Below are 287,586 nucleotides of genomic sequence, written 5' to 3' on the forward strand. Positions count from 1 at the left end.
GTAAATAAAGCGTGGGGATTTTCCGTGTTCTTTTTTTTTCTGTAGAGACGATGATATTTATGTAAAACAGTTTTATAAGTCAATGAAAATGGCTTATAAAATTACCCAACAAACCACCCCTGTTTCAGATGTACCATATGGATGCTTAGGCGCCAGGAGGTTTAAAAATAACAAAAAACTGCTCTTTCCACATAGAAAATACTCAGATGCACCAAGCTAACCTTCCCTTTCTTGTTAGCAGAGGGTGTTGCTGCAAACCAGCCTTTGAGCCCCCGGGTTTTCATCTCCTGGCCGGGACCGTGTAGTCTCTCACCTCTGCCCTCAAAGCCTTAATCTGCTATTCATGGCTTTTGAGATGGTTGCTGGGGAAACAAGACAAATGTCATGTAGGACTAGAAGGCAATTTCAGGGGGAGACGAAGCACAGAGAATCATGAATCCAGAGACATACTGGTCCACACTGATTCATCCAGGAAAAAAGAGGAAGCAAACATACCCAGGCCAGTCGATTCTGAAATCAATTCCTTGCCTCTCAGCCAAGGGGATGGAGGGAGCAGCAAAGGGCAAAAGGCTCAGAAGCCATGGTTCTTAATTAGCTACAGAGCACACTGTGTGATTTTTCATGTGACTGCTACCCAGATAAATGTGTACCCTGTGGTACCCAGAGATGTGATCCACAAGCTGAGCAGCGGTCCTGCATTCGGGTTAATTCCCATTTCAGCTGTGAGAAAATCTGGGTGATGGAGGGTGAAGACAGGAGAGAGTGACGAAGGCTGAGCCAGGCTTCTGTAACCCCCAGCAAGCCACCTGGTCTCTTGGGGCCTTTGTTTTCTCATCTGTAAAATGGCAGATTGGACTGTTTGGTTTCTGAGGCCTCTTCCAGTGAGTTTGACTGTCATGACTTCCCCTTTAAATAGCCAGCCCAGGTCATTACCTGGCAACTTCCTCATTTTTTATGCTACATTTTTAGGAAACCCATGATTCAATTTCACTGGTTGCAAGGGAAAAACTTCTGTTCCCAAAATGAAAATGAGAGGCTGTAAATTAAGTTAAGCCCTTTGGCCACCAGCAGAAGCTGCCCTTCCTCACCCTGGCAAGGAAATTGTGCTTTTATCTGGGATTCTAGGAGCAATTCCTGACAGCAGTCAGTCCATTTGCAGCTATCTCTGCTGCTGGATTCGCTCTCCCCTGGTACCTCCTGGGTCCACCCTAATATTACAGTCACCCTAGGAAACCCAGAGCAGGAGTAGAAAGAACACACACACACAGAGAAGCTACTCTATTTACTTGCTGTGTGACCTCAGGCAGATCTCCTAACCTCTCTGGGCTTTAGTTTACTCTTCTATGATTCATTCATTCATTCATTCATTCATTCATTCATTGAAAGAATATTTACTGAGTGCTTGCTATGTACCAGCAATGAACAAAAGAGACAATAATCCCTGTCCTGATGAAGCTGACATCCTGAGATGAGGGGAAAACAATAAGAATAAATAAGCCAGTGATATGGCATGTCGGAAGGTGGTACGTGATCTGGAGAAAAATAAAAAGGAGTTGGAATAGTGATGTCTGCCTACTGCCTACCCCTAAGGGTTGTGATGAGGAGTGAATGAGCTGATGCTCATAAAATTACTTCCTCAAACAGTAATGGGCTGTGCAAATATAAAGAATAATTATAATATATAAATGAACATTTTGTTCAATGAAAGCATTTACAGAGATCCTAAAGGCCCAGAGAATGTGGTGATCCAGGGATGGAGAACCCAAGTCAGCTTGAATCATGGCCTGGGTCTGGAAGGGAACTTGGACATCCGCTAGCCCAGGGATCTGGCTGTCCCTCGGAATCACCCAGGTGCTTTGAAAAACTGCCGAGGTCAAGGTCACACTGCAGATTCCCTTGAACCAGAGTCTCTGGGGGCAGGGCCAGGCATTCACGTTGTTTCTTACAAGCTGCCCTGGTGATGCTATCTGTGATCAGGGTCGAGAGCAGCATCTGACCATAGAGACGGGGGTGACTTGCCTAAAGGCTGGTACCCAGGCCTGAGATCTTTCCTCTCCCAGGCCCAGTGTCATTGTGTGCCGCTCAGCACCTCATTCCCTTCCATGCTGGGAGCCCCCAGAGGGCTGTCACGGCGTCTCAGCCACTCCTCCCACCTTCCTGCAAGCCGGAGTGGCCCTCTTACCTGAAGGCTAAGAAACTGTGTTACTTCTCAGTGATGGCCAGGCTGTTGATCATTCCAACTTCAATTTCTGTTATGGGCTGAATTGTCCCCCACGGTCCCCCCCACTCACTCCCCCCTCCATCCCCAGAAAATTCCTGTTGGAAGGCCTAACCTCTAATACTTTCGAATATGATTGTATTTGGAGATAGGGCCTTTAAAGAGGTAATTAAAGTAAAATGAAGTCGTATGGTTGGGCCCTAATCCAATGTGATTGGTGTCCCTATAAGAAGAGCAGATTAGGACACAGACGCAGAAGGAAGACCATGTGAGGACACAGGAAGAAGACTGCCATCTACAAGCCTAGGAGGGAGGTTCTCAGAAGAAACGGACCCAGATCTTAGGTTTCCAGCCTGCAGAACGCTGAGGGAATAAATATCTGTTCTTTAAGCCACCCAGTCTCTGGTACTTTGTTCTGGCAGCCCGAGCAAACTCATACCACCTCGTAATTGGTCACATCACGAGGCATCCCGTCCGCTGTGGCACTGGAAGGAGAAAGCGTATTTGATTCCCTTGCAGCCTGAGAACCTTGTGTACCCTTCAAGTCTCAAGACTAAGCTCAACTGTCAGTTCCCAGGGAACTTTTATAACCCCAATCGCATGTACCTTCACTAGCTTCTGTTATGGACACGGTGGATGTTATTCTTCCTCTCCGAATAGACCATGAGCTCTCGGGTCCTGTTCACCTGTGTGTCCTCCACAGCATCAAGCACAATTCTCTAAACTTAATAGATGTCCAGGGCTTCCCTGGTGGTGCAGTGGTTGAGAATCTGCCTGCCAATGCAGGGGACACGGGTTCGAGCCCTGGTCCAGGAGGATCCCACATGCCGCGGAGCAACTAGGCCCGTGAGCCACAACTACTGAGCCTGCGCGTCTGGAGCCTGTGTCCCGCAACAAGAGAGGCCGTGACAGTGAAAGGCCCGCGCACCGTGATGAAGAGTGGCCCCCGCTTGCCGCAACTAGAGAAAGCCCTCGCACAGAAACGAAGACCCAACACAGTCAAAAATAAATTAATAAATAAATAAATTTATTCAAAAAAAAAAAAAATAGATGTCCAGGAAAGTCATGAATGAAGAGATGAAATACAGTCTTTGGCCAGGATTTCTCGGATCATCGGGTAAGAGTGAATAATAAAAATTAAAATTATAGGTCATGTTTAGGGAGCATGTGTTACATGCATAAGTCATTTGATTGTCTAGACAATTCTATGAAGTAGGTACTATTATTTATTGCATTTTACACATGAAGAAATTGAGGCTTGAACAAGTCAGTACAATTTGCCCAAGGTTACCCAGTTCATCTGGCCCCAGGGCTTTCAGGCTTACCCACCATGAGGTTAGCCCTACAGTAGGAGTTGAACCAGAAAGAGCCCGTCTAGTCTGGAGATTAAGATGGTGCTTAATATTCAGGGACACGTGCCCTCCATCCTCAATTTCACTAACGATCCTGATCTGACTATTTGTTCGTCTCTTGCTCCCATCACTGTGGCCATCACTCTCTGGGCCTGCTGTCCTTTCCAGTCTTATCTGGACTTCTCCCCAGCCCCGTGGGCGGCTTCTGCTCTTCAAACTTGCCCTGCGCTCTGGGTCAGAGCCGGCCATTCCTTCCAGAGAGATGCTCTCCTGCCCCTCCCAGTCACAAATGGCTTTCCTTCAAGATCCTACATCCGTCCATGAAGCCCCTCTAAGCCCCCAGCCAAAGTCTGGCCCCCCTTCTTGGGGAGCCCTAGCACTGTGTCTGTCCCCAAACCATCACCTGTGATTCTGTCTTGCACCACAGCTGGCTATTTGCAGACCCATCTCTCCTGTTCTGTTCTGGGCTTTGGAGGCCTGAGTTTATATTTCCCAGAGCATTTAGGTTTTTGTTTTGTTTTGGTTTGGTTTTTTTGGCCGTGCCGTGAAGCATGCAGCATGTGGGATCTTAGTTCCCTGACCGGGGATCGAACCCGTGCCCCCTGCACTGGACGCACGGAGTCTTAACCACTAGACCGCCAGGGAAGTCCCTTCCAGAGCATTTAATGTTAAACAGATTTTTAAAAATGTGTTTGTTTGCAAAATGAACTCATTTGCCTTATAGCACCCTCTCCTGTGAATGGACTTGGCCTTTCCCAGCTGTGGACATGGTAGGGAGAGGCAGCCAGCAGGGGATTGACAGAAGACGCTTGGTAGGGCTACAGGATATCCAGGACCAATCTGAAGATTTGCCAATGGCTTCTCGTTTTGCCTGGAACTGCTCTGCCTTGGGATGGAAAAGCAAAACATTCCAGTGAGAGGAAACCATTTTGGGATTTACTTATCAGGCACCCAGAGGAATTAGGCAGGAAGGACCCAGTCATCCAGGGGTGCTAAAGATCACAGAATCCTGGCTGCCCACAGTCCTGGACATTGTGGAATTTTCTAGAAAGACTGGTGTCCCCGGGGGGTGGGGGTCTGCTCCCAGGATGGGCGGATTAGAGAATTGTTCAGGTTGAGCCTCACCCTTCTTCTCTGTCCCTCTCTACAAGGTGAACTGAGTGGGGCACAGCACAGGGGAAGCAAGTCTGCAACAGCCTGCGTGGGTCAAATGACGATGTCCTCTACTTCTGTGGCATTTGTACAGCTCACACAGCTCATTCACTCTGCTGAAGCGAGAGTCTGGAGATTCAGCAGGTCAGGTCAAGTTTGGGCACCTCTGACACTGGCCAGCTGCACTTGCCAAGTATTTTTTCACTCCTTGGTCACTTATTCTTACGGTTAACCTGTGAGGCAGGAAGGATCATTACCCCTGTTTTACACACAAGAAAAAGGGCCACAAAATGATGTGGCCAAGATGCCAGGAAGGCAAAACTTGAAGCACAGCAACTTAACTCTGAATGCCAATTTCTTTCCAGATTTTAAGCACACAAATCCTCCAGCCTGCTTCTCCTCCACCCCCTAACTGACATCCCATTAAATATCATCAGACTGAGTTTAAGGGGAGCCAGTTATTCTTCTAGGCGTCTCCTTAGACTGCGTCACCTAGTTCAGCTCTTCCCACTGCACCAATGAGAAAGGGACTTGCTTATGGTCACCTGGGGAGCCAGGAGGAGTCCAGGTTAGAACCTGGGCTTTCAACTGGCTCTTTCCTACACAGGTGTCAAGTGTAAAAACCCATGACCAATGAAACCAGAGCCTGTTTCAGAGAAAAATCATTTCACAAATTGGGGCAGGTAGTGAGTGACGATCCAACAGGACAGCTGCTGGGATCCCAGGGAAGCAGCCAGCTTTGAGAAGCCGGTGGCAGTGCCCCAAATATAACATTGGTCAAACAGGAAATGTACCAAAATTTGTTTTCAAACCATGCCCTTTGCTGCTTGTCAAATGCAAAACACAGAAGAGTTTATAATGGCCAAGTTCAGAGGCCATGGCACAAAATCAAAGTAATTCCCAAACCATTTAGCGCACTGCTGATGGAACCACCTTCCAATATCCAGCTCACCATTGCTTTTAGGATCAAGAACAGTCATTAGGTCAGCATTCAGGGCCTGCCTTAGTTGTCCTTAGCTCATCTCTCCAGCATTACCTTCTACTATGCACCTATTTATACCCAACCCTTCAACCAGCTACACTTGCTCCCCCAAATGCTGAACACTATCTTTAGGCTTTTGTTTCCTCTGTCCTGATAGCCGTTCCTTCCAACCCCACTTTGTGAAATTCCTGCTTCTCCTGTAAGCTCTGGTTCATTTTATTGCTCTTTTTTCTAGCTTCTTGAGTTGAATGTGTTGTTTATTTAGACTTAATTCTTTTTGTTTTCTAATACATGGACTTAAGGCTACTATGCATTTTCATCTGAATACAACCAGGGCCACATCCCAAATGTCTTACTAGGGAGCACTCTCACTGTTCATTTCCAAAAACAGTTTTGTTTTCCTCTTAACTAAAGAACTATTTAGAGGGGTAGTTTTGTATTTCCAAGTGGTTAGATTGGTTTTTCTATGCTTTTATGGTTAATTTTGAATTTTATTATATTATGGTCAATGAATGTGGCACATGGGTGCTGTAAGATTGAATATTTGTGTCTCCCCTCCCCCACAAATTCATATGTAGAAATCTAATCCCTAAAGTGATATCATTTGGAGGTGGAGCCTTTGGGAAGTGACTAGGTCACGAGGGTGGAGCCCTCATGAATGGGATTGGTGCCTTTATATATATATATAATAAATATATATATATATTATAAATATATATTATATACATTTTACAAATATATATTATATATATTTTACAAATATATATTTTTATATATATATATTTTTTACAAATATATATATTATCTATATATATATTTTGGCCCTACCACACAGCATGTGGGATCTTAGTTCCCTGACCAGGGATGGAACCCATGCCCCTGCATTGGAAGCACAGAGAGCACAGAGTCTTAACCACTGGACCGACAGGGAAGTCCCCTCATGCCTTTATAAATGAGTGCCCAGAGAGATCCCTTGCCCCTCCCACCGTGTGAGGACCCAGTGAAAAGACAGAAGTCTATGAATCAGGAAGCGACCTCTCATCAGACACTGAATCTGCTGGTGACTTGATCTTGGACTTAGCCTCCAGAACTGTGAGAAATAAATTTCTGTTGTTTATAAGCCATCCAGTCTATGGTAGTTTGTTATAGCAGCCCGAATAAATTAAGACAATGAGATTTCTGCTTTTTGTGATTTGTTGAAAATTTCCTTGTGGACTAATACTTGATAATCATTAGTGATATTAGATATATGCTTGAAAAGAATGTGCTTTTTGGGGTACAAAGTTATATATAAAGATACACACATAATCTATGTATTTATATAATCTATCACATAATTATGTATCATGATACTAGATTATATTATTACACAAGGTATATTTTGTGTAATGCAATATATATTTATGTTACATATAATATGTAATTAAGCTGTTTAATTTTTATTTAACATTTTGTTATCTATATTTCTTTTTTGTCTACCATATATCTTATGATATATATTAAAATCTTCCCTTCCTGTTCATATACCATATCCTCTGTGAACTTCTTCCGAATGCCCTAGGCAGGCTATTTCAAAGCTGACTGCTGTCTCTGAGATGAGCCCATTTTTAGATGGGTTGATAGTACCCTAAGCATGAATTTGTCCTCCTGGGTCCCTTTTCCTCCAAGCCTGGAGTGCCATTCCTCTCTCCTCTTTATCCTATGTGCTCACCTCTTCTCAAGATCCACATTGTGTTCTTCTTTTTCTTCGTGACTTCCCCAGGCACTTCCTTGAGTTTCTGTTGAGCTCAACAACTGTGTTTTTGTCTGTTAAACAGTGATCACACATGCCTGGCTGACCTTCTGGGTTACTGTGAAGACCAAAGGAGATAACGACCGTGAAAATGCTTTGAAAACTCTCAGGTACAAATGTCAAATTAATTACAGTAATTAATAATTAGACCCATAATGATTGGAACACAAAACATCGTGACTGTGTTATGGCCTAGTGTGGAATCTGCTGTGGGGCAATATTGTCCGGAACTATTAACAGCAATTGAGGGACGCCTGTCAATCAAGGATGAGGCTGGCTTAGGAAATAAAGTAAAGCATCCTTTGAGCTCTTTTTACACAACTGATCATGGAATGGCATTTTGAGATCAGACGCTGCTCTTAGAAATACGCTTGGCAAGAATGTGGTCAAAGTTTTGTTTCTCTTCTGTAAAACTTGGTGGTTCTTTGTTTAAATTTCAACCAAAGATGTTATTTTCCCAGTGGGTATCTTTAATGCTTCTGTACTGTAAGGAAATATAAAGCCTTCAAGAAAGAGTCTTTTTCTTCTGACTTAAGAAGCAGAGAGAATAATCCTGCCTCTTAAGTCAGAATAATGTAAAGAAGTTGATCTGATTTTTCTCTTCCTACCAGGGCAGCCACCAAATACTCAAAATAATGTTATTACTTATTTAGAGCATATTAGATACCAGAACACTGCTAGTGTTACTGAGTCCAAGCTCACTCTGCCTGCTGCACAACAGGCCAATAAATTGGGAGGCGAGGTGTTGAGGCAAGGAATATGACTTTATTCGGAAAGCCAGCAGACCGGGAAGATGGCGGACTAGGGTCCCCAAGAAAACCATCTTATGGGGTCTGGATGCCAGTTTCCTTTATAGAATCAGCGAGGGAAGGAAAGTAAAAAGGCAGAATAGAGAGGGAGAGGCGAGGAGGAAGTAAAAAGGGCCATCAGTCTTGCAAAACATCTCCTGGAATGGCCAGCCTCGGGGGAGGGAATGTGTTAATTTCTTCTTTCTCGCAGCCATTCACAGGTGGGTAGGGTTCCCTGAGGCAGGCCATCATGCATGATTATAATAACAAAAGCAACGAAAAGCAAAGTCTAAAGTCAAAGAAACAGACCCAACATGGAGTCGAAAGTGGCTCTTCCCTGTTACATTAGATGATCTACAAGTGTTTTTGAAATCGTGCACCTCAGATTAGGACTTGAACCCACGCGTCTGGGACTCGAACCCAGCCAAAACCCCCAGTCTTCCAACTGAGATCACACACCTGGTTTCAGGACTTAATGAAGCTCAGGTTCTTTTTTTTTTTTTTTTTTTTAATAAATTTATTTTATTTTTATTTTTGGCTGTGTTTTGTCTTCGTTGCTGCGTGCAGGCTTTCTCTAGTTGCGGTGAGCGGGGGCTACTCTTTGTTGCGGTGTGCAGGCTTCTCATTGCGGTGGCTTCTCTTGTTGCAGAGCACGGGCTGTAGGTGCATGGGCTTCAGTAGTTGTGGCTCGTGGGCTGTAAAGCACAGGCTCAGTAGTTGTGGCACATGGGTTTAGTTGCTCTGCAGCATGTGGGATCTTCCCGGACCAGGGCTTGAACCCGTGACCCCTGCATTGGCAGGCGGATTCTTAACCACTGCGCCACCAGGGAAACCCGAAGCTCAGGTTCTTGATGTCTCATCGCAGAAAGAATTCAGTGAGAGACAAAGTGATAGGTAAGAAGTGGATTTTTTTAGAGAGAAACATACTCGACAGTGTGGGCCATCTCAGAAGGTGAGAAAGGTACCAGGGTATGGGGTTGTCAGTTTTTATAGGAGTGGGTAATTTCATAGGCTAACGAGTGGGAGGAGTATTCCAGCTATTTTAGACAGCGGCAGGGATTTCCAGGAATTGGGCCACCGCCCACTTTTTGATCCTTCTGGTCTGTCTTGGAACTGTCATGGCGCCTGCGGGTGTGTCATTTAGCTTGCTGATGTGAGCGTATACTGAGGCTCAAGGTCTAGTGGAAGTCGACTTGTCCGCCATCTTGGACCCGTTTGGTTCTAATCAGTTTATGTCGTGTCCTCGGGCGATGTCTTTCTTTCAAAGGTTGTGCCCTGCCTCCTTCCCTCCTGTTTCATTATCATTAACCCTTACTGCAGTATTTTATTATTCCCATTTTGCAGGTGAGGAAACTAAGGTTTACAGAGGTTAGGATTAGGAGTCTTGTCCTAAGTTGCACAGTGGTGAATCAGCATCTGAGCCCAGGTCTGTCTGACTCCAAAACCTGGGTCCTATGATCCCCTGCAGAGATCCTCACCACCTGGACTCCAGCAGAAGGCTCCTACCTGGGCTCCTTGCCTCCTCCTTACTTCAGGGTATCCCACCCACTTCTGCCAGATCAACTGTCCTGCAGCCCCACCTTGCACAATTCTTCTTCACTTCCACCCTTCCTGAAAACCTTACTCAGGGTGAAGTCCAAATCCTTCGCAAATCAGACTTTGACCCCCACATCCCCAGGCTTGTTTCCTTTATTGTACAAAGTCCAGTCCAGGCCAATTCAGTGACTATGCTTTTTGCTGCTCCTTTGCTTAGGTCTTCCTCTTCTCTGCAGGATCTTTCCTCTTTTTCTCTACTTATGTGAGGCTTATTCTTTCTTCACAGCCTAACTCATCCTTTCTCTCTCATGAGGACTTTCTTGCTGAGTTCACATCTCAGTGATCTCTCCACCCTCAGAATTTCCACGGCATCCATCCATTCATCCATCATCCATCCATGCATTCATCCAGAGCTGACTGAGCTGAGGCACAGTATAGGCACTAGGGCTAGAGACACAGTCTTGACTACAGAATTATGAGCAGGTAATTACAATCCAATTCAACAGCACTTGCCAATTTCAAGTTATGTCAGTGTACCAAGCACCATGGAAATGTGGTGATGAATGAGAGAAACATGATTCCTGTCCCAGTGGAGCTCACAGCCTGCTGGGCGAAAACTCCACTCCAGTGCGATTAAATGGGAGGGGCCCTAACCTGGACTTCTTCGGATGGTCAAGGAAGGCTTTGAGAAACAGAGAGCATATCATCTAGCTCTGCCTGGATGGTTTCAGAAAATTTCTCAGAGTCTAAAGCATTTAATCTGGGAACTAAATGTACCCAGAGAGAAAGAAAAACATAAGTGGATGGTTGCGTCAGTCCTTTAGTATCATTTAGGTAGCCACCTAATTCTTTGAGGAATTAAAAGCAGCTGTCTTTGTTTTACAAATCTTGTATTTACAGGACCAGAGGTGTGGCTCCAGAAACAATTAGAAGCCCACCAATTTTTTTTTTAAATACTCCCCAAATCTCCCCTATTTATCTTTAGGCTTGTACGTATTGATGATGGCAGTATTTACAGGACCAGAGGTGTGGCTCCAGAAACAATTCGAAGCCCACCAATTTTTTTTTTAAATACTCCCCAAATCTCCCCTATTTATCTTGAGGCTTGTACGTATTGATGATGACAGACTCAGAGACTTGTGGATCAACCCGTGGAACAGAATGGAGACCCAGAAAGATATGCCCAAGCCCATATGTTTGGCAAAAGTGCAAAAGCAAAAAGATGGCCTCTCCTTCCAGTGGGAGGAGGGCCATCGGACATCTGCAGGCAAAACACCCAAACAAGCAAGCAAGCCAGCCAGCAAACAACAAACCAAAAAACCCTTGACCTAAATTTCATACCTCAGACAGACAGGAACCCCAAACGGATCATGCACCTCCATGTCCTCATTCGTCACACCACCTACAAAAATAACCTCTTCATGGATCAAAGACATGGAGCTTGCATTTCTCTCCCTGTGCCTTTGAGATGTAAATGTTCTACCTGGTCTTCTCCAGGAACTCTTTTCAAGCCATCTCTTTATTTTTTTATTTATTTTTAAAATTTTATTTATTTTTGCTGCATTGGGTCTTCATTGCTGCATGCAGGCTTTCTCTAGTTGAGGCAAGCAGGGGCTACTCTTCGTTGCGGTGTGCAGGCTTCTCATTGCGGTGGCTTCTCTTGTTGCGGAGCATGGGCTCTAAGCACGTGGGCTTCGTAGTTGTGGCGTGCGGGCTCAGTAGTTGCGTCTTGCGGGCTCTAGAGCGCAGGCTCAGTAGTTGTGGCGCACGGGCTTAGATGCTCTGTGGCATGTGGGATCTTCCCGGACCAGGGATCGAACCTGTGTCCCCTGCATTGGCAGGTGGATTCTTAACCACTGTGCCACCAGGGAAGTCCCCAGGCCATTTATTTAAAAATGCAAATTTCAGGAAGGTAACTTATCAAAAGAAAAAAACCCAAACGGGATAAAGGTCATTTGGAGCTTGACTTGTCAAGGAGAAATGCAAATCTTAAGTTTCCTCCACAAATATTAGTAAAAAGGGCTTTAGCCATCTGAACAGATGACCTTGATTTGTTCCATCTGCCAGAAATCCAGTTTGAATCAAACCTCTTTTGTAACTTGTGGGGTTTATGTTATTGTACCTGATTCATGGCTGAAATTTTGGAACAGGAGCTATGGGTTCTGTGTTTGCGTCTGGTATGTGTCTTGTAGATGTGATGTTTTCTACCTTTGGATGGCATTGCCAAAATTAATTTGTAAAAGTGTTTCATTTAATTGGTTTAAAGAAGATTAAGGGCTTATATAAATTCTCAGAAATACAATAGAAACTAACCCAAATGAATTTCAGGTTCATGTGATTTGGGAAAATATTTGGTATTAAACCTAGTTTAAGTTTGTTGGTTTAACTAATACAGGCATGTCTTTAGAGTTATATATGACTACAGTTCTAAATATAAAACAATTTCTGTAGAAATAGCTGCATCTGGAAAACTACCAAACTGCTTCTAGAAAGTTCCTCTTGATGTATAGAGTTGGTTTTTGTTAAACTTATTCTATGGGGAGTGGAAGTCACCTTTTCCAGGACACACATGTGTTAACTCAGCCACATGTGGATTCATTTAAGTAAGCACACACTGAGAGTATATGAGGGGCAAGGAACTGAGTTTGGTACTATGAGAGACACAAGATTACTATGTCCTCTGCTTCCAAGGAGTTGGTATCTAGGCATAACAATTCTTTTTATATGTGCAGCACTTTGCAATTTATAAAATTTCTGCACATGCATATACATCATCTCACTTGAGTCTAACAACACCTTGAGATATGGGGCAGATGTTGCATCTGCACTTTACACATCAGGAAACAGACTTAGGAAAAGGCACACATTCAAGGTCACATGAATGCAGTAGATGCGATTGGGATACGACATTTTAAAAAATATTAATATGCTTTTCTCTTTTATATTTCCTTACCTGACTTCCCCCTGTTCTTCCAGGTTACCTGTATTTTCCGAATGTTTTATCACCTACAGTGATACTTCCACTGTGGGTGATATGTGAGAATGGTTTTCCTGTCCTAAACTGGTTATGTGAAAGCCACATTTTTAGATTTCCCTCCAGTGAAAATTATTTTTGTTGGAATGGTTTTTATTTTTACTTCTTAACTACATTCTTTTTTATGATCAAAATATAATCACAAAATACATAATGGTTAAATATCCTGCTTTCCCTGAAGCAAGACTCAGATTCCATAAATCTTTGGTGTCTGGTGAAAACTAGCTTTCTAGTTCATAGACAGCCATCTTTCTGCTGTAACTTCACATGGTGGAAGAGATTAGTGTGCTCTCTAGGGTCTCTTTTATAAGGGCACTGATCCCATTCATGAGGGCTCCACCCTCCCGACCTAATTCCCTCCCAAAGGCCCCACCCACCTCTTAAAACCATTGTGTTGGGGGGTAGGATTTAAACATATGAATTTTTTTTTAAACATCTTTATTGGAGTATAATTGCTTTACAATGTTGTGTTAGTTGCTGCTGTATAACAAAGTGAATCAGCTATATGTATACATATATCCCCATATGTCCTCCCTCTTGTGGCTCCCTCCTACCCTCCCTATCCCACCCCTCTAGGTGGACACAAAGCACCGAGCTGATCTCCCTGTGCTATGCAGCTGCTTCCCACTAGCTATCTATTTTACATTTGGTAGTTAAACATATGAATTTTGAAGGGACATGAACATTCAGTCTATAGCAGTAACTAACTCTGAATGACGGTGAATATCTGTTTATATGTCTGCATTCTAGTGTTTCCCCCACTAGAACACATGCTCAAGGGCAAAACAGATGCCTCAGTCATCTATTGAGAAGACATATGATAGATTCTTGTTGAATGAATGAAGAATGAATGAAGAATGAATGGGAGCCAAGAACAGAGTCAGGCATTTACTCAAAGGAGCTCAGCCACATTCATCCTCTCTCTCTCTTCTCTCTTACATTTCGTTACAAATTGTGTGACTTTTCCTAACAAATATAATAACACGTGTTTAAAGTCATTCCTAGGATAGGAGTGAGGCAGGCTGGGAGCTGGGACCCTTTGCTGCAGTGCTTGCACCTGAATGCACCTCTCCTCAAGCAACAAAATACAAAGAAACTATAAGGGACCAAAAATAACTGCATGCACGCACAGTTGGGGCAGATTACGGACAAAAAGATACAGAAAGACCAAAAAACCCAACTGCCACTTCTGAAGAGCTAGGAACCGAAACAGGGTGTTGGGAGCAAAAGCAGGGTACTGTGCATGCCCCCTGCACACAACAGCACCAAAGGGGTGGGCAAACCACCTAAGTTACCCCTCCGGCCAGAGCCTGGGTCACACCCCTACCCTCACCCCATAAGGAACCAGCTTACCCTCACCCCATAAGGAACCAGCTTGCCCCCACTCAGGGAGCAAGCAAGGGAACCTGTTACTTGTTTTCATTCCTTCCTGCAGCTTCAGGAGGCCCAGTAAAGCCTTGTCTGAATTTCTTGTCTGGCCTCTACTCAATTTCTATTGATTGGGGAAGGCCAAGAACCTTGGTCAGTATCAGGAGGACAAGTGGGAAAAAAATAAACATAAAGAGATAAGCACAAATATAGTCCTTTTAAAACCAAAATACAAAAATTTGCTTTTAAAAGCTAGTGATATAAATCAGACTCTTGTTAAAAACTTTAACTGTAAGGAAAGAATTAAGTCCTATGTAGTATGTTCTGGTTATAAGTTGAAGTTGTGAATAAAAACACAAATAACCCAATTTAAAAATAGGCAAAAGAGCTTGTATTAGTTTCCTACAGTGGCTGTAACAAATTTCCACAAACGGCATAGCTTAAGACAACAGAAATGCATTCTTTCACACTTTTAGCAGCTTTAGAAGTCTGAAATCAAGGTGTTGACAGGGCTGGTTCCTACTGGGGCTCTGAGGGAGAACCCGATCCGCGTCTCTCTCCTAGCTTCTGGTGGTTGCTGGCAATCCTTGGCATTGCTTGGCTTGTGGAACGTCATTCCAGTCTCTTTGCCTGTCTCCACATGTCATTCTCTTTGTGTGTGTCCATGACCAAATTTCCCTCCTCTTATAAGAACACCTGTCAAACTGGACTCAGAGCCCACCCTAATCCAGTATGACCTCACATTGACTTAATTACATCTGCAAAGACCCTATTTCCACATAAGGTTCCAGGTGGACATGAATTTTGGGGGGACACTACTCAATCCATTATAGAGCTGAATAGACATTTCTCTAAAGAAGATATACGAATAGCTTATGATAGGTACATGAAAAGGTGCTCAACATCACTAGTCATCAGGGAAATGCAAATCAAAACCACAATGAGACACCACTTTACACCCACTCAGATTGCTAAAATCAAAAAGACAGCTAAAGGGACTTCCCTGGCGGTCCAGTGGTTGGGATGCTGAGCTTCCAGTACAGGGGGCGTGGGTTCGATCCCTGGGTGGGGAACTAAGATCCCACATGCTGCACAGCTCGGCCAAAAAAAAAAAAAAAGACAGCTAATAAAGAGTGTTGGTGAGAACTGGAACCCTCATACACTGCTGGGGTGAATGTAGAATGGTGCACCTTTGGAAAACAGTCTGGCATTTGCTCGAAAAGTTAAACACAGAGTTACCACATGGCCCAGCAATTCCACTCCCAGGTATATCTATCCAAGAGAATGGAAAACATATGTCCCCACAAAAACTTGTATAGGATGTACATGAGAGCATTATAGATAACTAAAAAGTGGGAATATCCCAAATCCACCAACTGGTGAATGAATAAACAAAATGTACTATATCCATTAAATGGAATATTTTCAGCCACAAACAGGAATGAAGAATTCATTCTATGACATGGATGAACCTTGAAAACATGCTAAGTGAAACAAGCCAGACACAAAAGGCCACATATTGTATGACTCCATTTATAAGAAATGTCCAGAATAGGCAAATCTATAAGACAGAAAATAAATTAGTGGTTGCCAAGGGCTGGGGGCAGGAGAGAATGGGTAGTGACTACTTATGGGTGCAGGGTTTCTTTTAGAGGTGATGAAAACATTCTGGAATTAGATGCTGGTAATAGTTTTGCAAACTTGTAAATAAAAATTACACTGAGAAAAAAGAATGGAAGGATACAGTGTGAGAGTAAAATTTGATACAGTCAGAAAATCTAAATAAAAACAAGCTGTGAGGGCTTCCCTGGTGGCACAGTGGTTAAGAATCCACCTGCCAATGCAGGGGACACGGGTTCGAACCCTGGTCCAGGAAGATCCCACATGCCTTGGAGCAAATAAGCCCAGGTGCCACAACTACTGAGCCTGCGCTCTAGAGCCCGCACGCCTCAACTACTGAAGCCCGTGTGCCTAGAGCCCGTGCTCTGCAACAACAGAAGCCACCACAATGAGAAGCTCATGCACTGCAGGAAAGAGTAGCCCCCGCTCGCTGCAACTAGAGAAAGCCCGTGTGCAGCAACAAAGACCCAACTCAGCCAAAAATAAATAAATTAATTAATTAAAAACAAACAAACAAACAAAAAACAGCTGTGATGTTTCCTTCTCTGGATCTTTAAGTATTTAATAGGTGAAATAATATAAAGTGACTTACCCTATCAAAAATTTAGAGTAGTGATAAAATAACGTTCTTCATGGATTCTGAGTACATGTCTCTCAGTGTAACATGGAAGACTGTGGTACTGTTGTTGCCTGTCACTTGACGTCAAGATCCTAAGGAAGTTCTGTGGTAAATTATCATGGAAGATCTGTGTCAGAAACCTCTGTATCACAAGTTATTTTGGGTACGTTTATAAGACTCACTTAAGGGCTTCCCTGGTGGCGCAGTGGTTGAGAACCTGCCTGCCAATGCAGGGGACACGGGTTCGAGCCCTGGTCTGGGAAGATCCCACATGCCGCGGAGCGACTGGGCCCGTGAGCCACAACTACTGAGCCTGCGCTCAGTCTGGAGCCTGTGCTCCGCAACAAGAGAGGCTGCGACAGTGAGAGGCCCGCGCACCTCGATGAAGAGTGGCCCCCGCTCGCCGCAACTAGAGAAAGCCCATGCACAGAAATGAAGACCCAACACAGCCAAAAATAAATAAATAAAAAATAAATAAAAAAAAAAAAGACTCACTTAAAATTTACTCTTCATATCTTGCCTGGAATCAGTTGGATGGTAAAAAATAAATACCAGATTAAAAAACAAACACTGCTTATCTGTTAGATTGCTAAAATCTGACCAATTCACCAATCGGTAAAATGCTGTCACCTTTTAGGCTTTATAACACTCATCAGTATGTTGAAGTACATACATGGTGTTTTTGTCTGCCCTTCTTCTGTATCCCTTTCTGGGGTAAAGAACTTGACCACCTGGCCACAGGTATGGGCATGTCACCCAACCTAGCCAATAAGAATCCTTCCCTAGGTGGGGACTCTAGGAAGTTCTCCTTCTACCTGAATTGTTCACTGCCTTGTTCTCTACTCTGAGGGGAAAGTCCTTTTTGCCATAAGAGGGGATGAAGTGACCACTAAAGAGAATAAGGAGAGCTGAGAGATGAAGGGAAAGATCTAATTCTTTACCCTTCTCTTAATCTAGGTGTTTAGAGCTTTACATTTCCCTCTCAGGATTGTTTGAGCACCCTTTCTCTCCTCCCATTTGGTACCAGGCTTGGTCTGTGTGACCAACAGCATACGGCAGAAGTGATGGGATAGCACTTCTGAGTTTAGGTTATAAAAAGACTCCAGGGGCTTCCCTGGTGGCACAGTGGTTAAGAATCTGCCTGCCAATGCAGGGAACACAGGTTCGAGCCCTGGTCCTGGAAGATACCAGATGCCTCGGAGCAACTAAGCCCATGCGCCACAGCTACTGAGCATGCGCACCCTAGAGCCCGTGCTCCGCAACAAGAGAAGCCACCGCAATGAGAAGCCCGCGCACCGCAAAGAGAAGCCCGCGCACCGCAACGAGAAGCCCGCGCACCGCAACGAACAGCAGCCCCCGCTCGCCGCAACTAGAGAAAGCCCGTGAGCAGCAATGAAGACCCAACAAAGTCAAAAAATAAATCCATAAAATAAATAAATTTATAAAATAAAAATAAAAATACTTTATAAAAAAAAAAAGACTCCATATTGGGTGCTTTCTCTGATCCCTCAACTCTGGGGAAAGCCAGCTTCCATGCCCTGTGTGCACTTACTGGGAGGCCCTGTGGTGAGGAACCAAAGCCTCCGGCCAACAGCCCTGTGGTGAGCCCGGAGGCGGGTCTTGCAGTCCCGTCAGGTGACTGCAGCCCAGGCTGACTACTCGATGGAAACTTCTGAGAGACCCTGAGCCTTCACCTTCAGACAGCCCCAGACTCCTGACTCTCAGAGACTGTGAGATAAATAAATGCTCTGTTGTTTTAAGATGCTAAATTCTGCAGTAATTTATTATGCAGTAGTAGATAACTAATGTGCTCCTCAATAGGTTTTTATTAAGCCTGCAGTTTAATTTTATTCCAGCATGAACAATTCATAAGCCCCTCTCCAGGAAAACACATTTTAAGGTGCTCCATTCCTGTATGGATGGTAAAGGGAAACTGAAGACTGGAACCGAGTTGGAGGGCAGCTCTGTCTCTTTCACAAAGGAAACCACTAATTCATTAGAATTAGCAGGTGGCACTGGTCAATCAGTGCCCAAGGGCTGCTTCTCATTTGGAAAGGAGACAAATCTCCATTCTAGACTTTCCAACAGTTGTTAGAAATTTCTAATAAATAGTCGAGGAAATGACTCAAGTTATCAAGGAAATAAGAAATAGAAGACTTGTAAATGTGGCCCATTAAAGACCTTTTATTCACAGGACTTACCCAGGCAACCTCTGAGAAATCATTTGTGGTCTAATTACCCGCTCTGGGGCCAGGGGGCCTACTCAGATCTCTCAGGACAGGAGACTGTGTAATTTTCCATTAAAGATCTCAATTATTCAAAACACATGGAAGAAAGGCAGCACCAGGCCAAGAAATAACTTGATTACTTCTTTGAAGCAAAAGGAAATGGTGAATCTAGAGTCAAACCACATGCAATGCTTATCTGTAGCTCAGAGAACCATGAACGGTGGGTATATCTTTTTCCATCCATATGGGAGTACAGTTAATAAAGAATCTATGTAACTTACTTGGAGAAAGCATTAATATATACACATCTAGCATCAGAATAGGCATTCCTGACATTTTTCTGAAATATTTATCCTAAAAGGCAAATACCTCCAATAAAATCTGCATTTCACCTAAACAAATCACAGCAAAATATTTTCTTCTAGAGCAATAATAAAGAAAAATAACATAAAAATTTTAAACTTAATGTAGAATCAAGGGAGGAAAGAGACTGAGGTATGTATTAGTAGTTTCTTAAAGTCTATATAAAGGTTATGTATGAAATAATGCCATTTGCAGCAACATGGATGGACCCAGAGATTGTCATACTGAGTGAAGTCAGACAGAGAAAGACAAATATGTGATATTGCTTTTATGTGGAATCTAAAAAAAAGGGTACACATGAACTTATCTACAAAACAGAAACAGAATTACAGATGTAGAAAATAAACTTACCGTTACCAGGGGGTAAGGGTGGGAGGAGAGAGAAGTTGGAAGACTGGTATTGACATATATACACTACTATATATAAAACAGATAACTAATAAGGACCTACTGTATAGCACAGGGAACTCTACTCAATACTCTGTAATGGCCTATATGGGAAAAGAATCTAAAAAAGAGTGGATATATGTATATGTGTAACAGAGTCACTTTGCTGTGCACCTGAAACTAACACAACATTGTAAATCAACTATACTCCAATAAAAATTTTTTTAAAATATGAAATAATATGGGCCAACCATCACCTTGGCCAAGTGTCATAAAACACACCTCATCCCCACTTGATGGCTGTCAATAAAAAGTGGCATTTAAAAACACTGACAAAGGACTTCCCTGGTGGCGCAGTGGTTAAGAATCCGCCTGCCAATGCAGGGGATATGGGTTCGAGTCCTGGTCCGGGAAGATCCCACATGCCGCGGAGCAACTAAGCCCATGCGCCACAATTACTGAGCCTGCGCTCTAGAGCCCGCGAGCCACAACTACTGAAGCCCACGTGCTTAGAGCCTGTGCTCCATAACAAGAGAAGTCACCGCAATGAGAAGCCTCTGCACCACAACGAAGAGTAGCCCCCGCTCGCCGCAACTAGAGAAAACCTGCACATGCAACGAAGACCCAATGCAGCCAAAAATAAAATAAGTAAATAAATAAATTTAAAAAAAAAGGTTATGTAAAGTCTAATAGTAAATCAGACTTCTCAGCTCCCAGCACATTATCATCATTGATCCATGCAGGATGCCTCTTATGTATGTATATATGTGTTTAATGTCTTTTTATTTGTATATATTCTTGCATAGTGATTACTGTCTTTGTATTTTAATTTATGTAATGCAACTGTTATATACATCTCACTGACTCTCACTTTTGTCATTCAGCTCTGTTTTTAAGACCCATCCATGCTGTTGTGTACATGGTTACTCTCTTGATGTGTAGTTCTCCAAAGTGTCAATTTCCCAGTTGGGGACACCAGCTTGCCTCCATAAATAATGGCACAATGAACATTTTCAAGACGTCTCCTTACGGACCTGCATGAGAACATCTTTGGGATACTCTTGGGATATATATCTCCAGAAGAACTGCTGAGTCAGAGACTTTATTCTTTTTTTTTTTGGCCATACCACACGGCTTGCGGGATCTTAATTCCCCAATCAGGAATTGAACCCAGGCCCCTGCAGTGGGAGCGCAGAGTCCTAACCACTGGACCGGCAGGGAAGTCCCCAGAGCTTTATTCTTACTGATATGACAAAGTACTACCAGCTAGTTCTTCAGAATAACAGTCTCCATTCCCACCAGTATTATATCAGGTTTCCTATATCCCCACCCTCTGGCTAGACTTGGCGTTATTTGCTTTTCACTTTTTTGAGAATCCAATAGGTGTAAAGTGGGATCTTGTTTTAATTTACACTTATTGCTGGGTTGGAGTATCTCTTCATAGGCTCACTTTTTCCGTTTTTGTCAATGCTGTTTGTATCCTTTAGCCAGTTTTCCTATTGGGCTGCTTTTCCTTTTGATTTCCAAATTTTTATTAATCCCATGTTAGGATTGCAAATATCTTCTCCCTATTGTCTGTCAACATTGGCCATGGCAGTCTTCACTGAACCTAAATCATTCATGTCAATGTAGTCAAATTATACTTACATTACAGCAATGCTTTTAAAGTTTTATGAAGTCTTTTCCTGTCTCTGGGTCACAATGGCATTCTCCTACAATTTGTTGTTTCATTTATAGTTTTACATTCTATATTTAGGTCTTAAGTTCATCTGGAATCCATCTTTGTACGTGGTGTTTGATGGGGAACCAATTTTTATTTACCTACATATGCTAAGCCAGTTTCCCCAACACCATTTACTAGACAATCCAGTCTTTCTCCATTTTTTTTTTTATGATGGCACTTTAGGGTCTTCCCTGGTGCGCAGTGGTTAAGAATCCGCCTGCCAATGCAGGGGACATGGGTTCGAGCCCTGGTCCGGGAAGATCCCACATGCCGCGGAGCAACAAAGTCCAGGCACCACAACTACTGAGTGTGTGCTCTAGAGTCCGTGAACCACAACTACTGAAGCCTGCGCGCCTAGAGTCCATGCTCCACAGCAAGAGAAGCCACCGCAATGAGAAGCCCACCCACGGCAACAAAGGGTGGACACGCTCGCTGCAACTACAGAAAGCCCGCACACAGCAACGAAGACACAATGCAGCCAAAAATAAATAAATAAAATAAATTTATGATGGCACTTTATTGTATATTAAATTCTTATATGTACATGGGCTGGTCTCCATTATTTTTTTTTAACTTTATTTGCCAGTTTTTGTACCAATCTCATTTGACTTTTTGGTTAATATTTGGTAAGGCATATCTCCATTTATTTCTTTTTAAGGTTGTCTTATTTGTTTTGTCATTCTTCCATAAACATTTTAGAATAAGCTTAATGAGTTTATTATAAAAATAGAGCTGGAATTTTGACAGAGACTTCACTAAATTTATAGGTTAATTTGGAGAAAATCTGACATTCCTAAAATATTGCTACCCCATTTAAAAGCATTACTTAGATAATTAACCATATTCTTATTAGACTTTGAAAGTTTTTTCCACTGATGTTCTGTTGCAATTATGAATGGCATCTTATTATTTTTAAAATAAATTTATTTATTTTTGGCTGCGTTGGGTCTTCGTTGCTGTGCGTGGGCTTTCTCTGGTTGCGGCGAGCGGGGACTACTCTTCGTTGCGGTGCGCGGGCTTCTCATTGCGGTAGCTTCTCTTTGTTGTGGAGCACGGGCTCTAGGCGCACGGGCTTTAGTAGTTGTGGCGCGTGGGCTCAGTATAGCTGTGGCTCGCGGGCTCTAGAGCTCAGGCTCAGTATATGTGGCGCATGTGCTTAGTTGCTCCGCGGCATGTGGGACCTTCCCGGTCCAGGGTTCGAACCCGTGTCCCCTGCATTGGCCCGAATGGTATCTTATTGCTTACAGTTTGGCTATTGATAGTGGAAGGAAATGCTACCAATTTTTCTAAGTAATTCTTATATTTGGCAACTTTGCTGTACCTCCTTAGAGACTCTAATAATCACATTGGTTTGTCCATTCATTAAACCAGGAAGGCTCCTTCTGATGCCCCAATCTAATAATACTCTTGTTTAGAGAAATTAATAAAGAAATTTTAATTTGCAAACCTATCCTTTAACTGATTAAGTTAAAGTCAGGATTTCAGTAGCAAGTTTCTCTAAATGTTCTTTGCACACCAGTGCAATGAAACACTTCTGGGCAAAATGGCTCCATAGTTTATTAGACTTGATAAGTACAGTATTATCCTCTTGGAGACTCAGAATGTGCAAATTTAAAAGTCCTAGAAGTGGGACTTCCACGGTGGCGCAGCGGTTAAGAATCCGCCTGCCAGTGAGGGGACACAGGTTCAAGCCCTGGTCTGGGAAGATCCCACATGCCGTGGAGCAACTAAGCCTGTGCGCCACAACTACTGAGCCCACGCGACACAACTACTGAAGCCTGTGCGCGTAAAGCCCGTGCTCTGCAACGAAGAGCAGCCCCTGCTCGCTGCAACTAGAGAAAGCCCGTGCACAGCAACGAAGACCCAACACAGCCAAAAATAAATAAATAAATAAATAAATAACATGCTAGATGAAAAAAAGAAGTTCCTAGAAGCACTGCAATATAGAAGCTGTTTAACTTTCCCACATATTTCAGACCACAAACTTTTCCCAAATATATAACGAATTTTGATACACCCTATTTAAATACCTAATCCATGAATTACTTATATTTATACCTTCTATGTCTCAGAAGACCAGGGGAAGTTTGGCAAGATTTGAGATCTTTCCTATGAGCTTAAGAATTTAAATCTTTTTTCTTTCTAGATTGGAACCATATTTTGATGCGTTCAATGAAAGCATAGTGGGTTACTGCTCACTCCCCATATCTGTTCCAACATGTTTCTTGGTGATAATAGGACCCCGATACACACATTGTTGAATCTAACTTTTAAGTCAGTCTATTTTTTCTCTTTTTTTAAATCCTTTATCTCAGTCTAATTTTATGAGGTAAATTACTTAAACCTTTATTCTTGTATTTTCTCCTCCATTAAAAGAGTGTTTTACCTTTAGGTTATTTGCAGTGGTTTTCCAACTTGCTGTTTCAGCCAAGGAATCCTTAGCTCCAGTGAGATCTTATTTTAAGGCCATTATGTGCAACAGATTAGAGTGAAGAGTGCCAGGCCCCGGTCACCTGGAGGCCCAGCGCCACCTGGAGGCCGCTCCCCGGAACACAGCTTCAAAAGCGTGTGTGACAATGGCAACGTCCCCAACAACTCTGGCTTAGTTCTTTTAAAACAAACAAAGAAAAACACTAATAATTTTAAGAACCTCTGAATCATGATACGTCTTCTCCTGAAAAATTAAGGATTTCAGTTTAACAGAGTAGGAGAGTGTGGTAGAAAGAACCTGGGACAGGGGCAAGAAACTGAGATTTTAGTCCCAGGTGGCCTACCATCCAGATGTGTGAACCTGGCAATGTCTCTTGGGCCGTTTGCTTGTAAAGGTGTGAGTGCGGAGCATGGGGGCAGGGGTGTGCAGGCTACTGAAATAGATCCCTGTGGAGTGCTCTGAACTGTTCCATGAGCTCTCACAGGGGCTGGAGGGGACTGTGGGTCCCCATTCTCCCCACCCCCTGCCTCCCTTCAAAAGGAGCAGCTCTGTTTACTTTTGTTTTTGGTAATCACTTTTACACTGGGATTTACATAAGACTTTTTCTGAACAAAGAGCAGAGTTCAACAGCTTAAAACTGGTGTGTGTGTATATATATATATATATATATATATATATATATATATATATATATAAAATCACTGTACTAGATAACCTCTACAGTCATTTTTAGCTTCAACATTTTGATTTGGAGATTTTTTTTTTTTTTTTTTTTTAACCAAGACAGAAAATAAGCCTTTAACGAGTAAATCAAATTTTTTGGGGGCCACACCCCGTGGCTTGTGGACCAGGGATTGAACCCAGGCCCTCGGCACTGAGAGTGCAGAGTCCAACCAATGGACCGCCAGGGAATTCCCAGAGTAAATAATTTTTAACTGAGGAACAAACCAGGGTAAAAAGCTTTTCTTGGTGACGAACGCAAACCAGAGTCAGCGGTGAGTCACCACCTTTAACTTGGGCACAAACACAGCACTAATGTCCAGCTGGGATCTAGTTAAAGAATCAAACATAATATTTCACTTTTCTGTCTTTTGTGTTATTACCTAAATGTGATACTTATTGAAAATACTACTAAGAAAACTCAGTTCAAAGGATTAAAAAAAAAACTAGCTTTATTAGCTTTAAAAACAAAACTGTTACAATTAATCACAAAGACTCCCCCCCAAATTACATTCTGCTTTTATCACCTTGATAGGAGGAGGAATGTTTAAATGTCCTCAAAATACAGAAGAGCCAAAGTTGACAAATAACAAAGCACTACAAACTACGAATTGCCACTTCAAACACACTAAAATGTGGAATACACACATGTGAATTACTGACCAGCTTTTTGAAGTACAATAATATTCACCACAGTCGATAGTACCAAAAAGGTAACGTGCCCCAAAATGTAACACAAGATCACACATGTGTTCAGATAAAATAACAAATTCAACTCCTGGGTTCAGTTAACAGAGAAGTGAAATGGTGGAGAAACGTTTCTTAAACTTGGAGGATATGCGCAATACAGCAGGAATGAAATCACAGGCACCCCGACTTGGCTGAGAAAGCAGTGGGAAGAGTATGGCACAATAACAGGATTAGCCACCTTCATCTCTCCTCAGTCCCCAATTTGAGTTAGGAAGATTGGGGACTACGCAGAAAACAATACAGAAAAACACATATTAGCTGCATAGATATATATCTTCCCTTATGGCAAGAATGGACATTCAGTCAAAGCTACGCTGGAGTTCCAAGCGCCTGCAGAACGTGGTTTTGTTTCAAAAGGAAATGCAGGTTTACAAGATGGACCACATGGCTGATTTAGTAAAAGGTCTTTAAACTTTTGTTTAAATGGACAGAGACACTTTGACTCAGTCCAAGGTTAGTTCTTAACCCTAGCTGGAAACTTCTATTTTGAACTTGACCATTTTTATAATTTTTTTTGGTCAGTGAACCTAGGAGTTGTTGCAAATTTCAGTGGCTTTGTTACTTGTATATTTGGTAATAATAATAACACTCTACAAATTTTTACAATTTCCCCCGATTCATGATATTTTTTGAATTTTATTTATTTTTTATACAGCAGATTCTTATTAGTTATCCATTTTATACACATCAGTGTATACACGTCAATCCCAATCTCCCAATTCATCTCCCCCCACTTTCCCCCCTTGGTGTCCATACGTTTGTTCTCTACATCTGGGTCTCTCTTTCTGCCCTGCAAACTGGTTCATCTGTACCATGCAATTTAAAAAAACTGCATTCCAATGAAGATGGTCTGGCTGACCCCACTTCAAAGGAAGTTTAAAAAACAGCTTATTTATCAAATTGTTGGACAAGGTTCACAAATCTTACTCTTTAAATTTATTTAACCTTTTAAAAGGCGAGGTTCTACAACATGGACTTACCTCCTCAGCTAGGAGGCAACTACTTCTCCAAGTCTTTAGTTTCTTTATATTGTCACACTTATTGTCAGTAATTTATTTCCCTTCCTACAGGAAGATATAAATGCAAGTGTGCCAAGAAGAGAAAGACTGACCAAGCTCACCTGTAGGGCAGGTATGCAGTACACAACTCTGGAGAAAAGAGAGAGATCCAGCAGACATTGAGCCTGATGAACCAAAGAATTTTGTACCTTTTCCAATGCTTAATTAGGTGTGAGATTTTCCCTTTTACAAATGAAGCCATGGTCTGTAAGAGTCTATATAGAAACCTGAAGCACAGGTCAGCCTTCAGTCTTTAACAGAACTCCATCTTACAAGCACTGAGGAAGTGTGCCATTCCACTGCAAGCTCTTTTCAAATCTTATTAGATCTCGTTCTGCTTCATGAGAGTCACATCTCAAGTATGCCTATTTATATTTTAATCTCATTACTATGAAATCTAGGAAAGCCCACATATTGATAAAATGTCAACACAATTCCTTGCTACCAAGATAAAACATTATTTAAGTAGATTCCAAACCCAATGGTACAATGACAACAAAGACACAAAACACGGAACATCGAATTCATTCATTAAAATTATGAAGTCACTGACTTCATCAGATAAGATTTTTCTTATTCATTGTATCCCATCAGGGGAAAAGGAATTTTTTCCCTTTTGTTTGTTTGTTTCTTTTCTTATGACTGGGATTCACTGCCTCTGAGTGTCTTTAAGAGGCTAAGGTGAGAAAAACTAGAGAAGGCCCTAGCTTGGGAGTTGGGACTGCCAATTCTAGAACCAGGGCTACCTTCTGTGGGCTTCACAGCAAGTCACAGCTCCTGTTTTCTAATCTGAGTAACACGAAGAGTAGATTATGATTTCCAAAGTCATCTTCAGCTCTGTAATTGAGATTCTGAGAAATCAAATCTTTTCACTTTATATCACAACTTTTTTTTTTGCTCTGCTGCGCGGCATGCGGGATCTTAGTTCCCCAACCAGGGATCGAACCTGCGCCCCCTGCAGTGGAAGCACGGAGTCCTAACCACTGGACCGCCAGGGAAGTCCCTATATCACAACATTTTAAAAAGACAGAATTATTGTAAGTGGGAAACAAAAACAACCGTATTCTAGAATGAAAGTGCTAACCTGACTCTATCTCCTGGCATCTCTTTGATTTGAACATCCCGTAAACCACAATGTTTATCTAAACTTCTATGTTATAAACAACAAGGTCCTACTGCACAGCACAGGGAACTATATTTAATATCCTGTGATAAACCATAACGGAAAAGAATATGAAAAAGAATATATATATATATATATGTATAACTGAATCACTTTGCTGTATGGCAGAAATTAACAAAACATTGCAAATCAACTAAACTTCAATTTTTAAAAAAAACCTTTATGTTGAACTTAGAAGTTCCCAGGAGCTGTTATTTGGCTCTTAATTACTGATAGGTTTTAGTGTATAATATTTTGGTGAAGGAGAATGTGAAAAGACTAGTTTGCTTTCACCTGGTTTTCAGCTCTCCAAGGCAAGGGAACTGTTCTTACCATTTCTGCTTCTTAGCACCTTAAACTAGTAGATGCTCACGGGGAGTACACTTTTAAATAGATTAACTTCCGGTTTCATCCGCTGGGTAAATTGAAAGAACCTAGACCATAAGAGCCCATGCATTACAGGTTCTGTCGACTATTTTTATTGTCGTACGATTTTCTTATCCTTTGCAAATGTTTTTTCCTAACAAAAAGCATTATCTTCTTTCCTCATAACTGTCTAAATAAATTGATTCCCAAGAAGAGGTTATCATTTCTAAAGAAAACATAGCTACTATACTATCAGTTAAATCTAAGCAATGATTCAATTTCAAAGAAGAAGAAGTAGATAAACTTATTAGAAGGTACTTAAAAAAGAAAAAGATGCATGAGACTTATCTCTCACAAGATGGATACATGAACTGGATACAAAATAGCCAAAAAAAGACAGAGCTCATAATACCTGGGGAGATCCTGGTTGATTTCACAATATTTAAAAGTCAATGGGAGGGAATTCCCTGGCAATCCAGTGGTTAGGACTTGGTGCTTTCACTGCTGAGGGCTTGGGTTCCATCCCTGGTCAAGGCCCCATAAGTCGTGGGGCATGGCCAAAACTTAAAAAAAAAAAAAGTTAATGGGCATATAGTAGTTTTTGTTTTAGAGTTCATCTTGTGGAAACATTATACTAGAAAGAATGAAAATATTAATGTTTTCCGTTCGGAAAAGTTTAATATATATTAAATAATTATATATTAAATAAAAATATATATTACTTAATATATATTTAATTTTGGTTCAAGTTTTTCTTCAATTTACTCAACACTGGAAAAAAAGAAAGAAAAGAGAAAAAGAAATATTCAGGTAATTTGCATTGTTTGACTTTAAAAGACAGTTTTAAGTTAGGGATAGAATATTCTTTAATTGGAAGGTAGAGCATGAAAGCCAAGCCAAACAATAAAACATCATGACTTTTGACCACTTAGAAAATTATAGCAAATAAATATTATCTAAAAGGAAATTCAAAAATTCCCAAATGTTGAAAATACATACATTTCCTGACTTAGGGTCTGTCCTGCAATGCTAAGTTAGTACACCCAGATAAGATGAAAAAGTGACAAAATGCTGAATTTATAACTGCAAAGTAAATTTATTAAGTGGCTGCCAGTTAAACTGCCAAATAATGAGTTTAATAAACTGTTTACAGAATCACAAGTTTCAACTGAATTTACATTGAGGCTTACCAGTGGTGGATATATACAAATAGAAGAGTTGATCATCTCAGAGTATTTGAGGACAAGGAAAATATAGAAAACTTTTATTTTTTGCAATAAAGTTTATGTCCTTAGAAATAAATTCTACCATAATAAGAACATCTAGACCACAGAAACACATTACCAAAAATGCATAGACAGCACAGTCTGAATTTCTGCATTTTTCTTTCTTTGTTGTGGCAGCCATATTGGTTTATTAGTCCAAACTCACACGTCCCTGCACAGACACACCAGGGAACCCCAGACACTTGCCATACAAAGAAAACCTCAGAGTGACCAGAGATTCAGCAGAGCCACTTGACCTGAAGCAAAGCATTCTTAGTTTTGATGCTTTTCTACAAAAGGGACCTCAAAGTCCAAATAGACCACAAAGAGTTAAGAAGATGTCTGCTCCTACCTTAGCAGGTTCAACGATACACTCTGAAACACAAGTAGGGAACACTTCTATTTTAGGGGAAAATGTCAACTGGCAGCCAGGGTAAAAACATTTCACCCAAAAGAAAGTCCAATTAACAAAACGATCTCCATCTGCCCCATCTTTCCCTAATTCACAGAAAAAAAATGTGTGTGACTTTCCTTTCAAATCAAACTGAAAAATGTTTAAATGGACAATGTAAAAATGGAAAATCTTATCATGACCTTTTCTAATTCAAAGCCTATGAATGATGACACACAAATATGCATAACAAAAACTCAACTGGTGGTTGAAGACAGTCCGAGCTACAGGCCAGGACATGGTCACAAATGGTAGAGTGCAGTGGCCACCTGAGGTCACAGTCATCAAGCTCACAAGGGATACGTCCTGCCTTCCAAAGCAACAGCTCTGTGTCCAGGAGGGATGGCACATCAGAAACTGGGGTCTGTGTATCACTTTCGGGACGAGGACAATGTGCATATAGATTTGGATCCCTTGATTCTGACAGTCAAAGGGAATTGGGCATTTCTTCCCCAAAGTTAAGGAAAAAACACTTGAGAAAAATGATTTTCTATGAATTATTCTCTATGTCAGGTTTCTTTCTGTGCAAAAAATTCCATGTATATTGAAGAGCAATTAACCTTTGACCAATAGATTAGTTGGAAGCCAATAGACCATTACAAAAAAACCCCATACTACATTATTAAAATTGTAAGACTATTTTTAAGTTCTTAAAAATGGTACTGCACTCAGTGACTAGAGTTTTCATTTTGGGGTACCCCATGCTATACGGAAGCAGGGAAATCAACGTTGCTGGAGGGAGCCATTCTCCTAATTTGCTATTGTTAAAAATGGTCAAGAGTTGCCACACGTTGGGGGCTAATCCTTTCATTTAACGTGCTGCTCAGAGCATCAGTTAAAATTTTGAACAGGTAAACCCGGCTGCTACTCTGTACTCCCCTGTCCCCAGGGCAGGCGCTCTGTTCCCTCCTGTCCTCGCCTCGGCTGAGCAGCGGTCACGGTCACGGGCAGGCATGTCCCCGCCACCCCAGCCCAGGTGGCAGCAGCCTCGCCCCACAACCAAAGCCTCACAGTGTGCAGTCGAAGGCCCGGGGCTTGCTCGGTGCTGCAGTCAGAGGTTCAGGGCGCCTTGTCTGGGTGATTTTCTGTTTGGGATTTTTTGTTTCCTCTTCCTCTTCAGTTTCACTTTCACAGACATGAACCACCACGCTCGGTGTTGACTCGGTTCCCGCGTGAAGTTCGTATTTCTCTCCTGTGGAGGTAAACAGCAAAGAAAGGGTTCTGTCCCTTGAAACTTCTTGCTCTACTCATATTTTCATTGCTCATTATTGGTTTTTCAATCTTTAAATCCTATGTCAGAGAACTTCATCTTGTTATGGCATTAGAGAATTGATGCTTTAAGGTTCTTAAAAAGTTTTGGCATTTTAAGACATTAGCTAGTAAGGAGGTCTTGGGGATTAAAATGTAAGTGCTAATTACTGTTCTATGAATAACACAAGTACATCTGCTTAATTTCATAACGGTTTCTGGTTCTCCCTTGGTAGACACCTGTAAGGTTCCGGGCAGCAACAGCAATCTCGTTATTATAGGACCTCAGAGATCCAAGATACAGCTCTGATGTCTAAAAACAACAACTAGCCATTTCCCCTCAAAATGCCTTTTGTATCCCCTATACAAGACATAACATTATCTTAGGTGGACAACTTGTATGAACAACAATGGCATCGATTTCTTATATTGTTTTAAAGGAATGAGAGAGATAGAGAAATAAAAGAGAAGGAAAAGAAGAAATGAAAAATAAATACAGGAGAAGAATCTGGAAGGGATGATTTAGTATCACCACCAATTCCCTGATATACTAGTCAATGTGACATCTGTCTGCTATTTTGATGGCAACTAATACTAACAACTTGTTATATACTAGAATTTATAGCGGTAAAAACCGCAGTTAGATTAATTATTACATATATATCATGTAATCCTTATAACCACGTTGAAAGGTAGCTATTATGATCCCTATTTTAGATGAGAAAACAGAGGCTCAGAAAATTGAAGCTAAGTAACTTGCTCAAGATCACAAAGTTAGCAAATGCTAGAATTTGAACCCAGGTTTGTGTGACTTTATCCTCCATGCTGACCATGTTGTTACTAGTTGGCTAGAACACAAATTGCTGAATACAGTCTTTAATACAAAAGTTTTTTGGGAATAAAACAGGAGAGATAGAAGTTTGTTACCTGGTCCCAATTTGGAAACAGCACAGAGTAAATCATAATTTATAACAGGCATCGCGTCTTCCCCCTGCTTCCACCCCACTGGAGGCGACGCAGGAGGGGAGATGAGGAACTGTTTGACCGGCTGCGGGGGCAGTAAATACGATTTGTCCTGTGTTTCGCTGGACATCTGTACCTGCAGGGAGGGAGATGTTCAAAATTTGACTGGACTATTTTTTTCACTTTCATCTTTACATTAACTGTAACATCTCTTGGGAGAACATCTCCTGGGAGAAAATTTTTAAAAATTAAAAATTTCTCTTTAACAGTACATCTCCCAGTGGCTGGGTCAGGGTCTGTGCCTGTCTGGTTCACCACTGAACACTCAGTGCACAGCACAGAGCATTATGTGCTCAATAAATATTAGTTGACTAGAAAAATAAATTGGTGAAGAGATGAATGAACAATGAATGGTACTAAGCACTGAATCCCAGTTTTAGAAGAGATTAGGTTATACCATCTCCATCAATTCCACCAAGAAAAGTCCAAATATGGGTTTCATTTGGCGTATGAGATGACAAACCCCTTAATTTTTTTTTTTTTACTTTGAAAGCTAAGACCAAGGGAAAAAATGCTGTGTTGAAAATAAAACAGTGCCCTTAACACACATCATCTAATGCCTTTATTTCACTAATTCTTCTGAGAAATAAGCATAGCCAATTCTTGGCAACCCAGAGGATCCTTTTCAATTCCAAAGTCTAAAACAGTCTTTCCGTATGTGCCATGCCTCCTCCCTGCTCACCCCATTTTCAGAGGGGTGCCTCATATGAATCACAGCGCACGGAAATGATTCCAGAGACTACTTTCTCACTTCTTCCAAGGATGTCCCAGCACGAGTGCCATTCTAGATGCACAGGAGAAAAGTTAATTCACTGACCTTAAGGTGTTAGGGCTTAACCTTCTCAACCCCAGTTGAGAAAAGCTGCCAGAAAAATGAATTCCTTAAACTGAATAAAAAAGAGGTTGAAACTCTTTTCATGTTTAAACAAAACAAAGTTAGGACGGCAAACATGCTTAATAAATAAATGTATGTATCTGTAAAATAAAGGAAAAAATATTTTTCTCCTTGGGGATTGTTCATATCAAAGACCTCTGGCATAATAATAGAGAAAATGGAGAACTGACAGTATTTCTGGATGGAGGAAAACAAGTTTAGAGAACACTGCCGTCTGCACCATGAAGTACCTGTGCGAAATACAGCTTCAGCTTCTTCCCGTTGAAGTCTGTCTCGTGGAGTTCTATTCGAGCCCGTGCTGCTGCTTCAGGTTTGCTGAAATTTATTCGGACTCTTCTAAAGCTTTTAAACAGCTGAAACGTAACTTGGTCATCATAGATGGTGAAAAGTGCTTCAAATCTCTCCTACAAATCGACGGGCAGCCAGGCAGAGAGAATGCGGGCGAGGGGAGAAACGAAAAACCTTTACCAAGAGGAAATTTAAGTCATTAAACATAATTAATGGGATAGAACTCATTATAGTTTGCCTTTTTCCCCAAAAAAGCATTTTTTTCTTGTAGGTGTACAAGAACAGGTATCCTGTTAATCATATGCTAAATTCTGCAGTTTGCACTTATTCTAAAAATAACCTTATTAAATATAGTGTAGATTCATATTATAAAATCAAATGTAAAGTATTATAAAATAAATGTAAGGTATAAAAATCATAAAAACATTCCCAATTATAGAACAAAAACATTACTATCATTTTGAAGTCCGCAGTGTGCCAGAGTTTCTACCCCCATCCTATTCCTTTCCTGCTTCAAAGTAACCATTTTCCGGAATTTTGTGCTTATCTTTCCCTTGCTTTTCTTTATAGTTTTACAACATTTATATGGATCCTTAAATATTGAATCATTTTGCACATATTCCTCTGTAACTTGCTTTTTGTTCCTAAGATTCTTCCTTGTTGCTGTGTGTAACTAACTGTGAGCCATCCTTTTCATGACTGTATAGTATTCCATCGTAGAGCCATACCACAATTCCTCTAGTGCTGCTGGAATCTGAACTGCCTCCAGTTTTTGCTACTACAGTGCTGCTATGAACATTCTTGGTACCATAAGCATGAGTTTCTCTGAAGTGCAATCCCTGGGCCTTAGCACTGGCACATCTTTAACTTTAGCAGATGTTGCCAAAGTTTTCCAAAGAGTTTATATCAGTTTACTCTCCAAGAGTGAATGTGTGTTCTGGTTGCATCATATCTATGCCAACATTTGATAAAGACCTTTAAATTTTTATCAATGTGAAGTAGGGAATATGAAATGGGCTCTAATTTTGGTTATAATTCACATTTCTCTGAATAATAAAGAGGTTGAACCTCTTTTCATGTTTACTGGCCATTTGGGGCTCCTCTTAATGTGATGTATCTGTTCATATCTTTTGTCAATTTTTCTATTGGGTTGTCCTTTTTTATTGAGTCATGGGAATTCTATCGAGATACTAATTCTTTGTCAATTATAGGTACCATAAATATTAAAATTTGAACATTACTAAATGTATCCACTTTTTCCTTTTGTGTTGTGTCTTGAGAAATCCTTCTGCACTCTGAGATCACAATGATGTTCTCCCGGATTGTCTTCTCAAAGTTCTATGGTTTTACCTTTCATGTTTAAGTCCTTACTTTACATAAAACAGATGTGTATGAGGTGCCCCCCCCCTCACCCCAGTAACCACTATCTCTTTTTCTATCACTCTAGATTAGACTGTATTTTTTAGCATTTTATATAAATGTACTTTTGGTGGGGGGCGGGGGGGAGAGGTCCAGGTGTATTCCCTGAGCATAATCATTTTGAGATTCGTATTACTGGGTTTTTTGTGGTCCTTTTTATTGTCAAGTAGAATTCCACTGTAAGGATGTTTACCCATGTACCTGCTGATGGGCATTTGGGCTGTTTCTAGTTTTGGACTATTAGGTATAAGGCTGCTATGAACATTCATGTACAGATTTTGAGTAGATATATGATTTTATTTCTTTTGGGTGAATACCTAAGAGTGGAATGGCTGAATTGTATGACAAGTATATGATCAACTTTTCAGAAACTGATTTTCAAAGTGATTGTACCATTTTACATTTACACCAACAGTGTATAAGAGTTCTAGCTGTTCCACATTCTCACCAACATTTGGTATGGTCAGTCTTTTTACCTTCAGCCATTGTACTGGGATACAGTATTATCTCACTGTAGTTTTAATTCACATTTCCCTAATGACTACTGATACTGAGCACCTTTTCCTAAGTTTATTTGCCATCTCTATAACTTCTTGGGTCAAGTGTCTATTCCAATCTTTTCCCACTTTTAACTTGGGCTATCTTTCTTATTAAGTTGTAAGAGTTCTTTTATGTATTCTATATAGAAGCCCTTTGTCAAGTCTATGTCTTTCAAATATTGTCCTTGCTTTCCTTTTTCATTTTGAAAGAGTATCTTTTGAAAAGCAAGTTTTTTTGTTTTGTTTTTTTGTTTTTTGTTTTTGGATGAAGTGTTGACTCCATGTGTTGATTTAAAAAAAAACCTTTGTGCTTTTTCAGGGAGATCAGCTCGGTGCTTTGTGACCACCTAGAGGGGTGGGATAGGGAGGGTGAGAGGGAGGGAGACACAAGAGGGAAGAGATATGGGGATATATGTATATGTATAGCTGATTCACTTTGTTATAAAGCAGAAACTAACACACCACTGTAAAGCAATTATACTCCAAAAAAGATGTTAAAAAAAAAGAGAAATGTATCAAGTATAAATGCACATAAGTATAAAAAATAAAGACAATAAATAACTTTAAAAAAACCCCACAAGTTCAGTGCCCCCCCCCCCCCGGGCTGCCTCCCGCGCTCCCGCCGCCGGGCCCTCGGCTTCCGAGGAGCCGGCAGCCCCCGACCCTGCGAAGATGGCGAGGAGGAGCCGCCACCGCCTCCTCCTCCTGCTGCTGCTGCGCTACCTGGTGGTCGCCCTGGACTATCATAAGGCCTATGGATTCTCTGCCTCAAAAGATCATCAAAAAAAAAAAAAAAAAAGGCCATGAAGAACCTAGTGGCAAGACGGAATAAAGACACAGACCTACTAGAGAATGGACTTGAGGATATGGGGAGGGGGTGGGGTGAGATGTGACAGGGTAAGACAGTGTCATGGACATATATACACTACCAAATGTAAAATAGATAGCTAGTGGGAAGCAGCCGCATAGCACAGGGAGATCAGCTCGGTGCTTTGTGACCACCTAGAGGGGTGGGATGGGGAGGGTGGGAGGGAGGGAGATGCAAGAGGGAAGAGAAATGGGAACATATTGTATATGTATAACTGATTCACTTTGTTATAAAGCAGAAGCTGACACACCATTGTAAGGCAATTATACTTCAATAAAGATGTTTAAAAAAAAAAAAAAAGATCATCAAGTAGTCACAGCAATAGAGTATCAAGAGGTTATTTTAGCCTGCAAATATCCAAAGAAGACCATTTCCTCCAGATTGGAGTGGAAGAAACTGGGGCACAGTGTCTCCTTTGTCTACTATCAACAGGCTCTTCAAGGAGATTTTAAAGATCGAGCTGAGATGATAGATTTCAGCATACGGATCAAAAATGTTACGAGAAATGATGCCGGGAAATATCGTTGTGAAGTTAGTGCCCCATCTGAACAAGGTCAAAACCTGGAAGAGGATACACTCACTCTAGAAGTATTAGTGGCTCCGGCAGTTCCATCATGTGAAGTACCCAGTTCTGCACCGCGTGGAACTGTGGTGGAGTTGCGATGTCAGGACAAAGAAGGCAACCCGGCTCCTGAATACACGTGGTTTAAGGATGGCATCCGTTTGCTAGAGAATCCAAAACTTGGCTCCCCAAGTGCCAACAGCTCATACACAATGAATACAAAATCTGGAACTCTGCAATTTAATACTGTTTCAAAACTGGACAGTGGAGAATATTCCTGCGAAGTCCGTAATTCTGCTGGACATCGCAGGTGTCCTGGGAAACGAATGCAAGTAGATGATCTCAACATAAGTGGCGTCACAGCAGCTGTAGTAGTTGTGGCCTTAGTGATTTCTGTCTGTGGCCTTGGTGTGAGCTATGCTCAGAGGAAAGGCTACTTTTCAAAAGAAACCTCCTTCCAGAAGAGTAGTTCTGCATCTAAAGCCACTGCAATGAGTGAAAATGATTTCAAGCACACAAAATCCTTAAAAGAAGTCCACCTTTGCGATGCACCAAAACCACAGTTGTTGCACTATTAAAAGATTATAAAACTCTGCTTTGTCTTACATTTGCAAAGAGGTACATGAGGAGGTGAAATTGGTGTTTCATTATAATCTTTATGACTGCTACATCACTTGAAATTTTTATTTTACACAAATAGTTTTGTCAGCAGCTAAAATACAGTCTGGCTTCTTGTGTCTGGACAAAGTTAAAGGAGTCAAAATACTATGTAATATTCTGGGGCTTGTGAAATGTTCAATATCGTAACTTCTAGAGTAAGTTACTAAAAATATATCATACTGGTTGTGAAATTAATCCGCAGAGCATGAAAATATAAGCTGTATGCACCCTCTGTGCAAGAGTCTGATTTAGAGGGTTCAGAAAATACTGACAGATGCAAAAGGAACCTCTGGTCTCATTTCTCCCAGAGTCCTCCTTTTCCCCCTAACACAATGCTTATTCTGTTGCTCATTTATCACTAATATATTCACAGAAGGGAAGTGGCAGGAAGGGTCTTATACCCAAGGATTTGTACTTTTTGTTTACTTTCATGTCTGAGAACCAAAAGCAACATGAAGAAAAACACCTAAGGACCAGAGCTCACTCACCTGGTGTGTGTCATTGACTTCTTCATTAAACATCTTTCTGAGAGTTAAGCACAAACCCAAGTGTCTTACTTCACCCCCAGAGCTGCTTGTTGCTATTTCCTTCCCCTAAGACCCCTCTGAAGAGGATCAGTGACTTTGACATCAGAACTCGCCATTGGAACCAACACACATAACCCTACAGATACTTGTCCCTGCGTGATGGTGACTTCACATCTCTCTGTCTATAAAAATTGTGCAGTGAAATTTTGCATTGAGCCGAGTCCCTTGCTGTTACGGCCAGTGGTTTTCCAACCCTGCTTATGGCAAAGTCAGCGATATGGAGGGGAGGAGTGGTTGCCTGACAAGTAAAATGAGATGAAACAGCTCAGTGTGGCTCCTGGCACCTGGTGCTACGCTTGATACATAGAAAACACAGGAGAAATGAAATGAAAAATGGGTCCGATCATCTGGTTTCTAAACTGATAGATCAAAAAGACCTCCAGCTAGTGTTACGAAGTGAAAATTCCAATGATGCATGCAATAGGGAGAGTAATTAGACTGTGTTAAAAGCATAATCATCCAGAACTTTTGATTATTCATTTCATATTGAAAAGACAATATGGCTAGGGCACTTCCAGTTCCAGGCAAATCTAGACGAAAAGGTCCCTCACTACCTTTGACAACTTTGAACATGGTTAAACTGCTTTTAAAGGAGTCCACTCTTTTTGTCCAATAGGCGGAGCATATCGCCAGGATCCACAGGATAGGCAATTGGATTAAGTACTCACGAAGTGCCGAATATGTGCCTGGACACCAGGTCACTGGGAAGATGCCTGTTGTCACACTGCCCCCACTTGTCTGTGACATTCAGTGATTCTCACCAGACCCCTTCCAACAGTTTCCGTAAAGGGCCTGGTAGTAGATATTTTAAGACATGTAGGCCATATGGTCCCTGCTATAACTGCCTGTACTGTACTCAACTCTGCCATTTTTCATGTCATTGTATTGTAGCATGAAAGCAGCCACAGACAATACTTTTAAAATGGTCATGTTTGTGTTCTTAAAACAGCAGGCACAGACAGGATCTGGCCCACATGCATAGTTTCCCAACTCTCGGTGGTGAAGCATGAAAAGAAAAAAACCAAAAAACTATCATTATAATTCTTAGAACATTTTGATTTTGTTTTTGTGAAGTAAAATTGTGTTTTATAAAGGTTAGGGCATTAGTATCTTTAATAGCAAGTTTTGTTTTGTTTTAATTATTATCATTGTGACTAGATTTATTTTTACTTGGGGGTTTAACCTAACTAAATCTGGAACAACTGTTTTTCAATACAGCCTTGCAAAAAACTTCATCTCACAGGTGGTGTTGTTTGATTAAAGTCTACATTAATTTAAAAAAAAAAAACCCACAAAAAACCTTTGTGCTTTTTGTGTCGTATTTAGGAAATCTCAGCCATACCCAAGGTCACTAAGATTTTCTCCTATGCTTTCTTGTAGACGTTTTATAGCTTAGTTCTTACGTTTAGGTCTATGATCCACTTCAAGTTAATTTTTGTATGTGAGACAAGGGTCAAAGTTCATTTTTTATCCCATATGGCTATCCCTTTGTTCCAGCACCCATTGTTGAAATGAATATCCTTTCCCCTGTGCACTGAAAACTATAAGACGTAGTTTGAAAGAAATTAAAGACCCATATAAGTGGAGAGATATAACTCTTCTCCTTGGGGAATCACCTTTCTGACACTACTGGCTCTCTCCATGTATGTTTATTCCCTATTTCATTAACTCCTGCTCTTTATTCTTTTCTTTGAGTTTTGTTTCTATCACCTTAAGATGGATGCTTACTCCATTAGTTTTTCAACTTTTCTCATTTTTAATATGAGCATTTTAAAAATATACATTTCTCAGTATTATTTTAGCTGTCCCCACGCGTTTTAATATATATTATTTTCACTATCATTTGATTCTAAATACTTTAGTCTAATTTCCATTATGATTCTTCCTTGTCTCATGAATTGTTTAGATGTTTCTTAAATTTCAAATAAATTTCAGGGAAGTTCAGGTTCAGCTTGAACTTCACATCCAGCCTCAGGCTTCTATTGGAGTAGAGAGAACTGCACGTGCCAGCCTGTAGATGGTCCGATGGCCCCGTCAGGGACAATGTCGTCCACATGGTGGTATCTCTCCTGTGACTTCAGTGACCGAGCACTGGCTTTGATGAACAAGTACAAAAGCCACCTCTGCATTTGCGAGGGGGACATGAGTACACACCATCCATTCCTGAGGACCAGAGGCTCTCTGCTCATTGGCCTTTAGCATGGGTAAAACACTCCTTTTTGCATCTAGTAACAGACTCTTCACTTCTTCAAACATGAGACCACAAAAGGAAGACCTAAGGAGGAATTCACAGCCTGGACAGATCACTTCAGCAAGGTCTTATGGCTTCTACCAGCCACTTATCTTCTGAGCACAGAACTCTGGAGCTCGGCTGTCTGCGTTTAACTCCTGGCTCCATTATACATCTGTGTGACCTTGGGCAAGTTACTCAATTTTGCTGTGCCTACAGTTTCCTTATCCATTAACTGAGGATAGTAAAAGTACTCACTTCATTGGGTTATTGGTGATAGAAAGAGAGACCATTTAAAGGTCTTAGAACAATACATAGGGAGTATCATCACTATTATTAACAGAAATAGGTAGAGCTGTTGCAATAATCCATTTGCCATTCTGTGGTCGCAAAAATAGCTGTTCTACTGTGTGATGTGGATTCCCCAGGAAGGAGGTAAATACACAGCGATAACAGTATGAACTAGAGAGCAGGTACCACGGAGGTCGCCAGTGGAAAATTAAAACCTGCCCTTCCTGACAGTCCTTTAGTGTAATTCAGATGCGTCGAGCTGAGGGAGCAGTCACCTAGGAGACATGCCCTCCCTGGCGACTCGGTTGCAGTGGGTGATACAGTGAACCACTCATTAACAGAATCAGTGTCCATCTTCCCAGGATTCTTCTGAACTTGACCTATGACCCTGACCCTTTGAAGCAGAGGACCCTGCTTCTCTGTTATGACACTGAGGACTCTGCATTACTCTGCTATGAACTTTGACTTGAACTGAGGGAGAGGATAGCAGGGCTTTTTGTTTTTTTTTTTTTTAGAAATTCACGTTCTTTTATTTATTTATTTATTTATTTATGACTGTGTTGGGTCCTCGTTTCTGTGCGAGGGCTTTCTCTAATTGTGGCAAGTGGGGACCACTCTTCATCGCGGTGCGCGGGCCTCTCACCATCGCGGCCTCTCTTGTTGCGGAGCACAGGCTCCAGACGCGCAGGCTCAGTAGTTGTGGCTCACGGGCCCAGTTGCTCCGTGGCATGTGGGATCTTCTCAGACCAGGGCTCGAACCCGTGTCCCCTGCATTGGCAGGCAGATTCTCAACCACTGCGCCACCAGGGAAGCCCAGGGTTTTTTTTTTATTGTAGCAATAAATTGAATTGTACATACTGAAAAAATACACTATTTCCATGCCAGTGGCTTCTAATCTTCCTTATTAATTTTGTCTTTTTGTTTTGTTTTCTATTTCATAAAGTCAACTGTTGGGTGATGGCCTTGGAGTTGCTTACTATGTATGTATTCATGGCGCCAAGCTTGCACAGAATGAAAAGCCACTTAAAACAAATGGAAACGGCTGATATGAAGCTAACACGGTATGCGTGAAAACGTGGAGGAGCAAGACACGACTCCTCTTCATCAAGGTCAGTTACGTACAAAGACCAAGAAACATTTCATTCTCGGGCTTGTTCATGTGCTTAAGGATTGGCAGTAACTTGAGCTCTGTTCTATTTCTTTGGTCTCCATCTAGATCTTTGTGTGTACGTGTCTTGATAAATTCTTTCTCGCTGTTCATCCACTCACTCATTCAATAAGGTCAGGTACTATCTTAGATATTGAGGCTAAAACAAGGAACAATATTGATTGTGTGATTTATTCCAGGGTGGACGTTCATTTCCTTTCTGGTGGTGTTTTCTTCATGGACATTAGAGAATGAAGGTGATTTTTCAAGTTAGGGACCCATCTTTCCAAAGACATGTAAACTTGAAAGAATGTCAGAAACAAGTCTGAGAAGGAAGTATATTATTTGTTCCTTTAAAAAGAATACGGCATCCTTCCTCTTCCTGAACATTCGGTTCAGAAGCCTTCAGGTGTAGCCAAGTAAGGTTGGTGTGTCCACGCTGATGGGGAGCAGGGAGCCTCAGCGGCCTGGAGCAGGGTGTCAGATACAGGTGGGTTAGGGGGGGCAGACACCGGGGAGGGAGGCAGGCCCAGCATGGGGTGCAGGAGCCCAACAAGGATGAGGACAGTGTGCCCACACAGGGGGAGCCCAACACAGGGCGCTGAAACTCAGCGGGGTGAGGAAGGTGTCCGTGCGGGAAGACTGCGCAGAGCAGGGCAAGAGGGAGGGTATCCAGCAAAGGGGCCGCTGATGGCGTGAGAAGGCTGAGGAGGGGACCTGCTCAGGAAGGCAATCCAGCCTGGAGCTCGGAGCCCAAGTGGGTAGGGATGTGTCTGCAGGAGGGCAGCACAGGGCACTGGATCCCGAGCAGGGTAAGGAGGGCACCCGCGGGAGTATCAGAACCCAGGTGGGGTGAAGGGGACTTTCCTGTGGTGCGTCTGGGTGCACGGTGGGACCTGGCATGGGGTGTTGGAACACAGGTGGGTGTCCTCATGGGAACGGGGTGGGTGGTGATTTAATTTAAGGTGATACAGAAGAAGTGATTGAATAAGTAACTATAATAAGATAATGGAAACTAGTTTTCTCTCTGTCAGAGAAAGGAGTTACAGATTTGAAAAGGAAGAAAACTAGAAACAATTCTTTAGTGTTGGACTGGAGTTGGAAGTATACGTGTGAACACAGGTATGTATGCAAATATGTTCATATGCACATAGTTCCCACCTCTGTGCCAGAGGCTTAGGAACAGTGAGACTCCGAGAGCACCCGGCACACACAGCTAACTCCTATCTCAGTTCCTAAATATGACTGTTCTCCATTGAAAGGAATCAGGGCTCCTCAGAGGAATGGCTGATTCCAGCGCTGGGGCAGGGAGAGTACAAGATAATTCTGGAATAGTTTGTTATGCTAGAAAGTTTAAAGAGGTACCCGAAGAGTGATGGGCACATGTCAAAAAGACACAGAGACCACCTGGAAGGGGCAAGCGCTGGCCAAACCTGGGACGAAAGTGAGCATAAAATCATGACAGTAACAGATTATAACCAATGAATGAAACAGGAAACCACGAATCTTGCTGATATGAGTAAATATGTTTAAAACTTGACGGGGATACAGGATATTTACTTTCATAGTAACTCCCACAAAGTACTTATTAATTACAAGGAAAAAAAGAATAACTCGACAGTGCAGAAACCTGGAAGACACTGTCTTAATCAAGGGCTCAAAGTGAATTTCATCAGTAATAGGACAAGTTAAAGATGGATGTGAGAAGAGGACAGCATCACTTCTATGATGTTCCTGCCGAAGGTGCACAACCTGACTCTGACCCTGAAGAAACATCAGCCAAACGCAAACTGAGAGACGGGCTACAAAACTATCAGCCTGCAGTCTCCTAGAGTGTGAGCATCCTGAAAGGCAGGGAGGACTAGGAATTGTTTCAGACTGAAAGAGACCTGACAACTGAATGCACTGCTTGATAAGGGACTGGATTTTTGTTGTTGTTATAAAGGACATTACTGGAACCACCGGCAAACTTGAGTGGGGTCAGAGAATTAGAACAATGTATCAATGTTAATTTCCTGAATTTTGTTTCTTCTCTTAGAATGCCCTTGTTTGTAGCAAATACAAATAAAAACATTGTGGGTGATGGCTACAATTGCTGGCAACTTACTCTTAAAATGGTTTTGGGAAAAAAGTCCTTTGTACACCCAAACCAGTAAAAGTATTTCAATATGCACTGCCAATATACTTTATTTATTTATCTACTTTTAAATTTATATACATACACACATACCCATACACACACATATTATGGACATGTTGTGCTATCCCAATATAATATGCCCTATAAAACTTATAAAAATAGAAATGTAAATCAGATAAGAAAATAAAACAAACAGAAAAGACATGGTTACTGAAATTAATTTAGGAGGGCTCAACATAAACGCTGGCGAGTGTTGGTACCCTGACCCTGTAGATAATCTTCCCAGTTTTTTATTCATCACATATTTAATGCACAGCAAGGCTCAAAAGCTGGGCTCTGTGCCAGGCAGTATAGAGGCGACACACATGCCTATCGGAGCTCGCTCACTCCTGAATTATCCCGCCCTCCCCCATGGGAGCACCCTGCTTCGGAGAGATTAGAAACACATACACATGGGTAATCTAGATGTTTCTTAGAACCCAAGGACCTTAAATCCTACCTTGATTTGGGGACTGGCAGATCTTTTCCAACTGAAATTGAGATTAGTGGGAAAAAAAAGCTTCAATGCATTATTTGTTTTGAGAAAGATAAAAAAGAAAATTATAAGGCATTTCAACTATATAGACACATTAGAGAAAAGTTATTTAAATTATGTTAGGGGACTTCCCTGGTGGTCCAGTGGGTAAGACTCTGTACTGCTAATGCAGGGGTCCCGGGTTTGATCCCTGGTCGGGGAACTAGATCCCCCATGCCACAACTAAGAAGTCCACAAGCCGCAACTAAGAAGCCCACATGCCGCAACAAAGATCCCGCGTGCCGCAACTAAGACCCAGAGCAGCCTAAATAAATAAATAAATATTTTAAAAATTATGTTAGGATAAATCTCAATTAAATTATAGGAAGTATTAAATATTATACTGGTTCTTTCTCATTATTCAGTGACTTCAAACGTCACTTCTTCAGACAGGCGTTCCCCAACCACTCTAGTTAAAAACTGTCACCCATCAAGTCACTCTCTACCCCTCCACTATTTTATTTTCTTCACAGCAATACTTGTTATTATCTGAACTTCTGATTCACTTGTTTGCATGTTAAATATCTTTATCTCCTTAATGTTCCATCAGGGCTGGAGAGTCACTGTGTTCACCACTGTCTCCCCAGAACTTTAACTGTGGCTGGCACAATGCCCCGTGAACACTTACTGAATACACAAATCAAGATCGAATGTGGAATCTGTAAACCAATTGTCTCTAAGAACGTGACACCTAACCTGACTCTTCAGTGATCTCTCAATATGGCCGATAATTAGGATACCTAACTAAATGACCTAAGACCCTTTTTAACTCTTGTTTTTGAGACAAAGTATTTACAATGGAAGCTACAAATATACTTGAAGATAACTGAAGATAGCTTCTCCATTTCAAAATCTTGTATTTGTCATTTCCTGAACGTTATACATCTGATGCGATGGTCTGAGGACCCAGCGCTAGTCCATGAACTTTGCTACTGGTCCACAACAAGGTTTGGTATAGAAATTGAGAGAAAGGGTCTAGGAACGTTTTAGCAAGTTTACACTGCTGTGACATTCTTATTGCATTTTACAAATCTGTGACAGTTTGGAGGAAAAACCTGGTCCTTCACTAAGCGATAAATTTGAGAAGCATTCATCTACAGTTTATGCAAAAGTGTGTTAAAAAGGAATAAAAATGTTAACTACCAGACTGGCAAGAATTTTCAATTCTGAAAATATAAAGTACTGGTGATGCTACGGAACAATGGGAACTCTTCTGCATGGCCGGTAGGCATGCAAACAGGTACAACTTTAGAGACTATCTGACAGTCTCCACTAAGATGGTGAAAATGTGCAAACTGACAAGCCAGCAACATCATTCCTGTTTACATACCCCGAGGAGACCCCCCACTCTCACCCTCACATATACAGGACACATACAGAACATTTACAACGTCACTGTTGCAATAACAACATCTCAAAAATAACCTAAATGTCCAACATTAGAATGGGTAAATAAAGAATGGTATATTTGTAAAACAGGACAGTATACAGCAAGGGACACTGAACACATATCTCAACATGGATTAATCTTACAAATATAGGGGACTTCCCTGGTGGCACAGTGGTTAAGAATCCGCCTGCCAATGCAGGGGACATGGGTTTGATCCCTGGTCCGGGAAGATCTCGCATGCCGTGGAGCAACTAAGCCCGCGCTTAGCTGCACCACAACTACTGAGCCTGCGCTCTGGAGCCCACGAGCCACAACTACTGAAGCCCGCGCGCCTAGAGCCCGTGCTCCGCAACAAGAGAAGCCACCACGATGAGAAGCCCGCGTAACGCAACGAAGAGTAGCCCGCGTACCGCAACGAAGAGTAGCCCCAGCTCACCACAGCTAGAGAGAGCCCGTGCGCGGCAACGAAGACCCAATGCAGCCAAAAATTAATTAATTAATTAATTAATTTAAAAAAACACAAAACTTTGCAGGCCAAAAGGGAGAGTCATGGTATTTAAAAAACAAAAATCTTACAAATATAACATGGAGAAAAAAACATATAATTATGCCATTTATAGAAAATTTTAAATAATGTAAAATTCTATGTATTCCATTAGTGTTATAGTTTTCAGCATACAGATCCTGCACATATTTTGTTGGATTTATCTTTACGTATTTCATGGTGCTACTGTAATGTTTTTTAAGTTTCAATTTCCAAATGTTTACTGCTAGTATAGAGACATATAGTTGATTTTGTATATTGACCCTGTATCCTACAACCTTCTTAAACTCACTTATTAGTTCTAAGAGTTTTTATGTAGATTCCTTTCTAAATAGACAATCATGTCAACTGCAAACAGAGCAAAATTTAAAAATAGTATACATACATACACACAGTATTGGGTTGAACCAGAAGTAATGCCAATACAGGTATCCACCACTTTTTGAAAGTTTGCTTTATGCTGCTTTGCTTTTACAAAAGACCTATATTAGTACCTGTTTCCGCTAACTGAAAGAAATCCAAAGAGGATGTTTCCCTTTTACAAAACAAAGGCGAAAATCGCATTCAGCATCTGTTTTGCAGCAGCTGTTATAGAGGCAGTGCACACCGCAAGCGGTGAGAGTGGCACCACCAAGCTCCTTCCCGGGGAACTATCCTTAGCATCTCAGCATCTCAAGCCACCCTAGCTTTGAACTGTGTCTGTGAGCATCTGTGCTTTACCTCGATTTATTCTGTGCATCCTTTGGTAAGATGCGTCCTAAGGAATTGCTTCTTCATTTTATACCATTTCAGCTTACAAAAGGTTTTGTAGAAACACTCTACTTTTGCAGAAAGGGGGAAACCTGTATTTGACCATTTTGGCCTATAGATACACCAATTTCATATGGTTAAACTTAATAAAAAGTTAAAATTGCATGGGAAATGATAAACACGGAGTTCAGGATAATGCTTACCTCTGGGAGAAGATAAAAGGAGTTCAATTTATTAGTCAAATTTTATTTGCTAAATTGGGTGGGCATGTCTTTTTTCTTTATATTGGTCTTCATCCTTTTTGCACAAGCTAAAAATTGCCCCTTTTTTGAGAGCCTGAGACAGTGCCTTTACACAGGAGGAATAACCAAACTTGGAAGTTATTCACCTGTGTCTTCCCTGGGCTCCTTGTGAAAGCAGAGGCCAAGGCAAGTGCACACACAGGGAGCTTGTTTTGGGAAGTGACCTCATGTGACAAGGTGGGAACAGGGAAGAAGGGAAAGCCCGTCCTCCTTCTGTCCAGGTTGTGTTACCAAGCTGGTCACCTCTGTGAGCAACTGGGGCTTGGTCCTGCTAGGAGCACTCTTGAGGAGCCAGAAGGCAAGGAATTGGTGGCTGGAGAGTAGAGGAGAAGGGACTTATTCACTGGCTTCAGCCCCCCACTGGTCAAGGCTTGCCCTGTGAGATGTTAATTAACTCCCTCACACTGCTACGTCTGCAACTGCATCGATACGGACGAGCATCTTTGCACAGTCAGCAGAGAAACACTGGGACAAAGAGCACGATATCCACAGTGCCACGGAGGCCAGCTGCTGTGAGGTTACACCTGCACACAGGTGAGTACTCTCACAACAGGTGGAGTGAAAACGTGGGCCAAAAGCATACAAAGTGGGGCAAAAGAGGTGCCCATACATATACACATACATAGTACACACACATATGTACATATTTATATATATTATGTATGTATAAAAGCATATTACAAAGAATGATAGTCAAGAAAAAGGGGGGGTTGCTTTTTTTGTGTGGTAAAATATACAAAACACAAAATTTACCATTTTAACCATTTTTAAGTGTACAATTCAGTGGCATTAAGTATATTCACACTGCTGTACATAACCACTATCCACCTCCAGAACTTTTCATCATCCCAAATTGAAACTCTGTACCCATTAAGCTGTAACTCCCAATTCCCCACTTCTCACAGCCCATGGCAACCACCATTCTACTTTCTGTCTCATGTAAGTAGAATCATACAATATTTATCCTCTCGTGTCTGGCTTATTTCACTTAGCATAATGTCTTTCAAGGTTCATCCACAGTATCAGAATTTCATTCGTTTTTAAGTCTGGATAATAGTCCATTGTATGTATACACTGCATTTTGTTTATTAACTTATCCGTTGATAGACGTTTGAGTTGTTTCCACTTTTTGCCTATTGTGAATAATGCTGCTGTGAACATTGGTGTACAAATATCTGTTGGAGTCCCTGCTTTCTTTTGTGTATATACCCAGAAGCAAAATCATTGGATCATATGGTAATTCTATGCTTAATTCTTTGAAGAACTGCCATACCATTTTCCACAGCAGTCATACCATTTTATGTTCCCGCCAGCAATGCACAAAAGGTTCCAATTTCTCCATATCCTTGTCAATAATGGGTGTGAAGTATCTCATTGTGAATTTGATTTGTACTTCCCTAATTATTCATGATGTTGAGCATCTTTTCATGTGCTTATTGGCCATTTATACATCTTTGGAGAAATGTCTATTCAAATCTTTTGCCCAGTTTTCAATTAGTTGTATATACCCCATTTGGTTTTTGTTGTTGAATTTTAGGAGTTCTTTATATATTCTGGGTATTAATCCCTTATCAGATATACGATTTGAAAATATTCTCTGCACACGTTTTAAATTCTGATAAAGTCCGATTTATCTATTTTTTCTATTGTTGTCTGTGCTTTTGGTGTCATATCTGAGAAATTAATGCCAAATCCAATGTCAAGAAGCTTTCCCTCTATGTTTCCTTCTAAGAGTTTATAGTTTTAGCTCTTACATTTAGGTCTTTGATCTATTTGGAATTAATTTTTGTATATGGTGTAAGGTAAGGGTCCAACTTCATTCTTTTGCATGTTTTCCCAGCATTATTTGTTAAAAAGACTGTCCTTTCCCCGTTGAATGGTCTTGGTATCCTTGCTGAAAATCATTTGACCATATATGCAAGGATTCATTTCTGGACTCTCTGTTCTATTCAATTGGTTAATATGTCTATCTTTAAACCAGTACCATACTGTTGTTTTTTTTTAATTGAGATATAATTGACAGTAAGTACCACACTGCTTTGATTACTACAGCTTTGTATTAAGTTTTAAAATCAACAAGTGTGAGTCCTCCAACTTTGTTCTTTTTCAAAACTGTTTTGGTTATTTGGGGGTCTCTTGAGAGTCTATGAATTTTAGGATGAGTTTTTCTATTTCTGCAGGAAACATCTTTGGGATTTTGATAGGGATTGCACCAAATCCATAGACTGTTTTAGGCAGTACTGACATCTTAACAATATTAAGTATTCCAGTCCATGGATATGAATATCTTTCCATTTATTTGTGTTGTCTTTAATTTCTTTCAGCAATGTTTTGTAGTTTTCAGTGTACAACTGAAAAATGGGTTCTAAAGCAAGCTCAATACTCTGTTACTCTGAAACTACTGTATGAGACTTGGCTAGGATTTCTTCCAGCTCTAAACTTCTATGATTCTCTAGTGTTTAATCTAGCCTTGAAGTTAACTAAATTTTTACTAATTCTTGGCCAGAATGGCACTACAGATTCAATTAAACAAATATTTACTGAAACCATATTATGTTCCAGGCACTGTTAAAAATACAGTTCACTTTAACATTCTTCCTTTGAATCCCCTTTTGCAATTCTCAAATTTAAAACAAATCACTTTCCTCAAAAGATTTATTTCTCCTGGATTGAAGGTTGTATTAGAAACACTCAACAATTGATTAGGTCTAAAAACCAGAGACTCAGGGTATTTCAGTTAACTTCCAGATATCATTTATTTTTCTTAAGTAATATTTTCTATTCTTCTTTAAATGGAGGGTATAGAAACCAAATGCTCGACAGAAAGATTATATTATGCATATGATTATACAGACCACAGAAGAATTTGCGCCAGTGTATCTGAAATCACAATTTCAGATTAAATCTCCTACATACTACTTAACCTCACTCAGCTTATAAGTCTGTTTCTCTACCACAGCTCTGTATCACTAATCCTCCACAAACATCTTACATAATCCATTCATTCAACAAACATTTAACAGGTGTTGCCCCGTACTGGGAACTGTATTAGATGCTATGTGTCACTGATTAAAAAGCAGGACCAGGAGAGCAAGTAGAGATGTCTTAATATACCCCAACCATCGTCATTAGAAAAATAAATCAAATGTCGTATGGTGAGTAGGTCAGTGGAAACAGTTTCATGTGCGAAGGGTGGTGCTTTGAGAAGAGACTAATCCAAAAGCCACATGCGTTTCTTTATAAAGTCAGTCCTATCTGGAATGCTGCTTCGCATCAACATTTACTGAGTCCCCTCAGACACACAGACCTAAATCAGAAAGGAGAATCACTCCAGTTTCTCCCATCATAAAAACCTAAATTGCATTTTGAAGACCTCTCATGTTCAAACCAGAAGGTTGTTCAATTTTTCCTTATTTTAAGAAAGGGAAAACTGGGGTTAAAAATGTCAAGTTAATAAAATCACACTGGAACAAATTCCAATCTGTTACAGAAAAATTAGGTACTAAACCTGCAGTGCTCCAGATGGAGCCACTGATTAGCTGAGCACATGTATAAAAACTAGCAACTGTGCTGCTGCAGAAACAGAAATCACGAGATAAGCCTTTTCCTCGGTTTATTTTTCTTACAGTTTACTATATTCTTTACTTTTCCTCCCCCACCTCACGCAATTTTCAAGAAAAACTGATGAAAACGTAGAGCCCAAATCCAGCAATCTAAAATGAAGATTCACCTTCACATGACAATGGCACCTGTGTTACTAAATCTACCATTCAGAAGAGGGTTTTAAAAGCTCATTCCAACAATTATAAAATTATCAAGACAAAAACCTTTTCAAACCAGGAGAAAAAACTAAAATTCTTTTGAAAATAAAGCATTTAACTGCAATCAGAATTATTTTGCCCATAATCCGTCAGAAGTGGTTTTTGTTTTGCTTTGTTTTTTGCACGTATGTGGATGACCTGCACAAACAGGTTATTCCAGAAGAAACGAAAGCAAAATAAGACACTGATAGTGAGAAGCAAACTATAAAGAAAACATTTGATTCTCCCTACACTTTATATCCAATTAATGATCCATATATAATTTTATTATATAAACATTTTATATTCTGCAGCTTCAGATATTATCATGAAGGTTTTTATATAAAATTTACTATGAGTTAAGAACTGTATGTAATGTGAAGTCCACTGAACTGCTGCTAGAATTTCTGGTGATATGACTTCCAATATAAATTTAGGTTAGATACAACCTCAAGTGGTTGAAAAATTGAAAACCAACCAGAATTCATCACTTCGGCAAGTTAAACAAATCCCTAGGCTAGAGTAAAAAAAGAAAAACCTGGGACAGATAAGATTGTGAGGTTTCTTGAAAAATTCTTACGAATTTTAAGATAAACTAGCAATACATGTGGTTTCTCACAACAACAAACAACAAAGTCAGTGTAATTATTTATTACATGAAAACTTAGAGCTCTTAAAACGTATGAGAAAACTAGGAAGAATGATTTCACAATGTCTACACTGTGACTGAACTTGGGAAAGAAAATAGCATTTGTAAATGAAAACAAACCCAAACGGTAAAAACCTGGCGGCTGCCACCCTCTCCCACTCCCCTTCCAGGTCTCCTGCACCTCTAGGCTGGTTTCCACAAGCACACCCCAACGGGCCCTGCTTTTGGCTCTCCTGCCACCACTCTGCCCTTCACAGGTTGTGGCTGACCTTCCCAATGTGTAATTCTGACTGCCACTCCTTTGCTCAGGGGCTACTGACCACAGAAGGGCAAGCTCCTTGAGTCTGCAGGGTGCCCCACACTCACCTTTCCAGCCCAATTGCTCTTGACTTTGGCTACATCTCACCTCAGTGCCAGCCACACAGAACTGCTCGCTACTCCCTGCAGGAAGCGGTCCATGCTCTCCTGATTCAGCTCTTTCACTCATTCTGTTCCCTCTGGCTGGAATTGCCTTTCCCTTCCCTGCTAAACTCCTACCCAACTCACACAGCTCCTCTGCAATGCCGTCTCCCCGTAAGATCTTTCATTCCAGCTGGCTGTGATCCTACTCCTCTGTTACCTCAGTACTTTCAAGTGTCTCTAAAGGCAAGAGTATTCTATCTTACATCAAATTACTGATCATCTCCACTGCAGGACTGTAAACTCTCTGTGGCAGAAGCTGTTTAAATTCCCTGAAGCAACTGGTACAGTGCCTTGCACACTGGAGCACTCAAGTACGTACTGAGTCAAACTATATCAAGTTCTGCTCCATGAGAGTCACTGGAAGGAAAATACTTTGAGGGCATAGATAGCAAATTAAAAGGATCATGATAGGATTTTTAAACGAAGTCTTAGAACATGCAAAATTCATACGAGTGGCAGAAATATTCTACTTTTGTAGGACTAAGACCCACAAGCTTTTGTGAGGTCACGACGGAACCAAAAGCACACACACAATCTCTTTTTCCAGTTAAATAATGAATGAACTAAAGAAGAGTAACCTTTTAAAAAAATAAACTCAATCATTTTGCCCTGGCCAGGTTGTAGAAATTAAAACAAGAAATACTAACAACTCTGTTAAAATGAAATCATAAATAGTCCTAATTATGTAATTAGCCCTAGAAAAAGGCTTAAAGTAATTCCTTCTTTTGTGAATTTACTCCCAAGTAATAGGAAGCCAGGCTAAAAATCACTTAGCTTCTCTTTAACCACAGGCTCCAAAAATGAATGACTGCATGAATAAATGGATGAACTTAACAGGACTTGATTCAGAGTTCACTAGAACCCAGTACTTCTCAAAATGCCTGTGGGGAAGGACTGGATTTTAAATATTTCCTATCTGTTGCAGACTGATAGTCTCACAAAGCATAATAAAGATGCCCCAGCAATGTCTAAAGTTTGGTGCACACTTCTCTACCTGTCACGGACCAGTAATAAACTTTGCAAACAGGCAGCCACGTGCTGTTTCCCCGAACCCGCACACATTTAACACACTACCAAAGGCAGGGAAAGGTAGGGTACATGCTTACCTTCTGCTCTGGCACCTCAAACACAGCTTCATGGACACTGCAAGCAAAAAGTGAGGTAGGCAGATCACTTAAATCCATCATTTCTTCCAAATCATCTTCATTTTCACCAAAAATCATCTCTTCTTCTTCTTGGTCACTGCTACAGAGATCTGACTGGCTATCATTCCAAGATTTCATAGTGTCCCTCAGCATTATCCCCTAAAAGCAGGTCTTTTCCGTTCTTAAAGTTCTAAGATGTCTACCAGGCATCTACTGTTAAAAAAAAGAAAACAACAGAGGTAAGACTTTGAAGGCCCAATAACGCTCCAATTAATTCTCAAGACAGCGACTCATCAAATGAAGCAATTTTATTCAGGAAAGATCAATCAAAGTTTAAATCTCATTACAGTCCTCATAAATGAATTCTATACCTACTAATTTGCTTTGCTTAGCATACTTTATGTAATATATTTCACTGGCAGCGACATATTCCGAAAAAAAGGCTGCAAGTTTTCTAGTGAAATGGAGCTGGGGGAATAATACGAAATGAAATATTATCAACATGTACACCAGTTTACAAGCAGTAGGAAGGAAAATGTGAACCAGAACTGCCTTTGCATATTTGTTTGGGATTTAGGTCTGCAACACTGAAACTGGCAGAGCAGAATAAAACCCACACTGATTCACTCACCATCTGCACCCTAAAATATGGTCTGCAATAAGCTGACTTTACCTTTTTTAACCAATTTGTTCTTTTTGAATACACTCTCGAAGAACTAAGTTACACAGAACCAAAAGTTCTATACAAAGTTGGTCTTTGCTAATATCAGAAGTATTTACAACAGGCAAAATCTGACATAGAAGACAATTTTTAAAATGTCCTTTCTCTGAATGCTTAAAAATCAATAATTTTAACCCCAAAGCATGGAGCTGATAGTGTCCCACTGTTAAATAATGAACAGAGTCTGTCTTATAGGACTGTTTATGTGCATTTTTTTCTCTTCTGATGAACTGCACTCCACACCCACCAAGCAGAGTGCCTTGAACATAACACATTTCAAGATGCTGGAATTTAAGTAATACTTATCAGGCACAGAAAAATTAAGTGAGCATGATTATTACTACCTCAATATTACCTTTGTGATTTTCTCTTTTATTTCAAAGAACACGAAGTTGCAAATATATTGCTTATATAGAAAACAGTACAGAATGTTAATTATGGGAAAAAATAGTGATTTTTTTTTCCCCGTTATTCCACTATATCAATCAGGAAAGACTAATTCTAAAAAGTAAAATCTTTACTTGTTTTCAGAAACATTTTCCGAGTGTCTACTGCATGCCAGGTACACGGAGCTATGAGATGAATAAAACATGGTTCCTATCCTCAAGGAGATCCCACCAAAGCAAGAATTTCTTCCCTTCAATAATACCCCAAAGGGACCTTGTTCCATTAACTGGCTCCTATACTTTTAATTTCTCCGTCTCCACCCATTCATTCCTCTTCTTCAGCAAACATACCTCTTCAAGGTTCCCCACCCCACCCCGGCCCAATCTTGAAAAAAGAAAACCTTCCATTTGGAGTCTGCCTGCCCCTCGATCTACCTCCCTCTGTCTCTGCTTCCCCTTTCCTACCAGCTTCCTGGGAAGAGGAGTCTCCTGAACTCCAGTCACCCCTGAATTCAGGGCAGCTGGACTCCTGCCCCCCCACCTCCAGCTAAAACTGCCCCCACTGGACGGCAACAGCCTCTTCGTGGTGTCCTAACCCCAGGCCTCTGCCTGTCTCTGCAGCTTGGGACCCACCGCCTACCCATTCCTTCTGGGATGTCTCTGTGCCCCTGCCCTTCCCGGGCTCCGTCTTTCCTGGCTCTCCTTCCTTGCCAGCTGCCCTTGTCACTGGCTCCTCTTTCCCTACTCACCCTTTACAACGTCTCTTCGAGGTTTCAACCCCATCCTCTTCTTCATCTTACTCTTCCTGGGTGGTTTTATCCAGGCCCAAGCATTTTAACTACTCCACCACCAGTGTTTCTCAACTTTGTTTCCTGCTTCCCCGGGGTTCACACACACAACACATGTATATCAATACAGTCTCTCGCTTCAATAATTCTTAAGCCGGGAAAGATGTCACCGAAATTGAGGGGGAAGCAAGAGCAGAATCTTGGGCATCGGAGGGGATGGTGCGTTGAAAAACGACAGGATCCCGAAAGATTCTCATCTGCCCCCAGGTCTTTCCTGCCTGTGCACACTGAACTCCACCTCTCTCTCCTGAGTTCTAGACTTGTATTTTTAGCTTTCCTTTGAATATACCTATCTGGTGCTACAACTGTTTGAAACTTATTCCTTTAAGTAGATGATTGTGCTGGAAATCTCCGATCTGGACAGGGGCGTGCTGGGGGGAAAATGGTATCTCACTGTGACTTCCATTGTAATCTTTTTTTTTAAATTTTTAAAAAAAAATTTTTTTATTTTTATGGCTGTGTTGGGTCTTCGTTTCTGTACGAGGGCCTTCTCCAGTTGCGGCGAGCGGGGGCCACTCCTCATCGCGGTGCACGGGCCTCCCACTATCGTGGCCTCTCCTGCTGCGGAGCACAGGCTCCAGACGCGCAGGCTCAGTAGCTGTGGCTCACGGGCCCAGCCGCTCCGCGGCATGTGGGATCCCCCCAGACCAGGGCTCGAACCCTGCACTGGCAGGCAGACCGTCAACCACTGTGCCACCAGGGAAGCCCTGTAATCTTTTCTTTAAGACTAAGTTGTCAGCTGGAGTCTGTAGCTTTGTTCATTTCTGTTATGTACTTGATTATTTGTTTACAAATCACTCCTAAGCTACCAGAGCTTGAGTACCTTTGAATCCCCAGTCCCTGGCACAGTTTCTAGCTCAGAGTATATGCTTAATAAGGATTACTGAACCGAAAGCAGGTAGTATTGTGTTTACCCCTCTGATACGGCAGCACAGACAAAGGAAAATTTAATCCTGCATGAGATTAGAGACAGCTTCCCCAAAGGAGGTTATGGTTAGACTTAAAGGATGAACAGAATTTCAGCAGGAAAAGAATGGGGTGCATTCCCGGCGAAGCCAACAGTTCATGGACAAAGGCAGGAAGACACAACGAGGAGCAGGCACAGGATCATGAGATCTGGTGCGGCCAGAGTGGACCAGGTTTGGTGGGGATGGCATGAAACAAAGCGAGAAAGGTAGGTTTGGGCCAGGCTTCCTGGAAAGCCAGGTTACAGAGTTCTGACATAAAAATTAGTCAGTATTAGCATGTCATTGAAGGTTTTAGGCAGGGAAATGATATAACCAACCTAATTTAACTTTCAGTATCACTACAAGTGGGCTGTCTTTACCTCTTATCTCTGAGACACTAACATCTTTATCCTCCCCCTCCCCATTAAAAAAAGGTGAGGAAAACACCTGGCCTGGCTGGAGAGTTAGGGAGCTCTGAATGGCTAGATTTTGAAATTTGAGAAAGTCAAGCTATTTTTGATAAGATTTTCTGTTTGTCTCAAGTTCCTTCCTCCAACCTCTAAAAAAAAAAAATCAGAGCACAAGAAACAATCTTTCACCTGACTTAAAAAAAAAATTTCTTAGAATGTTACACCTTCATTTCCTGTTTTCTACCTTCATTTTGGGGTAACTTTTTCTTTTGATATAATTTCAAACAGAAAAGTTGCAAGAATAGTACAAGGAATTCCTGCGTACCCTTTTCCTGTATACAATTACTTACATTTTTGCCTATTTTAAAAATCATTCTCTCATTTTTATACATATACATTTTTCCCCAAACCATTGAGACTAAGATAGGGTATGCCCCTTTACTCTCAAATACTTCAGTGTATAAGAACAAGATCATTTTCTTATACAACCTACAGTTCAATTATCAAAACCAAGTACTTTAACACTGATATAATACTTTTATCTAAATCAGAGTCGATTTTCAAATTTTGTCAGTTATTCCCTATAATATCTTTATAGGTATTTTCCCTTCAATTTTTTTACATTATTGTTAAATGATTTGCATTTTGTCCCAAGATATTTCAGTAATCTTTACAGTATTGCTATATTTTCTTCACTTATACAGTAGTGTATATTTGATACAGCTTAAAAGGATGGATTAATGAAATACCATAGTAATTGCAAACAAGTTTGAACAATATTTAAATATATCTCAGAAAGATTCAGGCTCCATAATCAGACTCCTCTTGATTTAAACTCTGTCCCCTGTATTCTATGTTAGGTAAATTACTTTGCCTCCCTTTCTGTTTCCTCAACTATAAAATGGGGATGATAATAATAATCCTTATCCAATAACGATGTTAGAAGTATTAAATGAGAGAATACATGCTGGGTGCTCAGAATAATGCTTTGCATATAGTTGGTGGTCAATAACTAGTTATTTTTACATAGGCACAATCTATGTCAATGTATTGTTGGGTCGAAAGGATCCCAATAATATCAGAACCTTTGGTGGAACTGATATTAAAATAACAAAATGAGAAAAATACACACCCAAATGATCTAATTCCAAGCAACAAAAAGGATACAAAAATAAAACTAAAAAAATAAAACTAACACTTTGTATCATTTCAAGAAAACTGTTCAGTTGCAGATCTATCAATAAAATCAGCTCCAGAGCAACCACTGGTAGTTGTAATATAGCTCCAGTATGAAACCATTTAAAGATTTAAAAACAGAGAGCTAGCTGAAAAAAGGCCATGGTGCACTTTTTAAGGGCCTCAAAGAATTTTATGTTGTAATTCAGTGCACACAGTATTAGAGATGTTGTCTTTCATATGATGGTTCTCTTGCTAAAGGCCTGCCATGAGACTTTTTTGGATAAAGCTTAAGTCAACATCGTCAACCATTTCACAATTTTCTGACATCATAAATGTAGCTAAATTTGAACAGAGAGATATGATCAGAGTCAACCATTGGAAAAGACAATCCTAGCACATCTGTAAAGAAATCATCTTATAAGGTAACTCAGCTGGTACTTAAAAAGTTGTTTGGTTTTATTAAGGAAAAGAAAAAAATTTACAGAAGTACACAGCTTCTATGCTGATATTACTGGAGTTGTCGCTAACTCTGCCCCACTGCAACTCCTACAAGACTAAGCTGTCCCTCAGTTTACTAACTCAGGGAGATATTGATTGGAAAGGGCTGAACCAATATCCACCAGCTTTTGTAAGCAAAGGTCTGTGATAATCAGGGTTTAGCATCATCTGCAGCACAACGGTAGCTGTGGCTGGCTTCTGGCAAATTGTTTCTTCATGGAAATATCAAATGAGTGGAAAACTCCAAGTAGCATGACCCTCTGCTCTGCTACAAGCCTTGTGACAGAAGTAATCCATCAGGGGAAAATGTCAAGCACATGGATTTGACTTTGCATTTTACATTCTGATCAGGAAAAGGTAAATTCCTCCTCCTCCTCCAGGATTAAAAAAATAATAATTTTTCAAAATAGTATGCTTCTCAACTTGGTGCATATTTAAAATACCTTAGCTAGATGCACTTTATTATGTTTTGATGTGCTCAAAATGCTACTGATCAATACTGGAAGCAAACAAATACCCCATTTCCAGCTCTACAAGTGCCCTGCTGAATAACCTTGGAACAGTCACTTGGCTTTTTGTATTACATTTGTCCTCTCAATATAAAATGAGGAAAATACTCACAGATAATGTTGAACTACTAAATACCTTTTAAAAACATCTAAATTATAAATTTAGACTAAATTTCTTTTTTTAAAAAAACCCTCTGCATTGTCAATACGGGGGTTCTGAATAGCTATCCTACAAGCCTCTATCTCCCACTTCCTCCCCACTCACTACTTTTAGATAGAATCTTACTACTTTTTAGTAGCTGTGGTGAGAAAAAAAAATGGTGCAACAGTAAAGATGAAAATTAGATTTTTGAATTTCGTATGTTTCAATGACCTATGCCCTCTTTTCACATTTGTCAGAACAAATGAAAATAACAGGTTTTAAAGAATAATTGAAGTAGAGATATAAAGACTGATGCTATTTGTTTCGCTGTATGTAATTCATTTCCTCTCACTATAACCTCTACATTCTAGGGGAAAAGTGGAGATCCACTGTCTGACCTCCACCTTCTGTAGTTCTTTGGGTCTAAATAACAAATGGTATTGAACTTTAGACCTCCCATTATTTCACAGGCTTCAGCCTAACAGATTTCCAAATCACACTATTTTTCATGATGTTTTGCCTAAGTCTTTCAACCAACATATCCTCTAGTACCATACAAAATTTGTACTCATTTGTAATCCTTAACATGAACACATTTAAAAGCTTTACAGATGTTACAATTCAATAGTGGGACAAATCTTGTTTTCCTGAAAAGCACTGAAATCTCTTCCCACGCTAAGAAAGAAAAGTTTTGCCAACCTGGTAAAACATAAAGCTGACAGCGTGGCTAAAGAAGGGGCTCTGAGTTTTCAGGCCTTTCACTGTTTTCCTGCATCAAAAATCCATTTCTAGAAAACCAATATAATATCCCCACCAAAAAGCACGAACTTAGTTGATACACAAACATCTGAGTCTCAGTATTGTGTGTTTTTACAATTTAGTATTTTTGAATCAGAGCTAATGAAAGTCTTAAAATTAATCACTTTAAATCCTATTGTAATCACAGCTACAAATAAGTCAATCGCTTATGAAATTGTACATCTGAGACTTCTATGAAATGCAGAGACTTCTATTAAAAGTTCGAATAAATGTGGTGTGCTAGGTAACTTTCAACAAGAAGGAGCAAATACTTCTGGCTTTGAGCACTGCACTAAAACATCACTTTAAATAATCCTAGTTTGTATCTGCAACACGGATCTGAACTGCTCCCTGCACTAGACTCCTAATCCCTGAAGGAGATGATCAGGTTTTGCACGGAAGCTGGGACGAAGCAACCTGAAAACGGACCACTACTGCTCCATTGGTCCCGGCAGCAGATGGAAGCAGACAGACAAGTTTCAAGAAGTTATCGAATAGGTAATGCGATGGTTACCCCGCGCATGACGGAGGAAGGAGAGCAAGAAAAAAGGAGGGGCTTCCAACTTCTGGTCGCCCCTGGACTGCACCCTTCTGCCTTCAGGAGCACGTTGGCTCTGTCAGCTTTTCAAAAAGTCAAACAGCTGTTGGGAGAGAGAACATTTTTCTTGGTTTTGTTTTCCAAGACACGACCCCAGAGCTGTCAGAGAAGAGCCTGGACGCCAGAGGGGCTGGACCCGGAAGGCAAAGGCGCAGCATCTCTGGGGTCTCGGGCACAGGAGCGCCCACCCCTCCCGGGCACCTGCGCACCGTTTCTTTTTTTAACTTGCCACACCCAGTGCCCCCCATCCTCCCGAGAGCCGGGTGCCGGCCCCACCCTGCGAAGGGGAGACTCACCTGCTCGCGTGGCCGCCGCAGGCAGGCAGGCAAGGAGAGGCCGGGACGGCCGGACGGGCTACGCGGGAGACGGGGCGCCGCGAGGGGCCGCGCTTGGGGAGACGCCGCGGGCGGCCGCCGGGGTACAGTCTGCTAGGTGCCCGCTGCCCAGAGTCTAGCCGCCACGCCCTCGACACCCTCGGGAGCGACCGCCTCGGCCTGGGCGCAAGCCGCGTCCTGTAGAGTGAGGCCGTCGGCGTCGCGCGCGCACGCCCGGCCCCGCGCGGCTCCGCCCCGCCCCCCACGCCCCACCTCCGGCGAGCGCGCGCGGCGCAGGCGCCCGGTGTCGACGGCCCGGCGGGGGCGCGCGGGGCCCAGTAGCCGGCAGGAAGCGGCCCCGCCCTTCGCGTGCGGCCTTGGGGCCGGGGCGGGAGCCCGGCTGCGCGTTCGCACTTGACCTGCATCCGGGTTTTCTTGTTCCGCGCAGGTGAGGGGCTTGGGCGGTCTAGCTGGGGAGGGGCCTTTAGGTGCCCCCGACGACGGGACCTTTGGCGATCTTCTGGTCTTGCACCGTGACCAGAAATGGCTTATCCCCTCTTCATGCTTCGTCCCATTCAGTCGGTGGCAAGAATAGTTAGTAGGAATATAATGAACATTTACTGAGGGCTAGTTACTATGTACACTGCAACGCGTGCTTTGCAGGATTTACCTCATTTAACCTCACAACCAGCGAACCGAACATTATTATCCTCCTTTTATAGATGAAGAGGGCTTCCCTGTGCTTAATTGCCCAAGGCGAGACAGCTAGTTAGGTGGTTGCGTCCGGGTGCTGACTCCTGGTCCTGGGCTCTGAACCACGGTGGGCTTCTGCTCCAGCCGCCGCCTCCTCCTGCCCCCCCTCCACTCTCCGTCCACCTCTTCTTCACCGTATGTACAATCCTAATAATATTTACATTTCTAATGTTTTATTTCCCGTTTGCAAAACACTTTGCACCGCACAGTCTTGCTTGATTCTCTCAGAAGCCTCCATTTCTTTTACAAATAGAAAGACCAAGGGCCTAAGCTGTTCAATGAGTTATCCAAAGTTACAGTGGTAGGACTGGGGCTTCCTTTGTCAGGTTATTTAAAAAAAAAAAATTTTTTTTTTCCCAAGGCGTCTGAGCCAAGCTTGGAAGGAAGCCTGTGTTCACAGAGAGGGAAACAGAGGCACAGAACAGGAAAAGAATGTGTCTTAAGGGTGTGCAGTTAGAGGAAAATCAGCTCTGATCTCCCACATAGTCCCCTCTGAGGCAAAGTGAAGCAAATTGAAGGTCAAAATCAAGGAAGCAGTGCCGTTAGGCACTTAGCCCCTGGGTCATGGGACAGGAAGAAGGATTAAAGTGTGTAGAATACATCTAATCTCTGTTAGATTTAAACTAAGGAAACAGGATTGCATTATGGTCCCAATCATTCTTTAACAATTGACCTGGCACCATCACAGAGATATGTCCAACAGATCACCCCTCTGGCTTCCTGTTCACTGCTTGTGTTGTTTCTGTTGCTTCCAACCCTACTGCCCCTTGCTCCCCACCAAGTTCTCCCTTTCATTCACTTAACAAATATTTATTGAGAGCCACTTCATGCGTTAAGGTCACCCTAAGAACCGCAGTTATTTTTCTTCTCTAAATTTCTCAAACACAGCAACTTCAGCAAAAATTGAGTTTTTAAGGTCAAATGAATTTGGAAATTGCTGCATTCTGTACCCCTGCATGGGGATCCATTAATGCATCTTAACACAGAAATGGCTCTGAGAGGTCCTAAAGTAAAAAGACTGGTTTAGCCTTTTTAACTCAGGGTTTAGGCCTTGTGCTGGGTACTAGGCTTACAGGGGTAAGGGCCACGCAAATCTACCCCTTCAGGAGCTCACAGATAGGGGAGACAGATAAGCAAACAACTAACTATGACACAACTTTACATGTACACTGATAGAGGCATTTGCAAAGTGCTGACAAAGCAGAGGAAGAATCGAGCAATCCAACCTGGAAAACTGAGGGAAGGCTTTGCAATAAGAGGATATTTGAGTAGGATTTTTCTAGGTGGAGAATATGGAAAAGGACATTCCATAGAAATAATGGCATATTTAGAGATATAAAGGTGTGCCTTTATGTTGGTCTTTGGGATAAGTATTAAATATTATTCAAGAGGTTTTGTTTTTGTTTTTGTTTTTGTTTTGCATGCAGTATACCACTCAAACTGGATTAAACAACAAATGGAATTCATTACCTCATGTAATGCAGAAAAGTTGTGGGCTTCAAGCATGGCTGGATCTAAGGGCTTAAAAGTAAGACATCAGGATTTGATCTCCATTTCTTAACTCTGTTTTCCTTTGTGTTGACTTCTTTCTCAGGCTGCCTTTCCCCATGAGATAGCAGAATGGCTGCTAACAACTTCACATCATATCCTTACCATTAGAGAGTTTCTTTTCCTCAGTGCTGTCAACAAAAGTCCCAGGACTGCATCTCATTGGTCTAACTTGGGTTACTCATGCATCATTAAGCCACTGTCTTCAGAAGGGGCGTGGACTATTCTGATAGCCCAGACCTGGGTCATGTGCTAACCTCTGGAGCTAAGGTGTGGTCAGTAGCTCTTAAATCTCATGGACTGAGAATTAGGGAAAGGTGGCTTCCTGTGTGACCAAAAATTTTCTCTTGGTCCCTTTATCTACTATCTACATTTTTTTTCTTCCTGATTTGTGCCTCAGGAGATACCAGCGTGGACTGCTTCAATGGGTCCCTAATTCTCTGGCTTACAGTTGAATTTATCCATAGAAGACATTGGAAGCGTGCAGAGGATTGGAGGAGGATGAAGTAAGGCCCCTTCCGCAGGCCCTTTCCCTTCTGGGTCACTGCATGTTGGCCACATACCTCTCTGCTGAGTCTTCTGTCTAGTGCCCCTCTTCATATGGGTCTCTCCTAGCTCTGGTAGAGTCTCCCTTCTCCTGGCCTAGAGGTGGTAGTAGCTCCCTTCTGCTGGCAGCCTCGGAGTTTCATCCTATCATTCCTTCTTGTTTCCCTCAACCCTGCCCACACATTTGTATATAACCTTTACCAAACTCAGCTCAGGTTAACCTTCTGCGGGAACCCTGACGGTTACATTCACCAAAGGTAATTCAAGTTTTTATTACCGAAAGAAAGGGAAATGAGTTAAGAGCAGGCAACAGGCGATAAGATAGCAATACTGATTTGGTAGAGCTATTACAATAAGGCAGACCAGAGATGACAGTGGCTTGGACAAGGGTTATAGGAAAGGAAGCGGTGAAAAATAGTATGTTCCTGGTGGAATTTAAAGGCAAAGTTAACAAAATTTACTGATGAATTATGGTAGAGCTATTACAATAAGGCAGACCAGAGATGACAGTTGCTTGGACAAGGGTTATAGGAAAGGAAGTGGTGAAAAATAGTATGTTCCTGGTGGAATTTAAAGGCAAAGTTAACAAAATTTACTGATGAATTATATGTAAGTTATGAGCATGAGAGAGGAGTTGGGATAGAAGCAGCTGGAAGACACAGGTCTGGAGCCTAGGAGTGGGCTCAAACCAAGCATAGTGATTTTGGAAGGAGGTGTGCGGGGTAGTTGAAATCATTAGCTCAGGTGAGATGACCCCGGAGGAGCAGGTGGAAAAGAAACACAAAAAGGGCAAAGGGCCGAATCCAGGACAACATCAATCTTTACATGGTGGGCAGAGGAAGCGGTGCCATCTTATATCTATCAACTAGGTTGTGAGCAACTTAAGAACAAGAATGGAATCTTCCACATCTTCCCTCTTACATTGTGCCCACAGTGTATAATAAGTGCTTGTTATGAATGAACTTCACGTAGTTTTACATTTCTAACACTCCCTCCCTCTCCTCCTCATCATTGTGAGGTTTGAGTTACAGGCAGAGAAGAAAAGAGAGAGAAATCGATCCCTTGTGACTCAATCCATTGAAACCTATGCCAAGGTTGATAAGCATTTTTGCTGTCCTGAAAAACTCAAGTAGAACCCGTCAGATGAGGCTACAGATCCTGAGTAGCTCACCTCTTACCTTGGAGGAGAATTTCCAGACAGATGATTGCACTTCAGATTTTGTTATTCTTATCTGAGTAGACTTAAAAGTCAATACTTTAAAAAGTCCTTATTAGGTTTGTGCTATGGAATTAATAGAAATGATAAAAGATCTCCATCTCACACTCCAGTGTTGCTGGTGGAATGTAAAAGGAGACAATCAATTTTTGGGAACTTTTGCCAGTTTTTCAAGCTAAGTGTACATCTACCCTGTGACTCGGAAATTCAACTCCTAGTTATATATTCACAAAAAATGTCAGCAAATATCCCCCAAAAGGGGGAGGGGTTGTACAAGAATGCTTTTAACATCTTTATTCATTCATAATATGCACAAACTGGGAATATTATAAATGTTCATCAAAAGAAGAATGGATAAGCAAACTATGGTATATTCCAACAATGGAATACTACACAGCCATAAAAAGAATAAACTACTGATACACATAACAGCATAAATAAATCTCAAAAAATTGTTGGGCAAAAAGAAGGCAGACACAAAAGAGTTATAGATGTATGATTCCATTTACATGAGGTTAAATAAAAGGCCAAACTAATCTATGGTGATCAGCATCAGAATAGTGGTTGCATCTGAAGGATGGAGATTGATTGGAAAGGGGTACAAAAGAACATTCAGGGAACATTCACATTTATTGGATTTCTACTATTTGCCCAGCACTGTTCTAGGCATTGAGAAGATAGTGGTGAACAAAACAGACCATGTCCCTGCTTTTATACAGATCTAAGTTCTTTTCATTGGCTGTGTAGCATCAATGCACTTTAAATAGAAAAAAGTGGCCTTTCTTTAAATATAATCAATGACAAGTCTGAGGAACTTTCTTCTCCAGTTTTTTAGTTGCTGGTGTGAAGGCAGCAAAATACAATGGAAAGAGCATGGGCTTCAGGAAGTCAGCTCCACCATCACTGGTGGTGCGATCTTCGAGCAGTTTCTTTAAACCCACTGAACCTCACTTTTCCAATCTGTTGAATGACAGTGATGATATCTGCATTGCAGGGTTGTTTTCTAAAGAGCTAGACACATTACAGGTGCTCAGTAAACATTAGTTGGTTTATTACCATTTTACAAGTAAATGTTATTCAAGGCAGCAATGTGTTACCTCCCTTGCAGCTAGGCATAAATTAATTTTGCCCAGTGAGATATGAGCAAAAGGAAGCTGACTTAGCTGGGAGAGGTACCTTGTGCACTTCTACTGTTCCTCTTTCTTCTAGCCTGCAATATGAATATGATAGCTGGAGCTCCAGCAGCCATTTTGGACCAGGAGGTAACTTTGAAGATGGAAGCCACATGCTGGGATGGTGGATCCAAAAGATGTGGATCTCGGATCCCTTGTGACACTGGAGCTGCCATACCAGCCCTGGGTTGCCTGCATCCAGACTGCCTTTACCTGGGAGAGAAATATTCTTCTATACTGTTAGGTGTATGTTGCAGCCAAACCTAATCCCAAATGATATACCTTGTGAGTGACCCACAGTTCCCTATACTACTTTTCATGGCATCTATCACAGTTGTATTTAAGAGAATAATTATGCAGTTACAGATTTAATGGCCTAAGTCCATTACTAGAATATTAGTTCCATGGGGGCAGGGAGTAGTCTGTTCACTGATAAATCCCCAGCTCCTATAACAATATCTGGTTCTGGTATATAGTAGGTGCTCAATAAATGTGGAAGAGAGAAAGGGAGGGAGGAAACAGAGCTGCTTCTGATCGTGAGAGAGATCACCTCATGAGAGAACACATACTGAGAAAGGAAGAGGCCTGAAGATGGAAGCCTGCCTACCTGCCTGCCAATTGGTCTCTGTCTCGGTCTCTCTGTCTCAAAGGCTCATAGAACCCAGGCATATTAGATATTTAAATTCACGGCCTGCCACACACTCTAGATCTCCTATGGGATTTGCCTTGTAGATGACACCTTTTCCTGAAGAGGCTTTAATTACCCAGCCTCCCTGGTAACACCCTCATTTATCTCCTCTTCCTGGAAAATCAGTCATTCCCCAAAGAAGAGAGTTACAACATGATCCAAGAGCCGGCTGGGAAGGGGGGAAGCTTCTTACCAGCACCATTGGTTGGGAGATGAGTGATGTTGATTTTTTATACTTAAAATTTCTCATTATAAAAACTAGACTTGGTTTTTATGGGTAATTTGAAGACAAAAGGATAAATAAGAAAATTAAAATCACTTATAACCCCATGATCTAGAGATTATTCAATATTTTGATATATTTCCTTACAATCTTTTTTGTAAGATGAGGTATATCAGTGCCTTCTGAAGCCTGGATGCTGTGTAAGATTTCATCCAGCTATGTTCCTCTAAATTACAAAGAATCAGTCCTATTTGCCTGCAGACTCAGAGGCTGTAGAATTCACTGCAGATGGGTTCAAGAGCAGCAGGGCTACTCCACGCTGGAAGGAGCCGCTCTTTAAATGTTGCATTTCTTGAATTTGTTAGGAGGAGATATTATTTCCTGATGAATTTGAGCTGCAGATGGGTGGAGGATAATAAGAGCTAGATGACCATCATCAGGAGAGAGGGTGGGGCACAGAAAAGAAAGGAAGAAAATGGAACATTAAAAATAGGCAGCTGCATGAATAGCCCGGGAATTCAAATTATCTTGATTTTTCTTGACTATCAGGGTTTGATCAGGAGACAGAAGTCACACTAGTGATTTGAACAGAAAGAATTTAATATAAAGAATTGTTACCTACATATAAAGTTATTCACTAGTAACTAAACAGGTAAAAAAAAAGGGATCACAGAGGTAGCAACTGCAGGAAGCAGCTTCCCATTCCTAGGATGAAAGGAACCAACGGAAGAGGTTTAATTATTAAAACTTAGAAGATAAGAGGATATTCAGCCATAAAAAGGAATGAAGCACAGATACATGCTACAACTTCGATGAACTGTGAAAACATTATGCTAAGTGAAAGAAACCAGTCACACTAGTCTACATATTGCATGATTCCATTCATGTCAAAGTCCAAAACAGAGAAATCTACAGAGACAGAAGATAGCTTAGAGGCTGCCAGTGGCTGGGAGGGTGGGGATAGGGAGTATAGGAAATATTGAGGGGGGGGGGGAGTGTGATAGCTACAGGGTACAGGTTTTTTTTTTTTAATTGTGGTAAAATATGTGTAACATAAAATATACTATTTTAACCATTTTTAAATACACGGTTTAGTGACATTAAGTACATTTGCACTGCTGTGCAACCATCACCACCATCCATCTCCAGAACATTTTTCATCTTTCCAAATTGAATCTCTCTACCCAGTCAACTCCCCACCCCCCTCCCCCCATTCCTGGCAGCCACCATTCCCTGCTTTCTGTCTCTATGAATCTGACTAAGTACCTCATGTAAGTGGAATCATACAGTATCTGTCCTCTTGTGTCTGCCTTATTTCACTTAGCATAATGTTTTCCAGTTTGATCCATATCGCAGGATATGTCAGAATTTCCTTCCTTTTAAGGCTGAATAATATTCTGTTGTATGTATACACCACATTTTGTTTATCCACCTGTCAATGGACACTTGAGTTGATTCCATGTTTTGGCTATTATGAATAATGCTGCTATGAATTTGGGTATTCAAATATCTGTTTGAGTCCCTGCTTTCCGTTCTTTTTTGTATATACCCAGAAGTGGCATTTCTGGATCATATGGTAACTCTATTTTTAAAATTTTGAGAAATCACCATACTGTTTTCCACAGTGGCTGCATCATTTTACATTCCCACTAGCAGTGCACGGGGTTCCAGTTTCTCCATATCCTCACCAACACCTGTTATTTTCTTTTTTTCTTCTTTTGGAGCAGAGAAAGGTTTATTTCAGGGCCAAGAAAGGAGAACAGGCAGCTCATGCTCAAAAGACCCAAACTCCCCAATGGCTTTCAGGGGAACATTTTTAAAGGCAACATTTGGTGGGGGGGGAGGGCTGAAGGTTTCATGACTTTCTTCTCATTGACTGGTTGTGAAGTAACAGTGTGGTGTTTTAGGAATCTTAATCATCAACCTTCTGGTTCTGAACAGTCTGGGGTCTAGTGCTTGTGCTCAGCACGTAGCCGCCATCCTCCACGTGAGTGTGGGGGTCTTAGTTCCTGTAGAACAACTGGTTTCAGGACTTCATGAAGCTCAGGTTCTCGATGTCTCATCGCAGAAAGAATTCAGTGAGAGACAAAGCGATAGGTAAGAAGTGGATTTATTTAGAGAGAGACACACTCCACAGACAGAGTGTGGGCCATCTCAGAAAGTGAGAAAGTCCACCTATTATTTTCTTTTCAGGGTTTCTTTTAGAGGTGACGAAAATGTTCTGAAATTAATGGTGGTGATGGTTGCACATACCCATGGATATACTAAGAACCATTGAATTGTACAGTTTAGATGAGTGAATTGTATGGTATGTGAATTATGTCAATAAGGGTGTTAAATATGTAAGAGAAGGGCACAGCAGGCCTGGGCCCCAGACCTCTGAGGAAGGGGTGCTGATGTCTCTGAGGGGTTGCTATGAAGTTGGTTGTCCAGGTGCTGGAAAGAACTGCAAAACCAGATTCAGCTGCTGCTGCGCTAGAGTGAAGCAGTGTTGCCGAGTGATGTACGTACGAACGGGAAATAGGAAGGAGTAAGTCCTTCTTCCTCGTGCAGCCTCACAGTCTCCCTCACCGGGAGCAGCTGGCAAAGCAGAAAGGCGCTTTCAGCCCCGGCACCCCAAAGCCATCCGCTGGAAGTGTGGGTTTAGAACTGAGAGAAGATCTTAATGACATGCTGTCTTAATCAGCTTGGGTTGCTATAACAAAATACCGTAAGCTGGGTGGCTTATCAACGACAGACATTTATTTCTCAGTTCTGGAGGGTGGAAGTCCAAGCTCACGGTCAGGTTCTGGTGAGTGCCTTCTTCCCGGTTTACAGATGTCTTCTTGTGTATCCACACATGGCAGAGAGAGAGCAAGCCAGCTCTCTGGCCTCTTCTTTTTTTGTTGTTGTTAGTTTCTGGTGTGCAGTGAAGTGATTCAGTTATACATATTCTTTTCCATTATAGGTTATTACAAGATACTGAATATAGTTCCCTGTGCTATACAGTAGGACCTTGTTGTTTATCTATTTTATATTCAGTCGTTTGTATCTGCTAATCCCAAACTCCTAATTTATCTCTCCCTACTCCCTTTTCCTTTGGTAATCATAAGTTTGTTTTCTATGTCTGTGAGTCTGTTTCTGTTTTGTAAATAAGTTCATTTGTATATTTTAGATTCTACATATAAGTGATATATGGTATTTGTCTTTATTGTTCTGACTTATTTCACTTAGTATGATAATCTCTAGGTCCATCCACGTTGCTGCAAATGGCATTATTTTATTCTTTTTTATGCTTGAGTAGTATTCCATTGTATGTATATACCACATCTTTACCCATTCATCTGTCGATGGACATTTAGGTTGCTTCCATGTCTTGGCTATTGTAAACAGTGCTGCTATGAACATTGGGGTGCATGTATCTTTTCGAGGTATGGTTTTCTCTGGATATATGCCCAAGAGTGGGATTACTGGGTCATATAGTAACTCTATTTTTAGGGTTTTTTAAAAATATTTATTTTATTTTACTTTTTATTAATTTTAATATTTATTTATTTATTTGGCTGCATCAGGTCTTAGTTGCAGCATGTGGGATCTTTCGTTGCGGCACATGGGCTTCTCTTTAGTTGAGGCGCATGGGCTCTAGAGCGTGCGGGCTTAGTTGCCCTGTGGCCTGTGGGATCTTAGTTTCCTGACCAGGGATCGAACCCACGTCCCCTGCATTGGAAGGCAAATTCTTTACCGCTGGACCACCAGAGAAGTCCCTATTTTTAGTTTTTTAAGGAACCTCCATACTGTTTTCCATAGTGGCTGCACCAATTTACATTCCCACCAACAGTGCAGGAGGGTTCCCTTTTCTCCACACCCTCTCCAGCATTTATTATCTGTAGACTTTTTAATGACAGCCATTCTGACCAGTGTGAGGTGGTACCTCATTGTAGTTTTGATTTGCCTTTCTCTAATGATTAGTGATGTTGAGCATTCTTTCATGTGTTTGTTGGCCATCTGTGTGTCTTCTTTGGAGAAATGTCTATTTAGATCTTCTGCCCACTTTTTGATTGGGTTGTTTTTTTTGTTTGTTTGTTTTTTAAATTAATTAATTAATTAATTAATTTATGGTTGTGTTGGGTCTTCGTTGCTGTGTGCAGGTTTTCTCTAGTTGCGGTGAGCGGGGGCTACTCTTCGTTGTGGTGTGAGGGCTTCTCATTGTCGTGGCTTCTCTTGTTGCAGAGCACGGGCTCTAGGCGTGCAGGCTTCGGTAGTTGTGGCACATAGCCTCAGTAGTTGTGGCTTGCAGGCTCTAGAGCTCAGGCTCAGTAGTTGTGGCGGACGGGCTTAGTTGCTCCGCGGCATGTGGGATCTTCCCTGGCCAGGGCTCGAACCTGTGTCCTTTGCATTGGCAGGCAGATTCTTAACTGCTGCGCCACCAGGGAGGCCCTGTTTGTTTGTTTGTTTGTTTTGTTATTGAGCTGTATGAGCTGTTTATATATTTTGGAAATTAAGCCCTTGTCAGTTGTATTGTTTGCAAATATTTTCTCCCAGTCTGTAGATTGTCTTTTTGTTTTGTTTATGGTTTCCTTTGCTGTGCAAAAGCTTATAAGTTTGATTAGGTCCCATTTGCTTATTTTTGCTTTTATTTATTATTGCCTTGGAAGACTGAACTAAGAAAACATTGCTATGATTTATGTCAGAGAATGTTTTTCCTGTGTTCTCTTCTAGGAGTTTTATGGTGTTCTGTCTTATATTTAAGTCTTTAAGCGATTTTGAGTTTATTTTTGTGTATGGTGTGAGGGTGTGTTCTAACTTCATTAATTTACATGTGGCTGTCCAGCTTTTCCAACACCACTTGCTGAAGAGATTATCTTTTCTCCATTGTATATTCTTGCCTTCTTTGTCAAAGATTAATTGACCATAGGTGTGTGGGTCTATTTCTGGGCTCTTTTTTCTGTTCCATTGATCCATATGTCTGTTTTTGTGCCAATACCATGCTGTTTTGATTATTGTAGCTTTGTAGTATTGTCTGAAGTCTGGGAGGGTTATGCCTCCAGCCTTGTTCTTTTTCTTCAGGATTGCTTTGGCAATTCTGGGTCTCTTATGGCTCCATGTAAATTTTAGGATTATTTGTTCTATCGATAGTTCTGTGAAAAATTTCATGGGTAATTTGATAGGGAGCACATTAAATCTGTAGATTGCTTTAGGTAGTATGGCCATTTTAGCAATATTAATTCTTCCAATGCAAGAGCATGGGATATCTTTCCATTTCTTTAAATCATCTTCAACTTCTTTTATCAGTGTTTTATAGTTCTCAGTGTATAAGTATTTCACCTACTTGGTCAGGTTTATTCCTAAGTATTTTATTCTTTTTTGATGTGATTTTAAAAAGGATTTTTTTTTAGTACTTTCCCTTTCTGATGTTTCATTGTTAATATAAAGAAACGCAACAGACTTCTGCATGTTAATCTTGTATTTTACTACCTTGCTGAATTCGTTTGTCAGTTGTAGTAGTTTTTGTGTGGAGTCTTTAGTGGTTTCCATATATAGTATCATGTCATCTGCACATAATGACAATTTTACCTCTTCCCTTCTAATTTGAATAACTTTTATTTCTTTTTCTTGTCTGATTGCTCTGTCTAGGACTTCCAATATCATGTTGAATAGAAGTGGTGAGAGTGGTCATCCTTGTCTTGTTCCAGATTTTAATGGGAAGGCTTTCAACTTTTCACCATTGAGTATTATGTTGGCTGTAGTTTTGTTATAAATAGCTTTTATTATATTGAGATATGTTCCCTCTATACCCACTTTGGTAACTTTTTTCCTTTTTTTATTATGAATGGATGTTGAATTTTATCAAATGCTTTTTCTGCATCTATTGAGATGATCATGTGGTTTTTGTCATTTCCTTTGTTGATGTGGTGTAACACATTGATTGATTTGTGTATGTTGAACCATCCTTGTGACCCTGGGATGAACCCAACTTGATTGTGGTCTATGATCTTTTTTATGTGTTGTTGGATTTGGCTTGCTAGTATTTTGTTGAGAATTTTTGCATCTATGTTCATCAAAGATATTGGCCTGTAATTTTCTTTTTTGGTAGTATCTTTGTCTGGTTTTGGTAGTATCTTTATCAGGGTGGTGGCTTCATAGAATGACTTCAGGAGTGTTACCTCCTCTTCGGTCTTTTGGAAGAGTTTGAGAAGGATCAGTATAGGTTCTTCTTTGTATGTTTTGGTAGAATTCCTCAGTGAAGCCATCAGTCCTGGACTTTTGTTTGCAGGGAATTTTTTTATTATAGATTCTATTTCACTTCTAGTGATCGGTCTGATCAAATTATTTATTTCTTCTTGATTCAGTTTTGGTGGGCTGTAGGTTTCTAGAAACTTGTCCATTTCTTCTAGGTTGTCCAATTTGTTGGCATCGCCTCTTCTTATAAGGGCACTAATCCCATTCATGAAGGCTCTGCCCTCATGACCTAATTACATCCCAAAGGCCCCACCTCCAAATGCCATCACATTGGGATTAGGGTCACAGCACATGAATTTGGGGGTCACACAAACATTCGGTCCATTGCATTTGCATACCTTGGCAACTGGAAGATTTTATCCTTCACTATGACTGAGACTAGCTTTGTAGTTTCAGAAACTGTGTATGCAAGGGTGTCTTCAAAAAGATACCCACAAGCTTGGTAATAAGGTTAAACTTGTAAAAATCCATTCATGAGTAGATGAGATACATGTCTATTCAAAAGGCCTCCCAAAGGTGGCCAAGCCCCAAATACAATGAAAGAAGCCAAAATCTAAGCACCTAGCTCTTTGACTTTGGCCTGTGGCTCTGTGCCTCTACTTATACTGCTCCCTAGCTTAAAGAAAAATAATAACAGTAGCTAATGTTATTGAGACATCACTCAGTGCCAGGCATTGTTCTATATTACATCCTTACAACAAACTGCAAGGGAGGCAGTATTACCATGCCAATTTTACACATGAGGAAACTGAGGTTTGGAGGGGTTATGTACTTTCCTAAGGTTTCAGAGAAAGTAAGCTCCAGAGCCTGTACTCTTAGCCTTGATACTATGCTGCCTCCCTCTGTCCTGCTCTGTGCTTCTCTTAGCTATTATTGGACAGGCCATGTGATCTTCCTTCAGTCAGGGAGCAACATCACTGGAGATCTAGAAGACACTAAAAAAACCCCACCTAAATGACCAGACCAGAGATCATGTGCACAGTTGTACTACAATGTGTGTGGCCACTGAGTGGTTTTCAAATGCTACCAGCATTCATCTTGATGTTGCTAGTGTCTAAAGGACCAGGCTGAGTTGCCTCAGTTCTGGGAGGGACCACTGAGTTGGGCTTTTTTTTTATGAAGCCAAATTCTTGAGGAAAGACTTGTTCTTTCAGGGCTCAGTGGGATTAGTCAGGTCTGGGTTCTCAGGTGCTCAGAGAAACCTGGTGGAGGAGAAAGGGGATGGGCTGCTGGCCCCATGGTGTGGAGGCCTACCTGGCACCAGATGAGAGTCCTGCTTGTGACGGGTTCCTGAGGTTCTTTTTGGACCTGTGGGCTCACAAGAAGCTATTTCCAGGGGCTGCTGAAGGCCTGACCCATGCTTTGGAGGGGGAGGCCCACGGTAAGGACCAGAGAGGGTAGGGGGAGTATATATCAGTGGGAGGTCACCAGCAGGGGGCAGCTGACCCAGCTCAGTGATGGTCTCAAAGCAGCTGGTAGAGCAGAGGTCATGGCAAGAGGAGTAATTAAGAAAGGAAAACCCAAGAGATGTTACAGAGCACACAGTACACTTGAAATGTTTCCTGAGACTCTCTCAAAAAAGCAGAAGATGGGGCTGGGGAAGAGAATGTCACGTTGAAGTGGTTAATTTCCAACTATTAGAAGCTTGTGCTATAATAATCGGGGTATAAAAAGGAAAAGTATTATTAGCCAAAGTCATGGTCTGGTGAGGCCTGGGTTGAATGGGTTACAGTTGAAAGGTAAATTAAATAAGCACATTTATCCAACAAATCAAGCTGTCGGCTTTAGGTGATTTGACTTGAAAGGAATTTTTTTTTTAATTAATTAATTTATTTATTTATTATTTTGGCTGTGTTGGGTCTTCGTTTCTGTGCGAGGGCTTGCTCTAGTTGTGGCAAGCGGGGGGCCACTCTTCATCGCGGTGCGCGGGCCTCTCACTATCGCGGCCTCTCTTACTGCAGAGCACAGGCTCCAGACGCGCAGGCTCAGTAGTTGTGGCTCACGGGCCCAGTTGCCCCGCGGCATGTGGGATCTTCCCAGACCAGGGCTCGAACCCGTGTCCCCTGCATTGGCAGGCAGATTCTCAACCACTGTGCCACCAGGGAAGTCCACTTGAGAGGAATTGACTCAGACATCTACCTTGCTCTTTTACTTCAAAAGTATCCCGTGTACTAAACTTACTGTGATAATCATTCCATGATGTGTGTGAGTCAAATCATAATGCTGTATACCTTAAACTTATACAGTGTTGTATGTCAATTGTATCTTAATAAAACTGGAAGAAAAACAAAAGTATCCCAGGTAGCTTTGACCATTTTCTGAATTTACAGTTTTTCAGTTTTTAAAGTGGCAGCAGCATACTGGAAATGCCCACAGAGTAGAGTTTGTTTTCTTTCTTTCTTTGAATCTGTGATTTATTTCAGTCAGAATAGACACCAACACCTTTTAAGAGCAATGAAAGTCATTGTCACATATTGAGGTATGGGGAAGTCATTCTGGCTTATACATAGGTTAACTTGATTTTATGCTAACTAACACAGCCTGTTTGTGGCCTATCAAACAAACATTGTACGTCTGCTTTAATTATTAAAGAAAAGGACATATTGACCAGAAGTAAAGAATGTCCATGTTAAAAATAAAGATTTAATGCCTCCCTTCCTGGGATGCCAATGCTAGTACTCCTTTGATGATAAGACTCCCTTCCCAGGTGCCAAGGCCATACTGACTTGCTGTGTATGTGCTGATCTGTTTGTTTTTAAACCTTGAAGGAATGTATCCCTGACTTATTTGGTTTTCTTTGTCCTGACAATATACAAAATTGTGCTGAAAACCATGGTTCTCCAGAGCAGTTCCTCAGTTATCCGAGAGGCTGTCTCCCAGGCTATAGTCCTCAGTTTGGCTCAAGTAAAACTCTCTTCTATTCCTATTACAGTTTGGGACCTGGGACCTGGGACCCTTTGCTGCAGTACTTGCACCTGGACAAATATCTCCTCGACCAGCAGAATACAAGAAACTATAAGGAACTAAAAATAACTGCCCACATGTGCAGTTGGGGCAAAATATGAACAATGAGGTACAAAAAGGCCAAAACCCAACTGCCACTTCTGAGGTGCCAGGAGCAAAAGCAGGATACTACACATGATCCCTACAAGGGGGTGGGCAGACCACCTAAGCCACCCTTCTGGCCTACCCACCGATCCACCCCACCCTCACCCCATTTAAGGGACCAGCTTGTCACCCCCTCAGGGAGTGAGCAAGGACGCCTGTTACATGTTTTTGCTCCCTTGTGCTGCAGCGATAAAGCCTTGCCTGAGTTCCTTGTCTGGCCTCATCAATTTCTATTGATTAAAGAGTGCAAAAACCCAGATCGGTAAAAGGAGTTTGCTGTCGTTCATGAGATGAGGCCCAGATTGATCTGGATTCAGAGCAGCTTTCACACTGAGGACCCATCAGTTTGCTACTATGAGTCCACATAAGTGGGCACCACATGGGGCTCTTGGGAATGCCCCTAGAGAGCCAGAGCCAGCTTTCCAGGCATGTGTGAATTGTGCATTCCTATACAACCTCACACTCAAAGGGGCCTCACACTTGGTTTAATGCTCTGCGTTTGCCATCTTGAAGTTCTTAATAATTTTATCTTTGAACATCTTTCTGTTTGTCAGCAAGGTCTGATGGGTGCCACATGCGTGTGAGCAGAGGAGTTAAAAGCAACGTGTGTGCGGCGTTCTTTGCACATAGCATTCCTGACGTCCTCATCAGGCGTGCTCAAGGCAAATCCTAGGTGACCATTAGGCCTGTGATTCAGTGGGGGCAGGGGTGGGAGTGGGGAAGGACTGACGTTCTGGAGAGGCTACACTTTCCATTCCAACTGAAACTTTCTTTCAATGCAGGAAGAAGGCAACGGACAAGGATCCCCATCATGTCCTTCTTACGCGTGTTACTTCCCTGTATCAGCCTATCAGACAACCACTTCTGCTGAAAATGGTGCCCTAGATGGAAAGGGAAAGCTCAGGCCACCCACAGCTCCTTCTCTTTTTATTTCTTTACTCATCAATAAGCTGAAGGCAGAGAATGTTGGTAGGATATGTGTATACCCATTAAGAAATAAAAACAATTGAGTTAGTTTTGTGTAGGATTTCCATTGTTCGGGTAAGAACACAATACCTATTCATGTACAAGCAATGAAATACGAATTGTGTCATATCAGTGATTTCCATATGAGTTAGTGCTCTTATATTTGCGTTTAAAATGGGTATTGCGGGCTTACCTGGTGGCGCAGTGGTTGAGAATCTGCCTGCCAAGGCAGGGGACACGGGTTCAAGCCCTGGTCTGGGAAGATCCCACATGCCGCGGAGCAACTAGGCCCGTGAGCCACAACTACTGAGCCTGCGCATCTGGAGCCTGTGCTCCGCAACAAGAGAGGCCGCGATAGTGAGAGGCCCGCGCACCGCGATGAAGAGTGGCCCCCGCTTGCCGCAACTGGAGAAAGCCCTCGCACAGAAACGAAGACCCAGCACAGCCAAAAATAAAAATAAATAAAATAAAGAATTACACACACAAAAAAAGAGTAAAATATTAAAAAAAAAAAAAGGTATTGCATAAAATAAAAATGAATGGTAAAAAATGGTCCCTTTAATGGCACTTTTTCTCACTTTTTGGGCCCCTGCACTTTCGTTTTGCACTGGGTCCTGGATGTTATGTAGCTGGCCCTGCAGATATCCTAGTTTGGACTGAAAAGTCGTCTCCGCCTTGTCCAGCTCAGCCCGGGCTCTGGGGCTGAGACACAGTGCCTGCTCTCCACCACACCCAGGGCCATGTCCACAGCTTCCGTCTCCCCTTCTGGGTTCTCTTGTTTCCTGCTTAGTCCTGGCCCCATGAAATTTCATCATCAGTCCCTCAGTTATATTAACCATCACACTTTATATTGTTTGCTTCGTTTTCTGACTCCTTTGTATGGAGTTTCTCTTTTTTTCATTGCTGTATGTATGTACTTAGCACATGACAAGTGCTCAAAACACCCTTTTTTCACTTTTTATTGTGAAAATTTCAAGCATACACAAAAACAGAGATGACGATTTAATGAATCCTTGTGGACTATTGCCAGCTTTGACTACACTATCCTGCCATTCTTGTTTCACCTCAACAATTTTAGTCTTTCTCTTTCGTGTTGTTGGATTTCCTCAAATGCCTTGTAATTCTCGGTGGACAACTCCCACTTATGAATGAAGAGCTGTATTGCTTCCTGCAGAGAGTTGGCTGGGTTTCCTTTGCAGTTGTGTGGGTTTCCTTCGCAGTCGTGTGGGTTTGTTTATTCAAAGGCTTACGGTCTCCTCCGTGGGAGGGGTAATTTTTGTCTCTGAGGAAGTGAACAGGGTCTCTCCATCAGCTTCCCCTTCAGGTGTGTGAGTGAGGAGCCGGTAGGCTGCCTTGGGACGCAGGCAAAAAAAAGCAAGACTGACTTTAGGGGCAGGGAGCTTCAGTGTCTATCATGCCTGCACAGGGCTGTCTTTCCTTATTTCTCCTCCTGGTTATTCTAGAGGTCCATTCATTTTTTCAGCTCCATCTTGACCCCGCCCCCCCACCCCAGTATCCTTACCATGGGCTCTCTACAGCCAAATCACTTCCACTGTTTAGAGTAATTCTTAGGGCTTCAACTGGGGCATAGCTGCTCTGTGCCTGTTGGCACAGCAATCCCTCTGATTGTTGCCCAGAGCACTCTTGTTCTTTTTTTTTTTTTTTTTTAAAGATTTATTTTTTTATTGATTAATTGATTGATTGATTGATTGCTATGTTGGGTCTTCGTTTCTGTGCTAGGGCCTTCTCTAGTTGCGGCAAGCGGGGGCCACTCCTCACCACGGTGCGCGGGCCTCTCACTATCGCGGCCTCTCCCGTTGCGGAGCACAGGCTCCAGACGCGCAGGCTCAGTAATTGTGGCTCACGGGCCCAGCCGCTCCGCGGCACGCGGGATCCTCCCAGACCAGGGCTCGAACCCGTGTCCCCTGCATTAGCAGGCAGACTCTCAACCACTGCGCCACCAGGGAAGCCCCACTCTTGTTCTTGATACCTACTGACTTTAAGCCCAAAGCCACTCTGGGACGGAGAGGAGGTGAATGCGTGTGCTTAGGTTCCATATTGAATGGGAAACTCTTAACAAATATTTTTGGCATAATTAAATTTTTTTTTCTCCCACTTAAGTTCAGAGGGTGTGGCTTCTTCATCTGTGGTCTCCAGGGCTTATCCAGAGGCTCATGGGCCTGGGTCCCAGTTTTCCAGGGTCTTTCTCCAAGCTCTGAGGCACAGCATCAGCCTCTGTTTCAGGTCCTCTGAGTTTCAGCTCCGCGGGGCCCCTCCTCCAAGCATCTAAGTTGTAATCATTCCAACCTCTTCCTCTTTTCCCCCCAGCCTTCGGGGTGGGAGCTGCGTCTTATCTGTATGATACTTAGCGGTCTCTCTGTACTCTTTCAGTTGCCTAGTGAACAACTTTATTCCTAGTTACCAATTCTTTATATTAAAATTTCTGTTCCAAAAACTGGCGTGGTTTCTGTCTCCTGACTGGACCCTGATTGATACAATAGTTGCCTAAAATACCATATACTCAGTGTACCAAAGGAACGAAAGATGCCTTGGCCCAGGGCAACGGCGAAGGTTGAAAGCTAATGCTCTTGTGCTCCTCCAGACTCAGAGAAAGTTGCATTTTATGCTTAAAAATGAACAAAGAATGTAAAGGTACAAAAGTATTGTCTATTGACATACCGAGGATGGGATTTAAAAAAAAAAAATACAGACTTTGGAATCAGTTATATGTGGGTTTGAATCCAGGCTCTGTGGCTTACACACCCAAATGACTGAATTTCTTTGAGCCTCAGTTTCTGTATTTGTAAAACAGGGATTGAACAGGTTCCTTGCAGGGCTGTTGAGAGAATGCAATGCGATAATGGATGTAAAGTGCTTAGCACAGGGCCTGGCACAGAGTTAAAACTCAATGAATGGGGTGGATGGAGGATGGAGGATGTAGCAGGACTCAGTGATGCAGTGGAAAGGGGACAGACTAGAGCTCATAAGACGGTTCTAGTCCTGTGTCTACAGCTAACTAGCCCCCCTTTCCTCACAAGTAATACCAAGTTTGAGCTGCGTCAAACCAAGTTAGGTTCCCTAATGCTGGTTTCATCTTACAGGCCTGCAAGAAAATGAGGCAAATAATGAGGCTGTCCTAAATTTTTCATAAAGCTAAATTATTCAGTTTCAAGGATTATCCTTTGTTGTGAGATTTTGCCCTTACTATTTGGGTGTTGATGTCCTGTTTCAATGAAATAATAGTATATAGTACGGTATTTTTTCCCATGTTCTCACCGGACAGACGGGATGAGCGAATTCTCTGGGGTCTCTTTTATAAGGGCACTAATCCCATTCATGAGGGTTCCAACCTCATGTTCTAATCACCTCCCCAAAACCCCACCTCCAAAAACCATCACACTGGGGATTAGATTTCAACATATGAACTGGGGGCAGGGGGGCATCTGTTCTTTAAGTCTGCATCCTTCTTAGAAACTGTACATCCTTTTTATTTGTCAGGTAAAGGTGAAATCCTAATGTGTGGTGAACTTACCCCATGGAAATTCAACCACACCAGGAAAGGCAGCACAGCAGAGGGATGAAGAGCTCAGGTTTTGGAGTCAGGCAGTTCTGGGCTCAAATAGCAGTTCTGCTATTTACCAGCTATATGACCTGAGTCTCAGTTTCTTCATCTGTAAAATGGGGATAATATTAAAACTTACCTCATGGAATTGTTGTAAAGAAGAATTGAGATGTACATGAAGTCTTAGTATAGTGTGTGGCATATAATAAGTGCTTATTAAATGTATGAGTATGTATACATTATTCTGTGAGTGTGTGTATATAAATAAAGATTTAGGCTCTATTCCACACCTGTCTTTGTAGATTGGAAACTTAGAAAGAAGAGAGACACATTTGCTTAGAATTACTTAAGAAAAATCACAAGTGTTCATTATACAATTTCAAAGTGAAAAAGTAAATAAATAAGTAAATACGGAAACCATAGCTTCAGTGTCATACTGTGTCCTGATGGGATGCTGGACATAGTTCTAAGACTTTACAGCTATTAACTCACCTGATCCCCATAATAACCCTTAGGAAGTGACTGTTACTATCCCAGATTTACAGATGAGGCACAGAAAGTTTAAACAACTTGTTCAAGACCACACAGCTAAAAAGTGGTAGAGTCAAGAATCAAACCTAGGCAGTGTGGCCACAAGTCTATACTCTTCACCACCGCAGGGAAAAAAAAAAGTGCTTAATTCAGCCTTAAGTGAAATCACGGGCATCTCTAGATCTGCACGGTTTCTACAGCGGCCACTAGCTATATGTGGATATTTAAGATAATTGAATTTAAATAAAACTAAAAATCCAATTCCTAGGTTGCACTCACCATGTTTAACGTGCTCAATAGCCACACGTGGATAGTGGCTGCCGTTTGGGCAGCACAGACGGGGAACATTTCCATCGTTGCAGAAAGTTCTATTGGACAGCACTGTCGTAGATAACTCTGGAAAGTATTAACCAAACGTACCAAAATGTTCATTGCAGCTCTATTTACAATAGCCAGGACATGGAAGCAACCTAAGTGTCCATCATCGGATGAATGGATAAAGAAGATGTGGCACATATATACAATGGAATATTACTCAGCCATAAAAAGAAATGAAATGGAGGTATTTGTAATGAGGTGGATGGAGTTAGAGTCTGTCATACAGAGTGAAGTAAGTCAGAAAGAGAAAAACAAATACAGTATGCTAACACATATATATGGAATCTAAGGGAAAAAAAAAAAAAGGTCATGAAGAACCTAGTGGCAAGACGGGAATAAAGACGCAGACCTACTAGAGAATGGACTTGAGGATATGGGGAGGGGGAGGGGTGAGATGTGACAGGGTGAGAGTGTCATGGACATATATACACTACCAAATGTAAAATAGATAGCTAGTGGGAAGCAGCCGCATAGCACAGGGAGATTAGCTCGGTGCTTTGTGACCACCTAGAGGGGTGGGATAGGGAGGGTGGGAGGGAGGGAGATGCAAGAGGGAAGAGATATGGGAACATATGTATATGTATAACTGATTCACTTTGTTATAAAGCAGAAACTGACACACCATTGTAAAGCAATTATACTCCAATAAAGATGTTTAAAAAAAAAAAAAAAAACCAAACATAAAAGACTCAAACTCAACAGGCATCACATGGATTTTCTTTTTAATTAAATACCACTTCATAATGCTATTTGCACATAGCACACACATTTTTTTGAAAAATAAGACATGCCATACATTAGTCACTAAATTAACAAAATGTGAGCATCCACATAGAATATATTCTAAGGTGACTTTATTTACACAGCTTCTCAGAGGAACACACAGTAAAATTTTTTGCCTGTCAGCCAGTGTTGGACCAGATTTGGAATTCACAAGGCTGCGAGTTGGAGATTCCCCAACACCACCCTGATGGACATCTTGTCTCCACACTGTGCCATCAAGCTGCCTCATTTCCACCAGAAAAGCAATGGAGATGTCAATCCTCCCTTGCCTACCCAGTGTTCAATTCCATCCTGCAAAACCCTCGCATGACCTGAGGCTTCATGTGATGGCATGTCAGACCTGCAGCTTCATGGGAGGGCTGGGGGCGGGTGGAGTGGGGCTAAGCTCCCTTCAAAAGCTTCAGGCACCCACCTGTGAAGAACTGCTTTTAATATCTGATTAGGGACCCCAGAATCCCAGCCTTTGGAAGAGGGGAACAGAGTGGGGTGGAGAGAGGAAGCCAGAGAACAACTGGAAAGCTGAAACCCAAGTTTGGTGACCTTGCCTTAGGTACTGGCTGTGAGAAGGGAGATGGTGGCAGGATATGTACTGTTGCCCGGAGCCGCCGAGAGGGCTTGGGGACGTGAGAGCCATGAGAAAAATAAAGAGTCGGGCTGTGATTGGAAAGCTGATGCCCTTGTTCCCCGCCCTAACAGCAAGTGCTGCTTATCTGCCACCAGCAAACCATCCATTTACACTCAGGGACAAAGACTGGGGGATGCCAGCCCAAGACAGAGTCAGAATTCTGGGGCTGTTGCCCTAAACCTGAAGGCAGCTCCTGGGTAGCACTGAACCCATGATCGTCAGCTAACCTGAGATTACAATGTGCTTTTATCCATTCATCACTCTTGCCTGACTCCAGGTTAAAAGACCCAACACAAAACCAAGGGAAGAGGGCAGAGTAAGGCTGGGAGCACGTAAGATACCAAATGATCACCTGGGTTTGACACATTTAAATGGCCTCCCCGCTCACCTTCCCTTTATCCACTCTGCCCTCACACCCCCTCCCGGCCCACGTTAGAAACATCACTGGGAAAATGTGAATAGCAGCGAAATTGGATTTTAATTCCCCTTTTGTGTTTTGTTCCTGCAGCTGTGCAGCCGGACCTTGAAAAGTGACTTTTATTACCCCTTCAGAGTCTTCCTCCAAACTGCATAGGGCCTCCTTTCCAATCAGTGCGGATCCTGCCATTCTCTTCCTCGTGAACTATCAATGGCTCCCATGTTCTCTAGGATATGTTTAAACTCCTTGGCCAGGCCTTCAAGTCCCTCCATGATTCTACCTCCACTGCTTATCTTTCCAGGCTCATTTCCCATCACCTACCCTGGCTCTTCCTTTGCCACCCGCCTCAACCCATCTCTGTCTTTGCAAATGCTGGCCCTTCTGCCTGGGGGTGATCACTCTACTTTCTATGCTTTGCCCAAATCTTAGCTAGATTTGCCACCCATCAATGAGTGGAGCCTAAATCATCTCCAATTCTGAATACCCAGTTCTGGGCTCAGGGCCTGACCTTTAGCAGGACCTCCATAACTGTCATTTTCTGTGGTCGGCTATTGCACTCGGCCTGCCCTGCCATAGTTGACCAGATATTTGTGTCTCTCACGGCTGGCTTGGAGGGCAGAAACCAGGTCTTATTATTTGTAGCCCTCACTGTCCAAATGCTTAACACATAGTAAGTGCCTCATAAATATTGTTTTGATACCTATTCTAAAGGAAAAGAAAAGTCATTGTCTGTTGCCTTCTTAGGCATGTAAGACACAATACAGAAGTGGTTATCACAGGCAACAGACATCAGCTGTGAAGTCAAGGTACTAAATCGGCATTAAGCACAATCCGTAAAGGTTAATGATCTATCAACACTGGTCTAGTAACACTGTTGTCTTGCCGGTTAGTTCAAGGCTGCCTAGGGAAGCAGGAAGTGTAGTTCTAAGAAGTAATCACTGGATGCAGAAATGCCATGGATTCCATGGGGATGATTTGGCCTGCCAAATGAACCCCCAAGAGGAAGCAAGGAATGGTAATTCCAACTTTCCAGCAGGGGTGTGTCAGGGTTTCAGCAGACTGTCTCTCTCAGTTATTAGGCTTTCAAGGTGTGTGATACTTGGATTACCTGCCTCAGAATCACCTGTGCTGCCAGTTAAGAATGCAGACTCTTGGGCCTGGTCCCAGTCCCACTTAATCAGAGTACCTGTGGTTGGGGTGTAGGAATCTGTATTTTAAATAAACTCCCTAGAGGATCCTTATTTTCATTAAAGTTTGCAGACCTTTACCTGCCATTCTCAAAAGCATACAGTCAGTCTAGGGGAAGACAATCGTGTACGCAGCCAGCCAGCCAGCCAGCAGAGCCCCATTTCTGAGAATGCCTACTTCTCCCAGATGTATGCGCATGGGGATAAGGACCCAGAGTCTATCGACCCCAAGGAAGTGAACCAATGACTCAAGCTTGGTTCGTCAATCTATAGAGGAGAGGAGAGAGGAGAGGTGAGTGAGGCTGTCTCTGAAATGAGCACCCCTGGTTTTCCCAGAGGACGCTGGTGTGCAGGAAAATACACGTACAACAGCCAGACTGTCTGTCTGTCCTTTTACAGGTGATGCAATCACCTCTTGCAAAATGAAAAGGGATTTTTCTCCCTTTATGGGCTGAAGGCTCATCACCCCTGCTCCTGTCTTTCTTATTCTTCCCCTTCTTCTCTTAATTTCTCAGTTCCTTTGAGGGGAAAGAAAGCAACCAAGTAGTTCACAGAACCAAAACCAAATTAGTTTTCAGAGTGGATCCAGTACAAACACATCAAGCACACTTTCACTGGGGAGGCACAGACCACCAGAAAGCAGATGTGCATTTCTTACAGGCGAGTGGCAGGATGTTACACCCAGGGCTGGTTCACCAATGCCATGTGAAGGCGACACAAAGGTTATCTTAAGTACAGAATCAAGAGGGAGGTGGGTAGAGATCAGGCCTGCACATAAGGTGAGGGAAGACTAGATTTGGAGGTTTCCAGCCTTTCAGTGGATTTGGAAAGTAAGGGCAGAATCTCTGCCCTGCTTTAGCTCTAAAGAATGTGGCCACCTTTGGTCACTGACTGGGGAAACCCAGCTACCATCCTCAAGGATGACAACCGCTTTCCAAATCTCGTTGGACTAAACCAGGCAGAGGCTGAACTCTGTACTGCCCACCTAGAATACTGCTTTCAGCCCCCCACCCCAGCCCCACCCTCATCATCTGAAACTTCCAGGACCAAGATAATCTACCCTTTGCCAGAGACAAAGGCTTTTCCAGATCCCCGTCCACAGAGTTCTTGGATTAAAAAAATAAGACTTGAAAGGCAAGTTTTAGAATTAAGGGTTGAACCGCTATCAGCATGGCTTGAGCAGCTGTAAATGGAGAGAAGGTGAGTCTCCTTCAGGGTGGGCTCACTCCTTCTTGGTGTGTTCCAGGACGCGATAGGGAACCCCAGAGGCGCTTCTAGAGCCATGTTCTTCCTGCATGATGGGCAGTGTGGCGGGAGCGTAGATCTCAGAAATGTTGTCATTGTTTTCCAGGGCCCCGTAGGAAAAAGAAGCTTTGAGGTCAGGCTGGACGGTCATCCCTTTGTCATGCATGTTCTGCATACCTGAAATGAAATCCATTTCCCCCAAATCATTATGCAGTGGGGCCAAAGGAGGCTGCATCTCACCCTCTTCTATCCCACCACAGGCTAATCACCGTGCTCAGGAGCTAAGCATGTGCACTGTCAACTTCCTGAATGGTTTGGATTGAACAAAAAAAGAGCGCCCATAAATATACACTAGAAACGTTATAGTTGCTAAGCAACAAAGGATGAATCTTCAGGAAATATGCACACAGACCAGCCACTGTCAAAAGAAACCATTGGCTTAGAATGAGGTGGGAATGTCCGGGCCACAGGGCAAGTGGAACCAGCACTGTGTTTTGAACGTGGTAGATGCCAACACTTTTTGCTGAATTAAATCAGCATCCAGAAAACTTCATTATACTGTTGAGAGAAGACGATAACTTTTGTGTCATGGATACATGACGGTGACACATGTATTATGATGCTCAGAGGGAGAGGTTTGACATTAACATCCTTGATCCACATATGGAGTAAGGTGCGATTTTGCTTATTACCTCTGGGCACATTGATGTCGGATTTCTACTTACATTTGAGGGCAAAGACTTTAGTCATTAATTCCTTTAAATGTATTCTACAATTCCCTTAGCCAAGTAGGACCTGGCCTCCTCTGAGGCCAGTTCTTTTCCTGGTAGGGAATTAAGACCCTTCAAATTCTCTTGCCCCCTGGTTGAGTAATAAAAAAACTGAATGCAAATTATCTTCCATGAAACCATGATGATAATAACAGCTGACATCTGACTGCTTCCTATGCCTGACGCACTGGGCTAAGTGCTTTAAATAGTAATAGTAACAACAACAGCAATAATGGTAATGGCTGACGAGGACTGAGCATTTAGTTGGTGGCAGACACTGTTCTAAATAGTTATAAAGTTTTATCTCATTTGATTCGCACAACTATTGATTAGGAAAATGAGGCAGTTGGAAGTTAAGGGACTTGCCTGAGGTCGCCAAGCTAGCAAGTGGCAGCTCTAGGGTGCAGACTCAGGTGGTTTAAATTCTGAAGCCCACACTCTTAACCAGAATGCTGTGTGGGCTCCCTATAGACCTTAATCCCCCCAAATCCTATGACAGAAATATGCTACTATCCTCCTTTTCCAGATAAGAACACAGAGATTCAGAGAGGTAAAGTAACTTGCTCAAGGACACACAGCTAATGAGAGACAGAGCTGGGATTTGACACCAAAGCCCATGCTCTTATCTACTCTGCAAATGGTCTGGGAAGACCCCATCTGTGGAAGGGCCTTTGCTTCCACATTACACAAGCCTTGGCTGACGGGAATTTGAAGGGTACAGTTTAAGAGTCTGTGGTTTAGATTTTGGGGAGGGAATTGGGAGGAGATGAGGGGATGCCTATTCCTCAGGGAGAACAGTTGGCTTACCAGGCATAGTTTAGCTTTGTCAACGTTCCCCAGCCAAAACCCACGAGGAATATACCTATAGTCTAACAAATTTGGGTTTCTTGACTCATTTCAGTGAAGGAGATGTACATCATGGGGAGCTGTTTCAGTAAGAGGGTATTAGAAAGGACTTACTACAGAATTTGGGTTGTGTTAGGTGATTTCAGGAGGGTTTAAGGAAGCAGGGCTTTGCTTTGGATGAGATGCTGTCAGGAAGTGGGGATAATTCTATAACTGGGGATCTTAATGATTGTTATCTAGAAGGAAAGAAGACTAGATGGAGACTAAAGCTGTGATTGGTAAAGAAGCAGCAGCCACTCATGGGAGGGGGATGGTTGATCTTTTTATGGTTTGGACCATGTTCATGTTTGTCTGTGTTTGGACATGACAATGGCATGGTCCTGTTTGTGTCTTGATCCATCACAGTCCCAGAATGACCTTGTCTGCTGTTGATGTTCTGTGAAATGGTCTATGTTCAGCCAGAAACACCAAGGCCCAGCTGTGAGAGCCAGCCCAGCTCCTCGCTGTCAGGGACCATTTTTCTCCTTCTCATTTTCTAAAAGTCTTCCAGGTGCTAGAATTATTTCAAGCCTCTCCTAATTGTGACGTGTAGCTAATTTTCGGAACTTGAATGCCTCTTGAACCGTGGCTACTAGTCGGTTGTGAAGATATCAATCTGGTTAGACCCAAAGCCAGAAAGGTCCTGATGCTGACCAGGGAAACCGAGCAGCTGGAGAAGCGTCTCTGTCTAAGAGTTTTCTTCTTCTTGTTTTACCTGGCATCAGGTCAAACAAGTGTTCGAAATTTTCAAAGTCTTTTTTCAAGTAAAAACGAAGTGAAACCAAATTCAACCAGGCATCTACCAGGTCCCAGACATTGTGCAAGAGGCCTTTAACATATTATCCCACTACCCTGGGAAAAGGAATCCCAATTTACAAGTGAGGGTCAGAGGCCTTGGGAGGTCCAGGCACACGCCCAAGGTCACTCAGCAGGTAGGTGGTTGAGAGCTGGGATTTGAATCCAGGTCATCTGAACTCCAAGCCCATGCTCAGCTTCAAAGTACAGAAGCCAGGCCTACTCAGAAGTCCTGTCGTGCCACGGCACGAGGGCAGGTCTCCTTTCTCCAACATCCAACTTCCCACCGGTCACAAGGCACAAAGAGGAAGCAAGAGCCACGTCCACAAACAGATCACAGAACGCGGATACCTAAGATTACCTTAGGTTACCTTCTATCTTCTACCAGAAAACACATCTGTATATACGCAAATGCAAATACTCATATAGATGTATACACATACACGGTTTATAAACACACAAACACACATGTACATACACATACTTGCACAGAGTTGACACCTCACCTATCTGGAATTCAGCTATCCAGCGCCCTCATCTATCCGGAACACAGCCGAGAAACAAGGAAGTAAGCAAAAAAGGCATCTGAGCAGCCAGATTAGATGTTTCAAAAGTTCATGCACTAAAGCTCATGCACTTAACTCGTAGGAGAAACCTTAAGGCCCCAACTCAGAGCTTATTTATTTTAATTTTATACATGATTCAAACAACTTGGGTCAAATGAGAAGATTGACACGGAGCTGCTATACACAGGCAGGCTGGTAACAGCAAGAATGACAGACAACAGCTTAATAGCAAGAGATGAGGAAATAATATAAAAAGTAGACACATAAACCCTGGGGCCATTTAAATCATGGGCACCTCGGTCAGCCCTGAGAACACGCCTGCCTCCCGAGTACTTTATTAAGTAGTACTCTACTCCATCACTGTGATTGTCTTTTGCTCACAAGACTGTCTTAATGGAGGGCGGGAGATTATGCTTTGGAGAGAGTTCCATCTTATATATCTAAAATAAAAATTAAATTTGAGTTAAAGAGTGAAAGCTAGTGGCCGCTAGTATCCTATAGAATTTAGGTCAGCAAATCTAGATGGGGCTGCCCGACATCTTAACTTTCTCATCTGAATCCCTTGAGGCTGGAAAGTGCTCTCCAGTTCTCTACAAGCCCCATCACTCCCTTTTGTGCAGTACTCAGCTGATTCACACATTTATGTTCCTGCCATTTGAACTTGTGCTTCTCAGTGTGAACCCTGAGCTCCCTGGGGAAATAGGCTCTCCAAAACAATCCACTCCCTTGTGGAATCTAAGGAGTGAGGTTATAGTATTTGAATTTCATTCATCCTATTTTCCTTCCCCTCTCTGATCATTCCATTCCACTGAGATGAACTGGGTTTTTCCTTTTGCAGGCATGAAGCCTGGTGCTGCAGATCATAATTATAACCAGTGTGAATCAGGATTGTCTTTAAAAGATCCCCAAATTGACATGAGAACTGGCAAGATGTGCCCAAAACCAATCAAGGTGCCTCAGCCATTGCCTCCTCTTTTGCAAACTGAGATCAAACAAAAAACCAAAAAAACCACAAAAAACAGAAACAAAAAAAAAAGAGAGACCGTCACATCATAATAGCGCAGCACACCTTCCCTGCACCAAACCCAGAGGCTGGTTGTCTCTTTTTAAACAGGAAGTAGCAGTCATTCTGTGTGGATGGGCTGGCCAGCTGGATTTGAATGTTACCTGGCATGGTATCCATGGAAATGTAGGGCTCAAAGGGAATGGCCTTCCTCCTGTTACGTGTGATTAAGAAGACGCCCAAGAATGCGATGAGGCACCTGGCGAACACAGACGAAGAAGAGAAACAAGGCCAGAGTGAGGTTGGGAGGGATGCTTTCAAACGTGGGTAATGGGAAAAAGGGGAAAACAGGGTGGCAGGCTGCGGAGGTGGGCTCACTGCTGAGCGGCCCTGAGAGGCGGCCGGGCCTGGGATCAGCAGGAAGCCGATGCGAGATGAATAATAACAGCCCGTGCAGCCCACACAAGCCTCAATGAGAACAAATCAGGCCATCCTCGGCCAAACCCTCACCTCCACTTACCCTGCATCTCAGAACCCTGCCTTTAAAGATTTTTTTTTTTTAATTAAAAAGTTCTTTATGGCCTAAATTCAATCAATACAGGAGCAGAGAAAGTAAAAATTAGAAAGTAAAAATTAGAAAGTCCCTGCACTCGCCCCCACCATAGGTGTCTATTCTTCCAGAGTCGTTTTTCATTTTTTTCTTCTCTCCAGAGCTTAGATAAACAAGCATACTTTCTAAAAACTGAGGTATAATTTACAGGCAATAAAATGCACAGTCCCTAAACGTGGAGCTCGATGAATCTTACCTGTGTACACACTCGTGGGATCACCACCCAGGTCAATAGAGAAGTCATTTCCATCCCTTACCCCCAGAAAGTTTCCTGTGCCCCTTCCCCATTCAGGCAGACCCTTCCCCAGAGGAAACCTCTGTTCTGACGTCCACAGAATCGATTGGCCTGTTCTTCAACTTCTTGTGAGTTAAACAATACAGCATGTACTCTTCTATGTCTGACTTCTTTCACCTGATAAGTGTTTTTTTTTTTTTTTCTGATAAGTGTTTTTAAGATTCATCCACTTCATTGTGTGTATTAGTAGTTCATTATTTTTTTATTGTTGTGTTGAACGCATTATCTGATCCATTGTCTGAATATATTAGAACTTGTTTTCCACTCTCCTGTTGTATCCAGTCTGGGCATATTATGAATAAAGCTACCATAAATATTCATGTACAAGTCATTCTGTCAATATATATAACTAATTTCTTTTGGGTCTTTATCTAGATGTGGAATTGCTGGCTCATAGGGTATACTATACATTTTAAAAAATGTAACTTTTTTCATTCAACGTATCCTAGACATGGTTCTACGTCAGTACCAATAGACTGACCTCAATTTTTCAAAATGGCAGTATGGTACTTAATTATATGAAGATAGTGTAATTTCTTTAACCTGTATTTTACTGATGGGCATTTAGGTTGTTTCCAATTATTTGCTTATACAATTAATTTTTAAAATAATAAACACCCTCATACATGTGTCCTTACGTCCATCATTTACTTTTCCAAGATAAATGATTAGAAATGGAAAGCTGCATCAAGAAGCATGCTCATTTAAAAATTTCACTGTTATTGCCAAATTATCCTCCCACATTAAAGAACTTCTCACACTGTGGCAGAGAGCTGGGCTCCTATCCTTTTGCCAACATGGGACGTTACCCCTCCTGTTAGTTTTTGCAAAATGATGGCATCTTGTTTAGCTTTAGTATACATTTCTTTGATCTGAGGTGAGGTTGAGAGTCTTTCATGGGTCAAATTGTGATGTGTTCGAAATGACAAGGAGATTAAAGCCCAAAAGAGAAGAAAAGAAAAGTAAAGCCCTTTGGGGAATGAAACGCTCACCTCTGGGGACAAAGCTCCCACTGCCAGCTGCTCCTCTGGCTCTAAGGGACTGCCTGAGAGGCTGGAGCAGGGGTGGGGAGAGAGGCGCAGCCTGCCTGGAATTCGGGGCCAGGGAGCAGGATGGGACTCACCCCAGTGCAAACATGCAGACGTGTAGCACGTCCTCCCCGAGGAAGTCCAGGTAGAAGATGGCGCCTGAGCAGCAAAGGATGGAAAATGCGGGTGAGCTGTTTTCAAATCACCCACCTGCCAGTCTGTTTAGGATCTGGCGAAGCTCCCTTCCCTACAGAATACCAAAGGGGTCCAAAATACTATGACTGCACCTAGTAAGAAATTAGCAGAATGGAATAAAAGCCATTTGGGGGGAATAGACTGTCTTCTCTTTCTCCCCCACCTAGGCCCCTCTTACCTCCATCTTTTTTTTCTTAACTTTTTATTTTGAGATAATATTAGATGCACAGAAATAGTACGGAATTCCCACGTACCCTTTGCCCAGCTTCCCCCAGTGAAACGACACTATGAGCTACACTAGAGACTTACCAGTTTTTACACACCCCTCTCCCTCATCTTTCTTTCTTTTTCTTTTTTGTTAAGTTTTTATAGGAGTACAGTTGATTTACAATGTTGTGTTAGTTTCAGGTGTACAGCAAAGTGAATCAGTTATACATATACATGTATCCACTCTTTTTTAGATTCTTTTCCCATATAGGCCATTACAGAGTATTGAGTAGAGTTCCCTGTGCTATACAGTAGGTCCTTATTAGTTACCTATTTTATATATAGTAGTGTGTATATGCCAATCCCAATCTCCCAATTTATTCCTCCCCTCCCCTTTACCCCCTTGTAACCATAAGTTTGTTTTCTACATGTGTAACTCTATTTCTATTTTGTAGAGAAGTTCATTTGTATCTTTTATTTAGATTCCACATATAAGTGATATCATATGATATTTGTCTTTCACTGACTTAACTTCACTCAGTATGACAATCTCTAGGTCCATTCACGTTGCTGCAAATGGCATTATTTCGTTCTTTTTTATGGCTGAGTAATATTCCATTGTATATATGTACCACATTTTCCCCCCATCTTTCTTAAGATGGAAGACCAAGGCTTCGTGGTTAAGCCGCCGGAGCTTTCTAACCTCATGAGACTGGCAGATGTCACACCCTGCAGTGTGGCAGTGCCACAGGCCTGCCGCCCTCACCCTGCAGCCAGCGTCTGTCTGGACCCACTTCACACCCCACCACCCCGACCCTGCCTGGAGCTCCTGATTCCCTGCCTGACTGTGGACTCAACCACGGTGTTTCTATTCCTTTCAATCTTGCCTGGACCGAAGCTGTTGACCATGACTTAAATCTCTGCATGAGGTTAGCTTTCTGGCTGCTCTGGGTCAAGCCCCACTCAATCCCTGGTCCCGCTCATGGCACAGGCCCTGGCAGGCTGTGTGCGCTCTTGTTCTAACCTCTGTGAACACCAGTTTGGGCACCACTTGTCCAAGGTGCAGTGCGAAATATATGGCTTTCTGGCTGGGCCTTCCTCAAAGGGAGGCACACTGGTTCTTACTGGTCTTTTTACTCTGAAAATCTTAGTCACCATTGCCAGTTAAAAACAAACAAACAAAATAACCGACACACACACACACACACACACACACACACAGATATGCTTGCAGCCTCTGAAGCCACCTCAGAAAGAAAAAGAAAAAAAATAGAGGGGTGGAGTAGAAGAAAAGGGGAATGTAATAATGATGATGATCACTTACAGAGCACGTGTTATGTACATACTCATGATCTCTAAAAATTATACAGAAGAAGTGTGTGGTCACTTGGCCAGTGGAGGCTGTGGAGTTAGCAGATGATGGTAGAAACTATTAAAGAAACCTAACACAAGCAATACAAGGTAGGGGACATTTGGACTATACATATTTCAATTCTAGGAGGAAAGTATTATTACTCCCATGTTATGAATGTGGAACTGAGGCTCAGAGAGGTGAAGTGATTTTCCCAGAGCTACACAGCTCCGTGTCTGTGCTGGGGTGCAAACCTAGGCCTCTCCGGCTCTAAATCCTGCACTCTCCCCACAAAACCATCTACAACTGTGACGGGCAGAACAAGTCAGCAGAATTGGCCTTCTGACAGAGGCGGCGCCCCTTCCCTCCACACTGGGGTAATGTCCCTGCTGTCAAGGTAGAAGACAGAAATCTTGCGACCACACCCTTACCTGCTGTGATAGCCACGGTAGTGGAGAGAATGTAGCCCACACTGGCAATCAGAGAGGAGTCGTACATCTGTGAGGCTTGACCTAAAAACCTTCAACACAAAAGCACTCTGGTCAGTGGGCTGTGGGGATGTCGGAAGGCCGAGGTGAAAGCCGATGACTGCAGGCTTGGTCTGAAAATACGAAGATGAGGCATGAAGGAATATTCCTTGGGATTATAAAGATGCCAGCCTTGTGTGTCTCCTGGGCTGGGGTCCACGCTTTGCTCCTATTCTTCCTCTGGACACACAGCCTGAGGCCCCTCCCTCTCCCCGTCCCACACCTCTGACCACACGGTTCTTATCACCGCAATGCCCTTCTCCTCACCTCTGTGTCCCCTGCTTCCCCTACCCACTAAAAAGCCATTCCTGGTCCCTTAACACTCCAAGAAACTCCTGTAGCTCTTATCACGTCCTGCCTTGTGTTGCAATTATTCTTTTAAACAAATTTTCTTCTTAATTCAACTCTCACTGCAATAAATATCGGAAAAAGAGAGAGAAAATTAGAGTCACTCCTAATCTCTCCACCTAGGATAAACACTCCATCATTTAGGAATATATTCTTTGTCCATTCTCTGCATTTTGGTTATTGTTGCAACGTTCCTTACACCATAACACACTTCCCACCCAACTGTAATCGTCTGTTTACCCGGCTGTCCTCGGACCAGGGCTGTGAGCACCTTGAGTTCAGTGACTATCGCTCACGTCTCTGTGCGTGGAAGGCCCAGCACGGGCCCGGTACACAGCAGGCCTCGATGAATGTGTGATGTGTGAGTGAGAAGCTTCCCGAGGAGGGCGGGGCACCTAATCATCTTTGTAAGCCCTGGAGGGCACAGCACAGAGCCTTGCATTGGGCAGGGGCTCAGGGGTGATGACCAGAATCGCTGTAGGAGGACTAAGCATAGTCATAATCAACGTAATAATAGTAACAAAAGTCATAAAAGAAGCTACTATTTACTGGACGCTATCCTGTATCCTACTAGAGCCTGCTGCGATTCTGTTAGGTAGGGGCTGTTGTTATTGTCACTGCAGACGGGGAATCTGTGCCTTAGAGGAGCTGAGGAGCAGGCCTAGGGCAGAGGGGTGAGGGGCGCGGGATGGGGAGGGAGACAGACGCCGGGGTTCCAGTCTCAGCTCCGCCAGTTCCTGGCCTCTCGCAGTAGTTCCTTACGTGCAAAGTGAGGATGATATCATTGTCGTGGGGACCAAATGAATTCAAGTTCCTGTGAAGGCAGTGAGAGCACAGCTTGCACTGGGCACCCGGGTGGCAGCGGTCACCGCTATGTTCCCTGCAGGCACCGCTGGTGGATGGTGAGCCCCAGCGGCTGGAGTCCAGGGCCTGACCTGTCCGGGGTGAACCGGCCCCAGGCACCACACTGAAACCTGATCTGTCCACCTTCCGTCCCCACGCAGGTTTGTCACATGCTCACCCAGGCCCCCTGCTGGGCACCGGATCTCTGATGTGAGCAAGGCCCAGGCCTACCCTCAGAACTGCTGCTTCTGAGGCAGAAACCATCGCCTTGCTCTTCTACTTGGAAAGATTTCTTGAGGACAAGAAAGTTGGAGACAACTTTCTGTCTTCCACCGGGCAGACAAATAGGTGCCTCACGGGGACGGCACAGCTTCTTCTGAGGCCCCGGAAGTGGGCACCTGCCTTGGTCCAGATGGGAATCGAGGCTGCCTCTGATTGCGCGGTTCTCACATTTGGAGGCAGAGGGAGAAATACATCCACTCCAGGCTTTTCAAGCGGCATGGCACCCCTCCATGTGATAACTCAGCAAATTAGCGACCCCTCTCTCTCCACAGTGGATGCCAAACCCTGGCGACAGAACATTTGAATGTTCTACCTGCCCTACAGCTTCAAAAACAATTGTAATCAGGCCCAGAAGCTGGAAGAGACCTTTGTGGGGAGGCCCAGCAGGAAAAGAATCTGCAACTCACGCGGCTTGATAGATAGCAGTTGCCACCATGCACACGAACATGACGTAGAAGATGGGGTAGTCGAGCTGCAGGTTCCCCTGTATGGACAAGACGAGCATCCCGGCCACAGCCTTCACTGTCACCACGGTCATTGAGCCTGCAGAAGGTTAACAAGGATGTGTGGGAGCCTCAGAGACATGGGGGGGGGGACAGTTTATAAACTCAAAGGACAAGGTGACCAAGATGCAGGGAACACGGGCAGAGCCCAGCCAGTGATTTACACAGTGAGAAGATCCTATTGGCATTGGTTCTTTTGTACCCTCCCGTAAAAGCAGAGAGGAAAGCAAAACCCCGAAGGGTACTTCCAAACGCCCTTCTAAACTCTACCAAGAAAGGGTGGTGAGTTCACTCTGAACTCCAGAGTGGCAGCACTGTGTCTGGAACACAATGCAAGGTCAAAACAATCGAATGTATAAATGAACTTCTTTTGAGTATCATTCTCACGGCAATCACAAGAAAAATGTGGTGTGTACAGAGCTCAGGAGTTTTTTGTGTTGTTTCTTTGGTCTTTTAAAATGCTTACTCACTGGTATTTTTAAAAACATTTCTTTAGACCAGAGGTCTCCACATGTTTTGGAATGCATATCCCTATGCATATGTATATACTTTTCAAATATATATACATTTATTTATTTTAAAATTATAGTCATGTAACACTGTGCTTATATGGTATATACATCATAAAACATGTGTAGGAAATATACTTAAAAGGTGGAGATAAAAAATAAATACCAGTTCTAATATTTTTTCTTCCCATACACTCACCTCACTACAGAGACCACTGCTTTACCCAGTGCTGCAGAAACTTCTAATTCTAAACTGTTGGATCCCCCTGCCAGAGCAGGAATTAAAAGGAACTCCCAAGTATGGTACAAATGAAGTTCCTTGTTCTGCCTGCAATGTTTTGCTTTCCTATTTTTCTCAGCGTCTGCTCATTTTGCCTTCTCCTGCCAACAGCCCAGCAGACACAGAGGCTTCTGGGCCCCTCAGCTACTTAGACTACAGTTTTCAAACATCGGCAGGCAGTTAAGACAAGCACTTTCTCCAGGCTGTCCTTGTTGGTGAGGAGGGGGCAGAAAGGAATTGGCCAACGTGCCTCAGAACCTTCTGACCTTCCAACTCACCAGGAGAGAACGTTTTGGGACCGTGATCTTCCAATCCACTTTGCAAACAAAATCATCAAGGAACGGACCACTGAGTCATGCTGCAACAGGAATGAACCTCTACAACATGATGCTCAGTGAAAGAGGCCAGGGACAAACAGCCACATGGTGTACGATTCCGTTTATGTAATATGTCCAGAAAGGCAAATCCATAGAGACAGAAAGTAGATTAGTGACTGGCCAGGGCCTGGGAGGATGGAAAAATGAGGAGTGACTGCTAGTGGGCACAGGGTTTCTTTTTGGGGTGACAAAAATGTTCTGAAATTCGATGATGATGATGGTTGCATCCTCTATGAATATATTAGAAATCACTGAATTGTATACTTTAAACAGGTGAGCTTTACGGTATGTAAGCTATATCTCAGTAAAGCTGTTAAAAAAAAAAAAAATGGAACCCTGTCCTACGATGACATATCTGTGTGTTTTACGGCCTGTCACTGGAATGGGGGCTTGCTGTCGGAAGGACAGAAGGAAACAACACACACTGGGGACCGGTGCTCATCTCATTTAATCGCCTCTCTCCCCCGAGATCTGGGTGTTCTCTTAGGCCCATTTTTAGAGGACAGCGTGGCTGACACAGGGACAGTCACTAGGAGGTAGCGGCAGGGCCGCACCCACCTCTCCGTCTCCAGGAAGAAGGGGTGCTTCTCACAGCTCTACTTGGTAAATCTAACTCTATGTGGGGTTAGAGCCTCGCCCCAATCTGATTTAGGAGCCATTTCCCCCATTGCACCCATGCCTTTAAAAGGAAAAAAAAAAGAGAGCAAAATCGAAATCAATTCTTGCCTTTGAATCCAGAATTAAGTCTTAACCTCTGATAGGTCTTACACGGACCCTTAGGGGCTCACTTGTTGGAACCTGTTCCACCCCGACTTCTCTGAAATAACCTCTTAACCCCCCACCCTTACCCTTACTCTGCTTTCTTCTTCGTCATTGTAATTGTCGCTACCCAAACTTATACTATCTATGTATTTGTCAACTCGTTTACTGTCATTTCCTCCCTCTTGAATGGGTGGCACCCTGAGGGGACGGGTGTCTGTCTGGCCCACTGCTCTAGCCAGTTTGCAGCACCGCTCCTGGCACTTAGGAGATGCGGTATTTGAGCAAGAACACCGAATGCCGTCAGCAGCACGATGGAACTGACAAGGCCTGCGTCCGGTTAGCAGGGACCCAGCTCCTGCAGCCGCCGATGCAGAGGGCCCAGCCTGGGCCGGCCTCCAGCAGCTCCTGGGTCCAGATGCCACAGCTCAGTAAACAAAACCCACATTTCCTTTTGGTGCTACTTAGTGGTGGCAAAACTCAATCCCCAGGACCCTCACTTACCAAGTAACGCCACCAAGAGGAGAATCACAACAATGTTGTTGGCGTTCCTCTCCTTGTAGAAGTACAGCAGCAAGCAGAAGAGAATGATCTCCACGAGCTACAGAGAGCAGCAAGGGGGGGAGGTCAGCGGGGGCCACAGGCAAGACCAGGAGACCCTGGAGGGCTGGGCTGGAGTTTATGCTGCTGATTGCATCAGTCACAGGCCCTCAGAGTTGAAAGGGAATTGAAACATCCAGTATTTCCCAAACCGCTGATACATATCCTGCAGGAAAGCAGGGAACGCTGAATCTCTCTACTCCCAATTCTGAGGAGCAGTTCACCTCGTGGAGAGGCTCTGAGGGTGCTGTGCCGGCCTCAGGTCCACCCTGTCTTGGATGGTCAAGATTCATCAGGCTGAGCTGGTGTCCCATCTCACTGCTCCATGGTAACCCCCACTAAAACTGGGAGTTGGTCAAAGAGGGAGCTGCTTGTTCGTTGAGGAGAAGAGCTCTTTGGTTAAGTATGTAAGTAGATACACCACTTGCCTGCTAACCAAGCCTCCACTGTGTGCAGCTTGGTAGAGTCGAAAAAAGAGGACTTCTGGAGTCAGGGAGGCCCAGTTATGAGCTTGGATCTCCTTCTAAACTAGTTGTGTGACCTTAGCCAAGTCACTTAAGTTCTCTAAACCTCAGTTACCTCCTTTGTGAAACAGGGAAAAGAGTTCTTAACTTAGAGGGCCATAATCACAGCTTATACTTAATGAACTCATAAATCTGCCAGGCTCTATTCTAAGCATTTTATCTTTACTCAACTCACTAAATCAGCGTAATAATTCTATGAAGAATCCCAAGCTAGCAAATGGCAGAGCTGGGATTTGAACCCGGATAGTCTGGCTCCAGGGCCCATGTGCTTTCCCACTAGGCTACACTGCCTGCAGATGGGGGCCCAGTGCCTGGCGTTCAGAAGGTGCTCCGTCAGTAGAATCTTACTAGACAACAGCAAGTTTGAAAACTCTGCAGTTTGAGAAGTTCCCCGCCTTTCCAGCAACAGCTTGTCCTTTCTATTCCTTAAAGGTCCAGACATTTGGCAATACTTTCCCAAGGAGTGAAGCCAGCCCCAGCCTCCAGCAAAACTAAAGCAATGGCTCAGCTCTGTTTGCCTATCCCAACCTCCTACCGAAGTTCATTTATCACAAAAAACCAATGCAGAAACATTAATGGGCATTTTAAAAAGAAAAAAATTGTTAAATTCCTCAGAATTAGAGACCATAAAACACAGCTGCGTTCATTTTTCTGTTTCTTCCTGTCTTTGTCACATATTTTATCTACTTGTCATCACAGTCAAAGCACAGTTTTGTGCTGGGCCATTGTTAGTTACCATAAACAATTTTCATGTTTTATGGAGTTGTCATAATTATCTTTAATTGTTGCAAAATACGCCATCAAGCAGATGTACAGTTACTCATCAACATTCCCAACTGATGTGCACACATTTGGGCAGGGGGGTGGGAGTGGCCGATCTCCCCACCATTCTTCATGATGCTTAAACGCACGCTGGGAGAGCACTTGGCGTTCTATCGCGAGATGGCTGTATATGTGTTGGTGCTTCCTGATGGACCATGAGTTCTGTCAGCCTGTCTCGTTCAGTTTTTATACTCACAGTGTCTGGCACATAGCAGACACTCAATAAATATTTACTGAATTTGATTTGGCCAAATCTTTCCAGCTGGCAGCACTGCCTCACAGTGACGATGGAGGAAGCCAAACTGAATTGGTCACTGAGCATCTGTCACGTGCTGGGTGGACCTGACAGCCACCCCGGGTGCAGGGACCCCGCCAGTTAACGTACAGAGAAGGAGGCAGAGCATGCGGCTAAGTGCCTTGGTTACGGCTACACAGTATGTAATGGACTCGAGCCCAGGACGCTCTGAAAGAGAAGCCTGTGTTCTGCGGTTAAGCTTTTCCTGAAGAGGTGGGTCTCTGGCTCTGCCCGGCAGACACTTCTCCATGCCTACAGGTCAACGCTGGGGCTGGTTGGCGCTAGGGAGATGACACAGCCCCAACCTTGGGGGAATCTATCATCTGCCTCACGGGCAATCGGAGGAAAAAGGACGTTCGGGGCCTCTACAGCAGGCCCAGGCTGCTTGAGTCAAGGCAAAACAGTGAACACCTTCGTTAGCAGGCTGTGGTGACACGTGAGGCCAGGCAGGCAGGCAGGCTTCAGGTCCAGCTCTGCTCTCACGGGAGTCTGAGCAAGTTTGCTAACCCTGAGATCCAGTTTTCTCGTCCATAAAATGGGGAGAAAAACACCTATGTTATAGGACTATCGAGGGAGTCTGAGATGTGATGAAACAAATTTTCACACATTGAGGTCTAGGGAAGTCATTCTGGCTTATACATGATTTAACTCAGATTTTATGCTAACAGGGACTTCCCCGGTGGTGCAGTGGATGAGACTCTGAGCTCCCAATGCAGGGGACCCGGGTTCGATCCCTGGTCAGGGAACTAGATCTCATGTGCATGCCGCAACTTAGAGTTTCCATGCCAAAACTAATGAGCCCGCCTGCCGCAACTAAGACCTGGTGCAACCAAGTAAATAAATAAATATGAAAAAAAAACGATTAAAATGGAGAAATTAAAAAAAAAATTATGTTAACTAAAACGGCCTATTTGCGGCCTTTCAAACATACATTGTAACCTGCTTTAATTATTAAAGAAAAGGGTACACTGACCAGAAGTAAAGAATGTTCACATTAAAAATAAATAAATAAATAAATATTAAATGCCTCCCTTCATGGGATGCCATTGCTAGTACCCCTGCGATGATAAGATTCCCTTCCCAGGTACCAAGGACAAACCGACTTGCTGTGTACATGCTGATCTGTTTTTTGTTGTTGTTGCTTTATACCTTAAAGGAATGTATCCCTGACTTGTTTAATGTTCTTCGACCTGAGAAGATATAAAACTGTACTGAAAACCATGCTTCTCCAGAGCACTTCCTCGGAGTTATCTGAGAGGCTGTCTCCCAGGTTATAGTCCTCAGTTTGGCTCAAATAAAACTCCTCATTTACTGGTTATTTTTGTTGATAGATAATACATTAAAAAGTGTTTAACATGGTGCCGGGGGGGGGGGGGGGGGGGGGGGGGGGGGGGAGCAGGAATACACCAGTAGCTTTATCAAATACCTTAGATGTTTTCCTTGATTAGTCTATTTGTAATCAATTTAGATTACAATTAGTCAATTGTAATCTATTTGTAACCTTGATTAGTTCTGGTTGGCGGTTTAGAAGATAAAGTCTGCAGTGTCTCCCGTGTTTCTATCAGCTTCTACCAGCTGTGTGATAGCGGGCAAAAAAAAAAAATAACATTCTTTAACTGTTGAAAATTTTAACTTTTTTTCTTACCATAACAGTTAAATGCTCACTGTAGAAATTTTGGATAATATGTAAAGACGAAGGTGAAATAAAAACACAATCATAATTCCATCTCCCAGAGACAACTACTGATGGAGTTTCTGTTTTTCTATCCAATCTTTTACAGGTAACGTACAGACCTACAAATACCTCTAAAAAAATCAAGTTATCATACTATACATGCAGTTTTAGACATTACTCAGGACACAAGTGAAAAAAAGCACTTCCCCAGGAACTACATGCTCTCTGCGAGCGTGGTGTTCGGCGCTGTGAAATACGTCATGATTCCCGTGAACCCCATCTTGCTGGGAATTTGGGTTTCTGGTTTCTAGGACTCCATCCCCACCCCCACCATCTCAGGTGGAAGGACCGGAGGCTTCTCTTACCATGTACAGGAGAAAAGGCCAGCTCACAAGATGTCTGATGATGTTCTCGCCTGTCATCTTCTCGTGACTGTTGGGTGCGAATGTCACCAGCAAGTAGGTGCCCACGATGGCCAGACCGCAGCCAACGAAGGATAAGATGTAGCGCCCTGCAGGGAGGGGGAGGTCATCACAGGGCTTACTGCAAGCGCCCGCCCCAGGCCAGCATGTGTCTTTGGGGTAACATATGGGGACGTGCTATTGCTTGAATTTTGGGTTTTTCTTTACTTGAAAAAAAATAGAGTATCTTCATGAATGTCATTTTGTTTTTCTACTTTTTTGGCCACGCCTCAAGGCATGCAGGAACTTGGTTCTCCCACCAGCAATCGAACCCGTGCCCCCCTGCAGAGGAAGTGTGGTGTCTTAACCACTGGGCCGCCAGGGAAGTTCCCTGAATGTCATTTTTTTAAGATACATTTAGTGTTAAAAAAATTTTTTAGTAAGATAGCATGCATACAAAAAAGTGCTCGATGAATTCTTACAAAGTGAACTCACCCATGTAACTAGCACCCAGGTCGAGAAAGGGAACATTCGTAGGACCCCCAAATCCCCACTCGTGTCCCCTTCCAATCACTAGCCCCCACCCCAGGGGCAACACTTTGACTCCTACCAGCACTGACCATTTGCCTGGGTTTGTACTTTATATCAATGGATTCGTACAGTACGTTTTCTTGTGTCTGGGTTCATGCAAGACTATGTGAGATTCATCTGTATCCTGGCATGTGGTGGTAGTTTCTTCATTCTCACTGCTGTACGGTGGTCCATGTGTGAATAGGATACAATTTATCATTTCTACTGTTGATAGGCATTTAAGTAGTCTCCAGTCTTGGGTTATAACAAATCACGTTGCTACAAACATTCTTGTGCATGTCATTTGGAAAACATATGCATGTAGTTCTATTGGGTACAAAACTAGGAGTGGAATTCCTGGGTCACGGGAGATGTAGATGTCCAGTTTAGTAGGTACTGTCGAATGGTTTTCCAAAGTGGCTATACCAATTTACACTCCCACCAGTAGCATATGAGCAAAACTGCATATTTTTTCTTCATTTTAGCCATTCTGGTATTGCACTCTGGTTTTAATATGCATTTTACAAGGAACATTCTAAAGCTAGATGGGCTAGATAAAAACAAAAAACAAAAAAACCTCAAAAGCAAACCTTCAGAGCCTACGGTATGCCTTTGAAAAACTGTCTCAGCCTCTCCCAACTGGCTATTTAACTTACTCCCAAGGGAACTATCTAAATACTATCAACACTCTACTCCTCAGACCTGTCAGAAATTGTTGGTGGCCCAGGAGGCATGCTCCTGGGGAAGGACCAGAGTCTCCTGACTCTTCCCCAGGGTCCTGTCACACTCCAGTTGAACCCTGTGGGGCTGGTGAAAAGCCTCTGATTGAAGTTGAGTGAGCCCAGCCCCAGGCAAGCTGAAAAGGGCTGTGAGTTCTGAGCTGCACATATTGTGACCACAGGCTTCTGGATTTTTCTGTGATAGAATTAACTCTACCTGTTTCATTTCACTATCTCGAGGAAATGTGATACCACATTAAATGTCCTTTATTTTCATTCTAGGCCTCAAAAGGTGTTCAAAAACCAGTTGTTCAATTGCTCAGTGAATGAATGAACCAATGGTTCATTCAATGAATGAATGAATGGTTAAACTCAACAAGGTAAGTTCTGTGCAAGTCTATTGTCTTAAGTTCTCCGTAGGCAGGGACAGGTCTTACTCATCAGTATGCCTGCGTTGTCCAGCAAAGGTCTAGCACTGGGTGAATGTTTGCTGTACTTAATAGAACTCTAAGCAGGGCAGCCAGGTACAGCTGTGCAGGTTGCTCACTGCACAAGGGCAGTGAAGAGGGCTAAAATCTAGTTCATGCTCTGCTCACCAAGGCATTTGCCCGCAGAACTACAGACGCCCAGAGGGGCATCTTTTTCTAATTCACATAGCCATGCCTCTCATTCCAGGACCACCTAGCATGACCCTGGAAGGGACATAAACCTCTACACTGATCTCAGAACCAGCCCAGCCCCGCCCCGCCCCCAGCAGAATTACTACAAATCATTCTGAGTCTTTTGGTCTTTGTGGTGTCATTTGTTTGCTGAGCAGTAGTTCTGCTTTTTTCAGTGTAAGATTCTTTTCTTTTTCCACCTCCTGGCCCAATCTTGCTGTTACTATACACCAATGATTCAGAACCGTGGTTCCCAAACGTGGCTGTGTGTCTGCACCATCTTGGGAGCTTCTTCCCCCTGACATTTTGTGTTTAAAAACTTTCAGACATAAGGACTTCCTTGGTGGTGCAGTGGTTAAGAATCCGCCTGCCAATGCAGGGGACACGGGTTTGAGCCCTGGTCCGGGAAGATCCCACACGCTGTGGAGCAACTAAGCCCGTGCGCCACAACTACTGAGCCTGCGCTCTAGAGCATGAGAGCTACAATTACTGAGCCCACGTGCCGCAACTACTGAAGCCTGCGTGCCTAGAGCCCGTGCTCCACAACAAGAGAAGCCACTGCAATAAAAGCCCCCTCTCCGCAACTAGAGAAAGCCCGCGCACAGCAACGAAGATCCAACACAGCCAAAAATAAATAAATAAAAATAAATTTATATTAAAAAAAATCTTTAATAGTAAGCACCCATAGTCCCACCACCTAGATTCTAAATTGACATTTTATTATACTTGCGTTATCCCATATCACGATCCATTTTCTTCATCCCTCCACTCATTCATCAAGCCAGGTTATTTTTGGATACATTTCAAAGCAAGTTGCAGACTAATATACTTCACCCTGGGGAGCTTTATGAGAATGCAAATGCCCAGGCCCCAGCCCAGATTTAAAGTCTCTGGGGATAGAGCCTGGACCCACCGTCATGTCACTCCTTAACTCCTTAGCGTGGCTTGTAAGCCCCTGCATCATCCAGTTCCTCCATGCCTCCTTGCTCTCATGTCCTGCTTCCTCCTTTACTCATCACCCTCCAGCTACACTGGCCTTACTGATACCGGACACACCAAGCTTATTCCTGCCTCAGGGCCTTTGCACCTGCTGCTCCTTCTAAATGGAACACTGCCCACAGACCTTGGCATTGGTAGTCTCCTTAGTATCAGTTAGGTCTGGGCCCCACCTCTTCAGAGAGTCTAACCCTGACCAGTCTAGGAAAAGCATCCCCACATCCCCAGTGCCCCAACAAAAAGCATTCTATTTTCTCTGAAGCACTCGCTAAGATCTAGATTATTTTATTTAGTTAGTTATATAGTTAACTTGTTTACTGTATGCTCTCCCTTCCAACACACATATACATTAGACGGTAACCTCCATGAGAGTAGGATCCTCATCTGTCCTACTGCTATATCTCCAGCACCTACAACAGAGGGTGGCACTCAGTAGGTAACTTCTTCCCCACTCCTTGGGTTTCTATGTGGAGGAAGCTCCAATGGACTGACACTTCTGCCTCTTGCCCCACTGGTCTGCATTTCTCGACTGAATGGAGTTAATCTATCGAAATAATTTAAACACCCAGGCTCTGATCTTTTTTTCTCCCTTCTCTGCCCCAGGATATGTATGGCAGTAATTCAGGATAAGTGTTCCATTCTGTAAACCCAAATATTTCCTTGGGAGACTGGCCCAAGGTCTAGCTGTGGGCTGGAGCGCATTGGGGGAGAGTGTAAGCAAGTTCATGTGGCTGCATGTTCTAATCTAGCTTTTATTAGTAATAAAGCATAACTTCTGATCTCCTGTATTTGACTTCCTTGCTTAGTTCTCACTGTTTTAAAACTCAGTTAGGGAAAGAGGGTGCCTTTTACTGGGCCTCCTAAAATCCCAGCAGTCGATGTTCAATAAATATTGATTGAATGGAATAAATGAAAGCCCATTTAAAAAAGTTGCACAGATGGTTCTGATGTGTAGCCAAGTTTGGGAACCATTGATTAAAAAACCCAGCTCTCAGGACCCTGATGAGGGTGGGATACAGAACCACACTGGGGAGCAGGAGACAAAGGATCTCTAAATTGGGGTGAGCTGGTTTTATAATGAAAAAAAGCACAAGCATAAAAATTAAGAACAGAGCTCAAATTCATGAACTTACTCAGAAAGTCTTTAGGTTTCCATTTTTCTTTGATGAATATGATTCCTATGATGGCGCTGGCTATAAAAAAAAAAAAAAAGCACAGGGAGAAGAGCATTGAGGCTGCCATCAGTCAAATGGAGTCCCTTCGCCAGTGCCCTTTGGGTTGGCTCATCTGCACTGGAGCTTGCCTAAGCTCTCACTCATGCTCCCAAGAGCTCAGTCTCTTGTTATTAGAAACAGAGGCTCCTCTCTGAGCCTCCCTGAGGATTTCCTACAAGGCCAGGAACACCGGGGGTTGAATACTTGCTGTGTGACAGGCAACTTACACAAGTTATTTCTGGCGTGTTTGCTCTTTGAGGTGGGCACTGTTATGATTCCATGTGAAAAATGGGGACACTGAAGCTAAGAGAGGGAAAGGACCCACTCAAGACCATGCAGCTGGCAAGGAAAGGCTGGGCTCAAACCTAGGACTGCTGGAGGCCAGGGCTCTTGCTCCTTCAGAAGGCAATGTCTACCTCTGACATTTCCCCCCTGCTTCTTTTCTTTTCACTCCCTGACTCTTCCACGTTTGCAGATGTACTGAAACTTTCTTGTGACTGTCCTAAAGGATGGGGCTGGCATTCACCGTGAACAGACCTGGGTTACTATCTCAGGTCTGCCTCCTCTGGCTGGGTAACCCGGGTAGGTCACTTCACCTGAGAGTCAGTCTCCTAGTCTCTGAAATCGTGTGCTGCATCCAGCCTTCACCAGCTTGCTGAGGGTTAATAGTCAGGAAACCATCGGTAGCTTGGAATCAGCGACAGTGTGGGTATTTATACCCTTTACATCAAAAACATTAAAAATCAGGTCTTCTTTTTCTTCCCACTTTTCTGTCCCTTCCCTTCTTCCCTCCCTCCCTCCACCTCCTCTTTCTTTTCTTTTTCTTCTCCCATTCTCTCGAGTTGGTTTATCAGCACATCACTGAAAATACCTACTTCTCAGAGTCATAGGGGTAATTAAATGAGATAATATATGCAAATCACTTAGTACATGCTCAATAACTGAGTTATTATTATTATTATAAAAGTACCTGGAACAGTGACTAATAAGTAATAGGTACCCAATAAATGGTGATTATTATTTTAATATTTATTTTTAATATTATTTGAATATTAACTTAAGAAACTCTAAGAGCCCCTTAATTTCTAGGGGATGATATGTGAAGTCCCATCATTATAATTCAGCCCATTTTTAAGAATTTGGTTATTTGATCCTTATTAAAATTCAAAGACTAAGATTTAAAGCACTTAGTCATTCAGTCACATATTCCTCATTGTCAATAAAGGTTCTGAGAGCCCCTTGGATAGATGAGCAATGGGCAGAGGACAAACCTAAATACCTGTTGGGGCTGGGCAACAACACAGATGTAGAAAGTGGGCCATATGTAAGACAGTAGAGAGAAGCTGAGACTATGGCAGACAACTTGCCTCAACTAAAGGCACTCAAATGATATTTTGAAACGATACTGGGTGGGAAAGAACACAGCATGCCTGAGGACCTCAGTCATCTTGTAGGCTGCCTGTTTACCAACCCTGGTCAGGAAAAAGAGGGGCTTTCAATAAATAGAATCAGGGAAAGCAAAGAGATTTCCGCTCCTCTGCCAACTCCTAGTAATTGGTAATGACTGCCTGAAGCTCTGAGAATTCTGAGGGCCCATCCAGGCTCACTATGATTGATTAGTGATGTCTGCCTTGGGTACTGCAGGGGCACATAAATGCCATGCATATGCCATCCCTGGTATTGAAGAGGCCCTCTTAATTCCAGGAGGATTAAGACTCAGAACATGATTTTCTCCTTTAAGAGCAGAGAAGAGCTTCTCGGCACTGTAATGCTTACCAGCAAGATGGAAGGAAACAATTCAAAGCAAGTTCACTGTCCCTGCTCCTATGTACAAAAAACTATTGTTCACTAATCTACTAACATCTTTTATTTAAGAAGAAAAGAATTTTTTTTCTAATTCTATTTTATTTGTGACTTCATGGACATTAAAACTCCTTTGTCTTCCAGTTGGTTCAAACGTTCTGAAACACTGGTTCAGTGATTACAGAAATCATAGAAAAATGGCAGATGAGAAAGTTAGTGATGTTTTAAAAATGGTATCAGTTGATGTAAAAAGATCAGAGAATAAGCTGAATGTGCATTTCTTAGAGGTGTGAAATACCTGAACTCTGAAAGCTTAGTTTATCTTGACGGTGTTAGGATGAATGTGTCAAGGTTTATCTTCCTTCTGCAGTAGAAATAAAAAGCAATTCTGATAAACTTTCCGAATCTTAAACAGATTCTGGAGGCAGACAGCCAGTTTGCATCCCAGCCCTGCTTCTCGCTAGCTGTGTGATTTGGGGAAAGTAACTTCACCACTCTGTGCCTCGGTTTCCTCATCTGTAAAATGGGGATAATAACAGTATCTCCCTCAAAAGGCTGCCAGGAAGATTAGAAGAATCACTATCTGTAAAGTGCTTAGAGCAAGTCCTGCTGAGTATGAAGCCCTTTGTAAGTGTTAGGTATTACTAGCAAAGCAAAAGCTGGTTTGGTGAGTCTCTTTGATCCTGGCGGTGACCTGCTCACAGAGGTGGGCAAGTCCCAAGGGAGGGGCGGGGTGGGAGCTGGGTCTTACCTATCACGGAGACGGCGCTGAGGGGCACAATCAGCGAGAGCGGGGCGAAGGCGTAGGAGGCAAACACGCCCAGCTCGCCCAGTAGCATCAGGAACAGGCCCAGCCACCATGTCTTGGTCTTGAAATAGGCCCGAGGGTCCTTGGAGCCCGCGAGGCGGATGTGACAGTACTTCTAGAAATCCGAGAAAGAATGCGATTTGTCCAGATCTCCGGGGAAAAGATGCTAAGATGCACGAATCCTAAATCCACCCCCTACTTTTAAAAATAGTTTGGGGAGATCTGTCAAGTTTTTTTGGAGTTCTGACTCAGACAAGAGTAAAGCAGTAGTGATCTAAATCTTAGGTTGCTATTCTGAGACAGTAGTTCTCAAATTGGCTGGGAAGCCTTAAATTCCCTGGGAAGCTTTGAAAAAATACATGTGTCTGGGCCTCATCCTCAGCGGGCAGATGTGGGTGAGGCCTGGAAATGTGCATTTCTGATGCACCTCACAGGCAACGAGCAGTCTGGGGTGGGAGCCATGATCTAAGGACCCCCACTTTAGCCTGGCCCCTGGGTTGACTTTTCCCTCTAATAGCAATGCCCAGGAGTCCCCGTGTTCAGTGTGCCCACTTGGACACACTCCTTGCTGTAGAAATGCTGGCAGCTCTGCTGGGCAGCTCTGTGGGTGCTAGTGGACCCTGCCCTCCCTCGGGTGGATACTTGGCCCAAGCACGGACAATATTCCTGGTTCTGGACATGTGAACTTGGGACACAGACCCTGAGGCAGTGACTAAGGAGAGCCAGAAAGGCATGTTGACTTAGAGGGTCAAGGCTGCCGTGTGGGGAGGATCTTGATGAGGAAAGCAGGTGCGTAAGCAGAGGTGCTGGTCTGCAGAGAGAAGAGAGGGACCCACACAAGGAGCTAAGAGACCACGCAGCCTCGGAAACACACAGAAACACACGTGTGCGTATGTGGGAGCAGCGTGTTCACGTGCCTGCTCCAGAGGGGCAGAGCGGCTCGCCGAAGCTGGAAGCTGTGCAGCGCTGGGGGAAAGCGTTGGCCAGTGTGCTGTGGGATTTGTCCTGCTGGCAGGTGTCAAGTCTTGGACTGGGTTTCCCAGAAGCAGTCCCTGAAACAAGGGCTGGGGAGCAGGGAGTTGATTTGGGAGGTGATTCCAGGAAGCATAAGTCAGGGAGTGGGAAAGTGAGACAGGGAAGGGAGGAGGATCAGGGAAGGGTGCTTTCACGGTGAGTTAGTGCTTTGGGCAACTGGGGCTCAGTCCCTCTGAGAAACCCTGTGAACTCCCCCTCAGAACCATCCTACCCAAGGACGGGGGCCTGGAGCATTTATCCACTGACTCCCATCCCCCACTGGTTGAAGGCTGCCCCCAGGGCATTAACAACCGCCACCAGCACCCAACACACACAGCTGGCTTCCCAGCTGCACCTGCAGCCAGTGGGGCCAGTTCCCATGGTGTCATCAACTGGCTCTAAACCACAGCTGCCTGTGAGCTCAACTAGGCCGAGGAGTTGTGGGGCAGGGCGTCCACATCAGCTGCTCCAAGGCGCCCCCCAGAGACCTTTAAGTAACGGAGAGCACCGTCTTCATAGTTGAGGGGTGATGGGGGATGAAGCGGGGGCAAAGAATCAAGGGAGATTCTGGAACAACCTAAAAGGTATTGTCCCAGCCCTGGGATGGAATAGGCAATGTCCCCCAGAGAGGAGGCAGCCGGGCCTGCACCAGATACCCTGGCTGTCGGTTGTATCTCTGCCCCAGGCAGTGCTGGTGACTGAAACGTACCTGGAGGTTAAGCGCAATGCTGACCACAAGGTGTCCGAAAATCGCCAAGAGGGCGCCGATCAAGTTTTCCTGTAAGGAAAGTTCACAGGAGCAGACATGAGCTGGGCCTAAGCCAAGGGGCCCCAGGACACATTTGAATCCAACTGTTTGTTGTCCCAAAACAAAACCAACCACATCCATCACAAAGCCACGCCCCCCAGACCCTCTATTGGAATTTTTCTACCCGAGTTTACTCTGGCTGCCTTGCTGGTTTACAGAACACAGCTTGCAATGGGACACTACCAGAAAGCACCATCCTTTGTCCTCCAGTCACAAGGACTTGATAAGGCCTAAATCTGCTCTTCCAGTCCCCTTAATGTATGGACTTGGTATGGTCTTGCGCATAAAAGCAATGTTCAGAAGTCAGAATTTACAAGAAAAACACAGGCGGGGATACTATTTGCCATCTAATCAGTGGAGTCTTCCTATTCCCAGAGGGTTCTCAATGAGACTCTTTTAAGTGGCAAAGTTGCTTAGGGCACTTTTAATTATTTAATTTGTAAAAATTTAATTTACGTCACCTTAAGAATGAGGTTCAGATTCTTTAGCACGGCATTTTTTTTTTTAACTTTATACAATGATTACCAAACGTATATTCACTGTAGAATAATTAGGAAATATAAATGAAAAGAACAATAACGCAAAAAGATAAAAAGCCATGTGTCACTCTAAAACCCCCAGAGATAGTTACTGCAAACATTTTGGGTTTTGTAAAAATTTTTTTCTGTCCATGAATTTTGATGTCAATGGCAATGTTAATTTATTTTTATAAAAATAATATTATAATTTGTTTTATAACCTGTTCCTTTAACTAATATATTATAAATACATTCTCTTGATAGGCATATCTAATTCACCATTTTTAATAAATGTCAAATAACTCACCATTTGGATGTGCCATATTTTCTATCATTGCTTCTGTATTATTGGATACTTAGGCTATTTCCTTTTTTAAAAACAATGCTGTGATCGAACATTCTAGTTCATGCATTTTTGTGCACTTATGAGGATTATTCCCTTGGGATAAATTCTTAGAAGTGGGACTGCTGGGTCAAAGTGTAAGTGGCCCAGCATTTAAACCACACTATGTTATGTCCTCAACACACCCTCCAGCATTATCCCGCTAAACACCAAAGGAATGCATCATTTTAACCAAATAGGAATCCTCTCTTCCCAGCATGGGCTTTCCCAACTCCTCCTTTGCTCAAGAGTCTCCTCCCACGGGTTTGACTATTTAAGATACCCCATATGGGCTTCCCTGGTGGCGCAGTGGTTGGGAGTCCGCCTGCTAGTGCAGGGGACACGGGTTCGAGCCCTGGTCTGGGAAGATCCCACATGCCACGGAGCAGCTGGGCCCGTGAGCCACAACTACTGAGCCTGCGCGTCTGGAGCCTGTGCCCCGCGACGGGAGGGGCCGCGATAGTGAAAGGCCCGCGCACCACGATGAAGAGCGGTCCCCGCACCGCGATGAAGAGTGGCCCCCACTTGCCTCAACTAGAGAAAGCCCTCGCATGAACCGAAGACCCAACACAGCCAAAAATAAAAAATAAAATAAATAAATAAAGTAGCTATAAAAAAAAAAAAAGAAAAGAAAAGTGCTTTAAAAAAAAAAAGAGGGTTGGTCTTATATATCCTCATATTAAGATACCCCATATAAGTGGAATCACGCAGTATCTGTCCTTCCGTGACTGGATTATTGCCTTAGTCAATTTGGGTTGCTATAACAAATATGATAGACTGGTGGCTCAACAGACATTTATTTCTCACAGTTCTGGAGGCTGAGAAGTCTAAGATTAAGGTGCTGGCTGATTCTGTTCCTGGTGAGAGCCTCTTCCTGGTCTGCAGATGGACACCTTCTTGCTGTGTCCTTACATGGTACAGAAAGAGAGCTCTGTCTTCTCTCTCTTATAATGGCACTAATCCCATTTATGAGGTCCACCCTCACAACCTAATTACCTCTCAAAGTCCGCATCTCCAAATACCATCACATTGGGGATTATGACTTCAACACATGAATTTGAGGTGGGGGGGAGGCGAGGCACATTCAGTCTAGCACTTATTTCACTTAGCGTAATGTCCTCAAGGTTCACCCATGTGGTGGCATGTTCCAGGATTTCCTTCTTTTTTAAGGCTGGGTAATATTCCATTGTAGTATAAACCACATTTTCTTTCTTCACTTATCAATGGACATCTAGGTTGTTTCCACTTCTTGACCACTGTCGATAGTGCTGCAATTAACAACAGAGTACCAATATCTCTTCGAGATCTTGATTTCAATTCTTTTAGATCCTGTCCAGACTCCTGACTCATAGAATTGTGAGCAGTAAAATGGTTGTTGTTTTTAGCTACTTAGGTTTTCAGGTGGTTTGTTACCCAGCAATAGTTAACTGATGTGCTTTCTTTTTTTTTTTTTTTTTTTGATGGATAGGAATCTGAGGATACTAATGTTCTCATCTTTTTATTTTTTTTATTTATTTATGGCTGTGTTGGGTCTTCGTTTCTGTGCGAGGGCTTTCTCTAATTGTGGCAAGTGGGGGCCACTCTTCATCGCGGTGCGCGGACCTCTCACTATCGCGGCCTCTCTTGTTGCGGAGCACAGGCTCCAGACGCGCAGGCTCAGTAGTTGTGGCTCACGGGCCTAGTTGCTCCGCAGCACGTGGGATCCTCCCAGACCAGGGCCTGAACCCGTGTCCCCTGCATTAGCAGGCAGATTCTCAACCACTGCACCACCAGGGAAGCCCCCTGATGTGCTTTCTTAGTGGACCAACGTTGCTTAACGATCCAGCAATTTTTGGCTGGGACTCAAGATGTGACTCTATTCCAGACATTTATTAGTGGGTGGCTTTGATCGTCCATCTGATTTGAGTATGGATCACTCTACTGCTTGGTCATCTCCCCCCTTTTTTGCTCAGTTAAGGTATTTTAATGTCTTCCCATCTTAATGCCTGGCTCTAAATGCTCTTTAAGGCCATTCTATGAAACCAGAATATCTTTATTTAATGTGTCACTACCTTTTTCATTGAGACAAATTCAAAAATCATAAAAGTCAGCATTTTGACGTTTTTAAAGTGTACCATTCAGTGTTTTTTTTTTAGTATCTTCACAATGTTATAAGTGATGCCATTGAAAATGGTGGAATAGAGAACTCCAGGGACCCATCCCTCCAGTAAAACAATGAATGAACTGGCAGACACTGTCTGAATCAACTTTTCTACAACTCTGGAGTCTAATTAAAAACTTATAATAAGAAGGGGAAGGCTTGGTGAAGAAAGAAGCAGTTGCTTTATGGTCAGAGAGCAATGTGGCATTTTAAATTGCCTGCCAACCATCCCTTACACTCCAGACCTATGGCAGTCATGAGGACACAGGGAGCAATAAGGACCTTATTTTTTAAAAATTGTGGTTGTGATTTAAAATAGATAACCAACAAGGACCTACTATATAGCACAGGGAACTCTGCTCAATACTCTGTAATAATCTAAATGGGAAAAGAATTTGAAGAAGAATAGGTACCTGTATATGTATAACTGAATCACTTTGCTGTACACCTGAAACTAACAAAACATTGTTAATCAACTAAACTCCAATATAAAATTAAAATTTAAAAAAAAATTGAGGTTGTGGATTCCAACCTGTCTGGCAGCTCCCTGAAGGAACAGCACAAGGGCTTGCCTTTGTTTTGCCTGACTTGGAGCAGTACCAGGGCTGGGGGGTCAGCTTCCGAGATGCTTTTGCTGAAAGAATTTAAAGTCACAAGTATTGGCTGCAGCATCCTGAGGCAAGGGACAGCACTGGGATGAACAATACACAGAAGGAAAAGCCTGAGCAGGAAGAGGTTGGGAAAGAAGATATGGGGGTGCGGGGTGGAGAGAGAGAGGGCTTTTAAAAGCTCTGGTGTATCCTGGGGAATCAAGACTATTCATATACCCAGGGCTGGATGCGTGCTCCAAAAACACTTGAGAAGATGCTAAGCCTTCACCTCAGGTGGCCTTCAGGCTGGGCAGAACAGCAAGGAAAAGTTAAGGCAGAGCTGTAAATAGACTGGTAAACGATGGAGTAGTGCCCCAGCACAGAGCCAGTCTGCAAAGACTGGGAGAGGTTTTTTTTTTCCTTTTTTCCTTTTTTTGGCTCTAGGCGTTTAAGGAAACTATCAAAACACAAACTGACCACCAAGCTAACAGACACAGACTTGGATAGGCCACACACAACAGAAAACACAGACTTCACAAAAAAAGTTGAGAAAAATCACTAAACAAGCAAACAATAAGAAACCACAACAAGCAGCAACAACAAACAGGGGGCCGGGTGTGGATCTGATTTCCGGAGTTGCCACATAATCTTTTTTTTTTTTTCTTTTTTTTTTGGGCTGCGCAAGTCCTAACCACCGAACAGCCAGAGTTGCCACATAATCTTGAAAATGCCCAGATTTCATCAAGTTGTGCCATACTGATATCTAAATCCAGAACATTTCTGTCATTCCTCAAAGAAACCCCAAACCCACTAGCATTCATTCCCTGTTTCCCCTCCCCTCATTTCCTGGCAACCACTAGTCTATTCACTGTCACCATGGATTTGCCTGTTCTGGAGATTTCATATAAATGGAACTCTACAATATATGGTCTTTTGTGGCAGGCTTCTTTCACTTAGCATAATGTTCTTAAGGTTCATACGTTATAGCACGAAACAGTACTTCATTCTTTATTATGGCCAAATAATATTCCATTATATGGATATACCATATTTTGTTTATCTGTTCATCAGTTACATGTAAATTATTTCCACTTTTTGTCTATCATGAATGTTGCTATGAACATTGGTGTACATCTTTTTGTATGAACATATGTTTTCAGTTCTCTTGGGTACATTCCACTAGGAGTGGAATTGCTCAGTCATATGGTAACTCTACGTTTAACTTTTTGAGGAACTGCCAAACTGTTTTCTATAGTGGCTACACCAAATTACATTCCCACCAATCAAGGGTTCTCATTTCTCCACATCATTGCCAACACTTGTTATTTTCCTTAAAAAAAAAAAAAATTATGATAGCCATTCTAAAGAGTGTGAAGTGGTATCTAATTGTGGTTTTGATTTGCATTTCCTTAATGACTAATGATGTTGAGCATCTTTTTAGGTATATATTGGCCATTTGTTTATCTTCTTTGGAGAACTGTTTATTCAAATCCTTGGCTTATTTTAAAAAATTCACATATAATAAAGTTGACTATTAATCATATTAAAGTATACAATTCAGTGGCATTTAGTACATTTTCAATGTTGTGCAATGCTTTGCCTATTTTTAAATTGAGTTGTCTTTTTATTATTGAGTTGTAAGATTTCTTTATATGTCTGGATACTAAACCCTTGTCAGATATACGATTTGCAAATATTTTCTCCTATTTTGAGGGTTATAGTTTACTTTCTTGACAGTGTGCTTTGATGAACAAAAGTTTTTAATTTTGATTAAGTTTAATTTATCTATTTTTTTCTTTTGTTTCTTGTATGGTTTTTGGTGTCATCATTTTAAAAAATTGTTGTCTAATCCAAGGTCACAAAAATTTGTACCTATGTTTCTTTCCAAGAGTTTTATAGTTTTAGCTCTTTGCTCCATTTTGAATTAATTTTTTTTACACGGTATGAGGAAGGAGTCCAACTTCATCCTTTTACATGTAGATATCCAGTTGTCCGAGCATCATCTGTTGAAAAGACTTTATATTCTTTTCCTATTGAGTGGTCTTAGCACCCTTGTCAACAATCAATTGACCACAGATGTATGGGTTTATTTCTGGTCTCTATATTGTAGTCCACTGATTTGTACCTCTGTCCTTATGCCAGTACCACATTGTTTTGATTACTGTAGTTTTGTAATAATTTTTGAATTCAAGAAGCATGAGTCCTCCAACTTTGTTTTTCTTTTCCCAAGATTGTATTGGCTAGTTGGAGTCCCTGGCATCTCCACAGAATTTTAGGATCAGTTTGTCTCTAATTTCCCTTGTGATTTCTTCATTGACCATGGGTTAATTTTCACATATTTGTGAATTTCCCTCTTTGCTGCTGTGAATTTCCTTCTGTTATTGATTTCTCATTTCATCCCGCCGTGATCAGAGACATGCTTATATGATTATTTGACATTTGTTTTGTAGCCTAACACATGGCCTATCCCACAGACTGCTCCATGTGCATTTGAGAAGAAGGTGTATTTTACTACTGTTGGGTGGAGTGTTCTATAGATGTCTGTTAGGTCTAATTGGTTTATGGTGGTGTTCAAGTCTTCTATTTCCTTGCTGATCTGCTGTCTAGTTGTTCTATCCATTATTGAAAATGTGGTATTAAAGTGTCCAACTATTACTGTTGAACTATTTCTTCCTTCAATTCTGTCAATTTTTGCTTCATGTATTTTGGGGCTCTGTTAGGTGCATATATTTTACAACTGCTATATCTTTTTGATGGATTGACCCTTTTATCATTATATAATGTCCTTCTTAGTCTCTCATAACAATTTTTGTCTTAAAGTCTATTTTGTCCAATGTTAGCATAGCCACTCAAGCTGTCTTTTGGAATATTCCACTGTGAATGGAATATCTTTTCCCATCTTTTTACCGTCAACCTATTTGTGTCTTTAAATCTAAAGTGTGTCTCTTGTGGACAGGATATACTTGGGTCATGTTTTTAAAATATCATTTCTACCAATCTCTGCCTTTTAATTGGAGAGAGTTTAATCCATATACATTTACTATAATTACTGATAAGGAAGAACTTCTGCCATTTTGCTATTTTTTCCCCTGTATGTCTTATGTCTCTTTTTATTCCTCAATTCCTCCATTACTGCCTTCTTTTGTGTTAAATAGATATGTTTTCTAGAGTACCATTTTAATTCCCTTGTTATTTCTTTTACTATATATTTTTGAGTTATTTTCTTAGTGGTTATACTAGTGATTATAATTACCATCTTAATTTCAGTAGTATACAACAAAACTTTGCTCCTGAGACTTCCCTGGTGGCGCAGTGGTTAAGAATCTGCCTGCAGGATTCTTATGCAGGGGACACAGTTTCCCTGCATAAGACATGGGTTCAATCCCTGGTCTGGGAAGACCCCACATGCCACGGGGCAACCAAGCCCATGTACCACAACTACTGAGCCTGCGCGCCCTAGGGCCCATGTGCTGCAACTACTGAGCCTGAGTGCTGCAACTACTGAAGCCCACGTGCCTACAGCCCATGCTCCACAACAAGAGAAGCCACAAGAGAAGCTAGGGCTACTCTTCGTTGCGGTGAATGGGGTTCTCATTGCGGTGGCTTCTCTTGTTGCAGAGCATGGGCTCTAGGCGTGCAGGCTTCAGTAGTTGCAGCATGTGGGCTCAGTAGTTGCGGCACACGGGTCCTAGAGGGCGTGTGCTTCAGTAGTGGCAGCACATGGGCTCAGTAGTTGTGGCCCACGGGCTCCAGAGCACAGGCTCAAGGGTTGTGGCGCATGGGCTTAGTTGCTCTGCTGCATGTGGGATCTTCCCGGACCAGGGCTGCATTGGTAGGTGGATTCTTAACCACTGCGGCACCAGGGAAGTCCCAGCCTGAGTTCTTTTTACGTGGCTGGCCAGCTCTTCTACTAGAGAGAGCTCAGCCTTTGGAAACTGACAGACTGGGTTTGTTGTATATATTAGAAATAATCATGACAGCGATAATGACAAACAACAGTATTTATTGAGCACTTACTACATGCCAAGTATTATTCCAAGTACTTCATATATATTAACTCATTTAATCCTCATAACAACCCTATAAGGTAGGTAGTTTTATTATCTAATTTTACAGTGAGGAAACTGAGGCACAGAGGGTATGAGGTAGCTGGTAAGTGGATGAAGCAGGACTGGAACCCAGGTAGTCTGACATTAGAGCCCATGCTCTTAACTATTATGTCAAGCTATGGAATATTTAAAGCTCTAGAACAATGCCTGACACAGGATAGGTATTCAATAATTAGTAGCTATTACCAAGGGCTGGGGAATTGGTTCTTCACTCAAAGGTTCCTAGGCTAGTGCAGAATACAGACACTTTACAGAGGAGGGAAGAATAGCATTCCAGACACTTATTCACTTATTCAGTGCCTAGTGTGTGCCATGCACTGACTGTCAACGTGCCATGCGCTGTCCCGGTCCTCATGTAGTATATATTAAACACCTGATTATTTTTAAGCACACTTCAGTTAGAGCTACCTAGGAGAAGCACAGAGGTCTGATCTAGTGTGTGAGAGACCCAGGATTAAGGGAAGTCAGGGAAGCATCTCTGAAGAATGGTTTCAGAGAGAGATCTGAAGACGTAGAGTGATGGGGGTGGGGAGGAGAAAGCCATTCTACATCCCATGGGAAGCCCCCATGGTGGGAATGAGCATGGTGCCTTTGAGGAATGGAAAGAAGGTGATGTGGAGGGACAAAACCCAGAGGGAAATGGGCTCAAAGGCACTGAGAGGTAAAAGGGGATGTGTGTGTGAGAGCCTGAGGACCAATGAGGGCTTCTATATAGCTGGGGCAAGGGTCCACGGAAGACAGAAGAAACCTGAGTGTAGAGGGATAAGGCTTAGGGGTGGGCTGGTCAGATTGGGAGGGGGCTTCTCTACTTCAAAGGGTTTGGATTTGGGCTTGGAGATGATAGGGAGGCTCTGAGTGATGTCATTAGGACTGTCTCTAAAAGAGAAATCAGGGTAGCAAGGTCTAGAAGGCCATATCCTTCAGATTGGGGGGCCCAGAGACTCTCTTCTACAAAGGTTTTGCTGATACTGACAGTTTTAAGGGATTCAATCACCATATCCTCATTTCCATCTGTGCCCTTTGCTAGCTTCCTATAGTTCCCCTTTCTTACTTTTCTCTGTAGCTTCCTCCCACTTTATCAAAGAAAGGCTTGTCCTTCACTCATGTGGAATCTTACTCTGGTACATTGGTTGTAAAACCACTAAGAAACCAAGGGGAATTTTGAAATTTTGTTTCCTGGGAGATTTCTTTAGTGATAAATGCCCATTCTAGGAATTGTTTTCTCTCCCTCTCTCATACGTATTCCTGTAAGCCATGACAGATATCAGAATGGGATAACTTGGCCCTTGTTAAGATATTCTGAAATCAGAGAGTCTGATTTAACTGACGTTTGTACAATAAAGACTAGCTTTGTTAATTACGTTACACCTACAGTTCTAAGTTTTGACAAAAATATATTCAAGCAAGGGATAAATACATGTACAAATATTTATAGTAAATATTTGCATTATATTCTAGAGTTAAAATATATGTACACATATATGTATTACAATACAGTAAGGGCAAAGGTGTAGTAAAATTAATAATATTTCAATTTCCCCAATCCTTTCTGGATATATGAGGTTAACCCAATGTGCCTTTAAGTGAAAAAAGTGACCGGCATAATTGATCATGCTTTTTTGGTAAACTTCACGGAAACTGTAAAAGCAAAAACAAATCCTGTTCTAAATGAAGTGTGTCTAGTACGTTGCTTTGAACAAAAATGAATGAGGTCCTAATCATATTGTTAGCTGACAGGTCAATAAAACTAGTTTATCACCACATGATTTTTAGCACATAACTTGGAAGGAGTTGAAAGAATTCAGTGATACTGCTGTAACAATACTTCTTCCATTCGGGGTACATGAAGAGGCTCAGCACTTCTAGCCATAAAAACCAAAGCTTGCAACAGGATTGATGCTAAACTCTATCTCATTCTACCAATTAATAATATTTACCTTGAACATTGAAAATCAAGTCCAAATCTTTTCAGATACATTTTTCTAATACAAAGTTATTTTTGTTCAATAATAATGATAAGAATTTATACTGCATTAACCAATTGCTTTTATTCAATTGTATAAAAAATTCTGTATTGAATCAATACCTATGAACCTTATATCAAAGGAAATTTTAAAAAAGAAATTTGGTTACATACTCTACATTCTTTCTTGTAGAGAAGTATGATAGGTGTCCGTAAAAATTTTAAGTGTTGAAAGACAGACACATATAAACAAAGAAGAACAAGAGTGTTTTTGCTCGCCACCTAATTCTGCAAGGATTAAGCTGTAATTTGTTGCAGTCGATGACCAACAGTACGCTCTGAATGGAAATTAAGACAATGACAGGATGCTCTGTGCTTGGATAAGCAGGCCCCTTAGATAGTTAGATGCACATCTCAGGAAGAATTTTAATGATCCCAGATTCTTGCATCTTCCCACATGAAAAAAAAAGCACTAAATCATTAACTTGAGATATCTTTTCTCTGTGACTAGCAGTAATCTTTTACCAAGATGTACACTTTACCGCATGTATTTCCTAGCCAAAAATCCCATACGTATAAACTGGTTTCCCCCTCAACCTCTTCAGAACAGCTTCCTCAGAGCTACTGAGCGTCTGTCTCCCAGGGTATAGTTCTCAGTAAGGTCTCTGAAATAAACTTAAGTCACAACTCTTAGGCTGTGTGTTTTTCTTTAAGCTGACACAATTTGGGGATAAAATTCTGTGGGGAAATGGAAGGGAAATATAAATTCAAGAAGGAAAAGGAATGATGTAAACTTTCCAACTGTTAAAGAAGAGTCTTTTCAGAAGTCTGATGGTAGGGATCAAGGGGTCTTTATATTCTGGGGGCTTTAGTTAAGTATGTGTAAGAGTTAAAAAAAAAAGAATTTAAATGTGTCAGGAATCACATACTTTGTGAATAGTTAAACTTGTAATCAAAAGTTTTAAGTTTTAGATGTCAATGAAAAGAAAGTGTGAGGAAATACACAGTGTTTCCTTAGAGGGGCAAGTTTGAGGACCTCAAAGGAAGCCCTTCACTACATGTGTCTCCTAAGGATTGAAAGCAAGGACCTCAACCTCATGGGAGGCAAAGAACTTGGGGCCAGGCAGGCACTCTGCCTAATAACTCAGTTTACCTACGCTAATGAGTAAATTGTTACAAAGCGTTAAGTGGCAGTGATTTTGCAGGAACTGCCTTCGGCAGGTAGGAGACAAAAAGACTCTGGCTGCTGCTCCAAAAACACTTCAAAGCTGCTTTAACGCCTTAGTGGGAGACAGGGGAGAGCTGGAAACAGGCCCCAGGAACTGTGTAGAAACGGAGACCTGAGCGGGGGCTGTTCAGAGGACAGCTGCAGGTTCAGGGTAGGCAGGCTGCTGAGGTCTGCTTCACTAAGCCTCGGTTCCGCTCTCTTCTGCTAGCTGGGACGACGATGCCCCTCTGTCAGAGCTGGTGCATGAACTTCTTGAGATCATTTGGAAGAAACACTTAACTCAGTAACTAAGAATTAGGGTGAACCATAGAAATTGCCAATATCCAACCAGTTTTGACCTACAGAAGTGGTAGTTTCTTATGGTTCGACCTATAACTGATAGCCACTACATTATTATTACCCAGAGATACCAAGCTGTCCTCTGATGAGACTGAATCCACAAGGCTGCTGGAGAATGTGCTGTGAAATGTGACATAAAATGGAGTCATTTAAGTCAGGATTTTAAAATGGGGCTGGGGGGCTTCCGTGGTGGCACAGTGGTTAAGAATCCACCTGACAATGCAGGGGACACGGGTTCGAGCCCTGGTCCGGGAAGATCCCACATGCCACAGAGCAACTAAGGCCGAGCGCCACAACTACTGAGCCTGCACTCTAGAGCCCGCGAGCCACAACTACAAAAGCTCACATGCCACAGCTACTGAGCCTGCATGCCACAACTACTGAAGCCCGTACGCCTAGAGTCCACGCTCCGCAACAAGAGAAGCCACTGCAGTGAGAAGCTCGCGGACTGCAACGAAGAGTAGCCCCCGCTCGCCGCAACTAGAGAAAGCCCGTGCGCAGCAATGAAGACCCAATGCAGCCAAAAATAAATAAATAAATAAATTTATTTAAAAAAAAAAAATGAAATGGGGCTGGGAGGCCATTAAGGAGGTGGACCTTGTATATGTCCTTACCGGCTGGAGCCATGAACTTCTGAACCAGGCCAAACCATGAATACTCCAAGGACTCTGCAAGAATGCTTGCGGCTTGTCACAGTACCAAACTGCCCCCCTCCACCCCCCCAGTGATGGCCTGAGCGCTCAGTCACGCTTAGCCAAGACTAGCTTCTCCCTCCGACTCCAATGAAAATCCCTTGTGATGCAAACTTCCCTTCTTCACCCTTAAAAGCCCTCGACTTGACACCTGAATCTGTGTGCCGTGAACTGTAATTCTTGGATCCCAAATGAACTCTTTTTTTTATAGTAAATCTTGAAATCTGGTAGTGAAAATCCTTCATCTTTGTTCTTTTTTGTTTTTTTTTAAACTTTGGGTTTTTATTTTTTTATTTATTTATGGCTGTGTTGGGTCTTCGTTTCTGTGCCAGGGCTTTCTCTAGTTGCGGCAAGTGGGGGCCACTCTTCATCGCGGTGCGCGGGCCTCTCACTATTGCGGCCTCTCCCGTTGCGGAGCACGGGCTCCAGACGCGCAGGCTCAGTAGTTGTGGCTCACGGGCCCAGTTGCTCCGCGGCATGTGGGATCCTCCCAGACCAGGGCTCGAACCCGTGTCCCCTGCACCGGCAGGCAGACCCCCAACCACTGCGCCACCAGGGAAGCCCCAAGTGAACTCTTTTTGCTTGATTACTGCCTCCTAAGTCTATTTAGGTCGACAGTGTTGCTAACAACTCGCCAAGGGGAAGTAAAGAGATGAAGACGGGAAACAAGCAGCTGTGGCCACACAGACAAGTCAATGCTGTTTCAGGGAGGAGGCCGTGGAGGGGTGAAACCAGGAAATGAAATCGTGAAGCTCACAGGGATAAACCAGTCTAAGCATCAAAAACAAGGTTAAAAGGTTACTGTAATAATATTTATGGAGCATTTATATATTATATCACAGGTATTATATATATATGTCAGGCATGGCACTAAGCCCTTTCTACGCATCACCTCTGAGCCACAAATAACCCTATGAAGTGGGTACTACTATGAGTCCTATATTTAGCACACAAGTTGGAAGGAGTTTAGAGATGAACGAAGGAAGACTCAGAGTAGTTAAATAACCTGTCCAAGGTGAGAATGGGAGAACTTAAAGCTAGCTAGAGGTCTGACTTCCAGTTTCCTGATGAGAATCTGTCTCCCACTGTATTCTCTGGGGTGTCCTTCAAAGGTGGCAAAATAAAGAAAAAAAGATCCCCACCTTGTAAGGGCTACATTCTCACTAATGACACAGGAAGCTGAGGTTTCTTTTAAAAGCCATTACCTCAAGCATATTAATCTCCACTCATAACGACTGGCTACAGACACAGTTAGTAACAGTGCAATATAACTTCACGCCCTTGCATCCAAGGGTTTCAAAGGGCTTCGTCAACGCTAATTATGCCCCAAACCCTTGTAAAGTGGTGACTGGTTCAATTTTTTTTTTTTTTTTTTGGTTCAATTTTATGAGCATCTAAAGTCAAGCAAGGAAGCTACCAGCAGCCCAGGGGTTACACAATTTGAACACACACCTACCAGCCGCCCTCAAGTGCCTGGTGGAGGGCAATTCAGAGTTGAGGCGACAACCAGCAGGGCTCCTGACATTAAGTTCCTCCTCCAAACCTCAGCACTGGAAACTGTGAAATGGTGGTGTCCAGGTCTACTGGCAGGGAGGGAGGAGGACAGCAACGGGAGCCTCCAGCTCTGGACACTGCTGGGAGACTTCTCGACCCAGCATGCTCTGCTTTTGGCTGAGAAACCACCCGGGGGTTTTCACCAAAGTTATTCAGAGTGTTAAGTGCTCATAAGTACATGCGGACGGCTAACCCAGGACAGGGATTCGATCTTGGGATCAATGACTCTGTGCCTTACAAAAAGGTGCAGATTGAAACACCGGTGCTCCCACTGAGGGGCAGGTTCAAGCCATGGCTCCAACAGACCCAGCCATCAAGGGAAGGGGGCAGCAGACCCAAAGTCACTTCCCTCTCTGCTTCAGCTTACCAATACAGATTTTGAAGACCAGCAGACCTGGGCTGGGGTCCTGCCTCTGCCACTTACTGCTGTGTGACTTCAGGGCAATCACTCTGAAGCCTCAGCTTCCCCTCTGAAAAATGAAGCTGACTGTAAACCCTCATGTGATAAATATTAAAACAATTCTAGCTGCTACCATTATTATTTTTACAATTTTCATTTTTATCATCATCATTAGCATTAGCAACAGCTCTAAGGACCCTTCTGGCTCTGATATTCTCTGATCCAAGAATTGATCTTTCACCAGCTACAACTCTGAAAGAAAAGAAACTGTTTGCAGAAAAGCAGCCAAAGGTCGCAGAGGCAGGAAACCTTGGATATTGGTATCCAAGTGAAACCTCAGCTCAGATCTCCTGTTCCAGCGCCTGCTTTACATCTGCCAACAACAGCATCTACTTACATACTGCAGTGACAAGAAAAGACAGTGTCATCACTTGCTATTTAAACTGAACTCTCATAGTCCCTTGGGCTTAAAATGCTAACAGTTAAGTATAAACTGCATTCTGGCTTGCTCTGAGGGTTACTCATATTCAAATGCAAGGGATGCAGCAGGCTGGCTAACGGGCTCTGCTACACCTGTGACCTGGCTTCAGGCCAGCTCCCTGATGTTTACCTTCTCCAGCAGGTAAGGCATTACCTTATCCACGACTGCTATTTCGACACTTAATAGCCAGTACCAGGGAGAGAAGGGGCCTTGCAGAGTGCCCGGCACAATGTAGGCAAGAGGAAGTGGTGGATAAAACCAAGGGCTTTGGCAGAGCACAGGCTTGTTTCAAATTCCAGTTTTATGACCTATTGACTGTGTAGTGTTGGGCAAGTTAATTAACATCTCTGTGCCAGTTTCCTCATTTGTAAAATGGGGATATAATAGTACTTACCTTATGGGACTTTTGTGAGGATTAACACAGTCCCTGTTACAGTGAACACAACAAATGTTAGTTGCTATTACTATGATGATGATTACCATAGTAATTGTGAATTGGCTATAAAAGTGTGGATAAAGGACCTATATTTTCCTGCCAGGAAGACTGACAAAGGCTTCATGGAAAAGGTGATATTTGAGCTGGAGCTGGAAGGGTGGGTAGGATTACCACAGGCAGAAAACAGGGGATGGTGCAGGCAGCTTCAGTTCCCTTTTCTGTAAATTCAGGTCATCCTCATAACCACCCTATAGGATGAACTTAATGCTGATGTGCAGAGGAATTACATGATTTTCCCCAAGTTATAATGTTACAAAGTGATAGAGCTGGGACTGGAAGCCAGGTATCCCTGATTCCAAAGGCCATGCTCTTAACACCCTGCTGAATCTCTCTTTTTGTGCCAAATTCTGTCCTGAAGAATAGATACTTGTGGAAATGGCTTCCCCCCCACCCTTCTAGACTCCTTCAGGGAGGAGATATCTCAATTACCTACATAGCTCCCGCCCCACCCAGCATAGGCACGTATATGGCAGGTGCTCAGTTGAAAGACCTGTTTGCTAAATAGAAGAAAGTGAGGCCCGACTCTTGCAGGCTGAAGCAGAGCCTCCAGTGTCAGAGACCCGCAGAAATGCCGCCCCTCGGGCAGCTCAGCCTGTTGGTCTCACAGACCACCCTCCCCCAACAACCAGAATCCATTCCCTGCTGGGTAGGGTGAGGACGGCGCTGTAACTCAGGGCAAACTGCTTGTTTCTAACGCCATCCCCCGATCAGCGTGGACTTGGGGCCTCTTAATGTTTCCCCCAAAGGTAGGAGATGCCCACAGTGCATCAGCCACAAGCCCACAGTGTGGAGACACCATGTTTGCTGGAGGACCCCACCCCTAGCCACTACTGATTGGACGAAGGTAGACACCTGACCCAAGCTGGGCCAATCAGATCCTCCCTCTTTTGAACGTGTGATTAAGAGTTCTACCACCTTTCAAGCCCCACGGCCCTTCTTGCCCCTGGGTTCCATGAGCTACCCTGTAGCCTTATAATAATTTTACCTTTCCCTTCAGCGTCTCTGAAATGGATTTTTATTCCTTGCAACCAAAATAGCCTTAAAATCAAGGAGGAAAGAGACAGCTTCCCCTTAGAAACCCCTTCCCCTTCCCCCAGGCAGAATTAACTACTCCTTCCTCTGCTCTGTGCACCTTCATCTGTTCCTGTTTGTAACCACGAGACATTTCTGAGTCAAGCGGTGAGTCAAGCCCCTCCTGCATGCCTAGCGCTGGGCTACGTGCTTTCTCATTGATCCATGCAGCCGAGGAGGGATGAGGGATGGAGGGAGGTGTTGCTACCACCATCCTACCTGTAAGAGAAGCTCTGAGGGTTACCTAAGCCCTACGTCTAATCACTTAGGAACAGGTAGGGATTTGAAGCCTAGCCTTCTTGCCTTTATCCCCTCTGGTACTTCGGTCAGCTCATCACCCTTTGTTCACATGCCTATCTGCCACCTCAATTCTTAAGCTCTTTGATAGAGTCACTATGACTTATTTACCTTTGCTCTGGCATGAAGATATTTCTGTAATAAGTAACTGAATAAAATTTGTGATTAAAATGGAAACTTATTAGAAACCTCATCAGGGAGAGTGTTCTGTGTTTTCTGAAATTCTGTGTTTGTCTATTTGGCATCCATTCACCAAAAGGGCAATTATATTAACTATATTTTCTTATTTTCTGTATTCTTGATGCACTGGCATTTGTGACCTCGCTTGTTGGGGAGAGACTGCCTCTTCCAGGGCTATCCAATTCTTAGAGATAGCAAAGGGGCATGCTCTCTGGGATGTTCACTGCAGCATTTACAGTCATCCCAGATTAGAAACAACCTAAACATCCAACAATAGGAGGTCTTTCCAGCAAATTTTGATACAGCAGCTCAACAGATTACTGCGCAATCATTCAGAAAGCATGCTTTCAATCACTACTCAATGACGTGGGGAAATAGTCCACAAACAAGGTTAAGGGAAACAACCAAGAAACAAAACTCTCTGTACAATCTGATCCCCAATCTGTAATACCAGAAAAAGACAGGAAGGAAATATACAGAAATATGAACAAAGGTTGTCTCCGAGTAATGGAGCAGGTGATTTTTTTTAAAAAATCAAGTCTTCTAAGTGGGAATGAATTCCTTTTAAAATATTTCTCTCCCTTCCTATTTTTATGTATTTTAATGAACATTTCTTTTGATTACACATTCTCTTGTACGCGTGGAGGGTCTGCCTGTTTCTGCCAGCGATAGGCACGCGGACCCTGGACCTATCTGTTAGCCAATGCTGCACCGTGTTACTTTCTTGTTAGAAAAATATAAAATTCCCAAACCAAAAAAATAAAAGCTCTTGCCTTGTAGGAGAAGGAAGCCTCACTCACAGGGTCAGCACTGCTCGCGGGCGGGAGCTGCTGCAGCTGCAGGGCTGCTCTGTGGGCTCCGTCCATGGTGGTCTAAGGGCACATCCCACCGGGCCTGGTTCAGTAGCTGCAGCTGCTGCTAAGCCATCTTTCCTTGTGGGGTTCGCCTCCTTCCACCAGCCATCACTTTCCCATGTGGAAAGAGTACTTCAAGGCTCTTTTGGCCGATTTACAGCCTTTTCCTCATCTTCCCACAAAGACGTGCCAGTTTCTAGGTCTCTTCCCAGGCAGACAGGCAGGGATGCGTTTCCTGATTCTCGCGGTGCTCTAGAGGGTGGGGAAGAACATTAAAAATGCATGTACAGGGCTTCCCTGGTGGTGTAGTGGTTGAGAGTCCGCCTGCCAATGCAGGGGACACGGGTTCGAGCCCTGGTGTGGGAGGATCCCACATGCCACGGAGCGGCTGGGCCCGTGAGCCACAACTGCTGAGCCTGCGCATCTGGAGCCTGTGCTCCGCAACAAGAGAGGCCACGATAGTGAGAGGCCCGTGCACCGCGATGAAGAGTGGCCCCCACTTGCTGCAACTAGAGGAAGCCCTTGCGCAGAAACGAAGACCCAACACAGCCAAAAATTAATAATAATAATAATTAATAAATAAATAAAATTTTAAAAAAAATGCATGTACAATGAAACACCGAAACATTATCATCTCAAATAAAGATATGGCTCACCTACCTCAAAGCCTTTTCCCGGCCCTTTAAAAACCCCTTCCCTCGCCTCCTTTGCTTCCTTCCTTCCATCATATCCTAATTTAAATGCTACTTTTCTATAGGCTCCCCTACATAAGAAGTAGAACACTACCTACATCTACTTCTCCAGGACTCCAAAAAAAGAAAAAAATCCCACTGCCATAAAAAAGGAACCATCTACATTCTGATGCAGGAAAGAAAAAATGAGAAGAAAAGTTATCTCCATGGAAGATGGAAGAATTGTCCTGCTCCTGAGGGTCAGCCTAGCACAGGTGATACAACATTGGACCAGGAGGGGGAAGACCTAAGTGACCAGATCATTTTGCCTCTGGGAGTCTCAGTTGCCTCATCTGTAGAACAGGGGTAAAATGTGGCCTCAAGTAAAACCAGCAATGACGGTAATTCCCATTAACTTCATTGGACTGATATTTTCAGGGCATCTCAAGCTTTTCTACCAAATAGAGAAAGAGGAAGTACGCCCTTAGTGTTATGGGAAGCATGGCCAAAATACCTTCTGCAAGTGCTAAGGGTTTCTTTGAGGTCTTCTTATATTTAAAAAAAAAAAAAAAAAAAAAAATACAAATTTGGATTCTACTGCAAAGTCTATGTTTATTTTAATATAAAAATATTTAAAATTACTTTTGATCCGCCATGTGCTACCTGTTTTACCTTGGCCAAGTCATTTAACTTTTCAGCCAGTTTCCTCTGCTGTGAAATATGGATATTCCGTGCCCATGTGTTGTTATGAGAATTTGGTGAAATAATGCATATAAAATGTGTGCACAGTGAATGGTCAATGAATGTCAGTTATTATTAGTATAAATTTTATTATTACTGGTCTAATTATTTAATTTGCCTATGAATACACCTTTCTTTCTCTCAAGCAACGGGATATTTGAGGGCTTACTGCGTGCCAAACAAAGTCTCTGCTGTGCCTCAAGGTGTCAGAAAGCTGCCTCCTATCTTTCCTGTAGCTTCCAGTTCCTTCTGTTATCTAGCCCTAGGCCCTGGAATTCTGGTTCCTGGTGTGAACAGCACAGTCTTATGTTATAGGACTAACACTGAGTCCAGTATCTAGGAGACATCAGATGCAGGGCTTAGCACAGGGGCAGCACTTAGACAATGTAGCCCAGGTCTCACTTTGTCAAAGGGCCTCAAAGTTAAATGATTGCTGCTGCCTCTAGATGAGGTTATATGTTCAGTATATATATACCTGAAGTACACTCATCAGACAACTTTGTAACTCACATCCCATAACCAGACCTCCCTGACTATAAAGCCCTATGAATATTTGTTTGTAATCTTGTGAAAAGCGTAATTATTCTTCACTATACTTTTATGCCTTAGGAAGGAAGGGTGGCCCAGGGCTCCCTTGATCTCTGAGATCCTCTTAGAGTCTTTCAGCCTGGAGGTGAAGGGGCACTGGAGCACAAATTCTGGGAAGCAGTTTGCTGAATCCCCTGCTCCGTTGCTCCCTGCCGAGATCTAGCCCAGAGCCTGGCACGGTGACCTCCATACATACCTGCTGACTGGCTATAGACAGGCCTGTGAAGCACCTGGTGCACCGTGGCTGCTTCACGGGCAAGAAGAGAACGGCTTACTCAGGCCTAACCAACCACGACTCCAGAGATACAGCCCGTATAGCCAGCCCCGCCCACAACACGTCAGAGAGACCACAGGGATGTGCCAAGGGGCTGATGGGAATCCAGGCCCCTAACTAACCTCCTCTGGATCAGCTGGTTCCTCCAGGTGGGTTTCTTTTTTGCCCTCCTTTGTGGCGGCTGTGGTTACTCTCATTTAATTCGCTTTGAAAAAGCAGCTTCCCTCTCTGCCTCAGGAACCCCAGGCCTCTGAGGCATCATGGCCTGCAAAGACAGAAAACTCTCCCTCAGCTGTGTAGCCGTTGGGACTAAAAGCCTTGGAGGAACTCTCTGCAAGTTGCCCTTCCTTATAAGGCACACATTCTTTGCCCAGCGACTCTCTTTTCCTGACTTCAAAGCACTTTTCCAGGACTAACATATGCCCTAGAGACAAGGAGCCAACTCTGTGCTGCCAGTCACCCCTTAATTTTGAGGCCCTCACAGCCACCAGTGAGCACAGGGTCGCTGACTCAAAAAAGGAAAGATAATTCACTAGGTGATGGCTTCCACTCCATCCCCCAGCCCTTATCTCAATGAATTACTTCACTGACCCACAGAGTACGGTTTCCCAGCCTAGAGAAACGCAGCTCGTGGCTGCTAAGAGTAGGGTCTGTATTAGACCCTAGACCCTACTGATAGAATTTGGCTCTGCCTGAACAAACAACGCAAACACGCCCTTTCCCATCACCTGCCAATTCAGCTTCCGGTTGCTGAGTGCCAGTTGCAGGCCAAGCGCTTTCCCTTTCCTGGGCTTTGTCTCACTAAAGGCTTACACGCTAAAGTCCCCACCCAATGCGCTGGAAGCAACTTCCAGAGGCCAGCATGGATCAAGAAGGCCTTCTCTCATCCACCTGCTAACTCCACCATCTGCTATCGCCCAAGCCGGCGTGTATAGGAACAATTCAGGCGAAGTTACTCTATTTCACTTCCTGATTTGGTAACGCCTGGCATCACCTTTACTAAGGCAAATCCATGCCCCTCTCCTCGATGCGAAAATGGAAAAAGCATTCTGAGGCAATGAGACCCACAATGACAAGAAGGAAGATATTTACGGTAGATGATCACAAATGCATTCGCTTTTCCTGAAATGAAGGGTGAATTCAAGTCCCCCTTCCCCCGCCCTTAGTCTTAATCACTACTCACCGGCGGCGTTTCCGCTAAGGCCCACCTATCAGAGGTTTCTGAGCAATGACTTAGACTCTTCGCGCAACCCGGAGGCACAGCCTCCTAGATTCCTTCCCCAACCCAGAGGTGCCCCAGTGCTGCAGTGTTTTCCTTTCAAAGGCCGCGATTTGATTTGCCAGGCCGCCTGCCAGTCAAAAGCTGGCGGGCATTTGGCGCAGGCGAGTGGCTGCGAGGAGGGGTGGGCGGGACAGACCTCCGGCATTGGCTCCGCCGAGAAGCTTGCTTGAAGCGTAGGGGGAGAGCCTTGAGGAGGCGGCGCCCCGCAGGAGCTTTGCGCTCGCCTGGAGAGGGTCCCCTCTAGCGGCCACAGGAAGGACGTTGTAACAAAACTCCGCTCCCTCGTCGGGCTGTGTCTGGAAAGCTCCGGTGACTTGCTCACTCCACCTGCCCTACAGGTGGGCAGCCTGCCAGGTGTCCTGCCTCCTTATCCTCAGAGCCCCCTCCCGGGCTTTGCTCCTGCTGTTCCCCCACCCCACGCTCTCACCAGGTATTCAAATCCTACACATCTTTCTAGGCCCGGTTCCTCCCAAAGCCGCGGGGCCATAAAAATCTCTCCTTGCCTGTCCTCCCGGAACACCTGTTGGCAGCACAATATACCAACCCTCCCGGTACGTCCACAGCTCAGCAATAATTAAGGTCCACCAGTAAGCCCAGCACTTGAATGCTTCCGTAATGTACAAGGGTAATAATTATAATTGCCTCGAGGATATATTGTACAATACAGGGAATATAGCCAATATTTTATAATAACTGTAAATGGAGTATAACCTTAAAAAATTGTGAATCACTATACTGTACACCTGTAACATATAATATTGTACAGCAACTATATTTCAATTTAAAAATTAAATTTTTAAAAAATGAGTTGTATTTAAAAAATAATTAATACGTGCATGGAGCTTCTGCTTTTTCACTCACATGCATTTCATTTCAGATCCTCTCAGCAACCCCCTGAGTGAGACATTGGGCTCATGCCCATTTTACAGGTGAAGACATGACATTTGGACAGAGACCTCGATGATGAGAAAGAGGCAGTTGTGGTTCAGACCCTGACACCAAGCGAACTCAGAGGGAACACCCGAGAGCAGGACGAGGTTGACATATTGTAGGAACTGCCCAAAGGACAGCGTGGCTGGTGCGAGATTTTTCTGGCGCGTGGGAAGGAGGAGCGGGACGGGCAAGGGACAGCTTATATGAAGATGTTTGGATTTCATCCTAAGTTTAAAGGGGAGCCCTTGGAGTGTTCTAAGAGGGAGAATGACAAGATCACTGCGATTGCTCTGAAGTGTGTAAAGAGGGGCTCCTGGAACACTACATGGCTGCCCTCGTATGCTGCCCGTTTCACTCTGTTTTCTTTGGCTCTTATAAACAGGGCTTCGATGAATGTTAGTTCTTTTAGATTTATTCCTTGAAGTAGGATTTCTGGGTGAGCAGAAGTCTAAGGCTCTGGGTCTATCACAAGATTTTGGGGGGTTGCCTAGATAAGCCCTATTAAGGTTCCCCACCCATCCTGACGTAGTTAACCTGAACCCTAAAATTCTGGCAGCTTCCCAGCGGTTTTTGAAATGCCTCTGATCATTGGCCAACAACTTTTCACGCTAAAGAAACGGAGGACACCATTGGCTCGAGTTCATCAGGAGGCGGGCAGAAGGTGGAAGTTAGAATGTTTAGGCCTGTGGTTGCCATAGCGACAAGGAGGTTGACAGGCCAGGTTCAGCCCTGGGGGACCCGACAAGGTAGGAAGATGTCCCTTTTGGGGGACGGATGCCAGGGTCGGGGGGAGGAGGACCCGGCGCACCGCATGGGATGCCCACTGAGACCGCCGCCTGCCTGGTGCGTGCGGAATTCCGCTGCCGAGCTAGGTGGTGCCGTGAGGGCCGGAAGAAGCCACTGTTGGAGGTTCCCCTCCCTGGAGGTGTGCCCTCAGAGTCCCCACCTGAAAAGTGGTGATAATAACCAGGGCATGCCTTCCCCACAGAGCTCCGGTGAGGGGCGTGGGCATCTGACTCCCCTGCCTCAGCCCCGGCGAGTGTACAAACGTTTGGGGGCGTCTGGCAGCAGGTGGGCCACAAAGAGCTAAATTCTAATCCCAGATCCACTCCATCTCCTTCCCTGCTCGGGGCTTCGGTTTACCCATCTGTGAAACGAAAAGCTGTAATTGGAATCTAGAGGTCACTAGCCGGCGGCGGAAGTTTATTCCAGCTCTCTGACACACTTTCTCGGCTTCAGAAAAATATCAAATAGATTATTTACCCAAGAGTGCTTTGAAAAATGTAAAATACTTCCAAGATGCACCATAGCATTGTAACTGAATCAATAAAAATCTCATATAGTCAAAACTACTCATGGTAGTCCCATAAAATTCCACATAAAGGTAACAGTATACATGAGGTAGTATATATTGATATACTTATACAGTAAAATACATGCATAAATATATGAAATATGTGATAATACAATAAGATAAGTAATAAGGGTTTTTTAAAACATAGAGATGATAGAATGAAAACATGCCTACAGTTGTAGTTTTGTGAGTTAAATCTTTCTAGAATGTAGCTCCTAATGGAAAGAGTTGTATTTAATATTATGAGTACATCTACATTATGGATAAAATGTGTCTACTCCTAGTATTCATCCATTCATTCAGTCCACAAATATTTATTGAGCAACTGCTATGTGCCAGGAAACAGACTGGGGATTCAGTGATGAACATCCTATTGATGAAGATCATAAAAAAATATTTTATATATTACATATAAAATATGATGTTGGGTAGTGAAAAGTGCTTTGAGAAAAATAAGACAGGGTCAGGGGCTAGAGAGAGATGGGTGGTGCTTCCGAAGAGAGAGTGGTCAAGGAAGTCATCCCAAAGGCAATTTGAGGAGAGGCCCAGATGAATCTGGTGACGCCCAGAGGATGGTACCCAGTATAATGAAAGGAGGAATCCCCATGTTACAAGGGTATTGCAGAAGCTGAAGAGGTCCCTTGTGGAGAAGAGGATTAGTCTTTAGGTTGTGGGTTATGACAGCTGCCTTCAAATACCTGAAGAATAGTCATATAGAACAGTGGCTTTCAAACTTTTTGACTGTGACCCATGGTAAGAAATGCATTTTATATTGTGATCCAGCACACATACACATGCACATAACAAACAAAAGCTTCACAAAACACTACAAGCTATGACCTGCATTTCAAAACTCACCAACATGGAAGAGGAGTGAGACTTATTCTGAGCTGATTCACGCAGGAACTTTCTAGCAGTTAGAACTACCCAACAGTGAACTGCCTCAGGAATTTTCAAACTGAGTTCTGGGGACCCCCAGCATCCTGTGAAAATTCAAGACAGCCTATATTTGCATAGGGCTCTATTTGCATAGTACATTGCACAGGGCTCTATGCAATGTCCTAATTTTTAGAAAACCAACCATACACACTCAAGGATAGTAAATGTCAACATTTAGCATGTTAACATTTAGTGTGTGCTGCCTTAGAGGTTATTATAGTGTTTCAGAGCAAGCAGAAGTCAGACTTCCTGGGTTCAAAGCCTGATCCCACCTCTTACTTCTGGTGTGACCTTGAGTAAGTCACTTAACCCCTCCCTCTGAATTTCAGTTTTCTCATCTGTAAAATGGGGATAATACCTCACTGGATTATTGTAAGGACTACGTGAAGTATTCTATACAAGGGATTTAGGAGTGTAGGGGCTCAAGAAATGACAGCTATTATTTTAAGCTGTTAATATATTATCCCCGTTCATGTATTAAAATCTAATGTTAATACAAGCCTACTGTAGGCTAGGCAGCATTTACTACTAGTGGATCATCGTATTTGATCCTCACAAGCAACTTGAGAGGAAGGTACTGTTACCAATCTCCGTTTATGGAGGAGGAAATGGATTTAAAAGGTCAAGTGACTCATCCAAATCAGAACTATTAAGTGGCAGAACCCAGGACTATTAACCTTGAACAGAGGACTGGATACTCTTGATCACTACACTGGCCCTCACCTGGGAACTGCTTAAACATATGCTGTTGATTAGGAAGGTAGTATATCTTCATTGCTCTTTCTTAGATTCCAGGCCCCTGACATCCTGTCATGAACAGTTATACAAGCAAGTGCACCAGTGAGGCACATCTGCACAGTGCTCCATTCACACCTGGGCTGCACCTTCTCTCATCCTGGCTTCACAGGTATGCAGTAACAAGGCTGGAAAACATTATTAATAGTGTTGTCTTTGGGTGGTAGGAATATGGATTGTTTTTTTAAATCTTTTAAATTTATCTTTCCAAAAATTTGACAATATGTACATATTACTGTTGTAATAAGCAGCTTAAATCTCTTCTAATTACTCATAATTCTAGCACACTAATGCATTTAAAAAATAACAGCTTTATTGCAGCTAGGGAAGTAGATGGTTATTACTAAGACAACAACACTGCACTGAGACGTGACAAGTGAATAGTGGCTGCTTTTATAGATCCTAAAAGACATTCTTATACTAGAGTAGTGATTGTGCTGTGATCAATATTGACTTGTTTCTGTTGTTTTTAATTTCTTAATTTCTTTGAGTGTGTTGCCAATAATTATATTAAATATTAAGTTTTTAGTATAGATTGTCCACCATAAACGATTGAGAATTGCTGCTGTGAGGGTGATAGAATAAAGTGAAGAGTAAATACTGAAGGAGCAAAGGATTGGTAGAGCATAACATCATTTATTCAATCCTTCATTCCTTAGTATTTATAAATGATGTAAGTTCCTTAGGAAAAAAGGTGAGCAAAATAAAAAGTCTGTTCATGAAAGATTAACTTCTATGAAAATTAAATCATGCTCCTGCTGTTAACAACTAAAAAAACAGAGAAATATAGGAAACACAGTTTTTAGACATTGAACAACAGGGAGCCCAGTACTGTAATCCCTGAGAGAAGAAAAACAAGGTGAGCCCCACAATTGCTCCAGCTTAGTGCTGGGGGCAGTTTCTAGGCCACAGTTCAGGGTGAGGGAAACCTCAGTTTCTGAGCTGGGGAGATAGAAATCAGAGTTCAGGGAGACCAAAGCAGCTGGAATGTACAGGGTAGAACACCATAAAGGAGGGACCTGCACATAAAAAGTTCAGAAATAGGAAGAGAGTTCTCCTCAAGTCTTTGGCTGAGGAATGATGGGCACATGCATGAGAAGAAACTAAGACTGGGGTAAGAACCACCAGAAAGCAGTAGGCTGAACAATTTCTGGGCCTTACACAGAACTGGGACTACTTCATGTTCCCATAAACCAGAATAGAGAGACACTGTATCACATGAGGATTGATTGGGCAGAGTCTATAGAAATATCATGTCTTAGTAGTGGAGATAAATTATTCCTAGAGTAAAAGCTGCTCTGGATTCACTATAACAAAGCTTAAAAAGCTGGAAAGGAGCATATGGGTCTGTAAGTTACTGGAAATTGTGACAGAAAAAAAAAATGCAACACTCTACAGAAATACTTCAAAATCCAGTACCCAACAGTGTAAAACTCACAATGTCCAGTGTCCAGTACAAAATTACTGGACATGAAAAATACAGGAAAATATGACACATATCCAAGAGAAAGAGCAGTCAATATTAGCAGTCCCAGAAATGACAGAGATCATAAAATTAGTAGAAAAGGTGTTTCCCTGGTGGTGCAGTGGTTGAGAATCCGCCTGCCAATGCAGGGGACACGGGTTCGAGCCCTGGTCCGGTAAAATCCTACATGCCGTGGAGCAACTAAGCCCATGCACCACAACTACTGAGCCTGCGCTCTAGAGCCCTTGAGCCACCACTACTGAAGCCTGCACAGCTAGAGCCCGTGCTTTGTAACAAGAGAAGCCACCACAATGAGAAGTCCACGCACCGCAATAAAGAGTAGCCCCCGCTCACCGCAACTAGAGAAAGCCCGTGTGCAGCAATGAAGACCCAATGCAGCCAAAAATAAATAAATTAAATAAATAAATTTTTTTTAATTAGTAGAAAAGGACATTAAAGCAGGTATTATAAACATGCTCAAATATGTAAAGGAAAACATGAACATAATGAAGATAGAAATGGAAAATATTTTTAAAAAGGACCCAAATGTAACTTCTAGTGATGAGACATGCAATATTTGAAATAAAAATATAATAGATGGGATTAACAGCAGATTAGAAACTACAGAAGATCATTGAACTTGAAGGCAATATACACTGCCCAAATGAAAGTGGGGGGGAGGGGAAAGAACAGAATCTCAGTGATTGTGGGAAAGTATTAAGTAATCTATATACGTATACTTGTAGCTCCAGGAAAGAAGCTGGGGTAGGGAAAGGCTGAAAATTTTTTGAAAAAATAATGGCTGAATATTTTCCAAATTTGATGAAAACTATAAATCTGCAGATTCAGGAATTTCAATGAATCCCAAATAGTAAAAACATAAAGAAAATAATAAAACGATGCAGTCATCATCAAAATCAAATTTCTGAATAAAAATGATAAACAGAAAAACTTAAAAATAGTGGGTAAAAAAGATATATTAGGACTATAAGATAAGAATTACAATGGATCACTCATCATAAACTATGCAAGTTAGGAGACAATGGAGTAATATATTTTAAAGTTGGGGAGAGGAGGGAAACTGTCAACACAGAATTCTATTACCAATAAAAATGACTAAGAAAATGAAAGAAAAAAAGATTATTTTAGGCAAACAAAAACCTAGAGAATGCATTATCAGAAGACTTGCACTACAAGAAATGTTAAAATAGGTTCTGCAGACAGAAGGAATATGATACCAGACAGAAGCTTAGATAAACCCAAAGAATTAAAGAACACTGACAATGGTAAATATAAAATACATTTTTTCTTATTTTAATCTCCTTAAAAAATGATTGACTGTTTAAATGAAAAATAACACGAGGGACTTCCCTGGTGGCAGCCAATGCAGGGGACATGAGTTCAATCCCTGGTCTGGGAAGATCCCATGTGCCGTGGAGCAACTAAGCCCATGTGCCACAACTACTGAGACTGCGCGCCACAACTATTGAGCCCACACAGCGCAACTACTGAAGCCCGCGCACTCTAGGGCCCGCATGTTGCAACTACTGAGCTGCATTACTGAAGCCTGCGCGCCTAGAGCCCGAGTTCTGCAACAAGAGAAGCCACCACAATGAGAAGCCCGTGCACCACAACACAAAGTAGTCCCCGTTCGCCACAACTAGAGAAAGCCCGCACATAGCAACAAAGACCCAGTGTAGCCAAAAAATGAATAAAATTAAAACGTCTTTAAAAAAAATAATAACGTGAGATTCATAATACATGTAGAACTAAAATGTATCTCAAAATAACAAAAAGTATGGAATGTGGGAAATGGAAGTATACTATTGTAAAGTTCTTACGTTATATGTGAAGTGGTGTTTTTTTTTATTGTGATAAATTAAAGATGTAAACGCTAAACCTTAAAGCAACTGCTAAAAGTAAAATAAGTATAGCTAATAAATCAGCAATGAAGGTAAAATTGAATCATAAGAAATACTCATTTAATCCAAAAGAATGAAAGAGAAAAGGAACAAAGATCAAATAGGAGAATGGTAGATTTAAATCCAACCATATAAATTTTTACATTAAATGTAAAGTTTTAAACACTCCAATCAAAAATAGATAACCAGAACAGATTTTAAAAAACCAAGATCCAACTCAACTATATGTTACCTTTCAGAAACCAACTTTAAATATAAAGACACGGATAGGTTAAAAGTAAAAGGATGAAAAAAGATACAGTTTGCTAACAGTAGTCAAAAGAAAACTGGAGTGACTATATTAATATCAGAAAAAATAGACTTCAGAACAAGGAATATTACCAGGGATAAAGAGGGGCATTTCACAGTGATAAAGGGTTCAATTCACCAAGAAGAGGTAAAAATTATAAATGTGCATGCACCAAACAGTGCTTTAAAATACATAGAGCAAAAACTGACAAAACTTAAAAAAGAAATAAACAAATTCACAATAATATAATGTGGGAGATTTCAACACTTTTCTCTCCATATTGATAGAATGAATAAAGAGAAAATCAATAAGGATATAAAAGACTTGAACAAAATTATCAACCAATTTGACCTAATTGACATTTATTTTAAAAAACCTCCATCCAATAACAGCAGAAAAACTCAAAATCCCTCCAGCTACTTGGAAATTAAACAGCAGTCTTCCAAATAAACCATATGTCAAAAGATATTATAAGAAAAATAGAAGCTAGTTTAGGAGGAAAATGAAGGCACAACATTTCAACATACATGAGATGCTGTTAAAACAGGGATTAGAGGAAAATTCACAGTATTAAATGCTTATATTAAGAAAGAAGAAAGGTCTAAATTCCATGATTTAAGCTTCCACCTTAAAAAGCTAGAAAAAGAAGAGCAAATAAAGCCTAAAATAAATAGAAAGAAGGAAATAATAATGGTAATAGTAGAAGTAAATGAAATGGAAAACAGAAATGGGAAAAAAATCAATGAAACCCCTTGCTGTTTTCTTTTGAAAAGATCCATAAACCTCTAGCCAGTCTTAACAAAAAGATATAAGATGCAAATTACCAATATCAGAAATGAAGGAGGGACATTACTACAGAACTTACAGACATAAAGGATAACAAGGGACTATTATGAACAACTTAATGCCAATAAATTACATGACAGAGATGAAATGGAAAATCTTCCTTGAAAGACACAAATTACCAAAGCTCATTCTAGAAGACATAGATAATCTGAAGACCCTATATCTAACATGCAAATGGAGTTTGTCATTAAAAAAACCTTCCCACTGAAAAAACTCCTGGCCCAAATGGCTTTACTCATAAATTCCATCAAAAAGTTAAGGAAGAGGGCTTCCCTGGTGGCACAGCGGTTGAGAATCTGCCTGCCAATGCAGGGGACACGGGTTGGAGCCCTGGTCTGGGAGGATCCCACATGCCGCGGAGCAACTAGGCCTGTGAGCCACAACTACTGAGTCTGCGCGTCTGGAGCTTGTGCTCCACAACAAGAGAGGCCGCGACAGTGAGAGGCCCGCGCGCCGCGATGAAGAGTGGCCCCCGCTTGCCAGAACTAGAGAAAGCCCTCGCACAGAAACGAAGACCCAACACAGCCAAAAATAAAATATAAATAAATAAAAATTTTAAAAAAAAGTTAAGGAAGAAATAATACCAATTCTACACAAACTATTCCACAAAATAAAACAGAAACTCATTTTATGAAGCCAGCATTACTCTGATACCAAAACCAAAGACATTACAAAAAAGAGAAAACTACAGGCTAATATCTTTCATGAATGCAGATGCAAAAAAATCCTTGACAAAATTTTAGTAAATTGAATTCAGCAATATACAAAATTGATAGTATATCATGATCAAGTAGAATTTATTCCAGAAATACTAGGTTGTTTTAACATTTGAAAATCAATCAATATAATCCCATAGAATACTCAAAAAGAATAATAATATGATCATTTCCATAGATGCAGAAAAAGTATTTGATAAAATTCAACACCTGTTCTTGTTAAAAACTCTGAAGAAACTAGGATTGGAAGTGATAAAATGCTTTTATAAGAAAACCTACAATTAACATCGTCATACTTAATGTTGAAAATAATTGGAGAAATATACCACGTTACTGGATCATAACACTCGACAAAGTTAAGATATTAATTCTCTCTAAATTGTTTTATAGGTTCAGTGCAATCCCAATTCAAATCCAAAGAGGTTTTTTGGTAGAAATTGACCTGCTAGTTGTATAAATTGCATGGTAGTTCAGAAGAGCTTATAAGGGCTAGTACCAATGGTTCCCAGAGGGGAAGTGTGTTGGGGGTGTGGGTGAAATGTGTGAAGGGCATGTAACTGTATGGTGATGGATGGTAACTAGACCTGTGGTGGTGATCATTTTGTAGCATACACAGGTGTCAAATTACAATTCTGTACTCCTGAAACTTATATAATAATAACTTGAAAAAGAACTAGTATAGTCAAAATAATTTTGAAAGTGAAGAACAAAGTTGCAACTACCTTGATTTCAAAACTTATAAAGCCAAGATAGTGCGCTGTTGGTATAAGGGTATACATATAGGTCAAAAGAACAGAATTCTTGGACTTTGGATGACTATGCCAAAATAATGCAATAGAGAAAAGGATATTCTTTTCAACAAATGGTGCTAGAACAATTGAATATTTAAATGCAATAAAACAAACCTGACCTATATCTCATGCCAAATATAAAATTTAATTCAGAATGAATCTTAGACCTAAGCATAATAGCTAAAAGCATAAAACTTCTAGAAGAAAACATAGAAGAAAATATTTGTGACCTTGAGTTAGGCAAAGATTTCTTAGACAAGACAAAAAAGAATCACAAACCATAAAAAAAATAATCGATAAATTCGACCTGATCAAGATTAAAACTTTTGCTTTTGAAAAGACACTGTTAGAAAATGAAAAGGCAAGCCTCAGACTGGGAGCAGATATTTCTAAAACACATATATGATAAAGGACTTGTATCCAGAATATATTAAGAACTTCTATAACTCAACAGCGAGATAACCCAATTGTTTAAAAAAATAGTCAAGATTTGAACAGACACTTCACCAAAGGAGGTAAACAAATGGCAAATAAGCACATGAAAATATACAAATTAAAATGACACTGAGATACCACTATACAATCACTGGACTGCCTAAAATTAGTAAGACTTACCAAATGTGTTGGTGAGAATGTGTAGCAACTGGAACAAATTATTGATACATGCTACCGCATGGAAGAATCTCAAAAGCATTGTGCTAAGTGAAAAAAAATAGACACAAAACAGTATATACTGTATGATTACACATATATGACATTCTAGAAAAGGCAACTATTGTGACAGAAAGAAAAGCAGTGGTTTCCAGATGCCAGGGTTGGGAGGGTATTGACTGCAAAGAGACATAGGGAACTTTGGGGTGGGGGGGGATGGATATATTTATATCTTAATTGTTGTGGTATTTTACACAATTGTAAACACTTGCCAAAACTTAAAAATGTACACTTTGAACCGATGAATTATATTGTATGTAAATTATCTCAGTAGAAATAAATTTATAAAATTCATACCTACAAGAGCTCTGTAAGCAACATCAACAGAGAACACTTACAGAGTTCCTACTACAAGCAGTGCAATGTGTTTGGGATTTGGGGTCGTAGAACTTGGTAAATCTCAGCCTCTACCCACAAGATTTCTCAGTTTATCCTGCAGATACAACAGAACCCAATCAACATACTTACCAAGATTGTGAAGTGATCCCTACAAATGCTGTATTTTGCTGTTTCAGGTGCTTAGAAGAACACACAGTCAAGTTTTTCATCAAACACGTGGAATATATCACAGAACTTTGCTAAGATGGACAATTCCATGCAAAAAGACCAACACTCTGGCAAAAAATATTCCAGAAAGGCTGACAAAGTACAGAAAGGTCTAGTGAATTTTATAACAGAGGTCTTTGGGGACGAGAGCTCCTGACATATGTTCATTTTAGTATGTAAGAGCAAATTTTAGGGGAATATAGTAAATCCTGGGTTATACCCACAAGGCCACTCTTAAGTATATCAAATAGATTGCTTTGGTCATTCTCCCACTGCCTCTAGGGTGATGATTGGGAAGAAACTATGAGAAGAAAGGATGAGGGGGGCAAGAAGGAGGAAGAGATCTTACTTTATTTCCTAAAACTTAACCCAAGCCCCCATTCTGCCAGGTTGTTGGAAAGTTAAACTCCAGCCATTACTGACACAAATGCTATTCCTCCTTATTTCAAGTTTTGGATCTTTCTCAGTGGAAAAAGGTGATGTGATGATGGGAGTCTGGGTGAGGGAGGGGAGAGGTACTCAGATCATGGGTCATGCATCCAGACAGGTGAGAGCTCCACTGTCTCAGCCCATGTATTCCTTTGATTTTGTTAGTATGCACTAATCCGGGACTACCTCTGGGCTTGGGGAATCATTGCTGAGGCTGGAAACTTCATTCCAAGATCCTCACTCATTCCACTGCTTTTTCTTTTAGGGGTATTACCACCTCCCTGGTGGGCCTCTAGAGTCCCTGCTGCTCTCAAACCCACAGCTGGACCTCTCTTTCTTCCTCCCATCTTTTGATTTAGTGCTCTCTCTTTTTCTTTAATACTTTAAAATTGAAGCTTAATATATATTCAGAAAACAAATCATAATTGTACAGCTTAATGAATATTCACAAAGAAACCACCACCTATGGAATCACTTCTCAGACCCCGTGATAAACAACAGCATCCCAGAAGCCCTTGTCTTGTCCCTTCCTGGGCATTGTCTCCCTTCTCTGCAAATGTAAACACTACGGCTATCCTGACTTCTAATATCATTAATTACTTTAGTCTGTTTTGAACTTTATATAAATTGGAATCATACAATATGAACTCTTTTCTCTCAGGCTTTTTTCTCTCATGTTTGAGAGATTTAACTCCATGTTTCATGTATCAGTGATTAGTTCATTTTCATTGCCATAACATGGTATAGCATTCTTTGTTGTAATATACCACAATTAGTTTATCCATTATACTATTGAAGGACATCTGGATTGTTTCCTGTTTTAAGGTACTATGACTAAAAGCTTTTATGACTACTCTTGTTCATGTCTTTTGGGACAGATATGTATATATTCCTTGGGTCTATACCTAGGAGAATTGCTGGGTCGTAGGGTGTGTTTATGATCAGCTTAGTTGATACCACCAGTTCTCCAAAGTGAGTGCGCCAATTTTACTTCCTTACAAGCAATGTATGATCATTCCAGTTGCTCCACATCCTCACCAACATTTTCAGCTCATAAGGGTTTTAATTTGCATTGTCCTTTGATCAAAAAGATTGAGCACTTTCTCATGTGTTGGCTGACTTTTAGGATATTCTCTTTGGAGAGGTAACTGTTCCAGTTTTTTGCCCATTTTTTCTATTGGGTTTTTCTTTTCTTAGGAGTTCTTGAAAACATTCTAGAACTGTATCCGTTTGTTGGCTATAGGTAAAGTAAATATCTTCCCTCAGTCTGTGACTTTCCTTTACATTCTCTTAATGGTGTGCCAATGAAGAGAAGCTCTTGATTTTACTATAGGCCATTTTATCAATATTTTCCCTTATAGTTAGTGTATACGTCTGTTCTATTTAAGAAATCTTTGCCTATCCCAAAATAATTTCTTCTAATAACTGTATTATTTTACCTTTCACATCTAGACCTACGATTCACTTGGAATTGTTTGTGTCCATGGTATGAAGATGTCCAGATCTATTGTTGTCAGTATGTATATCCAATTGCCCAGCACCATTTATTGAAAGAGCGTTCTTTTTCTACTACTCTGTGTGCTATCATTGTTGTAAATCATGTCTATGTATATGCAGGTCTGCTTCTGGATTTTTTTATGCTGTTCAAATACCACCTCTAATTACTGTAACTTTATAACAAGTTTTTTTCTTTTCTAGTATAAGTCCTTCAACTATGTACTATGTTTATCTTGGCTACTCTTGGCCACACTGAATTTCCATATAAATTTTAGAATCATCCCATTAATGTCCTAAAAAAATCTTTACTGTCATTTTGATTTAGATTGCATTGATTCTAGCAATCAACTTGGGGATAATTTACATCTTTACAATATTGAGTTCTCCAATCCATGTGTATCCTTTCTTTTATTTAAGTCTTCTTAAATTTTTCTCAATAATGTTTTATAGTTTTCTATGTAGAGGCCTTGCATATCTTCTGTATATCTATTCTAGGCATTTGATTTTTATGCTCTTGTAAATGGTACTATTTTAATTTCATTTTCTAATTGTTTGCTGCTGGTATAGAAATAAAATTAATTGATTTTTGTATATTGACATTGCTAAATTCAGTTATTACCTCTAATAGGTTACCTACAGATTCTTTTGAAATTTCTCCATATACAATCTTGTCTATGAATGACAGCTTTATTTCCTTCCTTTCTGATCTATGTATTTTTATTTATTTTTCTTGGCCTTTGTACTGGTTAAAGTTCTTCAGTACTATGTTGAACAGAAATATGAAAGCAGTCAACCTGGTTTCGTTCTCTATCTCAAGAGAAAGCTTTCAGTATCATGTTTGGTGTAGGCTTTTGTCATAGATACCTTTTATCAGATTAAGGAAATTTGCTTCTATTTCTAGTTTGCTAGGGTTTTCTTTTAATCATAAAAGAACACTGAATTTTACAAAGTGCTTTCTCCATTTACTAAACAGACACTTTACCAAAAAAAAAAAAAAAGATAAACAGATAGCAAATAGCATGTGAAGAGATGCTCAACATCATTAGTCACTAGAGATATGCAAATTAAAGTCACAATGAGATACCACTACACATCTAATGGGATGGCTGGAATTAAAAAGACTGCCCATGGGACTTCCCTGGTGGCGCAGTGGTTAAGAATCCGCCTGCCAATGCAGGGAACACGGGTTCGAGCCCTGGTCCGGGAAGATCCCACATGCCGTGGAACAAATAAGCCCATGCGTCACAACTACTGAGCCTGCGCTCTAGAGCCTGCGGCCACAACTACTGAGCCTATGAGCCACAACTACTGAAGGCCGCACGCCTAGAGTCCACGCTCCGCAACAAGAGAAGCCACCGCAGTGAGAAGCCTGCACACCCCAACGAAGAGTAGCCCCCGCTTGCCGCAACTAGAGAAAGCCCGCGCGCAGCAACAGACCCAACACAGCCAAAAATAAATAAATTAATTTATTTAAAAAAAAAAAGACTGCCCATTGTTGTTGAGGATGTGAAGTAACAATAACTCTCATACACTAATAGTGGAGATATACAAAGATACAACAACTTTGGAGAAGGGTTTGGCAGTTTCTCAAAAAAGTTAAAGTATGATCCAACCATTCCTCTCCTAGGTATTTACCCAAGAGAAATGAAAACTTATGTCCGTTTTAAGAGTTGGGATTGAATGTTGTTAATAGCTTTACTTGTAATACTTCCAATCTAGAAACAATTCAAATTTTCATCAACAATGGATAAAAAAGTGTCACATTACTATACAATGGAATACTACTCAGCAATAAAAAACAATGAAGTATTGATACTTGAACAACATGGATGAATCTCAAAATAACTGTGCTCAGTGAAAGAAACCAGACAAAAAAGAGTACATATTGTATGATTCCATTCTGCCTCTATTGACATGATCATATAGTTTTTCTTTCTTAGTTTGTCAATATGGTGAATTATATTAATCGTCAAATGTTAACCTATCTTTGGATCACTGGGATAAACCTCATTTGATCATGATGTATTCTCTTTTTTATATATTGTTGAGTTTCATTTGCTAACATTTTTATAAGAATTTCTGCATGTATATTTATGAGGGTTAATGATCTATAGCGATTCCCTCTCACCTCCTGTAATGACTCTGTCTGGCTTTGGTAACACGGTAGTCACTGGCCTCATAAAATGATTTGGGAAATGTCTTTTTCTCTTCAGTTTTCTAGGATAGATTGTATAGAATTGATAGGTGGAGTGTTCTATAAATATCAGTTAGGTCAAGTTAGGTAATAATATTGTTCAAGTCGTGTATGTCTATTGATCTTCTATCTACTTGCTTAAATTATTGAGGGAGAGATTTTGAAATCTCTGACAATTATTGTGGAATCTTCTATTTCTTCGGGCAGTTCTATCAGTTTTTATTTCCTGTATTTTGAATTTCTTGTTATTGAGTATATCAGTGCTTAGAATTTTTATATTCTCTTGAGGAACTGACCGCTTTATCATTATGAAATTACCCTCTTTATTGCAGGTAATATTTTTTGCTCTGCAATCTGCTTTGTCTGATATTAATACCTAGCTTTCTTTTGATAGCATAGTGTATCTTTTCCCCATACTTTTACTTTTAACCTATTCCTGGGTTTATATTGAGTATATTTCTTGTAGACATCATGTAGTTAGGTCTTTCTTTTTTATCCAATCCAACCATCTCTGTCTTGTAATTGGGATGTTTAGACCATTTAAATTTAATGTGATTATTGGTGTGTGAGTTTAAGCCTACCATCTATCTATTTGCTTTCTATTTGTCCCATCTGTTCTTTATTTACATTTTCTGGATTCTTTTGTATTGAATATTTTTTTATTTCTATTTTGTCTACTTTGTTGGCATTTTAGGAATAACTCTTTGCAGTGTTTTCTTCGTGGTTGCTTTAGAGCAAGGGTTGGCAAACTTTGGCCCTTGGGCCTAATCTGACCTGTTGCCTGTTTCTATAAATAAAATTTTATTGGAACATAGTTACCTCTATTTGTTTATGTGTTGTCTGTGGCTCTTTCACTCTATAATGACAGAGCTGAATGGTTGCAACAGAGACAATATAGCCTGCAAAGCCTTAAATATTTACTATGGCTATGGCCCTTTGTAGAAAAAGTTTGCTGATCTGTACTACAGAGTTTATAATATACATCTTTAATTTTATCACATTCTTCCATCAAGTGATATTATTACACTTCACACATAGTAGAAGAACCTTACAACAGTATATTTTAATTTTTTCCTCCTTGCCTTTGCACTGTTGCTGTCAAATATCTTACTTCTACATACGTTATAAATGGCACAACAGTGTTACTATTTTCGCTTTAAATAGTCACTTATTTTAAAAATGATTTAAGTTTTATGTTTATACCTAAATGCATCAATTTATACTCAGGGTTCTACGTTTTACATTTACCTACATATTTATTAGTTCCAGAGCTCTTCATTCCTTTATGTAGATCCAGATTTCCAACCGGTATCATTTTTCTCTTGCCTGAAGGACCCCCTCCATTTCTTGTAGTTCCAGGTTACTGGTGATTAATTCTTTTAGTTTTTGTATATCTTCAAAAGTCTTTATTTTGCTTTCATCTTTGAGAGATATTTTTACAGGGTACAGGATTCTAGGGCGATAGTTTTTCCCTTCTGGTGCCTTAACAGATGTTGTTTCTGATGGTCATCTGCTGTTATTCTTATATTTGTTGCTTTGTGTGTAATGTGTCTTTTTTTCTCTGCCTGATTTTATGATTTCCTATCACTTTTAAAAGGCAATTTGATGGGGACTTCCCTGGCGGTCAAGTGGTTAGGACTCTGTGCTTCCACTGCAGGGGGCACAGGTTCAATCTCTGGTCAGGGAACTGGGATCCCCCCATGCTACGTGGTGAGGCCAAAAACTTTTAAAAAATAAATAAAAAGTAAAAAAACAAAAAGCAATTTGATTATTATGTGCCTTGGTGTAGTTAAATTCCTGTTTCATGTGCTTGAGTTTCACTGCCTTTCTTTGATCTGCAGGTTTATGTTTTTTTAAATCAAATCTGGAAAATTTCAGCCACTTTTTTCTTGAAATATTTTTTTCTATTTCCTCTCTCCCACCTCTCTTCTTTGGAACGTATATTAGGCTCCTTGAAGCTTCCACAAAGCTCACTGATACTCTGTATTTTTTATTCCTTTTTCTCTCTGTGTTTTGTTTTGAACAGTTTGTATTTCAATGTCTTCAAGTTCACTAGTCTTTTTTCTGCAGTGTCTAGTGTATTTTTAATCTCAGACTTTTTAGTTTTCGTCTGTAGAAGTTTGATTTGGATCTTGTTTATATCTTCCATGTACCTACTTAATAAGTTCAATCTTTTTTCCAGCTTCTTGAACATATCAAATGCAATTATTATTGTAATAATGTAATGTTGTTGTATTCTGTCATCTATATCATTTCTGAGTTGGATTTGATTGATTGTTTATTTTCTCCTCATTGTGAATTATATTTTTTCCTTTCTTTGTATGCCCATTAATTTTTTATCAAATGCCAGTTATTTTTACCTGTTGGGTACTGTATATTTTAGTAGTCTTATGAATTCTTGTGCTTTGTTCTGGGATGCAGTGAAATTACTTGGGAAGTTTGATCTTTTCAAGTCTTGCTTTTAAGCTTTGTTAGCTGGAACCAGAGAAGCATTTAACCTAAGGGTAATGTTACCCTATTTCTGAGGCAAAACCCTTCTGCATATTCTCCTTGTGTTCCATGAATTATGAGGTTTTCCACTCTGACTTGTGGGAACAGGAGCTATTTCTGTTCCCGGTGTTCAGGTATTGTTTACCCTAACTTTTTCAGGTAAATCTTTCACCAGCCTTGGGGAGTTTTCTCACATTCCTGGGCTGATTGATACTCAGGAAACTACTTGAGGGCAACCTAGTGCAGGTCTCCGGAACTATTTCTCTGTATAGCTCTCTCTTCTCTGGTTCTCTGCACCATTCATTGGGAGTGGAAGGAAGGAAAAGGGGAAGTTTGTATATCATTTATACATCACAACCCAGACATATAAAATTTTAACTTGATTTTCTATAAATGATCCCCTTCTGCTTTTTCACCCCAAGTATGCTCAAAGCAGAAACCTAAACTTACAATTGTGTTGCACTGTGTCCTGAAGAATGAGAGCGAGCCCCACTCTGCTCTGGGATTTCCTGACCTCTCTGTATCTTTACGGTGCTTCGCTGATCTGTGACTCTGGGCTGAGGATGAGTGAGGACTCTTGCTCTGTCCCCCTGCCTGGCTCTCTTCCAAGGCTGCTCCAAATGGTTTTGTGTCCCCTTCCTCCTTGGCAAGAACGCCTTTCCTGTCGGATCCTTCCTCTTCCCTTGATACTATGCTTCAGCTGTGTGACCAAGTCTCACTAGTTTAAGAGCTGGAGGTGCTTGGGGTGGGGGGGGTGGGGGATGGTGGGGGATGGTGGGGGGGTGGGGGATGGTGGGGGATGGTGGGGGATGGTGGGGGGGTGGGGGATGGTGGGGCGGGAACCAATAAATTACCAAGAGGGTCTTTAAAAAAAAAAAAAATCCAGTTTCATGTTTATCTCTTGTCAAAAGGCAAGTTTCTCTTTTTATTCCATTTAAAATAAAATGTTAACAGATAACTCTGTGTTTTGTGCATTCGTCAGTTCTGTGTTTTGTGCTACTTTTTATTCTATTTTTGTTGTTTAGGTTTTACTGCTGCGTATCCAACACAATCCTCCATTCCTTTTAAATATCAGCCTTCCAGAATTCCAGAATCAGAAAAAAAAGGATTTAATAGTCAAGCCAAGAGGTTTTACCATATAAAGGTAATGGCGTTGTCTTAGAGATGCTTTACTTTTAGTCTGGATTTTAGCCTCAGGGGGCAGACACGTGAGTCTGGCTGGTGCGTCTGTCTCTGTGACCAGTAGAGGGCAGTGTCATCCAAGGAGCTGCAGCACCCTCTCCAGCTGTGTGCTCTGACTGGGCTGTAGGAAAGAGCTGGAAAGATATTAAATCCAGTGGAAAACATGTCTGGACTTATGGGGCCACACTGAAACCAAACATTTTTTAAAGGTCTTTTTTTTTTTTTTTTTAATTTTATTTATTTATTTATTTATGGCTGTGTTGGGTCTTTGTTTCTGTGCGAGGGCTTTCTCTAGTTGCGGCAAGCGGGGGCCACTCCTCATCGCGGTGCGCGGGCCTCTCACTGTCCCGGCCTCTCCCGCCGCGGAGCGCAGGCTCCGCAATTGTGGCTCACGGGCCTAGTCGCTCCGCGGCATGTGGAATCCTCCCAGACCAGGGGTCGAACCCGTGTCCCCTGCATCGGCAGGCAGACTCTCAACCACTGCGCCACCAGGGAAGCCCCCAAACATTTTTTAACAAGAAATGTATTTTTAAAATTACTATAAAAATCAAAAATGCAAAAATACCAGACGTATGAAGTAAAAGATAAAAATCCTTTCCTCCCCCCTCCCCCCAGCCTCACTCAAAACATGACAGGAAGAACAAGACTTTCTTCAAATAACATAAAAGGAAAAATAAACGTGTCTAATAAACGTAAAATTACCTTTGTGATGACACTCCCCCCCCTTTTTTAAGCTTCCTTTGACAATGTGTTAGAACTGTTCCTGCATTTCCCCCTTCCTTACCCTCTTCCCCAAATATCTGTGTCTCTTTTTCTCTTTGATCTGGAACGTTCTGCTTGGGTCCTGGTGGGTCCTCACCTAACTTCTGTAATTTCACTGGCTGAAAGCCCAGGTCTGATGTTCTCCCCTCTCACCAGCAGGGGGCGGAAGCAACTCGCAGACGCAAGAGTCTTTTAACATCTTCATTCCTTTTTTTGTTTAACTAGGACCTTTAGAATAACATTCTTTTGGAGGAGTCATCATGTCAGTTACCTTTTGCTGCATTCTAAAAATGTTTTTCATCCTACCCCCTCGCCAAGATGGCGAGAGGGGATGGGGAGATCTGGGTCCTGAACGCAGGTGACTCCTCCACAAGCCCAGTGCCCCTTGGCCTGTTTCCTCCTTTGTAAACAAGAGCGCTGAGCTAGAGAATGTTTAAGTTCCCTCCACTTCTGATATTTTAGGATTCCAAGAATGCAAATAGTAAAGAATATAGTGTGTGTGTACACACACACATGTATTTTTAATTACTTGTAGGTTTTCTCCAACGGTGATAAATAAGCTATCCGCTCAGGAGTTTCCTCTCTATGTTTTAACTGTCCATCTGTCTCTCTGTCTCTTTTTTGTCTGGTTTTCCATTTGTCAATTTACCGATAATATACTGTCCATCTCTCAGATATCTGCAGCCAACCTCCAATAAAAATAATGACAGCCACCATTTACCGATCCCTACTATGCGTGAAACCAGTTTTAGACCATATTTCTAATCCTCTGAACAATGCTAAGAGGAAGGGTTTATACCTTAATTTAACAGAAAAGGAAACCCGGGCTTAGGGAAGTTAAATGACCCACCCGAGGTCTCACAATGCACGGTTTGACACATAAGAGGCCCCACATGACTATCTGCTGAATCAATGTTGAAGGAATTAGACCTCAAACCCAGGCCCAGCTCACTCCTAAGCCTCATGCTCTGTCCACACATGGCACCACACCTCCCTCTGTGGCCCGCAAACCCATCAAGTCCATCTATGAAAGTCAGCGAGTGCGTTTCTGAAAATGCCTCCGCCAAACAGACCAAGCTCGAGATAGGGGAAGATGTTGTGTGTGTAGGCCCCATTCTACATGATCATGTTCTGAAGACTCAAATCCAGAAACTGAATGGTCTGGCGTTTAAAGTTTGCATTTTAAACGACTATTACTTTTCAGAAATTTTCCTGCTGAAGGAACCAAGGTGGCAGCCAGCCAAAGCTATAGGCAGCATCCGATATAGAGAGAAATAGCTCAGAAATTTGATTAGTACTTTTCAAACGTGGTTGCGTTGGTTTGACGATGTGGAAACGTTCATCTAAGCATTTGAAAGCATTTTGTAAATAAGTATGGAATTTTTTGGAAAGGGCATGGGATCCATAAACCCTGTCGCCTGGGTTCTGCTCTGTTACTAGCTGACTGGGTTTAGACTAATCGCTTGACTTTTCTGGGCTTCAGTTTCCTCATCTGAAATGTACAGTTTGGATTATTATACATTTTTAGGTTCTTCAAGCTATAAAAACAGGAAGAAAATGTCTTATTGCCTGCTCATTATTCTCATTCTTCCTGAGAGAAATGGGCATTGAGAAGTTAAGAATTCTGTTTAACATCACCCAATAATTTAGTGAAGCAATACAAATTAAAAGCAGATTTTAAAACTCTGGTGTCTCACCACCCTTCTTATGACATCAATCGTACACACCCTGTGCCTCATCTCATGACTTGGTTGTGTCCTCACATTCGTTCTGTGACCCATCTAGCACACCTTTAACACAGAGAATCAGTGCCCTCTGAAATGTGCACTTACCTTATCAGTCTGACTTTGGAGAGAAACTTCAGGGCCTCGTTGCCCAGCTCACATTCCTCGTGAGAATCTGACTGCTGCATACGAGGAATCCTTCACTGAGCTCGGTGTCCGGACTGGCAATTTTGGCTGCTAGAAATGAAGTCTGCTTCCCTGAACATTTTACAGTTATTTACAGATGTGCTGTTGACACCGGGTGCATGAAGAGACATGCCTAATCTGGTACCGAGCATAGCCCAGCCACCCGAGGGATATTTTCCTCCCCCACCTCCCGATTCTGTCCCCATGCCACCCTGGATTGTGGTCACTATTTCCCAAGCTGTGTAACACTAAGGACACTCCCTTTAAGTCTTTGCATCTCTGTTTCCTCATCTTAAAAATAAGGATGTTATAATAGGTAGGCCCTTGCCAGGGATTACTATTCCATGATCCTAAACCTGATTAATCCCTTCCAGGCACACATGAAGGGATACTGGTAGGATACAGACACCCTTTCCTCTAGACGCACAGTTTTAAAATACATGTTAATTTCAGACATAGCCTGACAGCAAATCCACCCTCCCCAGCGGTAAGCAGGACAGTGTTTAATTTGTGGTGAAATTGTACAAAGTTAATACGGTTCACTTATTACCTTGATAAGGCACCAGACCAGGGATATTTTTTAATGAATTTTTTTTAAATTTATTTATTTTTGGCTGTGTTGTGTCTTCGTTTCTGTGCGAGGGATTTCTCTAGTTGCGGCGAGCGGGGGCCACTCTTCATCGCGGTGCGCGGGCCTCTCACTGTCGCGGCCTCTCTTGTTGCGGAGCACAGGCTCCAGACACGCAGGCTCAGTAGTTGTGGCTCACAGGCTTAGTTGCTCTGCGGCATGTGGGATCTTCCCAGACCAGGGCCCGAACCCATGTCCCCCTGCATTGGCAGGCAGACTCTCAACCACTGTGCCACCAGGGAAGCCCATGAATTTTTTAATGTCAGAGATTTTTCAATGAAAGGAAGTTCAGTTTGCAGAGACCGCCACGTTCAAGGTGATAATTTCCCCACATGTGCACTCAGCTGCGTGTTTGAACCACAGTGGGGTCTACCCGACCTTCCTGCTCTAGAAGCCTGACCTCTTCCATATCAGTCATCAGCACCCCTTCCTCAGGGGTCTGCAGGACACACTGGTGGAAATCGCAAACACTTGGCTGGCACAGATGGTGTGCCAGGCTCCCCTTGAAGATGTTGCCTTTATGAACTCATTTAATCCCCATAATCGATTACCCTGGGAGCTAAGTCCCGTTATTATCCCCACTTTTCAGATAATGACTCTGAGACACAAAGAGGGTTAAGTAAGTGGCACAGCCAGGGTCAGGCCGAGTGAGGATGACCTGGCAGCAGCTCCAGGCTCCCACACTGCTTCCTGGCGTCTCCCGGGTGGAAGCCAGCACACCCTCCCCTGAATGCCCGAGCACCTTCGGCTTGGCAGGGTGGTAATGGGCATGCACATCTTGTCTCCACCCGGCCAGAACTCCTCGGGCAGCAGTCATTGTCCTTTCCAGACCCCCAAAGCCCCTCAAAAGTGGGTCGAATGAATGATCCCAACTCAAGTCTACGAGCCACGGGAACTTGTCCCATCCATCTTGCATTGCTTTGCTGCGTCTCCTCCATCCCATTCCTAGAACATCTAAGCTGCCAACCGCCTGTATCCTGGTGCCCCCACCCAGGCCCTGGCCCACAGCAGACTTCAGTGTGTGCCTGTTGAATTGAGTCTTGGCCCAAATTCCACTCAGGGGATTTCAAGGGCCTGCTAATGAGCTGACACCAGAGTTAACAAAGAGGAGGGCTCTGCAAAAGAGGAGCACGGGTGCTCAGAGACGATACTGATGTGAACCGATGCTTTGAAAATGCAGGTTTGGCTTCTCTTGTCTGACTGTGCTTCCAACCCAGCCAGGCCAGCGATGGGCAAAGACCTGGTCCCCATTTTCATCTGCCCAGGTGGCCAGTGTCCCTGGGCTTCCCCCCCACCTGCTCTTCACCTGGGCCACTAAGAAACAATCTCCTCAAGAGAACTCATCCCAGTTTTCCTGGTTGCTCCCTGAGGGCACCCAGGGATCTTCATTTCTGAGATCCCCATTCTGAAAAAAAAGTGTCATTTTCTTGCTTGAAGTACGCTCCCTGCCTCTCCCTTCTCCTCTGCTATCAGAGGCGTGGAAACTTTGATGCCAGACATTAGTGTATGGAGTTGGGGCGGGGAGAGGGGAGAAAGCAGAAAGGAGGAAGGGTGTCTTACAAGGGGCACTTCTCGGGGTTGTAGACAGTTTGAACCAGAAGGGCTTCAGTGACCCCGAAATCCCTGGGCTCAGCAGAGGGGCCCCATCTGTGACAGCATCCCATGCTGAGGCCCGTCGGTGGAGTGGGTAAAGGGGACTTGCTGCTCGAAGCCACTGCCAACTCGGGCCCCCTTTCCCTGAGCTCCTCATGGAGGCCCGGAGTGGGGTTGAAAACTATAGATCTTCACACCCGCACTTGCCTCTTTGCAGGTTCACAGATGAGGGGGCTGAGGCCCAGGGAGGGGACGTGCCCTGGGGGCAGACACTGGCTCTCCTGTCTTCTGGCCCATGCTATCACCACTTTGGCCACATCAGCCTGACAAAAGGGTGGATAGATGCATTGTCCTGAGACCCTCAGACCAGAGGCATTTGTAAAAGGAAATTGTTCCCGCAGGAACCCCAAATTCCTGGGCACTTTTGCCAGTGGGTTAACCACTAGACAGGGCTCTGTTTCCACCTCAGGCGTGTCCTCCTCCTGTTATATACCGCTAGCCCTTCCGCAGACTCTTAGTTTTCATTCATCTCGTGCACTGCTGAGAACCCCAGCTGGCCACCCCCAAAATAGACCAAAGCAGGGCGGAACATCCCTGAAGAGTCAAAAGGCAGCTCTAGTGTTGTGGGCTTTGGCCAATGATCCAGCAGAGACCGCATTTTCCAACCTGGAAATGGGTTGACAAACCTGAAAGTCTTAATTGGACAGAATCTATGAAATCGGGACTAGAAAATCCAGGCTGTGTGCATATGTGACTGGGTCCAGGTTGTGGACATCAGGCCCTCCCGTACCCTAAGGAGCTGTCTGGGCTGAGGGGGTCAATGCCCTGCTCCCTCTCTTCCCCTCCTCCTCATGACCTCTCTAAACCTATCCCAAGGTCAAGTGAATGTCAATCTGTGTCCCGCCCTTGGCACGTGCTGCCCATTTGGGACTTTAATCCTTCAAAAGAGCTCTCAAAGTGCATTTCCACCAAATGTTGTGCAGCAACATCAGCCAATCATCTCTTGCTCCATCTCACCCTGAGGATCTTTAGCCGCCAAGGGAAGGTCCTGGCTCCCTTGAGGCTGTTGTGGCAACTTGAGGACTGGTAATGCGGCTGATGGGACGTGCATTGACTCATTCAGTCCTCGCGTGCACAGGGGACAACGGGTGTCGCCCTGGCCCAGAGCTCCCCGTGGAACACACAACAGGCAGTCAGCAGAGCTCAAATGAATAGTTCTCTTCCCTCCTCCCTCCCCACACCCATTTTATTCGGTTGGTTTATTTGGTTTTTGCCTTCTGGGGTGGTCTCAGCCAAGAAGCCAAGGGCTGGCTGAGTTCACACCAGTTTCGACTTGGATTCTCCTCTCTGGGAGATGCTGAGAGGCCAGAACTCATCAACCTCATGTAACATTAGTCACATGAGCTGTTATCCCGGAGGCCAAAGGTTGGACTTTTATTGCCCTCCCAGGGAGCCATCCACCCCCTCTAGCTTTTGCAGGAGAAAGCTTGAACTCCCTGCAGCTGGACCTTTCCCTCCAGGCAGCTTTGAAACTTACTTGGTGTGGAGTGCAGGTGGTGGTGTGCTGGTAAACCAGCTCTCTCCTCCACAAAGAAAGTTCTGATGTAGAGCATTGGCCAATCTCTGTGGTGTAAATACCGCCCCCCGACCCTGGTCAGTTTCAAGCTACCACGAGCAACATTTCTGAATATTTAACAGTCGCCCTCATGAGCCGCCACTGGCAAGCCCCAGCATCCTGCTGCCTGGAGGACCCTTCTTGGATATTCATTAAGAGCAAATAGGCAGCACGCGCTCCCTCCAGGCTAAGAGGTGACAGTTCTCTTCATATTTGTCCTGGACTCGAACCAGTTTGCAATGTGGCAGAATTAAAATGTGATTAAGGTCCAGGAGGGTTGCCAGATTTGGCAGATAAAAATACAGGATTCTTAATTTAGAATTTCAGATAGGGGCTTCCCTGGTGGCGCAGTGGTTGAGAATCTGCCTGCCAATGCAGGGGACACGGGTTCGAGCCCTGGTCTGGGAAGATCCCACATGCCGCGGAGCAACTAGGCCCGTGAGCCACAATCGCTGAGCCTGCGGGTCTGGAGCTTGTGCTCCGCAATAAGAGAGGCCGCGACAGTGAGAGGCCCGCGCACCGCGATGGAGTGGCCCCCGCTTGCCGCAACTAGAGAAAGCCCTCGCACAGAAACGAAGACTCAACACAGCCAAAAATAAATAAATAAATAAATAAATAAATTAATTAATTAACATAAAAAGAAGATCATGCCTTCCTTCCAACCCCTTAAAAAAAAAAAAGAATTTCAGATAAATAACAAACTACTTTAGTATAAGTATATCCCAAATATTGATTGGGACCTACTTATACTAAAATAGCTTTTTGTTGTTTATCTGAAATTCACATTGAACTGGGCAGGGTGGGATGGAGCCGCCTTGCAGGCTTGTGTTTTATCTGGCAACCCTAGATCCTCAGACACATATAGGTGCCCAGAAAATTCTTGTGGGCTGATGCTGGTGTTGGGAGTGTGGCAGTAGACTGGGGGCTGGAGATGTCCAAGACTGTTCATTCTTTAAACCTAGAAGAGTCGCAGTTACATTTCCTGCTTCAGCTTTCCCTCACTGTAGGGACTCTGGAAGCTAAAAGGTGCCCGAAGGCATTTAGTGCAACACCTTCGATTTACACATGAGGAAACTGAGGTCTAGAGAGGTGACTAGATCAAGGTTACTTAGCTAGTAGCAGCACTGATGCTAGAATCCTAATTCAAAACTCAGTGGGATTGTTTTTCCTTTTATCCTGCACTCGTCTGAGAGTTAGTTTGGCTTAGTGGTCAAGAGTAGACTGTCCTCACACTGCCTGGGTTCAAATTCTGGCTCTGTTACTTGCTGCGTGACCTTGGTCCTTATCCCTTTGGGCCCTGTCTTCTCATCTTTAAAATGGGGATTAAGTGAGCTAGTGTGTATGAAGTACTCAGAACAGTGCCTGGCATGGAATGACCATTAATAAACATATGCCAGTCCTGCAAACAGCCCCCTAGAAAAACCTCTTTCTTGTTCCTTCCTGTAGCACCTCAAATCGCACCCACATGCTAGGGTTCTTCTGGTTGGGCTGCATCTCCTGCAGCCTGCCTCACTCTCCTGGTAGTCAGCTCCCCCTCTGTCTACCAGGGACCATCATCACCTACAAGGCAGGAATCAGCTCCCCTGCCCCCACCTGCAAGGCTCAAAGGCTCACTGCATTTAAAATTCAGCACAGAAGAACCTGTTAATAGCCCTTATATTAAACCATAATCACACACTGCTTGGGCCACACTGGAGAGTCCTTGAAGGCCCTGATGGTGCCTTGAACTCTCTCTCTGCTCTGAGGAAGGTAGTAGGGATGGTGGGGACAGGAGGAGCCTGGGTGGCAGATCTTGGAGGTAGCAAGCTCTGGAGTCAGGCTGCCTGGGCTTAAATCTGCACTTCACCATTTACTAGCTGCGGCCCCAACGTCTGCGGGCTTCGCTTTCCTTAAAATGGACCTGATAATAGCCCCACTGCAAAAGGCTTGTATACACCATCTTGTAGCACTGAATTCAGGTGCTGCCACTGACAGCAGTGGGACCTTGGGCAAGTTCATCTCTACGTGCCTCAGTGTCTCCATCTATAAAATGGGGGCATCCCTTTCTCACCAGGGGATTAGACGAGACAACCTTTGAAAAGCTCTTGGCACCAAGGAGGCACCCAGTAAACTCTCGAGACGGTGGGGCATCCTTATCATTTCATGTCACTTACCTGGCCAACTTCTGTCAACATTTACTTCTCCCTGGCAACTAGCATGGGAAATGAGACGCAAGCCCAATTAACTGCGACAGCAGAAATGAGCTTATAAATCAAGCTTTTGTTTGTTCCTCTCTAACGTACCTGCATCACTTAGGACTTGAGCCCCATGAACCCGCCTCTTTTTGTCTGAGAGTTAGAAATGGTCTTGTTTGGGATGAAGATTGTTTTTGTTTCATTTTGCTTTATAAACAGAAACACTCCCTGATTTCTCTTCTGAAAGGCTAGGGAGGAAGCTGAGTCAGGTGGGGTGTGGTGAACATGAAATCGGTCACCCTTCCCTCGCCGTGGGTTTGGTGAACCCAGTCAACCCACACTGACACACACACTGACACACACACTGCACACACACACTGCACAGCCGCTGCCGCACTCAGGATTGCATTTTCTGCTCATATCTCTAATGGCACACAGAAACAACAGCATTCTCCTGGAATGCAGTACAGCACAGTGGAAAGAGCAAGGGCCCTGGGGGGGGTCCCAGAGCCGGGTTGGAATTCCAGCCCCAGCGCTTGCTGACTGAGGTGGTGGCTGGGCAGGTCGGGAACTGGTGGAGCTGGGCTGTCATCCACCAGGTGGCATCCCTGCCTGTCCCAGAGGATCACAGTAGGGCTTAGTGTTAGTGGATGTAAAGCTTGCAGAAAAGCACCATGGAATTGAAAGTATCCCAATGACACTACGTTCTCTTCCCTTTCAGGATGATATCCCAGGTCCTGGGTTCTACAACGTCATTCACCAGTCGCCTGTGTTTGACAGTGTGTCGTTGTCTAAGAAAGGGACATGTACTTTTCCCTCTGTGGTGAGAACCCCTTCTCTGAACATTAACTGCTCGGTACTTTCCTTCATTCATTGCATAATCATACATTGGACAACTGGTCCCTTCTCTCCAAAGGCCCGTGGTTCTAATTAGGAGAGTAATTGCCTCCTCAAATTTCATGCAGGTAAACTGGAGCCTATGTCTTTAAGGAATTTTTTTCCCCACTGCTACCCGTTGCCAGAGTGGGAAGAGAAGCTAGAAGAATATTCAGAACCTGATCATTCAAAACCAATTTTGTCAGTGTGGAATGGACTTACAAATGTTTTCTTGAGATTTTTAGGCAAACCAGGAAAACAGTTATTATTATACATCTTGCCCTAATAGGACTTTTTACACTGCTTAATCTAACTGGGTTATTCGAGTTACTGAGAAATCTGATGGGACCAAAAAGAAAACAGGCAGCAGGCCGGTAATTTAGTGATATTCCTCTCCTCCCCATTTCTCTCCTTTGTAAGATGTGGATCTTTATCTTTGTGGAAGGCTACAACTGTCAAGTAGCTAAATGAAGTTCCAGTGTCTCTGACCAGACCTGGGCAAGGATAGTCTTTATTTGAACATCTATCAGTTGGCAAGAAAAATAGATATAACAAGGGGAAAGGGTCAAAGTAGGGTAAGACTAGCTGAGGGAGGAAAGTGAAAAAGAAAGCAAACCCAAACTCCAGCATTAACAAAACACATATGCCGTCTGTCCCTTTAAAAGTTATAATAATCTCTTGCAAAAATGTATTACGATACCTGACACTGGAATTGATTTTTTTTTTTTTTTTTTAAAACCACACACAAAGAGACCATTTAAGACACACTGAATGCAGCCACTTATTGGAATTCAAGCTTGGCAGGGTTGAATACTCAAGGAGAAAACCGACTTTGGAGTTAACTCCTTATTAACAAAGACATTGAGGCTGCACATGCCCCCAGTGAGTTCACAGAATAACCACGCCTCTACTTCTCCTTCTGTCCCAAGCCCTGAGAGTAAAGAGACTCCAAAGCGATCTGCAAAAGAAGTGCCATCTCACGATGGCCTGGCACAGGAGACAGGACTTAAGACCCAATCTTGACTCAGCTGTGGGTTCTCGATGTGACCTCAAGCACGTCACCCTCCGTGTCCCAGTTGCCTCATCGAGTGGAGACTCCCTGGAGGCGATGGGCAAATTGACGTTGCAATGAGTAAAATAGTCTTTGAAACTGCAGAGCATTATAAACATGTTGAATGTTATGATTGTCACCACCTGAGTCACAAACAAGACTTCCTGCAGCACCTAGGTTTTCTCTCTGAGACGTTGCCAAATAGTGGCACTGCCCATTCCTGCCTGGTGCCAGAGAAGGCACTGAATCAGAGCACACCATCAATTCCCTGCTAGGCTTTACACGTAGTAACTTTCCAAATGACGAGGTTGGGCCGCCTGGAGAAGAAGGGGTCCAAGGGAAGCTCTGTGCATGACAGGATCTAATCAGGTCTTTAAAAAATTCAGACCAAACCCAAAAGAAGGCAGAAGATGAGTTGTTCAGTCTTCCTCTCCCCGCTGTGATGGATATGGGGGTTTCTATTTATGTTTACAAACACATAAGTTCCTATATCCTTGGGAAGGGACTTTAAGTGGTTGGTGGAAGTCTGTCAGGAGATCCCCACATCTCGCCAATTCCTTCCCAAATTGGACGAGAATTTCATTCCTCCGCCCCTTCTTTTGCTGCCTTTCACATTCAGTGCCTCTTGTTTCCGGATCCCAATTCCCTGAGGGAATTAAAAGTAGTCCCCATCAGAGAAAGGTCTGCCTTACTGGAGCTAGTACGGCCAGCAGGAGTGTGCCTCCCTGGGTGAGGCTGACCAAAAGACTCTGTGGGTCAACACGTTTTAAAAGCTTCCTGATGACTATTGGAGCGACAGCACCCAGCCTTCTGAGAGGACCTGTCATCCGCCTAAATTCAAATCATCTGAAGAGCTTCACGACTGTATTCCAAAGCTTTGCTCCAGAATTATTCACGGGACGGACTAGGAAGTTAAATGGGGCAGGTGGGAGGAGGTGTCCATAGCCTTTCTGTATTTGTTTGGTGGCAGCAGTGGCTCTGGAAGAGCTGGAGAGAGGTTCATAAATGCCAGCATGTGGCCAAATTGGAGACCAGAGGCCTGGCAATGAAAAGAGAGCCAAGGGGCGGGGAGGGTTGGTGAGTGACTGCCAACTTCGGCTAGACTCAGACTAATTCTACTGCAATGCTTTATGAAACTTTGCCTCGAATAGGAATTTTTTAGAACAGTTTTTCCCAAAGAGTATGTTAGTAGGTATCTTAAGCCAAAAGATTCTATGATGGAGGAAGGTTGGGAAAGGCTGTTTAAACAAAGCTAGACATGGGACTTCTCTGGTAGTCCAGTGGGTAAGACTCTGCACTCACAATGCAGGGGGCCTGGGTTCAATCCCTGGTCCAGGAACTGGATCCCAAATGCATGCTGCAACTAAGGAGTCCACGTGCTGCAAGTAAGAGCTTACACACTGCAACTAAACATGCCACAATGAAGATCCTGCATGCTGCAACTAAGTCCCTGCATGCTGCAACTAAGTCCCAGTCTTTTTTTAAAAGAAAAAAACCCAAAGCTAGAGAGGTTTCTTTATTGCAGACCTTCCCAGAGCATTTACTACACCAACGTGTGTTATGAATCTTCAAAATGGGAACATGGTGTGAAATTTCTCAAATTTATTTGACCCTGGAACTCTCTCCCTGCTGCCGCTACCACCAACACAACCTTATCTCACAGACCTGGAAGGCCGAGGAACACACTTTGGGAACTAGCGCTTTAGAAGAACACGCTTTGCCCACTCTGTTGGGTGACTCAGGATAGACACGCTACAAATGGCAGCACCAAGGAAGGTCTGACCTTGCCACCCTTCTTCTGTGGAAGTTAGAAGGAAAGAGCAGAGGTGTGTCTGCCCTGCTGGGCACAGCAGATTTCGGGTAGTGATTCTTCCAGAACTAACACCTCCCACAGGCATTTATCAGCTGTTCATCTTGTAGATGCGAACACATTGCTGTGACTCCTCTTGGTTCATTCTTCTTCAGAATGGGTATCTGATCCATATCCTCTCATGGAGGCGAGAATGTTGGTTCCAACACTTCGCTAGCTGAGGAAGTTCAGTGTCCTCATCTGTAAAGTGGGGATAATCATAATATCCTCGACCCAGGGTTGTCATGAGGATCCAGTGCAACACCCCCTGCAAAGTACTGGGTTAACTATTGCCCCAAATGCAAAGGTAAAGTGAGTCCAAGGCTGGGGTGACCTTACTTCTGGGAACATCAATGAATCCTTACAGTTAGGAGGAGGTGGAGCAGGGACTCGAACCCAGGTTAGACTCAGGACAGCTGAGACTCTGGAAAGAACACTCCTGCTTCTGGTGGCACATCCACCCACATTACTGGTGGTCCATGAACCAGATGGTGAGAACCATTGCCGCCTCGTACAGAGTGAAGTCGGGCGAGGGGCTAATGCCTTCCCACACCTCCCCCACTTTCTGTGCTTGTTTGTTGACCCCTGTCAAGTGGAGGAAACCCAGGGCAATGTTCTCAAGCTTTTAACCATAAAATAATGAAATTTTTTTGTTGTTGTCTTATCAGACTTCAATACTTGCCATACTATCCCAGGGTAAGGTGATGTTATCGCCTAGTTTTTATAGCTTTTGTCCCTGTTCATTTGGCAAACATTGATTCTGTTTGTTTTTTTAACTGAAAATAGTTTATCATGGCTTCCTGGAAGGAGTAGGATTGGTTTCTGTTGAAACAGCAAAAATATCGTAGAGTTTTATGAAATCAGTGATTAGGTGGTGGATAGGAGGTGTGGGTGGGAGGCAAGCCCTATGGAGCCTCGTACCTTCAAGATGTTAGAAGCAAACTTGTTATTTAGGAAATTTGGATTATTTAAACTTAGAAACAAAAAGTGAGGGTTTTACTCAAAGGAAAACCAAGGTTGGAAGAAGCAAGTCTAAAGCGTCCCATCATATAAATCACCCACCAGCTGATGAGTCAAGTATAAGTGGCCTGAAATGAGATTGGGTGGAAATGCTTTTATGGAAGAATTATCTTTGCCAAGTCCCAAACATAAGATGAATAATTAGAGTTAGTTTACAGAAGTTAACACAGGTCTGAACTTGCATTTTCCAAGAGCAAATTCTCAAAGCCCAAGGTCATTTTATCATTGTTACCTGCCAGGGTTTCACCTTTTATAAAATGTTTTTAGACCTGGTGCTCGGCACCATCTTTTTGACATCTGTCCTTCGGAGCCATAAGATACGTGATGATGTGGATTCCTTTGACTTTCTCTTCACAGTGTGCCCGATTGGACACCATCGTCTCTAAATACCCCGCAGCTAACGCGTACACTATACCATCACGTTTTGTTTCGAAGAAAGACTTCAGTAATTCCTGTTCCAGCATGTTCCAGTTGCCAAGATTCGCGAAAGTTCTCAAATTTGAAACTCCCGCACCAAACCATTACAATGTAAGAACACTGCCTATGCTTCTTAAATATATATTGAATTAATGGTTTACTAAAATAAAAGAAAGGAAGGGGGGAGCTTTGGGGAATAGCATTTACTGCAATTGGTAAGCCAGTTAGCATTTGCTGACTACCCAATGGCTACACGAGGCTCGGCAAAACTCTCATAGGGAATTTGCAGAACCCAGAGAAAAATGTGGGCAACACAGAGGTCAGTATGGAACAGTGGGAAGACCACTGCCCAGGAAAATACTTACTGCAATTACTCCTATCACATAAGCTTTCTGGGACGGTTTTCTCATCTGTAACAATGATTATATTACGTACCACTTTATCTGCAGACACTATTATATTCTTACAGGGAAAATAAACTTCTGTCTTTCCATATCAGAAAATTGGGTTTTTTAACAGCAGTGGTTCGCCATTTCCCATCACTTTGTAGTCAATGAGGCAGAATGGTGTGGTTAACAGGTAAGAGAAAGACTTAGGTTCAAATCTCGACTCTGCCATTTTCTAACTGTGTATGGCTTTGGGCAAGTCTCTTAACCTTTCAGGACTCAGTTTATTGATCTGTAAAGTGGGGTTATATGTCTACTCCATGGTGTTAATGCAAACATTAAATGAGATAGTCTAGGCTGAGTGCTTACCTAGCACAATATCTGGTGCACGAGGACTCTACAATACATGAAAACTGGTAGAACTGTCTTTAGGGAAGCCCCGTTACCTCTTGAGTTTCAATTGTAAAAGGGAATTAATTATACTTGCCCTACAGGGTTATTATAAGAAGCATATGAGACTACAAATGTGAAAACACTCTGAAATACCTAAGACATGAATTGTATGTAAGGTAGTAATATTATTACGCCATATTTAAGAATATTTTGGTCTTAGAATACTTCTAAGTTTTAAATTTCCTTTTTCTTTTATAATATTTATAAATAATATTTATTTTTCTGACTACAAAGATCCTGCCTACCTTCTACGATGAATCCAATCAATTATAACATGTTCAAAGCAATATAAGTGCCTGCTAGGCCAGCACGGTCCAAAAGGAGTATCAGTATAACCGGAGCCACATACGTCATTTAAGTTTTCCTAGTAGCTACATTTAAAAGTAAAAAGAAACAGGTGAAATTAGTTTTAATTATATATTCTATTTAACCCAATATATTCGAGATATTGCAATATCTAATCAATATAAAAATTATTAATTAGATGTTTTACATTCTTTCCCTCCTATTAAGTCCTTAAAATTCAGTGTATATTTTATACTTGCAGCACATCTGAATGTGGACCAGCCATGTCTGCAGAGCTCAATAGCTACATGTGGCCAGTGGCTACTGTTTGGGGTAGTATAGCTCTAGATACTCTTCTCCCAGGGTAATCAGAGCCTGAAAATAAGAATGATGATGATATGATGAGGCACTTTTCATGGCCTATGTGCTGTTCTGAGAGTCGTGTATTCACTTATTTCATACTCACAAGAACCCGGGAAGTGGATTCTCTTATTCTCAATTTACAGAAGAGGAAGCTGAGGCTCAGAGAGGGGAAGGGACTTGCCCAAAGTTAGCCAGCTTGAAGGGACTGTTCCCACATCGGTGAGCACGGGTGGGCGCCGAGGTATAAAGCTGGGGAGTGAGCAGAGTCCCCATGTTCCAGCCCTGCCGGGCTTCCCTTCATAAATCCTGTGGCTGCTCTGTGCCAGACCAGTGATACAGCTTAGATTCCAGTGGGGAACTCAAGACGAGAACTAGGAGACAGACAAACAAAATGATTCCTGTGGCCAGCTCTGAGGGAGACAAACAGTTAGAGCCTGAGAAAGAGAGTATGTGTAGGGTGTGGAGGTTGGCAATACCATGTACTTTAGACTGGGTGGTCAGAGAAGGTCCTCAGACTGAGACTCAAGGATTGAGGGAAGAGCCAGAGTTGGGGGAAGAGCATGTGCAAAGGTCCTGAGACAGCAAACACCTTAGCCCGTGGGGAACTGTAAGAAGGTAGCTAGAGGGAGTTTTCTGGTGGTCCAGTGGTTAGGACTCGGCGCTTTCACTGCCGTGGGCCCCTGTTCAATCCCTGGTCAGGGAACTAAGATCCTGTAAGACGCGTGGTGCAGCCAAAAAACCCTAAAGTATCTAAAGTAGAATGAACTAGGGGGGCTCGGGGGAGAGGGGACGAGGAGAGGCCAGACAGATAGGCAGGGATCAGTTCATGCAAGGCCCTAAAGACCCCAGGAGGGAGTTCGAATTTTGTTCTCTGTGTGCTGGGAAGCCCTCCTTGAAGGAGGATAGGAGGTGTGGAGTGATGTCTTTTGATGTAGCTTTTAAAAAAGACCCCTCCAGTTGCTGTGTGGAGAATGGACTGCAGTGTGGGTTAAGGGTGGATTTTGAAAAACCAGTTAGGAAGCTGTCATGCTAACAAAAGAGAGGTCGAGGTCTGGTCCAGGCAAGTGATAATGAAGGTGCTTGGCCACTGCGCCGTTGCCATTCCTGAGAGAGGGCCGGGTTCCTTGGGAGACAGACCCAAGTGCGGGCTGTCTCCGTGTGAGCGCCCCCTCTGCGTCCTCCCGGGGGCCGCTGAAGGGCACTGTAGTGTTAGCGCTTCACGCCTTCACCTCCCCAGCGCACTGCTCCTTCACCCTGGCTTCCTATCTCCGAGGCCCAGCTCAGGTCCTGGCATGCAGTAATCATGCAATAAATGTTTATGACTCCAAAGGAATAACTTCCTTTGTTAATCAAGAAATGACCGTTCCCCACGTCAGGACTCTGCCACCAGATCAATTTTACTTTGCATGGTTTTTGTTCATTATTGTTTTAATGTGGCTCTGAAAATAATACATCCTCATCATAAAATATCTTCGAACATCACAGAAACCCATGAGCCAGAAAGTGGAAGTCCCTCATCATTCTGCTCTGCAAACAAACATCAAAAACCAGGGGCAATATTGTTCATATTCTCTTCCTCCCTTGGTCCTTCCCTTGGTTTTGGGATTATGCTATCCACGGTACGCGTGCATTTTCTACTTAATTATATCTGGGATTTGTTTTTTCCCATGGGAATACAATAAATCTGCTTCATTCTTTTTTAACCTGCCAGTGGAGCTGACTCTTCTTAGTCTAATGGTGAAATCTTCCAGCGACACACACACTCAGTGTATACAAAAATGCCCCCTTTTTCTGTTGCTTTTCTGTCTGGGCGAGGAATAAAGCTGAAGTAGTGTTTTGTCTACAGGAGGCTTTTTTCAGACCTGGAGAACAATGGTTGAGTCAACTGGCGAGGAGCAGAAATGCGGTAATCCTGTTAGCCACACTGTGCTTTGAGGCTGTCAAGACCTCTCTACCTTTGCTTACTGCGATCCCCCGCTTCTCTATTGGAAGCCTGTCCCTTGGTACCTGTTATTACTTCCTCTCTGGCATCCTGGCTCTTCTCCCCGTGTCCAGTAATTAGCCTGGTCCATCTGATCTTTTTGTTTGCCCTCTCTGCAGGCAGTCTGGCCGTTAGGACCCTGGGAAAAACTAAATTCCTCCACCTTTGTCAACACAAAATCAAAATGCCATCTGCATTTCTCGAGAAACATTTTTTTTGACAAAGGAGTAGCACAGAAAATCAAGCCATCCTGGCCCCAGCAAATAGTTTCACTCGTTCAGTAAATATTCCAGCCATTGCAAGCACAATTTTTATTGCATCTTTTATCTAATGAATACAGGAGACTGACTGCAAATTAGCTTTTAAAATATTTATGATTCATCATAAGAATGATCTCAGGGTTCTTTTTTTTTTTTTTTTTTTCCAAAATTATTTTTAGAGTTCTGAACTCACTGGACACTCTCTAATGTATATTGCCTGGGTCAACCAAAATTCTAAATTTCTGGTCAGCCCAGAAAAGTCAAGACAGTGCTTACAAATCTGACCATAATCTTAAGTTACACAATTTCTTTGTATGTCCTAAATCCCTCACGTATAGAAGGATTATTTGAGCAGTGAGGAATCAGGGTGGGGATATGCAGGACTAAGTGTTCCGAAAAGAATGAAAATCGTAGAAAAAATAATGAAAATAATTTGCCTGTGTAACGTTACACACTTTTTTAAAAAAAACAGATGATTTGTGTTGACCGGCTGTCCTCCACCCCCAACCCAACAGCACTCTGCCTCTAGTCGAGCAGGGATTATCTGATCCATGTTACAGACGAGAAAACTCAAATTCAGAGAAATTAATCCGTTTGAGCAGGATGTCCTGCCCTGTGTGCGGGGAGCGAGCCCGGAAGTCAGGTCCGCCGGCTGGTTCAGGGCACCGTCCTCTGTGTTGTGTTGGGTCACCAGACACTGGCTGGCGATGACAAACTCTTCCCCCACTCCAGCTGGGGTGAAGGTGAAGGCACAGCCAGTGTGACCTTTTCCACTCACGTCCGCTCATCTTCTGAAGACACGTTTAAATTTGTTTTTTTTTTTTACCCCAAAGTGCCCCTTGTCCAGACACAACAACAAGGACAAAGAAAGGCAAGACACTGAGCACACCGTGCTTATTTTCTCCCCCAGGCCTCTGTCTCTTGCTGCAAACAGACAAACAACGTTTGTGCCCGAGCCGGGTTCATGTCCAAAACCCAGAGAGGACTTTTCACTATTACTAAAACAGGACCTGCCCCAGGTAAGCAGCTGCCTCTCACTGGCCTTGACCTAAGGCTTCCTGTACCAGATCTGATCATCAGGGCACCCATTCCTTCATAGGGAGTCTCTTTGGAAGGAGTTAGGCATTGGGGGAAGAGGGGGTGCAGGCAGGTATTGTACAAAGAGGAGAAGACTGGCTCCCCATTCAGGGGAAGAACGGCCGGCTCTGGAAATGGACCCCGGGGCGGCCTATCACATTGGCCTGCCTTCCAGACCCAGCGCACCTGCTTTGGGCAGCCAGCTGGGGAGGGGCTTCTCATGCCAGAAGTGTGCCCGTGCGCATACCCCAGGTGCCATCCCAGGCGCTGGGGGGAGGCGGGGCACACAATACGTCTTGATCCTTGGACACTCGGCTGCAATATTCCTTTCCTCCCGTGCCTACAAAGCGGCTTCATCATCTATCAACAAATGATGGGAAATAGCTCTGTTCACAGAGCACCTACTCAGTGCTAACTTTTTCCACGCGGTCCTCACACATCTGTCCTCATAGGGCCACACTCTTAGTCCTGTGTTTCAGGTGAGGAAATGGAGGTCCAGAGAGTTGAAGCAACTTGCTCAGCGTCACACAGCTAATAAATGGCAGGCCTAAGCCCAGAGGTGTCTGACTGAGGAACCTTTTAACCCCGTCATCCCAGTGTGACTTCTGAAGCCTCCGGGATTCAGGAACACACAAGGGTTCACCTGCAGATGTTTTCCCCGCTGGGCTGGGGAAAGGCATTGCACCTGTTCTGTGCCCTCAGACCTCCTCCCCGCACCAGCCTTAGTGAAAATTTTCCAGAGGGGTCTGGTGACATAGCAGTCCATACTCCAGGAGCACTGGTTAGACTAGACCTTCCCAAACAGGTCCAGAAGACCCCCGAGGGAGCTCTGGGCCCCAGAGCCCAGAGGAGGAGCAGGGAGGGTTTACCTCTGCAATCATGCTTCTCAGATGGGGGTGTGGACAAAATCACAGCGCATGTCAGATTTCAGCAAATCCAGATTGAAGTTGAGAAGATCAGTCTGAGGCTGAATAACAAAACCAGCCCTAATTAGGAGGCTAAGCCTGGCTAAAGCTCCCTGCCTTGCATCACCACAGGCAAAACCCCACCTTGTTTGTTTATACAGGAGAACAAAGCCAGCATCCCTGGGGTTTGGCCAGAGGTTCCACCAGAGAGCCTGGGGAAGTGGGCAGCTCCTCCCTCTGGGAGGGTCCCGAGGGGCCCCTTGTAACACGACAGGAAGGGGAGAGGTGGGCACCAGCATCTTTTAAGCTCCTACTGTGTGCCAGGAGCTTTCAAAACTCCATGGAGTGTTGCCTGGCACATATGTGCTCAGAGGGTGTGGGTTATCATTAATATTATTATATTCCCACTTTACAAGCAAAAATGATATATAGAAAGCAGGTGACTAGTCCAGGGTCCCACTGCTGGATTTGAATCCAGGCCCCCCCCTACATCCAACTCGTTGCCTGGTGCCTTCAGGACCCTCCCCACATCCCCCAAATTTGCCAGGGGCCACAGCCTGGGGAATCTGCTTCTCTGAGAGAAACAATCTGCTTTGACCTCTCAGAAAAATGCTGTGGTTTCTGCTTCTCCCCCTTGTGGGAAGAAGCCAGACGTGGAGCCATGATTGGCATCCCTGCTGTGTTCCGCCCGCTCAGAGTGCCCGGGCTCAGGGGCTGAGGGCCGGGTCTGGTCTGCCTTCAGTTCTGGGCAAAATGCTCACCTTTACACATTGGCTGGCTGGCTTTTCTAAAGTCTGGCTGCATCAAACACAAGGCCAAGCACTTCCCCAACGTCCTCCTCTCTATTTCTCCTTAAAAAAAAAAAGTTATTAGAACATGGGGAAACAACTATGGTAAAGTGTCACTTGAAAAACGTGGGTGACACAATGGAATCCACGCTGTGGGCCCAACACCATGAGACAGCATCCAGTGCACGATGGAAAGACCAGGGTAAATACAGCACAGAGTTCAACCCTGGTTTATTCTGGGCCGTGGGAGCATGAATGCCTTTCCCCCTTGCTTCTGCTTTTTTTTTTTTTTTTTAATTCATTTATTTATTTATTTATTTATGGCTGTGTTGGGTCTTCGTTTCTGCACGAGGGCTTTCTCTAGTTGTGGCAAGCGGGGGCCACTCTTCATCGCGGTGCGCGGGCCTCTCATTATCGCGGCCTCTCTTGTTGTGGAGCACAGGCTCCAGACGCGCAGGCTCAGCAGTTGTGGCACACAGGCTTAGTTGCTCCGTGGCATGTGGGATCTTCCCAGACCAGGGCTCGAACCTGTGTCCCCTGCATTGGCAGGTATATTCTCAACCATTGCGCCACCAGGGAAGCCCGCTTCTGCTTTTTAACATTTTTATAATCAAGCATTGCTTTAAACTATTTTTTTTTTTGGTAGGGGGAATAAAAATAAAAAATAAGTATATGTATATGTAAAAAACCCAGAAAGATAATTTGAGAGATATATACCAGTATTATAAATGCTGCTGACTGGACATCTGTTTTTTGTTTTTTTTTTTTTTGACTTAAGCATATATTGGGACCATCTTTTCATGTTATTAAAAATCCTCCTAGAACATCTTTTGTTAACGGATGCATAGTATTCCATTATCTGGTGGTACCATCAGTTAAGGAACAAATGCCCTCTTGCTGGCATTTAGATTGTTTTAAATGGATCACTCATATAAATAGAGCGGGAGCAAACATCCTTATAGCTCACAACTTGTGTACAATCAAGATTATTTCCTTACATAAATTGCCTAACGTGAAATTGCTAAGTCAAAAGGTATGTAAAATATTTAAGGTTTTTGATATTTGTGACCAAATTGCCCTTCAGCACAGAGATAATTTATCCTCCTGCTTCTATGAGAAATATGCTTTCCCTCACCTTTGCCATCATTGAGTATTACCATTTAAATAAAATCTTGCTAATATGTCCCATATTGTTGTTTTCAGTGCTTTTGCAATGAAAAAGTCGATTTTATTTTTTAAAAAATTAACTTTACAGTGTTTAGAAAATTTGAAATATTTTTCCCACCCACAATACCACCATTAATATAGTTTTTCCCACTTTTCTGGGTTCCCACCTATTTTTGTTCACATGTATCCATTTGCACATTGATATCACAGTATATACAGTATAGACTGTTAGGCTCTATTTTACTTTTCTTGCTCACCTTTATTTTCGAGAACATTGCCATAGGCTTCATGGCCTTTGCATTTACCACCCTCAGGGCTGATATTCCACCAGATTAGGCTGTTTTCCCATAACTGTGCCCTTGTACTTGGACCTTTGGGCTATTCATCGTTTCTCACACTGTAGCTACTGCTGTTGTGTACATCTTTAGGTTTAGAGCTTTTCCATTATGTTGAATAATTTCCTTAATTTCCAAGTAATAGGAAGCCAGGGTCAAAGCGTGCAGCATCTTGAAGGCCTTTGCCTAGTACTGCCGCTTTGCACCCCAAAATGCCTGCCCCCATTTACAGGGTTACTTGTTATTTAGGGTGAGACTGCTCCCTCTTTACCCCAGCTCAGATCATTCTCTTCTTCCTTAAAGCTTTGTGCACAACCAAATCACTTATATTCTGACAGTTTCTTGAGACAAGGCATGGTGGGAAAGCATGGATATTGGAGAAAGGTGGTTCTGGGTCCACATAGTAGGTGCTCAATAAATATTTGTTGATTGCATAATAGTTACTAAACAGCTACCATGTGCCAGGAACCTAAAATGTTCTTTTTCTACCATAGCCTCCCAGTTGTTAGAAGAATTATTATCCTTAGTTTATGGAGGAGGAAGCTGGGCTTAGGCCCTGGTTAGATGAATGTCCTTTGGCAAATTCCTGAATATCTCTGAGTCTATTTCCTCATGTTTAGAATGGAGGTGCTAATACCCACCTTGCAGGGCTGCCGTGAGGATTAAATGAGCTACATATGTGATGCACATACACATGTTCTCTAAATGGTGAGCGTTATTTTCAGTTATTCCAGGCCCCTTCTACTTGACCATCCTGGAGTGATACTGCGTTATAGTCATTAAATGTATTCTTACTGCTTTTTATTTATTTGAGAGGAGTTCTTTATTCTGTGTTAAAATTTCTTTCTGCTCAGGGCATTATAATGTCAACGAATCCCTTGTGAAGCAATCGCCGAAGATATTAATGTCTTGTTTTAAATCAAAAACTGGCCGTGGATTAACACTGACGTCGACAGGCCCAGGACCCGGTTATTACAACCTGAAAGGTCACACCAAAGCTCAGAAAAAGCCTCTTATCCGGTGAGTCCTGACCAACCTGATGTTTCTTCTGGAAGGTGGTTCTGGGGAAGGACCCGAACCTGGGGAGAAAAAGAAGGGGTGTCACAGCTTGGCAGACACAGGCCGAGTTGGTCTCCTGGGGCCCTTGCTGACACATAGCAGGTGCTCAAGAAATACTTGTTGAATACGTAGTATTTTTTTTTGCGTGTGTGTGTGTCTTCGTTGCTGCACGCAGGCTTTCTTTAGTTGTGGCAAGCGGGGGCTACTCTTCCTTGCTGTGCACGGGCTTCTCACTGCAGTGGCTTCTCTTGTTGTGGAGCACGGGCTCTAGGCGTGCGGGCTTCAGTAGTTGTGGCTCGCAGGCTCAGTAGTTGTGGCTTGCGGGCTCTAGAGCGCAGGCTCAGTAGTTGTGGCACACGGGCTTAGTTACTCCGCGGCATGTGGGATCTTCCCGGACCAGGGGTTGAACTCATGACCCCTGCATTGGCAGGCGGATTCTTAACCACTGCACCACCAGGGAAGCCCCGGATACGTAGTATTTATTGAGTAACTACTGCATGCCAGGAACTTAACATCTTCTTCAATGATCATAACAACTTTTTTTTTTAATTTATTTTTTTAATTTATTTTATTTTTGGCTGCATTGAGTCTTTGTTGCTGCACGTGGGCTTTCTCTAGTTGTGGCGAGCAGGGGCTACTCTTTGTTGCGGTGCATGGGCTTCTCATTGCGGTGGCCTCTCTTTGTTGCAGAGCACGGGCTCTAGGCGCGTGGGCTCAGTAGTTGTGGCTCGTGGGCTCTAGAGCGCAGGCTCAGTAGTTGTGGCGCACGGGCTTAGTTGCTCCGCGACATGTGGGATCTTCCCAGACCAGGGCTCGAACCCGTGTCCCCTGCACTGGCAGGCGGATTCTCAACCACTGCACCACCAGGGAAGCCCCCATAACAACTATTGTAGGAATGATTATTCTTACTTCATAGAGGAGGAAGCCAGGCCTCAGCGAGGCTGAAAGGCTTGCTAAGTCCACACAGCTAACCTGAGACGCCCCTGGGACTCAGGCTCAGGACTGTTTGGATCTGCCAACATTCCCCATGTTGCTGTACTCTCCTGGTGCTGATATTATTCTATTTTTATAATATAAAATCTCCACTGGGGTGGCAGGATATACGAAAGTGGTGAATCTCATAGCTTTGTACTGATAGGTTAAAAGCCTAGACTTTGGAGTTGGTCAGACCTGCTAGATTTGAACCTCAGCTCTGCTCTATTCATGCTGTGTGACCATCAGCACTGTGCTAACCCCTCTGAGCCTGCATGCCCTTGGTTGTAAAGTAAAGTGGGGATAATTTATCTGAAAGTTGCTTTCTGATTTTAATAATATATTTGATATAGTAGGTACAAATAGTGAGTCAATAACACAAATTTTAAAAGACAGGGATTTGTGTTACTTTCTTTAATCTCCTGTACATTTAATGTTACTTTCACCTCAGAGGCTCAAAAATTCACAGGGCTTAATATTCCTCAAATGGGTCTAGAACTTCTAGAACTAAGTGCCACTAAGGTCAGCCGTCCTGTCACTCTCAACAGGATTGGCTGTTGGGAGGGCTGACCAGCGGGGCTGGGACTAAGGGTATAGCCACCTGGGACCCTCCAGAGAGGTCAGGCAGCTGGCTGGGCGCATAGCCACAGGGGGTCAGAAGCCTGGGTGGCCCGGGGAGGCTGGCAACACAGGGTCTACTCGGACCATCAGCTCAGGGCAAGGGGTCAGGGGTAAGGGAGAGGTGCAGGACATGAGCCTGCTGAGTCCAACCCAGGACCTGGGGAAGGGATTCAGACCTCAGATGGAGTCCACCCGCTGAGTCCCTTCTGCCCTTCGGATCTGGGTTTCTGCAGGTTGACCCTTCATAGGCTGCAGGACTCGGGACCGGGGCGGGAAAGTCTCCAGGAACAGGCTCTCTCCAAACGTCAGGGACTTCCTGCCTCCGGGTTGGCTTGGGCACCACTATGCACAACCTTTCCCTATGCTGCCCCCAAATGGAGTGGGAGAGAGGACAGGCTTAGGGGTTAGCAGACCTGAGTGAGAATCACAACTCTGTCTCTAGCAGAGACTTCTCCTCCCTGAGCCTCCATGTTTCCATGTATTAAGTGAAGATAAGAACCTTATCTCATGGGGGTTCTGTGAGGATTAGATGAGAAAGTGCTTGAAAATAGCTCTCACTCTTCTTATTACAGCAGCTATTATTCTATATCCTAGAGAGGATATATGATGATAGTGGATGCAGCTGTTTTGTGGCATGGAGGCTCAAGCCCCCACCCTGACTCTGGAAGCTTCTTCAGGGAAACGATGAGAGGAGAGTGAGGAACCCTCGGTGTTTAACCGCTTTCCCCAGAGCAGTGTCATTTGGCCTGCATCCGAGTTTGGACCAGTGCTTTGAAATAGCCTCATTTTATGGCATTTGCATCTGTCAGTCAGCAGGCCCTGGAGGTTTCTGGTGCTGTGCTGAGGGCTATGGGGGAGCCCACGTGGACAGAGCACCATCCATACCTTCAGGCTCACCTGGCAACAACTCCAGAGCAAGGCAGAGGAACGTGCCACAAAACGCCGGATCGTGTGGGCCCCAAGGTTGCATGACCACACCGCCCCCCCAAGGGCGCCAGCTTTCTGGTGGGAGCAGTGCAGTAGTGCTGGTGTGTCTGGGGGTATCTGGGGCGCATTGGCTCTCTGTGATGCTTCGTGAATGGTAGATCCTCGGTTAATAAACCTAGGAAGCACTGCGTACAATCCCTCTGCCCCTGGGTGCATCACAGTATACATGAGCTTATTAAAGGCTCTGAGAAGGCCCGCAGTAAAGAGACCTGTCAAACCCAGTGTCTCTTAAACTTGGGTTCACCCTGGTGAGTGGACAGTGCCCCAGCCTCCACGGCAGGCTCTGCGGTCTGGGGCTGCTCTCAGCGCCTCCCTGGGCCTTTGTTTCTCCATGTGTGAAAAGAGGGGAAATCTTTCCATTTCTCACACTCTGTGACCCCAGCTTCGCTCACCATGTCACTTCGGAGAGCGTATGGAGGCAGTGAACATGGGGCCAGCCAGGACCCACAGAGGAAGTCCAGTATATATTGTTGAGTTGACATGGAAAGGATGAAGTTGAGAAATCTGTAATTTCATTTAAAAGCAAAGAGATAAAACTAAAGTGTGCTGTTGTTTATTCCAAAATAGCATCCATCCGTTTATGTGGGATGATGGAGAAAGGGATGTAATATAAAGAAAAGATACAGCCGAATATGATAGTATTGAAGGAGTATCCAAACTCCAGTCTCTCAAATTCAAATTCTGTTTCCTTTCCTGTGACCCTGGAGGGAAGAGAGGGGCAGGAGCACCTGAGGGCCCATCCTGGGGTTGTCAGGCCCCGGAGAAGGTCTGCGTTGTTTCCTCCCCATCGATATGCTGAGATTTTGTCCACAAAAAGCCTAATCATACTCAGATCTCCGGGGGCTGCATGGGGCAGTGGTGGAGAATCTGAGGATCACCACAGTGTTTCTTTCGTGGAAGCACGGGCTGCCCAGGTGTCACACGCATGTGACAGGACGTGAGGCCTGCCCTTGTTTCTCCTGCTTGCAAGTGTGTGGCTCCCCATTCATGGGTGGGGTTCCAGTTTGCAAAAATGATATTTCGGCGCTGCTTTCTTCAGGATGCAGGGAGAACCGGGGGAGATGTTAATTCTCGCTGGGGTCGCTGGTGCCGTGTTACCGACCCCTGCTGGCCTCCTGAGCTGGGAACCGGCTGCAGAGGCCGTGGCACCGAGGGCTTTAGCACAGGCAGGGAGTCAGGCCGCTGAAACTCCCGCCTTCCCCTCTCACCAGCCCTGGGAGGCTGTGGGTAGGGGCGTGGGGGGGAGGGTCACTTAACTCCCTGGGAATTCAAATTCATCCTCTGTGAGTTGGGGCAAGCACACTTTACAACAGGCTTGCAAGGATAAAAAAAGACGACCCGCATAACTCACCAGGTCTGGCAAACTGTAAGCTTTTGACGTGCGTGATTTGTACTTTTATCGAAACGTGTGAGCGAGCCCTCTGCACTCACCTGATGTTTCTTGAGTGGCCCCGCAGCACAGATGCTGTGAGGGGCTGTAGGGTTGTTGGCGTGGCCATTTCTGGGCTCCTCAGCTGAAGAACACGTCACAGAGTGTCTCTTTGTTATGGCCACGTTGCTGACTCAAAAGCTAAGAGGATTTACCAGCTTCCAGGGGGTCTCTGGGGGAGGCTATCAGCCAGGGTTTCACTTCTGTAGGTCTTCAGCATCCGTCACAGCGATGACTCAATGGATCAGGGTGAGTCAGGGGAAGGGCTTTTGGAGATCAGAATACTTCCTCCTAGGTGCTGCCTTCCAACTCACGCCAGCAGGGAGGTGAAACACCCACTGACATCTTTCTAACCCTTGATCTGCTTCCTGGAGTTTTTAAACCACTGGTTTTGCTCAGACACGCTGTCCTGTCACAGCCAGAGCAGAAGAATCAAGCCCCGTCGGCCCCACTCCAATTTGGGTAATTACATTGGACCCACCTAAAGTTCCCCTGGGATTTTCAATTAGATATGGGATGCTTCTTCCCAAGCAGCTGTAATCTGTCACCCACTACCCTGTTAAACAGATACCGCATTCCACCCCAGAGGCAATCGGCTGTCCTTTAATGATGAGAAAAAAATTGCCCCTTTATCCCTCCCGACCCTGGGAATCCCTGAGGCAGAGTGAATCTGTGCCTGGGAGTGTCCCGAGGGTCTCAGATGCCCTCCCCAAGTGACCTGCTGAGTCCTCTGAGACATTCATTATTCTTTGGTGATTTGCAAACAACTCACACTGGAAGCTGCAAACACAACTTAATCCAGTTGTAGCCAACTCAGAGCCTTTGACAGATGTTTTTTTCCACGGGGCAGGACCAGGTTGGCTTTTAACACTGGGCGATGAGGCTCATAAAAGCCCTGGTTACAATGCACTGTGGCTGCCCTGGGTTTGATTCAGTCTGACCTCAGTGATCTGCCCAGCCCCATGATGACATGGAAGGACCAGCCCTGGATGAGGATAAAACTGTCAGGTGGGGTTCAGATGCCTGGGCTCCCCTACTTGCTTCAACCCCTCTGCTTCTCTCTGCAGTTAGGCAAATGTCCTCGGGAATAGGGACCAGGGCCTCAGTGATGGATAAGACACCATCCCCTGCATTAAAGAGCTAGGCAAGTAAAAAGCATAGAAAAGTAATGTGTCTTGTGCAGAGAAGAGAAGAATGGCTACAGTGTATTGAGGGGCCAGCTTCCCCCTGCTCAGAGTTTTCACAGACTTTCTACAGCATCATCTTCCAACTCTCCCACGGGTCAGGATTGTTACATAGAGTTTACAGGGGACACAGACTCTTCTGGGTGGTAGAGCAGAGGGTGGAATCCAGGTTCATCTGACTCCAAAACCGGTGCTCCTCTATGGAGCCCAGGAAGGGAGGCGGGGAAGGGGGAGGATTGTGGCCGGGGGAGTTTCCCTGGAGGAGGTGAGAAGCAAAGAGGGAATCAGAGTTGGCAGGGAAAGGAGGTGCTCCTGGCAGAAGGAACAGCACGGCAAAGGAATGGAGTCGTTGGACAACGCTGTGCTGGGTATTTCTGGTCACTTCTTTTTTTTTCTTTTGGCCGCACAGGGTAGCCTGTGGGATCTTAGTTCCCCAACCAGGGATCGAACCCGGGGCCACAGCAGTGAAAGCGCAGAGTCCTAACCACTGGACCACCAGGGAAGTTCCTGCGCTGGGTGTTTCTGGGAGGTGACCTGGGAGTTAGGCTGCATTGAGAGCCCACTGGTAGGAGTTTTCCTTTAGCTCCTCCTCAGGGCCTGTAAGGGGGGTTGGTTGGAAACCCAAGTGAACAACCCAGAATTCACGGGTGGAAGGAGGCTTGAAGGCGGTCCAGGGGCTTAGCCTCTGGCTCCTTGTGCCCCAATCCCGGCCCCATGGAGCACGACTTGTCCCTCTTCCAGGGTTTTGCCCCTGCTGTTTCCTCTGTGGGAAATGCCCCCATCTCCACCTTTTCTACCCGAAGAATTCCTGCTTACCTTTCAGAGCAAATGTTACCTCTTCTAGGGTAGATTTCTGGATTCACCCAGTTGGAATTAGTCTCTCTCACCTCTATTCTAACATTTCATGTTAAAAAAAAAAAAGGTACCAGTAAAGCACTCGTTAATCTTCATAACAACCCTGGGAGGCAGGTATTATTATCCACCATTTTACAGATAAAGAAACTGAGGCTTAGGGAGATTAAGAGACTTTTCTAAGGATGCACAGCTAGTGGATGGGGAAGCAGAGATTCAAACTCAAGTCTGTCTGAGTGCAAAGCCTGTAAGTTGTCACCGGTCATGATTGTCACTGGCAGTGGATTGATTGTCAAGCCCTCCGGGGCATTCAGGGTCTGTGTGTTAGCACAGAACAGTCTGGACACCCCAGAGTACCTGGCACAGAGCTGCACACGGGGCTGACACTGTCCGAAGATCCAGGGAGCTGAGTTGGTGGGGCCAAGCCTCTCCTGGGCATGTGGATGGAGGGGAGTGTAAGGGACCTGTCTCACTCACTCTCAGCAAGAATCTGGTGAGACGCTGACCCCCGCTGCCCAGCTCCCTGCAGGCTGTCCCTGGTCAGGAGAGTAGACATCTCACAGTTTCCTCAAAGACTCAGGGTGACCCGGACCCATGGAGTAAGCTCATGCGGTGGTTGGCTTATTTCACCTCTAACTTCCAGGAATCAAGCCTGTCTCTCAATGTTCAAATTTCTGAGGGTGCTCTGAAGGGGTGATGCAGCCGGAACAAGGAGACGCCAGCTTTTGTTTGTAAGGGGAGAGTGGTGGATCACACACTGTAACCAGTTCTTCCACGCAGACTGGAGGGAAAGAAAGGAGGCAACGTTTTCCCCCCTTTTCCTGTGGACACCTTTATCCTAAGTATACACATCCAAGCCAGCTCTTCCTCCATCCCAAGATGTGAGCCTCTAGCAGGCAGCCTCCAGCAGCCTCCGCTGGCAGTGGGAGTGTCCACCCTGCCCCAAGGTAACTCTGGTGAGAGGCCCCCTAACCTCACTTTCCTGAGGCTCCGTTGCCCGTCCAGGCAGCGGATGGTGGTGCTGCAAGGGATCGTCGTAATAACACACCTGCTTTTACTGAGCACTTACTGTGTTCGGACGCTCTGCTAGGCACCTTACATAGCTTTTCTCCAGTCATGAACCCGCATGTAAGGAGTGAGTGTTACTGCTCCTTGTTGCCAGGTACAGAGAGGTCCAGGCACTTGGCTGCCTGGTATTCAGACTCAGGTCTGTGTGAGTCTAAAACTCGAAAATTCTCCTCTGCCACAATGCCCTCCCCATCTTGCTAGCCACCAAGACTTGAGTTCCAGTGCTGGCATTACCACGAACCTGCTCTGTGACATTGGGTGACTCACTTTCTCTCTCTGGGCACCAACTTCTTAAGCAAAATAAGGATGTTGGGTAAGACATCTCTAGGTCTCCTCTAGCTCTCCGAGTCTAAGAATGCCTCTGCTTCAGAAGGTGTTGGCCAAAGGGCAGCAGAGTTCCGGTGGCTGGGCATCCCACTTCCCTCCTCTGTTTGGATGGGTTGGCTTTGAGCTGTGGTGAGTCTCCTGGGGCCATTCAAGGCTCTGAGAAATCTTTCTTTCATTTTGGTGAGAGACCTTAGAAAAAGCTTCAGATGTGAGGCAGAAGTGGGCAGCCCTTCTATTGCATGGCCAGGAGGGTAGGGCGTCCCCGTTAACAATCCCAGGATTCCTGGGCAACCCAGTGGACCTCTCTGAATCAAGGCCAGATGGGAGGTCACAGCTGGAAGGACCTCAGAGGTCGTCATGTCCAACCCCCTCATTTTACAGATGGGGAGACTGAGTCCCAGAGTGAATTAGTAACAGAGTGAGGGCTCGAATACAGGTTCTCTCTTTCATTTATTCTCTCAATAACAGGCTTAAAAGACTCCCTTTCCTGAAGGGGGGAAGACAGACCTGAAAACAACTGCAATCTAAGTGGTGATCATTATTCAGAGGTCTCTTGATTTCCAGCCCAGTATTTTTCCACTCCTACATCCTGCCTTGCCAAAAAGATGTTTAATAAGTTTCTGAGATGTCAGTGCTGGAATGGCCTCTAAAGATCTACTAGTCTTGGGATGGCAAATCCTTGGAATCTGGGATGCCTCTTCCCATTTCCTGGCCATGGCAGACATCATAAGTGGCTCACCAATGCTCTTCCCATAGAGTCCAAACGAGGCCTCAGTTCTTTACATGGAGCTCCAGCCAGGCACTACCAAGCGATCAGAGTTGGCACATGGCATCGATGCCTTCTGCCATTCCTGATCAGCTCAACGACATCCGTCATCCACAACGACAAATGTACTGAGCTCTCACTTTGTGCTGGGCCCTGTCCTGACTACCGTGTTTTAGGTGTGTCATCTCCTTTAACCCTGAAAACAAGCCTACGGGGTAGGTACCGTTATGATTGCCCTTGTGCAGGCGAGAAGACTGGGGTCCAGGGTCCCCAGATCACCAGCAGTGGAGCCGGAAGAAGAAACAGGTCTCCCAGTGCCTCATCCAGTCCTCTCGCAAATGGCTGGGCGCTGGGCAGGTCCTGGCTATGTCGAAAAACTGCCATTTCTCCAATAGACTGATTTAGTGACATCTTCCCATTTTTGTCTTTTCTGAAGGAGAAACCCCATCCTAAATTTCTCTGCCCAGCCTTTGCCTCTGCCCCCGAAGCCACCTCTTCCAGGCCCTGGGCAGTATGAGATCGTGGACTACACGGGGCCCCCCAAGCACTTCATCTCCAGTGCATCCTTCGTGTCCAACACCAGCCGGTGGACAGTGGCGCCGTCCCAGCCAGGCCTGCCCGGCCCAGGTCAGAGGATTGCTTTCAGTGATTGTAAAAACCAAACCTGGAATTGTTTGTCATTCCTGGGCCATCAAATACCACTGATTTATAGGCTGTTTGCCAAACAGTTTACAGGGGTTAGAGTGGATCTAGAAGACTTTTCAGCTTACACTTTCAGAGTATGAAAGGTGGGTTTTTTTTTTTTTTTTTTTAATTTATTTTTTTAAGGTGAAAGGGCTCTTAGAGATGATCCAGGTCAGGGATTTATAACTGAGGACTATGACTGTTTCAAGAGACACGAAGCTGGGCTCCAGGGGGTCTGTGACCCTGAAATTGTCTGCAGATTTGGAGCACGCAGATATTATTTTCTGGGGAAAAGAGCCATAGCTTTTGTCTAAAAAGTTCATGTTCTTAAGAATGTTGAAATCGCGGGTCTAGTCTGGCGGGGTCACCTCCCAGATGGGAAAGGCCCGGAGAGCAAGGTGTCATAGCCCTGTGGAGGGTGAGTGGAGGGCAGAGGCCCAGACTCTCCCCCCTCGACGCCTTGTCTGTCACGAAATAAAACAGGGCTCCACCCGAGCAGCTCTTTCAAGCCGTATAGTTACGCCCAGGATCTGCCTGAGAGCTGATAGTCTGAGGGACTTGTTCCAGTGGGTGGTCCCTGCACTCCCCTGCCTACTTGGAGCCCCTAGCTAGTTACCACCCCCAACACTGGCCAGGGTTTATGGCATTGGGGGATGACAGGTGTGCTGATGGGCTGGTGGCGTGGGAGGGGGAAGGCAAGGGCTGAGGTGGCCGCCAGGCCTGTGAAAGTCAGGCTCTCAATCAGCATCGCGGATGCTCCCACACTGCGTTGGCAAAGATGACTGAGGCTCAGCGCTGGCCCCCCGAGGCGTCCCCTTCCCTCCACACACACAGGTGAGTAAAATGTAAGGTAGGCGGGACAGGGAGAATATCATTCTCATGGCTCTGTCCTTGGAAACGTAGTGATAAGCCAATAAGATGGCAGAGGTTTGACCTACGGGTCATCTGGTCAGTCCAGGCAGAACTCAGCTTGGTCCCGCAAATGTACGAATGCCCCATGGAGTGGTGGTGCCAGGACCCCGGAGACCAGCCGGATCCTCGTCTGACCCTGTTTGGCCCAGTCCTCTAGGAGCTTTCTCCGAGCATCTTCTCCACGCGGGCACCTGGAGTGCAGGTGCAGGCCAGGGCCTGCGGCTGTGATCACCTAGGCCAAGGTGGGCTTCCCTGAGGACCTCCCAGAGTAAGTGCATGCAAACATCTGCCTTCTTGGCTTCCAGTGGGCGCAGGTCTACCTGGACCCCTCAGCAGCTTCCTGAGGGTGTACCGGAGGCCGTGCACGGCCCTCGTGAACAAATCAGCATCAACGCGAGAGTTTCCAGCCACGCCGGGTTGTGGTTCCCAAGCCCTGCGTGGTCCTGGCTGCTATTGTGATGGCTTTCAGTTTTCCGGAAATTTCTGAACTAAATCAAAGCAAAACCGCATTAAGCTGACACCTTGCTTCTATAAGAGTATTGCTCTATTCATTTCTTTTCAAATTTCCTACAAAACTCTTTTGTAAATTTTCTTCTGTTAAAAAAGTTAGTGAGTTGAAGAAGGTGGGGAGCCGGAGTTCGAGTCCCGCCTGGGCCAGTTCAGAGCCGGACGACCTAGGGCCAGTCCCTCCCTCCCTGTCTCCCCACATGTCAGGTGCAGGGGCCGGGGCAGGGGTTCCGCCGGCCTCACGCGCTCCGACGCCGGGTGCCAGGACCTTGAGAACTGGCCTTTTCCCTCTCAACACTCTCTCTTTCTCCTCTCACAGCCACATACAAGCCGGAATTCCCTGGAAAGCAGTCCTTTCTCTACAATGAGGACAAGAAATGGATCCCAGTGTTGTAGTCACCTCATCCGAGCTCAAGGAGACCCCCCCGGCCACCAGCTCTACCCCCAGGCACCCCGGACGGTCATTCAGAGAGCGCCCATCTCGTGTGTGACGGCTGATGACTTGGGACGGCCTTGCCCCCAGCCTGGTGTTACAGCTGACCTGCCGTGCTTGTCCTTGTTCTGAGCTGCCCCCTGGAGCGTGGACCCCCACCCCACGGACCCCAGTGGATCCCTGAGCAGAAGTGAGGACCTGACAGAGCCCCCTTGGTTACTTGGCCACGTGCCCTCCGGCCTGGCTTGGCCCGCCTCCCCTCAGCCTTCAGAGCTCATGCAGCTCGGGATCCAGGAGGAGGTGGCCGATGGCAGATGCCCCGTCTGGAAGCCTGATGCTGAGCCAGGGCTCCGGGGCCACAGGGTGGGCGGCGCAAGGCCGTGGCCCCGGCACACTCCCACGCTCTGGCCTTGACCTCCAGACTCCTCCCGGAGTTCCAGGAGCCGGGAAGGCCCACAGGCGCTGTGACAGGGACCTGAAGGGGTTGCCTGGCCCTCGCCCCCAGCTCAGCCTTCGTGTCTCGCCCTAGGAAGAGCATGGCAGCATCACCGTGGTCACGTGAGCTCTTCACCCACTTTCAGGAGAGGCCTCCACGTCCATTTGTTGGCTCCGTGCACAAGGGGCAGATGTGGGCAGGACCCTCTGGGGCCAGAGCCCTGGGCACAGCGGCTGAGGGGCGCCTGCAGGTTCTTACTTTTGCCCGGCCTTTCCCCTTCCCTGGCCTGGTCTCCGTCCCTCCCACCTCGTGCTCAAGTTCAATATGATCTTTAATGGATCCTTTCTGGCCCGCCAAGTCGGTCCCCCTCAGCAAGAGGACAAGATTCTCAAAGAACCAAGAGGAACTGGAGTTAACCACACATCCCCTCCTTCCCCAACTATCCACGTGTCTTGGGCTTTTGTAAGTGGAAGCCTCTTGTGCCACCTCCCTCCCCTCCGCGTGTCCCTCCCTTGCCCTTGGCTTTCTCCTTTGACTTCCCTCCGTGACTGTTAGTCCAGAACTGGCCGCTGACTGCCTCTCCCTTCAGGGAGGGGCGGGTGAGGAAGAGGGAGGGAGAAGGATGGAACAACGGGTCCAGTTAAAGAGTTCTCATGTCTCACCAAAGCTGGCCTTGTTGTGAACCAGATTCCCGCAAGTGCCCCACTGCTTTGGGATGACCGGGAGGCAGCCTGGAGCACGGCGCCAAGAGCGTCCAAGGTCTGGACCTACAGGTGGACACCTTGTGCTGCGTCCGCTCAGGTCCTTAGCTTCTCCTAGAGGTCAAGAGGTGGATCCGAATTTGGAGGTTCAAGGTCAAGCACTTGCAGGGTTGGGTGGGCAAGGCAAGGGAGCAAGACAGGTGAGGCGAGAGGAGGTCCAGGAGCTGAGAATGCTGCCCATCTAAAGGCCAGCTACCTGTTGCCACATCTGCAGACTTTTCAAAAGAACCTGGGAAATTTTAAAATGTGCAACTTCTTGATCGGAGATGTCAACAACCATATTTCAATTAAAAATTTTTTGTTCAGGCTAAAGGAAACTCTTCTGCTAACCATCAGTTGTCCACTTCGGCGCTAGAAATTCTGGAAGACCCCTTTAAGGCTGACACTTGAAGCTGCACCTTTCTTTGAACCCAGACTCTTGACAATAGGGCCAGACCTGAAAGCCTTGGCTTTTAGGTCCCTCTGACCCTAGGAGACCTTAGCAGGCCACTGGGCTGGAAGCAGCCAGCCCTGGGATCACTGCAGGCAGATGCTTGAGGGACTGCATAGAAAACAAGACAGGCCGCTCCTCCCTGGGGCAGCTGGGCTGAGCACCAGCAGGTGAGGACTGTCTCTATAGAAACCCCTCCAAGTGGGGTCAGGAAAGCGGAGACTCTGGGAGGAGAATGGCAGGGCTGCTCTTGGCCAGTTGGAATCGGGGTATTCCATAGAAGACACGGCTGGAGCTGAGGCCCTGAGCTCAGAGGGTCTGCCTGGGTTGTACCCAGCCTCTCTGAAGATGTCATAGGCTGCTCACAGCTCTGTCCAGCCCTGTGGTTCTCAAACCCCATCTGTATGGTAGGATCACTTCGGGAGCTGTTATAGAGACTGCCCAGGCCCGACCCTCAAAGTTCTGATCTGAGGCAGGGTCTGGGCAGTGGTATCTTTATTAACATTCTTGGTGTGATTGTTAAGTGTCTAGTTAGGGTTAGGATGTACTGATAGTATTTTCCAAAATTGAATGTGCATGCAAATCACTTGGAGATCTTATTAAAAGATCTCGGGTGGGGCCCGAGAGTCTACGTATTTTTTCTTTTTTCTTTTGAATTGAGATATAATTGAAATATAACGTTGTATTAGTTTTAGGTGTTGTTCTAACGAGCTCCCAGGTGATGCCGATGCTGCTGGTCCGTGGACCACACTTAGAGCAGCAAAGGTCTAGTAAATACACCTAATTGTTGAACTCTTCATCTGGCCCTCCATGTGTTCATCCAACTGCCTGTCGACCTATTTATCCTTCCCTCCCTCCCTCCTTCTTTCTCCTCATTATTTGTCCATTCCCTCACTCCTGCGTTCCTCATCCATCCTTTCCTCCCCTCACTCACTCGCTGTCTACCGTGCAAAGCTACCTGCAGGCAGGGGATGGCAATTCCTCCAGCCACCAGCTGCCTTTGTAGTGACCCCCGTTTAGAGAGGACTTACCTTCACTCCTTTCACCTTTCCACTCTTTGGAGAAGGACAACCCTGGAATGGCTGCTGTCGGGCTCAGGAGCTGCCCTTTGCTCCCCGACCTTCTCTGAGGGCAGGGCAGAATTTCCTCAAGCCTTTCAGAGCTCTCTTTGCTTGAGGTCCAAATGGCCTTCCTAGGCATTGACGGCCTCATCTGCTGTCTGCTCGTGTGGAGGGGAGAGAAATGGGCCCTGGCGTCTTGGCTGGAGGCCGTGGGTGAAGGTGGATGTGGAGCTGCAGGCCTCACGCCTGAGCTTGGCAGCAGGCTTTGCACTGGTCCCCAAAGTTCCCTGTGTGCATTAGTCCCGCCAGACACTGGCAGGTTGCAAAGGCAGCAAGGCCTATGGAACGACGGCCATAGCGCAGTGGTTCTCGACCTTGAGTGCACATTGTAATCACCTGGGGGGCTTTAAAAGTACTGAGGCCTGGGCCCCAACCCCAGAAATTCTGATTTAATTTCTACAGGGTGTGGTCTGGGCAGTGGGGATAAAAGCTGCCTAGGTGATTTCCATGTGCAATCAAGGTTGAGAAGACCGCCGTCCTGCTTCTGGCGGCTCTGGAAGGAAACGAACAGACGCGGGACACCTCTGCGTGCCTGGCCACGTGCTGATACTCTGCATACGCTCTGCCATTTCACCCTCACGCGGCACCCAGGGTGACGTAGCAGCGAGGCCCGGAGTGGGCAGAGCAGCTCTGGGTGCTCCATGGGGTCGCTCCAGCGGTGCCAGGCAAGCTGTATGGGAGTCAGAGGCCACAGGAAACATCAGTAATACTGACCCTCACGTCAAAGTATTGATATTCTATCATGGTTTTTTTGGCCTTAATTTCAAAAGCATTGCATCGGACTGTGATTTAACTTGATTACTGAGCTCTTTGGCTCCTCTTAATTTTGCGCCTGAGGCTAGGGCTTCACTTGCCTGACCTGAGTCCTGGCTACAGGGCCTTGGGAATTAGGACTCTAGACCTCCTGTCAGAGCCGGAAGGCCCTTGGAGACATCCACGGTTTTCATACTTCTTTTTTTTAAGTTTAGTTCAGACAAAAGTTAATTCGAAAAATCTTAGTATGTAAACGAAGGAAAGCAGAGCTGCTATGACAGAGTCTGGGGAGGATACCCAAGGGCTGCCTGCTGTCCCCTCCCCCACATTGTAGGGGACTTTGAGACCCACCGGTGAACCCTGGGGCTCCAAAGATGACAGCTACCTGATGACCCAGGTAGACCGCGCCCATTTTACAGCCAAAGAAGCTGAGGACTAGAGCTGGTGGTGTGCTGGTCAGCCAGAAGGGACGAGGGAGGGAGGAAGCTCTGATTTGCCATTTGTTCTCTAGGGGCAATAAGGCAATGATTTGTAGCATTTGTCAATTCCTGCGGTGTAAACACTCCCTCCAACCTACCGACAGGACGTCACTGACCTCAGAGTCGGGGAGAGAGGGCTGGATCGCGTCTGTGAGCGGGTAGGAGCCGGCAAGAGGAAGAGTGAGTTGGTCGAGAGCATGGGGGCAGAACTGGCAGGAAAGCGCGGTCACACGGCGCCCGGCCCTGGGCTCTGCCCACTGCCCCAGCTGTGAGGTCCTTGGCAAGGGCATCCTGGGACTTCTTCCTCTCCAGAGTCAGTGGTCCTGACATCATAACGTTCAGCCTGTGGGACCACACAGGACAGGCCACACAGGACAGGCCACACAGGACAGGCTGGGCATCAGGACAAGCCGCCTTCCATGGTGGCACCTCTGCTTCACCAGGGCCCAGCACTTACCAGCACCCTTCAAGTTCGAGGCAAACCACTTACAGGATAGAGAAGGAGAGAGGCCTTGTTTACTTTCACCCTCTCCTTCTGGAAGACTTTCACAAAAGGAACTAGTGTAGCATTTGAAGTAATACATACGTAGAATTTTATTACTAAATACCATACGAGTATACAAAATGCATAACTGAATAACAGCTAAAAAAAAAATCCAAGAAATGTGAAATACACATTTTTTGAAATGATAAAAACGTATCCATGAAAAATATAAAATGTTGCATATATATACAATATATACTTATATATATATAAAACATAAATGAAAACTGTAAATAAGAAATGTATACAGTAGTGAGCAGGCATGGCGGTCGTTTTACACCGAGGCCACTTTGTTCCAGTTGGTCGGCTCTGCTGCTGTCTAGTGTTGAGGAAGTATGTCTATGAGGAGAGTATATCCACTACAGTGTCTTTTAAAAGTCATTTGCACTGAGAATCAAGTGTTTTCAAGTTAACTAACTGACCAAAGGGTGAGGACTCATTGGTCTGAAGTTGACGGAAGAGTCAAGAACGGGAAGAGTCAAGTCAGCTTGTGGAGACAGGGTCCACTTGCCCCATCCGAACGGCAGCCTGCGGGAGAGGGGCTGTAAAGAAGGGCTTCCGAGGAGGAACGAGCCTGCTGGGCTTGTTAAGCAACATGACACTGTCTCTGGCTGGGCAGGCTCTGGCCGGAAGTTCGGAGAATAGATTCAAGCACGAGATGAAGGTTCGGATCAGGACACCTCCCAGGTCCCTTCCTGGCCTTGACGTCTGTGGGTCTGTGACTTGAGGGCCTCTTCCCCAGGGAAGGCATTCAAGTAACAGCACTGAGGCATGCGGAGAGGTTGTGTGTGGCACGGGGCCACTTCCCAGCTGGCCCCTCGCCTGGAGTCCACTTCAAGAGGTGTGCGGCTGTGGAGGCTCAGGGCTCACAGCTCCTGAAGGATGATCTGGATCTTGCCGTCAAGCTCCCCCACGTCCAGCAGGAAGGCGACATGGTTGCTGTAATGCTGAATGATGTTGTTGTCCATGTTGACCAAGATTCTGGAAGAGAAAAGAAGGCATGCGTAGAATGGGCTGGGCCCCTTGTCTGCAGGACCTCTGAGTAAAGGGGGACAGGGACGGTTACTACCTATCGGGCATCCCCAGCACTTCAGGCACCTCTTGGACTTTCTCTCTGACCCTCATAACAACCCACAAGGTGGGCACTCACTGTCCCACTTTACAGGGGAGGACACAATTCCCCAGTGGCCGAGCCCAACTCAGACCCAGGCCTGCTGGCAGCCACGCCCACCTACTGCACCAGATCGCCTCTCCTCACACACGAGTGTGGACACTTTTGAGCAACCAGCACAGTGCGCCTTAGTCACCAGGCCAGACTGAGCCCTCGGACGTGGCGTGTGAGTTCAAGTGCAGGACGTGTGGCGGGCGGACCCGTGAGGTCTGGGTTCAACAGCAGGCTGCGATGTGTCACTCAGCTGTGCCTGCCTGATCCACAAGCAGGTGCCACGCAAGGCCCCCTCAGTTTCACCCCAGGAAGCTGAAATCTCAGCGATGGCATCGTGGACTTGAGGAGCTTGGCTGTCTCTCCCCCCACAGTCTTCAGGCAAGGACCTGGGCCAACCTGAGAGGGACAGCGCCTCGGTGGGTGTGGCCCTCTGCAGAGGGTCAAAGCCATAGTGTAGCCAAGGGCACCCCTCTAGGAGCTGCCTCCCCAGTGAAGGACCCACCGGGCTGTGACCTGACCTGAGCACAGCAGCTTCCTCTTTGTAATGGGGGCGGGTGTTTTCCTCCATCCACCCCTCCATCCACTTCACCAGCATCTGCTGAGGTCTTTCCATGTTCAAGACCTTGCTCCAAACAAAAACAAGGGCCACATAGAGATCCTAGGTCCCGCCCTCCAGGAGTTTTGAATCTACTAGGGCCTGGGAGAATGGATCCTTATAACCGTAACACCCCAGTTCATAGATGGGGTAGCTGAGCAAAGTCATTTGCCTGGGATCACACAGTTAAGAGATGGCAGAACTGGAATTTGAATCTGGACTCTTGTCTCTTTCCACTGCATCATTTTTTTAGAAGAAGAACAACAACAAAACCCAAAACCCTATAATTATAAGTTAGGAAGTGGCATATAAAAGGAAGGCAAAATCCAGGGCTTGGGGAGAGTTCAAGATGAGGCAAGATTATTTAAGTGGGGCAGGAAGGAGGGCGATGAGAATCCCAGACTACTACTCCTGGCAGGTAGCCAGCCGTCTGCTTTCCCCGGGGACCCCAGGAGAGGCAGTGGCTTTGTCCCCCCACCCCGAATCCCCCAGATCAGGAGGCATAATGGAGACAGCAGTAGGCTGAAGCCTACGGCCCATGTCCAGTTGTCTCTGCAGTAGCATCAAGCAGCTGCTGCCTTCTGGAAGGAGGTCTGGGCTCAGGCTCCGAGGCCTGGGTGCTGACCGCCAGCATCTAATTATAAGATCCTGCTTCCTTGGGTCCTGTGTGCAGTTCCTTCATTTCACAGAGGGATCTTTGTCTGGGAGCTGCCGGCTGGGAACAGACCAGAGGAGACCAGGGTTGGGGCAGAGGGGTGGACGCTTTGTCAGTGTCGGTGCTTTTTTTAGTCTCCTATAGTGGCATTTACTGAGTGCTTTAGGTGCCAGGCACTAAGTGCCCTACGTGCACTAACTTGAAGGCCTACTCTCAGGCAGGGCCTCCCAGAAGGCCCAGAGCGCATGCCGGCGCACAGGGGACCCCAGACAGGCCCACAGACCCTTTCCTCTCAGAGGTCAATGACAACCGGGCCCTAGAGGCAGGGGCTTGTCAGGAGCTGCTGTCCCAGAATGTGGGCCTCCTGTCACTTGCCAGCTTCTGGCTGTCTTCTGTCCTAGTTCGCATAGAACCCCTGGCCAGCCGCCAGCAAAAACAATGTATTTGTTAATCTTTCAAGCATACTCAGTGGTGCTTGTAAAGCTGATTGTATCTACCTTGTCCAGAGGACTTTCTGGAGGGTTCTGTGAAAATAAACGAGGCCAGTGATTACAATTTCCTGTTCCTCAGATGAGGGAAGCAGCAAATGAGCCTGCCTCTGCTCTCCCAACAGGTTTTTTTGGGGATTCTTCTCATTTAGGCATCGCAGACAATCCTAGGCCTGAGGTTTCATAGCTGGGGTGTGTATGGGGTGTGGGTGCTTCTGAAGGGCCGCTGGGTGATGCCCTGGGCTATGGAGCTGGGCAAATATCAATCTGCTGGCCTGGCCACAGCCTTTATTTGCACACTGCTTAGCGGTTAAGGGAACAAGCAGGAGGCAAGATAAAATAGTGGGTGCAGGCATGGGCTTTAGACAGGCCATGATTCCTCCGGCCAGTTACTAACTCTGTAACCCTGGGACTATCCCGGACCCCAGTTTCCTCATCTGTAGAAATAATCATACCAAATTCAAATGGTCAACGAGACGATGCTTGGGAGTTACTTAACCCAGCGCTTGGCGTGTAGGAAGCGCTCCACAAATGCAAGTTAGTATAATTGTAGTTGAAATATCTGGCTGGGGCTTAAGGGAAAGACTTGCAACTCAGCCAGTGGGGCTATGGGGCATCTTTGTACGCAGTCATACACAAGGCATTTCCCAGCCCCTCAGCGCAGCCTGAGGTGGGATCTGTAAGAGAGGACGGCGGTGGTAGGTGGGGTGGCAGCCAGGGGGTGTGGACGTTGGCACCAAAGGGGAAGTGGGGCTGGGCTTGTCTGGGCAAAGCAGAGCCTGCCCTCCGCTATGAGGTGGATTCCGCTCCACAGAGCATGTGAGCTCCAGTTCCCAGTTTGAAACCGAAACTTGGAAGGAAAAAAATACACAAAGAGCCCTAGACATTCATACAACCAAAACCAAACGATCCTTTCCCAGGGGCTGCAGGGCTGCACACCTTCCCCCCACCGCCGGCCCTTCTATGGGAGGCTGGGTGGGAGCCAAAGGGGAGGGAAGGAGGCCTGTCTGCGAGGAAGGAGGTGGCCCCTGGGCCTGACTGGATGGGCCCTCAGCTTGAGTACAAAACATGCCTCATTTTGCAGTCCCCTGAAAGAAGAGCCACAGACAGTAGCCACAGGGCAAAGCCTGAGCACCTTCCAGGAAGAGCCGCGGAGAGTAGCGGGAGTTAGTCTCAGGCTGTCCGGAGCTGGAGGGTCAGTCCGAGCTGCTCAGGGTCGGGGAGGGGCTGGGGGGGGGGGTGGTTCCCAGGGCCCTAGTCCAGGATCCTCTAGGCAGGGAAAGGCAGTCACGATTCCTCACTGCACAGGGGCCCCCATGCTGGGCTGGTGAAGTGACCTAGGCAGCAAGGGCTGCAGAGGCCCGGCTCACCGGCTCTGACGGAGGTGGTAGCCTGGGAGGGCCGTCACCACGTGGCTCTCCAACTCCAGCCCCCCATGCCACCCCTGCCAAGGAGAGATCTCCTGGGCAGAGAGCAAAGGCTACTGTGGTCCTTAGCACTAATCCTCTGGAGCCCGTGGCAGGTGGCAGTCACTGCCCGGCCCCCTGGAAGGTAAAGCTTTACTCCCTCCTGCCTCATCCAGACTTGAAGATGGAGGAGGCCTGTGGAGCATCCCTGGCTGGGCTCCCTCAAGATGACGTCCAATCACAACTCCCTTCCCAGACTCATCGCCAGCCATTTCTTTCTCGGACCCTCTGACTCAGCCGGTAGCAACTTTGCTGGGCCCTTCTGCTTCTGTGCCTTTACTCCACTGTTCCTGCCCCTCTGAACATTGCTTATCACCTCTGAGCCTCAACTCCCCTATCTGTAAAATGTGTGTAATGGTATCTACCTCATGGTATGGCCGTGATGGTTAAATGAGATAAGCTTAACCTAGTATGTGGCACGTAGTAGGTGGTTAAGTGATGACAGTCACTATCATCATCACCATTATAGTCAAATGACCTGGTTACCTTGGTTATTTCTGACATGTGGCCCTGTGCTTCCCTCTCCCCCTGAGTAGGTGGTGTATGAAGACCCTTGCATCTGTCTCCCACTCCTTTCCTTCCCAACAGCGATCAGTGTCGGGTCTCTGCAGGTGGCCTTGGCCTGATAGGGCGCTCTCCACCCCAACTCCACATCGCCTCTACCTCTCCACAAGGCCAAGTACAGACACAGCTCAGCTCCGAGCAGCAGGCCTCTGCCAGGCAGGGCGAACCTGCTGGGGGCTCCCCGAGCCAACGTCTTAGGGGGAAAGGGGCAGGTGGGGGTGTGAGGGGGGAGTTGTGCTGGGCACTTACCCCCGCTTGCATTTCTTGTAGACTTTGTAAATGTTCTCCTCAGGGAACCCATACTTCTCAGAGATCTGGAAGAGGATGACAGGAGATTCACCATCTGCTGCCAAAACTGGGTTTATATCAGTCTTTTCTATCGTGACTTTTAATTTCCTGATTATAAAAGTAATATATACCCATATTGTAGAAAAATACAGTGAAGAAAATTATAACTCATCCATAATCCTGTATCCCAGAGATGAACACTAATAACATCTGAGTGTATTCCTTCCTGTCTTTTGGCCATGTACACGGGTATTTTTATATTCCACGTAGATAGTTTTACTTATCATTGTATGTTATAAGCCTTCCCATATCACAACAAACTCTTGACCAACAGCATGTTTAGTGGTTGTAAACTATTACAAAGGTCATCCGCCATTTCCCTCAATCCTTGCCTATCATCAGACATTTGGATTGTTCCAGTGCTGAGGGCTCCCCACTCACCAGCTAGCTGACCAGCTGTGCAAACCACTCGTGGAGATGGAAATGGTGCCTAGCTCATAGGGTTGTTGACAGAATTAAATGAATTGGTCTATGTAAAACACTTAGGACAGTTCCTGGTATGTACTAAATAAATGTCAGTACTCAAATAAATAGTCATTATTACTTCAGAAGTGGTGCAACAGGGATGCTCTTGTCCTGCTGTGAGGGGGGGAGGGGTGGATAACCCAAACACTGACCCTTTCTAGCAGGAACTATTTACCCCATTTGATGGGTGAGGATGCTGAGATTGAAGAAGATGAGGTACGCACCCAAGGCCTAGCCTAGAACCCAGATTTCCTGCCCCCATCACATCCCAGAACATTGGAGCTTAGTCTACAAGTGAGGAAATTGCAGCTCAGAGGCCTCAGCAACCTGGCTGAGCTCACACAGAGTCAGCCCATTTCTCCCCAGACCTCCTGAAGTCTCCTGTGGGGCAGACAGAACTGGTCTGGTCCCAGTTCCACCACCTGGGGTTGCAGAACTCTGAACAAGTCACCTTACTTCATGGAGCCTCAGTTTCCTCATTTGTAAAATGGGTGTCATGATGGGATGTACACACAGGTGGTTCTGCACCGGAATTGAGACGGTTATGTCAAGGGCCCGGCCCAGCGCCATCCCTGGGGAAAGCTCGGTCAAAGGCTGCTGGTTAGTGCTACTGGCTGCCTTGGAGCTGCAGGGAACCGCAAGCAACAAGCTTCAGGTTGAGGTTGTCCTCTCTGGGCCTTTCAGGAAGAGGAGCCGATCAATCTCCTCAACTGGTCTCTGCCTTGACAGAGATCTCTCCAGGCAAGAAAAGTTCTTAGACTACTTATCTTAATGGCAAGCAATGTGGCTAGAGGCTATCAGGAAGATCTCAAGTCAGTCTAAGCAAGAATTTAGGAGCTTTCTAACTATATGTTGTACAAAGACAGCTGCTTTGTATGGCTGCCCCATAAGCGATGAGCTCTCCATCCCTGAAGTATGCACGTCAAGAGTGGGCACCCACTTGGAAGAGGTACTGAGGAGAGAGCTCGGGCAGCAGATGGGGAGCTGACCCTCTAAGGTACTGTCCAACCCAAAGATTCTGAGTCTATATTCTAGTGACATTGATGGCCTTTTGTGAGCCCGGCTTCCTGGGGCTGGTGCCAAGCAGGGCTGATGCCGTGTGAAGAGAACAGGATAACATAGCCGAGTGGAGAGACCTTGGGCTGGAACCTCAGCTCTGTCACTTCTAGTTACCTTGGCAAGTCACCTGACCTCTGGGAGGCTATTTCCTTATGGGAAATGAGGAGATCATTAATAGTACCCACTTTTCAGGGTTGTTAAGAGAATATGGTGAGCTAGCAAATGCAGCATGCCTGACAAGATGCCTGACACACAGTGGGTCTTCAATAAAAGGTAGCTATGTTATTACTTGATTCATTTTCCCTTCCCCAACCTGACATCTTAGAACCATCTGGCTTTCCTGTGTGGTTCGACCTTGAAACACAGCTGGCCCCGGCAGAGGCTGTGTTTGCTCAATTTTTAGCTGAACCACAAAGCTGCTGTGGATTTTGTTCAGGGCTGTTTCACCTGCTCTCTGGCGGTTTGGGGGGTTGGGGAAGGTCTCCTTGCCCAGACACCACCTTCAGCCGCCCCAGCCAGCGCCCCCCGTCCAACCACAAGCTGGAGGAATGAGGCCCTCTGGGAAAGAAAAAAGGGTATCTCTGGGGCCTGGCCTTTTGGGGTTTCATTCCCATTAAAATAGAAACAGGTTTGCAAAGCCAACAAAAAGCTCTGGCCTGTCAGACAGCAGCCATCAGATTAAGGAGGATTTATGGTGTGTGCGACTCCCAGGGTGGAGCCCGGGTTCTGGCTGGGAGATAACATCTCAGAGGCACACCTCCACCAGCCGGGCCCCACAGGCGCCCTCAGATGGGTGGGACGGATGGGCCACCAGAAAGCCAGCGTTCCAGCGTATTCCTTCCCAGAGTCTTCCTGTGGGAAATCGGAACTCTACGGCGAAGAGTCGGGGGAGATGGGAGCGGCAGAGCGGCAGTGGCCAGGGAGGGCGGGGCCCACAAGGCCTCTTACCGCACTCCTCAGGCCCTTCAGGTCCGGGGTCTTCAACATGAGGGCGTCAAACACCTCCTCGGTCTCTCTCCGCACGTACAACAGCACTGAGAAGCAAAGGGTGGCTTTTAGTGGTGCAAGGGAACATCTGGGGGTGGGAGAATCTTAAAAAACATTATTTGTAACCTAACATTGATTTCTGCAAAAAGAGCAAATCCTTAATGAGGGTCTGTACCCAGCTGGGAAACACCCTACCTGGCTCTGCAGGTCCCACACACTTGCTCAGACTTTGCTGGTTTTGGTGGGTTTGAATCCCTGCTCTGCCACCTGCCAGCTCTGTGACCCTGAAGAAGTTCTTTTAATATCATTGAGCCTCATTTTTTCCAGACGGAAAATGGGGGCAGCTCCAGCCACTATTTCACAGAGTTGTTGTGGGCAGTATTGATATAACACCAAGTGGGGTGCAAGGCTCAGTTCCAGGTTGCTGGAAGCTTTTGATCTTACTTGCTGGTTGGTTTCTTCCTGATGGTCAGCTACAGCACCCCTCTCTCAGGAAGTCACAGACTTACTGTGTCAAAGACAGAAAGCCAGGTATTGAAAACCCACCCCACTCCTACCCCCATTAGAGAAAGTGGGGGGGACCTGCCCAACATCATGAGCCTGTTGCCTTACCAGCTGCCCCAGGACGCCCACGTTCAAACAAGGTCAGAGGCAGAAGCCCCCCAGCGCCGTGGCTGTCTCTCCAAGCACCCTGGATGCCCTCCTTACCCGCTCCACCCCCTCACTCAAATCCTGGCCCAGCCCCAAACTCCAGGGAGTAAAGCAGCCCTTCGTGCTCTCCCCGCTGGGGTGGGCGCTGCCCTGGCTGCCTGGACCAGAGTCAGCTTGAGGCTTTGGGGGGGCCTCGTGGGGGGCTGGGGGTGGGAGGGGGTGGGAGTGAGGCTACCTCTCTGTAGGTCATCTTCCTTGGCCTGTTTGGAGGGCAGAGGCTCAAACTCCTCGGTGAAGGGTGAGCAGGTACGCTTCAGAGGCAGCCTGTGGGGATGGCAGGGAGAGGCCTGTGAGGAACCCAGGGTCGGAGGGGCCCCAGAGGTGAAGAAGACCCTATGAGGGTGGGCACAAAGCAGTGGGACAGAGGTTACAGGCGCAGGTTCTGGAGCTGGACTGCATGGGTTTAAATCCCAGCCCTGCCCCTCCCTAGCAGGGGGACAGCCCCTCAGTGTCTGCATCTATAGCAGGGTGCTGCATAAAGTTGTGAGGCTGAAGGAGATAATGCACGCTGCTCTTAGAACAGTGTGTGACACACAGTAGACCCTCCATAAATATGGACTATTGTTTCATCATCAGTATTATTCTTTTTTGAAAGAATCGAGTTGGACGTGAGTCAGTGGGAGGAGGGAGGCTTGTGGATTTTAGAGTGAGTCAGACTTAGCTTCCAGCCTGCCTCTGCTTCCTAAAAGCTGTGTGACCTTGGGCAAGTCATTTCACTTCCTCTAGAGCCTCAGTTTCCTCATCTATAAAATAGAGCAAAAACCCCTGCTTGCCTGACTCACTGGGGCTGTCGTGAGGTAATAAGTGATATAATTTGGTGTGAAAGAACCTTATGAAAAGTACTTCTTGTTTATAAGGAGGAGACTGACTCACCTGTGGGGCTCTCCCGAATTCACTCTTTCTTGAGAGAGGACTTCCTGATCATCCTGGCTGACCTACTCTGGTTATTCTTTACATTTTACCAATTTTTAACATGTGGGATTCTTTTACTAAATTTTTGGTTTATTCTTCTAAAAAAAAAAAAAAAAGAAAGGAGGAGACTGATACCAGCACTACATGGTCTTCATGAAGCGCTTTCCCGTCTGCAAAGATTCTATCACATGCCACTTCTCATGTCTGCCTCATCCTCAGGAGGCCATTTGCCTCCTTTGACAGATTTCTAGCTGACGCTTGAGGAGGTGAAGGGACTGTGGCTGACAGAGGGAAGGACGTGGAGGTCCATCCTAGGCTGAAGGGCCAAGGGGCCCTGGCCACCCTGCTTGGCCTCCTGGAGTCTGGTGGGTGTGGGGGGAGGGGACACGGGGTTGATTCCCCTAAGTCCTCCCACACAGCGCCCCTCCTTACTCTCCGAATCTGCACCATCTCAGAGGCTTTCTCTTTCCCATTTTACAAGCAGGTGTCTCGCCAAAGATTCTCCAACTTTTCAAATAAAACAAACCCATAAAAACTCAGGCAATCTCAGTGAGAAAGGAGCATGAGTCTAGCTTGGGGGTTGGGGGCAGAGTCTCAAGGCTGCTTCCTCTGGGCCCGGCCTCTGGCTTGGGGGACAGCAAAGGGAAGGGCAGGCTGGGAGCTTACGAGCAGTAAAGGGGGGACAGGCAGGGAGGTGAGGCCCTTGGCTGCTTCTCTCCGTACCTGTTGGAGGTGCCATGTCCTGCTGAGGGCACTGCCTGCAATGGAGAGAAAGACATTTTCCATCACATACAGGAAGATGAGAGTAGCCCTCAGCCGCTGGAGGTTTCTGGGATGAACCATCTTTGTGGGGAGATACGGGGGAATGCAGTTTCAATGGCTTTCTAGCTCATTCTGCGCAGGTGTGTCCCCTCAAGTGAGCTGAGACCTTGAGTTGAAAGGAAGCACCAAGCCCCGGTTGGAGGAGTCGGGACTCAGTGAACACATGAGGTGCTAAGGAAAGGGTGGCAGAGTCGGTGAGCCCATCTGAGCCCCAGCATGCCCAGAAGGGCTGGAACTGCAGACTGTCCTGCAGCTGGTGACTAGGTAGCTGGAGCTGAGGCAAAAGAAGTGGAAGGGGAAGAGGCAGTCTTTCTGAACCCTCATGTGCGCCTGGCACTGTGCCACCTGGTGCAGCCATCACCAGTCCTATGAGGTAGGCACCCAGGCCCCGAGAGGGCAGAGTCTCCGGGGTAACACGCCACAGGAGGCAGAACTGTGATTCAGAATCGGGCTGTCTGCTCTTCCCGCTCCTCTGGTCCCCTCTCTCAGGCTCACAGGTACAAGCACTGGTGCCCCACTTCTTCCTCCCACAAGGGAGCTTTGCGCCCAAGTGGTCATCTCCCTACTTGAGGCCTCTGGTTGGGGAGAGAGAGTGGGTTATTGCAGCCTCCTGTGCTATGGGGGCCACAGAACTACCTCAGGGCAGTGAAGGCTGTGTGGCGGACACAGAGAGGGCTTTGAATGTGTGCCAGGGCTGACCTCAGGACTGGCTGCTCTTTCAGCACCATAATCTGTCTTATTGTTTGAAGTCGCTGCACTGAACACATCTGTACACCGAGGGCCATTTCTGCAAACATTCCCACCTAAACGGTGGGAGCTCAGTGGAAGGCAACAGTCAGATTGTTTAATATGAAAGCAAACTCACAGACAGGCTCTGGGGTCTTGATTCTGCCAATGACTTGTTGAGTGACCTTGCCTGGAAAGTGGGAATAACAGTCTCTACCTCAAAGGGTGGCTGGGCTGGGCTGCCCAGGTGAGGTGAGGGGGAAACGAGACAATGCAGCAAAAGGCTGGGCCCAGCACCGCTGGCCGGTCAAGGTGCTTGGTAAATGGCTCCCTGTGTTGAGAGGTGGTGTAACTCGTGGTAACGGGCACTGTTTCTGAAGCCAGGTTGCCTGGGTCCCAATCCTGGCTCTGCCACGTCCTATGTAATTTTGGTCTCAAAGCTTCAATCTCCATGCCATGAATCCAGGGAGAATCATATTATCAACTTCCCAGGGAGGTAGTGAGGGCTAAAGGAGATAACGCATGGAAAGCACTTAGAGCAGCGCCTGGAGTAAAGTGAGTGCTCACAAGTGTTGCTGTGACGATTATTAGCCACCCAGCTTTGATGCGGCTACAGTCTAACTTGGGACTCAGATATTAGAAACCTGCCCTGTGCGTGCTCCAGGAGTGAACATTTCGATGGGTATGAAGTCCATTTCTTTATTAACATGCTTCTCTTCAGTAGAAAAGGTCACTGAAGTTATATGACCATATATACATTTTTTTAGTCCCCTGGGATTCAGTAAAGATAATTTGATGATATCAGGACCTATCAACATCTAAATTGGCCTGTAATGGTCGAGTAGCAGGTCTGTGCTAAGACAGCCCCACCCAGGGGCCACAACCCTCTCTCAGCCCAAGGCACTCACCCCTCCAGGGCGCTGCAGGCCAGAGAAGTGCACGTTGGGGATGAACAGCACCGGCGGGGTTTCCAGGTCTGCCTCAGGCCGCAGGTAGGTGGTCTCATTGCCCCTGAAGCCGGACAGCAGGGAGCCCTTGACGCCTGATGGGAAAAGGAAGGCACTGTGCCTTGAGGTCCCTCCATTCACGCCTCCGACCGCCGCGCTCTAGTCTCCGATACCCTTCACCCCAGCCCAGCCCCGCTGTGACCCATCCCCACTGACCACTGTTGCTGGAGTCGGGGCACTTGACCTTCCTCCGGAACTGCTTCCGCTCGTCATCCCGCATCTTCCTTTCCGCTCCCTGTGGGGGACGAGGGAAAGGGGTCACCAATGGTCTCGGGAGGGGCTGGCTGCTTTGCCTCTTAAATGTGGGCCAGCCCTCTGGTGTTGCTTTCTTCCCAGAGTGAGACCAGGAAACGGGAAGGTACCAGCACTCGGCCCAGCCCAGTGCAGCCCAGCCCTGAGGTCAGGTAGACCATGAGAGACAGAGAAATAGAAAGACGGAGAAAGAAGAAATTGAGAGACACAGAGAGGTGTGGGGAGAGAGGAACAGAGAGAGAAACAGAAAAGAGAAAGGGACTCGGAGAGAGATAAGAAGAAAGAGAAATGTGAAAAAGACAGACAGACACAGAGAAAAAGAAACCTGGAGAACTATTTACAGAGATCTAGAAAGAGATCTTCAGAAAGAGGAAGGGATGAGAGACAGAAATGCAGAGAGCAGAGGAAAATATACACAGAGAAACCAAGACAAATGACAAGCACACAGGGAGAGACATTCAGAGAGCAAGAAACAGAGACAGACACCCCCAGAATGGCTGGGGAGGATGCACAGGTGGGGGCTGGCCCTTCTCCCTCCCAGGGCCCAGCAGAGGGTCCACCGCAGCCACCTTGTCACAAAAGATCTTGATCTGGCAGACAGCTCGGTGTACCAGGCGCTCAGTGCCTGAGCCACAGTCGTAGGTGTCGATCTGCAGGTTCAGGGGGACACCCTTCACCCCCTTCTGCGAGGAGAAGTCTGTGCTGAGGCAGTTGATGCCGATAAACACCTGGGGACAGATGAGGGAGCTAGCTAAACAGCTGACCCAGGTCACCAGGCCTGCTGTCCCATAACCGCCCTGTGTAATTATGGAGCCTACCGTGTGCCTGGTGGGCACCCTTAACTTCACAACGCCCCTGGAAGGCAAACATCACCACCTCTCTTTTACAGACGGGGAAACTGATGCTCAGAGAGGGGTGGCAGCTGTCCCAAGGCGGCACAGGGAATGTGTAAGGGAACCGGAGTTTGAGCTCAGGTCTTCATCAGTGGACAATGCAGCTTCCACTAGATTGCCAAGGGCAGCCCAAAGGCTCAAGGCCCTGGGAGGGAGACTAAGGGTCCTTTAGGAGCTTAAAATCCAGAGCCCATTTTTTTGCAACTCAGAGCAAGGAGGTAGAGAAGGGCCAAATCCCCCTCCCCGCCAGCTCCAGAAGACCACTTTCCTGCTGGCCCTGGGCCACAGAGAGTGAGACACTGCCCCTTTGCGCGGCAACCACCAGCTCTAGCCATAGCTGAACCAGTCACCCCCATTGTACAGCTGAGGAAATTGAGGCTCTGAGCATGGATGTGACTTGTTAACGTTTCCACAGGGAGTTGGGCAGGGTGGCAAGGTGGAATGAGCCTGGACATCGGGCCGCTTAGACCTCTGCCTCTCAAGCCATGTGGCTTTGGATAAGTCCTTTAATCTCACGGGCCTCAGTTTCTTTATCTGCAAAATGGGGACAATTAAACCTACCTCTTGTGGCTGTGAGGCTGGTAGAAAATCTAGGGGGCTTGGATATTTTGTAACTGTTGTTGTAAGTGGGACAGTTGGAGTCTCAACCCATGTGCCTATGTGCAGCTGATGGCAGCCTGGGGTCAGTCTTAGTTGGGCATCTCTTGGCAAGCTCACCTAGCGATTGCCTACTGCTGACTCCTCCGTGGGACACTAGGCCAGACCCCACTCCAGGCTGGCCCCTGTTCTTTGCGGCATTTCCCTTGGAAATGACCCTGACTTACACAAGTGGGGGTGGGGTGTGGTACCTGAGCAGACCCCCTTCCTTCCCTGGCTGGGGGGGGCCAGGCCCACAGGTGCATGCCAGACATACCTCCCCCTCAGCCAGCTCAGCCCTAATGCAGCCCCCACCCAGCTCACGCCTGAGAAAGACCCAAGCCTGGGGGCTTAAGAGGCTGTGAGAAAATCCCAACCGAAACCCACCTCTCCCTTCCCACGAAACTCATTTCCCCCCTCCCTGAACTGGAGGCCCCAGCTCCTCCCTCAGTCCCTGGTGTCTGTTTGAATAATAATAATCCCTCGCCTTTGTGCCTCCCTTTGTTGTTTTCAGAGCCCCTTCACCTCCATTTTCTCCAGGCAGCCTGGACCGCCCCATGAGGCAAGGCAGGGAGACAGGGATTAGGTCCCCAGCTTTTCTAGGCCAGAAAGGCCCTTGCCAAGAGCCGGATCCAACCTTGGTCTGATGGGGTAAGTCTGGCCCAGGTAGGTGAAGGGACAGGCCCAGGGTTACCCAGTCCCCAACTTGCAGACTAGTGCCCTTTCCATGATGCCACCTGTCCAAACAGAAAACCAAGACACAGAGGGACACTGCAGCACAGGTGAGTTCAAGTCTGGTCTCAAGCACTAAACGGCTTAATCACTGGTGTGAAAAAAAATCACCAGAGGCTCCATTTCTCAGGTCTCTCCGATGGGCCTGGCATCGTGCCTGTCTCTTTGACGTGCGTGATCTCGTAGGATCTTCACCACAACTCTAGGAGGCAGAGGCAGATTATTCTTCCCTTCCTATGCGCTCAAGAAGTGAGGTAATGGGTTTAAGCCCTCATCTACCAGACTCCAAAGCACTTCTGCAACTCTCTGCACTAGCCCACAAGTCAGGAAACCTGGCGTCAGCAGCAGCTTGCTGTGTGGCCACGCGCAAGGCTTAGTTTTCCTGTCTGGTAAATAGGTGGATTGGATTAATTAACAACAGCCACCGCTTCTGTGCCAGGCTGTGCTCTACCTTTTCCTTATCGCACCTGATCCTCACGCCAACCTATCAGTTGGTGCTATGGTTACACCCCAATTTTCAGCTAAGACATCTGTCCAAGGTCACAGAGCTGGGAAGTGGGCCCAGCGTTCCTGGCTTCTCCACACTAGGTATCCTGCCTCCTCCACTGGTGCCCGCCTCGGAGCAGCTGCCACAATCGTAGGTGCAGGCAAGCCCTCTTCCCGGGATGGGGACTTCCTGGCAGCCTAGCCCCATTCTGGCCATGCCCCCAGCACTGACCTTGGCCTCCTCGTTGACATTCCACACAAAGGACAGTGCATTATAGGCCACCTCCTCAATGTGTTGCACAGTGTTGAAGTTTTCTTTGCAGTCAGCTGAAACCACAGGAGACCAGAAGGAGAGTCAGAAGGGAAGGGATTTGGGGGCCCCATGGGGAGGGGTCATTTAGGGGGTGGGCCTTGTTCTTGGCAGGGACTTGTATCCTCTCCCCCAAGGACCATGCTTCAATGCAGGGAGGAAATTAGTTATTGTGCCCTGGGCTACAGGTGGAAAAACTGAGGTCCAGCCTGAGAAGCACATCTGTCCAAACTCCAGAGGACTCCTTAACTTTGCCAACTAGGCCAGGGCCCTCATGATTTTGTGGTGGAGCTTATACTTTTCATGGGATTGTGATTTAGGACATCTCCCAGACAAAGCAGTAGTAATAGTAGTAATAATCGCAGTAATAGTGGTAGTAATAGCCATAGTAAAAGTCGTAGTACCAGTACTACTAGTATTGAACTAGTAATATTAAATAAATGATAGTACTACTGTCATTTATTGAACACTTACAATATGGCAAGCCTTCAGTTAATCCTCACAACAATATTATGAATATTCAGCTTACACATGAGGAAAACAAAGCTCAGAGAAGTTTGGTCACTTGCCCAGGGTCACACAGCTAATAAAAGGTAGAGTAAGGACTGGAGCCCGGCTCTGTCTGGCTCCTGAACCCAGGCTCCTAACCACTTTACTAACTGGCCTCTCAGGTAAGTCACTGAATCATCCCTATTTGTATTATGTTCTCTAGTACACGTGGCTCCAAGGCAGAAACAGCTCTGTAGGCAGGCAGGGCAGCTGCCGTTTTTCCAGTTGACAGCGGAAGAAACCAAGGCCCAGGAAGGGGAGGTGACACAGGCCACACAGCCAGGAAGAGAGTGATAGAGCCAGAACCTGGAGATCTGAGGATGGACAGTGCCTCCCGCTCATCGCGGGGCCCGGGACAAGGTGGCACACACAGAAGGCCTTCCCCCAAAGGTTCCGGCTTCCAAGGCAGAACTGCCCTTGCACTGTGCTTCAAGCCTTCCAAATCACCCACTGCCTGCACTGTTATGCATTTGTGTCTCAATTGGCCAAGCCCCCTGATGGGGACAAGCAGGTCAGCATCCCAGGGGTGTATTTATCTGACACTGCTAGGGTCCCCAGGGTTCTGTTTATCCCAAAGCAACACAGAAAAGAGGTCATTGCTTCCAGCCAACAGATGCAAATCCCTGCAAACCCCACAGCGTTTGACCTGGAGACAGGGGCCAGGCAGGCGGCTGGAGTCAGAAATAAGTCCTGCAGAGGTCAGAGGGGGCTGGGAAAAAGGGGCACAGCAAGCAAGGCCTAAGTGGGGGGTGTGTGTGTGCGTGTGTGCGTGTGTGTGTGTGTGTGTGTGTGTGTGTCTGTTGTGAGACAGAGGAAGAGAGACCGGGACGGAGGGCTCGGGCGGGCTCTTACCCACATCGATGACCCGCTGCTTGGCGGTGGGTTGCCGGGAATGCCAGTGCTTCCAGAAGCGCAGCTGCTCCACCGGGCCCTTCTCGTTGTCGAAGACCACCATCACCACACTCTGCAAGCACAGCAGTCACTGTGACCCCCAGCCTCAGAAGAGGCCCAGGCAGCCTCATCCCTCGCCAGAGCCCGGGTCAAGAGGCCCAGCCCTTTGGCTTACTTTCCCCCACTCCGTGGCGATGGGCAGTCACACAACAGCACCCTCTCCCTGGGGTCCCTGGCCGGCAGGGCTGACCCGACCCCCGCACCAACTGCCCAAGTACCTTGACTTTGCTGGAGGACAAGGCAAGGCCTTTGCCGCCTGCTGGGGTCCGCAGGGTGACAGGGTAGAACTGGCCCTTGTTGAGGTAGGCCATGGGCGACTCGCCCGATTTGATGTGGATGGCTCTAGGGGAGCCCAGGGTGTACTCAAAGTCACTGCGGGGAGGAGGGAGAGGAGGGTGAGGCTGGGCTCCCAGGCAGGAGTATCCCAAAGGGCGGTGGGGCAGGAAGCCCGAGGCTCTGCTATGGCCTTACTATGTGACCTCAGTAAATCACTTTACTTCCTGGGGACTCAGTTTCCTCTTTTTCAGAGTTTCTATTTAATGGCTTTATTGAGCCACAATCCTCCTGAATAATGAATAGTGGAAACCAGAGACCCCTGAGGGGTGACAAAGTTATAAGGAAGACTAGGACAACAGAACCTTGGTTTTCTAACAGGGTGCTGAGCTCTGAGGTCCTTGTCACAGCCCAGGAAAGGGATGTAGAAATGACTCTATTCTTTTATGTGCCTTCACTCCCCTCTTTTCATTCACTGACGATGCCTGTTCTGGGGACAGTAGGGTCTTTCTGCAGCCCACTGCCCAGGTGGCCAAGGGTCCAGGGAGGCTGACTTACCTCTTGGGGCTGGGATAGTCCTCTGGACACGGGGGTTCCGGGGATGATTTCAGGATATCTGGGAAGAGCAGCGACTGCAGAGAAACACAATCCAGAGAAAATAAATGACCACATTCAGTTCTGCTGGGACCTCAGCCCAGGGCCACTGCATACAACTGTGAAGGTTGTATAGTGTACAACCTGGACAACAGTACATGGCAGCCCTGCCTCAGCTCAAGGACTCTTTCTCCCATGCATTCCAAAGCTCTGACCGCCTCACTGTCTTCTCTCCTTCCGTACACGTGTGACTACACCCAGGGATGCTGTGAGGGATATGGGGGTGGGCCCTCACCTCCTGTGGGTCATCTTTGAAGGTGCTGTCAGGCTGCCAGCGCTGTGTGGGAGGCACCCCATGAATGCTCTCAAACAAGGAGCTGAGGGAGCCATTATCATACACATCACTGGTGGGCAGCAGGTAGCCGTCCACAGAGCCAGCTTCCAGCTTGCTGGGGCCTGGGGTGAGGAGAGCTGCCTTGCCCGGTGTGGGTGCAGCCCCCTCCAAGCTCATTAGGTTATTCTTCTTGAGCACATCTGGGTACTCTGGGGTTCCAGACACATTCTCTGTCAGGAATTTCATGAGGTGCGTGGGACTTTCAAGGGGAGTGAGGTCCATCTCATATTCCATGCCATGGTAGTACCTGAGGAGAGACAGGAGGGATAAGTGGGTGCACCTCTTCTCTCTGAGGGGCGGGGGTTCCTTGGCTGGATTGGAGGGTGACCATCACACTGACATACTGACCTCCTTTAATCCAATGTAATGTTAGGTCTTACCAACATGTGTGAAACAAGATACTGCAGCAAGCCAGTGTGTCACAGGGATGAGCAGGGAGGAGGGGGTCAAGAATGCAACCAAGTACAGGCTCAGAGTTCAGGGGGCAAATGTCTGCTTTATCCATTACAGTACTTGGTAATTAAAAAAACTGAAAGTTTAATTATTTATTTCTTATCCAGAGTCAAATGTCCCCACACTAAAAAAACCATATTGAGTCATCCATGGTGTGGGCAAGAGTGGGTATTTGTGAGTACAGTTAATGTACGTTGAGAAAAAGGTCTGAAAGGATATACCCCAAACTATTAAGGGGGGCAGGGAAGTAGGATTACAAGAAACTTATTTTTTTACTTTATTTATTTTTTTAGCAAAAATAACAGTGACTTTAATGCATTTAATTTTACAGAATCCAAAGAATTTTTACATATGGTCCTCGCTTGGTTGTCAAAAGAGCCAGATAGACTATTTTCACACATAAGGTCCAGAGATTCACAGAATCAGAGACACTGAGTGAACACACAGACCTTATAATAAGATGATTCTATTATCAGTGGGTGCTCTCCTTTAATTGTGCCAGTCTTCCATTCCCACCACCACACTTCTGTTTCTCAATGCCCAGCCCCAGTATGGATATTTATTTTGTTACTATACCAAATTTATTTTTAAAAAGTAAACTAAATTTAAAAATAGTTACAACAATAGTTTAATTATTATAATTATACAAATATTGTTTCCTGGCTGGCCAAATATTTTACTATAACTTTTCTTAGAACAACTTTTGTTGTTATTGGAATTATGATATTAATGAGTTTTTTCATTTTATAATTTTCTACTTATCTATTCATAATTTCCCTAAAACTGTCATACACCTATAAACAATTTTCTTCAGATGAACAAATATATTATGTAATCCGCCAGTTCATTCCTCCCTCCTCCCCTTCCTTCCTTTCTTCCTTTTTTACTTTATACATTTCTACAGAGTTTGAATATTTTATAACAAGTAGGTATTATTTTATAATCAGAAAAGCTAACAACATTTTAAAAAATTAGTTTTGAGAAAAGTCTCCTGCACCGAAGCCCACTGTTTCTAGCAGTGCAGGGGCCCTGAGCCAGCCGCAAGAGTTGCAATGCCTGCCTTAGCAGTTTGGATGTTCTCGAAGGCAGAGAGGAGACCAGAAGGTTTCCCAGCAGAAGCCCTGCCCAGTGCGGGGAAAGGAAAAGTGGAGAAAGGGGGGCAGGGTCCTTCCAGTGCCCATCTGGCCATGAGCACGGCCTGGGCTGCTTTCTACAAGAAAAGGAACATCAGTGCCCCGAGGCACTAATGCCAGGCAGAGGCCCAAGAGAGCCAAGGGAAAGAAATATGGGAACATAGGTGCCCCCTCCCCTTGAGGCTGCAGGGAGGGTTTTGGAGCTAGGACAGAAAAGCTTCCATCAGGGCTTTTCCACCACTATGGCTTTGAAGTTTGTTTTCAGTAAACTCCAGCTCACGTGGCCTGCAGGCACCTAGGATGTGTGTGTGTGTGTGTCTGTGTGTCTGTGTGTCTGTGTGTTCAAGCAAGGTCTCACTATGATTTTGTGGGCCCTAGTCTCTTTTGCCTTCATAGATTCCTTCCTCCATAAAAATATTTTAAAAACCTTTTACAATTGCATTGGTATAAATACAAATATAACCCAGGTTGGATCATATTCATTGTTTTCTTCTGACTTTAAAATAGATTACAATGCCTTCGTGGGCCCCTAAGAGTACGGTGGGCCCTAAGGACTGTACCTCCTGTGCCCAGGGGATAAGGGGCCTAGAGGTGGGGGTGGGGAAGGGCAAAGGGACAGAGATGGTGGCGCCGGCGAGCCTCACCTCTTTCCTTGGTCGTTCCGGCCCCCAGTGCTGGAGGACAGTAGCCGCTTCTCCTTGGGGCCCTGAGAGGAGAGGAAGGAAGGATTTATGCATGGCTCTTGGGTACGATCTGGCTGTTAGGAGCCTCAACCCCCTCCGGGGAACTTGGCCAGGCAGGGTAGCTATCTTGGTCACTGGGAGAAAACCCACCAGTCCTTCGAGTTGTCAGGCCATCATTTAGTCTGAGCCCCAAGTTACAGAGTGGGGAGCAGTACCCCAAGATTAGCAGTTAGGAATCATGGAATTTGGAGTCAAGCAGGCCTAGCTTAAGTTCTAGCTTTACCACTTAAAAGTGCTGTGTGACTCTGGATAAATGACAGTGCTTTTCTGAGGTTCAGTTTCTTCATATGTCAAGTGGGGGATCATGAACTCTACTTCAAGGGGATTGCGAAGATTTATTAATAAAAATAATGTTTACTGTTTTTTAATGGAGTACTTCCTATGCACTGGACCCTGTGCTATGTGCCTTCTCTGTGTCCTCTAATTTAATCCCTACAACAACTCTATGATGTCTACTAATGTTATCCCCATTATATGGATGAGGAAACTGAAGCCAAGAGAGGCTCCGTCATCTTAGTGATTAGGAGTGTGGACCTCTTGGGTTTAGTTCCTAGATCTGCCATGTATTGGCTGTGTGATCTTGCGCAAGTCCCTTAACCTTTCTGCACCTCGTTGTCCTCATCTGTAAAACAGGAATAATAATAGTGATACCAACCCCTGGGACTGTTGTGAGTGTTTAGACCGGCACCTGACACATGGAGGGGACTATGTAAATGTTACCTTTCATGATTATGGTCATAATATTGTATCTTAGAGCATCCAGGTCATTTCTCCCTAAGGCTAATAAAGCCAGAACAAGGTCTCCGACCCAGCCTAGTGACTCCAACGCCTGGGTTCTTAGTCTCACCCCGTGGAAGAGCATGAGGAAAGGTGCCTGGCACAGGGCCCGGCATTCAGTGAGAAATGGTAAGTGGTCACCTCTAGGACTATATTGCTCAAAGCCACATTGCCAGCTTGTGGTAGGAACAGGTCTCGAACTCCCAACTTGGTGCTCTTTCCACACCATTAGATCATGTCTTTACTATACATAGTGCTGCTCTGAATCTAACATGCTCTGGGATGGGAAGAGGGGGGCAGGTGTATCTCACCGGAACACTATATTGCAATAAACCACTGCAAGCGTCACCTTCAGAGCCTGTCCCCACCACTCTGGCCCTGGGAACGGCCTCTTGCCCAGGGGAGATGATGCTAGATTTTATTTTACGGCCCAACCTCAAGCTATATATCCCAGGCTGGAGTTTAAGCTCAGACCTAGAATTCTGGCTCCTACCATGTCGCCAGGCTGAGGCAGTTAGTTCCAATTTCTTTTCCATCAAATGCTATGAGGATGTTATCAGTCTGCTGGGGAGAAGGTAAGGTAGGGTAACCATACCACTCCAGGATGAGAACCAAAGCCAGAGAGATAATTTGGGGCTTTCTCATATCTGAGGCCACTTCCCCCCTTGGCCTCTGAATTTACAGAGAGTTTACCTTCCTTTGTGTAGCAGAATAGGTAAACTACTTCTTGGGCCTGTGAATTTGAGGGCTTATTTACGAGGTGGCTTTAAATCTTCAAGTTCAGATTCAGTTATCACAGTATTTAGCTATTCATGTCCCCCAGCCTCAGATCTGGGAAAGTCTCTTGGAGAAATAACCCAGCCTAGGAAGAGCAAGAAAGTTTGCTGTCATATGACAATTCAGACAGATGGGTAGTGGCTGCCTGGACTACTAGGTTGAAGAAGATTTTGTGTCCTCATATACCCTCAGTGAGAATACAGTCTGTAATCCATTAGCAATGTCTGGCACAGGCACTGGAAGAGGGGTGATGTCGTGTGTAATGTACTTGTGGTTACTGACAGCTTTAAGCACACTTATCATATATGAGAGTGCCTGATTCCTGTTCTCAGGAACTGACAGTCTCCCAGAGTCAAGGCCAAGGCCCAGGAAACAATTAGAGAACAATAAAAGATGGTCTGTCAGGAGGTAATACAATGCATATAATGGCAGCGAGGGTATGAACGATAGTGAGACACTCAGGAGAGGGAGAGGTGATGTGGCAGCATGGCTTCCAAGAGAAGGTGGGCCTTGGGAAGGGTCCTGAAAGAAGGGAATGGATTCAAGAGGAAAAGGCATGTTCTAGGTGGTGGGGTTAGAATAGGCAGGTGGGGATGACAGGGCAACTGGGATGACCTAAGGTACAGGGGCAGAAAGAAGATGGTAGGTTGGGGGTATTGCTGTGGTGTGTAAGGCCAAGGCCTTGATCCATTCAATCAATACGTATTGAGCACTGTGTGGCAGGCAGTATGGGGTGCTAGGGGCTCAGTAATGATCATGACACGATTCCTGCCCTCCAGGAGCTCAGTGTCATGGGGGAGATGGAGGAATAAATGCACAAACAGCAAGTTTCTAAGGAGAGCTTCAAGGAAAAGGATGGTGGTTGCTGAGGGTGCCCAGAGGAGGCACAGAATGGGAGACCCCGGAAAGCCTTCCCCGCCTCTGGTGGAATGAGCTGACATTGAAGCTGAGGCCCAAAGCTGAGAGCACGGTTTAGCTAGGGGAAAGGGGAGGGTACCAGGCAGAGGGAACAGCATGTGCAAAGGCCCAGAGGTGTGAAAGAACATGGTGAGGGGTTAGGGGTGGTCATGGTGGGCTAGTGAGCCATGAGGCCTGAAAGCGAAGGCACACAGTCCGTTAGAGGGGGGCATGCCCAGAGGTGGCGAACGTACCATGTAGTAATCGTAGAGGAAGCTCAGGGCCGCAACGCTCTCATCGTCTCCATTGACTCTCATCATGGCTTTCGTGGCCGCCGTCAAGGGATTTTCAAGGTAGGTCTTCCAGGCCTCATCCTCGTTAGTGTAGGGGAATTTCTGGAAGTTAACTGGGTCGTTCTTTAGCAGCCGTACGGATCTGAAACTGAAAGGCAAGTAGGGAAGGTCAAATTTAGGCTGTCCCAGCAGAAGTTCCGTGAATGGTCAGCCTCAGAGCAACACCCAGGAATTCAGAGAGTTACCAGCCTTGAAAACTTGAAACTGCTTCTTCTGTCATCACTGGGCAGATGGAGCAGTAGAATGTATCCACACTCTGGAGCCAGATGCTTTGGGTCACCACCAAATGTTACCACGTAGAAGCTGTAGACCTGGGGCCTCAGTTCCCTCATCTACAACATGAAGACTGTAATCCCAACCTCGCAAGGCTTCAGAGAAGATTCAATAAAATGCTTCCATGGTAGATACTTACTCAAGGGGAATTAGTGTAACAAGGATGGGAAGTAACAATGACAAGCTGCAGAGAATAAAATTTCCAGGTAACTCAGCATGAGTTCTTCTGATGAAATTCTCCTCAAGACCGAGAAAGACACAGAAGGCTGGAGATCATTTCAACTTAGAGAGTGTGGTGAGGGACAGAAAGAGCCCGAGCAAGGAAGCCCACAGGCAGAACCTGGTCTTGGGAAATGGCATTTCAGACCAACATTTATTGTAGAGCGCCCAGGCAGCTGCTCAGATGCCAGGAACCGGAGTGGAATGCTGCAGGGCACCCCTTGGCAGGCAGAACCTGGGCGCCGCGCTGAGAACTTGGACAAATACAAGCCACATAGGCTCAAAGGTAAGAGATCAGGAAAGACTCTTTGGAGGAGGCAGACATTTTAGTTGGGGACACTCCGCACGGGGGATTATATCACTCAGATATGTAGGGCGAGTGTCCCAGGAATAGGAACAGAATACAGATTAATGATGATGATGATAAAAATAATGTCTAATCTTTATTGAACACTGACCATGTTTTAGGCACTGAGCTAAGCACTTTTCATGGATTATCTCATTTAATTCCCACCACAACACTGTGAGGCATGTAGCATTATTTTCCCTATTTTATACATGAGGAAACTGAAGCTCCGAGAAGTTAAGGGAGTTGCCCAAGGTCCCAGTTAGTGGGTTAGTGAGTGGCCCAGAGGGGATTCAAGCTTGAGCAGGATGATGCTGTAATATAGAATAGTGTTCTCAAACTTTCGCTGCCTCAGAATGACACGGAAGGCTTGTTAAAACACAGATTTCCAGGCCCCACCCCTAAGTTCCCTGGTAATGCTGATGCTGGTGGTTTGGGGACCACGCTTTGTGAATCACTGGTGTAGAACATGCTCTTAATCATGAGCAAGGGCATAGAGGTGGGAAAGTCCTGCTTATGTTCACTTTAGAGCAAAGAATGTGTGAAGGATACTGGTAGGTGAGAAGCTGGGGACAGCCAGGCTGAGAAAAGAGAACTCCTGAGACTGGTGTCCTGGTGCCCCGGTGCCCCCCTTTCTAGGTGAGTCTCATAGATTCTCTAATGCTAGAGACATAGGAGTAATGCCAGCTGCCGTTTACTACACTATATATGAACACTTTCCACTCATCAGCTCTGCTCCTTACAAGAACTTTAGAGGTAAGGATCATGTGCTGCAGTTCACAGATGGAGAGACCCAAGACTCGGAGGAGATAAGAAAATGCCCCCAAATCACCCAACTAGTCCATGACGCAACCAGGATTTAAACCCAGGCTTGTCTAGTACCAAAGCCACACATTTTCCACTAAGCCATACAGCTTTACCATAGTGCAAGAGGGCAATCCCTACCACAACAGAGAAATGCTCTAGTTGTGGAATCGCAGGCACTGTGGCAGACTGGTGGGTGGGCAAGGACCGTCACAAATCACACCACAGGAAGTGCCCTCCTGCTGCCCCGCGGCTCAAGCCTGCATTCTCAGACACAGAGGGAATAGCAGACAGGCCACAGCCAGACAGGCCGGGGGTGGCACTCAACCAGGGGCTTCTTCCAGGGCAGCGTCTCCCATCTCACTGAGCGCCAGGGTGTGGGGTACTGGGCTCTGAAAGGGAGGGAGAGGGAGCTGTCACACAGGAAAGAGAGATGACAGAAACCTTCCTGCTCCAGGGGCATGTAGAGGGAGGCACACCTCAAGTTTCTGCTTCTATAAATCAAGGGCCTTAAGATGGAGAGGTGAGAAAAGGCCCCTCCCAGCTGCCTCCTGGGCCTGGGGTTAGAGGAACTCACAGAGCAAGCCCAGGTGGCTGCCCCCAACCCCTCCCAGTCCCAGCCTACACGGAACTCCTAAGCCAAGGGGGCATAGGAGAAGCAGGGAAAGGCCTGGTGGACCACTCTCTGGGTCAACAAGGAATCCCAGCGTTTAGCACCGTTCTTTGTTTATAAAATGTGTCTAATAAAAGCACCCACCATGTAGGATGTGAGGATTGAGTGCAACATCACAGGAAAAATGCTTAAAACTGTCTCTGGCACACAACAAGTGCTTAATACAAAAAGAATGATGTTGCCATGCCATGGAAAGGATATACTTTACAGAACACTCTTTCCAGAATGTCAAAAATCTTGAGCCTATGGAATCTTATGCTGTAGTTTGGTCTTCAGGTGTTGAAATAATTCCTCATTTATAATTTCTAATAAAGGAGTAATATGCCAAAAAAAAAAAAAAATTGTGCTCTCGGTCCAGCTTGGAGCTAGACATCAAAGGCTTGCAACGTGGTACAAGACATGGTCACCCTGCAAATCACTGGCAGATCTGGGCCTGGAGCCCCAATTTGCTGACTCTGGTGGAATGACCATTATCAGCTTTGATGAGCTATCAGTTATCTTACCCTATTCAAAAGTTAATTTTTAGAAGACAATGATAAAGTCACATCAGAAACGAAAGGACAGGCAATGTTTGCTGTTCATTTGGGGGGTTCTTCTGGTCTACAGTGGTCTCCAATCCATCCTGTTGGGATCCCAAAGTCTGATTCCTTGATACACAGCAGTTACCATACCTCAAGAATTTACCATAGGCAGATACTGTTCCACCTATTATTCTGCATCATCATATCTACTCTGCACAATAGGTTTAGGGGAAGTTGAGACTCAGGTGATATTACCTGCTCAAGGTCACTCAGCTAGTAAGTGGCAGAGGCTCACCTTGAACCTGGACTTGTTGGACTCCAAGATGCAGCTCCTAACCCCATGCTAGTCTCCTTTTAAATGCCTCTTTTATTCTGGCAATTCCCCTCCCCTGGAATAAACTGAACCAATCCTCCACTGCAAGACAGAAAGGGATTTGCCACCCACACAAGTCAAGAGGGACTAAGTGGGGAAGCGTGATGAGTGGAAGAGTTTCTGGCCAGGCGCTGGGAGCTCTAGAGTCCTGGTTCCCAAGTATGCTACCAATCAGTGTCACGTTCCAAGACTAAGCATTTGGCTTCTAGAAAGTCTTGGCTATGGATAAGGTTAGTTAGCATTGACTCAGTGCCAAATACTGATCCAAAAACTTTTGGCTCCCTGTTCTCTTAAAGATTAGAATTGAGAGTTGAGGGCCCAGTGGGTGAGGATGTGAAAAGTGTTCCAGGAAGGAGTGAGCCCTACTAATGGGAGACAGAGCCAGAACAAAGAGGGGAAACCAGCTGACTGCAACCTATGCGGTCACCTTCCCCGAGGGCCCCCACAAACTCTCTGTTGGTGTCCCTGTCCAAGGCCAAACTCCTCAGCCATCAGAAGGTGAAAGGGGAACCGGGGAGGAGGGTATAGGGAGAGGAAGTGGCTCTGGGCAGCCTTCTAGCCATCAGGTCTCCACCAGGCCGCAGAACAGAAGAATCTGTAGCACCATGGGATGAAGAGCAACAGGGTCATAGCCTGACAGACCCGAGTAACTGTGTGTCCTTGGGTTAGGTACTTAGCCCCTCCAAGCCTATTTCCTTATCTGTTAAATGGGTCTATTGAGCATCTTCTGTGTGCCAGTCAGGGACTCTTCTAGGCACTGGGGAATCAGCCAAGAACAAGACAGATAAGGCTCTTCTCCCTTTGGAATTTGCAATCTAATTGGGGAAGACTGACCGTAAACAAGTAGATAAATGAGTTAATTTTAGTTAGTGATAAGTGCTGTGAAGAAAATTAGAGCACAGTCACGTGATGGAGTTACCAGGGCTGGCTACTTTAGAGTGGGGATAATCTCATGGGTTGCTGGGAGAATTAAGTACGTTAACATAAGAAATGTGTTTGGCCCAGAGCCTGCCAGAGAATCATCGCTTAGTAAATAATTGGCATCATCACCGTCATCATCATCATGATCATCATCTTCTTAGAAACCCCAAATGAAAGTAAAGTGGAGACTCTGCCTGAGGTTCTTAAACTAACATCCTCTCCAAGCCTCCTGTTTGTGAACCAGGTTCCACATCAAAAACAAAAGAGACACTGTAATAACCCCTTGCCTTGACTTTCACATTCATTATCTCTTGGAGCCTCCCGACATATATGACGTGTTATTATCTCTACTTTACAGACCAGGAAATAGACAAGGGAAAGAGACGTTAGGTGACCTGTTCCAGGGGACTGGCTGAGGGAGTTACAAAGCCAGGCTCCTGGAATCTAATTCCATGACTAGTCACTTTTCCACCAACCACTAGTTTCCAAGAAGGGATGTAGAAGAGAGGGGAAAAAACAATAAATCTGGGTGGCATCCATCCACCTAACCATCTACGCTTCATTTTAATAAATATTTATCAATATTTATTATACTATGTGCCAGGCTTTGTCCTAGGCGGGCAAGACAACAAGATCCCTACTGTCATAGAGGTTGCATTTTAGTGGCAGGCAAGACAGACATGACCACAAAAACAAATGGACAGATACTTTCAGGTGAAGAAAGCTATGAAGGAAAAGAAGCAGGAGGACTTCTGACCTGCCTAAACTTTGGGGAATGGCTAGATGTTGGCTGAGAAGAGGGGTGGAGGGGGAGAGGGGCGTGAAGATGGGTGGGGAGGATCCTGGACTTTCCAGGTGAAAGGCAAGACAAAGGCATAAGCCTGGGACAGCTCCCAGAGCTTGTCTGCCTACTGTGTGACAGGTGTGAGCCAGGTTTTTTGCATATGTTGCCTTGTTTCAAGGAAGGCCAGCCCATTAAGAAGGAAACTCAAGTCTGAGATTTGATAATCCCTCACATTTGCATAGCGTGTTATATTTTTCAACATGCTTCTCATACATTTGTCATCACCTCTGATCCTGCAACGCCCCTGTAAGGTAGGGAGAGAAGGTATGACTATCCCCATTTGATAGCAGGATAGAATGAGCCACAGAGAAGGCCACTGGTTTGCCTAAGGCCACCCAGCTGGCATCTCATGGTGCCAGGCCTAGAACAGAGGTCTCTGTCTTCCATCATCAAGAACCTTCACAAGGCTGCCTCCTCAGAAGCCTGGAGTGGTGAAGTGCCTAGAGTGGTGAAGTAGGGTTTCATCCCAAGTCCTTTCAGACCCTAATGCTCACTGCATTCTGGCCGAGCCACTTAAAACTCCCAGTGAGAGTAAGTGAATGTGTCTCAGCCATTAGTTGAGATTTTTTGGGTTCCAGTTAGGGTGCAAAGAGACTTCAGAAATCAAGTCTATCTCTTTTTTTTTAGTTTTGTTTGTTTTGGCTGCGTCACGCAGCTTATGGGCTCTTAGTTCCCCGACCAGGGATCGAGCATAGGCCCTCAGCATTGAAAGAGCCGAGTCCTAACCACTGGACCGCCAGAGAATTCCCTAGAAATCTAGTCTCTGGGAGCAGGTGTGACTTGCCTAAGGACACACAGCACAGAGCAGGATTGGGATCAAGTCTCCTAGCTTCCTGTCCAGTACTCAGCTCAATCACTACCTTATCTCAAAGGCATTTCAGTAATTCAGAGATGGAAAAGTAAGGCCTCTGACTCAATCTTACAGATGGGGGAAGAAAACTCACCACCAAGGGGGCAGCCTCAAACCCCACCAGAGGAGGTGCCTGACACAGGACAGATCCAGTGATCTGGGCCCCACTTCCCTCCAGCCTGAGGAGGAAGAGTTCCAGGGGCTGCCTGAGCTGGGTGTTGACACCCAGATACACCCCATGACTTGTCAAACTCTGTTGTGAGCCACCCAGCCTCATCAGCAGTGATCAATCACATTCACTAATTACCCACAGGGAGGCCCTGCCACAGCTGCTCATGGAGGAATCATTTTTCAGTCATCCCCATGGAAGGTGTTCCCTGGGCATGACAGGAGCGCTCCGGGGTTGTTGTGCTTGACAGTGGCCCATCTGGTTTCTGGATGCACAGGTTGTGAAATGTGCCTTATCACATGCTGGGGCTCACTTGGGGGCCTCAGCTGGGAAATGGCAGCGCCTAGGGCATGGCTCTATAATAACTCCAGTTTGAATGAGGCAGTGTGAACTAATAGTTACAGGGTGGGCCCCAGAGCTATGCTGATCTGGGTTCCAGTTTCAGCTCTGCTATTACTAGCTGTGTGACTTTATGCAACTTGACCTCTCTGTGCCTCAATTTTCTGACCCGTAAAAAAATGGGGGAAGATGAGAGCACTAACCTCACAGAGTTATGATAGCTATTGTTCACTGAGGGCTTACTAAGTGCCAGGTGCTGGCCCAACAATTTCTAGTCATCATTTTGTTTAATCTTGAGAACTTTGTGAAGTATTACTGTTGGAAAATGCAATGGGATAATGGAGGCAAAGTGATGAGCACAATGCCAGCACATAATAACGTGAACTATTACTACTAATACTCACTTTGTGGGGTAGCCCCCAGAAAATTGCATGACAACTCACAGCCTCACTTTCTCCTTCTACTAGTGGCAGAAGGAGACCTGATGCTTGGAGATTCCCAGATAAAGAGGGGCAAGCATTGCCAGCTTCATCATCTGGATCCAGGTGGGCAAGTTAACTGAGAGCCGTCAGGCTCCAGCCAAAGCCTCTAGCTGCATGTAAATTAATCATATGCCATTTTCTAATTATACCAGAAACTCACTTTCTCCCCTTTGAAAATTCCTTCCTTTTCTTTCATGCTATATTCTCCTCTTGGTTTCCTGTCCAATTTTCCTATTTTTTTCCTCTTTTGTTCAATTGAGATGTGAAAGAAGTTGCAATCTACCTCTAGACCCAGGGCACCACATCCTTTCATTCATTCATTCACTCTGCTGAATAGACCCTGTGCTGGGTACTGGGACACAAAGGTAAATATCATGCTGTCCCCACCCTCAAAAGTTCCCAATTCTTGCTGACCTCCTAGGAAGGCCCAGTGAAATAACATCAAACGTTTGTGAGAGAATTTCCCTTCAAGATTTTCACTAGATCAGTTGCTCTGACCTTTTTAAGGAGGCAAAAGGAATAGAAGAAGGGGGCAGCCAGCCAGGATTATTTGCTCCATTTTACAAATGGAAACGCTGAGTTCCAGAAAGGGGAGGGAAGACAAGGGAAGGAAAGGAGCTAAGTTATTTTATGTGTCAGGCCTTGTGCCTTTTCGTTCTCATACATGCCGTGAGGTGGGTGTTATCACCATTTTACATATGCAGAAACTGACACTTACACAGCTCAGAGAGCTCACTTACAGAGTTAAGGAGCTCATCCAAAAGTCACCCAGTCCGTACATGGCAGAGCTGGGCTCAAACACAGGTGTGACCCCATAGCAAAGCTCTCGGCCTGCTGACTCAGCTACTACACTGTAGGTCAGCGGTGGATCTGGGAATCTCCTGCCTTCCAATCCTCTGGCAGGTCTTCTAGGCCGATGTTTCTTAAATTTGAACATGCATCAGAATCACCTGGAGGGCCTGTTAAAACACATATTGCTGAACCCCACCCCCAGAGTTTCTGATTCAGTAGGTCTGGGGTGGGGCTGAGAATTTGCATTTCTAAGGAGTTCCCGGGTAATGATGCTGAGGATGCTGGTCCAAGGACCACACTTCGAGAACACCGTTTTTTCTTTAATTAGGGGAACCAACAATTCTCTCTTTTAAAAATAATGACTCTCTTTCCTTCCTTGCCTCATTTCAAAAGTAACACAGATTTGTAAAACACAATATATAAAATATGGAACATATAGAAAAATTAGAAGCAGAGGCTAGAATTCACCTGCATTCCTCTGCTCAGAAATAAGTACTGTTAGCAGTCTGGCATATCTCCTAGTCTTTTTTCAACATCTGTGCTGGTAGGAAGCAGGGTAGCACATTGGTGTGGGCATCCTTTTGGCCCCTGGTAAGATCTCAGCTCTTCAGCGAGATGTCTTTTGGCCCCTGGTAAGATCTCAGCTCTTCAGCGAGGTGTTGGGAAGATATTGCCTGGGGCAAGCTGAAATCCCCTCATCCTTATATTTATACTCCCATCCTTCAGTGGATTGCTGGGAGGGTTACAGGATAAATACTTGATGTATTTATCAAGTACCGGACACTGTGTCCGATGTGGAGTCAGCGCTCAAGTAAAGGCTTGGCTGTTATTTTTGTTTTAACCGAAGGGCGCTTCGGGTATGTTACTTGTGTTTTCAGCCCTGCGGCCCTTCCTCCCCCTCCTCCTCCTCTTTGTGGAGCCCTGAAGACCCTGTTGGCTCCAGGCACCGACCGGGCCTCCTGGGCGAGGGTAGCGGGCCGAGTGGCAGGGACCGCCGCCGTTTGGGTCGTCGAGGGGCCTCTCGGACTGTGGGTCCAGTCCGCCTGTTCTACAGCCCGGCCTTAACGAGGATTTTTAACTTTTCATTCACCAGCAGCGTAGCTCCGACTTTTAATAACACACCTCGTGCACGACAAAAATTTGCTCCTGGCAATCATGGTTTCGACCACAAAACCACAGCGGGAGGCGTTCCTAGTTAACTCTTTCGGCGCTGCAGGCAGTCTGCAGCTCAGCGCTCCCGGAGCTTGGGTGGAGCGGTGGATGGGTAGGGTGCCCCTCCCACCCTCCGCTTCGGCTCTCCAAGATTTCGGGGAGGAAGATGATTCCAGACGGCGGCTGGGGGCCCAGATTGCGGGCCGAGCTGGGCTGCAGAGGGGGATCCTGGCGCGCCTCGCTCACTTCCCTCTCTCTCCTCCATTCGATAGATCTACTACGTGCTGATCACTTAATCTTAATTCCCTCACATCCTCGACGGGCTGGACGGGACAGCGCGGGCCGGCCGGGCACCCAGTAGGCCCTCGCGCACTCTAAAGATGGGACTCCAAACATGGCGGCCGGCCTGGGGCCCCTCGCCCGCTCTGGAAGCTCTTTTCCCGCGAGAAGTGGGCGTCCAGCAGCGACTTCCTGCGCCCTCGCCGCCCCAGGATCCCTTGCGACCGGCTCTAGCCCCCGAGGCGCCGAGAACAGCGGGACGATGGCACCGGAGGTTTGCGGAGTCCTGGAGGGTGGCAGATGCTCCCAGCCCGACCACATAAAAGTCCCGGGCGCTCCACCCGCCAGCTGCCTCGAGCTGGCTTTTAACTCCACCACCTTGGCCTCCATGCTCTTCAAGTGCCGGCCTTCGAAGTGGCCTAGTAATAGGGCTCACGTTTATGGAGCTTCTCCTCCGGGCCGGCTGGCCTACATACGGGAGCTCACTGTTTCCCTGACCAGGTGGGTGTTTATAGTCCTTATTGGACAGAGGAGGAAACTGAGGGTCAGGGAGGAGAAGCAGATTCACCAGGATCCTGAAGTTGCTAAGTGGCAGAATTTAGAGTCATGTGCAAGTCCGGCTTTTCCTACTACACCGAGGCCCAGCAAGAGGTGGTCATTCTGTCGGGATCAGAATGGATGCTAGGACCAGTCCTCTTAACTCTACACGTTTGGGGGGAATGCAGCAGCAGCAGGAGCTCAAAACTTGCAAGCCAAGCAGCGGATTCCACCCCTCAACCCCCCTTATCAGTAAAGGCACTTGAGCCCCCAGGCACTGAGACGCTGTCATTGTAATCTTTAGTGGTGACTTCAGAGTCTGCCAGCAATTACACAGCAGGCACAGGTTCCCCTCACCCCACCCCAACCGGAGAAGCCTCTACTGTCAGGAGTTCTGACTTCAAACTCAAATCATTAAGGAGGAGAAATGCAGGAAACCTTTTTGTTTAAGTAACCCAGCTTCAGGACATTTACCCCCTAAGGGGCACCAATGAATACATTTCTGTCTGCAGCCTCTGCTGTTTCAACCAACAGATCTGACTGGGATGGAGACACATCAGAAGATGTTTTTTGTTTTCAAAGTATGGAAAAATAGAAAGCAAGAGGTTCAGAAATGCTCACTGATTGGTTATTTCTGTATGAAGTAACAAGGCTATTTTAGATTGCTCCTTACCAGCCTTTAAGTCAATTGCTTGTCTAAAGTTACTGGATACCCCAACAGCTCCATTAAGTGGGTCCCAATATGGCCACAATTTACAGATGAGGAAACTGACATTCAGACAGGTGAAGTGACTTGGCCAAGGTCACACAGCTAATTAGTGGCAGCTGGAACTTGAACCCAGGTGTTGGCTCCACTGCCCCTGTTCTTATCCTAGTTGTTAACACGTTATCAGCCCCAGGGAGCCCATTCAAGAGAAATTCGATGCCCAGTTATTGTACCATGAACATAGTTAGCTAACCCCAGAGAATCCAAGAGCTGACTGGTATCATGGAAACTTGTCTGCAGTCAGGACCCACCAACTGCTCTACTCTCAGGTCTTCAAGTTCTTAAAACAGTCTATTAAGGAGTAGCTAGAAAAAAAAGATTGTTCAATCCTTGACTCTGCCTACTCACCTCTGAGGGTGGCAGGAAGAGGATAGTCTGTATTTTAGAAGCCTGGCTTCTGCCAGCTTCCCAAACCCAGGCTACAGCAGCCCAGAATCCCAGCCTCATCCCACCTTCTCTGAGGTCTGGACCCCAAGCCAGGGGTCCATGGTGAAAGTCATCATCAGCCAGCGGGGATTCTAAATCCCAGATATGGGCAGGAAGGCACCTGTGTCCTGTCAGGCAATAGAGATGACCTCACTGAAAACCACATCTCAGCCTCCTCAGCCTTAGAACCGCCTCTGAGTGAAATCAACCACATTTTATTGAATTCATCTTCAGACTTTGGCTCTGTGCTAAGCATTTTACAGCCTTTATCACACTTAATTCTCTCAAGAATCCTACAAAACATTCTTGTACCCATTTTCTAGATGAGGAAAATGAAGCGCAGGTCAGTTGAATGACTTGCCCAAATCAAGATCTCACAGCCCATGAGGAATGGAGCCTGGATTTGAACCTAGGTCAAGCTGACTAAAGAGTGCACATGTTTAACCAGCAACTTCACCTTCCCACTTGGGACTGTTCCAACCCAACAAACAAGTCCCTTTAGAGAAACCCAACTCTCTGCCTAAGACAGTTCTTAGAACCACCTCAAAGAAGTTCCTTTTGGCAAGAAGATAGAAAGCCTAGATGGGATTGGAGCTGTCTCTGATTTCCAAGGCCCCCTTCACAGTATCAGAAAGTGGTGCTGAAAGCCTTCACAGTTTCAGTCCTGTGTTTCCCTACCCGGCTCGAAACTGCTCAGCAGAGAGAGAAAGGGGGAAAAAAATTATTTTCCCAGGGAAACACTCAGCTCTAGCTTGAGACGGGGCTTGCCTCAGCACGCCAAGATGAGATCGTCAGCCCATTCATTTGCCCTTACAAATTGCTCTGTGAATCTTGGCGCCAGCCTCCCTGCTCTTTCCCCTTCTAGAAACCCCATCCAGCCTCCATGCTCACAGCGCGCCAGGCATCCACCGGTGTTTACTCACTCAAGTTCATTCGACATCTTCCTGCTCCCAGGCTCCCAGGCTTGACGGATGGATCGGCACCGGGCACCGAGGCTCTGCTGACCGCTCGTCTCTAATTCTTGCCTGACACAGACATTCCCTACCCAGGGAAGTGTTTGATTTATGTTGAGGTTTCAGTGTCGGGATTCTGCTGACAGGTAGGTTCCCGGCAGCTCTGGCGCTGATTGGCTACAGGTACAGGTGCCGGCGACAGCAGGTATACCTCAACAGGTGCAGCTGTTAACTCTTGGCCTGCCGAGCTGGGGGCGGAGCCATGGGTGGAGCTAGCCAATTCCTTCCTTGGTGAGGGGGTGGGGGGTGGAGATTAAGGAGGAGGGAGGAGAAAAAAATGTTGGAGAGAAGATAGCCAGAGGAAAAGTACAGGGACAAACAGATACTTGGCTGCAGGAAATCTCGATTCCTCTTTCTAGTTAGATAAGATGTTCCGGGGCATCGTGGATGCCCCGGAACATCCCCCCACCCCCGCTAATTCCTTGGGCCCCTCCGCTACCCAGCATCAACTACTTCACAGCCACCGGGGAATTCTCAAAGGAGTGAGCAGATCTTCCCCTGTGGGTCTCTGTAGAAGTTCCCTTTCTTTTTCCTAGAGCTTCCCTTTAAGATAACGACATCTTATTTCTGAATAGTCTTCTACAGTTATTCGGGTGATTTCTTTTGACTTTCACAGTGACCCACTGTGGTAGCTGTTATTATCACGCTCTCTTCCTCCCCAATACACGCACTTCACAGGTGAGGAAATGGAAGCCAGAGAGGTAACGTGACTTGCCCAAGGGCATGAGCTAGTGAGTGTCAGAGCCCAGATCTGAATCTTCAGTCATCCCACTGCAAATTTGGCTTTCCCTTTGAGCTGAAGTCAGTGGCCACAATTCAGCAGACATTTATTGAGCACCTGTGGTGTGCCAGGCCCTACTCTGGGTTCTGAGGTGACAGAGGCCAAAAAGACAGGGTCACTGCTCTTAGAGGAGTTTATAGTCTGGGGGGGGGGGGTTGTAGGTGGCAGGGGGGTGGGGCAGTAGGGTGGGAGGCAGCCTGTTATTTGGTGTGATACAGATCTGAATGAGGGGTGAGCAAACCACATACCTCCGGCCAGCACAGAAGGGATGGAAAAGTCGAAGTTGGTCACCTCCAAAGCCTTAGCTCGCCAGTCATTGCACAAACTCTAATAAGTGCTTCGTTCTGTGTTGGAAAGGCAGGAGAAATCAGATGCCCGTTAGACTAAGTAATTGTGGAATAATTGCCATGAGCTGTCTCCTGTAAAAAACAAGGTTGGTAAACCCAGAAGATCCACAAACACAAACAGGAGAATGCTAGAGCTTTTTTTTAGAGCTTCCACCAGGATTAATTTGAAATTGAATCTAAGCCAATCTTGGTATCTTTTGTTTCTCCTCTCTCTCTTTCTGTTCTCCCCCCACCCCACCCCCCTTTTGGCAAATTATCTCTTTGCTCTGTGTGCCTGGGAGCCTCACCTTGGCCCACTCCTTCCTCTCTCAGGGAAAGGCGGGGTTTCAGCTACTCCTGCCAATTTGATGGAGGTTTTCAAGGTAAAGTAAGGATCCAGAGGAGCCCCCTTGGGGTGCAGTCAGGCCTATGGAAAGGGGGTACCGGGTTTGAGAACTGTCAGAGGTTGGTTTCTCACTGGAGGCTGTGTTGGGGATAGCCAAGGGGGTCCTGACAAATAATAGTAAATAATAATAATAATTGCTAATGCAGCCACCTCCTCAGAGCAGGCCTCTCCTGCCACCCTTGTTAAAGTAGACCTTCCGTCACTGTATCCCACCACTTAATTTTGGTTCTCTGCAAATCCCTTATGACTTTCGGACATGTTTCTAGTTGTTTATTGTCTTTCTCCCCTTCTTCTAGAGTGTGAACTCCATAAGAGCAGAGACCTTGTCTGTCTTGTTCACTGTTGTATCTTCAGCGCCTTCCACAGTGTCTGGCACGTGGTGGGCGCTCAGTGTACCGTGTGCGTCAGGCATTATGCTAAGCCTTTACATACATTGTCTCATCTGATCCTTACAACCACCCTATGCAATGGGCACTTCTGTTATGCTTGTTTTAGAGATGAGGAAACTGAGATACGAAGTGATTAAATAAGTTACTTAAGCTGCAGGGCCTGGGAGTGGTCGAGCTAGAGCTGGGATCTGATCTGACAGCAGAGCCTGGGTACCCAAGCACTCGACAGGGGTTATTGGTGGCAGGAGGGCCATTTGGTGCCAGTTGTAACTGCAAAGCTTACTATAGCCCAAAGGATGGCACACTTGTCTGTGTACCTGTCCGCCCACCTCCTGAAAGGCTGTGGAGTTTCTGTCAGCTGTGTTGCAACTCACAGGTAAAGGGCCGTGGGGGTGACTCATGCTGGCTGGGCTCAGGTGGAGGCTGGGATTCCAGGCAGCGTGTCTGTGCTCGCTGGGCTCTTTAAAATGGGTCCTTTCCCTCTACCTCTGGATCTTGCGTCTTTAATCACCCGCACCCATCTGCAGAGATCAGCAGAGGCCCAAATCATGGGGCAGAGGGTTTCTATGTCTCCACACATGGAAGGCTCCAGAAGGCACCCTGGATGAGATGGAGGGACTAGTGGTCTGGGATAGGTAGGCAGGGTACCATGAGCCAGTTTATAAGGTCACCAGACCCCTCCAGCAGGAGCTAAGCCTCCCAATATGGAGGTACTGGCTGTTGTAGGCCTTCGTTGAAAGCCGCCAAGGTTTTAGACACTACCCAGGCTTTGCTCCCGCTCTTGCCCCGCTCCTTCTCCTCTGTAGCATGGGCGTGGCCAGGGCTTGGCTGGGCTGCCGTCTCTTCCCCTTCTCAGATTGGCCCAGTTCTTGGTTTCTTGGCAGAGGAGATTGAAAACAGAGATTATCCAATCATATGTGACATAATAATTATATTCACAATAATAGTAAATAATGATGGCTGCTATTTATTTCATGTTTGTATTTTGCAAACACAGTGCTAAGAGTTACCTGTGTCATCTGATAGTATTGCTCTGAGACTGGCAGACCTGGGTTGAAATCCCAGCCCAGCCACTTACTGGCTGTGTGATGTTGGGCAAGTGACTTAAGCTTTCTGAGCCTGTTTCCTCACCTGTAAATGGTTATAAAAATAGTATCCCCCTCATAGGCTTATTGTGAGAGTTAAATGAGATGATGTATGTGAAGTGCCTTGTGCAGCGCCTGGCACAGAGCACTCAGTAATTGTTAGGAAAGCTTTTTTTCCCTCATTTAATTCTCATTTAAACCCAGTGAGGAAGCTGTTACCTCACTTCACAGGCAGAGAGACTGAGACTCAGAGGGGTTAAATGATTTGGCAAAAGGCAAAAGCTAATTAAGTGAAAGAGTTGAGATTTGAACCCACATCTTTCTACCTCCACTCTTGTAGAACTAGACTAAGTTAGGAATTATCCTGGGTTCAAGTTCTGCCCAACCACTGGCTGCTTGCCAGCTTGTGTGACTGGGTAAATCTCTTTTCTCAGAGCCTTGGTTTCCCTCTCTATAAGACAAGATGAGTGAATCACTGTAAGGGCAGAGGTACATACTGTCACCTAGGTTTTCTTTTCTAGATTACTTCTGTAAAAGAAATATTCCACCTCCAGACATCATAATCTGCCCCCCTGGAGGATGGCACAGTCCTTCATTCCTCCCTCTGCTTTCCAGGGTCATGACTGCCCGTGAGCCACTGTTCCAAAAGAGTGTGACATTCTTGGCATGTTGGGGAGGAGTAAAGGTTAGGACCATGAGTTAAGTGAGTGCTGAGAGCCAGGGCTGCTTTGTACATCTGTGAAGGTTGTGCACTGCACAGTCACAGGGCTGTTTACAGCAGGAGACCTGCACTATTGGGCATGATGGTCCTGCTAACAGCCCTTCCTTTTCTAACACATTAAAACTTCATGGTTGGGCTTCCCTGGTGGCGCAGTGGTTGAGAATCCGCCTGCCAATGCAGGGGACGCGGGTTCGAGCCCTGGTCTGGGAAGATCCCACATGCCGCGGAGCAACTAAGCCCATGAGCCAGAGCTACTGAACCTGCGCTCTAGAGCCCACAAGCCACAGCTGCTGAAGCCTGCACACCTAGAGCCCAGGCCCCACAAGAGAAGCCACTGCAATGAGAAGCCCACGCACCGCTACGAAGAGTAGTCGCTGCTCGCCACAACTAGAGAAACGCCCGCACGCAGCAACGAAGACCCAACGCAGCCAAAAATAAATAAATAAATAAATTTATAAAAAAAAACACTTCATGATTATCCCAAACTTAATGAAAATTTGTTGGCCTATATAAAAATATAGAACAGACAAATACCCAAATGTCAACAGTGCTTCTCTGTGGGTGCCGAAATGACAGGATTTTAATTGTTTCCCTATCTCCCCTCTCCCACCAAATTTTCTGCATTGATGGTGCTTTTGTAATTAGAAATTCTAAACAAAGCCCCAGTGTAAATGTCATTAAACCAAAATAAATGCCCTTTGACTAAATGGTCATCCTGTCCCTATTCTTCCTGCAGTAAAGATGGAGATAAAGATAGTAAAAACTCAGTCCTTGCCCAGAGCTTCCCTGTGAGGTCCATGGATAGAGATTGGGGGGCTGTCCAACCTGCAGGCTCTAGGCAGTGAGCTCAGGAATCAGATCGGATCTTAATTAGAATTATTATCATTTACTGAGCACTTACTCTATGATACTGTCTTTAGATGCTTTATCTCACTCCTCCCTGCATTATGGGATCGCATAATTCATCCCAGACAGAGATTGGCAAACTCCTGGAGACTGGCCAGGTTACTGAAGGAGTAACTCTGGAGTCAACTGCCCGAGACCTTGGACAAGCAACTTCACCTCCTCATTACCCATGTTTCCTCCTCAGTGAAATGATCACTGTGAGGGTTAAAGGAGATAACCCAGTGTCCTTAGTACGTGCCAGGCACAGTCCAGGAGCTTTATTGCATATCATGTAATTCTCTTGAGTCCTATGGAGTAGTGGTCATAAGTATCCCCATCTTACAGAAGAGGAACAGAATCAGAGAGGTGAGGTAACTCATCTAAGGTCACTTGGCTATCTACTTAGTAACAGAGATAGGATCAAAGCAACCTCTACCTGACCCCAAAGCCATGGAAACAGCCTCCTGAGTTCCTTTTTGGAACAAAGCCTAGTATGGATGGATGGATGGACGGATGGAAGGAAGGAAGGAAAGAGGGAAGGAGGGAAGAAAGGTCGGTTGATAACATTTGCAAGATGGGAAGGATTTGTTAGCTTCTGGACTGCAGAAACTCTACAAGGAAAAATAAATCTCACATGGCACCTGTCCCAGGTCTCAACAAGTGTTCAATAAATATTTGTTGAATAAATGAAAAATGAGTGAATGTGTATAATTTACACAAGATCATTGACGTTCTGGGCAAATCAGCTGTGTGGCCTTCTACCCCCACCCCACAGGGAAGACCTCCAAAGTTTGAATCCCTGCCCTCCCTTTTATTAGCATATACCTTTGGGCCAGTGACTCAATTCTGTAAATTTCAGTGTCCCCATCATCCCTCAGTGGGGTTGACCTGAGGATTAAATAAGATCTCAATGTAGAACCAATGGCAAGGAGTAGGTAGCTGGTATTATAGGTGAGCACCCAGCTTAGGAAGGGGTCCCCAGCCACCACCCATTTCTAGCCTCAATACACAGCTTAGTTCACAGCACTCAGCACTCAACCTCCCTTAGAAACAGCCCCTTCTATGTGTAAAGCTCTTTTCCGTTTACAAACTGTTTTCCTATGCTTTATCTCCTCTGATAAGGCCACAGAGAGGTGGGGGCAGAATGTATTACTGGCCCCATTTGATACATAAGCTGAGGTTCAGAGAAAGCACCCCTATTTAAGCAAAGGAGTTTGGATTGGAACCTCAAATTTGGGATAAAGCGTTACCATAGACACCATTATGGATCCTGTGGGTCCCGTAGGTACCATCCTGGATGTTCACCTAAAGGTCTATTTCATCCTAATATTCTTCTCTACCCTGTCCCTGGACTTAAGTGGAGGGATAGGCCACACACCAGACATAGAGAATATAGCCCTGATTTGAAGGCATGGAAGGACCTGGAAGTTGTGCTCATGAAGAGTCAGGACAAGGAGTGGGCAGCCTCTAGGCCCTTTTACACTCTGTACTTTAGATTTTTATCACAGTTCTGCCAATAACATGACCTACATTCCTTCTAGAGGAATGGAAGGACATGAGGAATCACGGGGTCTCAAGTCATCCTGAAAGCTCCCCTTAAAAAAACCAAGAGAAAGTCTGAAAACCCTGGAAACAAGCAAACAAGTAGGGTTTGTTTGTTTGTTTTTTCCACTTATCAAGTTGATAAAGATGAAAGAAAAGATGCTGAACCCTGGTGTTGGCAAGGGTGAGAGAAAACAGGCTCTCTCCTTGCTAGAGTGAGTGTGAATCAGTCCAAACTTTGGCTTTAGATTTTAGCCCATCCTTTGATCTAACAGTTTCACTCATAGGAATTTAGCCTAAGCAAATAATCTGTGTGCAAAGAGTTATCTGCAAGGATATGCATCAGAGCATTGTTACAATCCTGAAAAATCAGAATTAATATAAATACCCTTCAGCAGAGACTCAGTGAAGTAAATTAAGATACTTGAATTGTAGTTGGATACTGAGTCATGGTTCAAAAGGATGCTACAGAAGGCCCCTTAGCACCATGGAAATTACTTCCTACACTTACAGCACAATTGTTAGCATTTTTGAGTTTTTGCTGTGTGCAAGGCACCGGGCTCAGTTGTTTAATCTCATTTAATCCTCAAGACAACGCTGTGAAGTAAGTACTACTATCCTTATTTTATAGATGAGGAAAGTGAGGCCTAGGAGTGAAGTGACTTACCCAAGGTCATTTCCAGGGAGTCTCTGAGCTGGTCTTGAACCTGAGTCTGATTCCCTACTTTAAGTCTTTCACTTACTCTACCTTTAGTAAATTAATCCATTCCTATTTTTAAAATCCATTTACATGAATAGAGAAAGAAGAGGAAAGATACACACCAGAGAGTATCATGGGTGATAGGCTCAGGGGTGATTTATAGCTTATTCTTTTTGCTTATCTGTCGACATTATTTCTTCCGTTAATAGAGAAAAAAAAAGAAACTATTTACAGTTATTAAAGAGTAATAAATCAGAGAAGGCTTATCCCTGAGCTGAGAAGGAAGAAGCAGCCAGAGTGCTGTCTGGAGATTCTTTCTCTGTTGCCAGGAACCAGACAGAACAGGAGGCAGCTAGAGAGAGGAGTGCCAGGAAGAATGTAGCCTCAATCGTGGAAGGAGAAGACCCACTGGAAAGAACAGAACCCAGCTGGCTCAGCCCCTGAGGTCCACTCTTTCCAGGGACCTGGCCTCGGGCCCTAGTAGCCCACCTGCTACTGTGGGCCATCATCAGCCTGCATCGGAAAAGGGCCATTAAACAAGATACTGCCCACTTCCAAATAAGAGAGGTTTGCTGAGAAACACCTGTTAATCCCTACCACCCTGGCAACAAGGCTAAAAATGTATTTCCCCCTCTCTTTCATCTATCTGAAGGGGTCAAACTGGGGACTTGGGGATTCAGATGAGGATTTCCTTGAGGAACTACAGAGGAAAAATGTTCAAGGCCTGGCTTGGACAGAGGGGGTCCTGGTACCCCAGTGCTGAATGGAAGAAGTTAGTGTCTGGGGTCAGGGCTGTCTTCCTAGGTTAGAGTGAGGTGGGGCCGGGTGGGGCGGATGGGCCGGGTGTGGCCTGCTTCAGGCTCAGGGAGGTTCAAATAGGCACAATTAACCCATAAGGTCCCTTCCTTTTCCTTAAGGGTTTTCCTTCCAAGGCTGCCTCTGGTGTTTGTTTAGATCTGATCTCACTGGAGGGGGATGTGGTAGGAGGGGAAGGGATTTGCTAGGGCCTTCTGAGCTCAGTACCTTCTGGGGAAGGCAGAGGCCATGTGGTCAGAGGTTAAGTGCTTGACCTTGGACCTTGGACATTCAGGGGAGGGTTTTTCTGAATCCACGGCTGGCCTGCCCAGAAGAATTTTAAGTCCCTCTGTTTGCGGTAAGGTGGTCAAGCAGTGGGGAAGGGAAGGGGGAATGATTTAGAAACTGTGGTCTAGAGGGGCCTAAGAGCCATGTCTTACACCAGGATCAGGCCCCTCGGGCTCTTCCCTTGGGAAGGTGGTCACTCACAGGTCACCAACCATTCACCACCCCTCACTTGCCCCAACTCACCTTTCAGCCGGTGTTCTGGACAGGCTGCCCACGCTGCCTGGGCACGTGCCATGCTGTGGCCGGCTTTCCCTCCCAGACTGGGCTCATTTATTTGGCTCCATCACCTCCCCCCTGCATTCCCCGATTGCTCTGGAACCTCCTCCACTTCTTGACCCAGCTGTGTTCACACATTATTCATTTTTTTAATACTTATTAAAAAAAGGTATTCTTGGGCTTCCCTGGTGGCGCGGTGGTTGAGAATCTGCCTGCCAATGCAGGGGACACGGGTTCGAGCCCTGGTCTGGGAAGATCCCACGTGCCGCGGAGCAATTAGGCCCGTGAGCCACAACTACTGAGCCTGCGCGTCTGGAGCCTGTGCTCCGCAACAAGAGAGGCCGCAACAGTGAGAGGCCCGCGCACCGCGATGAAGAGTGGCCCCCGCTTGCCGCAACTAGAGAAAGCTCGTGTGCCGCAACGAAGACCCAACGCAGCCAAAAATAAACAAATTAATTAATTTAAAAGCCTTAAAAAAAAAAAGGTATTCTTTAATGAGTAGCTCTCATTTTTTTAATACTTAACGATGTGCCAGACTGTACTCAGCACGTTACCCACCCTGTTCCACTCAATCCTCACAAACGCCCAAAGATTTAGGTATAGCCATCACCTCTGTCTTACAGGTGTAGAAACAGGCTTAGAGGCGAAGGAACCTCATCATGTCACGCGGCCCTAGAGTGACCAAGCTGGGAACTGAACTCAGGCTGTTTGGCTCAAAAGCTCAATTTCCGAACCACCACTTTCTGTTGCCTGAATAAGCAGTCATTCAGTCAATTTAGTGAGGACCTGCTCTGGTCAAGCATGTGTACCACAGGCTGCGGAGAGAAACGAATACTGTCTCTTTCTGCCCACAAGGAAGCCTGGTGGGTGAACCTTCATCAAATCCCTCTACTGGCGAAAACCTTTCCTCGTTTCTGTATCTACAACTGGAGTTTTGCTAAATCTTTTTTGCTATCGAGTTTCACGGATTCATGTGTGTTGGAGGATTCCACGAGAGTTCTCTAATCTCACCCTCCAGGTGATGCAGGAGTCTGTACTGCAGAGCACCTGCCCCAGCACACAACACACACACATGTACACACACACACACACACACATGCACACGCACGCACTCACACACGCACAGACGGTAGAGCACATCTAGTTGAGAGCTTAGATTCTGGAGATGAACTACTTGAGTTCAAATCTTGACTCTACCATTTACTGCCTCTGTGACCTTGGGCAAGTCTTTGATCTCTTTGATCCTCAGTTTCTTCATCTTTAAAGTCACTCCTACCTTGTAGGGTTTTTTTTTTTTTTTTGGTTGCCTTGGGTCTTCGTTGCTGTGCACAGGCTTTCTCTAGTTGCAGCAAGCAGCGGCTACTCTTGGTTGCGGTGCGCGGGCTTCCAATTGCGGTGGCTTCTCTTTCTGTGGAGCACGGGCACTAGGCGCACGGGCTTCAGTAGTTGTGGCACGTGGGCTCAGTAGTTGTGGCTCACAGGCTCTAGAGCGCAGGCTCAGTAGTTGTGGCGCATGGGCTTAGTTGCTCCGCGGCATGTGGGATCTTCCCAGACCAGGGCTCGAACCCGTGTCCCCTGCACTGGCAGGTGAATTCTTAACCACTGCGCCACCAGGGAAGCCCCTGTAGGGTTTTAAATGAGGTAACACATGCCAAACATTTACACCACTCTTGTACACTAAGTCCTGATAAAGTGAGCTATTGTTGCTATCATTAGGGTTGGGCCTATCTGGCCTCCCCAGTGAAACAGTGAGTTCCTCTCTTGCCTCTTCCTTTGCTCCTGCCACTCAGCCCAGGGCAGGTGTGCCTGGTGATGGAACTTAGTCACCAGGTTCCCCAGCCTCACAGGGGACGTGAGCATAAGTGTTCCCCTCTGCCCAGGAGCCTTTGAAATCTGAGTCACGGCTTGACAGCTCTCCCTAAAGAGAGATTTCCTTCAGCCTCAACCTACTCCCCTTTCACAATAAACTCAGTCATTCGTACCCTCCGAGGTCACGTGCAGATACCCACAGTTTTACCCATTGATGGGCCCTAGGGAAATCTCCATGGAGATAAGAGTCTTGATAGGCAGATGACAGTGACTTGACTCTCTAGCCAGTGGCTTTGGCTGTTTGTACATATTTCCAAACTACTAGTGGCCTCTGGATTGAGGAGGCAATAGAGGGTCACAGTATTTCATTTGGACTAAGTGGCATCTCAGACACAGCCCTGTCTGGATGGGACAAGCTCGGGAGCTTATGTTTCACTCTCTTCCACTCTCCAGTCCCTGGGGGTTCCCGGAAGCCTATGAGGTGGCTTGGGGTGTTGAAAGTTAAAGCTCTCAATTTAAAGACTTACTGTGCATTAGACAGTTTAGTGTTCATGATGACAAGCTCCAGATCTCTAGAGCCCTAGACCCAGGTTCAAAACCTGGCTCAGCTTTTTGTTAGCTGGGACCCTGAACTTCATAACTTGTGTCTCAGAGTCTGTTTCCTCATCTGTAAAATGGGAATAATAATAGTATTTACTTCATAGGGTGGTTATGAGGATTAAATGCATGTGAAGCATTTAATATAGTGCCCAGCACATAGTTGTTATCAGTACTATTGTCTTGCAGTGGGGGAGACAGTGCTGGACCCAGAGTCAAGAGACTGGGGTTTGAGTTCCAACTCTGCTGCTCATTGGCTGTGTTGACCTTAGGCAAGTTAACTCCCTTCTCTGAGCCACAGTTTCTTCAACTGTGAAATGAAAGTTTTGGGTTTGAAGGTCACTTGGCTTCTTTCTAGCTGTGTAAGATCTGTGAACTGTGACTTCGAAGGTACAAAAAAAAAAAAAAGAAAGGAAAAAAGAATTAGTACCAGATGACTTTATCTGCCAAGACTACATTTCACAAATCCCAGGACCTTGACACCATCTTCAAAAGCCACCCCATCCAGCAGCCTCTAGGCTGAAGCTTCTCGACCCAAGGAACTGTTAAAAAGACCCCAAGATGCTTTCTAGAGCCACAGCCAGGACTCCATGTAGAAAGCAAAGAAAGCGTCACAATGAACTAGCCAGCCCCCAACATCATACCCTGGGATTTTACCCTTCTGTGCCTTGAGCAAGCATCACCCTTCACTCTACCAGAATGGATTAGTTTATGACAAGGGAAGGATGTTTCCTCTGGAGCCTGGGAATGTTCTGATCTGTCGTAAAACAGGCCCCGCCAGGGAACTAGAACGCTTTCTTTTTGGTCTAGTGACCTCTGACCCTACCCCCCTTCTTGGCCCCCCAAGCAGTCTGAGCCACCCCCTGCAGGAGACAGATGCTGGGAATGGAGGAGGCGTTCAGCATCCCTAAGAACAAGAGTCCCTCCCCAGTGAGTCTCCGTTAGTGCAGAGTCCCACTGAGTTATTCTTATGCTCTGTTTGAACCCGCAGGGGGATGAGATGTGTGGGATTTGCAGAAAATGAAAAGCAATTGGTTTCAACTCGTTCTACCAGTTTTTACCCTCTATAGTAAAACATCACTTAAACCATTTTAACGTAACAAATTTCCCTCTACAGAGACAGTGGGCCTAAGAGGAATTTATTGGTGGTAACTAACAAACAGAGGTATCTTTTATGAAGCCCTGAGTACCCAACAGCATACCAGACATCTTATACCCATTATCTTACTTAAAAAAAAATATTGGATTCACTGTGGGGAAAAAATATGATTTTAATTTTTCAGGTGAGAAAACTGAGGTCCAGAGAAGTAAAGTGATTTGCTTAGAGTAAGTGGTGGTGCTGGGACTTGTGTTATTGCAGAACATCTGCTGCAGCCATGACTTCAGTGTGCAAACTTAAGTGAAGCTTTCTTGGTGAAGTCTGCCCAGGCAGAGATCTGCTCACCTTTTATGAAATCTCAGACTCTGTTTTCTGGAAGACCCACCTGATCATCTTTTAGTCCTTTGACAGCTTAGGGCTCCTCTGTCTGTGGGAAGGAGGCTGGTTCTAGGGATAGATATTGTGATGGGGGACGCTCTTTCCTGATCACTGTCATGTCCAATGGCCAGTAACCATGGACCTTTTCCTCCTGTCCAGCAAATGCAGGGTCCAGATGCAGCCAGTTTTGAAGATAAAGTTTCTGTAAGAATTCTGCAGTGTGGATGTCCTTTCCAGGCTCCAGTCTAGCCCTGAGCCAGTTCCTTCTCTAGCTGGAAGTTTCTTTCCTCTTCCTACTTCTGTGTAACTGCTAGGCCCAGCTCAAGCCCACTTCCTTTGCTCCTTTCCCTATGCCTTCCTGAGGAAGTAGCTCCCTCTTCTTCACAGCCATGGCTCTACCCTGCTCTGGCTCAACCTTCCTGGGCAGTTTGCTCTGTAACTCTCCTGGACCCAAACTGCTTCTGAGTCCTCTCAAGTCATGTCAGGGAATCTTACAAATGCATTCTGGGAGACCCAAGAATGCCAAAGATGCTCCAGGCAGAAAAGGTTCTGGGATCGAAATACTTGGGAAAAGCTTCATACCAGATGCTCTTATTAGAAATTAACAATGTACAGCTATCAAGTCAAGTCTCTGAAAATTTCTGCAGTTAGGAATCCTGTTTTGTTTATTTTTTCAACCCAAGGTTTCCCAAACTGAGATGACCATGAAATCATCTCCCCCTGCCCCCATCTCCACCACATGCCTATAAAACCCATAGAACCAGTGATCCGTTGTGAAACACACTTAGAGAAATGCTACCCCCAGCCCACCACCAAAGCAGAAAATTGACCTTCATATTTCTCTGGGCTAGTCTAACATGCAAAATAATCTAAGGTGATGTCTGCTCAGTAGGGTCTTTGAGAAATACATACTAAATGGGGATGAAGATTCTGCTAACAAGACTTGATGAGGATGCTACTTTCAGAAAAAGATCAGGGATTTTTCAGAATTTGGGAAGAGGAGGAGTAGAATTTGAAACAACCAGCAGACAGGGTTTACAACACTTATTCACTTCCTATTCCAAGGACCAGAGCCAGGGATGGAATGTACTGGAGAATAATCAAAGTCCAGAGCCCAGAATCAGATAAATACTTTTTGGGTGAATGAATGAATGATCAAATAATTGGTCTCCTGGCCTCCAGACTCTTCCTACTCCATTTTATGCTTCCTGCTGTGTATATATCGTCTCAAAACCCAGATCTCATCAGTCCACTTTTCTGTCCAGGAATCCTGTGTGGCAACCTGCTTCCTTCAGGATCAAGTCCACATGCCTTGACCTGGCATTTAAAACCCTGCAAAGTAAAACTCCAACCTACCTTTTCATCCTTCTTTCTTACTACTTCCCATTGAGTACCCCTTATTCTAGTCACAGCACCTCCCTCAAAACACATTATGTTTGTCTTTCTCCCTTCCTGCCTTTTCTCAGGCTATTCTTTTTGCCTCAGATTCCCTCCCCTGCCCCCATTGATACTTATTCAATCCTAGCAACGAGGCTCAGTTCAGAACCCGCCACACATGTTAAATGAAAGCCAGACACAAAAAGAGGACATTATAAACGATTCCATTTATACGAAGATCAAAAATAAGCAAAACTAATCTATTGTGGAAAACAACAATCAGAGCTGTGGTTGCCTTTGAGGAGTAGGATTGATTGGAAGGGACACAAAGGGGCTTTTGAGGTATGGAAATACTCTATATCTTGACTCCAGTGGTGGTTATATGAGTGAGTACATTTGTCAGAATTCATTGAATTGTACATTTAAGATTTGTGTATTTCCCTGTATTGTAAATTTAATCTAAAAATTAAAATCTTACCAGTTAGATCTCCCCGCCAAGAATGCACTCCTTTGTCTGTTATTCTCTCAAAGCACTCTGTCTATACTGGCAGCCCATCACTCAACATAGACAGCCTTCCATGAGAATTATTCATGGAAGACCCTCACACAGCAAGTATTTGACAAATGTTTGCGAGATTGAGTTGAGGCTAGATTCATAAAAATAAAGAACAACAAAAACGGCTATCATGTATTAAGCACCTACTGTGTGCCAAGCTGTGTGCTAAGTTCCTTACACATATATTTAATTATATATATATACGCATGTGTTTACACAAGTATATATAGGTATACACACACGCACACACACACACACACACAACCCCCATGAGATAAATTCAGAGTAGCCATTAAGTCTGAAAACAGAAAAACATGCATAACAAATGTGAATGGTTTAGCTGTGTTACATTATAATACAGGCAAATTAATAGTATCTTTGTTTCCAAGCTTTATGTGATCGTATGCGTGTGTGTGTGTGTGTGTGTGTGTGTGTGTGTGTATTATTATTATGAGTCTCCATTGTACACCGAGAATACTGAGACCTAAGGTCACAGAAACGTGTCGTGCTGGAAATAGGATGCAAACCCAGGACTGCCTGATCTCAGAGCCATTTAGCTGGACAGTCTCCAAGGTGGCATCACATAAATCCAGGAGAAATGTGACATCTTTCTAGCCAAGAGACTTGAAAACAGCAGTTTCCCTGAAATTGAAAATGTGTGTGTGTGTGTGTGTGTGTGTATGTGTTTTCTGGGAAATGTAAAGGCTTTGGGGGGCTCCCAGAGCTCCAGGAAGTGGGTACTTAACAAGAGGAGGACTTGGGTTTATAACCCTAACTTTACCATTTATCAGCCGCACAACATGACCATGGGCAAGTTACTTAATATCACTCAGCCTGGGTTCTCCCACCTTCGAGACTGGTATAATAACAGTGCCTACCTCATGGCTTTTAAGGGAGGGTTCATTCAATGAGACAATGCATGTAAACCTCTCAGAATGTGTGAGTTCTCAGTAAATGTTTGTTGAGCATATTATTATTATCATTTTGCTGTTTTTATTATGATTACAACTCCCTGCCTCCTCCTCCCCCCTCCCCCAACAGTGCTTTGGCCTGCTCCCAACCCCTCCCTTCCTCAGAGGGTGGAAACACAGGCTATAGTCCTCTAAGAGCTGTTGTGACAGATACTTTCATCATAAACACATCACAGCAGCCAGTCAGCCCAAGAGGAAAAAAATGTCAGCTAACTCCCTGGTGGGGGTGACTCCAGGGGATCCCTGGCTGATCTGGGACAAAAAAAATCTTTCTTTTATTTTTTAAGTATCTTTGCCACCTGCTTTGGGCTTCTCCTTGCCTACCTCATTCTGAAATGGATTGGTTGGAAGCCTTGCAATATGAACAATGGGGCCACTATGACCTGAGTGCCCACCTTTGAATTGCTGGTGAAGTCCAGGCCTTGGAATTCAGGGGCTGATGGGAAGACTGGAACCCACCAGCTGGAACCTTGCCCTTTGGGATTCTGCCTGAGGGGGGCCTGGCGGGGGATGAGGTTCCCCCATTACAGTTCTAAAGATCAGAACTTAGGGTTTTCTGCCCTCAGCCTGAAACAACCCTCTGGCAAGTGGAGGACTTGCCAGGGAAAAACCCTCTTGACAGGTCAAGCTTTTGGTTTCTTTGATTTGTAGAATTCAACAGGTCAGTGTTTTTTGAAATAAAATAATGATTTTTCTCATTTCAAAAGCAACCCTTGGTCTTTGAGAGGGGGAGAAAATGAAAATGCAGGTAAATATAATGAAGAAAAAAATTAAATTCTGATAATTTTCCATCCAAAGAGAACCACCATTGTTCTTTCCTACCCTTTATTCTGTTTAGAGGAAGACCATCGCCCCACAATTAAATGCACAGCCTCTCTGGCTGGACTCTAATCCTAGCTATATACCTGTGGGCTAGTCTCTTGAACTTTCTGAGCCTCATTTCCTCAATTGTAAAATGAAAATAAAAAGAGCATCTATGATATAAAAAAATGTTTTAAATTTTAAACAGAGCATCTATGTTATAGGGTTGAAACAATGCCTAAAAGTGACTCAACAAATGTTAGCTCTTAAAAAAAAAAAAAGTTAGCTCTTATTACAGCAAATGCATATTCTTCCAAAAAAAAAAAAAAAGTGCCATCACACCATAGATACTGTTTGTAACCTGCTTTTTTACCCCTACTAGCCAACAATGTGAATCTCTTTCCAACATCAGATATTCCATGACAACCTTTATATGGAAGACTGACCTCATTTATCAGTCCCCCACTGATGGATATTTAGGTCATATCCAATATTTCATTATTATAAACAATGCTGTGTGAAATTAACTATGGCTAAATCTTTGTGCCCAGCCATCATTATTTCCTTGGGGCCAATTTCAAGAAGTAGAATTGCAGGGGTTTTTAGGGTAGGCACAATTTTATGATTTTTTATGCCTGTTACCAAACTGCCCTCCAGAAAGTTTGCACCAAGTTCCTTTCCCATCAGCAAGGAGTGAGAGTGACTGTTTCCCTGTACCATCACCAACACTGGCTTTTATCATTTTTGTCCATCTATAAGCAATTATTCTTGAGCAAGGAGATCTCTTCTATCTGTCTGATTCAACTGGGAACTCCCAGAGGGCGGGGCAGGGAGGCAGTTCCTTCTGTGTGTAGCTCCCATGCCTAGTACGTGCTCTATTCATAATAAACACGCACGAAATATCTGAACGGAGTCTCAGAAGACAGAGTGACTTTAAGTGCCCTGAACAGCCAGTTCTTAATAATGCAAAACCTAACAACTAAGAATGGTACCTGGAGGAAATTCAGAGACTAGGCACAGAGGAAGGCAAAGGCAGTTCCGGAAGCACTGCCCTGATATTCAGATGTTAATCAGCCATGTGATAAGTTCTGAGATCAGCCTGGGCCGGGGCTCTGTATCTGCCAGCAGATTTGCATGTATAACTAGAGATCCACTCCAGTTTCAAATACTTAGGGGAGCTCTGAGCCAGGATACTTGGGTTTCACACTGTCACCATTTTGGCGGTGGCCCAGGACACATCACCTTATCCTTTGGGGCTTGGTGTCCTCATCTGCTCAATAGTGATTCCAACAGAGGTATTTTAACAATCACGGGATTCTGCCTTCCTCTCCCTTCCAACATTTATCGAGGATTTATTATGCTTCCCATCTGTGCTGGAGGCAGGTTGGCATGCGGATAAGGAAACAGACTCTGGAGCTGGGCATTGTGGGTTCAAAACCCTTGCTCTGAAGCATCCTCACTATATGAATTTGGACAATGGGACTAATGAGACCTGCCTTAGAGGGTTTGGTGGGAAGATTAAATAAACTCATCCGTGCAAAGCACTTATGACAGTGCTTGGTACATAGTGAGTGCTAAGTGTCAGCAATGACTATTTCATTTAACACTTGCAGTATCACTGTGAGGTAACAATTATTTTCTCGATCTTTTTTTTTTTTTGGCTATACCATGCAGCATGAGGGATCTTAGTTCTCCGACCAGGGATCGAAATCACGCCCCCTGCATTGGAAGCGGGGAGTCTTAACCACTGGACCGCCAGGGAAGTCCTTATTTTCTCCATCTTAAAGACGGGGAAATGAGGAACAGAGAAGTTACGCAGCTGGTAAGGATAAAGCCAGGACTGAGCTCACATCCATCTAACTCAGGACTTTTTGCAGAGCCCTAAAAAGTTAAAGCTGGAAAACACCTTCCAAATCATCTAATCCAGTTCTGACAAGGCCCAGAGAGTGGAAGGGACTTGCCCAGGGATACACAGCAAGGTAGTGACAGAGCAGGGCCTGGGCTCCAGCCTCGCAATGGCTGCTCAGGAGCCAGCCGCCTGGTGCCCAGAGGAAAAAAGCCTCTCCCATAGCTGCCCTTGCTCCCAGGCGAGGAGAGGAGCCCAGGAGCTCGTGGGGACTTGAGCAACTCTGTGGGCCGGCACAGGCCAGATGCAAGGAGAAGCCGCTGTTGTCACTGGCCGCTCCAATTACTCCTTTTGTCCAATAATTGCAGTCCCGGCTCCCCTCCCAGGGGGGAGATCATTCACCACCTCCTGCCTGGACTTGTCCTCTCTGCAGCTCCCCTCGGTGCCAAGGCAGGGTGACTCCAAGAGTGACTGTTGCTGCTGCCTGGCCCACCCTGCTCCTCATTCAGGCTCACCACTGGGCAGGGGGCACTGAAGGGCGAGATCCTGGGGGGGACAGGCCCCGCCCCCTCCTCAACAGCTCACACCTCCCCTGCCTTGTTCTTAGGCTCTCTTTTAAAAAAATGATATACTTTATTTAACCCAACGTATTAAAAATAGTTTCAATGTGTAGTCAGTATAAACAAAGTATTAATGAGGAGATCTTATATTCCTTTTTTTTGTGCAAGTCTTTGAAATCTGGTATATATTTTATACTATAACACATCTCAATTTGGATGCTACATTTTCAAGGGCTAATGGCCAAAAAGTGGAAAAACCTAGATGTCCACCACCTGGTGAATTAACAAAAGGTGGTATATTCATACAATGGAGTATTATTCAGCCTTAAAAAGGAATAAAGTACAACATGAGGAAACCTTGAAAACAGAGGCTAAGGGAAAGAAACCAGACACAAAAGACCATATATTGCATGATTCCATTTATATGAAATGTCCAGCATAGGCAAATACATAGAGACAGGAAGTAGATGATGGTTGCCAGGGGCTGGGAGTCGGGGGGATTGTGGAGTGACTGCTAATAGGTACAGGGTTTCTTTTGGGGGTGAAGAGATGTTCTAGAATTAGTGGTGATGGTTGCACAACCTTGCGAATGTATGAATAGCCATTGAGTTGTATACGTTCAAATAGTGAATTTAATGATATAGTAATTATATCTCAATTTTTTAAATTAATTATACAATACATTAAAAATAAAAATGTAGTCCTACCAAAGCAATAAAGTTGTCTTTTTTTGGTCTTTTTCTTCTTTTTTTCTTTTTTCTTTTGGAGTGTATTTGATTTACAATGTTGTGTTAGTTTCAAGTGTATAGCAAAGTGATTTAGTTATACATATACATATATCTATTCTTTTGCAGATTCTTTTCCCATATAGGTTATTACAGAGTATTGAGTAGAGTTCCCTGTGCTATACACTAGGTCCTTTTTGATTATCTATTTTATATATAGTAGTGTGTGTATGTTAATCCCAACCTTCTAATCTATCCTCTACCCTGCACCCTGCCACCTTTCCCCTTTGGTAACCATAAGTTTGTTTTCTAAGTCTGTGAGTCAGTTGCTGTTTTGTAAATAAGTTCATTTGTATCATTTTTTTATATTCCACATATAAGTGATATCATATGATATTTGTCTTTCTCTGTCTGAATAAAGTTGTCTTTAATAGGAAAATATTTTACACTGATTCGGTTTCCAAGTTTAAATGTAAATTAATTAAAAATTAAATAAAATTTAATATTCAGTTCTTCAGTAGCAGTAGCCACATTTCAAGTCTCAATAGCCACATACGCCAGGGCTACCATACTGGACGGTGCAGCTCTGAGGTATTGCTGCTCCAGGTGACCACAGGAGGCTCTGAGTGGCATCCTTGGCCATCTCTGGCCTGGGTAAATCCTGAAGGGACCAGAGGCAGACGGGTATCAGGACACTGAGGTGAAAGAATGAAATTATAAAAGGATACACATTTTTTTCCCATCACAATGCAAAAACATATCAGTGTAATCATTCCTTTCCAATAACAACTCTGTCTTACAGGTGAGGAAATCCATAGAATGTCAAAACCAGAAGAAATCTTTGCGATAACCAATTTTTTAAAAATTTACATCAAGCACAATTCACTCTTTGCGGTGCGCAGTTCTGTGGGTCTTGACAATGCATCACGCTGTGTGTCCTCCACCACAATCAAGATACAGAACAGTTCTGACACTCCCTAAGTTCCCTCGTGCTGTCAGGTATTGTTTTACGCTTTCATTTCTGCACCGCATGACAGCTTTCCTACTTCATCTCCCCAGCAGCCCTAGGTCATGGGCATTCAGCTCTCCTTTGCTCAGGACCGCTCAGGTCTCAGTGCCAGCACCGGGCTGTGAACCCAGATCCACCAGCTCCAAAGTTCACGTTCCTAACGACAGCTTTCCAAGATTCATTTATCGAGTGCCCACCGTGCACGTGGTATGCATTCAAATACTCTTGTCTCCCCCAAGCCCTCCTCACACAAGTCTTCCTTGGGGTGAATATAATCTCCTGGGAGGTTGCCTCCCTCTGAAGCGTGCGTCCTGTCATCTGAAACAGCAGCAGGGCAGCAGGCCCAAGGGAGCGCTGGGCCACTCGGAAGGCCCTCCTCACGGGCCGCGGTGCTTTGTGACCGTGAGTGGAAGCGAGGCTCTGGAGAACAGCTGAGGAGCAATGGCCCGCGGTAGCTGACTCCTGCCTGGAGGCTTTTTCTCCCCTTCCCCTGGGAACTAGGATCTGGGGTTTCAAAATCAGTTTTCAAGCTTCATCAGCCAAAAATGTTGTTTTACTCTCAAACGACCGGTTGTCATCTTCCCGATCTTCTAGATCTTTTTTATAAGCCCTTCTCCTTCCTTAAAGTGACGTGATGTCAAGACTTTCCAGGCTTAACTTCAGGTGAGGGGGGAGGCAGGCCATTTTCGAGAAAGCTGAAGAGACCGTAACAGAAGCCTCTCTCTGAGGCCTCGCTTATTCCTGGCTTCTGCAGAGGATACAGCCCTAGACAGACGGGAGAGAGAAGGGTGGTTCCACACTCGAGGTTCTGGTTGCCTCAACCCAGGTTTAAACAGAAAATTGTTATAAACAAACCCCCTCTGAGAACGGAACAGTAGTTCTAATCCCTGGCCTTTCAGGAGAAAGCAGAGGCTGGGGAAACTAAACATTTTAGACCTGTGGAAAGACAGCCGTTCCCACCCCTGCGTACTTCGGTGACAGCTCTCATTATGGGGAGAAGCCAGGTCTAGGGGAAAAAATGTGCTACAAAGTCAAACACAAATGATGAACGATAATTTCTCATTAGCTTCAACCCCCTGGGCTTGGGGGGAGGTGGGCCTGAATTGAGGAATGAGGGATAAAAGTGGAAATTAGCTACTGACATCTAGATTTTTTGTCTGCGTTGGAGAGACAGTTTAAGCTAAGGGTTTGATTAACCATGGATATCCTGGGGGTTGTGGGTTTCTCTTTTTTTAAGAAAATTTCTAATGATGTATGTTTGTTGGAGAAATTTTTCAAAATCGCCAAAGGCAATAAATAACTAAAAAATTTAAAAACCGCATTATACCACCATTCAATGCTATCTTTTAAACCTTCCAAACTGTATTTCTGTCCAAATTGGATCTTTTTTCTACCAAAAAATGGAATTGCACACCAGATACTGTGTTTTATAAACTTACTTTTTTTTCCCCCCAAAAAACCATATCAATGGTTCATCTTTGTCGTTGTTGTTTTTTAGGATGACCTTATCAATAGTTCTTAGACACACCAGATAAATTACTAATATAAGCAGAAATGATGCCCCCAGCCTCCGGGGAGACGAGCACGATTACACACAGCAGTTTCAGGATGGCGTATTAAGGAGATAAACTCTTCCATCTCTTCTCCTTAAGCGGCTGTTAAACATTCGAGGCCCAAGATGAAAGGGAAGTGGTGGCAGGGCTGAATCAGCACCTGGATTCGCCGGGCCTGCCACCTGTTTTATTAAGCGTGCTGGTGTGTCGAATGCCATGGAATGAAAAGAAAGGCGTTTTTGTTCACTGGGACTGTGTCCCCTCACCTCCAACCCTTCCCCCCACCGATCTCAGCCCGAGAGAAATTGAGGAAAAAGTGCCTCAAAAGTTAAAAGCTGCCCCACAGACCTACCTCAGAAACCAGGAAGCTCAAAAGAGCAGTGAACCAGATAGAACTCTACTACCTTTAGAGACCAAGTGCTGGGCCTCTGAATTTTAAAAGAAATGTGTGTACAGAATCTCCCCAGTTCCACTCTGGTTGTGTGTGGGGTTTGCCCGCTGGGGACAGGAGGTGGTGGGCTGGTGGCCCTTGGGAGCAAGAGCCCGTCTGGGCCTGAGCTGAAGTAGCTCCCCGTCTGCCCACTGGAAAGAGCCTGGCATCTCCGTCTCTCATCCCGCACCTTGCCGTTTCCAGTGGAAAGACCGAGTTGTCCGGTACAGTGTCAAAAATCCTAAGACAGAATGCTCAGGAAGGAGGAAGCCATAATTAAGGAAGTCCTGAATGTCCTAAACCCACTCGTTAATAAGAGGAACATAATAACAGGCAAAGTGAAGAAGCTCACAAATTACCTAGGAAGCCCCAGCATACTTGGGGATGGGGCCCGGCAGATGGGACCCAGGGTTCATTTCAGGGTTTAATGGAGCCCTGCCTGGGCCTTGGCGTTGCCCAATGCCAGGCACGGTATTTCCTTCCTGCCTCGCCGGGAGAGGTGAGTAAGTTGGAGGGAGGTGATCGTAGCATAGTCACCGCGAGCCAGGGTGATACTTGCTCGGGGCCACAGAGGGAAGTGGGTCACAGGAGACATGAGGCTCTGTGCTTTGTCTTGAAGAGGTGCTCCCAGATCAGTAAATAACAGTCCCCTCCCTTTCCTCCTCCCTGTTGCACATCTTCCCCTCCCAGGCATTCATCACGGAAACAGGTGACAGGAAAAGGGAAACAAGGACAGGATGACCCAGGGCTTCTAAAACCCCTTTCCCTCCAAGAGCTCCAGGCTCTACCCTATGGTCACTACGAGCCTCAGAGAGAAACTCAGGAACGGAGAGGTTCATTGACTGGATGCAACTCACACAGCAAATCGGGGGATCCATTTCATTTGCTTTCCATTCAAGATCCTGTTGCTTACTATACATCCCACAACTTGATGGCTTAATAAAAGCGAAATGGAAACCCCAGGACTCAGTGCATTTTTTCATGACTCAGGATCTGGACAAAATTGGAAATGTCACATGCAGCATGTCTAATACCAAGAGGTTTCTTAACGCCTTGATGTCTGTATGTATGTAGACGGTGATTTCAGGACTCTGCAGCCTAACAACGACAATGACAGTGAATGAATGTTATCCGACTCTTACTGAACCCTCATCTGTCCCAGGCACTTACGGACACTTACATACATTTTCTCAGCTAGTCCTCACAACAAACCTGGAAGGAAACCCAGGCTCAGAGAGGTGATGTGACTGCCCAGGATGACACAGGTCAGAGCCAAGAATCAAACCCAGGTCTCTTAGGGTCCAGAGCCCAGTTTCTTAACTGTATGATTACTACCAGATTTTGGTACCATTTGGGATGCAAACTGGGGTAGAGGTTAAGATCACAGGCCCGAGGGTCAAAAAGACCTTGGAGCCTGTCTTGGCCACCCCCTTTGCCTCCCTGAGCCTCGGTTTCCTCATCTGTGAAATGGGGAAAAGAATGCCCTTTGTGAGCATTAAATGAGATACTTCACATAAAGTGCTTAGCACACACAGTGAGTTAAGTTAGTCGCTGGGCTGGGAGTGCCGGCTTCTGGGGGCACCCAGGCAGGAGGGGTCGTGGAGGGGCCCACAGAACCCTTAGAGGAGCCGCAGAAAGCAGCATTCATTATATCCACGATTTCAGTGAAACCCATAATTATAACCCCTCCTGCCAGCCCCCACCCTGGGGCAGTGATAGGATCTTTGCTACTCTCCAGGGTCAAGTCTGATCACCGCACGGATGGGCAGACACAAGAAGACGGGTAGGACCAGGTGGGAGGGGGCGCCCTTCTCTGAGTCAGGCGGCAGGACACACCCACTTCCCTTTCACAGGAGACTGCAGAGTGAGATCGAAAGCCTTGGAGTTTCTGTCCAGGTTTGTTTTTTTCCCCCAAGAGCTCATGTGTAATGTGCTGAATTTGAGCTAAATTCATACTAAATAACAGCTTCTGTCAATTGAACTCTTACCATACACCAGGCTCTGGACAGGGCACATTTTAAGTATGATCTGATCTAATCCTCACCACAGCTCCGTTGGGCTGTATCAATTGCTCATATGTCTGTAGCAGTTATTATGTGCCAGACACTGTTCTAAGCACTACATGTGTAGTAATTTATCCTGATACACATAGATTTTCTTTTGGAGAAATCTACCCCAAAATATGCTTGAACATTACCATGTTTGGTCCTGGGGCCATAGAGATGATGTGACATGTTCCTGGCCTCAAAGAGCTATCAGGGGACAGACACACGGAAATATCCATTGCAGTACAGCAGCAAGCTTGGTAACCACCCAGGTAGGTGTGACGTGCAGAGAAACTCAAAAGAAGAAGTGGTTCACTCTGGGGCAAAAGAGGGCCCTGAGTGGTCAGGGAAGACTTCTTAGAGGAGGGGACATTGAACCAAGTTTACAAGGATTGGATTCTCTCTCTGAGCAACTGAGATGGGAAAGAACATTCCAAATATTGGAACAGCATGGCAAAGGCACAGAAGCGTGATGAAAAGTGGTGTGTACTGAGAGAGCCTTAAGAAGTCCTGGAATTAAGGACTTTGGGACGCCAGCATGTTATTAGCAGCTAGCAGTGGAACACAGACTCATGGAGCAGATGACTTTTAAACTGTCATCGACTTTTACTGTTAATACCCTCATTATAACCAAGAGGTCAGAAGTACGTTCATTCACTATGTCAGTTGCAGTGCCAGGTTGTGGGGACAAGGGCATGAGGCGGTCTAAGCTCCCTGCTCTCCAGCATCTTAAGGTCTGGGGCGGGGAGGGGTGTGAAGGTGCAGCGCAGGCTGTTGGTCAATGAGACTTTCTTAAGGTGGGAATGGTGGGCGGAGGGGGAGAGGACCAGGTCGGTGGTGGGGGGGGGCGGGGGGTATGATAAGAGTTAGCTACTGATGCCTAAAGGCAGGCAAGGTGTGATGCATTCCAGCAGGGACAACCAAGGAGGGCTTCATGGGCTAGGTAGCATCGAAGCTTGGCTTGGAGACGTGGGGAGGATTGCAATAGAACACATTCTGGGCCAGGGCAGGAGCAGCAGTAGGATAGGCGGAGAGACAGGAACGCATGGGTGTGACCAGGGAGCAGCCGGGCTGGGACGCAGCGTTCGGTGCAGGAAAAGAAGAAGAAGGAGATAAGATGCAAAAAGTTCTGTTGGAACCAGACTGTGGAGAAATGGGAAAGAGGCAGCAAAGGAGTCCGGACCCAGTGATTTGGGCAGCAGGATCTAGGCACCATCCTGAGCAGGGCACAACCCCTCTCTCACACCACCGGGTAGGGTGTTGGCCTCCTGGGAGTGTCTCTGAGGGACCAGAGCCATCACAGCCCAGAGGGACAGTGTCTCGTAGTGGCTGGGAGGGCAGCTTCTGGAGCCAGCCGTGTGGGTTCAAGTCCAGTTGCCCTGCTAACCAGCCTTGTGAGGTTGGGCAAGTTGCTTTGCATCTCAGGGGCCTCAGTTTGCTCATCTGTAAGGTGGGGACAGTAATACTTATCTCCTAGAATTGGCTTGAGGTTTCAGTTAGTTAATACATTCAAAAGGCACAGCACAGAACCAGTCACATAGCAAGTATACCTGCTGTGCCAATGCCTGTTCTATATTGGCCAACTCACTTCACCACTCTCCCTTTCCAGCCGTGGTCAGGTGTGGGGGAGAAACAGTGGTTCCATTTCATTCATGCATTGGTTCATTTGCTAGTTTGTCTGGTCATCCAGTTGTCAGGCATTTAGCCTCCTCCCTTTTCCTACCCCTCCACAAATATGTTTTGAGTGCTAACTCTGTCCATTGTTCCCTTTGTTTCTTGACTATTCTCTCCAGTATTAAAAGTTTCTTAAAATTAAAAATTGAAATTTACATTATTCTCCCAGGTTGCATTAGGGTGAAATTTCTAATGAAATCACAGTTTCGTTAGAGTGAAAAAATTTGTCTAGGGCCATTTAGGAGGTTTAGATACACTAGACTAAGCTGAAAATATCAGTAAGTGAGATACTGCTTCTTGAGCACACACTGCTGACACATGATCTTTGCCTTCTCCTTGGTACTGGGGGAGGTTTGGAGTTGGAAGCTCCGTTCACTCCTGGGCCCTAGTTTTTCAGCTGATAGCCTTTCACGAGGCACTGATCTGTGCTGAGCACAGGGAATATTGATGAGTAAGCAGCAGCCGAGCCCTAGTGAGTTGCCATCCTGGCTCTGAGCCCGAAGCATTTTTTTTTTTTTTTTTTTTTTTGACTGTTAACCATAAGCCAGCGAGATCTGTGCTAAGCAGTCTCATGGGAATCCCAAGGAGAGAGCAGAGCCCCAGGGTCACACCTGAGGTGATGGGAGAGAAGAGAAGAGGACCATCATTTCAAAGGGGAAAAGTTCCCATTCAACCTGGTGTCAGGAAGTAATTTTATTGCCTTCAATGTTCCAATATTCAGATTGTTGTCTGCTTTTGTAGGTGCAGCCAGAGAAGGGAAAGGTGGGACAAAGAATACATGGAAAGGATGCCAGCCTGGAGTTCTGGTGTAAACAGCCCTTTGCCAAACCTCAGTGGAACCCCCAGTGCCCATCACGGGGCGATGGTGGTGATGGTAACAGTGGCCGTTTTTGAGCACCTGCTACATGTCAGGCACTGTGTGAGGCAGTGTGCAGATGCTCCACCCTGCAAGGGAGAGGAAACTGAGCTCAGATGTTGATCACACAGCCTGCCAGTGGTCTGGCGTGAGCACCAGGGAGCTTGCAGAAGCCAAATGGAACCTTAAAAACCCAAGATGAGAGTGATCCCAGGTGTGGGAGGAAGGCTGAAGTATATACAGTCAATCCCCATTTGTGAACATGCCTACTCGCTAAAATTTCTTTGTAATCCCCAAATCAATACTCAAGGCACTTTCGTGATCATCCTGGGACATGCACAAAGTGACAAAAACCTGAGTCGCCCAGCAGCACATTCCCAGCCGTGGCTCTGCCTTCTCATGTCAGTTCTTATACTGTAAACACGGGTCCTGGGGAATCCCCTGGCAGGCCGGTGGTTAGGACTCAGCACTCTCACTGCCGAGGACCCCGGGTTCAATGCCTGGTTGGGGAACTAAGATCCCACAAGCACTCAGTGCGGCTGGAAAAGAAAAATATAAATAAATAAACACGGATCCTTTTTGTGCGCTATTTGGGATCGCGCTTTTCACATTTTTGTGCTCTTTCTTGCTGATTTCGCTGTTTAAAATGGCTCCCCAAGCATAGTGCTGAAGTTCTGTCCGGTGTCCTACAGCAGGAAAGCCGTGAGGGGGCTGACGGAGAACACACATGTGTCAGAAGCTTCAATCGGCCACGAGTTACAGGCTGGGGTCGATGTTAGTGAGTCAACGATTTATATTAAATAACATGCATTTAAACAGAAACACACAAAACAAGGTTGTATGTTAATCAGTGGATGAAAATATTGTGATCAGAGGCTTGCAGGAACTTAACCCTGTATTTCCTGTAGGATCACTGGTTCAGAATTGTCTCATTCAATTCATTGGTTCGTGGCAACGTCATAGGATGTAACTGTCACAAATAACGAGAATTGGCTGCGCATAACAAAATGGGAGTTCTTCATTAGAAGTACTTCTCTCGGGTTTCCCTGGTGGTGCAGTGGTCGAGAATCCGCCTGCCAATGCAGAGGACACGGGTTCAAGCCCTGGTCCGGGAAGATCTCACATGCAGTGGAGCAACTAAGCCCGTGCGCCACAGCTACTGAGCCTGTGCTCTAGAGCTCGCGAGCCACAACTACTGAGCCCATGTGCCACAACTACTGAGCCCGTGTGCCACAACTACTGAAGCCTGCGCGCCTAGAGCCCGTGCTCCGCAACAGAAGCCACCGCAATGAGAAGCCTGCGCACCACAACGAAGAGTAGCCCCCCTCACAGCAATTAGAGAAAGCCCACGCGCAGCAACCAAGACCCAACACAGCCAAAAATAAATAAATAAAAGAAATAAATTTATTTAAAAAAAAAGTACTTCTCTCTCTCACACACACACACACACACACAGATATATTCATACATAAATACATATATATACACACATATATTCCCATTATTTTAAAACTTTCAGAGGAAAATGCAACAAAACATTGCAAGTCTGCCTTCATTTCTCCATCCCCACCTGCAGCCAGTTGCTCCTTCCCCATTAACAATTTGATGGATTCTTTTCAGACCCTCTATATTTTTAAGCATTTATAGCAAATTTTTATTATTTTTCTGACCAAAGTGCAATGATTTTTAAATCTTCTTCATCAGACTCCTATGTGTTTACAATCATATCAAGGGCTATAGGCACCTACTTGGGACTGTTTTTAAATCAGCCTAAATAAGAGCCCACTATATATATATATTATTTTGCAGTTTTCTTTCTTCACATAACAGCAGGTTGCGCAGCACTTTGTGTGTTTCTGTACCCCCAGATCTGCCTCACTCTTTTTAAATATCTGTTGGTGTGCATGTTCTCTCGTTTATTTAACCATTTCCCCCTTTGATGGACAATGAGGTTGTTTCCATTTTTCGTTATGACAAACATTTTTGGTTCATGTCAACGGGGGTTTGTAAGTGAATCAAGATCCAACGGTCTCCTTTGTACATGGGGCTTCTGTTGTTCCCCAGTGGGTTTTTACGGGGATGGGTGGGGGGACAAAGGCTTGTTCAGATGGTGGCGGGGCAGAGCTAGAGCAGGAGGACGAGGAATCTCTGCAGAGAGAAACAGGTGCCTGGGAGGGCAGGGTGGCTGCGGGCACGGAGTCTGCTCCCTGGCAGTGCGTGTGGTCCCATTCCTCAGGCCCTTGTGCAAACACCCGGCTTTGTCACTGGCTGAATAGGAAAGGCAGCCCCAAATTAGCACTAATGTGAGGGTGTTTAACCCTCTTGAGAGGCCCTTTGAGAAAGCACAAAAGAACTTTTTCAGGGGCCTGGCTGTCCAGCCCAAACAGGTCTGACTTGGAGACACATGCCCAGCCCTCTTCAGGTAACCCAGCAGCTGGAATTTTGAACACAGCTCCGGGTCCTGCAGGTCTGCACTTCAAGGGGCATGGCAGGCTGGGGCCTCGGGGCCGGCAGGAAGGCTCTCAGGGCAGGTTAGGGCTTTGATGTCAGGAAGGCCTGGGTTCAAATTCCGACTCTGCCCTCACAGAGCAAGTTCATTTCCCTTCTCAGCCTCAGTTCCCTCATCCATAAAATGGGGATGAAATAGTAATAACTTCAAGAGCTTGTTAAGAAGGTTACATGAGACTGTGAGGGGTCACCTTCTCAGGGAGGCCTTTCCTGGTCACACTGTTTAGACTTTCAGCATCCCCTGCCCAGCCCCACATTTCTTTCCTGTTTTATTTTCCTACGTAGGACTTGTCACCTAACCCGCTATATAAGGTACTTATTTAGTTCATTTATCAGCTCTCTTCTCCAACCATAAGCTGCACAAGGGCAGAGTTTCTTACCTCTTTTGTTCATTGCTGTCTCCCAAGAGCCTTGCGCAGTGCCTGGCACATAATAAGTCTTTGATAAAAGGCCTGCTGCTGTTGGCATTATTCTTATTCTCAGTGTAACTGCCCAGGGCACACAGACAACCAGGTCCCCGTGGCCCTGGGCCGTGTTTATCAGGATTCCCACCCTCCTCAGCCCATAACCCAAGGAGGAGAAATATTTGGGCCCGTGAAAAACCACAGCAGAGGGCTGGGCCTGGCTCCAGAATTTTCTCTGAGTCGAGTGTGTGTGTGCACGTGTGTGCTTATTAGCCTGTGTGTCTGTGTGTTTTCCCTTCTGGGCAGGAGCCTGATGGGACCACACTCTCTGTCAGGTGCTTTCCTTTCTCTCGGAATGGACACAAGGTGGAACTGCATGGGGAGAGCAGCCCTCTGAGTCTCACCAGGCGTGTAGCAGCCTGCGTGTGCGCTGGGTACAGGGTGAGGCCCAGGGTTTGCCCGCCCCGGTGGACTGTGCTTCAGAATTGGCCTGTCTGAGCCTGCCCACCCCTAATCTGACCACAGAATCAGGGAACAGACTGAACCCCAAGTTCCAGGGGAGCTCAGCCTGGGGCTCAGAGCCACGAGGCACCCCAGGCTGTACTCCGAGGCTTCTGCCACAGTCTCCTTGGCCTCCGCCCAAACTTCATCCCACAAGATGCCAAGCCTAAGGGCCTCAGGCAGGTGTCGGAGGTTTCAGATCCACAGGCCGTGGTTCTGAAAAGGACTCTGATGTTCCCTGAGTGCCCACCGAGCCTCCGACCTGTGCAGGGACTGGGGACGGAGGGATGAGCCACTCAGACCCAGCCCTGCTCTGTGGGACCCCCAGTATGGGCCGAGGAGGTGGACATTACTTAAATCATAGCTGTGATGAGGCTGGGGACGGCAAGTAGGAGGAACTGTGGGTGCTCTTTACCGGGCACCTGACCACGCTGTGGGTGTTCTCTGAAGAAATAGCATTTGCCTCCCGCTGGAAAGATTGTTGGTGTCAATCAAGTGGAGGGGCTAGGGCTGCGGTGGGCAGAGGGGAACTGTGTCTCAGGGAGAGTGGACAGCATGTGCAAGCCTGGCACACGGTGTCATTTTATTGAAACCCTGCAACGCCCCACAAGGAAACTTCTCTTGCAGATGAGGAAACTGAGGCTTGAGGAGGTTATGTAACCTTCCCGGGGGTCCACAGATGCATCCTGAGCACGTGGGGTTTTCCTGGAAACTCAACCTGAGTAACCCCTCCCTCCAAAGGCCAGCCCCATCTACCTGGGGAAAACGTTCAGAAAGTCTCAGGGTTAATGAGATTTCCGGGGAGGAAACACATCATGAAGGAGAGAGAGGGTGAATGGAAAACAGGAGAATTCTGCTGCTGAGGTTACAGGGAAGCTGATTCCCGGATTCCAGCATCCTTTCCCAGCCTGGTTCCACCTTGGGTGCTGGCCCATCCGATGGACCTGTCCTGAATTGAATCACTATGCGATGTAGTAGGCCAGATGCGTGCACGTAAGTAAATAAGCCAAACAAGTGGCCCAGTTCCCTCCCCCTGGAGGAGGCAGCTCTGCGGAGTCTCCAGACAAAACAGGGCGTGTCTTGTGGTTTTAGTTCAATTCATCACACCACTGATTAATAATTAATCACACCATTGATTTTCCTTGTGTTGTTGAATAAGGTCAGCTTGGAGAGGTAATGAAAACACCCATGTGACTGGGATCCTGGGCGAGTAAACTGGAGGTGGCATTTGGCAATTCCTGGTGAAGACCTAAGCGAGGTGAGGGTTGCTCAGTGTGACTTGCTGCACATTTATTTAAAAGTCCAGGATAAATCAGGAGTTTGGGATTAACAGATACACACTACTATATATAAAAGAGATAATCAGCAGGACCTACTGTATAGCACAGGGAACTCTACTCAACATTCTGTAATAACCTACATGGGAAAAGAATCTGAAAAAGAGTGGATATATGTTTATGTGTAACTGAATCACTTTGCTGTACACCTGAAACTAACACAACATTGTAAATAAACTATACTCCAATGTAAAGTAAAAATTAAATTAAAAAAAGAAGTCCGGTGAGCTGTCCCCCTGTGCCACAGTGACAACCACAGCTTGACTCCCTGGGCTGGAGAGGGTGATGTGTGTTTTTGAGGAAGCTTTAAGTGGTGGTATCCCTCCCACCCCCACGACAGGGACAGGGTGACTTTGATTGGGCCTCTAAGTGGTACGTGAGGCCCAGACACCCACCTATTCCCAGGTAACCACACCCTCCTGGGTGAGCATTGGGTAACTCGGTAAGCCGCCCACCTGCATAGGAAATTTGTGCAATTTCCCATTTGCCCAGGTGAATCCATTCTAGCTGCTGCAATTCTCAGGGGCCCCAAATTTGCCCGTGGTGTGGGGGGTCTGGGGAAGCAGTTCAGCAGGAAAGTCTGGCCCAAGGGGCTCAGGTGACTCCCAGCTTCAAGAATGGGCTCTCATCCACTTTCCTTTTGCTATCCAGGGTTGAGGAGGTTGAGGGCCTTGGAGATGTTTGAAAATCCCTACAGAAACAATAGCCTGAGACCTTTAAAACAGGGCCCGAAAAAAAAAAAACAAAAAACAGGGCCCAGTGAGGCTAGTTAACTTGCCCAAGGTCACACAGTTACACATGGCAGAGTCAGGACTGGAAGCAGGCTTGGGCAGGATCCAGAACCCCCATACCCTTGGGTTAGTATACTTATACCTATGGTTGTATATGGTTGTATATGGTTGTATATGGTTGTATATGTACGGAAAAAAAGTCTGGAAGCGTGTATGTCAAAGTGATTGTCCTTTACTAGTGGGATTATAAAGAGAGGGAGGAGAGGCTTTTACTTTCTATATTGTAGAGTATTTTTTCACATTCGTGTATTGTCTCACTTTTTTTCTTTACAACATTTTTTTTTTTTTTTCGTTTTTTATTGCCTCATACATTTATGTTCAGGGAAAAGTGAAAAAATAGGTTTTTAACGTGGTGCTCCAATTTGGCAATGTTTGTCAATGGCTTTAAAAATTTCCTAAGGAAATATCCCATATAGTCAAGGCTATACCTAGAGTCGTTGATCCTGAACTCACTGCCTTATCACCTTACACACGTAGGACACATTCTGAATGTGGTACATCTGTTGCTGGAACATTACACACCCTTTAAGTGTAGAATATTCAAAGAGTATGCAATGACATGGCAAGATGTTAATGATGTCGAGTTAAATATAGGAAAGAGGATATGAAACTGTATATAGAGTATGATGTCAACTGTGTTTTTTAAAAAATTTTACATAGGAAATACTAAAAAAAAAAAAAAGCACCAAGTGTTAATAACAGTTATTTTTGAGTAGTGGGGTTAGGATGACTTTAAACTTCTTTCTACTTTTATTTACTTTCTAAGTTTTCTACAATAATCATATATAACTTTTCTAGTCAGATACAGCAGTAACAAAACAGCTAACATTTACTAGTGTTTACTGTGTGCCAGGCACTGTGCTAAGCATATTATGTGTATTATCTCCTTAATCTTCACAACAAACCTATGAGTAGGTTTGAGAGAACAAGTTAGAAATGTTAAGTAATTTGCTCATCACCACCCAGCTGGTATGTGGTGAGGCTGGGATCTGCGTCCAGGCAGTCTGACTGCAGAGGCCATTCTCAACCACTATAAATGCTATCTTTCTTTAAAATAAAGATGGTACTTCAAGGGCTGGCTCTTATTCACTGTGCCCACTAGACAGGAAGATAGGAAGCAGGGATGCCATGTACAGTTGGACAGGATGTGGTCTGCGCAAGAGAGCATGTACTCTGCTTGCTAAGCTGTGACCCTTGGCAAGGAGCTATATCCACCTTTTCATGGAAATATAAATTAAAACCACAATGAGATATTAGTACATACGTATCTGGAACATTAAAGAGACTGACAATACCAAATGTTGACAAGATAGTGGAGCAACTGGAACTCTCATTCATTTTTGGTGGTAACAGAAAATGATCAATCACTTTGGAAAAGGATGTCAGTTTTTTATAATAACAAAGCGCACTCCTAAGTATTTATTCAAGAGAAATAAAAGCATATATTTCCAAACGAGCTTGTAAAAGAGTGTTCATAGCATCTTCTTCACAATAGCTCCAAGCTGGGAACAGCCCACGTATCCATCAGTGGGAGAATGGGCAAACAAACTGTGGTACATTCCTACAGCAGAATACTACCCAATGAAAAGGAACAAATTACTGATATGTATAACAGTATAGATGAATCTCAAAAACATTAAGCTGAGTGAAAGCAGCCTTATGCAAAAGAGTATATACTGTATGATTCCATTTATATGAACTTCTAGAATAGGCAAAATAATCTATCGTAGAAAAATATCAGAAGAGTGGTTGCCTAGAGGTGTGGGGTGGGGGAGTGGGAGGTGGTAAGCATAAGTATTGACTTGGATAGGGCAGGAGGGAGCTTTCTGGGGTGATGGGAGTATTCTGCATCTTGATAGGGTTGGGGGTTCCACATATGTATACGTTTATCAAATCTCAATAACTGCACACTTAAGATTTGTGCATTTCATTATATATAAATTTTGTATCAACAAGACAAACAACAAGACAAACATTGTGAACAAACATTAAACTCTTTAATGACAGGCATGCTGAAGTATTTAGGGGAAGGAAACTGAATTCTGCAACTTTGTTTGAAATGCATAATAAAATAGACATGTTAATGAATGGATAGAGGGATAGCTTTATATGTAAGAAAAGCTAGTGCAGTAAAAGGTTCATAGCAGAATAGAGGTGGCAGATTTGTGGGTGTCACTGTAAAATTCTTTCAATTTCGCTGTATGTTTGAAAATGTTTAAAATAAAACATTGAAGAACACACTTGCTCTACAAAAACATAGTGTTGCATGAAAGAAGCCAGGCACGAAAGAATCCATGATGTGTGGTTTCATTTAGCAAAAGAACAAAATAGATATGATCAATTGATGAGGTTAGATGTGGTCAGGACAGGGGCATGAGGGGTCTGGGTCACTGGAAATCTGCTTCTTCATCTAGGTGCTGATGTGAGTGTTCAGTCTGTGAAAGTTCATGGTCGCTACACGTCTCTATAATGTACATTACTCTTTTCCGTATGTAAGTGTACTGTACGTTACTAAAATGGGTTTTAGAGAGACTCGCCATGTTACCAACCTGCTTCAATCAGTATACAGTAATAATTCCCCATTTATCCTGCCTCCTCTGGCCTTTATTCCTTCCCCTCTTCCCCAGCACCCTCCACCCCACCACTTCCTCAGCCACTGCAGCCACCACCCCTGACTCTGAAATGCATTCTTCCGGGTTCTACAGCATGTGGAAGAGTAATGGGAAATGGAAAGGAAAGATCCTGGCTTTGGGGGCCAGAGAAATTCAGGTCCAAATTCTGATTCTGCCACTTACTAGTGGTGTGCCCTGGGACAAATAACCTCCATGGGTCTCAGTTTTCTCATCTGTTAGAGGCATGATAATGTACCCACCTCAGAGTGGAAATGTTGAGACTGAATGAGACAATGCACACACATTGCTTGGCTCAGCACCTGTCACATAGTAAATGCTCACTAAATGTTTAGTAGGATGAAATAGTGACTCTGGCTCTCTTCGCCTTCTTCTTATTTCAACACCACCAGGCAGGGCAGGAGGGAGGGTTTGGAGTCAGCTGGGTACCCTTGGACCACTCAACTTCAACCTCTCTGAGAATCATCCCTTCATCGTCTAAGGTGAGATAATAATCCCTGCCCGGGGACTCCCCTGGTGGTCCAGCGGTTAGGACTCCTAGCTCTCACTGCCAAGGGCCCAGGTTCAATCCTTGGCCGGGGAACTAAAATCCCACAAGCTGAACGGCTTCTGGGATAGATAGATAAATAAACAAACAAATAAATAAATAAATAAACGAATTAAAAAAAAAAATCCCTGCCTGGCAGAGTTGCTGTGAGGACTTGATGAACTTGAGACTTGCTGGCTTGAGAACCCCAGGGGGTTTCTGAGAATCCTCCCCTCCTCGAAGTTTCCAAAGCCCACTATGGGGATAACATCTGTCACCTGGTCCTGTGCTGCTTCTGGCTCATCTCTCCTCAGGCTTTGTGTGAGGACCGGACATCCTGGGGTGGAGGGGCCCCAGCTGTGAGGTCCTGGGGTCCCCCCTCGGTGTAGTAACAGCCCCTGAGCCCAGCTGGCTCAGCCCGGCAGTTCTCCAGTTACTAAGTCAATGGCTGCCCTTTGGTGAGGAACTTGCCGCCCAGAAATAGCTACCTGCCGCTGTCACTGCACAAAGGAAGCTCTGTTCAGCCCCAAAGCCGGTGCGCGCTCAGGGCGCCGGCAAGACCAAGGGCTTCCTCTGGACCTCGGCCAGGGCCCAGCCCTGAAGGTAGGCCTCTGCTTTCCAACAGCGTCTGCCAAGCACAGAATCATCAGGATGTGCTCATTCCTGAGCTTCAAGCCAGAATCTCTTCCACCCGCCCACTCGGCCAGGGCCCCGGCTGGCTTTCCTGGGGACAGCCGGTTATTGTAGAGCATGTGGCAGGCACGGGCCAAGCGGTCTACAAGCCGAGGACCCTCAGGTGGAGAATCAGCGCAACTCCTGCCCCAGAGGAACGGGTCCTTAGGACCAAGTAGGCACTGGGTAAACATACATTAGCAAGTGTGGTAGCTGAGGGCTTCATTGCAGGGCAGTGTGCCAAAGCATTACACACACTGTCACATTTGGTACTATTATTATCCCATTTCTCAGACCAGGAAACCGAGGCTTAGAAAGGTGAAGGAATTTTGCCCCAGAATCCAGGTGAGGTGACTCTGGAGAGCTCCTTCTCTTACCGACCTTGTTATGCTAGCACCACAATGATGACAATGAGGGTACCTAACGTTTGTTAAGTACGGAGGATGTAGCAGGTACCCTGCTAAGCATTCTACGTACATTATTGTATTAAATCACCAGAACTACTCTATGAAATAGGTATTAAGATTATTCCCCATGGAAGAGGAAGCTGAATAAGTGAATGGCTGCTGGACTTGGCTCCCAGAGAAGAACTCGTCCTTATCACGTGCCTGCTCAGTAGAGCCGGGCATCAGAACAGGCACATTCATACTGGTGATCTCAGTTAATCTCCACAGCCCCCACAAGAGGTAGGTGTAAGTTCTCCCATTTCCTAGATGGGGAAACTGAGGCGCAGAGCAGTTAAATAACTTGTTACACAGCTAAAAGTGCTAGAACTGGGGTTCAAACACTAGGCAGTCTGTCCCCCAAACCCACACTCCTACCATCTCATCCTACTGGACCAGCTGTGTTCAGCCATGCCTCAATAAAGAACAGGACCACATGGGACATAGCTGGCTCGAACGATGAAAGCAGTTGAGCGTCAAAATATCCAGGTGGACAGGAAACGAAGAAATCACTGTGAGTCGAAAGAGATGCATAACTGCCCCAGAAGCCCCTAGTTCAGGGGGTGGTATTGCTTAGTGGTGAAGAATGCAGGATGCTAGAGCCAGCCCACCTAGGTTCAAACCACAACTTTACTATTTGCTAGCTGTGCAAGCTTAGACGTGTTGCTGAACTTTTTCAGTATAATGGGGATACTGTATAACAGTATCTATCTCATAGGGTTACTATGAGGATTAAAGCAGTTAATGTATATAAAGTGCTTGGAGCGCAGCCTGGCACGATGCTGCTGTCAGCAACGTAGGAGCGTCTGAGAGTGCCATGTATTAGGCAATGTACCTAAGTTACTTTAATTTTGCTGCATGCAAAAATATCTTTGCTGAGTTGTGATATGATGTTCTCCCTGGGTTTTTATAGAGGGTGAATGTGATAAGCAGCCACTGAAGAATGTGTCGGTGTCACTGGCGAGGATGTTATTCACCAAGATACACAACGCCCCTTACCTCGAGATTCCTCCCATGCTTTATTCCTCCCAGAGCCGAACACTAGGAGAGACTGTGTCTCCTGGGACAAACACATATGCTGTCTTGGGGCAGCTCAATACCTCCTTGGCAGTGAAAAATTTGGAAATGAAGTGAAATATGAGGTTCATGTTGTAAGCCCAAGTTCTAGGTACAATGAGCCCTCTCTTTTTCCTGTTGGTTGCTCTCTTTGTTAAAAAAAAAAGAGTTTTTAAACACTCTTTTGTTCAAAATAGAAATTGTTTTATAGATTATTTCTGATTTTAAATACATGCATCTTAACTCTAAACAAAAAACTCAACTTTTTGATGTATCCCCTTGTAGATTTACATATACATTTGGGTAAGTATAATTTTGCATGTGTGTGTATGCTTTTGGAAATGAAATTTTAGAAAAAGGAGAATCACAACCTACTGTTTTGAAACCCACATTTTACCCTTAGCCTACTACAGACATTTTAATATATTAATAACAAGAGTAACAATACCTTCATTCATTCAAGAAGATATTTATGATATCCATAAATATTTTCCAGGCCCTTTCTCTAGGCACTGAGAATAAAAATGAACAAAATAGACAAGGTCTCTTCCTCACTGGAGTTATCAGGCCATAAACCAATAAAAGTAAAATAAATTTAAAAGTTCATTTCAGATAGTGCTGTAAGGCAGGGTTCCCCAACCCCCAGGATGTAATGCCTGATGATCTGAGGTGGGGTTGATGTAATAATAATAGAAATAAAGTGCACAATAAATGTAATGCACTTGAATCATCCCGAAACCATCCCCCGCCCTGGTCCATGGAAAAATTGTCTTCCACGAAACTGGTCCCTGGTGCCAAAAATGTTGGGGACCGCTGCTGTAAAGAAAACAATACAAATAGAGTCACAGATGTAGAAAACAAACTTATAGTTACCGAAGGGGAAAGGTGGGGCAGGGGAGGGATAAATTAGGAGGTTGGGATTAACATATACACACTACTATATATAAAATATATAACTAATAAGGACCTACTGTATAGCACAGGGAACTCTACTCAATACTCCGTAATGGCCTATATGGGAAAAGAATCTAAAAAAGAGTGGATACATGTATATGTATAACTGATTCACTTTGCTGTACAACTGAAACTAACACAACATTGTAAATCAACTATACTCCAATAAGATTTTTTTAAAAAATAAAAAATTTTAAAAAAAGAAAATGCAATATGTCAGGGACAACATTTGAAAAGGTGGTCATAAAAACCTTCTTTGAGGGAGTGACATTTGAACTGAGTCTTGAATGATGAGAATGGGCCGGGCTTGGACTGGATCCAGCAGAGGAAACAGCAAGTGCAAAGGTCCTGAGGTGAGAACAAGTTTGGTCTGTTTTAGGAACAGCAAGAATGCTAGTGTGGCTGGAGCTGAGTGAGACATCACGATACAGTTGGAGAGACAGGCAGGAGCCAGATCTTGCAAATCATGGAGAAGGGTTTGGATTTTGTTTTAAGTGTCAAGATCTGCTTTTAGCCATTTGAAAAACAGGATTACTGTGGCTGCGTGGTGAGGACAAGACTAGGGGGTACCAAGTGAGGAAGCAAGGAAACCAAGTGCAGGAATCCACATGGCATGCACTAGAGTAGCTAGAGTTGTGGCAGTAGACATGGTGAGCACTGAATGGATTTAGACTTAATTATGAAGTCAGCCAGCAGATGTGAGGAATAGGGAGCTCAAGGACAGCTCAGAGGCTGCTGGTGACAGCAATCGTTCTCATTTACTGAGCACTTACTAATGCCAAGAACTGTGCTAAGCTCATTTACAAACCTTGACTCCACGGTTCCCCAAAGCAGGTTTGCCGTCCACTGCATTAGACCTGCCTGAGGGCTTGCTGGAGATACAGGGATTTGTATTTATATCATTATTCCCAAGATTCTCATTCAGTTGCCAGACTTGGGGACACCAGCACTCATAGAATCATTCAACAAGCCCACAGGGAGGACTTTGACAGAGAGGGAACTGAGGCTCTGGGAGTATAAGTGACTCACAGAAGCTCACAGGTCCCCTCGACTTCACACCTGAACACTTAAACACGGCAGTCGAAATACTGGCAATAAATACGGCAACTCGCATGGCTTTTGGTTTTTTAAATTTAATTTATTTATTTTTGGCTGCGTTGGGTCTTCGCTGCTGCATGCGGGCTTTCTCTAGTTGCGGTGAGCAGGGGCTACTCTTCGTTGCAGTGCGCGGGCTTCTCATTGCGGTGGCTTCTCATTGCGGAGCACAGGCTCCAGGCGCGCGGGCTTCAGTAGTTGCGGCACATAGGCTCAGTAGTTGTGGCTCATGGGCTCTAGAGCACAGGCTCAGTAGTTGTGGCACATGGGCTTAGCTGCTCTGCGGCATGTGGGATCTTCCTGGACCAGGGATCGAACCTGTGTCCCCTGCATTGGCAGGCGGATTCTCAACCACTGCGCCACCAGGGAAGCCCTTGCATTGTTTTAATAGCTGCCCAGCACTCTATTTTATAGATTGCCTGTCACCAAACCCAATCCTTCCTTTTTATCTTTATTGTCACCTCTGTGGGGTGTGACATGGACTCAGATTTGAAACGATGGGCTTCAAATCCTTTCTAGATGTAGCCAGAGCAAAGCGCCCCCTCAGTAGCAGTTAATTTTCTTTAATGATAATTGATAACACAAATAATTGCAGCTCCCACCTACTGAGCGCTTACTATGGGTCAGGTCCTGCGCTAAGTGTTTGAGTGCATCCTCTCCTTTATCCCTCCCAAGGGAGTGTGGGCTGGAGATAGATATTCACATCGCCCTCGGTTCCCTCCCCTCCTCCCGGGATACCTGTCACACTGGGAGGCAAAGATGCTATCAGCTCAGCGTGGTGATTAAACATCTCAGGCCTTTGCTACTATTTTGATAATGAGGCAGTGACTTTTGACCCACTTCCTGGGCCAAAGCCTGTCTCAGGGCCTCTCTGGGGGTTTGGTGGCTCTGGTGGCAAAATCTGACCCATGGCCTCTCTCCTATACTCAAGAATTGCGCTGGGGCAGTGGATGCAGGTCAAGGGAAAAGGGGAGGGAGTCTTTATTAAATGATATTATAAAAGGGATTCGAATAAAATATATTAAAACTTGTGGTTGACTTTGGGTGGTGGGTCTAAATATGGTTTTAAAAAATTCTTTTTACATTTTCCCTTTTCCAAATTATTCAGATGTGTATTACTTGTTTAATAATAAAATGACTCATTTCTTTTTAAGGGGGAAAAGAAAAAGAAAGTGGGCCAAAGAGGCCTTGAAAATAGCACATTCTCAAATTTGTCACATCCCATAGAGGTGATAACCTATAACAAAGGAGATCATAGGCTCAAGAAGACTCCAATACGAGGCCAAAAGCATCCAAGCTTCTGCCTGACATCTTGCCTTCCCAGAACGCCAGCTGCCTTCTGGGTAGGGCTTGAGAGCCAGGGGCATAGAGGCTGCAGTGATCTCTTCTCTGGTAGTCTACCACTGCCGAGTATTGATATGATACAGGGCCAGTTGGCACTCACTGCCCAAGACAACCTATGATTCATTCTTCCCCCTCCCAGGGAATGTTAAATAGCTATCTGCTCTTGGCTCTCTCAAAACCCACCCTTTATCCCAGCCAGACAGCCCCTGGGGACTAAAAGAAGCCAAACTCCACCCACTGCATGCAAGTTAAACAGAGGGACTGACACTGATTTTAAAAGAAACTTAGTGTGTGTGAACCAGGAATTAGGCGGAGGGGACAGCAATACAGCCAGCCAGTACTGCTTCCTGGAGCCATTGCTATATTGGAAGACCCTTGCGGGCCCAGACCTTTTTTTGTCTGGCACCTCCGCCCTCCAGCCCTGATTATAGGGTTTTGTAGAGACTTCATAAATATTCATTCATTGGATGAACCAAGAGCATCCTATCATTTAGGCAAATAGCTCATTTGAGGTGTGGTGCATTCATCTTGGGAAATCACCAAGAGACTGGAAAGTTCCAGCACCAGGCAGAAGACTAGCAGGAAGGAGGCCTTAGGCAGGGGGGCTGGAAAGGATGCAAGCACATCATAGGGAGTCCCTGCTTCCTTCCACCTGCCCTGCACCCACACTGCTTCCTCTGAGTGCCAAACTACTTCCTAGCTTGATGCCTTCTCCTGTCCCTGAGAAGCATGATAAAAGCTGAAGGACGGCCTGAATCCCTTTTCCAATCCTATACAGCTTGGCTGGAATATATAATAAGCACCTCCTGGTACTGTCCCTGAGGCGGGACCAGGAGAACTGAGTGTGAGCCCCAGATCTGCCACTTAAGAGCTGGATGACCTTGGGTAAGTCATGTATCCAATGGGCAACAGACTCTATCATCATGGTGTAAGGCATACCTAATTTTAACACAAATTCCCACAACACCCTATGATGAAGGGACTATTCTTATCCCCATTTTACAGACAAAGGAAGCCCAGATTCAGAGAAGTTTAGTAAATTTCCTAAAGTCTAAAAGTTAGTAAGTGGCGGAGCTGGGATCTGAACCAGGTCTGAGGACTTTACAACTTGAATCCTTTCACCAGGCCAAGCTGCCTCCCACCCACGCCTACCTGCAAGGCATTGCTGTGAGGCTAGAGATGGGCTCAAGTATGTGAAAGCGTGTTGTGAACTCCAGCACGTAGGATGACTGGTTGTTGGCTGTGGAGATGGTCACAGGACCAGGACAGGGGAAGGGACTGGAAAATTTCGTGACCAGCTACCACACCTGCATCTGTCCCTATTAACATCCTTGACTCCTGGGTGTTCGGCCCCTGGGAGCCCGTCCCTCCCAAGGTGGGCAGGAAGGAACTTTCCCTGCTCTGGAACCACGAGTGGTTTCACAGCAAGGGCTATGTCCCATGGGCTCTCTTTGCTGCGCAGAAGCATTTTAGTTTGAGGTAGTCCCACTTGTTTACTTCTGCTTCAGTTGCCTGTACTCTCTTCCATGTGCTGGGCCCCGCCAACAGCCTTGAAGGGTTGGAAATTCACCACAGGTCTGCCAATGAAGCAATAGGCTGACCATTCATTGTTCCTCCTTCAATCACTCCTTTGGAATTGATGGATTCGTATGCGGGTAGTGGTGTCTCTTGGGTGACCTAATCATGACACTATGCAGTGAAGCAGAGAGTGGAGAGAAAATGCTTTCACCAAGCCAGCGCATATTTATGACCGGTTGTGCGTTCAGCCCTATGTTAAATCCTCAGCATATAGACATCATGCCCTTCCTATTCTTTCAGGTTTGTGAGGAGCCAAGGCAAACACTGGCGAAATATTCAGCAACACAAAACACTAATGAGAAGCTAAGTTTTACTTTGAAGTCCAAATACTGTATCATGATCTTGGATTCATACAGACCTGAGTTCAAAACTGTGTTCTGATACTCTCATCTGTGGTAATTTTGAGCAAGTCCTTTCACCCCTCTGAGCCTGTGAACTGGAGCTAAGAGAAATCTACTCAGTAACGACGGCTGATACTGCTGCTGGGTTGGGCAAAACAGGATGGGATTCAGGACCGCTTCCAGGAGACACTACAGGTGCCTGGCTAAGAGCAGGCTATGGTGACAGACCAAGGACTGAGTGCTAGCTGTTCTGTCCTAGCTGTGCGCCTCTGTGCAAGTCACTCAACTTCTCAGAGGACTCCGTTTCTTATAAGAAGCGAATGCGGTGCTAGGACGCTTCCTGGAGCAGGTGGGGCTTGTGTATGATCACAGGAAAGACCATGTCAGGGAAAAGGAATAGCAAACCTCCCCGGACAAGGCCACCAAGGGGCACACCTGTGACCTCCAGTTGGACTAAAGAAAGACTCGGGGGTTGGGGGGAAATGCCACCAGCCTTGAAACAACCTCGTAGGGGCCTCACGTGAAAGCGTGAGGAGGAGTGCCCCCTTCCTCCAGAGACAAGATGGAGGCCCAGAAGAACCACCTTTTGGGTCCCCGAATGTGAACTTCCGGTCCCAGGGTGCCCCGCGTGGTCGTACTGATCGTGGGAAGCTCTGATTGGGTCCACTTGCCACCGTCCAACACTGAGCTCTCCTATTGGGCAGAGCCTCGCACCCACGTGCCTCTCCCTGTGCCTTGACCCAATCAGCTGAGCCAGGGCTGCGGGTCACCCAAGGGACCGGTTTGCCTCCAGACACGGCCCGGAAGAAGCCATTTTCCAGAACTTTCTGGACTCCTGGAGTCACAGCTCACTTCCCTGACTTAATGTGCCACTTCCTCAGGGCCATTGGCCTTGCAGATGGACTCGAGTCCATACTTCATGCCCATAGTTCTGAGACACTGGCCAGAGTGGTGTTGTCCGCGGCCCTGAAACAGAGTTTATGTGCCCAGCAGCACAACCGACCCCAGGGCCAGGTTGGGGAAATTACTTCGGATGCTCAAGAAGTGGAAGCCTAGACAGGACGTTATGGTTGGTTACCAGCACCAAGAAGACCATTAAGATGATCCAGACGCGACCCGTGTCTACAAAGAGCATCTACTGCCTTGGAGAAAGAAAAAGACTTTTGCAGAAATAGAATACAAAGTAGAAAGGACCTGTGCTTCAAAAGAGATGAAGATTGCGTGCTCTGACGCTCTGGGACAGCTTCATAGAGTAGCATTGGAACTCTGGAGCAGGAAGGATGGAGCAGATGCTTCCTTAGGATGATGCCATTATGGCCATCAATGAGTGTTGGGGATGAACCCCCGGTGCTCCAAGATCTGTCTCTCTCTCTCAACAGGAGGCAGGGGAGTATAGCGGTTAGGAGCACAAGCCTTGGAGTCAGTCCACTTGGTTTCAAATTCCTGTTCTTCAGTTTCCTAGCTCTGTGATCTTACCCCACCAACCTCCCAGGTTTGAGACGTTTATTTGAGATAATGACAGCAGCTCAGTGCCTGGCCTATAGGAAGAATGGTTATTATTCTCCAATGAATAATCACATGCTCTCAAATCAGCATAGCACAAACTGTAGAAATCACGACAGAACTGGAACTGTGGACTGTTCCCTTTCCCAGCCACCATCCCATCTCCCAAGGCCTGCGATTCTCCTTGAATGCTGAGTAGAGAGGATGAAGTGGGCAGACTGCAAGCAGGCATTTACTCAACTTCACACCTCCTTGCTTGCAGCCCCAGGTGAAGCAGCGAAGGCTCAGGGGACTCCCTGAGGCCAGCCTCCCTCTTGGCTCTGACATGTGCGGGTCTGAGATGCGATTGATGATTGCGCCCTGGACTTCCTGCAGGTGGTGATCTGGGGCTAATCTTTCACCAGATAAGATGGACCCCCGTCAATGGACAAGGAAGACAGAAGCTGACCCCTGCCCTTTGTGGCCTTTCATTAGGAGGCAGTCAGCAGCCTAGGGACATGCAAAGGTTTCCAGCCCTTTAACTCAATGTTTCTTGACGCCTTTCTCTCCCAACTCACCCCCAGGCATCTTATGGGCAAAGGAAGCTTCTAATATGACTAGTTCTTCCACAACTTGGCATAAAGTTTCATCACTGCTTGGCACTCCCCTTGTTTGTCACCATATTCTCATTTATGAGATATATGTTAAGAGCCCAAGCAAGGAAAGGGTTGTTGGGCTTTGCTTGGCATTTTGTAATTACCTTTATTTTAATGTTAACCCCAAAGTGAGGATCCACAGCTGGATCTGCCTCCACCATTGTCCTGTGGTCTCCTCGAGGACTGGATTTGTGTCTGATTCATTTCTGTGTTCCCAGGGTTGAGCACAAGGCCTTGTACAGAGTAGAGGCCCTTGACTACTTGAGAAGTGGATGGCTAGATGACACAGCTCATTCATTTGAGCCTAGACACTTGGGAGCTCACTTCCCAAGAGGAAACTGTCCCAATACTCTTTCTTCCTCTGAGTGGATCTAGGCTGTTGCCTGAAATTCCCTCATTGATAATTCATCGTTTTGGATTCATCATTGCTAACCCTGTCCCTCTGGAGTTTGAGATTTTTTTTTAAAAAAAGATCATTTGGTCAGGGGTTCTTAACCTGGGGTCTCAAGGGTCTCAGGAGGTTCAGAGTCCCCCTAAAACTGTACACAAAGTTTTCAAAAGTGTGTGGGTTCGGTTTTCTGGTGGCAAGGGTTTCACCAGAGTGGCCACTAGCTTTCTTCAAATTTCAAGAGGGACTATGATGAGAAGAGGTGGAGAAATACTGTCAGGATGAGGGCCACACACGGAGACTTTCTGAACTTCCCAGATCATCAGTACTCCTGTAATATGTACGTCAACAGTCGTGTCATCTCAGAGTGGGGAGAGCAGAGCTCACCTCTTAAGGTTGTGGTCAGGACTCAGTGAATTTTTGACATCACATAAGTTGGATTGGGGCTCCTCCAAACACCCCTCCACACACACTTAAGCTTTTTCAAAGGCTCTCCACTGCTCTTAAAGACTTCCTGCTGCCACCGTGGCCTTCCAGGCTCCTTTCATGACTCCCTCCATAGACCTTGCTTCTTCCCATCATATGATCTTGGCACTTCTTTTTTTTTTAATTAATTAATTTATTTATTTATTTTTGGCTGTGTTGGGTCTTCGTTTCTGTGCGAGGGCTTTCTCCAGTTGCGGCGAGCGGGGGCCACTCTTCATCGCGGTGCACGGGCCTCTCCCTGTCGTGGCCTCTCCCGTTGCGGAGCACAGGCTCCAGACGCGCAGGCTCAGTAGCTGTGGCTCACGGGCTTAGTTGCTCCGTGGCATGTGGGATCTTCCCAGACCAGGGCTCGAACCCGTGTCCCCTGCATTGGCAGGCAGATTCTCAACCACTGTGCCACCAGGGAAGCCCGATCTTGGCACTTCTTGTTCCCTCTTCCTGGAATGCTTTCTCAGAGGTGCCCCCTAACTCCCCCTTTGCCTAGATAATTCTTGCTTATCCTTCAGATCTCTGCTCAATTATCTGTTCTTCAAGGATGACCCTCCCAACGAGGTCAGAACCTTCCTTCACTTGCTCTTAGAACACTCTGGACTGCATCCCACAGCTGTGGCAATTTTATGATTTTAGACTGATTGCCGGGACTCCTTAATTGGTGTCTGGCACCTCCACTGGATCGTGGGCTCCAGGAAGGCAGGAATCACATCTGTTTTCCTCTTCATTCTATTCTGGCACATGTGTGCACGTAATAGGTACTAAATAAATGTGTGTTAGGAACAACAAAACTGTCTTGTTTTGCATACTGGCTGAAATAGTTTCTCTAATAACTTTTAATTTTTTCTGTAGAGTTCACAAGGAGGGCTTGTTCACATGAATGGTGGGGGATGGTCATTGTGGGTGTGGACTCTGGAACCCCACTGCCTGAATTCAAATTTTGGCTCTATTACTTACTCACTGTGTGACCTTGAGCAGGTTATTTAATCTCTCTGTGCTTTCATTTTCCTCATCTATAAAATGAGGGTGAATATAGTACCTACTTCAAAGGGTGGTTGTAAAGATTTGTTGGAGTCACACAATAAAGCAGAGAACAGTACCCGGCAAGTAGCTGTTGTTATTCGTGTAGATCCAACTTCCTCCTCAGTTTGGCGTTTAATTCTTGAATGTGTCTAAAACCTAGGGACCTTCACTTTCTTAGACTTCTTCACTCTCTTTGCATTTACTTGGCCAGCACAAGTAGCAAGGTGCTAACAAAGCCACGGCTAAGATGCAGATCCTGGGTGATTCACTTGGTTTATTAGCTGAATGAACCTCTCTCTCCCCTCAACTCCAGCCTCTTTGTGCATGTGGTTCAAATCGTAGTTTCACCAAAATAGCAAATGACCACATGTCTTGGATTTTGGAGTTTGTCTACCAGGAGATGACACCCCAAATATTACGTCAGTAAATGCAAAACAGGGTCTTGAAGGGAGAATTCATTAATGTCCCTGACTCTTCAGCGGGAGCAAGGGTCCAAACCTCCTCTGAACCCAGAAAGGGAACTAACATTTGTTGAGCATCTACAAGATTCCTGACACTTTCAAACATCATTTTTAAATTCAGTCCTCACGTCAACCATACATTTTGGAAATGAAGAAAGTAAGGCTCAGAGAGGTTAAGCTATGTACCCCAAGGTCACATAGTAGGGAGACTAGGATTTGAAAATAATGGGTCTGATTCCACTCAAAACCCATGTTCTTTCCACTCAAAAAGTGCTGGACAGTTTTGTTAGAAAAAGCTCTGAAAGTTTCTTTGTGGTGATGGAAAAGTTCTGTATCCTGATTGGGTTGATGGTTATAAACTCTAAACATGTGATAAAATTTCATAGAACTAGGGGCATGCATGTGTGCATGCACATACACATACACACACAGTGCGTGTCATGTAAAAACTTGTCAAATCCAAAGAGGCTTACTTTGGAGTTGATAGTATTGCACCAATATCAGTTTCCGGGTTTTGACAATGTACTATGGTTGTGTGAGATATTATCATTGGGAAAGCTGGGTGAAGAACACGTGGGAACTCTCTAAACTATTTTTGAAACTTCTTGTGAGTCTTAACCTATTTTAAAACAGAAAGTATTACGTATATATAAACTCTGATGCTAAGAAAGATTTACCGAAGGGGAATTGAGGGTGGCCAACAGGTAACGGACTATCAGTCTTACTTCAGGTCTCTTGGGCTGCGGGTCAGGAGACTTGCAGAGGCTGAGAAAGAGGCAGCCCTGCCCCAGTGGCTACATGGACCCACAGCGCTGTCCATAGACAACCCCAGAGTGAATGTGACTGACAGTCAAGCTCATCAGTGAGACAGGCTGATTGGTCTGATCCAGCAGTGTGCACAAGCCATCTGGTACCAGCTCTCAAGAGCCAGTGTGTGCACTTCTTCCTAACTCTACATTTACTGATATCAGATTGGTAGCTTGAAACCAGCTATGGAGGGAGTCTTTACAGCATAGAAATCAGACTTTTTCCCCTGGACAGCTGGTTGTGAAACATTTACCAACACACCACTACCCCAATCTATATCATATGCCCACACTAGAAAGATCTTCTTGGTGCTTCCAAAGGGCAGTGGGGTACCTATTACAGGGTCTGGTTCTAACACCAGCTCTGCTTCCAGCTGCCTTTAACAAGCCAGAGAGCTGAGCCCCAGGGATTTGCCAGCCACACAGAGATAAGGCCTTGTGACCGTTTCAGTCACCCTGGATGTCTACCTATAGGGGAAGGGTTGAAGAAAGTCCTGCCCAGCAATACAATGCAAAAGTATGACGTTAATAGCAAGAATGAAGTCAATGTGAGTTGAGCTAGAGAGAGATCAGAAAGAATGTTAAATGTAAGAAGCGAATTGTGGAGTGCTGGGCTCTGAGCTGCCATGTCTCCACTCGCACTCCTTGGAAGTTGCCCAATCATTCCCGTGATTCTCTGCTTACATTTCACTTTCCCTCATGTTTCTCTGAACATCTTCTGCTGATGGTTGGAAGTAATTAAGCCAGCCCTGTATAACTGTATCTAGGCCTTCAAGGAACAAAAACATAAATCTCAAACATAGAGACTATACTGTATATATAAAGTAAGGGTTTTTTTTAAGGCAAAAAGAACATATCCATGTAAATACATATGCATGTATGTGTATGTTAACAAGAACTTAGAGAATGTTTATATTCCTTGTGTTGGAGGGGGAAATGGAAGCTTATTAACTTTTTCTTCACACACTTTGGCATTGTTTGACGTGTTATGACTGGCATATATTATATTATTATTATTATTATTTGTAATTAACAAAACAAAACAGAAGGTATAGGAGCTCCTGGTACTATTTGCGCTACTTGTCTGTAAGTTTGAAATTACATCACAGTGTAAAACTTGACTATTTAAAAACAAAACAAGAACAAAAAAAAATTTTTTTTTCAAGAAATGAAATACTAGGACTTCCCAGGTGGTGCAGTGGTTAAGAATCCACCTGCCAATGCAGGGGACACGGGTTCGAGCCCTGGTCCAGGACAATCCCACATGCCGCGGAGCAACTAAGCCCGTGCACTACAACTAATGAGCCTGCGCTCTAGAGCCTGTGAGCCACAACTACTGAGCCCATGCGCCACAACTACGGAAGCCTGTGCGCCTAGGGCCCGTGCTCCACAACAAGAGAAGTCACCGCGATGAGAAGCCCACTCGCCGCAACTAGAGAAAGCCCGCACACAGCAACAAAGACCCAACGCAGCCAAAAGAATAAATAAAATCAAACTCACATTTAAAAGAGAAATGAAATCCTAAACCAGTGGAAACCCCCTCCTAAGCTGTCAACTAAACTGAAATGTCCCCCACAAAAAATATTCAGGTGAAAAAGAGGAGGGTGAAGGGCAGCAGAGGTGTTGGGTGTGACTTTCCTTTCAGCTTGAGGGAATCGAAAGCACTTCTTCACTTGTTAATAATTCATGAAGAACTGGGGAATTTTCAAACTGGGGCCCACGTGCCTAGGCAGGGGCTCTGGAGAGTCTGCAGACCCCCTGACGTTTTAGGAAGACATTATACGTGCATTTTTGTGTGTCCATAGCTCTCAGATTCTCAAGAGCCTCTGTGACCTAAAAGAAGTTAAAATCCACAACTTTGTTTTATCTTTAAATTGTTTCTTTGGAGAAATGATTTCAATAAGCCTGCCTACATGCTGAAAACCTTTTTATTAACAATATTCATTATAACACAATCACAAGAAAAATGAGAAAAACCTAGAAAGTCATACTAGCCGAGATTAACTTTTCTTACTTTCTTCTTTTGTTCCTTTCTACTCTCTAAATATTCTACGGTGAACACGTATTATTTTGACAATAATAAAATGTTATTATGAATACATTTTTATTATAACTATAAATATGTATATAGACAGGTGCAGAGACAAAAGAATGGAAGGAGCCACACCCAAAATACTAACAGTGTTTATGCATGAATGATGGGATTGTGGGTTTTTACATTTTCTTCTTTGGGCTTCTCAGGAGTTTCCAAGTTTTCTTTATTACTCTTTTTTTTTTTTAATATTGTAATTATCCTTATTTTCAGGATGAGAAATAGGGAGCTAATAAATGAGTCCCAAATTACAGATCAGAGATTTGAACCTTGGTTTTTTTTTGGTTTGTTTTTTGTTTTTGTTTGTTTGTTTGTTTTTAACATCTTTATTGGAGTTTAATTGCTTTACAATGGTGTGTTAGTTTCTGCTTTATAACAAAGTGAGTCAGCTATACATAATTTATCCCCATATCTCTTCCCTCTTATGTCTCCCTCCCTTCCACCCTCTCTCTCCCACCCCTCTAGGTGGTCACAAAGCACCGAGCTGATCTCCCTGTGCTATGCGGCTGCTTCCCACTAGCTATCCATTTTATGCTTGGTAGTGTTGGAACAGGAAGAAGTTATTTTGAAGCAATAAGAAATTACTTCACTCCCGTTGATCAGTTTTAAGATTTTTTTATTCAACCCCCGCAACTGGCACCCCCCCTTACAGCCCCTCTCTCCCCAAGTGGCACCACACTCATCTCCTTGTTTGGGGAAAGGGGCCACCGAGACAGGGGGGCTTGCCCAGGCATGCTGGGCTTTCTTTGGGGGCCCAGCCCGAGTCACTCGGGAAAATCTTAAACACGTTCCAAACACTTTTCTCCCTCTTCCACTGCTGCTCTCTCTTGGAGGAAAGAAAGATTTGAAAAGTGATCCAAGAGTTAGGCCAGGCGTGGCTCAGGCAGGCTGAAGGGAGGAGGCCTTCCCAGATTCAAGGATGTTTCTAGAACAAGAGAAGCAGGGCGAAAATTGGGAGGTTGGGGGTCTGGCTGCCTGAGCCCCAATTCCAGCTCCGCTATTTACCCCAGACTGGTTCCTTAATCTCTCAAAACCTCAGTTTCCTCATCTGCAGAATGATGTTAGTGAAGGCACCAAGAAGGAGGTTAGGCGATAGAAGGACATATTAACAAAACATCACAAAACTATGAAAGAGTATACATGGCTCCTTCCCACATGAAAAACTTATCAAAACCCACCTGATCTCACAGCAGGCCGAGCAAGCAAACTGTAACCTCTTCACTCCGCAGCCTCACGGCTGTGCACTTTGGATGGTAAACGAAAACACCTGAGACAGCTTTGTCAGCATTGATCTGGTACCCCGCGAGTTTGGAATTATGTAAGGTCTTCAGTGAAAAGATTGTCACCTAAAACAAATTCATCCTGAATCTCATGGGATTGTCAAATTCCAATGAGATACTTTATGTCCAGCGCCTAGGTGAGTGCCTGGCATGAAAGGAGGGTCCATGTACAAATATTTATTTCTAAAAGTGGCTTGACCTCCTGACCCTGGGGCCTGGAAGCCACCCTGAGACCCCATCCGCCACCACTGGCCCCAGCTTCCATAAAGGAGAAGGGGCTGCTGTTACTGTCCCAGCTGGTGCCCCATCTGGTTCTTACCCCAGAAATAGAATGTAAACAGGGGACGGGGCTTGTGGTAGAAATCCTGGAACTCCTCCTGGGCTAGGAGGCAGTGTCCCAGTAACGAGTCAAAAGGGGGAGCAGGGTTACCAGCTGTGTGCCCCTAAGATGCTGTTTATTCCTCCACGGGACCCGCCTCCTCCTCCTTGCTTGTGGGTCCCCGACTTGTCTCTCACTTACATGCCACCTCCTCCAGGAAGCCATCCTTGCCCACCCCCTCCCCAGTCTGGGTCAGGACCTCCTCTGGCTCCCTCGCACTGCTCACCCCATCACAGCACTTGGCACAACCAGGTGCCATCGCCTGTTTGCTTGCTCAGCCCTCACACACCCCGCACATCCCGGCCAAGGAGACGGCCCGCTGGGAGGAGAGCGGGGGAGTGTTTCATTCATCTGTGTCGGGGCATCTAGCACAGTGTTCAGTAATCTGGTACATTAGTAAATGCCTGACTCTTAGCACAGCGATTTATAGAGAGGAGAGGTTACGAGTCTGGGCTGTGGATCTAGAGAAACCTACACCAGTCCCAGCTCCAGTCCCTGGCTTGGCGCGTGGACAAGTTATTTCCTCCTTGGGCCTTGTATCCACACAGATGGAAAGGGAATAATAGCAGCTCCCACAGTGCAGGTTACTGTGAGGGTTAAATGCATCAGGCGCTGGAAGGGATTAGCTCAGAGCCCATCGCACACAGCAAGCACTCCATAAATGCCCTCGGGCTCCTGTTTCCTCGGCCCCCATAGAGCGGCAGCTGGAACCCTCCCCCCCGCCGGGGGCGTGGGGACAGTGACGGGTGCGGCCCAGAGGGGGGACCCGGGGCGCCAGGCTTCCTGACTTGGATTCATGGCTCCTTCTGAGACAAGGGGTGAGGCTCACCCCACCTGGGCCTCCGAGGCTGGGGCTCCCTCTCTCCTTCCCAAAAGTAGCCTATTGCATCCTGTGAAACTCCGGTGGGTGACTCAGAGACAAGGCGGGCCACCTCGACGGCTGCTCGCAGGGCCGGGCTCCCAGGCAAGGCCAAGGCGCAGGCCATCCACACACCCCACACCCCGCAGGGACCTCAAAGCCACAGAGAACCCCCCCACCTCTGCCCCTCAGGACAGCCAGCAAAGCCCACCTCCTCCACCCTTTCTCCTCTTTCCTTTTATCCCCACTTGTCTGGCCTGTTGTTTTCTCACCCGAGGTGAAACGTGAGAGCTGTCATTAGAAATTACCATGATAGCCTAGCAGCTGACACGGTAAGGCGGTGAGAGAAGGGGGCTGCGTTTGGGGGCACCGAACACACATTTGGCTTTTCACCAATCCCTTCCCCCACTGCCCTCCCCCTGGGACAGTGGGCCAGATGTGTTCACACCCAAATCACAATGGTTCTTTCTGGAAATAGTCTGGGAGAGTCTGCCTACAGCAGCAGTTCTCAAAAGGTGGTCTCTGGACTCCTTGGGGTCCCAGAGACCCTTCGAGGGGGTCTACAAGGTAAAACTATTTTCATAATAGTTTTGAGTTGTTATTTGTCTTTTTCACTCTCATTCTCTGACAAAACTCATTCTCTGGAATTTTCCAGAAGCTACATGACATGTGATGTTACAACAGAGTGAATGCAGCTGTGGATACAAGAATCCAGCCATCTTCTGTTAAACCAGACATGGAAGAGATCTGCAAAAATCTAAAACAATGCCACTATGCTCGCTAATTTTTTTTTAATATGGAAAATTTTTGCTTTTTTTATGAAAATATGTTTTTATGTTAGCATGTAATGATATTATCATCCTTACTTTAATTTAGGGTTTCACAGCCTTGGCAACAGTGACCTTTTGGGCCAGGTAATCCTCTGCTGTGGGGACCATCCTGTGCACTGTAGGATGCTGGCAGCATTCCTGGCCTCTGCCCGCTAGATGCCGGTAGCAACCCCCAGCCCCCAGTGGGAGACAAAAATGTCTCCAGACATTGCCAAGTGTCCCCCTGGGAGGCAAAATTGCCCCTGGTTGGCAACCACTGCTTTGAATGGATTAATAAATAAATATTACTAAAATGTCTCAGGTTCAATTTCTATTTTGAAAATTAGCAATGGATATAACCCGCAAAACCCCTCAATAATTTTTAAGAGCATAAATTGGCCCTGAGACTAAGTCTGAGAACTGCTCTCCTAACCACAGACACACACACACACACACACACACACGCACACACACACACACACACACACACACACACACACACACACACCACCACGGGCTTGCAGATAAGGACAAAGGAGTTGCCAGCCCCGATGGTTCTGATGGAACTGCTCTGGGTGGGGCAGGCTGTGATCAGTCCTTCTCGCTGGGCTGCTGCAGGAGATGTGTGTCAGCCTCCCTACGCGAGGGCTGGTTTTTTTCCTTTTAAATAACACTTATTTTGCTAGTTCAAAAAACAGAAATCAGCACAAACTCAGGGTGGAAAACATGCAAAAACACAAGGGGATGAAAAGGAATCCTCAATGATTCCAACACCCAAGGAATACATATATGTCACATTTTGGTGTTTGTTCTAATATTTGGGGAACTGAGTCTTTACAAAGTCGTGACCCCAACATTATAGCAGTGGGCACCATGAGATGTCTTTCACCCCCAGCTCAGCCCAGGAAGCCCCTTCTGAGATTTTCCAAAGTAACATAAGTTGCTCTCTGATGGACCAGGCAGTGGGTAACTGACCACATGGTGAGACTTCCAGAATACCCACAAAGCCATGTGCTGCCATGATCACATCTACCCCCAAAGCCTCCTGGACCACTGGTTAGTGGCTGAAAGCTCACCATTTGAGCGGCATTCCTTGAACTTAAGGCTTTGCTCCCTAATGGACCTTCTCGAGATATTTACAATCTTCCAGCTTAAAACCCTCTAGGTTCCGCATCTTCTACAAGTTGAAGTCCCAACACATTTGCATGAGTTAATAATAATAGCTCCCAATTACCATGTGCTTACTAAGAACCAGGCACTGTGTTAGGTGCTTTACATATCATAACTCATTCCATCTCATGACCTACCCTAAGGTGGGCATTATTTCCTCATTTTACGGATGAAGAAACAAGGCTTGGAGAGGCTAACTAACTTGCCCAAAGCCACAGAGACAGTAGGGGCAGTTTGAACCCACTTCTGATGACACCAAAGACTGAGTTCCTAGATGTCACACTGTACATGCACATGTGTCCCAACAGATATCTACCTGTTCCTTCAGGCTCTTCTCCCAGGAATGTCAACAGCACAGGCTTTGGACACAAATAGATTCCAACCTTGACTTCATCTTAAAATAGCTCTGTGACCTAGGGTAAGTCACTCAACCTCTCTGAGCCTCATCTGCAAAATAAGAGGGATAATAATACCGACCTCATAGACTTGTTGTGAGGACTCAGTGATGTAAAGCGTGTTAAATCCTTAGCACTGAGCCTGGCCACTAGTAAATGTTCAATAAAAGAAAAAATACCCTTGACCTGATCACACCAAACCTTGTGGGTTCCCAAACACCCTGAGGTCCTTAAAGCTACTCTGCCTTCATGTGCACTGTTCCCTCCATTTGGAATGTCCTCTGCTCCTTCACTTTCAGCTCCTATACATCCTTCAAGACCCTAGTCAGGCTCCATCTCTTCTTCAAAGTCTTTCTTACCTTCCTTTCCTCACCCTCTACCCAGCTAAGCACGCCTTCCTCTGACACCTACAACTGGGATCCCAAGCCTGGCTGCTCTCAGAACCCCAGGCTTATGATCAATCTCTGTATGTTCAGGTCCCACCTCCCACCAGCTGAATCAGCACTTCCAGGGTGGGGCCTAGAACCTGTATCATGATAAAGGCATCCCTATTGATGAGGACATACAGCCATGCACACCATCCCTGCCTGTAGCACAGCAGCCTCTCATTATCTGTTTCCAGGATGCTTGGCATGGTCTCCCTCAGAGGGCAGAGAGGGCCTTGAGGGCCAGAGGGGGCCTCCTTCGTTTTCAATCTCCAACCTGCTCCTAACATTTGCTGAGCACTTACTCTGTGGCAAGTACTGTTCTAAGTGCTTTACTTCTATTATCTCATTTAACCTTCAAATTACCCTAGGAAACAGGTATTGTTATCAGGGTAGGCTCTGTGGATTGACCTCCATTCCACCATTCTGGGGTGGCCATGAGAACATGCCTAGAACATCTTACTACAGGGAGCATAATTGCCTAAGGGCCCCAACAGTAGTGCTTTGAAACCCATCCCCATGGGATGGTTCCATTAATGACTGACTGTAATGGGGATACTACGACAGACTCCTTCCTTGGAGACATGAACTACTTTGTAGACCAACGTTGGTTCAAGTATCCTCCGATGGATTTGCTGAAACTTCCTTAGATGCTTCCACCCAACTTTCTCTCCATCTCCCCTTCACTTGAGTCAACTTGCTTTGCAACCTGACAGCTCTTGCTTGGTATTGTCCGTCTCTCTCACCAGAGTGTCACCTACGTGAGGGTATGGATTTTTGTCTGTTCTTTTCACTGCTGTGCCTAATATTATACGTCATACAGATATGCTCAATAAACAGTTATTTAATGAATTGTTGAATGACAATTCACATCAAGAAAAACTTCATGCTTATCACTGTTTTAAAACTTTTATCATTTAACAATTTGGAATAAAACACCTGACTATTTGAAAGCAGCTGCCCTGAATATCCAGGGTCTGTGACCACCATACCCAGTGAACTGTTTAAAATGTTCACCTGGGGCTGTGATGTGTATATGGAGCCATAAGGGTGCAGTTGTGTTCAGACACTTCCCAGACCCCTCCCGCTCAAGATCTGAACTAGCTCCTAATCTGGGGGAGGGCGGTGTTTTATAAGGAATCTGCCTGCCAAAGCCCACAGCCTCTAAAGTTGGCCGCAGAGCAGGGCAGCTCCAAGTCCTGTGGTTCTAGACTCACCCTCTCACAGATCCCTGCTGTCTTGGGGACGGAACCATAGTGCTCCCTTTGATGGTCTGCTTAGAGCCTGGCCTTAGAGTTCTCGCCTCCATTCCCCACAGCACAGCTGAGACCCTTTAAACAAGATGCTACTAAGGCCGGGGGGATCAGAGGGAAATAAGCACAGACAGCGTCACGCTGCTAAGCTCTCTGTGTCACATGCCATGCTCCCTCAGCTCTGGGTTCAGTGAGCTCGGTAAATGCCCAGCTCCCTGTCTACCTCTGTGTGCAAGAGGCCCCCCACTCCACCCCCCAAGAGAACGCTCCACCTAGACTCCTCCAGGTCCAGATCACAGAGAGTGAGGCCCAGAGGGATGCAGATGCTGTCAAGGCAGGAGAGGAGAGGGCCAGAGAAGCCAAGGATGCAGCTCAGGGAAATTCATCCCCAAGTACAAAGGTCATCTGCAAGGATTCGGGTCAGTCACTGATGGCTTAAGAACAGCTATTTGTGACCTTTATTCCAGGATATGATCTCATTGGAGCCTCACAACAGTCTCTGTGGGGTAACTTGGCATAATTTTTAGGGGCTCAGAGCTTAGGCTGCCCATGGAATTGTGTGACCTTGGGGAACTCTCACTCTCTCTGAGACTCAATTCCTAAATCTCTAACAGAAGTTCTCCACGGGGGCAATTCCGCCCCAGGGGCATTTGGCAATGTCTGGAGACATTTTTGGTTGTCACAACTCAGGGGTGGGGTGGTGCTTCTGGCATCTAGTGGGGAGAGGCCAGGGATGCTGCTAAACATTCCACAATGCCCAGGACGGCCCCCACCAGGAATTATTCATCCCTAAATGTCAATAGTGCCAAGGTTGAGAAACCCTGCTCTGTAGTAAGGGGATGATAAAGCCCATCTCATGGGCTGGTGGTGGGGGTTAGACTCAATCATGTGAAATGCAAGATTGTGTGTTGCAAAGTTAGAGCTGTCTGCGTAGCTAGCTGGTCGTAGCTTCCAGGGGACCAGGAGCCAATTGCCAGCTGCAATTTACCAGAATTTGCATTATCATGGGTATTATTGAATTTCGTTATCATTCCTGTCTTATGGATGAGAAGCCCAATTTCCCATTGGAATCATTTCTGCCTGAGTGCTTCTCCATCTTTGAGGGCTTCTTCATCTCCAGCTTGCTTCTTCTCGTCTGAGAAAGGTGGGCTTCAAAACCACCATGTGATGCTTATTGGATTTGTTTGTAAACCAAGGGTAACTAGGTTAAAAATGAAGACCAGAGGGTACTTCTAGGAGAAAAGTCGTAGGTACTGGAGCATGAACTTTATACTGTCTGTTTCGTGTGTTCAGAGCTCTTTGTTTGCTTATTTCCTGGTTCACAGATGAGGCTGCCTGATATGGAGTCTGAAGAGGGTAGGTATTATCATCACCTGAATAAATTCTGTCTGCTTTGGAATGTACTGTATTGGTTTTTTTTTTTTTTTTTTTTTGGTGCCTGGAAACGACTTCCTTAGGTTGGACTTAGAAGAATTATTTTGGCAAATACACATTAGGTGCCTACACTGTGCCAGGCACAGTGGGTACAGGGAGCCAGCCAGCCAGCTGAGATCCAGAACTGAGTACACACCTCAGCTTGGTAAAGTGTTATCCAACTGTTCATTATTCATTCCCTCATTCATCGAGAAATATTTAACAAGCACCCATGTGTGCCGAGCATGGCTCTGGGAATTTACTTACATTAAATCCCTTTTATCTTCAAAATTACCACACAGGGTAAGTCTAATAATACCCACTTGACAGATGAAAAAACTGAGAGTCAGAATGGTGAAATCACTTGTTCAGGATCACACCTCAAGGAAGGGGTGGAGCTGGGCCTGAGCTCTCAACCCCTCCCACACCCTCCCCCATCCTGGGCTCCTGAATTCCCCAAGAAAGCTTTGCGTAACTGCTAAGAACCCTGAATGGAGTGCTTGTCTTTTCCTGGTTTCAGGAGCCATGAAACTGGTATTTCCTTAGCTCTTTACAAACTTATATGGTTCCACCCTTTAGAGATACCTAAGCACCAGCCTCCCATGACAGAGGGGGAAACCCAGCTGTTCTGGGGCCCTGGTGACGTTGGCTTAGTGCCAGCTATCCTCAGCCCCAGAGTAAAGCCAGAATGAGGGCTAGCAAACAGAAGATGGGGTGAGGGGTCAGCCATCAATCAGGTCAGCCATCAATCAGATGGGAGAAAACACCTGTGTTCTTGCCTTGTTTAGTGGATTTTGGAGCCCCAGAACCTGCTCTGCCCCTATTAGCTGAGTAAACTAATAGGCAAGCTATGTAACTTTTCTGTTCCTCAGTTTCTGTATTTATAAAATGGAGATGATAAGCCCTACCTGTGAGGATTAAATGAAATCATGTCTTGCTGTATTCAACATGAATTTGCCAGGAATATGAAAAGTGTAGCACAGGAAGCTCCTCCTCTTCTCCCCTGTACCCATGGCAGACCTCACTAATAGATCACAGACCCCTTGCAGGATCTTAGTTCCCCGACCAGGGATCAAACCTGGGCCCTGACAGTGAGAGTCCTAACCGCTAGACCGCCAGAGAATTTCCCAAAGTTAGTGGTTTAAAACAAGCATTTTATTACATCTCATGATTTTGTGGGTTAGGAATTCAGGCAGGGGTTGGCGGGGCAGTACTTTGACTCCACATGGTATTACTGAGGTTGCTTGATTCAGCTGGCAGCTGGGCTCATCTGAAGGGTCCGTCAGCTTCACCCACATTCCTGGCAGCTGGGTGGAGACTGCCGCAAGGCTGGGCCCAGCTGGGCCGCTCTCCCTCTCCACAAGGTCTTGGGGCCTCTGCGCGTGATTTCACCGGCCAGTGTAGTAAGACCTGTCCACGCGGCAGCTCAAAACTCCAAGTGCCAACAAGTAGAAGCTGCAGTCTCTCAAGGCCTGAGCCAGGACCTAGAAGGGCACCGCTTCTGCTGTCTTCTGTTTGTCAAAGCAGTCACAGGCCCACGCAGGTTCAAGGGAAGGGGACCTCGACCTCACCTCTCCACAGGAGAAATGTCAGAGAATTTGCAGTCATCTTTAAACTGCTACAGCAGGGGAGATGAAGTTTGTCTGCCAAGCTCCAGAAATAATCAGCAAATCGACAGGGCCCTTCTTGCCCCTCCCTAGGCACCCACTGTCCCCATATGTATTTATTCAGAAGCTTCTTTGTGCCAGGGTCTGTGGGGGACACAGAAATAAGACTTTCCTAGTCCCTGCCCTCCGGCAGCTCACAGCGGGTCTGGGAAAATGGGCCGTGTTCCATAAAGAAGTAACAGGGCCAAGCGACTCGGCCAGGGGAGGGAGATACAGATCCTTTGGAGGCTCACGGGAGGGAAATATGGCTTCCATGGGGGGATAGGGTGGGGCAGGTGGCCTCTGAGCTGCATTTTAAAGATGGCAACACTCTACAGCTGGATTCACATATCCACCGAGAATTTATCGGACGCCTGCTGTGTGCCAGGTACTGTCTTTGGCCCTGAGGATGCAGCAGTGGACAGAACATGGCTCCTCTCCCAAGAAGCTAACCATTCTGGTTGGGGAAGACTATTAATAGGCAAGGTTCTACGTAAATAAAGAGCATAGTTTCCGATCCTGATAAATGCTGTGAAGAGAATAAAGTGGGCTAAGGGGACCACGTGTAACTGGGGAGGGGGGGGGAAGGTTGCTGTAGGTGGGGTCTGGTGAGGCCCCCAGAAGGCACTGGAGCAGGGGTGTGATGGGCGCGAAGGTGCCGGCCAGGTGAGCGCCGAGGCCCACGGGCCGGGCAGGGTGTCCATCAGCGTCAGGGCCAGGGTGAGATAGCGGTGGTCGCAATTCTGTCTGAGGAACAGGGAGAGACCAGGGAGGATGGTGCCCCCTGGGCAGGGGGGAGGGGAGGCAGGGCCAGCCAGCGAGGCTGTAGAGGCCCTGGTGCGGAGTTTGCGATTAACTAGGGTTTGACTCGAGTTTGCTGGAAGAAGGACCCGCTGGCTGCTGTGTGGACCGCGGATTAGACGGCGTGGAATCGGGAGGCCGGTGAAGAGGCTGCTGTGACGCCCACGGTGGAGATTTGGGGTGAGAGGAGTGGAAGTCGGGAGAAGGCTAGACTGGGGCTGGTTTGGGAGGTGCCCAAAGCATTTGCTGATGGACAGATGAGGGGTGTGGAAAGACTCTAGAGTTGGGGGCCTGCCTGTACAGGGTGGAGGCCCAGGGCTGCCATTTCCTGAAATCAGGAAACTGGGAGGAGGAATTTAGTCCGAGCGGATGGCAAGGTTGTCATTTGAGTTTTTTTTTTTTTTTCCTTTTTTTTTTTTTTTTTTTTCCCTTTTTAAATATATTTATTTATTTATTTATTTTTGGCTGTGTTGGGTCTTCGTTTCTGTGCGAGGGCTTTCTCCAGTTGCGGCGAGCGGGGGCCACTCTTCATCACGGTGCGCAGGCCTATCACTGTCGCAGCCTCTCCCGTTGCAGAACACAGGCTCCAGATGCGCAGGCTCAGTAGTTGTGGCTCACGGGCTTAGTTGCTCCGCGGCATGTGGGATCTTCCCAGACCAGGACTCGAACCCGTGTCCCCTGCATTGGCAGGCGGATTCTCAACCGCTGCGCCACCAGGGAAGCCCCATCATTTGAGTTTTAGCTTCACTTTTTCAAGCAGCTATCACGGTAACCTTGCAGCAGTTGTTTAAAACAACGTCATCTGTGAGACAGGCTCTCTGGTGCCCGATTTGCAGCCAAGCAAACCAAGGCTGTGGTAGTTCCCGCCCAGTTCCCCAGTTAGCAGGAGCAGAGGGGGGTGGGAACCCAAGGTCTAGCCGACTCCCAGCCCCTTGCCATACATTATACGCCAGTGGTTCTCAACCCCACCCCACCCCACCCCAGGGGACATTGGGCAATGTCTGGAGACATTTAGGACTGTCACAGCTGGAGAGGTGCAACAGTCTCCTAGTGGGCAGAAGCCAGGGATGCTGCTAAACGTCCCGCACATTGTAGAACAGTCTCTGCAACAAAGAGTTACCCCATCCCAAATGTCAGGCGCGCTGAGGGTCAGAGACCCTGACACAGACCATCCAAGAGAGCCAAAGAACAGTGTGAGTGGGGATGGGAAGATGGGGGCGGTGATTTTGGTGATGGGACTCGAATGAACAAAGGCACTGGGGCCAGACAGCCCAAATTTTGGGTGAGAAGACATCCAGGTTGGCCAAGGGGTCATGTGGGGCATGCACAGTGAGAGGTGGGTGCGGACCAGATCCTGACAGGGCTCATGGACCAGGGCAAGGAACCTGGACTCCGCTCAAGGGCAACAGGAGGGCCTGAGGGTCAAGCCCAGGGGAGGGGCACAATGCGAGAGCATGCTTTTCCTTCCCGTATCCCTCTCAGGAAAACGGCTGATAAATGTCCTCACACCAAGTGATAGATGATGGAAGACGGAACTGGTGACCCTTTCCTGGGCTATCTGTATTTTAATGATGGCAAAGTGTTCAGCCAAAGAAGTGAAGCAATAATGGTGGAATTTCAGGCATCATCAGGATGAGTCCAGGCAGAGAAGCCTGCCAGTGAGTGATCTCAGCCTGGGCTGAAGAGGTCAGAGGCCTGGGCCAGATTTAGGAAGCCCAGGTAAGGAAGTGCACTGATTTTCCATCAAGTCAACATCCACAGAGCACTCAGGACTCCATGTCAGGCATTGGTAAGGGCTCCACCTGCACCACCTGCACAAGGCCCCCACACCTGTGAGGACATTTCTGCTCTACACAGGACCCAAGGCACTCAGGGGTTAAGTGGTAAGTCATGGAGCTGGGACTTGAACTCAGGCAGTGCTGCTCTGGGGCCTGTATTCTTTATCTTGACCAGCCCAGGGAAATCATAATCATCACCATTCTAAGCTTTACATATACTAACTCATTCACTCCTCACGACAATCCTGTCAGGTGGTACTATTATTGGCCCCACTTTACAGATTAGGAGACTGAGACACAGAGAGGGAAGTAACTTGCCGAAGGTTACGCAGCCGTCACGCTAGGACTGAAATCCAGGAAATCCCACTTCAGAGCCCACGCTCCTTCCCACCATTCCACTGGAAGCCCAGGGCTTTGTGGGAGGGCAGAGGAGGGCCCAGGACAGCTGTGCACCTCCAGGCTGTTTCTGAGATTTCCCACTCTTACGATGGGAGATTAACACTCTGGGAATTGTAGACACCAGGGATGGGGTGGGTGGTGGGGAGGGACCAAGGAAGAAAATACAGGACACATTCTTGGCTTGAGGCCAGTTGAGAAAGTTAAAGAAAAGACCAAGAAAACTCTCCTTTGGGGGCCTGGTGCTATTTTGCAAGGTGTTGCCTTTCTCCTCAGCTGTATTTGCTTTGCCAAACTGGAACGCTTTTCTGAAATACAGCAGCCTAGGAGGCCCAGGGCTGTTTGCCAAAGGAACGGGGCCAGGGCAGGCGGGGAAAACAGAGGGCAGAGCTCTGTGTCACCCCAGAGGCCCACCTTGGCTGCCTGCTCCTGGGAGGATCTGCCAGGGAGCTGAGAAAGCAAGACAGGGCCAGACAGAGAGAGAAACAGTGGCAAAAGGACTGGGCCAGGAATCAGGAGGCAGGTAACCCCCCTGATCCCGCTTCTAAGCTGATGATTCCCGAGTGTATACCTCCTCAGACCCCCGCCACAGGCTGGGTTCATATATCCACCTGCCCACTCACTGGGCCACTTGGATGTTTCATTAGCATCTCAAACTTGTCCCAAACCAAACTCTGATCATCACCCCATCCCTGATCATTCCCCAGGCTCTGCAGCCCAGCAAGTGGTGTTCAGGGCAAGAGTCCAGGAGTCATTCTTCTTTCCCTCACGCCCCACATCCTATCTATCAGCACCTCCTGTAGGTCTGCTGTCAAAATGTACCCCACATCTGACGCCACTCCTTACCACCCCCATCAGCCCAGTCCGAATCACCAGTCATTTCTAACCTGCTCTCCCATCCACCCTTGCCCTTCCACAGTCCATCTGCACACTGTGGCCAGAGTGGTACTGTAAGACTATAAATCAGATTGTATGACTCCACTGCTCAGAACTTCCCCCTGGCTTCCCATCACACTAGAAATAGAAGCCACACTTCTCACCACGACCTCAAGATCCTGTCTGATCTGGTCCCTGCTCACCTCTCCTTCTGCATCAACACCCCTTCCCTCCCCCGTCACTCTTGCTCACTGAGCGCTAAGCATGTGGGCCTGCTGTCCGTGCCTTCTACGTTGTCTCCTCTCCCTGGAATGCTCTCCCCGCAGAACTTCCCATGGCTCCCTCCTTCCCATCATTTATGTCTCATCTCCTCGGAGAGACCCTCTACAACCACCATGGACAATCACTCCCTGTCCCTTTTTTTCTGTAAAAAAATGCATAAAACCTCTCATATTCTGAAATGATCAGGTTTATTGATTGTCTTTCCCCTGTAGAATGTCAGC

The 287,586-nt window shown here is 45.2% G+C and overlaps 5 protein-coding genes and 2 long non-coding RNA genes across 42 annotated transcripts; 3 read left to right on the top strand and 4 right to left on the bottom strand.

Annotated features, from left to right (window-relative positions):
- Nucleotides 1-16,182: 16,182 nt before the first annotated feature.
- Nucleotides 16,183-60,446, bottom strand: RCAN3 (RCAN family member 3). Of its 5 annotated transcripts, XM_082342537.1 has the most exons (7): nucleotides 60,211-60,446; nucleotides 59,831-59,957; nucleotides 52,840-53,091; nucleotides 32,762-32,935; nucleotides 31,541-31,712; nucleotides 30,377-30,557; nucleotides 16,183-19,331 (listed from the first exon to the last, which is right to left on the bottom strand). In XM_082342537.1, exons 3-7 carry the CDS (start codon nucleotides 53,029-53,031, stop codon nucleotides 19,163-19,165), a joined length of 888 nt encoding a protein of 295 aa, XP_082198663.1. In that variant the 5' UTR covers nucleotides 53,032-53,091; nucleotides 59,831-59,957; nucleotides 60,211-60,446; the 3' UTR covers nucleotides 16,183-19,162. The 5 variants fall into 5 exon arrangements, with proteins under 5 accessions (XP_082198663.1, XP_082198664.1, XP_082198662.1 ...); XM_082342538.1 differs by lacking the exon at nucleotides 59,831-59,957 and having other exon boundaries at nucleotides 52,840-53,088; XM_082342536.1 differs by lacking the exon at nucleotides 59,831-59,957 and having other exon boundaries at nucleotides 16,184-19,331.
- LOC309606076 (junctional adhesion molecule B-like) lies at nucleotides 33,016-36,802 on the top strand. Its single transcript, XM_082342627.1, has 2 exons — nucleotides 33,016-35,552; nucleotides 35,947-36,802. The coding sequence occupies exons 1-2, from the start codon at nucleotides 35,450-35,452 to the stop codon at nucleotides 36,783-36,785; spliced, it is 942 nt and encodes a 313-aa protein (XP_082198753.1). The 5' UTR covers nucleotides 33,016-35,449; the 3' UTR covers nucleotides 36,786-36,802.
- A 91-nt stretch (nucleotides 60,447-60,537) lies between the features above and the next one.
- On the top strand, nucleotides 60,538-76,715 carry LOC309606081. Of its 9 annotated transcripts, XR_014231645.1 has the most exons (7): nucleotides 60,581-60,676; nucleotides 60,951-61,116; nucleotides 62,409-62,509; nucleotides 62,930-63,035; nucleotides 75,526-75,666; nucleotides 76,256-76,374; nucleotides 76,484-76,715. It is a non-coding gene; the product is annotated as an uncharacterized lncRNA (long non-coding RNA). The 9 variants fall into 9 exon arrangements; XR_014231639.1 differs by lacking the exons at nucleotides 60,951-61,116; nucleotides 62,409-62,509 and adding an exon at nucleotides 65,501-65,748 and having other exon boundaries at nucleotides 60,544-60,676; XR_014231640.1 differs by lacking the exons at nucleotides 60,951-61,116; nucleotides 62,409-62,509 and adding an exon at nucleotides 75,017-75,072 and having other exon boundaries at nucleotides 60,546-60,676.
- Nucleotides 76,716-76,845: 130 nt separating this feature from the next.
- Nucleotides 76,846-81,173, bottom strand: LOC309606093. Its single transcript, XR_014231656.1, has 3 exons — nucleotides 81,040-81,173; nucleotides 78,666-80,338; nucleotides 76,846-78,287 (listed from the first exon to the last, which is right to left on the bottom strand). It is a non-coding gene; the product is annotated as an uncharacterized lncRNA (long non-coding RNA).
- Nucleotides 81,174-81,843: 670 nt separating this feature from the next.
- Nucleotides 81,844-131,327, bottom strand: NIPAL3 (NIPA like domain containing 3). 13 transcript variants are annotated; one of them, XM_082342399.1, is made up of 14 exons: nucleotides 131,189-131,316; nucleotides 130,128-130,270; nucleotides 127,651-127,983; nucleotides 110,339-110,407; nucleotides 108,559-108,730; nucleotides 105,924-105,983; nucleotides 101,811-101,956; nucleotides 98,034-98,130; nucleotides 95,509-95,644; nucleotides 93,533-93,621; nucleotides 91,444-91,507; nucleotides 89,580-89,674; nucleotides 88,353-88,384; nucleotides 85,441-85,573 (listed from the first exon to the last, which is right to left on the bottom strand). In XM_082342399.1, exons 3-13 carry the CDS (start codon nucleotides 127,741-127,743, stop codon nucleotides 88,368-88,370), a joined length of 1,038 nt encoding a protein of 345 aa, XP_082198525.1. In that variant the 5' UTR covers nucleotides 127,744-127,983; nucleotides 130,128-130,270; nucleotides 131,189-131,316; the 3' UTR covers nucleotides 85,441-85,573; nucleotides 88,353-88,367. The 13 variants fall into 13 exon arrangements, 11 of the variants coding, with proteins under 11 accessions (XP_082198532.1, XP_082198524.1, XP_082198527.1 ...); XM_082342406.1 differs by lacking the exon at nucleotides 88,353-88,384 and having other exon boundaries at nucleotides 81,844-85,573; nucleotides 127,678-127,983; XM_082342398.1 differs by lacking the exon at nucleotides 88,353-88,384 and having other exon boundaries at nucleotides 81,844-85,573; nucleotides 131,189-131,314.
- Nucleotides 131,328-131,422: 95 nt separating this feature from the next.
- On the top strand, nucleotides 131,423-186,506 carry STPG1 (sperm tail PG-rich repeat containing 1). Of its 4 annotated transcripts, XM_082342513.1 has the most exons (11): nucleotides 131,423-132,966; nucleotides 135,302-135,420; nucleotides 142,564-142,704; nucleotides 150,230-150,348; nucleotides 159,790-159,891; nucleotides 164,222-164,392; nucleotides 167,615-167,674; nucleotides 168,920-169,028; nucleotides 173,136-173,301; nucleotides 181,983-182,173; nucleotides 183,969-186,506. In XM_082342513.1, the coding sequence occupies exons 3-11, from the start codon at nucleotides 142,632-142,634 to the stop codon at nucleotides 184,043-184,045; spliced, it is 1,068 nt and encodes a 355-aa protein (XP_082198639.1). In that variant the 5' UTR covers nucleotides 131,423-132,966; nucleotides 135,302-135,420; nucleotides 142,564-142,631; the 3' UTR covers nucleotides 184,046-186,506. The 4 variants fall into 4 exon arrangements, with proteins under 4 accessions (XP_082198639.1, XP_082198637.1, XP_082198640.1 ...); XM_082342511.1 differs by lacking the exon at nucleotides 167,615-167,674 and having other exon boundaries at nucleotides 183,189-186,506; XM_082342514.1 differs by lacking the exon at nucleotides 167,615-167,674.
- A 2,122-nt stretch (nucleotides 186,507-188,628) lies between these two features.
- On the bottom strand, nucleotides 188,629-223,631 carry GRHL3 (grainyhead like transcription factor 3). Of its 9 annotated transcripts, none has more exons than XM_082342329.1 (16): nucleotides 223,469-223,618; nucleotides 211,681-211,867; nucleotides 208,877-208,938; nucleotides 206,548-206,893; nucleotides 206,217-206,290; nucleotides 205,604-205,757; nucleotides 205,287-205,398; nucleotides 203,808-203,902; nucleotides 201,398-201,556; nucleotides 200,733-200,811; nucleotides 200,478-200,611; nucleotides 198,745-198,779; nucleotides 197,285-197,442; nucleotides 196,360-196,445; nucleotides 193,789-193,853; nucleotides 188,629-189,587 (listed from the first exon to the last, which is right to left on the bottom strand). In XM_082342329.1, the coding sequence occupies exons 1-16, from the start codon at nucleotides 223,483-223,485 to the stop codon at nucleotides 189,473-189,475; spliced, it is 1,878 nt and encodes a 625-aa protein (XP_082198455.1). In that variant the 5' UTR covers nucleotides 223,486-223,618; the 3' UTR covers nucleotides 188,629-189,472. The 9 variants fall into 9 exon arrangements, 7 of the variants coding, with proteins under 7 accessions (XP_082198455.1, XP_082198456.1, XP_082198458.1 ...); XM_082342330.1 differs by having other exon boundaries at nucleotides 197,285-197,373; nucleotides 223,469-223,616; XM_082342332.1 differs by lacking the exon at nucleotides 223,469-223,618 and adding an exon at nucleotides 219,854-223,451.
- Nucleotides 223,632-287,586: the final 63,955 nt, after the last annotated feature.

This window comes from Balaenoptera borealis, assembly GCF_965194805.1.
Source record: "Balaenoptera borealis genome assembly, chromosome: 1".
Classification (NCBI taxonomy): domain Eukaryota; kingdom Metazoa; phylum Chordata; class Mammalia; order Artiodactyla; family Balaenopteridae; genus Balaenoptera; species Balaenoptera borealis.

Coding starts and splice junctions, on each gene's coding strand:
- RCAN3 (XM_082342538.1), bottom strand. CDS start 53,031: ATGCTGAGGGACACTATGAAATCTTGGAATGATAGCCAGTCAGATCTC. Junction 31,713..32,761: donor TGAAGCTGTATTTCGCACAG/GTACTTCATGGT, acceptor CCCTCCCTGCAG/GTACAGATGTCCAGCGAAAC. Junction 30,558..31,540: donor TGTTTCCAAATTGGGACCAG/GTAACAAACTTC, acceptor TTACCTCCACAG/GAGAGAAATACGAACTTCAC.
- NIPAL3 (XM_082342403.1), bottom strand. CDS start 127,743: ATGGACGGAGCCCACAGAGCAGCCCTGCAGCTGCAGCAGCTCCCGCCC. Junction 110,408..127,650: donor AGGCTTCCTTCTCCTACAAG/GCAAGAGCTTTT, acceptor CTTTCCTTACAG/GAAAACTTGATCGGCGCCCT. Junction 93,622..95,508: donor ACTGCTATCTATCAAGCCGC/GTGAGTTGCAGA, acceptor TTTGTGTTGAAG/GTTTTTAGGTCAAGCCTCAC.
- GRHL3 (XM_082342329.1), bottom strand. Junction 205,399..205,603: donor TGTCCTCCAGCAAAGTCAAG/GTACTTGGGCAG, acceptor CTGTGCTTGCAG/AGTGTGGTGATGGTGGTCTT. Junction 198,780..200,477: donor GCCTGCAGCGCCCTGGAGGG/GTGAGTGCCTTG, acceptor TCTCCATTGCAG/GCAGTGCCCTCAGCAGGACA.
- STPG1 (XM_082342511.1), top strand. CDS start 142,632: ATGGACAATTCCATGCAAAAAGACCAACACTCTGGCAAAAAATATTCC. Junction 142,705..150,229: donor GGCTGACAAAGTACAGAAAG/GTCTAGTGAATT, acceptor TTTGTTGTTTAG/GTTTTACTGCTGCGTATCCA. Junction 150,349..159,789: donor AGAGGTTTTACCATATAAAG/GTAATGGCGTTG, acceptor CTTCCCTTTCAG/GATGATATCCCAGGTCCTGG.
- LOC309606076 (XM_082342627.1), top strand. CDS start 35,450: ATGGCGAGGAGGAGCCGCCACCGCCTCCTCCTCCTGCTGCTGCTGCGC. Junction 35,553..35,946: donor TGGATTCTCTGCCTCAAAAG/ATCATCAAAAAA, acceptor AAAAAAAAAAAG/ATCATCAAGTAGTCACAGCA.